The sequence below is a fragment of the Candoia aspera genome, chromosome 2 (genome assembly GCF_035149785.1).
Source record: "Candoia aspera isolate rCanAsp1 chromosome 2, rCanAsp1.hap2, whole genome shotgun sequence".
NCBI lineage: Eukaryota > Metazoa > Chordata > Lepidosauria > Squamata > Boidae > Candoia > Candoia aspera.
This window is the reverse complement of record NC_086154.1, coordinates 132,579,850-132,826,512: the sequence shown is the minus strand read 5'-3', so window position 1 is coordinate 132,826,512 and position 246,663 is coordinate 132,579,850. Positions and strand designations below refer to the sequence as shown.

The 246,663-nt window shown below is 43.4% G+C and overlaps 8 protein-coding genes across 12 annotated transcripts; 2 read left to right on the top strand and 6 right to left on the bottom strand.

The window, feature by feature from the left end:
* The first annotated feature begins 27,809 nt into the window (after positions 1-27,809).
* On the top strand, positions 27,810-39,191 carry IL23A (interleukin 23 subunit alpha). Its single transcript, XM_063292957.1, has 4 exons — positions 27,810-27,983; positions 34,788-34,871; positions 36,707-36,832; positions 38,617-39,191. The coding sequence occupies exons 1-4, from the start codon at positions 27,810-27,812 to the stop codon at positions 38,761-38,763; spliced, it is 531 nt and encodes a 176-aa protein (XP_063149027.1). The 3' UTR covers positions 38,764-39,191.
* Positions 39,192-39,939: 748 nt separating this feature from the next.
* On the bottom strand, positions 39,940-70,326 carry STAT2 (signal transducer and activator of transcription 2). Of its 2 annotated transcripts, none has more exons than XM_063293660.1 (23): positions 70,168-70,326; positions 68,922-69,081; positions 66,925-67,023; positions 65,724-65,816; positions 64,328-64,406; positions 62,913-63,001; positions 62,545-62,693; positions 60,279-60,437; positions 60,084-60,176; positions 57,887-57,946; positions 56,416-56,436; positions 55,335-55,446; positions 52,523-52,579; positions 50,784-50,867; positions 50,152-50,250; positions 48,486-48,621; positions 48,069-48,118; positions 47,867-47,979; positions 47,286-47,425; positions 44,996-45,184; positions 44,734-44,791; positions 41,553-41,677; positions 39,940-41,369 (listed from the first exon to the last, which is right to left on the bottom strand). In XM_063293660.1, exons 1-23 carry the CDS (start codon positions 70,296-70,298, stop codon positions 41,188-41,190), a joined length of 2,478 nt encoding a protein of 825 aa, XP_063149730.1. In that variant the 5' UTR covers positions 70,299-70,326; the 3' UTR covers positions 39,940-41,187. The 2 variants fall into 2 exon arrangements, with proteins under 2 accessions (XP_063149730.1, XP_063149731.1); XM_063293661.1 differs by having other exon boundaries at positions 55,353-55,446.
* Positions 70,327-77,383: 7,057 nt separating this feature from the next.
* APOF (apolipoprotein F) lies at positions 77,384-82,747 on the bottom strand. The gene is made up of 2 exons (XM_063296572.1): positions 82,662-82,747; positions 77,384-79,019 (listed from the first exon to the last, which is right to left on the bottom strand). The coding sequence occupies exon 2, from the start codon at positions 78,998-79,000 to the stop codon at positions 77,921-77,923; it is 1,080 nt and encodes a 359-aa protein (XP_063152642.1). The 5' UTR covers positions 79,001-79,019; positions 82,662-82,747; the 3' UTR covers positions 77,384-77,920.
* A 1,325-nt stretch (positions 82,748-84,072) lies between these two features.
* On the bottom strand, positions 84,073-141,380 carry TIMELESS (timeless circadian regulator). 3 transcript variants are annotated; one of them, XM_063293658.1, is made up of 30 exons: positions 141,290-141,380; positions 118,727-118,852; positions 117,374-117,527; positions 116,003-116,117; positions 115,558-115,620; positions 115,249-115,350; positions 114,119-114,274; positions 113,474-113,607; positions 111,399-111,486; positions 110,360-110,539; positions 109,245-109,462; positions 108,998-109,101; positions 108,294-108,463; positions 107,195-107,323; positions 105,963-106,114; positions 102,010-102,107; positions 101,620-101,743; positions 101,159-101,360; positions 99,404-99,555; positions 98,180-98,250; positions 97,049-97,172; positions 95,016-95,101; positions 94,174-94,316; positions 93,387-93,597; positions 92,265-92,333; positions 91,375-91,493; positions 88,684-88,792; positions 86,828-86,873; positions 85,852-85,925; positions 84,073-85,022 (listed from the first exon to the last, which is right to left on the bottom strand). In XM_063293658.1, exons 2-30 carry the CDS (start codon positions 118,821-118,823, stop codon positions 84,949-84,951), a joined length of 3,564 nt encoding a protein of 1,187 aa, XP_063149728.1. In that variant the 5' UTR covers positions 118,824-118,852; positions 141,290-141,380; the 3' UTR covers positions 84,073-84,948. The 3 variants fall into 3 exon arrangements, with proteins under 3 accessions (XP_063149728.1, XP_063149727.1, XP_063149729.1); XM_063293657.1 differs by lacking the exon at positions 141,290-141,380 and adding an exon at positions 139,946-140,049; XM_063293659.1 differs by lacking the exon at positions 141,290-141,380 and adding an exon at positions 139,946-140,049 and having other exon boundaries at positions 95,016-95,098.
* Positions 141,381-152,446: 11,066 nt separating this feature from the next.
* Positions 152,447-159,997, bottom strand: LOC134492400 (lens fiber major intrinsic protein). The gene is made up of 4 exons (XM_063296571.1): positions 159,638-159,997; positions 155,514-155,678; positions 154,300-154,380; positions 152,447-152,632 (listed from the first exon to the last, which is right to left on the bottom strand). The coding sequence occupies exons 1-4, from the start codon at positions 159,995-159,997 to the stop codon at positions 152,447-152,449; spliced, it is 792 nt and encodes a 263-aa protein (XP_063152641.1).
* Positions 159,998-165,804: 5,807 nt separating this feature from the next.
* Positions 165,805-179,204, bottom strand: LOC134492398 (aquaporin-4-like). The gene is made up of 5 exons (XM_063296570.1): positions 179,000-179,204; positions 175,626-175,982; positions 169,275-169,442; positions 166,950-167,030; positions 165,805-166,335 (listed from the first exon to the last, which is right to left on the bottom strand). The coding sequence occupies exons 1-5, from the start codon at positions 179,012-179,014 to the stop codon at positions 166,126-166,128; spliced, it is 831 nt and encodes a 276-aa protein (XP_063152640.1). The 5' UTR covers positions 179,015-179,204; the 3' UTR covers positions 165,805-166,125.
* A 17,468-nt stretch (positions 179,205-196,672) lies between these two features.
* Positions 196,673-201,159, top strand: SPRYD4 (SPRY domain containing 4). Its single transcript, XM_063293656.1, has 2 exons — positions 196,673-196,787; positions 199,691-201,159. Exons 1-2 carry the CDS (start codon positions 196,685-196,687, stop codon positions 200,236-200,238), a joined length of 651 nt encoding a protein of 216 aa, XP_063149726.1. The 5' UTR covers positions 196,673-196,684; the 3' UTR covers positions 200,239-201,159.
* Positions 201,160-203,186: 2,027 nt separating this feature from the next.
* On the bottom strand, positions 203,187-224,787 carry GLS2 (glutaminase 2). 2 transcript variants are annotated; one of them, XM_063293654.1, is made up of 18 exons: positions 224,470-224,787; positions 221,594-221,693; positions 219,506-219,627; positions 218,332-218,461; positions 216,867-216,946; positions 215,816-215,979; positions 213,894-213,952; positions 212,963-212,995; positions 212,319-212,377; positions 212,082-212,148; positions 211,868-211,918; positions 211,077-211,253; positions 209,807-209,938; positions 207,101-207,193; positions 205,911-205,972; positions 205,701-205,777; positions 204,441-204,504; positions 203,187-203,344 (listed from the first exon to the last, which is right to left on the bottom strand). In XM_063293654.1, the coding sequence occupies exons 1-18, from the start codon at positions 224,670-224,672 to the stop codon at positions 203,188-203,190; spliced, it is 1,830 nt and encodes a 609-aa protein (XP_063149724.1). In that variant the 5' UTR covers positions 224,673-224,787; the 3' UTR covers position 203,187. The 2 variants fall into 2 exon arrangements, with proteins under 2 accessions (XP_063149724.1, XP_063149725.1); XM_063293655.1 differs by lacking the exon at positions 211,868-211,918.
* Between the last annotated feature and the right edge of the window lie 21,876 nt (positions 224,788-246,663).

Sequence of the window (246,663 nt, the reverse complement as noted above, 5' to 3'; positions counted from 1 at the left end):
CTAAAACACTGACAGTGACTGACTCATGAACAGGAATTCAAAGATATCTGATTTATTAAAGAATAGTATGCAGGATCACAGAGAAAGCTGAGAATGATGAAAGCGTGCCAAATTCAAACTAAAAACCCTCGGTGCAAATGAAATCCCTCCCCCCATAGAATCTTCTCAAGTCCACAATCCCAGGTGCTCCTAACGGTTTCTGATGGTCTGCGGGAAAAGTCCTTGAACAGAGAACATAACCCAAACATATTCCATTGTAATGAACACAGATACAGAGTACAAGGTTTCACAGCAGCTCCCCCCCACCAGAAACGCGCGTCAGAGCCACGGCATGTGAAACGTTACGATGTATAAACTACATTGAAACAGTGAACATGACACTTATTTGTTTTGAAATAGATGGAGCTCAGTCCAATGAGGAGGATACGTGGTGGTGTGGGAGCCCCCATGTAACATTTTATACACACAGACACCTTAGCCCAAGAGCATAACTGGTTCTAACCTCCGCTTCAGAATTGGGAAAAGGAGGAGAGATTTGATGGTCTTTCCTATATCATGAGCTGTCTTTCTTTCAAAATAAAGCTTGTACTTTTAAATATATGCTTCTATGTTATGCCACTTGTCATTAAGCTTATTTGAAAATGTCCCAGAGACATTTTTGAAAGCCACCAATAGAAATCAGTGGAGAAATTCAAGTTTTAACACAGCTTTGTTATTATTTAAATCTGAGAATCCTTCTAGCTCTACTAAATTAGATGTTCAAGATTTTAAGAAGGGATGGAATAAGGAATTGAAATAACCAGTAAACAAAAGATTGGATGACAATTTTGGCATCTAAATGTAATATTTTATAGTATGAGAAATTCAGCAAAGTTATTGTTTTGCAGGCATTGGAGAATTGTATACCTTTTGGGGGAAGAAATTGGTGAGTACAACCAATTGCTAACGATGCAAAATCATTCAAATGATGTGTTCATGTGCTATCGGGGTTTCCATCTGAAGGGATATTATTTAACTCAATAATTTTCATAGATGCATATATTCTTTTGAATGGCATAGAAATTAATGATTTGACAAAGGAAATGGGTAGGCAAGTCTTTATGTCCTACCAGCCTGGAAGGAGACACATTTTCAGGCAATTTAATACTCTATAATGCTCACCCTATTTTTCTCTTTTTGAACAAACATTCAACTTCCAAGAGGTGCAGGTATATTTAGAAGATTATTTAGAAGTTTGGATTGCATCCACACTAGCTTAAAGTCTCCTTCTCCTTCTCCTTCTCTAATTAAATTGGATAATATTACATCCAGTGCTACTTCTTTACATATATAAGATGTGTGTGTGTGTGTGTAGTTTTTTCCTTTTGCTTGGCAAATAATAACAAACTGTTGTTGTTTATTCGTTTAGTCGCTTCCGACTCTTCGTGACTTCATGGACCAGCCCACGCCAGAGCTTCCTGTTGGTCATCAACATCCCCAGCTGCCCCAGGGATGAGTCCGTCACCTCCAGAATATCATCCATCCACCTTGCCCTTGGTCGGCCCCTCTTCCTTTTGCCCTCCACTCTCCCTAGCATCAGCATCTTCTCCAGGCTGTCCTGTCTTCTCATTATGTGGCCAAAGTATTTCAGTTTGGCCTTTAATATAACAAACTACTGTATCTTTAAAAAGGATATCAGCAAAGCTTGAGCACAAGTTTAATCACCTTATTGCTCCCAATCTCTTCCAAAAACAGGGAGAAAAAGTAGGAGATATAGAAAAATCACTGTTAGGAGAAGGAGAAAGCAAGGGGGAATGACTATCATGACTGGCCGGAGCCAGCATCCTGCAACGTTTTCTTTTTGCTGATATTAACATAGGCATACGGTGCGCTGAATCGGTGAGTTGCCTACCGATTTAGATGCAGCGACAAATATCATGGGAAATTCCTGCCTGAATTATTCTAAATCACAGCTTGGGGATAGAGTGTGGATTTCCCTTCCCTGTTTAGGGCTGTTTATGAGCCATGCATGACAGTTGTTTGCCAGATATGTGGGCAGAAGGGCTAGTACCTTTGTTTGTTGAACAGTAGCATCCAGTACTGCTCTCTGGTTTTAGTCATTTGTAAAAAATTGGGGGAGGATGTAAAAAATGATATTCTGTAACTATTGTCAAAATGTAAACTGCACAACTTCTTACTATAAAACAGTGGCTACATCAGAGGCAGGAATGAGATAGCAGCACCTACTTTGTGGTGTTTGATTCTTGTACTCTTGTATTCTTGTATTCATTCCACTTAATCATGAAACATTTATCTAATTTTATGAAAATTATTCTGCTTCCTTTATTTTTTTCATATTGTTCTTTCCTCAGTTATGTGTTTATGGATATGCTTATTTTTTTTCTGGGAATTTGCATGTTAGACATATTATAAATAAACTCACACAAAAAGAAAGGTCTAATTTTCCCATTTTGAATGCTTATCACAAAATGTAAGTTATCTCTAACACTAGTCAAGAAATTTCCTAAACTGTAAACATGCTGGAATAATTTGATCTAGTTCTGGGTTTAAGCTAATTTGGGCTCCACAAATTTACATAATTAATCTTATTTTACAGACAACTACATACAAAATATACGGATGTGTCTGTGTACACGTGCTTCTTGTTACCAAAACCAGTCCTAAATATTTTAAAAATCAGTTTTAAAACTTCTCAGGACATTCAGAAGAAAAACTTTTACTGATTAATGTTTTAAGTTCGTTAGTTTTCCACTTAGTGAGCGATTGCAATCTTTTGCGCAAGACACGTACAGTGATAGCATGGGAAAATGATAAGAACGGAAAAATGATAGAACAAAGCCACATAAAGCAAACTAAAATATTTATCATAGATAACTTTCGGACAGCATAAACGCAAGGCAGAAAGTTTTAATACTATTTCATGGATGCTCGCAACATCATGAGTGAGTTTGACATCACTCAGGCTTTAGTCACCTCTCCGTGTGTTCTACATTGGCTGCCCTTGAAGACCCCTGGGAAACTCCAGCTGCTCCAGAAGTCGGTGGTGCTCCTCGCTGAATCCATGTTCCACCACTGCTGTGGGACTTGCACTGGTTAGCAGTTGGATTCCAGGTGCAATTCAAGGTGCTGGCTGTCAGCTTTCAGCCCTTCATGGTTCAGGGTTGGGATATCTGCAGGATTGTTTTCTCCCTGCAACATCTACCACTCATAAGATGACGTGCAGCATGCTCCTTCTGCATTCCCATCTGCAGGGGCCACAGAAACAAGCCCTCGCTATCCCCACATTCCCTTGGACATTTGAATGGCATTTTGGAAGCCTATTAAGACCTGGCTATTTAAACAATTCTGGGGTCTGGAAGATCTGCAAGCAATTGGGGGCTGTTAATCGTGCTTTGCTGACTGTGTTTTATTCTCAGGTCTTATGTAGGTAATTTCTTTGATTATTTTGCATCGTATGTATATTTTTATTTGTTCAGTTTTCATCTTGACTAAGGGGAAATTGTATGCCTCTCAGAGCCAGTTTTGACTGGAGCAGCCTACAACCTGTGCAAAAAAAAAGCATTTATTTATTTGCTTTTCAGATTTTGCCACCGCCCATCTCCCCCCCACAAGAGGGACTCTGGGCCGTATAATAAATAATGCTGTCATTCCCAACTTAAAGAGCAGTTTGTAGAAGAAGGGTTTTTAATAGGATTGCTCCTTACCAGCTGATCTTTATTAGCCTCTTCCTTGCCTATCTACTACACTGAAACATTAATAAAACGTATAGCTCTGCTGTGATCCATGCTGAAAATAGGCCCATCAATTCAGTACCATTACAAGTAATGGGGCACCGCCTCCCTCATTTGCATGAGCTTTTGGAGGCGCTCTGGAGTCGTGTGCACTGTGCTTCAGCAAAGCAGGGAAAGAGTACTTCTAAAGTGAGGAAAAATTAAGAATCAACCCAAAGCAAAATGTCGGGCTTTTACCTGAATAAGAAAAAACACATTACAAAAGAGAAAGGAGGCTGGATGGTGCAGTACTTTTAATGCTCCTATCAGACAAATAGAAATAGAGATGGGGAAGTTAATACGAAGAGTCAAAAGAGGTACTATGGAAATGACAGTGGAAACAGTATGCCAGAGAGCTGATGAAATTGGGATCCATGGAAGCTGCAGAGACACAAACCAAATTATTGGGGGAAGAGAAAAAAGAAGCAGGGGCAAATCAGCTTTCAGTATCATGCTTCAGAGCTAAGGAAAACAGAAGGCCTCACTTCCTGATTGGCCTAAGATAGTTGCAGAAATGCAAGGGGCACGTGCTGCCCTCAGATCTTGCCGCTTATAGACAAAAGCTTGAAAAATGCTGCAAAAAACGTTAACCACTTAAGCAGTCTTAAATATTGTGCTATTCAGATAGACCTAACCCAATGATAATATAATGAAAATGGGACTTCTTGGTGCAGGGTTGCTGAATGGAAGCTTTGTTTTTTATTAAAAGGCCTCACAGACTCAGTGCTCCTCTGCACTCCCCAGCTTATCAAGAGCAATTCTAAGCTTAAGAACAATGAATACAAATCACTCAGTGGTCCTGTTTGCATGATGTGCTTAAGAGGGTGGGCAGGTTATTTGGGGTTGTGTAAATTCCAAAATCCAAATAATTGACCCAGCCAATTATAATCCCCCAAGGGGTTATTTTAGCCCTTCCAAAATCCCAGAGTGCTGTGGGATTAAACTAACTTTCCCCACTGCACTCAACTAACTCCTGCCATGTCCTGTGACTTCCTGAGGGTTAAGTGCCCCATCTTCTGTCCATCACAGGGGATACCAAAACTGGAACTCTCTAGGAAGTGTCTGTGGCTGTTTTGATTTTCACATCTCTCTCCCTTCACCACCCATAGCCACAGAAGGGGCAGAAACTAGGAGGGATAGGTATGCCGCTGGCTCTGCAGTATAAGCTTCCTCCCTGCTCCTGAGGACTGAAAAAAATGCTTGCTGGTCAGCTGATGGAATCATCCATGAATGTCTGCTATCACAAGCTTAACAAAGAATAATTAATCTTCCAAGGTTTGCTGGATTCCCGAATGCCAAAAAGCCTTTCCAGAATTAACAACTGCTAGTCACTCTGTGTTAAGACCAGATGACAGTTTCCCATTTGTTCCACATGTTGATGGATCTGATGTGGGGCTAACCCTAAACCAAGAATTTGAGGATGGGGAACATCCAATTCTCTGTCTTCAGAAAAAGAGTATACAGCATCATACAAAATGAGACCTATGCTCTGAAAATCTGAAAAATCTGAAAAATTGGAAAATCTCAAGGTTATCTGTGTGGCTATGAATTCAATGTAGTCCTAAGCCCCGAACCACTAGTTTGTTTGAAAAAGAAGGAAGACTAACAGTAAACTCACCTGTTGATGTCTTAACAGTATACAAATTTGTAGTTTATCACTAGTCAGGGAAACACCATCAAGTTGCTGGTTTTCTGTCTAGATACAGAACTGGCCCAGAGATTGCTATTTGTAAAGTGATATCAATGAGTCCCATGGAAATCTTGGGGAACACCCCTCCTTCACTAAAAGTGTGGGGGGAGATGTGAAAGAATGGAGAAGGAAGACATGGTCTGCCATCCCGTCATGTGATTTCCCAGACATACAAACTGTACATTTAACCGATAATCTGGGTCTGAGAAACAGCTGAGAGAATCGTCAGATAAAGTTTTTCACACTCACAAAGAATCTCTTACTAGGAGTTGAAATGGGCTAAGGAACTGGCAGGAAGGAGTTGGAGTAGGAGAGAAGGAGAAAGAGAAAATGGCTAGCAAGCTAAGATGGACTTAAATGGTCTTGGACTGCCAAAGAGACACAGGCTCCTGAGTGATTTGAGACACTAAAGAGGAATACGGTGTGGTGTGGGATGTCTAGCTGGTGCAGATTTCTAGAGGAAGCAAAGAAGATCATGTTTGGGCTGGCCATGAGATGTTGCTAAGTTCTAACTAGCGCCCTTGATTGACTTTATGGGGAATTTAGTAATAGCTGCACACTTAGCAATAGCTTAAGAAAGGCATGCTGACATAGAAGCAGAAGTGTTACTATTATAAGCAGAGATAATTAATTTCTGAATGGTAGAGCAATCAGGCCATAAATCAACTGGCTACACGCTACTCTCTTTTGAACTCAGAAGCAGGAGGAGATCAATTTGTATGTTTTAGCTGAATGCCACTTGCATAGTTTGGAATGCTAAGGTGGGCAGTCAAATGACACCTGGAATTACAGGTAAGCATGGCCTGGGAGAACAAAACAAAGCAGGACATAGGCTGATAGAATTTTGCCAAGACAACTCACTCTGCATAACAAACGCTCTCTTCCAACAACCTAAGAGACGGCTTTATACATGGACTTCACCAGATGGACAACACCGAAATCAGATTGACTACATCCTTTGCAGCCAAAGGTGGCGGACATCTATACAGTCGGTAAAAACAAGACCTGGAGCTGACTGTAGTTCAGATCACAAACTTCTTATTGCACAATTTAGGATCAGACTAAAGAGATTAGGGAAGACCCACAGATCAGCTAGATATGAGCTCACTAATATTCCTAAGGAATATGCAGTGGAGGTGAAGAATCGATTTAAGGGACTGGACTTAGTAGATAGGGTCCCGGAAGAACTATGGACAGAAGTTCGCAACATTGTTCAGGAGGCGGCAACAAAAGACATCCCAAAGAAAGAGGAAACCAAGAAGGCAAAATGGCTGTCTGCTGAGACACTAGAAGTAGCCCAAGAAAGAAGGAAAGCAAAGGCAACAGTGGTAGGGGGAGATATGCCCAATTAAATGCAAAATTCCAGAGGTTAGCCAGAAGAGATAAGGAATTATTTTTAAACAAGCAATGCGCAGAAGTGGAAGAAGACAATAGAATAGGAAGGACAAGAGACCTCTTCCAGAAAATTAGAAACATCGGAGGTAAATTCCAGGCCAAAATGGGTATGATCAAAAACAAAGATGGCAAGGACCTAACAGAAGAAGAAGAGATCAAGAAAAGGTGGCAAGAATACACAGAAGACCTGTATAGGAAGGATAACGATATCGGGGATAGCTTTGACGGTGTGGCCAGTGAGCTAGAGCCAGACATCCTGAAGAGTGAGGTTGAATGGGCCTTAAGAAGCATTGCTAACAGCAAGGCAGCAGGAGATGAGGGCATCCCAGCTGAACTGTTCAAAATCTTGCAAGATGATGCTGTCAAGGTAATGCATGCTATATGCCAGCAAATTTGGAAAACACAAGAATGGCCATCAGACTGGAAAAAATCAACTTATATCCCCATACCAAAAAAGGGAAACACTAAAGAAGGTTCAAACTATCGAACAGTGGCACTCATTTCACATGCCAGTAAGGTAATGCTCAAGATCCTGCAAGGTAGACTTCAGCAATTCATGGAACGAGAATTGCCAGATGTACAAGCTGGGTTTAGAAAAGGCAGAGGAACTAGGGACCAAATTGCCAATATCCGCTGGATAATGGAAAAAGCCAGGGAGTTTCAGAAAAACATCTATTTCTGTTTTATTGACTATTCTAAAGCCTTTGACTGTGTGGACCAGAACAAATTGTGGCAAGTTCTTAGCGGTATGGGGATACCAAGTCATCTTGTCTGCCTCCTGAGAAATCTGTATAACGACTGTAATGATTGCCCAACCCAGATACTCAGACTCACAAGAGGTTGCTAAATGAAATCTGATTTATTAGGGAACTTAGGACAAATACAGAGAAAGCTGAGAATGAGCAAAAGCGCGCCAAATACAAACTTAAAACCCTCGGTGCAAACGTACCCCGCCTCCCGGCCAGCAGCACCGCCCATCCCAGGTGCTGGCAACCGTCAGAACGGCTAGCCTGGGAAAGTAACCTTGAACACAACAGATAACCCAAACACATTCCAAAAGCAGAGCCAAGAGATAAACCCTCCCATCCTCCCCTGAAAGATGAAACACGCATCCAGCTAATGACATGCGAAACGTTACGATGTATCAAAGACATTGAAACGGCGAACATGACAACGACCAAGTAGCAACAGTAAGAACAGACCATGGAACAACGGACTGGTTTAAGATTGGGAAAGGAGTACGGCAGGACTGTATACTCTCACCCTACCTATTCAACTTGTACGCAGAACACATCATGTGATAAGCTGGGCTTGAGGAATCCAAGGCTGGAGTTAAAATCGCTGGAAGAAACATTAACAATCTCAGATATGCAGATGATACCACTTTGATGGCTGAAAGCGAGGAGGAACTGAGGAGCCTTATGATGAAGGTGAAAGAAGAAAGTGCAAAAGCTGGCTTGCAGCTAAACCTCAAAAAAACCAAGATTATGGCAACCAGCTTGATTGATAACTGGCAAATAGAGGGAGAAAATGTAGAGGCAGTGAAAGACTTTTTATTTCTAGGTGGGAAGATTACTGCAGATGCTGACTTCAGTCAGGAAATCAGAAGACGTTTAATCCTTGGGAGAAGAGCAATGACCAATCTCGATAAAATAGTTAAGAGCAGAGACATCACACTGACAACAAAGGTCTGCATAGTTAAAGCAATGGTTTTCCCAGTAGTAACATATGGCTGCGAGAGCTGGACCATAAGGAAGGCTGAGAGAAGGAAGATTGATGCTTTTGAACTGTGGTGTTGGAGGAAAATTCTGAGAGTGCCTTGGACTGCAAGAAGATCAAACCAGTCCATCCTCCAGGAAATCAAGCCAGACTGCTCACTTGAGGGAACGATATTAAAGGCCAAACTGAAATACTTTGGCCACATAATGAGAAGCCAGGACACCCTGGAGAAGATGCTGATGCTAGGGAGAGTGGAGGGCAAAAGGAAGAGGGGCCGACCAAGGGCAAGGTGGATGGATGATATTCTAGAGGTGACAGATTCGACCTTGGGGGAGCTGGGGGTGTTGACAACCGACAGGAAGCTCTGGCGTGGGCTGGTCCATGAAGTCATGAAGAGTCGGAAGCGACTGAACGAATAAACAACAACACTTGCATAGTTAGTCTTCAGTTATTGAAAAAGAAATTAAAGCTATTTAATCTTTGAAATGTTATGAATGAAGAAAAAAATTGAACTGGTTCACAAGAATATCTTTTTGTACTGTATTTTATCTGACCTGTTCCAAAGAACTCCCTCACAGAGCTATTTTCATATGAGGCTTTTTTTTTCTTTCTCCTTTTACACTCAAATGAGAAGCTTTTAACAAATTATTTAAAAGAACATGTTTCCTTACCAGAAAGGAATCTGTAATTGGAAGAAAAGATGGAATAACAATATAGTTACTTTTCACAGGTATCACTACAAGCTGTCCATCTGGAAACACCCTTGACAGTAATCAGAAGAAAAGATGCAAGGATTACAAGGAAAATGAGAGGATGATCAATGATTGATTATATTGTAATAAGAGGGCACATGCTCTGGAAATTCTGCAGGAAGTATTTTGAAACAGTGTGACCTAAACTGTTTTGACTGACCTTGGAAAAAGCTAAGTGGGATCAAACCTGGTTAGTAGTTGGATGGGAGACCACCAGAAATCCAACAAGTATAACCTAGAATGGGAAACTGAAAAATAATCCCAAAATAAGGCAATGACAAACCAATTCTATGTTCTTGCAAACAAACCCTATGTGGATATGTCCATTTAACTATAGTAAGAGTTGGTTCCCTGACTGATTGTTAGAAAATCAAAAAGTCTCTAATGTACATGAGAATATACTGGTTCGAATGTGAAAACAGTTCAGTTGCTGAAGTTCTTGTAATCCTATCCCATTCACCTCCATAAATCTTGCTAAAGGGAATTCTGTGAGGATCATGTTTGGAAAAGAATAATTTTTAGTTTTAGGCAGCAACCACAGAGCTGGACACATATTGGATTTAATTTAGAGGATTTTTTTATTTTATGTGGTTATGCATCTTCCCCCAGTTGGTGCCCTCTAGGATGTGTTGAACTACAACATCCAGAATACCAAAGTTAAGGAAGTCAGTGTGTCATGCGCTGCCTACCTCTGAATAATGCTCAGACACTGGTTCTGTGGAACAGGCTCTGATTTATTCACGGTGTAGGTACAGTATAGGAAAAAAGCTGAGAGTGACAGGAGCGCGCCGGTGCGGGGTTTAAATACCCCGCGCCGGTCAGCGCCCCCTCACTCGCGGTTACGTCACCCCCCTTTGTCCAACACGTTGTCCTGCCGGTAGGTGAGGGGTTGCGAGGCCCCGCTGGCGTTCCGGGATCGCCCATCATCGGTTTCTCTATTCCTCCGGTGATTGCTGTCAGCTGGGCGATCTCCGTTGCGTTAGCGCTAACAGCTTGGGTGTGCCTCGCGATCCGTTTAGCCATTGTTTCTTGTCCTTCAGTCTTTGTGAGTTGATGGCTACTTATCTTGAGCCCCTTCCCCTGTTTCCTTGCTATTGTCATGTGTGCCATTGCGCTGATGTCTTCAGCTCAACGGCACTCATGACACAGTGGTACATATGAGCAAAACTATCCACACATCTCCAACGTTAGTGACTACTCACTGGTGTAATAGAATGCAGCCATGGTTAGATTACTGAGTTGGATTAATCTGATTTCTTCTGACTTTTCCCTTTCTTCTCAGCATGATTATTTGTATGCAATAAATGTTAAATAACCGTCCCAACCCATTTTTCTCTCTGGTTTTGTTCTCTCACAAAGGGCAGTTAGTGTAATATAAGGATGACGGATGAGTCATGAAATCCTTAGTTCAATTTACCCTAGGTAGACCACAATAGATGGTTCTGATCAAATTCCTTGCATTAAAAGCAATTTCAGGGTAGATGTAGTGCTGAGAGAAGAAAGGAAAGCTCTGGTATGTGGACATGTGTGTCACAATTAACCATCACTTAAGTGGTCACAATGCTTGGTCAACATTGGGAAATGAATGTCAAAGAGAAAGAAATGGACAAAAAGGGCATCAATTTGCATAAATTTTATGTAAATTAACATCTGTATGTCCATCTTTGGAAAAATGTTTCAGTTTAAACAGAAAGACAATATACGTTAGGATTACAGTACCTGGGCTGCAAAATTCCAGATAACCGTTAGATTGAAGCATAGTTAGATTTTTCTTTACTAAAATGTTGCCATCTACTGGTTATCCATGGTTTTGCAGTCCAGCTCTGGTAGATCTGATACACCTTCCCCAGAATGGGGAAAACCAACCAGATGACTCAGGTGCCTACTCAGCTGATGAATGCTATCTGTGGCTGGGCAACGAAGGCTCTTCATTGCTCAACTTCTTCTGGGTCTTTATCTTTAAATAAGATTAACTAGATTGCCTATCAATTAAGGTCTATCCTTTGGAAACCATGAGATCCTTCCATATTGGCTTTCTGAGTCAGGTAGAGGAAGCACCCTGTTAGGAATTATAGTACGTATTTTGTATATACTAAATATATAGTATATATTATATGCCTGAATAATATTATATTTCAAAGATTTTGTTTTATAGCCTAGCTGAAGTTGTTGTTACTGAGAAGGACTATCTGTCTTTTGTCTCCTTGATACTTGTAACTTTTGTGACAATATTGATAACTGATAAATGGGCTGTGGAGGCAGGAAACTGAAAGACAGCATTCTTTAGCTAAGAGAAGGTGAAGGTATAAATAGGATGCAACTGCGAAAGAGGTATGAAAATGGTTGTATTGGGACAATGCAGGGTCTACAGTAGGCTCCAGAAGGACTGATGAGCACAGACATAGTTGGGTTCTCCTAGGAGAAGTTGGATGGCTGTTCAAAGGAGTCCAATTAAAAATAACAAAACGTCCAAAGTAGCCATATTGCACGACCAGTCAGGGCTCAAAATGGGAGGAAGCATCACCAACCACCTAAACGTTGAGGGGATAAAGAATCCATGTTTTAGGAAGAGACACCCAAAAGTTTCTATTATCTTAGCTCTGGACATCTAACTTCTCAGCGTCTCCTATTCTTCTCTTCAGAACCACAACACCCCAATCATTCCAGCATTTGATAGTGGTGATGGGGATTCAGGACTGACGGTTGGGAATGATGCTATTACAAATATTCTATAATTGTGTGTGTGTGTGTGTGTGTGTGTGTGTGTGTGCGCGCGCGTGTGTCTGTTGCTCATGTCACCACATATTCATAGCAAGGATCAGAATAATAAGTGAGGGCAAATCTGTACACTGCCCCTAACATGCACACACACACACGCATGCATGCATACATGCACAAAGAACATGAAAAGTCAGACACATTAAGCTAGACAGAGAGTCAAAGTGGGATATTCAGCACCAGGGGCATCTGTAGAGAGGGTAAAAAAAGTCAATATGGTGACCATGACTGCCCAGTTGAAGCCCTGCCTCTTTCTTACATGATTGACATAGAAAAGGAAGAAGACTTTAGTGGCAGTGTCCTGGCCACCATCTTGCCTTTGTTTAGTTTCTCTGTTAAACACCAGGATTTGGGCTGTGCTTCCCTCAGGCACTGAAGTCACTGGTGGAGGCCCTTTATCCTGTAGCTGTCCTGGTAACAAATTGCATCCATGCAAGCATCAGCCAAGGCATAGAACTTCAGTGGAAAGCCCTTGCTAACAGAATTAGGTCGATATCCATAAGGGCTCCATAAGGGAGCAATTTCCCCTGGAAGGCACAGTTCTGGTCAGCTATTTTCAGTAACTGGGCTGGGGAATGATTATGCAAGCCTCTTTTAATCCAGCTTTTTGGCTCCTCACCTTTTGTTCTTTCTCCCTTGCATGCTCGCTCGCTCGCTCGCTCATTCATTCATTCATTCATTCATTCATTCATTCATTCATTCATTCATTCATTCATTCATTCATTCATTCTATATGGCTGCCCAACTCATTCATTCAAGAGCTCAAGGTGGCATAGACAGAGCTCACTCCTATTTTTCTCCAAAGCAACAATCTGGTGAGGTAGGTTGGGTTGAGGGAGAGTGACTGGCCCAAAGACACCCAGGGAGCTTTTGTGGCTGAGGATGAACTGGAATCTGAGTCTCCCCGGTCCTATCCAACACCTTCACTATTACACCATTGTGGTTGTTGTAATTAATCTCACACATGCCACACACACATTTCTTTTTAAAGATGGACATGTTCAGTCTCTTCTCTCCAAATAGTATGGATTCTGTTTGATCCTCTCCCACCCTCCCAGTTTATCAGGAGCACTAGCTTATAAAAGGAAAAACAAGGTTCTTAACTTCAATCTCCCCTACCCACTGGGCTTGCTGGATAATCAGCAACCCCTGTGCTTTCTTTTTTATATTTTTCTTTGCCAGACACAATGGAGCTGAGTTCACATGGAGCCCGAATCTTTTAAGGCACTCTGGGATTGGAAAGTGAAGATGGCAGGTGCATCTATGGAGCTTCCCTCCACAGTGGCTTCCCTCCTGCCCTGCCATATGTTTGAAGAAGAAGAAAGCAAAGGATAAGCATTGCTATTATTGTTTCAGGGCCTGCTGCACTGCAGCTTTCCAGACACATTATATGCCAACATTTTCATGGCTGACCTAGAACAACACTTTCTTAACTCTTATCCCCCGAAGCCCCTACTTTACTGGAGATTCATTGATGACATTTTCATCCTCTGGTTCCATGGAAATGAGTGTCTCATCAAATTCCATCATGACCTCATCAACTTCCATCCCACCATCAGCCTCAGCTTAGACCTATCTATAGAACAAGTCTACTTCCTTGATGTCACTGTAAAACTACACAATGGAAATAATAATAATAATAATTATTATTATTGTTATTATTATTATTATTTAAATGTATACGCTGCCTCACTCCCAGCAACTCTGGGAGACATATACACACACCATTATACAGGAAATCTACAGAGCTAGGCGCTATGGTATGGCCACATTTGTTCTCACCCACTTGACAGAGATGTTCAACTGATGGAATTAAATCAGGCTTTCAGGAGACTGATTTACCCACCTAATGAGATCAACAGACAAATCAAGAGAGCCAGATCAACTTCCAAGGGGGATCTATTAAAAGACAGAACACAAAAACAGAGAACACCACCAGTTGTCACCTACAGCTCACAGCTCAAACCACTCAAAGGCATTATTAATAAACTACAACCCATACTGGACAATGACACTGCACATCCTCAGGCATTGGGTGATAGACCCATACTTGCCTATAAAGAACCACCCAACTTAAAGCAGATTCTTACAAGCAATCAGAAGCAACAGGAAAATGATGCTAACTTGAGAACCAGACCCTTCAACAAACCCAGCTGTCTACTTTGCCCCCACATTTATACCAACAACACCATGACAGGCCCCAACAACTTCATACAGAAGATTAGAGGAGCCTTCACAGGTTATTCCTCTAATGTGACATATCCCATCATCTGACAGCAATGTCCTTCTGGATTCTACACAGGATAAATGGGCCAGGCTTTGCACAAAGAACAAATTGGCGCGAGTTTGGTATTAGGAGTCAGATAAGGACAAAGTAAAGCAGAGCTTTTTAACCTCCCAGGATGCTCCATTACAGATCTCAGAGAGACCATTCTGGAACAAAGACACTTCACCAGAACTGGGTGAGAGTGCTGAACTCAAGTACATCAAAAAGTTTCAGACTATCTCATAACATTGTTTAAACAGATTACAATTGTTAATTGATAAGGCGTGTATAATCTGTCCAAAACGTAACCTGCATCTGCATAAGCCCTTTGTCTTCTTCCCCTTCCCTCCCACCTCATCCCAATTTAAAACCTCCCTTAGTTTAGGCCCACCATGCATCTGATGGAGTGAGCTGTAATTCACAAAAGCAAATGCCTTTTAATAAAACACGTTAGTTTGAAAAGATGCTACCAAGCCCCTCCAGATTTTAGGCCCCTCTCTGGGCCTGTCTGACTTGAAGCCCTGAGTTTTGAAAAATTGGGGTTGTTGTGAATCATACTGTTTTATACCTTATGCTGTTTTTTAAAATTTTATACTGTGTTATTTTACTTGATACTGCTTTTTATGGTTATTTATGACTGTAATGTATGTCCTAAAGAAACAAACAAATAAATGCAGATCATATGCAAAAGTACAATATAAATGACAGAAGCAGAATAAAGCAAATAGAACAGCTGGGTAAAATGGGTACCTGTTGTGTACACATGGGATCAAGTAGACTTATATTTTGATTATGTCAATCCTGCCCTTAATGTTCTCCAGAAAGCTCCTCAATATAAACAGTAAAGACAGGAACTAAAACACATTGTTCAGGGAAAAGGAGGTGGTTAAGCCACAATAGGGTAATTTAAAAATAAATCGCTTGCTGTGTTATGTAACTGAAAGCCAATCATCACTCATTAGTTCCTTTATTCTTTTGAAATCGGGAGTGAAGCAACAGAAACAAAAGCCAAGTCCCGAAAGGTGTCTGGGGTTACTCATTACATGATTCCTCTTCCTTTCCCATCCTCACGCACACAGGCAAACAGACACACGCACACATAGACACACCGAGGTTTTCAGGCAAAGAGGCATGGAAAAGAAGGGTGTTGTAATGAGCTGAGGAGGGTGAAATGTGTCATGTGAATTTCATAGCTGGGTGCAGTACCTTTCTATGCAACTTTGGATCATCAGGAAAACAGAAAGGGGGCATTTCCTGATTGGCTTAGGCTTCACTTGACAACATTTGGAATCTCCACCAAACTAGCCATGTGCCTTCCTAGACAGACCTCGCAGTGACATCCACTGGAAGGATGGCTGGATTCAGCCTTGGATCAGTGGGGAGTCTGAAAGCAGGAAGGATTCTTCCTGGCTGTAATGGGAAGAAGGAAAAACCTTGAGGAACAGGAGGAAGAGCCACAGCCAAGGCAATGGCCAGAGAAAAGAAATCTGAGTCAGGGCCAGAACTGTAATTTGAGAAAGTGTCTCAGACAGGACCTTCCCCAGTTCTCTGGAATGTGAAAACAGGGGAGCGGGGAAGTGCATTCAGACGTGCAAGGTTCTGTTACTGTAACATCATAAAAGTAGTATTAGTTTGCATGTCTTTGGTTTCCAAGTTTGGTCTACCTTGGAGGGCTGACACTGGCTCGTTCTGTGCTCATCTACATAGGCGATTTGCCATGGATCAAAATAAATATGTAAATATGTAAATGGCACCCCCATTCCCCCACCTGTTTGTTTTCCTGGCTGCTCCCTTTCCTTACTTCCCTTCCTGTACAATTTGCTTGCTTATTTTAAAATTCCATCGTGCTTTTCTTCTGCTTGGTTACGACAACTGGGTATGACCACTCAGTGCTGATAGAGTGGGGTAGCACCAAGCTGACCTTAAGTGACCCTTGGAGAAAAGCTAAGCAGGGTCAGAGTTCTTGGACAGCATCTGGAAGTGCTGTGCATTCAAACAGTCCTGCTCTGTTATCTTCCCCTCTTTAAGTTTTTTTTTTAATTAAGACAAATCATACTACTAAAACTATTGTATACATGTATGTATGTATGTATTTAATTTTATATTTCAAATTTCTATCACTGCCCATCTCTCCTGAAAAGGCGACTCTTTATACTTTTTCTTCTGCTCTTTAAGCTGATTTTACAAATATGTGTGTATAGACATGAAAATTTCTCCTAGTGTTATTGTATATCAGAATTTATGGAAGCAGAATTCTAGCTACGATCAGCTCCTAATAACTCAATCAGTGCATTCAGGGATGTCCAAATCCTGAGAAAGTTTGAGTGTGTCAATCTGACTATTCTTTACAGCACAAAAGGCTTCTTAGCTCACGGTAGCCTCTTTGGCAAGAAACCTGGAAAGGTATCCTGTCAGCACTCTTGGTATAAGAAGCTTCCTTTATCTCCTTTAACAAGTGGAAGCGGCATGCAGAGAAATGTCCCTCCGGTCGGAGGAGATGGGTGGTGACAAATTTGACAGATAAACAAACAAACGAACAAACAAACCCTACCCTGATATCCTAACATTGCCAGGTCAATGTCCCTCAGAGATTTGTGGCTAAAGAGAACGGCCTATCAAGCCAGCTTGGTTCCCCTTGTCTTCAGTCCTCCCAAGGACCTAAAGGGTGGGGAACTGATATGGTAGGCCAACTATATCTGGGCTCAAATGTCTAGAGGATCACTGTCATGCGCTGCCTACCTCTGAATAACGTTCAGACACTGGGTTGCAAAGCAGGCTCTGGTTTATTTCAGGATAGGTACAACGTTGTTAGAAAAAGCTGAGAGTGACAGGAGCGCGCCGGTGCGGGGTTTAAATACCCCGCGCCGGTCAGCACCCCCTCGCTCTCGGTCACGTCACCCCCCTTTGTCCCATGCGTTGCCCTGCCATTGGTTGAGGGTTTCTAGGATCGCCCATCCTCAGGTTTTCATTCTTCTGCTGATTGCTTTCAGCTGGGCGATCCCCGTGGTATTGCTGCTGATGGCTTGGGTGGCTCCGTGATCCGTTTATCTATTGTTTGTTAGCCGTTAGTCGTTGTGGGTTGATGGCTACTTAACTTGTACCCCTTCACCTATTTCCTTGTCATTGTCATGAGTGCCATTGCGCTGATTACTTTAGCTCAACGGCACTCATGACATACTGCCCCCTTTCCGAATAGTGTTCTCCCCCGGGTTTCTGGGTTTTCCCCCATGGAGCTGTCAAAACGCCATTTTTTTTTTTTTTTTTTTTTTTTTTTTTTTTTTTTCAAAGTTCCCGCCGGAGTAGTTGTCGCCCCTCCCTTTGCTCCTCCCTCTACCACGTGCCTTCCCAGGGTGTGTCCATGGTGCGCATGCTCGGGTTCTGACCTGGCGTGCGCATGCTCCAACCACACCCTGTTTGTTTGGCTCAGTTCGGCGAGGCGAGAGGCGTGGCTGGTCGGGTGCTGCTCAGCTCCAGGTAGGGCCCTTTTTTGCTTATTTGGAGTGCGTCGCCTTTGTTGTGTCTCCTGGGCGTTGCCCCCAGGTTGCCCTGTTGACTTGCTTGCCACTCCCCCGCGGCCAAGGGGCGGGGGGAGGGTGCTGGCGATCGTTTGTCACCACCCCGTGGGCCCGGGGCGGGGGGAGTGAGTCCCGGGGGGGGGAAGGTCCACCCAAGTCGCGGGCTTGGGGGGGGCCCTTTCCCTTGGGGCACGGGAGGCGGGGGGAGGCCTGCGGGGGGGGGGGTTGGTTTTGCTGACCTTGATTGCGGTTTGTCGGGGTATGCCCGGTGGAATGCTCTGGTCAGGTCAGGCGCTTTAACGTTGTGCGCCGCCACCCATTCCGGGTGGGGGAAGTGTTTCCACCTGACCAGATAGTGTAGGGTTCCTCGTTGCTTGCGTGAGTCGAGGATGTCCCTTATCTCGAAGTGGTGTTGCCCGTCGATCATAAGCGGTGCGGGCTGAGGCGTGCTTGGGTGCCATCGGGAGGTGGTTGCCGGTTTTAGGAGGCTGGTGTGGAACACCGGGTGGAGCCTCCGGAGGTTGTGTGGCAGGTCCAGGCGTATTGCTACCGGGTTCACTATTTGCGTGACTCGGAACGGCCCGATGTACTTAGGCCCCAGTTTTTTCGAGGGTTGGGTTGACTTTAGGAACTTGGTGGAGAGATAGGCCATGTCCCCCGCCTGGAACGTCGGTTGTTGGCGCCGGTGCTTGTCGGCCTGCTCTTTGTAAGCAGCCTGTGCCTCCTTCAGTGCCGCCGTGATTACTGGCCATGCTTCCGCGATCTTCCGTCCCCAGTCGCTGGCGTCCACCTGGGGTTCCGGGGGTTGAGGTAGCTCCGGTATGGGGACGAAGTCGCGCCCCGAGACTACTTCGAACGGGGTTTTTCCCGTGCTCGTGTGGACGGCGTTGTTGTATGCGACTTCGGCGAACGGGAGCAGTTCAGCCCAGTCGTCCTGGTGGTAGTTCGTATAGGATCGTATAAATTGCTCTAAGGTGGCATTAAGAACCTCAGTGGCTCCGTCCGTCTGCGGATGCCAAGCCGTAGACAGGGCCTGTTGGGTCCCCGTCAGCTTCAAGAAGGCCCGCCAGAATTTGGAGGTGAACTGTGTGCCCCTGTCGGTCACCACACGTGCGGGACATCCGTGTAGCCTGTACACGTGGATGAGGAAGAGTTTGGCTAGTTGTTGTGAGGATGGGACTGACGTGCAGGGGATGAAGTGGGCCTGCTTTGAGAAGTAGTCCTTCACCACCCAAATGGCCGTTTTCTTCTGGCTGGGTGGGAGGTCCACTATAAAATCCATAGAGATTTCCTCCCATGGGCGGGAGGGTTCTGCCACCCGTTGCAATAGCCCCGCGGGTTTGCCTGGTGCCCGTTTGGCCCGAGCGCACGTTGGGCAGGACGCCACGTAGGTTTTTACGTCTCGCCTGAGCGCGGGCCACCAGAATTGCCGCCGTGTTAGGTGTAGGGTCTTGAGGAACCCAAAGTGTCCCGCTTGCTTGGCGTCGTGTGACCTATGCAAGATCGCCTGGCGTTGCGAGTCCGGGACGTAGATTCTGCCTTCCCCCCATGCTAGGTCTTGCGCCATCGTTACCTTGTCGGGGTTTGCCAGGAACCAGGGGTCGGTTTTGAGGGCGGCGGCGAGGTCCGTGCGCATTCCCCCTGGTAGTTGCGGTTGCCTTCTTTCCGTCGCCGGTTGTCCCGCCGTCGGCTGCGCCGTAGCGTCGAGCTGCCTCCGTGCGCCGCTTCGGGTGGTCACGGCCATCCCCAGTTGCGAGGCGGATAGGACCGTCCCAATGGTGTCTGGGGCGGGCTCTTCGTCTTGGGGCAGCCGGGAGAGGGCGTCGGCCAGGAAGTTCTTCTTGCCCGGCATGAACTTCAACTGGAAATCAAAGCGGCTGAAGAATTGTGCCCATCGGACCTGTTTTGGGCTAAGGCGTCTAGGCGTTCGTAGGGCCTCGAGGTTCCGGTGGTCCGTCCAGACCTCGAATGGTTGGGTGGCTCCCTCGAGTAGGTGACGCCATGTTTCTAGTGCCGATTTCACCGCAAAGGCTTCTTTCTCCCAGACGTGCCATCGCCTCTCTGTCTCGGAGAACTTCCTTGACAGGTAGGCGCATGGTTTCAGGAGCCCCGTGGAGTCTTTTTGTAGGAGGATGGCTCCCAGGGAGAAGTCTGAGGCGTCGGCTTGGACCACGAACGGCCGTTCTGGGTCCGGGTGCGCGAGGATTGGCTCCGTCGTGAACAGCGCTTTCAGCTTGTCGAATGCGGTCTGGCACGCGGGAGTCCAATTCAGCACTGTGCCTGGGTTCTTGGCGCGTCTGGTGTCCCCCACCCCTTTGGTTTTGAGGAGGTCCGTTAAGGGTAGGGCTATCTCAGCGAACCCCCGGGCGAAGGACCTGTAGAAATTCGCGAATCCCAGGAAGCTCTGTAGTTGCCGTCTGTTGCGGGGCCGCTCCCAGTTTAGTACCGCTTCGACTTTTGCGGGGTCCATCTCGATGCCGTCCCCGGAGATTCGATACCCCAAATAGTCTAGGCGGTCTTTGTGAAACTCGCACTTTGTGGGCTTTGCATAGAGCTGCGCCCTTCTGAGCTTGTCGAGGACTTGCCTGACTAAGGTTACGTGTTCCTCGTATGTTTTTGTGTAAATAAGGACGTCGTCGATGTAGACCAGGACCCCTTTAAACAGATGTTCATGCAGTACCTCATTGATGAGCTGCATGAACACCCCAGGGGCCCCCGCGAGTCCGAAGGGCAGTACCTTGTACTGGAAAGCGCCTAGGGGGCAGTTGAACGCCGTCTTCCATTCGTCCCCCTCCCTGATTCGGATGCGATAGTACGCCTCGCGCAGGTCCAATTTGGAAAAGACTTTGCCCGTGGACAGGTGGGCGAGCATGTCCTTCACCAGGGGTAAGGGGTATTTGTTGGACAGGGAAGCCGCGTTTAGGCCCCGGTAGTCGGTACAGAGCCGTAGGGTCCCGTCTTTCTTTTCCCGGAATAGGACGGGGGCTCCGACCGGTGAGCATGCTGGCTCTATAAATCCCCTGTCTAGGTTTTTATCGATGAACTCCCGGAGGGTTGCCATCTCCTTCGGGGTCATCGAATAGATCTTTGGTCTAGGTAGGGGGACGTCGGGCAGTAGGTCGATTCGGCAATCCGTCTTGCGGTGGGGGGGTAGTTGGTCTGCCTCTGCTTCTCCGAAGACCTCGGAGAAGTCGGCATATTGTTCCGGTAGGTCTGCAGTGGTAGCGGCGTTGTCTTGTGTGGTCGCCTCCGCTCGTCCTACCGTGGGGTTGCTTTTGCCAGCTGGTACTGGTGCTCGATACTCGCCGTCGCCGAATGTGAAGGTGCGGGTCGCCCAGTTGATCCGCGGGTTGTTTTTCGCGAGCCATGGCATCCCCAGGACTGCAATGGGCCGTCCGATGGGCGTGACTACGAACGATGTGCGCTCGGTGTGAGTGCCCATTTGCAGGGTGACCGGCTCGGTTTGTAGCGTGGCTGGTTTCCCCCCCGCTGTGGAGCCGTCCAGCTGGTGGAATGCCAGCGGCGTGGGGAGGGGGAAGCAGCGGAGTTCGAGTTTGGCGACTAGGTCGGGGTGGATAAGGTTTTTTGAGCACCCCGAGTCCACTAGTGCCGCGGCCGTGGTGGCTCCGTTGCCGGCAGAGAGTTGAATTGCTGCCAATATTACGGAGCTTTTGTCGTTTCGTTGAGGTGGTTCGCGTTGCTGTCCCGCCGCCTGCCTCGCCACGCGTTTCAGGGCAAGCGGGGAGCATTTCCCGCCGGCTGGTCGGGGTCGGTATTGTCCTCTTCTCCCCAGTAAGCGTCCCAGCCCTCTTCCGGTGTCGCTGTGGCCACGGTCATTCGGCGGTGAGGGGGCGGCCCCGGGTTGGGTGGTTTGGGGCTAATTTTCGGGGCGGGCTTGGGCGCGCTGGTCGGCGGTCGGTTGGCGAAGCAGTCCGCCGTCTTGTGCCCTAATTTGCCACACCTCCCGCAGGGCTCCCGGTTGAACTTCTTTTTAGGGTATATGGGGCCGGCCATCCCCCCGTGTGGTGCGGGTACCTTTTTCCCGACGTAGTTTGTGTCTTCCGTGGTTGTCATAAGGAAGGTGCGGTGCGCGTGTTCGGCTTTCCCCGCGAGGTGGATCCACCCGTGTAACGTTTCTGGGTCGTCGCGGTAGAGGGCCCATTGGAGAACGTCGCGGTTGAGCCCCTTTTTGAAGATTTCCAGCAGGGTGGTCTCAGACCAGTCGCAGACCTTTCCCGCGAGGGCTTTGAACTCCAGGGCGTAGTCAGGGACCGTGCGTGCGCCCTGTTTAAGTCTCTGGAGTGCGCTTTTCGCCCGTACTTTGGCTAGGGGGTCTTCGAAATAGTTTTTCATCTCGTTGATGAAAGCAGGGAAGGTGGCGAGGGCGGGGGAGCTGGACTCGTACAGTTGGACGTACCAGTCCGCCGCCCTGTCTTGGAGTTTGATTGCCACGGCGCCGATCTTGTCGGCCTCGGAGTCATAGGAGTGTCCGTGCCTCCCCATGAACTCCCTAGCGTTGGTGACGAAAAACGAGAGTTTTGAGGGGGTCCCATCGAAGAAGATGGGAAAGTCCTTTGGGGCCCGGGCGTTTTGCGCGGCCCCGCCTCTCGCTTCCCGGGATGTGGTGTCGGCCGCCTGTGCCGTCTGCTGGCTTTCCGCTGGCTCGTGTGGGTTCGGTGCTTCGCTCGGGGTGTGGGCTTGTGCGGGGACGTCATTGGGTGGCGCGGGGGGCATAAGCGCCTGGAGCATGGTCCGGAGTTCCGTCAGCTGAGCCCGCATGGCCGCGAGTTCAGCTCGTGCCTCCTCGTCCACAGCCCGCACCGCCGCTGGGGCCGGTTCCGTTGGCGCGTCCTCGGGGGGGGGGGGTTCATCGTCCCTCCGCCGCGGGTCCGCTTCCTCCTCCGTCTGATGGGTGTCTCCGTCGTCCTCCTCCGTGTCGAGCACCGTGGGGCTGTCGCTCCACGCCCGTTGCTGGGGTGCGATGTGGGGCGCGGGGTCCTCCGCTGGTTTCGGAAGTCGTGCTGCTCCCTCCCGCGGTCGGGTTGCCTCCGTCGCCATCTCCCCTTGGGGTTGGAGCTGAGGCTCGGGTCGGGTGGGGCGGGCGTCCATGGCTCCGGGAGTCCGCGGTGCCTCTGGCCTCGGTCGGTCCTCCTCTGTCTCTTGCCGCGCGGCTCGCCCTCCTTGCCCGCGCCGTTCCGGCCTCATCTTGCTGGTCTTCTCGCCGTCTACTCCTCCCGCGGCTCGTTGTCGTCCGGTGGGGCTCGGCGAGGCTGAGTTCAGCACTCTCAGCTTTATGTCATGCGCTGCCTACCTCTGAATAACGTTCAGACACTGGGTTGCAAAGCAGGCTCTGGTTTATTTCAGGATAGGTACAACGTTGTTAGAAAAAGCTGAGAGTGACAGGAGCGCGCCGGTGCGGGGTTTAAATACCCCGCGCCGGTCAGCACCCCCTCGCTCTCGGTCACGTCACCCCCCTTTGTCCCATGCGTTGCCCTGCCATTGGTTGAGGGTTTCTAGGATCGCCCATCCTCAGGTTTTCATTCTTCTGCTGATTGCTTTCAGCTGGGCGATCCCCGTGGTATTGCTGCTGATGGCTTGGGTGGCTCCGTGATCCGTTTATCTATTGTTTGTTAGCCGTTAGTCGTTGTGGGTTGATGGCTACTTAACTTGTACCCCTTCACCTATTTCCTTGTCATTGTCATGAGTGCCATTGCGCTGATTACTTTAGCTCAACGGCACTCATGACAATCACTAGATAATGCAGCAAAAAGTTAGAACATCCTGTATCTCCTTGCTCCTGCGTTTCAAATGAAGATTTTTGCAGCCCAAATCTGGTAACCCAAAATATAGAACACTTGATTTTAGTCAAAAGGCTGAGAAGTGATAACCAAAATATAGAAAATACAGTAATGTGCAGTGGGAGGGGTGGATAGTGCTACCTGGTTGCAATGCATGGAGCTTCTGCTCATGATTTCATTTGTTCCAGTATTATTCCTCATCTGTTTTGTTTGCTGCTTGCCTGGCATCTGAGAAACCAGAAGATTCTGGGACTTCGAATGAGTGGATTAAAGTGATAGAAATTCATAAGTAGTACATTGCCACTGGTGGATGGATTGATGAATTTATTTGATTGCAGTGCGACCAAAACATTTAGTGTAAAAGAGTCATCAATGCTTTAAAAACAATTTGTGGAAATCATCAGCTTGGGTTTTCCTCCCTCCCTCCCTCCCTCCCTCCCTTCCCACTGTTATGAATAAGCTCTCATTTACAAGCATGAGGAGTTCTTTCTTAACATTACTATCTGTTATGCCAAGTTGGAGAGTGTGGCTTCTATAGGAATATAATGTTTGGAAGCTGCCCCAGAAGTTTGCCCTCCTCCGACAACTTTTTAATGTTTGCTGACATGGCAGATCTTGAAACTGTGCAAGAGTAAGCAAAATGGTGGTTGTTGTTTATTCGTTCAGTCGCTTCCGACTCTTCGTGACTTCATGGAGCAGCCCACGCCAGAGCTTCCTGTCGGTCATCGCCACTTGGGTTGCCTACCCAACCTGACTTAATGTTTTTAAGATTCTTTGAATGAAGCTAAATAAATGGGAAGCTGTTATGCCACAAATTCAAACACCAGTATTCCATATTCCCTTCCTATACAGCAATGCATCTCTGCTGCACACGAGTCCCACAAAGATTTCTTTCCCATGTTATTGTTTGAGCCTGCCCAAACAATGTGTTAAACAATAATGTGTTAAACTGGTGAATGGTTAAACTGGTGAATGGTGAAGAGGTCCTGGGTGGTTAGAAGGCCAGTGAAGAACACCTGACTACTGGTCCTTCTAGTTTCATGATCAGGATTTGGTTAATATCCTATAAGCCCCTCCCTTGCCTTCAGTTTTGTGAGAGACAACATGTTCTCAGACTGCAAAGATAGTGAAAACACTGTCTATGCCAGGGTCTGTCATTTGGGTTGTCCAAAGTCCATGAAAGAAAATAAATTAAAGCCAATGACAAGTGGGAAAAATATACTCACCCAAACATCATCATACATTCCATGAAATGAGAGTTCAGAACAGTTCCATCAAGTGGGGAGAATATGTCTTTTTGCTTGTATTTCCTCCAGTATAGTCAGAGTTTCTTTTGAGGCACCATTCAAGTCTATCTGGTCAATGATCTACCCAATATTTTGCATTGGTATTTCCATACATTTTAAGGAGATGCTGTAATAATTTTAAGGTAGTTACAGTTAATTATAGGAGATTATAAAGGTACTTAATTGTGCGCATTTATAATTGACTGATATCATCGCACTTAGCCAACAAAGACTGAATATGAAAAGGCCAAGTAGGGTTGAACCTGGTTAGTACTTGGATGGGAGATCACCAGGCAATTCCATGTCCGTGAAGTTGGAAAGAGTTGAGCCTATATATATATATATATATATATAGTATATAGTTCGTACTTTCCATATGTATGCATGTATGTATGGCGTGCGTGTGTGTGTGTATCCCCATATAATTATATCTAATTATAACACCTATATTATATGGAATGTAATAACCATATAAACCATATAATATAGTATTATAACGTAATATGGATATTAGTTATTCTTGGCTGTCATTCCTTTCATTTTTACTTTTGTTGTGTTGTTGTTATTATTTTGACCCTGTTCACCACCCAGAGTCACTTGGGTGAGATGGGTGGCCATGTAATTTGAAACAAACAAACAAACAAACAAACAAACATTTGATTTTCTATGTGTTTCCTTAAAACCTTCCATTTCCTCTAAGTCTGCTGGTGCCTACATAAGGCTCCATTCTCCGAGGATTAGATGATTTGCAAGTATGAAGCGGTTCTGTCTCCCATTCTTGGTGGAGCCTTGTCCTTTCTACTCCATTCCACTCTTCCTGCCAATCAGTGTTCCATTCCACTCAATGGTCCATCTGCAAAATGCCCAGTCCTCCTTCGGCATTTTAGAGAGAACTTCCAAGCAACTGTCTTTTGTGCTGGAAGGATACTTTGCTGGCTATGAAAGGACTGGCAGTCACCCTTGAACACTGGTAATACAGTAAGGGATCTATTGCTACAGGATTGTGGGTGATCCCCATTCAAGGAACCATTCAGGTCCACACCTGTTGCTACAGCAATACTGCCTCCTCAGATACTCTCAAGCCATTAGTTCGGACCCCGGTCTTCTGACCTGTTAACCTATCTAAGCTAAGGAAGTGGGTATCATCCATGTTCATTTCCTGATTCATTCATTTTAATGCCTATCAGCTGCCAAAGTGAGCATTGCTCACATACGACTGTAATGGCCAGCAAGAGTGGTTTCAGCGCCATCTTTGTGATTTCAGTTCTGGGAAGATAAAAATGGTGAGCTGGCAGTCACATTCCAGTCTATGATCATTTTGAAGGCAATCCTTGTTGAGGAAATTTCATGAAACAGTTTAATTGATTCTTTTCTCACTTACGCTAATACTGTTATGCCAGCAAATGATGGGTCTGGCAGAAGTCAGTTGTATTTTGCCACTGGGTTCCCCAGGATTTGTATCCTGAGATCTGAAGAAATTCTAACATAAAAGTGGTCATCAGTAAAAGATGTGATTAAATGGAGGCTCCCCCAAGGAAGTTAATCAGTGTGATTAGTAGTTGTGGGATTTGGCAGCCTCATAGTGGAAAAAAATAGTTTGTTTATTTCTGTATTTATCACATTTCTCCACTGCCCATCTCAACAGTGACTCTGGGCAGTTTACAAGCAAATTTAAAACAGTAAAAAATAAATATCAATTAAAAATACATTATAAAATATACATATACACTATACTAAAAACTCTAAAATATAAATATGAACTCTAAAACCCAAGATGGTAAGATCACAGTCTTGATAAAATTACCCAGGCTGCATCAAGGTGCCAGCCATCCCCATGACGAACTATCCCTCCTCCCACCCCAAGCGAGGTGGCACAGTTAGGTCTTGAGCCCCTTCTGGAAGGCCGGGAGAATGGGGGCTTGACTTATCCCTGGGGGTATCATATTCCAGAGGGCGGGGGCTATGGCAGAGAAGGCCCTCTTCCTGGACCCTGCCAATCAACAATCTCTCATGGACAGGGTCCGTAGCATGCCATCTCTGCCTGACCGGGTGAGATGGGTCAATGTGATGGGGGTGATGCAGTCCCTCAGGTAGCCTGGTCCCATGCCATATAGGGCTTTGAAGGTCATAACCAACACCTTGAATAGGACCTGGAAGCAAACCGGCACCCAATGCAGCTCACGCAGCAAAGGTGTTACATGGGCCTTTTTTTGCTGGCTCGGATTCCTAGATTTTATTCCATTTTTGAACAGCACAAGTATCTAAACATGAATATTAATAATGTAGGTTGGGGTGAATAGAAATCATTCAATTCCCTGAAGAGGAACAAAAGTATGTTCTTTTGAGTATATATTGTCAGTTGGGGAACAGGAGATTGGATTCCTCTTTTCCTCTCCCATGATCATTTTCTGATTCTTATATAGATATTAGCTGGGATCAGAAAAATACTATGGGGTTTTTCTCTCTGTGTATGTTTACAGGTAGGGAGAGAAATGGGGATTTATGATTTGCCCAGCCTGTTTGGAGCTGTCAGTGTTGTAACCCAGGGCATCATTAGGCAAATGAACTGATCTCTGAGATTACTGATCTTTGGAGAGCCCAAAAATGGGTATCACTTCTGCTTTTCTGGTGGACTCAGCTCTGTCACTCTAATTTGCCCTTGTTGGACTTAGCTGATGTAAGTGTACTTGCAATACCACCCCCACCTGTCTACCCAATGGGGGAATTCCCCACTATTTGCCTGAGTCACCTATAGGAGCAAAATAAATATGATCCTCTAACTCCCAGCCTCAAATAAGATTCTCTAGCATCATTCCAGGTTCAGTCTAAAATCTTCAGAGATGATGCTCAACCTACAGAGTCACTTGCAGAGCACCCTTCTTTACCTCCTCCTCCTATTTACTGCTTCCAGAGGAATGAGGCTGCCCAGGGAAAGTGATATAGACTGGCATGGATGCAAAAATGCCTCACAAGAGGTCCTCAGGCAGTTGTGGAAGCTGAATGTGAGTCAGATGGTGAGTAGAAGCAGGAGTCGAATGCCTTATCTTCTTCACAAAATACAGTGGGACCAAATTCCAGATAGGAAGTCTGGGCAGGAAATAAGAGTACTGTATAAGGAGAATCCAAAAATGTAGGCTTTTATTAATTCTTTTTGACAAATTGAAATGTTTCTTGGGTTTAGTTAGTTGGGAATGACTGAGCATTCCTCCCAGCTGAGTGATCTGAATGGGACTACAGTTTTATGGTGGGGCATCATGGTTGATATCTTCAAGTAGAGGTGGGACACTAGACTGAAATCCTTGTATGCATCCCTCTAGCCAGTCGTTTTTGAAAGCTGTGATTTATGATTTACCATGTTGTGTCAACCCAGCCAGATGTGGTTTGTTTAGTAAACTTTGGTTAGGCAAAGAATGGCTTAGAGCAGTGTTTCTCAGCCTTGGGAACTTTAAGAAATGTGGACTTCAACTCCCAGAATTCTCTAGCCAGAATTCTGGGAGTTGGTCCACACCTCTTAAAGTTCCCAAGGCTGTGAAACACTGAATTAGAGTGTTGCAAAAAGATGGTCTTAGCAGTTATATAAATGGGGTTGGATTCACGGCTGTATCAGAAAATTTTCCAATGGGCACTTTCTTTCCTGCAATGCAAATGGCAGCCATGAAGTGTGTGTGGAGGGTTAAATATATCTTATCTTGATTGGAAGAGCCATGCTTGGTCTGACTTTGAGGAAGAGTTTTCCTTTGCCTAAGGCAGGATCGTGTGGCATCTTCCTGATCAAGAGCAATACAAGAGTAGAAGGCTCCAAAATTAGTCTTTTTTTTTTTTACTTGGTGGAGTCAGGTCAGAAACAATATGTATTTTTATTTAATGTGCATTTATGTTTCTAACACCAAATGCAGCTAGCATTATTACTTTGGCTTACATGTTTAATAATGTTACAGTCAACAATGATTGGTGATTTCAGCTGCCTGTCAGGCTGGGCTCTTCATGCATCCCTTCACTAAGGAAAGAGGCAAGAGAAAGGGAAGGCAACTTCCAGTTGAGTTATTTCTTTTTGCTTAAGGAGAAGAATTTGGCTGAGGAAGGGGGGTTTGTTTTCAGATAGGAGAAAGCAGTGAAAGGGGAGTACTTCATGGGAAAGCTGATGAGATTTGAGAACAGGCTTGAACCAGGAATTATGTAGCAAGAAAATATCCTTTTATGAGGGAAATTGGGCAAGAATTGGGAATGGTCCTAAAATCACATCTGCCATGAATTGGCTCCAGATAAGGGCTCTTCCTCATAGTCTGCTAACCAAAGCATAAAGATGCCTCACTAACTGTTAAAAACTATCTCAAGTCCCTCTTTATATAGTCCAGGGTTAAAATACTGTTTTCACATTTCTCCCAGCACATGTCCTGCCATAGAAACTAATTACACAACGAAACTGAGGATGATGGGGTAAGGAGCTGGGATCTGCCCAGTCCTATTGGCAATTTTAGGCTGCACAGGCAAACCTTTCTGTTCTCTCTCTCTCTCTCCTCCATCCATCCATCCATTCTCCCTGATCATTTTGGAGAGACCAGGCACCTGATTTCCATACAGCTAGCTTCCAAATTGCCACACAACCCCATCTGTCACCTGCTTCTCAGGTAGGAAAAGTTGGGAGTGCTACTTTGAAAATATGGATCTTGTTGTTTTCCAGGAAACCACAAAGACACATGTCTAAGAATAGGACCCCCCACTTCTGCCAGCCCTCCAAATGGATGGTACTCAGGGAATACCCCTTTCTTTCCACCTGTCACCTCCTCTCCTGGTTTCCTGCGCAGAATCCCCTCCTTCCAATCCAATAGCTCAGTCCCAGGTTTTGAGAGAGGTTCTAATAATCTGTCAAGACTTCCCTCCATCCTCAGGAAGAGCGACTGGTGGTGTTTTTTTTCCACTGGCAGGTGATATCAGGGGAGTCTATCAACTGCTTTCCTTAATTTATCCCACATTAAATGTGAGAGGACATTACCAGGCAACCATTTTACCTAGTACCCAGGAACCACAGTAACCAAGAGTGGATGCAGAGTAGAATTCCCAGTACATCCATAAGCACAGCTGATGAAGAAAGTGAAACAAAATCCAGTTATGAAAGCAAATATTGACTGAGAAAGCCATTCCAAAATATTCTCATGTAAAATGGCATTCCAAAATCTTGACCACTTTTGCTGTTATCTAGAATATTTTCATCCCAATAAAACTTACATCTGATTCCAATATTTTTAATAGAAAATAATTCCCCCCACCTCCAACTTAATATGCTTTTAAAAGTTTCATATTCAATCTTGTTTCTCTTCATTTTGAAACCGTGTATTATGATGCAACTGCTGCTTTTTCTCCATTTAATATTCTAGTATTGCAGCATGGTTGGCCCCTGTGTTCACATGATTAAGGGGGGGAAAAACATCCTTTTCCCAATGCTTAGCCACACTGATGTAGCATAATTATTAATGTTCAGGCATCATGAATCTAGATAAAATTATTTTTAGGTGTCTGAGGTTCCTCTGTAGCTAAGGCTCTGCTAAATGAGTTTCAGCTGATTAGCCTAAATCAAGAGTTGTAGTATGCTTCATGTGTACAACATCTTGTTGGACATCATTTGTTTTGTTGGTTAATAATAATAATAATAATAAATTAAACTTGTATACTGGCCAACTCTCAATGACTTGCAACAATCAAAGAAATTACAATAAAACATAAATAATAAAAAAGATGGCAAGTGCAATGAAGTGAGGGGTCTCATTCTCCCTCATCAGAGGTTGGGGTAAAGAGTAAATGTAAATGTACTATTAAGCTAGTTGCCCTACACATTTTCAAAGCCAGTTAGGATTCACCTTTGATTTGTCATCTGAGACCCATTTTTTATTTTTTTTTTATCATTTGTATTCATCTGTCCATCTCTCTGTGTCTCTGTTAATTGGTCACTTGTAACCAGATGCAGAGGAGAATTAGGCTCCTATAAAAGACCACATTTTGCAGTTCACCTTTTCTTAGACTGTCATAAAACCTACAGATGTGACAAGATCCATTTCTCAGAACTGCTGAGAACAAACTATCTCACCTTTTCCATTTGATATTTCTCATCATTTATTTATTACATTTATATCCTGCCTTTTCTCTGGGAACTCAAGGGAGGTGTAAATTTCTTGTGGGGGGGCTGTCTCTCCTCATTTTATCACCATCACAACAATCTTGTGAAGTGGCTTGGGCTGAGAGTGTGTCTGGCCGAAAGTCACCGAGTAAGCTCTATGATCATGTGAGCTTCTGTCTCTGTAGTCCTAGTCATAAAAAATTAGCAATGTAGGTTGGAAAGGGTCATTTAATTTAATTTTGCAGGACTCCAAATTGAAGAATCCTTTAGAAATGGCTGCACAGTCTTTGCTTGAACACATCCAGAGAAGGGGGTGGGGGCAGACTGGTTCTATTATCAAAGTACTCTATCATCTATCATCTATCATCTATCACCTATCCACCCAACCATCCACCCATCCACCCATCCATCCATCCATCTCTATCATCTCTAATCATCTCTCTATTTTTCTATCCTTAGTTCAGGCTGCCTGGCTCAAAACTGACTCCTAGTGTTCACGAAAGTATACAATAGTAAACTATCAAACAAAACTAATGTAAATAGATATCCCAATACAGACTGGTGCCCACACAATCAGCAACCAATAACCAGCATCTAAATCCCAATGCCACTCATACCAGATGGTCTCAGCCAACTTGCAGAAGACCAGTAAATGAGGGTGTGAAATGCATCTCTGGCAATCACAACACAGGATTGTGAATTGTCCCATATTCAAGTAAGGAAGGGACACTGAGTATTCTGTCTCTTTACACAAGCATGGACCAGGCAAATTCCACAGATGAATATGGTCCCTAATATTATTGTTGTTGTTTTGGTGCCTTCAAGCAAGCTTTTTAACTCCTGGCGACTGCCTGGTTGAGTCCCTGCAGTTTTCTTGGCAAGGTTTTTCAGAAGTGGTTTGCCCTTGCCTCCTTCCCAGGGCTGAAAGAGAGGGACTGGCCCAAGGTCGCCCAGCTGGCTTTGTGCCAAAGGTGGGACTAGAACTCACGGTCTTCCAGTTTCTAGCCTGGTGCCTTAACCACTACCCCAAACTGGCTTTCTCCCTAATATTAGTAGGAAGTATTTCTAACATTTAATTGAAGTATTGAATATATTATTCTTGTGTCCTGCATTCTGGAAATATGGAGAACAGGTTTTGACCTTCTTTTGTGTGACTTCATTTCAAGTAGATGAAGAGAGCTTTTGTATCTCATTTCCTCCCCTGATTCATCCAGCCTTCTCTTCTCAAGGCTAAACATTCTTCCATCTCTCTTCATGGAACTTAGCTTCTGATCTCCTAATCATCTTCACTGCCTTTCTCTGTTCCAGTTTGTCTGAATCCTTCTTAAAGGGTGGTGCCCAGTAGGCGATACTGCACTTGAGATGAGGATCTGACCAACACAAAATAAATAAGCATTCTTCCCCATGATTTGAAAATAGCCTTCCAATGATGCAGCACAGAGTTACATTGTCCTTTTTTTGCCTTAATCACTACACTTCAGTAACAGAATTACATACAGATATGGACACATACGGGGCTCATTCTCACATTCCAGTACTATAGCCAAAGAAGGCCTCACTGATTGTTTTTCAAGGACGTATCCTCACATGATGTCACTTTCCTTTCATGCCTGGCCTGTTGCAGATTTAGCCTAACTCCATCTTTAGCCATTCTAGTTTTCCAGTGGTGTTTTTTCCCCCTTCTCTAAACCCAAGCCTTGCCATATGAATGACCTTGGATTCATCATTGACAATATTGGCCAATAACCACAAAGGCAGGGGCTGGAATCTGCCCATCCCTTATTGGCCATTTGAGACCGCTCCAGTCACAGGGCACTGCCCTCTATGGACATTTGGGTTTCTGCTGCAGTAGAGACCAAACACCAAACTCTGTGATTTCCACAGAGACATTTGCCTGCCTAATGCCTGATTAGCATCAGCACTTAAATATGGTTAGTACTCTTCTGGGAGGGTGCTAGACCTGGTTTTAAATGCTTGTTCAGTATTGTTTGGAAAGAGCACTAGACCTATCTGTTTAAAAAAAAAAATTGGCGCTCCAGTTGATTTAAAGTAGAAAAGAGGCAAGTTGTGCCAGCTGTTTGTTGCTGGTTCTATTCCAAATGAGTGCATTGCGAGTTTTCCATGCCTTCTGCTGGGAAAGGGTTTCCCATGGCCATACCCTCCATAGCTTTATTACTTTGGGGCAGGTGGTGCTACTTTGCCTACTCCAAGCCCATGGGCTACTTCTAGGTGTTGCTGCCCAGGCCACACATTGCCAGCACGGCCATTCCCTTGCACCTGGCTGGGTTGGGAGGGACAGAGGCTGAGATGAAATTGACTAGAGGCACAGCTGAGGGCATGGAATGAACTAGGACAGCAATTGGCAATTGTTCTTCCCACCAGTAGGTATTGCTGTATGGGAGGGGAAATGCGACCAGTGTAATATGCCAACTGCTGCCCTTAAATTGTCCCACATTAACCCTGTAATGACTGCAGTCACCAGCCTCATCACTAGGCAGAATGGAGCACAGCCTAGTGGCAACACAAGTTCCCTAACCGTACAGTTCCCAAACTGAGTGCTGTGGTGTCCTGGGGCATCACAGTGAACTCACAGGGGTGCTGCAGGATATTTGGAGTGTTTGCAACATCCATTTATGAAGCTGGGGTTTCTGCAATTTTTTGGCTTAGGGGCTCTGTGAAAAAATTACTGAGACACTAAGGGTGCCATGAACTGAGAGCACTTGGGAACCTCTGCCCTAGCTCTTGTCTACTGACTCGAGGACAAGATGAATGCAGATGAAGTCAGCCTTGAGGAAGAGCCCCAAAATTAGGCTGACCATACATCCCCTTTTGAATGGGACAGTCCCTTTTTTTAACATTTCCTGACCGTCCCATCATTTTAATATAAATGTCCATTTTGTCCCGTTTTCTTAAAAACCTTACTTAAAAATTTGAAAGTTCCCGCGAACCTGTCAGAATGCAGTCTGACTTTGAGTGGAAGGAGGGGGAGCTCAGCAGAAATGGTGGGAAAAAAGCCGCAGAGCTCAACCCGGCGGGAAACCTAAAAAGAAAAAAACAGGATCAGCTGATAGGCGGTGATCAAAGGGCAAGCGGATTGGCTCCTGCCTTGAAACGGCAGGAAGAAAAGAACGTAAAAGCATGGCCAGAGGAGGAACGGCTTGTCAGGGACAACCATTCTCTAGACTCTCCAGCCCAGCCTTGCCTCTCGCAAATGAAGGAATCTGAAGATTCCCGGCCTGAGAAAACTGGAGAAGTTCCTGCCTGCCGATCCTGCCCGTCGCCTAGCCCTGCCCCATTTTGCCATCCCAATGTCCCGTTTTTGTCTCAAGGAAATATGGTCAGCCTACCCAAAATAGCATGGTTTGGTTGGCTTTGGCTTAGTGTATTGCGTGAATGAAACTACACAAAACTTATGCGCTATACCAGAGGCACACAGTTTAAGAACCATGGGCTTAACAAACAATGAACTCATGGGGCACCAAGGGATGTTCTAAATTTTCAAGGAAAACACAGCGATACTAGGATAGTAGTTTGTGTGGTATCCAACAAATGTGGAGTATTGTACTGCTATATTTCCCTCAAAAATTTAAAATATCCTGTAGTGCCTCTGTGAGTTTGCTACAGTGCTCTGAGGTGCTGTGACAGTTTGAGAACCACAGCACTATATTATAATTAAACCACTCACAGCCTCTATTTTTTTCCCTAGGAAATAAACTCAACTATTCCATTTCCAGAGCGGATTGAATGCAGTGATCACTGTGATCCAGATTCCCTGGTCAAGAATAGCATGGTAATTATATCTATCCAAATCAAGCAGCCATATTGAACAGCATAAAAACATCACAAACAGTAAAACAATACCTCACTCTATGGACTGTGATTTCTGTAGTCTTTGTGGTTTTACTAATTAAAGAACAGTTGTAAAGCAGTTAAGACTCTAAAAATAATAATCCATCTGTTTATTTTCTACACATTTAGATCATTTCTACACTAGTGATGTATAGAGTTTCTAAAATCATCCCTTTGTAATTGTACAAAAATAATAGTTATGCAAACAGGTTTTATATTACTTAAGTGATGGCTGAATGATGCTGTGAAGACATTGTAGGCCCTTAGTCTGGAGATGATTGTAGAAACATAGAATAATAGTGCTTAAATTGTGTTTTAAGGAAAATGGAGGTTTCCTTCATGAAAAACTATTGTGGACATGCCAAATTTCCCTAAAAGGTGACTTGCTAGACCATGCTTGCTGGAGAATTCTGAGAGTTGAAGTCCATACCTCTTACAGTTCCCAAGGTTGAGAAACACTGTGCTAGACACGTACAATGCAGTATGCAGAGAATGCATCTCATTCACAAAGAACCATCACAAGATTGCCTGAGAAATCTGGCTAATGCCAAGTCTGAACCAAGAAGCCCCAAATCCTTTGTGGCATACATGAGTGGTCTTCCAGGAGTTGCCAATCTATGACCTTCAGCATCCCTCACTATTGGTACATTCTTGCCATACGCCTAAAATAGGAAGTTCTACAGGAGGTATTAAGGGACGCGGTGGCGCTGCAGGTTAAACCGCTGAGCTGCCGATCGGAAGGTCGGCGGTTCGAAACCGCGCGGCGGGGTGAGCTCCCGTTGCTAGTCCCAGCTCCTGCTCACCTAGCAGTTCGAAAACATGCAAAATGTGAGTAGATCAATAGGTACCGCTTCGGCGGGAAGGTAACGGCGTTCCGTGTCGTCATGCTGGCCACATGACCCGGAAGTGTCTACGGACAACGCCGGCTCTAAGGCTTAGAAACGGAGATGAGCACCGCCCCCTAGAGTCGGACACGACTGGACTTTACGTCAAGGGAAACCTTTACCTTTACCTTACAGGAGGTATTCAGGACTTACTTTATTTTCCTGTTGAAACTGTTAGTCAAGAGACTGAAAAACAAAAGTTTCAGATTGTAAAAAAAAGATTTTGGAAAGAAACCAGAGAATTAGGTTACACCTGACAAATAAACATCCAGTGAATAATTAAAGAGTTGAAAGTAAAGGCTGCAGGATTGTCCTTTTGGTTGAAAAAAAAAGTGAAGGCTGTCTTCATGGGAAGGCACAGGTACTTATAGTTGGCAGTCAGTGAAGAAAGAAGGGCAGAATGGAATTAAGAACCTTCCAGCTTTGCAAGACAAGAGAAAAAGTAGTACATACAGTAACTGATCTTGTTTTCTTCAATAAGTAACCTCAGTCAGACTTTATAATTCACATTTAGGAAGCAGAACACCCATTTTAAAGGATATGTTTTAAAACCAGCCTTGAGGCTGGCATTTTAAAAGGAGGATGGAGTGGGGAGAAGATTGCCTATGTTCTGTCCTTACCAGAGTTCCCCAACCCAGGGAGTGAAGAGATCCACACAAGCAAGCCTGTAGCTTTGAGTAAGTTCACTCCACTGCAGTGTTTCTCAACCGTGGCAACTTTTAAGATGTGTGGACTTCATCAACTCCCAACATGCCGGCTGGGGAATTCTGGGAGTTGAAGTCCACATGCCTTAAAGTTGCCAAGGTTGAGAAACACCACTCTACTGACTGATCTCCGATCCTGGTTTGTCGGCCAAATTAAAATGGCCCCTGGCTTTTGCTCTCTGTCTCAGCAGTGTCTGATGAAGATTCGCCAGGGTCTTCGCCATTATCAGGAACTTCTGAGGCAGTATTTAAAGCCGGATTCCGCCGCTGAGCTCCAAACTGCTGTGACTAACTTGTTGCAGCTCCTTCTAAAGGTGAGTATTCGGGAGAGGTAATGTGGATATTGAGGGAGAAGAATTTAAAAAGCCACTGAAACACGACCCAAACCCATGGAGGTGATCACCTCATCTTCCCCACCTGTCCCATCTTTGCTTCTGGATGGGCCTATTTTGCTACTTTACAGTACAGCTTTAACAAAGGTGACTTAGAAGGGAAGCCAGCAGCAAATCCAGCAGGGGATAATGGAAATGGCAATGCTGTGGGCTGGAAGAGTCCCTCTGGCATTGCGACAGAATCCAGTTGTACTAGGAAAAAGTGATCTCTCATACTGAGTAGGCTGATGGATTGTCCTCTCTGTGTCATCTGGAGGGGGTGCAGGGATTCTATAAAAGGGAAAAAAACTTTAAAAGGTGTTGATGCAAATTATGGAATCCAGTCCAGTGGGACAAAAGCTTGTGCCAGGGATAGCAACCAGTACTTTGGAAGTCTCCTCCTCTGCTACCCAATTTACATTAGCTCTCAAGAAACAGGAACGTTTCTCTCCTTAAAACAAGTAGGCAGATCTTCCTTTATTTTTATTTTATTTTACCTTTTTGCGCCTTCAAGTCAGTGCAGATTACCTGGACAAGGCCCTGTGCCTAAGGCAGGACTAGAACTCCCGGTCTCCCAGTTGCTAACCTGGTGCCTTAACCGCTAGGCCAAACTGGCTCTCGTCCTTTAAATATAGGCTGATCCAAATGGCAAAGAATATGTCAGTCCCTTCTGATTTTAAAATGGTCTAACTGTCATGTGAATAGAAACAGGCCCGCAACTAGGATCTGTGTCACCCGGGGCAAATATGGATTCTGCGCCCCCCCCCCCCATGGGTTGGTGAGGGAGGAAAGTAATAAAACATTCATTATACAAATAGCATTTTGTCCTTTTGGCGCCCCCCGCCCCCAGCATGGTGCCTGGGGCACATGCCCCACTTGCCCCCCCCACCCCAGTTGCAGCCTTGAATAGAAATGGAGAAGCTAGCTGTCTGCTGCCTCAAAGTGAGGAAAGTTCCAGCAGAAACATCACATCCCTTTGGTTATATTTTTGCACATCGTATCAGTAACCCTAAGGACTCCTTCCTAGTAACTGGGATAGTCTTCCCAATGACCACAGTGACTGGAATGAATAACCACTGTAGTCTATCAGTGTTAAGAAAGTACTAACAATGCTCTGAAATACCCACAATGGAGGAATGGCTGGTGATGACAGAAGTAGCAGAGATGGCAGAACTGACTTGTTTGATTAGAGAAAGGACAATAACTACCTTTATTACTTTTTGCTGAAAAAAGAAAACGAACTTGTGATTTATGAGCTTGATGATTAGACAGGGTAGACTATGGGATGAAGGAAACGTTATAACCTTAGAGAGAGCGTAAAACATAAATGTACTTGTAATTGCTGTTAAGAACGGCAGCTGCTTCTTTGTAACTTTTTTCTTTCTTCTTTCTTTGCACTTTTTTTCACTTACTTATTACTTGATTTCACTTGCCTTTTCTCTTTCAAAATTTGTATTGTTTCTGTGCAGGAAAGCTGTTTTCTGTACCCCTATAGTTCTCATAATCACTTTCATAATATAAACACAAGAAAGTTGAGCAGTTCCTCAAGGGGACTTGTATCCCCAGATGTCTCCCTTCAGCCCGTCAGTCACCAGCCCAGATGTCGCGAAACCATTTTCTGTTCTGAACACCCAGACTTGTTGCTGGGATGAGCATTCACAAGGACAGACACCTTGGTAATTGGGCAAAATGCATATTTGACTTACGTTATTCTTTTCTAACTACAGGATAGCGTTATTACTGGAGGCAGCAGCCCAGCCGAACAAACAGAGTCATGGGAGTACCCACATATAGAGAACCACATCCTGCAGCGGCTGCAGTCATTTGCCATTTTAGTGGCAAGAGTCCTTGCCCATTGTGCAGCGTTAAAATAGGAATGTGACTGTCTGAGCTAGAACAATGCCAGGGGTGCGGGAGAGAATATTCCATTATAAACCTTTACTCAATGCACTTACTCATTATCCAGAAATGCAATTCCTTGCCTGGGAATACAAAAATCTGTGAGAACAGAGAAGTTGGTGGGAGGGGTAACATAAGGGAAGTAGGTTATGTGTCCATTATGTGCTCATATTTATTTAATATACTTAATTTAATATATTTATTTTTATTTATATGGCCCAATTCCTGTTGGGAACTGCTGTGCCAGTGACCAAGAACGTATAGGAAAACTAGGTGCCAACTATTAATATAAAAAGGGGGGGAATCATTCAAGAATCTCACACCTTCATTTGCAATGTAAAAATGTACGTTCATCCTCTTTTGAAGGATGATTATGAGAAGTGTTTTGTATGATTGACTGCAATAAAATTCTATTCTTCAAGTTGTTGAAGTGTACTCATCAGTTCCATAAACGGAGAAAAGACAGAGGTGAGTGAGAGTCCCCCCACCCCCAAGTATCATAAAGGAGGCAGGGCATCCAGTCTGGCAATATACAAATTTAGTTAAGGTATCTAAGCAGCTTTCTTTGACTTATCTTTTATATAGCACTGGGATGACGGGAGCTATGGGGGCACCATTGATAGAGGGCTTGGCCTTCTATGTTTTCCTGGAATCTTCCCTTTCACTGGTAGTGTCCCCTATTAATACTTCCATTTCAATATTTTATTGTAAATCAGAATTTGCCAAACTTCATGTGGATTTAAAAAATTGAAAGGAAGAAATAACGTTATGAAAGCTGTGCTGTGCTGGCAGGCCAATGTCATCACCCCTACAATTTATTATCCCAGACCTCTCCATCTGTATCTACAGATCTCTATTGATCATGCCTGACAGGAATGAAATGCTAAACGCAGGAATTTGACAATCACCTGAATGTTTTATTAAAATAAAAGCAGTGAATAAAGGGACAGAGATTCCAGAGTTGCAGAGGACAGTAAAAATTACACACATGTATTTGAGGAAAGAGTTGGTGTGGATGCAGCTCATATTTGCTCAAATTTATCAAAATACAGTTTGATCTGATTGGTCCTTGACACTTCTCCAAATGATGGGAAATTCCAGAGCAGCTTGACTGGGCCAGCTTCCCATAAAGAATGCAGACAGAAATCATATTTTGTAGTATCTTTTTATCTACAAATGTACAGCTGAGCAGGCAAGGCATACAGAAATGAGAGCCACTTAGCTCACTATTAGTTAGCCATTGATTGCTGTCATCATAGCAACTCTGACCTTAATTCTAGCAAGCAGCAGCTGTGGTATTTTTTTCTTAAAACAAACAAACCTGCCAATAAATTTGCTTGATACAGAGCCATTAATTTCAAGATGTCCCCAACTTCTCCAATTAACTGAACAGGCACATCATTTTTATATTTCTGGTTGTCTTTTCTTCCACTACTTTTCTGGACTCTAATAAATAGTATTTCCTTCTCCCAAACATGCTTTTTGCAAATCCCTCAACTCAATGAAAAGCTATTTAACTTTTTCTCCACACTGCTCCAAGTTTAACCAAGAAATGGTCAACATGTAGCCTTTTGGAAGTCAGTGAATTTCAGCTTTCATGAGTTCTAAGCCAACAAGGCCAAGGGTGTGGGTGTGGGTATAGAAGAAAGTATTCAACAACTCCAGAGTGTTGTCTAACCCTGCATCCCTAGGTTTGCCCCAGGCCAGGCATGGATAAGGAAGTAGCTATAAGAAAAGATGTGAAGTGGTTAAGTAATGGAAATTTATGGGAGAAACGTATGTCCAAAGATCTTCTGGAGAGAAGCTAAGAGAAACCAGACAATTTTTTTCCTATATGAGTTGATGCCCTTGATTATCTATTATAGGCAAGAAAGAATGGCGGTGGGGGGAGGAGGACATGCAGAAAATTGTATGTCTGGGGGAAAGAATCTTGTCATTTCTTCTGTAAGTCTTCTCTCAGAAGCCACTTTGAATATATTCCTGCTGGCTAGTAGAGCTGCCGGCCAAATTCACTCATGGCTTGTGGGTCTTCTGCTCTTTTTATACTCACTTTACAACTGAAACCTAATTAATCCTGCTAAGTCATGGTTTGCTTTTCATTGAAAAATCCAGTGACTGGGTTAACACATAATGCTAAGCTGTAAGACATGGGTTAAAAACTACAATGGCTGACAAGTTCACATCTTATCAGGCAAAATCCAAACCACATTAAGACTTAGTGCAATGTCTGAATCCAGCCACATTTCATTGGACCTCACCAGTAGCCAGTCTCTGTCCAGATATTCAGAATAACTCTGGAAGCTCCAGTTTTCAAATTGGTTTGGCATTTTCACTGAATTAATAGGGATTCATTGGTTTACACAAAAATATGAAGGGAGCAGATCTACAGACCTATACTTCTACCTTAACATATACATTATTAAATCCTCAAGTTCACTTCCAAGATTGCCACTGCTTGTATTTTCAATGGGGGACGGAAATCGGAAATCTGATTCATCCACTTTCAGCTGTGGCATCTCAAAGGGGTTGGAAGAGTCCTGTAGCAGTTCCTGCCCTTCATTTGGCTGGGAAAAAAAAGGATCTAAGAAAAGAGAAAAAAAGCAGAACAAATTAGTGGAACTGAAGTCAGAAAAACAAATGGGAGAAATCCAAAGGAAAGGAGAGAAAATGGAAACAACACCCCACCCCCTGCAACTATAGTCCTAGGAGGATTACTTCTGGGACAGCAATTTCCCAACAAAGAGGTCCCAGGTCCATTACGTACCTTCCTTGGCAAGCAGCAAGTCTTCCAATTTATATTCAGGATTCTCCTGGAGCTCATCGGTTATCGACATATTGCTTATAGGAGGCAATTCATTCACATCTGGCGTCTGAGTCTCCCCTGGTTGCCTAGACAGAGGCGAATTAGTAGGAGAAAGGAAAAGAGAAGCATTCCATCACCTGCAGAAGCGAGAGCCAGTTTGGTCTAGTGGCTAAGGTTCTGGGCTAGAAACCAGGAGTCTGTGAGCTCTAATCCCGCCTTAGGCATGAAAGCCGGATGGGTGACCTTGGACCAGTCACTCTCTCTCAGCCCAACTTGGTGCAATGTAGACTAGCCTCCTCACGGTGCACCCCAGGCAACGTGACTTGTCACGGCAAAATAGTCTACACCTCTGGCTGCTGGACCTCACAAGGATTTCCAGCAAGAAAAAAAAAGCAGCATGAACACCCAACTGCTATGCCATACAATTAAAAAAAGAACCTCCAGAAGCATCCCTAATTGGGATGGGTGGCAGGGTCTTCTCTGGTGTGGCACCCAAGTTGGGGAATTCTTTTCCTAAAGAAGTTCAGCTGAAACCTCTTAAAACCTCTTTTAGGATTGAGGCGAGCATCTAAGATTTTATTTCTCCAATTTTTAAAACATGGGTTCAAGCCTTTGCCCCCAGTCAACTGACTTATATGAAAAGGTTTTGAGGCAGCACCTCCCACAGGGCAAGGCGGCAGCAACAATGGCCTGACGACAGGGGTTCCCCCATTCCGTTCCAGAGGTGCCCACCTAGCTAGCCAGCCTCTGGTTCAGGGAGAGAGGGATTAGCTAACCCACGGCAGAACGCAACCCAAAGGCCAAAGTCATCACTGCTGTGCAGGACACACGACATCAGGAAGGAGCTCCAGAAACAGGAAGACCCATTTGCTCTCTGGACTTCCCTTTCCTGGTCATTCTTTCCTCTAGTCAAGTAAAAGAAAGAGCTGGTGCTTGGCAAACTTCCCAATGGAAGCACCTACAATTCCCAGCTCCAACTGTGAGGGAGAGTGGGAAGAGCCTTATGCAAAGCTCCAGAAAGAGGGGCCAGAGAAGACCAGCAGGCTAGAGGTTCCCCGTCCTCAGTAAGGAACTGTTCATGAATAACAGACTCTTCAGTATTTATTCTTCCCTGGGCAGTTCGCCTGCTATGACTAGCGATAAAAGTTATTTGTCAATTTACATTTATAAATTTAAATTTGTTTTAAAAAACCACACTAGAATACAAAGGGGTGACGAAATGGGCTCAGGATTCAGCTTACATTAATTATACTATCATTTTATATGCAGATACCATATTGCATGTATGTTCCTCACTATTTCTCTGGTAGCTCCTTTAGGTATGGACTTCTTGTTGTGATGCCAACTGGTTGTCTGTTGGCGATTAAACCCCTGTAGAATTGATGCTCAAGCAGAAGCGGCAGATTCAAGGGTGTGTATGTACTGATGTGCCTCCTTAACTCACCCCACACCCCACCCCACCCCACCCCAGCAGTAAAGGACAGGGAAAGCTCCAAAGAAGGGATCTGCAGGACTTTCGCACCATGAATGACACCTGCCCCCCCTTTAGAATTCTCTTGCGTCTTTGTAAGTTGTAAAGCAATAGTCATCTTGTATCCTTATCACGTGTAAGGCAAATCTTTCCTTATTGAAGTCTCCCCCTAATGCATAGTATATGTGTGCTCAGACCACCTTCGATCAGCATTAAGAGCTATGTAAGTTCGGGGCTCTTACTCTCGGCTCATCTGGGTGCAAGAGACCAATGATTAATGATGACCAGCTAGCTGTGGATCCTCTGTGGTTGTTGGCTTTTACGGGGTGAGTTTTCCACAAAAAAAATTAACATTATAACCGTAGCCTTAACGTGTGGAAGAGCAGGCTGCTTAGAAAGACTACAGGCCCCTGTGCTGCCTCCCTACCCTCCCACTGAGCCTTCTCCCCAGTGACAGCATGGCAGAGGTGCTGCAACCTTGAAACCGGTGGGGGAGGTTTTGGGAGCTCTGCAGCCACCAGCAAACAGAGCAAAGCAGCCAACCAAAAGAAGGTGTTTTTCCTTCAGAGGGAGTGGATGGTCCAGAGGAAAAAGGAGTATAGAGGCACAGCAAGGAAAACTGCAAGCACAGCGTGGAAAGGTGCAGGTATTCTACATGCTGGCCATTAACGAAGAAGAAAAAAGTAGAAGAGGTCCCAGAGAGGAATTAAGGCAAAACAGTGTTTGTAAGAAGAAAACATTGCTATATAATAGTAATACTATAGAGTGTAGTATAGTAATAGTACAGGGGAAATATGGTAATATTAATAGAATAGTTATAGAGTATGGTATAGAGGAAATACTGTAATAGTAATTGAATACTAATATAGTAAATTTAATCATTAAGACTGGGGAAAATCTCTTCCCTCACCTCCATATACTTTCACATCAGATTTGAAAAAATGTGCTTTGTATACCCCACTGCTGCATACATATTTTGTATATTCAGGGAGACCCAGATTCAAGAGTCCACTCACTCATGAAGCCCATTACTGAGTGACTTTGAGTAAGTTATTTGCTCTCAGGCCCACTTACTGCACAGTTATTTTTGAAGATAAAATCAGGGGAAATTCGAGTATAAGACCCTTTATACTCTCAGACAAAATATACTATTATTGTTTAAAAAATATAAGCATAATGTACTGCAGAACTCTCTAGTCTAGTATATTCCATTCAAACCAAGTTTGGAAATTCTAACTTCTCTTAGCCTTTGTAACAATGAAAATTTTTTTATAAATGCAGGCATGGGATTCAGAGAAATATGAGAAAAAACATGTCAATGGAAAACAATTATCCTACTACCCCCAAGCAGTCTGCCTCAAAAGCTGGGGGACCCTTCAGAATGGGGAGGGCAGGAAGAAAGGGGGCAACTAGGGGGAAGCACTGTCTGCTTGCATTTCTCTGGATCCAAGTCAAGGCCTTTGCAGAAGGCTTTTCACCCTAGGAGATGAAGCAAGATGTCCTCTTTAGCTCAGCCTCTCATGTCTATCAGGAGGTACAGACCCCATGAGAAATGAGTTCATATTAGACTGCTGGTTTCAGGTGAACCAAAGACAATTTGGGAGTGGTGCAGGAGACAATTACAATTAAGTGCTTGAAGAGACAAAGAAAGGAGAAGATGGTGCTGCTCACTTAGAGGAGACTCTGATCAGGCGGCGGTTCAAATATTTTCTTTGTTCCATCATGCTTGCTGGAAAGAAAGAAACAGGATATAAAGGACGGAGAAGCAGCAACACCACCAACACTTTACAATCCTTGCACCAGATTTAACAGAGTTTCCTTGATATTACAATGTCCAAAGACTGCACAACCGTCACCCAATAGCATGTTGGGAAGAATTCCTGAAATGCACATCATTCCTAGGGAGATAAATGTTTGCACTATGATCCAATACCTTCCCGGCGTTCCTTGCAATAAGGACCAAAAGCTTCATCCCGTGGAATGTCAGGATACAGGTAGAGGAGTGGATTCTCTGGGATGACCTGCTCAGCCAGGAGTTGGTAATCTCGGATGATATCAGGCAGTGGAAGGGACTTCAGCTCGTTTCTGGTGTAGGGTTCAACTGACTGGATCTCAGGAGTACCTGCAGAAATTGGGATCTCAGTGATACAGAAAAATGTCTGCACCATCCTGAAATTTGAATCTGGGAGGCAATGTGCTTGATGAGAGAAGGGTGGCTTCATGATGGCACTGGATGAGCAGCTCCAAATCTAAGCTCTCCTATCCTTTTCATTTGCTATTCTCATTTTTATATACGGTTAATTTATTTTTATATTAATTAATTAATATTTTATTTTCTATCCCTTTATTATTTTTATATATAAATCAAGGCAGTGAACATGCCTAATACTCCTCCCTCCTCCTATTTTTCCCACAGCAACAACCCTGTGAGGTGAGTTGGGCTAAGAAAGAGTGACTGGCCCGAAGTCACCCTGTTGGCTTTCAGGCCTAAGGCAGGACTAGAACTCACAGACCCCGGTTTCTAGCCCATTGCCTTAACCATTAGACCAACCTGGCTCTTTTTATATACTGTTCATACTGTATATACTGTTAACACCTGGGAAGTCACTTGTCTGCTTCAGCTGCAACTCACTAAAACTGGCCTCATAAATATCGTAAGTGAAGGAAATTTATGAAAGGAGTCAAGAATGGGAAAAAGGAAGAAGACACAGCATGTACTTTCCACAACACAGATACCACCCAAGCCTTGGAAGCAGCAGAAAATGGATACAGTCGATATACGACAGACAGGAAACCTCAGTAACTCTGACCTTCCTTGCTCCCCAAATAGATGTAACTTTTACAACTCTTTGGAATGGGATCTTCAGAGACTGAAAGTCAACAGGTTACAGCACTTTCCCCTTCCCTGGCAGAGGATTCCCACCCCTCACAGCTTCTGCAAGATGGGGATGATACAAACTTTAAAAGAGAGAATGTAATGGACTTTATAACAAGGCAATACCTGCTAAGAGCGCAAATGGTACTTGATGAGAGAAACTGTAGGAAAGGGGAGAAACTCAATCCCCAAAGATTCAGACATGAAAAAGTTAAGGGAAAACTTAAATCTGACTTGTTAATTTTGATGGTGAGCAGAAACCATCAGAGTCTGTGAAAAACTCTGATGAACCAATCTGGAGCAGGAAAATTCCTCTCTTAGAAGGATTTTAAAAAGAGGAGAGGAAAACTCTTTTAAACTTTTGCTCTGTTATCTTCCATCCTTGGTGGAGAAGGTATCATTTCTCAGTCTGGTTTCTGCTGGTTAAGAAAAATGTCCCAACCCAGAGGAGGGTAACAGAATCAGAAGAAAATAGCCATACCGGGAAATATGGAAGCACAGAAGATGTGGATCAGGATCTTTTTCTTTGATTTCTTCCTTTCTATTCTTGGCCCTATTTTTTCCACCTATGTTATATGTACATATTCCTGTCTGGAGATTAGCAGCGGAGTTAAAGGCTGCAAGAGTCATTATAATTTCTTCCTCCCTTTCTCCATTGTCTTCAGCTCTCGAATATAATACTAGGATTCATAATAGAAGTCTGGCTTTCTTTATCATTCCCACTCATTCTGGGACATCTTTAACTTTAGCAAATGCCCTGTCAGACTCAGCTACTAAGAAAAAGAAGACAGAGGTGTTTCTAGTCTGCCCCTCCCAATTTAAAAAACAGTGCAGAGAGAGCCTTGCACTGGAATATACTGGATGGGGACAGCGAACCGGGGCATGGAGAATCTAGAGACTGCCTTGTGAGAGTCAGGGGGTTCAGTCCACCACATCTCCAAGTGTGTATGTGCTTCCAAGCAGTTGGCGCCATTACAGAAACCATCTAAACATGGATCTGAAAGCAGTCTTTTCAAGCTGGAGGACTTAAATAATGACTTGAACGGCTCAATCAGGAGTTTTCAAACTTTTTTCAGGCCACAGGACCTGTTGGTTAAAAAAAAAAAAAATCCTGGAACCCCTGATCCAGCGGCAAAGCTCAAAGGATAGAAAATTGGCTGCCTCTTTTAAAATTTGTCCTTAATCTCTTACAGAACCCCATCAAGTTCTTAAGGTATCCTATGGCTCTGCAGAGCACAGTCTGAAAAACCCTGGTCTATTATTATGCTAAAGCTTAATAAGCTGGTACAAGCCATTTTCCAAGGCATCACTGAAGATTATAAAAAGTAAGATAGAATCCAAAACTCACCATCACTGTTAAACTCTACCCAGGTACAGGTGATGCCACCGTTAAGGATACTCTCACTGAAACGTAGCAGGAAAGTGCCCGCTCTTTTCTTCTTCAGCAAGTGCTTTTCACGTTTGCGGCTCACAAATCCCATGACGAGACTAGTCAAATTTGGGAGTGGGGAAGATACGTCATCAGAAAAAGCCACTCATTCTCCCTTGCTTTCCCAATAGCTTTGGTTTCATCTCTTCCTCACTGTAACTTTACAAATCCTGGTTCCTGCATACAGGGTCATTCTTAGTAAATTGCTGCCTGGTGAATTCTGGGAGTTGAAGTCCCCACATCTTAAAGTTGCCAAGTTTTAAAAACACTGGTCTAGGACAATGTGGTGCTGAAGACTATGGGGGAAAGCTGCATCTCAGGAACGTGCCAAGTCCCAGCCTCCCCAGGTAGGGCTATCTTCTGGGAGAGATGCTGCCACTACCCCGATATTAGGGACTATCCCCTTAACAAACAATCTATGATTTGGCATGTCCCCCAAAGGCTAGCAGTAATCAAGACGTCCTCATTTTTATCACTTCTCCTTTCTCCCCACTCTTTACTTGTTCTTCCAGAGTGGAAGCAGATGCTCTTGAATCAGGAGCAGGATCCCATCAATCCAGGTCCAGAAAGAGAAGCTGACGTTATTGTCCTGTGGGAAGTTATGAGCCGCTTCCTGGGGAAAGAAGAGAGGACAGAGAAACAAGGATGCTACCAGCTGGCTGGCAGATGCCCTAAAGAGCTGTTTCTGGGACAACTCCTTACCTTTGAAAACTGGGTCCATGTGATGGTACTCTGTGAGTTCACACCTGGCCCTTTGATGGGAAGAAAAAGCAAGGAGAAAGCCATATAACTGCCTTGATAAGGATGTATGGCTGAGCAGGACACGATCATTTCCTTCACCGCTGCCATCCCTTGTCTCACTTTACAAGAAGAATGGAAATTGCTGGGGAGCAGAACTGAAGACCCTGAGCACAGCTCTCTAATGAATCAAGCATGACTACTGTCAATCCTGGTTCTACATTCACTGCTCTTAAGACTGTTTTATAATTCCCCATTTTGCCTAAAGTTCTGTGCTGAAAGGCCAAACAGAATACGCCTGTGCAAGACTTTCCATCCAGACCCGCCCGTGTCAATAAAATCCCCGCTTCACCCCCATATAGACAAATCTTCCCACTTTACCACAGAGTTTTTCTCCCAGCATCTTGAGCTGTTGGGGGTCCAGGCCTCGCTCAGTGGCTGCTGAGAACTGACAGGACAACAGAATGGAAAGCTGGGCCCAGGTGGCAACTGGTGGTTTGGAGAAAAACAGCTGGTTCTAGGAGGGAAAAAAAGCATTGATCAGGCACTTGATTTTATTTTAAATTGTTCTTTGCCCCCCATCATGCAAAGGCTCCCCAGGGAATGCACATGCTTTGTTTTATTGAATGTATTTTTATTGGTCAATGACTGAATAAAGTTTCTGTCCGCTTTCAGACAAGTATCAGCTATAAGACAAGAACAGTGTTAGGGTACTATGGATATATGAAAGTAGGCATCTTGCAAATCAGTAGGTGTGAACTATATCCCTTGATACAGGAGAAGCAGCATGGAAGCAACTGAAGGCATCCTGACATGGAAGAGCTTCCAAAGGAGTTAAAATGGCAAAGATTCAACGTAGGTCTTTGTCTGCCACACTTACTGGAAACAGTGAAGCAGCAAGCAGCATCCTGGAGTGAAATATTCAGCTGCCCCTTTTTGTAAGGGAAAAAAGACATCCTGCTGCAATTCTCTGAGTTATTTAGAGCCAACTTGGTAATTTAGGATAAGGTTTGCATAAAATGTGATACTACTAGGAAACTAGAGACAAAACAACAGGAGAGAGAGGGAGAGGGATGCACATTCTTTGAAAGTAAGCCAAACACTGCTTGAATTGCGACTAAACATCGTGGTCAAAGGCACTACTGGGGGCCTGGAGCTGACAGCTTCGTTTCTCAGGATGGCGAGATAATACTGATGGATCAAGGGTATCCGGGTGCTCTTGAATGATTTTTTTGTTTGAAAAGCCGGTGGCCTCTAATCAAAACTAAGACCAGAGCCTGGTGCAAAAGGGATGAAACAATGCTGTTGCAGGATCTATTTGTACACTCTCTCGTGCAGCTTCTGGACCTTTTTTCAGACTTAGTATCAAACAAGCTTCAGGTTTTTTCAGATTTAATACTGAACAAGCCACCTTGATCAAAAGGAATGTCATCCTAGCTTGTGCCTTTAGCATAAGTATAGTTGAATGGTGACAAAGTCCAAATGAGGATGTCATATGGTGACCTACATGAAGCTTCTATTTAGCAGCCTGGATAATTATATTTGTTGTGACAGATGGGATAAGAATGGATGTTACCTTCCCCTCCCCAAAGTGATGGTATCCTGCCACATATCCTTGTAGCTGGCTACGTAGAAGACAAGTGAGTATCAATGAAGAATGTAACTTGCAGTCAAGAACATAATTCTTCTGCTAGGCTCTCTACTCTCATTTATACGAGATTCTAAGGACAAAGAGTTCCAGAGGTGAAGTGCTACCAAAGAAAGTTTTCAGAAATTGAAGCTAAGCAGAGCTTTTTCAGATGACCTCAGTGTTCTTGAACTGCATACAAGAGGGGTGTGTGAGAGAAATGGTTCCTTCAGAGAACCTGGACCAGTAATTTATACATGCAGAAATCAGAGTCCTTCCCCATCCAAAACAGAGGAAACTTGGTTCCAATACAAGTGATAAGAAAATGACAATGGCCAATCTGTGCAGAAGAATTTTGGTATATTGTAGACGGAGATCGTGCCCAACTCTGAGAAACAGCTGGATAACCTAGTTTCTTACCTTTGTGTCGGTGCTGAGCATAATAAACCATAAAATGGAAGCCCAAGCGCTGGAGAATTGGTTGATATTGGAGGTAATCACCACTGGCAAGGTGGATGTCTGATGATGAAAATCACAAAGAAGTTGAAAAAGGGGGAATCAATACAAACAGACCACAAAGGCACCCCAGGGCTACAAAAGATTTATTCCTGTGTTGGTAGGTCCCTTCAGAGGCAGGAAAGCAAGATGTGCAGACAGCCCTTCAACCACAATGGATTATAGACACTTCAAGGACTCTCAGATACTCAGAAGTCCTTTGGGGAGGGATAGTCACAACCCCATACCTTGTAATGAGGGACTAGGAAAAGTGCCCCTCCTTGAATTGTATGCCATCAGGCACTAGTTGAAACACCAAGCGGCCCGACAGAAAGCAGGGGATAATGTGGAGTCATTTGGTTTTATAACCACTGTGAAATGGGATCCATCTTATGCCACCACTGACCAGAAACAGATCAGAGGAGAATCCAGTTAACCAGGATCTCCCCAACTTCAGTCTAAATCCCCCCCGCCACAATAATGCCCACATAAAGCAATAATAAAAGTACGGCTGCCTTCCCCTCCTAATTCTAATGAAACCAGCAAGATTCTCCTACCTGCAGCTGGCATCTGAGATTTTGATAGCAGTAGTCCAGGGTGAAAGTGATAATGTGCAACTCTTCAGTGACAGACAAGAGTCCCTATCCCCCAAACCCCAAGAGAAAATGAATGAACAAAGGCTGATCAGACCTCCTGAGGCTATTGTGTGGCATGTTACAGGTTTACTGCAGCATGGGCTTTTGTGGACAAGAGCCCACTTTGTAAGAAATATGTTCTGTTTTTGGTTGGTTTTGTTTATACATTCAGATAAATAAAGAAATCAATGCAGGTAGTCCTTGACCAGAATTTCCGTCGCTAAGTGATGTGGTCGTAAAGCACAACTGTATCACTTAGCGACAGCAATCCCTGCAGTCCCAGTTGCTGTCATTAACTGAATCCCAAGGTTGTTAGGTAAGGCAACTTCCTGCCAGCTTCCCACACCAAAGTCAATGGGGAAGCTAGCAGGAAGTTGCAAGTCCCAGGCCCGCAGGCAAGCAAGTGGCTGCTGCTGGATGGGGGAGGGAGCAAGGGGATGCGTGGGGCTGTGTCGGGGAGGGTGTGCGACAGGCGTAGTGTGGGGAAGGTGTGCGAGGGTGCATGAGGGTACAAGGATGTGCACAAAAGGTGCTGCATGGATCAGGGAGGGAACGTGAAGGCACACAGGGGTGCATGAGGGGTGTTGCGTGGGTCAGGGAGGGTGTACATGAGGCATGGCATGGGCCAGGTGCACAGGGGTATGAGGGGGTGCACAAGAGGCATGGCGTGGGTGCATGAGAGGAGCCATATGGGTCAGGGATGGTGCACAAGGGTGCGAGGTGGTGCACAAGAGGCGTAGGTCAGGGAGGGTGGAAGGGGGTTCAGCATGGGTTGGGGAGGGTGTGCAGGGGTGCCCGAGTGGCCAATGCAGCGTGGGCACAGGGTGTCTGGGGAGGGTGCACGGGTGGGGGAGATTTACTTCAGCAACTTGAGACCTTCTCTGCTGGCTTCCCTATTGACTTTCTTGGGAATCTGGCAGGGAAGGTTGCAAATGGCGATCACAGGGTGCTTGGCAACTGGTTGTAAGTGCAAACGGATTGCCAAGCACCCAGATCACAATCACGTGACTGCAGAGTTGCTGGGATGGCCAGAACTCCGAGGTCCGGTCATAACCACCATTCATCGTAACTTGGAACAGTCACTGACCAAATGGTCATAGGTCAAGGACTACTGTATACACAAATTTATACACCCAGTCCAGAAACCCTATAGATAAATAAAACCTCCAGCAGCAAATCAGAACCCCATAAAAACAACAAAAGAACTAAGCTGGGACTTTGTTTGTATCTTAATGGGGGACTCCCAGGGCTTAGGATAGAATGGGAAGCTGAAAATCAAACTGGAAGAAGGCAATGACAGCCACTTCCAAGAAAACTGCGTGAACATATCCATGAAGGCACCAGGAGCAGAGCCTGACTTGAAAATGGAAAAACTATACAGACATGAATATACAGTAAGTAAATGGAAGTGCAAGCAATGGGGCCAAAGATCAGTAAAGTACTGGAATTAGCAAGTATTCCTCATTTTTAACTTGAGACGTATTTCCCAATCTTTAAGCTTGTTCTACCACCCTAAGAAACAGATCCTTAACATATCCTGGGAATGAGAGAACATGGCCTCTCAGGATTGGTTATCAAGCTCAAATCTATGGCCAGGTCCACAGGTAACGCAGAGCATCCCTACACTAGACAATCACCTCTTATCTAACGGAAAACCTCACCTCAGTAATCCCTTTGTTGCCTTTCCCTGTACCACAGATTTTCTGCTCTTTCAGCATCTGCATCAGAAGAGGAGAGGAGAGATTTTGTATTCGTAGGGCTGAAAGGCGACAGAGATCAAACCAAATAATTGCTGAAACCACCTTTTCCAACCCATTGCCTTCCAGATACATCACTTCAGCAGGTTATCTTTTCAAAGGAATATTTATAGTATCTACTCAGTTGTACCAAAAAAAGAAAAAGCCTCTATTACAAAATAAACCTATTTTTACAGTAATTTTATTAAAAATTACAATTAAAAAGATAAAAATACAAATTAAAAAAGAAAAAAAAACAAAGTGCAGAAAAAATAGAAAGAAAAATAGAAAAGAAAAAAAAATAAAGAAATGACTTCCTCCTTCATCACAAGTATAAATACTTTTAGTAACTTATCACCTTCTCTTAAAATGCAACAAATGATCTCTTCCTCCCATGCCTCATCTCTTATCTATAAACAAATCCTTAGGGCCTTGTTGTTCAGTCGTAATCAGCAAGAGTCCATTAAGGGTTACCAGAAATAACAACATATCTATTTTAAGCTTGATCAAATAAATCTACTTTATATTCCTTCCTTTTACTTTTAACAATCTTGATCTTTAATCCTTTCAAATAATGTCATAGAACTTGGCATCTTTTCATTTTTTCTTTGTCCCTTCTCACAAAAATCTTCAAAGCTTTAACAAGTCTTTTTTGTAAATTCAATATAGGAAAGTTATCCAGGTTGCTCTTTTGGTTTGTTATTTGTACATCCCTTTTAATTTTTAAGACATCAGCCAGTTTCATTTGTATATCTAGTACAGCATCTTTTTCCATATCATTCTTGCAGCCTGTCTTTTTAAAATCCAGTTTCAAATCAGTCTCAGCCTTGTCCAGTAAAATTTGTTCCTCTTCCATACCCTTTTTTAGACACAGTCTGTCTATAATGGCAGACACTTTTAAAATTAATGTCTGGGTCCATTGTTCATAAATCCCTCAGTATGTCCAATGATAAAGTACTTTGATCCATTCTGTGTTAGTAATAAAGCTATTTTCTATGACTGTGAACCCTTTGAAAATAATTCTGAAGACGTGTTGGGCATCTTGTGCAAGCACAGCACCTCTCTGCTGTCCATTAAAACATGTAGCTCTTTTTAATCTTCCACATAAGCCTGAAAAAAAAACGCAGCTGCTTTAAATAAACAAATCATTAAAGCTGGACATCTTTAATGCAACTTTTGAAGCAATGGCGTCTTTCTTACAGGCTAACATAGATGTCTGGAAAAGGATGTCCATACTTTAATCAATAGCAGAAATATGGTGTGCTCGTGTGAGGCCTGAAGCATGTCTTCCAAATCATTTTTGTTTTTTCACCAATTTCAGCTTCTCCCCAACTTCTCTTGCATGTTGAACATTCAACATTGTTTTTAAAAATTGTTTAAGTAAAAGGGTGAAGAAGAACAGGAAAAATCACAGAGCTATTAATTTATGCAATTGAGAAAGCCAACATTCTCTGGCCTTGTTCCATATGCTCCTGACTCACAAAAGTCTTATTGGAGTATCATTGTTGTAACATCTTTTCTTTAGAAGTGGATATGTAGATTATTTGGGGCTTTGAGGTGCACCTGGCCACTGCAGTACCAAACATTGGAACCGCTCACTCCCTGAACTTGTGAACACTTGTTAAGGCGCTGGGCTAGAAACCAGGAGACTGGGAGTTCTAGTCCAGCCGGAGGCATGAAAGCCAGTTGGGTGACCTTGGGCCAGTCACCCTCTTTCAGCCCAACGCACTTCACAGGGTTGTTGTTGTGGGAAAAATAGGAGGAGGAAGGAATATTAGATCTGTTTGCCACCTTGAGTTATTTATAAAAAATAATGAAGGCAGGATAGAAAAAAATAAAATAAAATAAAATAAAAAAATAAATATTCTAGCCCCCTGAACGCCCTAATACATTCTGTGTGTTTGGCAAGGGTATACAAACAGCATAGGACAGGTGGTTGCAGGACAGATGGCTGCCTTGGGGCTCGCAGGTTCAGGTGGCCGAGGGCTCCTGCTTGTCCAACACCTTTCATCTCTAACAACCAACAGACCTGGTTGCATGGGGGTCTGATAGGAGCTGTAGCACAGGAGCAGCAGAGGAGGGAGGGAAGAGCTACTACTACATCACCTCCTCCCACACTGCAACCCCCAAGTCAGCCATCAACACCGTCCCTCTGTTCTGACGTAGTTGGTTAAGAGTGCTCCTCCTGGATCTCAGGCCATCTGTGGCTGTTGTTTGGAAGCAGTGGGAGCCTCATCTTTTCTTTTTCCTGCCCAGCCTCAAGTGCCACAGCCTTAATACCTGACCGCACAGGGCCCTTTTCACCCAGGGCAGACGTAAGGCTAATCCACGGAATGCATAAAAGAAATACAAGTGAACAAAACCTAACTTTCACCAGACCTTCATCTTCTCCCCCAACTAAATCACAATCATAGAAAAATTAAAATCTCTAAGAGTAACATGGAAGGGAAAGAACAAAAAGGAGAAAGGTGGTGATATTTTAGGCACATGAAGCAACGCATCCCACATGGAGAACTACTGAAGGTACCTTGCAGGAAATATGGGCCAAATTTCTTCTTCTCTTTCACCAAAATTTAGTATGGAGTGGGATGACAAGAAATTTGGTTTCTGTGTTTGCAATGGATTACCCCTTTGTGTGGGAAAGTTTGGATTTCCAGTCCCTTCTTCTATCATTTAAATGGATCACCTTGCTCCAACTAGCCTTTCCCCTTCCCATATTTAGAAAGGTTCTAATCACCAGACAATATTCCCATACAATGTGCTTAAAATCACAAATGAGTCCTTCCATTTGGGGCTTATCCATCATCAAGGTTTTGGTGTTGGATGTCAAAATATTGAACCTCCGGAACCTTCAAAATGAGAGACAGACAGACAGACAGACAGACAGAGAGAGAAGATAGAAATACAAGAATCAGTCACAACACATGCCATTTCCTGGTGGCCAAAGATGCATATATTTATATTTAGATATACTTTCTGCTTTAACCCAGTAATAATAAACCTTTTGGAACAGTTGGCAAATTTGGAATTCTGAAACTATGTTGTGAATGCTCTCCCAAAATGGCTACAATGTCCATTCACAAAATAGCTGCCATACTCTGTGAGTATGTGACTGTGTCATAAATACTAATTTTCCAGAAGGCAAACTGGGGAGGTTCCTCTCCGAATGCTCTCTACCATCACAACTGACCTTTCTTCCTGTTTTCTGGGCACACTCCCAAACGAAATACTGAACTGTAAATACTTATCCTTTTATTTTCAAAAAATGCCCATGGAGCCTATGAAGGATCAAGGGACATCCTTGGAAATGAAAATGGCCCTAGAGACTGGCTGCTTGATTTGTCACAACATCTCATTTAGCGCTGTACATTTAAAAAAAAATCATTGAAGAAATGAGGCTGGGAACTTGATGGGTACCAAGATGAGTTCTTGGATAAGGATTTGTCTACCCCTGGTTTACCATATTACTCATAGGGCAGGAACACTATCGCCTCCCACCAAAGTCTCCCCTCCAATATATCCACTGCAGTTTTCCAATCTCAGTTGCCACCTTTCCTTTCAATTCTGCTATGTAAGTGATTTTGGAGATGGGCCATGAGGACTGAAGGGTCCATGAGGACTTCAAATCTCACATCTATCAATAACCCACTTATCCCTTTCTGAGCTGGTAGCTGAAGGGTCCCCCGTGATCTCCTCCTCCATTAACCAGATAAATACTGTAAATCTTTACAATTTCCAGATTAAGAATCATGGTCCACCACCCTCCCAGACAGGAAAGACTCATTACTCCCCACTGTTTATATTCAGCCATCTCTTACCCTGCCAAATTAGTAGCATCCCTGCAAAAGATAAAACCAAGAAAGATCAATCAATACGTGATGGCCCATTTCTAGTCCCCTCCCGCCACAATGCTGCCAGCTCCATTAATAAGAACTATAAAGCAGAGAATTTTTTAAAAATACTTGATATTAAAGAGTTTTGCAATACTAAAAGATAATGCAAACTGAAATCAGAGGAAGAAAAGAATAGAAAGAAAAGAAACACAAAGTGCAAAATAAAAAGAAGAGAAAAAATAAGAAATAGAAAAAAGTATTATTTAAAGAAGCGACTCCCAATCTTCCTTGCATCAAGTACAGACTTCAACTGAACCCTGGTAAGACAGAGTGGCTGTGGATTGATGGCTCCTCTGTATCCAGGAAGTTATCATCTTTAGTTCTGGATAGGGTTGCACTGTCCCATTCAGACCTGGTGCGCAACTTGGGGGTCCTCCTGGACTCACAACTCCTGCTCAAAGAGCAGGTGGCAGTCCTGGTCAGAAGGGCCTTTGCACAACTTCGTGTTGTGCGCCAGTTATGCCCTTTCCTGGATCGAGAGGCCCTCCAAACAGTCACTCATGCCCTGGTCATCTCCCACATAGACTATTGCAATGCAGTCTACATGGGGCTACCCTTGAAGAGTATCCGGAAGCTTCAACTGGTCCAGAATGCAGCTGCGCGAGCAGTTATTGGTGCCCAGTTGTGTGAGCTTCACTGGGTGCCAGTTTGCTTCCGAGTCCAATTCAAGGTCTTGGTTATCACCTTTAAAGCCCTACATGGCATGGGGCCAGGCTCCTGAGGGGCTGTCTCATCCCCTTAACATCAACCCGACCCACCCAGTCATGCGGAGAGGGCATGTTATGGACACCATCTGTAAGAGAATTCCACCTGGCAGGGTCCCGGAAATGGGCCTTCTCTGCAGTGGCCCCCGCCCTCTGGAACATTCTGCCCCCAGAGGTGAGGCAGGCCCCTTCACTCCTGGCTTTCTGGAAGAACTTGAAAACCTGGTTCTTCCGCCTCGCCTGGGGTGGGAGGGGCACCAGTTCTTCTTGGGGGTGGCTAGCACCATAGATCTCTCCCCAGCGAATAAGATCTTCACCTCTTGGATTTTATATCTACTTTCTCTTTATTTATTGGTTTGTGATATTGTAACTTATATGCTTTTAAAAATTTTAATTTTATTGTAAACCGCCCAGAGTCCCTCCCCCTTTTGTGAGAGATGGGTGGTAATAAAAATTTGAAAAATACGTAAATAAATAAATTAGTATTTCCTCACCCCTATATTACATACATAGTTCACTTCTTCCCATGCCCCCCCATCCTTTCACAAATCCAAAAAACGTTGTCATTTCTGTTCAAGTATCAGCAAAAAGTCCATAAAGAGTTTCCAGAATTTTATAAAAATCTTTCTTATTTTAACCCTGATCAAACAAGTCAACTTCATAAAGCCTAGAGTTTCAGTAGGAGAACGCACCGGTCAATGTCAATCTTCACCTCCATTGAGTGGTTTCGATCCAGCAGCTTCACCAGTAATCTGAACCATTGAAAGAACAACCCATTACAATCCATGTGACCAAAAAAATGGCAGGTATCTGTATTTTCCAAGTGAATTATTTTCCTACTGTTTAAAAGTGGTAATGCAATATACTGTTTATTAACAATGTCTTGAAATGTTTTTGCATACTTTTTCCTAACTGACCAAATACATCAGTCTTAGCTCAGATGGAAAAACTGCTCTTTCCTTGATCTTGGCATTAAGAGTTCATGGAGCAGAGTAAGTTCATTCTGTTTTGCTGTCTAAATTTCCGATTAGTCCAGAACTACTGTACACAGGAGAAATCTATGGTCATAAGAGCATTCAAGAGCTGGAAAAAGTAACTGTTCTTCAAAAACCTTGTTGCTGCTTAGTTTTTTTTTAATGCTTAAGAAAAGAAAACTACTATTTCTCAGTTTCCTGCTAAAGCTTCTAATATTAAATGCAAACCTTGTCCATTCCCACCACGGATATTTTCTGGGAAAGGAGAGATGCTAGCTGCAATTCTTCCTGGTTAGGCTCCATCATACCCAGAATCCTGTTAAGTGTGACTACCCAAATTTACCCCTTCCAGCATTCCAGCTAGAGTTTGCTTTAGCATCTTAATGGGCAATAATTGGCTCCAGGGGTTGGGTGTGTGTGTCACTGTATTGTGGAGGCTCTCTTCCTTCCTCTGAGGCCAGTTCCTGTCAATGTTGATGGGAGAAGAGCCCACCCTCAGCCCCTGCTTTGAGGGATGCCATAGGCTGGGTACTTTCTCCTCTCCTGTTTAAGGTCTACATGAAGCCGCTGGGTGAGGTTATACAACAGCACAGGGCAAGGTATCATCAGTATGCTGATGGTACCCAGCTTTGTGTCTCCACCCTGGGCCAACTAAGTGATGCTGTGGAGGTCCTGTCTCGGTGCCTGGAGGCTGTGGGGGTTTGGATGGGGAACAACAGGCCTCAGCTCAACCCAAGTAAGTCTGAGTGGCTTTGAGTGTTGGGTCCCCGTTTCTACAGACTTTCCGTCTCTTGTTCTGGATGGGGTTGTACTACCCCAAACAGGACCTGTACCCAATCTGGGGGTCCTTCTGGACTCGTGGCTCCAGTTCAAAGAACAGGTGGCGGCCACGGCCAGGAGGGCCCTTGGACAACTTTGTGTTGTGTACAGGTTGCACCCGTTCCTGGACTGGGAGGCCCTGCTCCCAGTCACTCATGCTTTAGTCACCTCTTGTATGGATTGCTGCAATGCGCTCTACATGGGGCTGCCCTTGAAGAGTATTTGGAAGCTTCAACTGCTTCAAAATGCAGCCGCGTGGGCAGTTATGCGTGCTCCATGATCTGTGCACGTTACACCTCTGCTCCACGGGCTGCACCGGCTGCCAGAATGCTTCCGGGTTCAACTCAAGGTGCTGGTAATGACCTATAAAGCCCTACGTGGCATGGGACCGGGTTATCTGAGGGACCGCCTCTCCCCAGTGACATCCAGCAGGAGAGCCACGCTTCAGGTCCTGTCTACTAAGGAGTGTCATCTGACGAGGCCCGGGAAGAGAGCCTTTTCGGTCATGGCGCCTGCCCCTTGGAACATCATTCCCCTGGAGTTTAGAATGGCCCTGACCCTGCTGGCCTTTCAAAAGACCATGAAAACAGGGTTTTGCCAATGGCATGGGGACCAGGGAACGTGGCAGAGCTGGCACAATGCTGTACTAGTGTTATTGTTAGATGTGATTACCTCAGCCGTGAGTTTTTATGAATTTATTATGATGGGTTTTTGAATGTGCTTTTATATTGTTTTTTTCTTGTTTTTTAAATTGTTATATTGTTCTTTTTTGTTGTTTTTACATTTGTTTTAATTGAAAGCTGCCTAGAGTCACATTTATGAGAATGGCGGCTATAGAAATCTGAACAATAAATAAATAAATAAATAACCCAGCTAGTTTCTGTGTACAGATGAACTAGCTCAATGACCATAGATTTCTCCTGTGTACAGTAGTTCTCTAAGAGGATGATAACAACAATAACAACAACAACAACAACAACAATACTGAAAATGTTCTGTGACCAACATCCTTTGATCTGACCCCTTCTAAAGTTTTCAGTTTCCTGCCCAAAACAGTCCCCAGGAGAGGCCATGGTTGGAAGAAGGGTGCTCTTACCTGGCACGGACAGAGAACTTGTTGTTGACTTTCAGCACCAGTGGACGTTGACTGGGATAGGGCATCTTAGGCTGTACCTCCACCACAAAAGCACTGGCAGGAGCAGAGCAACATTAGGCTTCTACAACTCATGCATTCCTTCCCACCTCCCCCTAGCATTTCCTTACTGGCAGAATCCTTCCTCTCCCTTGTCACCTTTTCAAGAGGCAGATTATTTGCTCCTGAAGCCGCCGGACCAGAAGGGGCAACTGGACCTTGAAGGGATCTGTCTCATAGGTCACCTTTTGGTACATCTCATCCAGCATCTTCAACAGCTGCAGCAACTGGAAGAGGTCCTCAGCATTCTTCGTGAACCTGCAATACATGGGGAAGATTGGTGGATAACAGGACCCTCAATGAATGGGCTGTGAAGAGGAGTGTAGAGATCTGCAAGAGTTAAAAAAGCCTATCATCTAACTAGAAGCACTGGCAGGGAGGCCTGAAATAAGTAGCCTAGAACATCCTTTCTCAACCTTTTGACCTTGGAGAAACCCTTGAAATATTTTTCAGGCCCCAGGGAGCCCCTGCACATTCAGGCTCAAAGATAGGCCAGAAGTTACACAATTATTATATTTGTTTCCTGGGTAGGCCTGTATATATGCATTAGCCATGTTCTTAAACTAAAAATAAAGAATGAAACTTACCTCTTTAATGTGAAGTTGCCCGAATGTGAAATAATTTTTTAAATAAATTGTGATTTCCCAAGGAATCCCTAGTACCCTCTCGTGGAACCCTAGGGCTCCGCAGTACCCTGGTGGAGAAACCCTGGCCTAGAAGTTCCTTTCAACAACTTTGATAGGGAATTAAAGGAAGAAAAACAGGAAGTGTAGTAACGTCAGACCACAATGCCCAACCTACCTTTACAAGGAAAATAACAAGTCACCTTCTAACAATCAAAGCTACTATGGGGCTATTCAGGAAACTAGCAAATTACACAAATGGCCCTTTAAAGAGTAAATTCACAGGCATCCTGATCCACTAGAAGCTGGGAGATACTTAAAACCTGGCCCAATTGCTTGGTTGTGATCATGACTGCCTTGCTCCTCATGCGATTGCTCTTAAAACAGGTTTTTATGCAATTGCTAAGCACATGAAATACTGGCTGAGTTTACACATCATAAGAAGGATTGGTAGTTTGGTTGGTTTTGACTTAGATTTGTATGAACCCAGCTACTGCAGCTTGCAAACCATGGTTTATGGCTTACTGTGTTGCATGAAACCAGCCAATTGTGCTTCATTCAATAAAGCATGATTAGACCAAACATAGCTCAGTGTGATCATGACTTAATTTAGTTAGGATCACATTTAAGTGTTGCCCTAAGTCACCAACTCAGGACCATCTTCTAACTGAAGATTAATGATTCAGACAGATGTATAACTGCCAGTCCTGGGATAACTAACTGCAGTTTCCCTTGCCTTATAAAATGGTTTAAAAAGCCATGTTGTTGTTGTTTATTCGTTCAGTCGCTTCCGACTCTTCGTGACTTCATGGACCAGCCCACGCCAGAGCTTCCTGTCGGTCGTCAACACCCCCAGCTCCCTCAGGGACGAGTCCCCCATTATGTGGCCAAAGTATTTCAGTTTGGCCTTTAATATCGTTCCCTCAAGTGAGCAGTCTGGCTTGATTTCCTGGAGGATGGACTGGTTTGATCTTCTTGCAGTCCAAGGCACTCTCAGAATTTTCCTCCAACACCACAGTTCAAAAGCATCGATCTTCCTTCTCTCAGCCTTCCTTATGGTCCAGCTCTCGCAGCCATATGTTACTACTGGGAATACCATTGCTTTAACTATGTGGACCTTTGTTAGTGTGATGTCTCTGCTCTTAACTATTTTATCGAGATTTGTCATTGCTCTTCTCCCAAGGATTAAGTGTCTTCTGATTTCCTGACTGCAGTCAGCATCTGCAGTAATCTTTGCACCTAGGAATACAAAGTCTTTCACTGCTTCTACATTTTCTCCCTCTATTTGCCAGTTACCAATCAAGCCAGTTGCCATAATCTTGGTTTTTTTGAGGTTTAGCTGCAAGCCAGCTTTTGCACTTTCTTCTTTCACCTTCATCATAAGGCTCCTCAGTTCCTCTTCGCTTTCAGCCATCCAAGTGGTATCATCTGCATATCTGAGATGGTTAATGTTTCTTCCAGCCATTTTAACTCCAGCCTTGGATTCCTCAAGCCCAGCTTGTCGCATGATGCGTTCTGCATACAAGTTGAATAGGTAGGGTGAGAGTATACAGCCCTGCCGTACTCCTTTCCCAATCTTAAACCAGTCTGTTGTTCCGTGGTCTGTTCTTACTGTTGCTGCTTGGTCGTTATACAGATTACCACCAAAAGCCTAATGTATTTCTTCAAGAAGACACTTTACAGAAATGTCTCATTAAAAACAACAAGCAACTGGACCATCTGGACCCATTAGTGTGACTTACCACTCTTCCAGATGTCCTAAACTGGTATCACGTGTATCTCCAATGCAAGCTAACCGTTGGCGATCTTGCCATTCTACTACCTCATCCAGTAGCAGACCTCTTAGAGTATCAGAGCGTCCAAGAAGTTCCTGGATTTGGTCCAGCATCTCCTGATTAAAAATATACCTAACATATAATTACATTCCCATGTACGTTTTTTTTTTAAATTTAATTGCATCTTTAAAATGTGTAATGTATGTTTTTGCATTAGTAAGTTCAAATCACATGCTTTTGCAGCATTTGAAATTTACTGAAATTAGAACTTTTTTTTTAAGCTATGAAAGGGGAAAAAAGATCATGGTACCGTACTGGCCAGTACTCATACTCACCTTGCGGAAATGGTCCAACTTATTTATCATGTCTTGTAACTTTTTATGCTTTCTGGACCGAATAGATTCACTAGCAGGGGTGGTTCTTTCTGCAAGAAAAGAGTGCACTGTAGAGTAAGACTCTGACCCCATGTTTCTCAACCTCAGCGACTTTAAGACCTGTGGACTCCAACTCCCAGAATTCCCCAGCCAGCCATGGCTGGCTGGGGAATTCTGAGAGTTGGAGTCCACAGGTCTTAAAGTCGCTGAGGTTGAGAAACACAGCTCTAACCTCTCTATAAGCCTGCTCTCCTATGAGTGCTGACTGCCAAGAGTGCTGATTCTCCAGATCAAAGCTGCCAATGATTTTGAAGGAGCAACTGAGTCCGTCTGATCTTCCCGTCTGGAAAGAGCAGACAGGAAACAGGATTCATCTCTAACAAGGAGCTGCCTACGATGGATGATTTGACTTCCTAAGCTGACTGTGGACTGACAGGACCCATTTCACTTTTGTCAGTGTGGACTAGCAGCAGTAGGACCAAGGATGACATGCTCTTAACAAATTTCAAACATCTGGATTGTGGTGAAGCAGCATCTTTCTCTACCACTAAGATTATGTATATAATCCAAATTTCTGCAATCAGATTCACTTCAGATTTACTCAGCTTTCCAATTCATACATTGGCAACCTACTGGCCATGAACTTCCTCTAAGCCTACATAGTCTTGAGCTGAGATTGTGTAGGTGAGACAGTGTATGTGGGTGTTTGTTACACCAGCTCTGAAAAGTTTAATGTTGGTCAATGAGCCTCATCCTCAGTCCAGAAGAGTTGCTCAACCTGTCCCTCCCCAGTCACAAACATGGGTCTGGAACAAATGATTACTGAATCCATTAAGCACCCAGGATCAGAATGTATGCACAAGGGCCAACTGAGCTTGTTGGACTCTCATTAGTTACTCACTGCAGGACTAATGGTAAAGCATAATGGGAGCTAATGTTCAACAGATCCATAATTTTGTGAAGCAACAGTCTGGTTGCTCTTGCTATGTCTCTGTCCTCAGAATTTGGCAAGAAAAGGACATTTCTGAGCTGAACACATAGAGACTACTCATTAAAAAATGCAGCTGTCCATTCTTCCCAAATCCACTTTGGATGATGGGCATAATAAGCACACAGGTTTTAGCTGTTTTCAAGTAATCTTCAAGGAAGGATTGTATCATAAATTGAAAGCTATATCCTTGGATGACTTTGTACAGTATATTGTGGGGACGCATAAGTGACTTGCCTCATTTTGGGAGAGTCTGGTCAACAAGTACCTCAGGACTCCTGAGTGATTTCTTTGGGAAGATTTCACCAACCATCATTAACACACAAAGAAAACTGCCCTCTTCCTATTATGGCTTCCAAATAAAGGAGGCTCTCATTAGCTTCCTCACCTAAATGCGTGTGTGTCCGAAAACAGAAATCAAAATTATCCTGCAGATCGCCAAGTTGATCAATCGAACATTTCAGACCCTGTGGAATACAGCCAGACATCAAAGCTCAGACAAAGCAAGGCATTTCGAACAAGTGGAACAATTAGTAGGACGCGATGAAAAGACAGGCCCTCAGGATGAATCTCCATACTTTGATGCACAGCTAGAAACAGCAATCAATACAGAGAAGGCCAGTTGCGAACAGCAGGCAGTTCAGTGTGCTCCATTTGAAGCATCCCAGTATAAGTCTGTGCCAATAAAATTAGTTTTGGGGCTTCCCATTCAAAATTAAATGTCTGCTCCCATTTCCAGTCTTAGTAACCCCCAAAGAAAATCCTTTGGCATGTCTTTCAGGATGCAAATGAGAGGTTTCTGGAAGACAAAATGCTCCTGTCTTTTCCCTTAAGCCCCTCACTGCTCTCCCCAGGAAGGTTTTATTAATAACTAATGCAAAGCAAACAATAGGAATAAATCCTTATAATACATAACTTGAATGGGCGCAAAATTAATTTCACCTTCCTGTACCTACCACATAAATGAAATGAGAATTTGGGAATAGAACCTTAATAAAATAAAAATGAAATAGCTTGGTTCAAATATTGCACACAGCCATGTTTCATTTTAACCATGTTTGGCTAAGGAAGTCAGTGGTCTAATTCTGTATAATGCTAAATCACAATATGGTTGTTTGCAGATTACTGTAGCATGTGAATCCAGCCACGGTAGTTTACAAACCTTGATATAGGGTTTAGCATTGCATTAACTCAGCCACTGTTAATACAAGCACAGTTCAAGCAGACCAGCAGGCTTAGTATGAGGTGTGATCTTGAGGTGGAATTGGAATTAGGGTCAAGGAAACAACAGAGAACTAAAGCCCTTCATCAGGCAATTGGTTATTGCAAGCGAACTATCTGTTGCAAGTGTGGAATGTGGGGAAGAGCCGGACGGGCAGATAAGAAACAGGAATGTATGTGTATTCTGTAGCAGCTAATTGAGCAAAGATAAGGGACGGGAGGGAAGCCCACCAGCTCCTCCAGGCTTTTCTCACCCAGCTTGCTTTTAAAGTTGTATCATATATCTCGAAGTTGACACTTAGTCTATGCTGTATAATCACCCAATGGGGGGGTATAAAAGAAGTAGGACCCCGTACCTTCGGGGTTCAGAATTTGAAGCTTGAGCTTGTCTGAACCTATGCGCATATTAAACTCTTTTCCTGGATGAAGACCCGAGCGTCCTAGTCTTCATTTCTACAACAATCTAAACCATGTTGTGGCTTGCATTAACCTGAAATGACATATCCAGCAAACTGGAATTTTGCAGGAAAGAGTTAAAAAGCACTCCCGGTCTTCACACTCACCTGAATTGTCTTGTGCATCTCCATTAGCCGCCCCTCAATCTTGTGCTGATGGCTGGTAACCACAGGGGAATCACGTGGGGTTTCCACACTTGCCTGCAGAGAGAGGAAAAGAAAATGCACAGGAATTGCTAACACACTGTATTTGTATGGATCATTTCTGAAGGGTTTTTAAGTTGCTGTCATTAAAAGAGACACTCCGTATCTTGGGTGAATGCTGAAGTCCTCAGATCTTTCTCCCTACCTTTATAGCACTGCTATTTTGTCATTCATTTATTCCTATTTTTCTTTTTCCCACCATAGCACACAAGAATTTCTCTCTCTCCAGATTTGCCTTTCAGTTTCAGTTTCAGTTTCAGTGCCCAGTGAAAGTGTTCAAACAAAACAAATATAACATTAGAATCTTGGGATGCATTTTGCTTTGGTGGAGACCTGGGACAGGAGAATATTAAAATTATGCTGAGAATGTGATGCTGGTGTAATAGAAAATACGGCATTAGTATTTGCAAATTACCCCTGCCCCAAATCCACATTCCCAGGGAAAACAAACTCTAAGCACAACCACAGAAGCATTTAGCCATAAAGAATATTGATTAAAACACCAGGAGATAAGAGGTAACACCCAGCAAAGTAACACATCAGTCTTATTCCAAGCACACAGCTCTTGACTAATTCAATAAGCTATTGTCTTTGTAATGCTACCCTCATTACCTCATTGTTCCACTCTCACTGAACGCGCATCAAATCAAATATGCTGCTGCAAGCCAACTCCTAATTTTACTGAATCATATGTACAGTGTAATTTGTGTTAAGTCTATATAAAGAGGGGGATGCATAACCCTTTTTGGGTTAGCGACAGCTGCCCCCAGCACTGTAATAAACCAATTTGTGCTTCAGTGGAATTATGTGCTGGAATGTTTCCTACACTAGGGACGGGATGGGCTTGTACGAAAGAACTAGAAGATAGCCAGAGCGACATCAATTTTTAAAAAGGGATCCAAGGGATGTTCGGAAAATTATAGCCTAGTCAATTTAATGCCTCTTTTGGACAAATTGGTAGAAAAAGTTAAAAAGAACAACATATAAAGTACACAAAGGAACAAATCAAGGGTGATCAAGTATTGCTAGATGGAAAAATCTCTGTTGTGTGACTTTGTGACTGCACAAAGCAGGCAGAAGAGGACCAAGCAGGTGTTTTTTTTACCTGAGAGGCGGAAAAGGCTTCAGACAGAATTGCTCGCTCCTGCCTCAGCAAACCATCAATGGCAATGGCTAGTTCCTGGGGATGTTCTTGATACTTGCTCTGGAAGGCAGAGCACAGCAAGATAGAAAAACATAAGGCTGTACCCCAAACAAGAACTTTTTATATCATCTGCTGCCAATATCACCGGACCTTTTTGAATCACCGTTTATAGGTGATCTGGGCGGCTCCAGTGAAAAATGAGATACTCATATTATTGCAAAGCCTTTTGTTCCTTGTTTCTAGGCAGACCTCCACTGTCGCTCACTAGGTTCCTTTTCCTACCTATGGTACGAAATCTCACCAGGATATCCATGATGGCCATCATTTGAGTGCAGGAAAGGCCCACCATGGCAACTGAGAGAACCCCCCCAACACATGCACACACATTTTGTTTCTCTTGATCAGTGAGGATAAAGTTCTAAACTACAAATGTGATTGCTACAGGAGCAACTTGTAATTACTCTGAAGCAAGGCTCCTTGAATGGATCTACATGATGCAGCCAAGTTCCTCAGTCACTCCACTCCTCTGTGGGCTCACAGGACTTGAACAGAGGTGCCCTGGGCAAAGGGGGGTGGGGTGGGGTGGTTGGCCAGCTTTGACTGACTCCCAGCTGTCACAAAGGTGTGGTTTTTCCTGTAATGTAAGGGCGGAGGTAGCTTACACACCAAAAAATAATGCCTAGAGAAGACCCATTTTTGCAAGGCTGCTCTAGGAATTTAATTTGTCTCTATTCTGGAAGCAGGAAGAGAGAATTAACACTCTGTTAAGTCTTTTTTTTTTTCTTGTTAACACAACATGTCTGGAAATAATTAGCTCTACCCCAAACTCTGTAGCACTACTGATTATGCACATTATTTTATACTAATTTTAGCTTTCCAGTTTAAGTCCTTTGGAAAGAATAAATATAAGCTGTTTCTTATTCCACTTAACATGCTAAATTTAAAAAACACGACACAATGTCAAATTCTGAAGTTTTAATACAACTTCAATTCTGGGGATGGGGATTAAATTTTGTCTTGTGAGAGTTTAATGCAAAGATTTTCAAACTCTGTGGTGTTATGACTCCCTAAAATGATAAATACATTTGTTGACATCCCCACAATGAATAAATCCAATGATTTCATTGAGGTTAGAGTTGGACAAGAAATAAATATATCTCTTTCTTTAATAACTGAATATTAATCTATCAAATAAGTTAGCATCTTGCAACTTTGAAAATAAAGCCCTTTCACTGGAATAAACAAACTTAAAACCATATTTTTATTATTGTTAATGGGAAAAATAAGCTTGCCTAGTTTTCCATAATCCCTGAACTCTGGCTTTTACCTTTGAGAAATCCATTCTCAATTCTCACTCCACACACTTATTTTGGACTAAGATCTGGTCTTTAAAGCAGCACCAGTTGAAAACTCTGACTTGCATCCACAGGATGTTGCAGATGGAATTAGAATGCTCACAAGCTTTCTCACTTAATCCTTTGTACTCGTTTTGCACACTGATCCAAAATTCAGAGAAACATTGTCAGGTACTTTATTTTCAAAGAAGTCTCAAAAGAGACATGAATTTATTTATCAAATTTTTATCACTGCCCATCTCCCCCCACAAGGAGGGACTTGTTGAATTGATTGAATTGATGTCAGTTCAATGTATTGAACTTCCAGTTGCTATTGTTCCAAGCCAGAACAAAAGTGGAAGGAGTTTGGAAGGCTTCAGACTGGACGAGATGGTTCTAGAGCAGTAGGTATGCTCAGGCTGGTCTGGCCCTGCCTACCAGGATGACTATATATATGGGAAGGGCTGAAAAGACGTTCCTGTTGGGCTGCCCTTCCTGGCAATCTCTTTGCTCTGCTGTGTCCTTCAGTTCTTCCTCCTGTCCTGGCCTCTTGAAGGGCGACTCTCATGTCATTCTCACCCTTGCCCGCTGTCAGGCACACACATATGCAGGTTCTATGCATACCTGTAGGTGTAATTTGGAGCGGCGTAAGTTGTGCTTGAGTACCATGTTAGCATTGTTTTCTTCCCCCAATCCCAGACGTCCAAGCTGATCGTCCAGTAAAGTCAGCATGGTATGGAAAAGATAGCAGGCTTGCGAGGAGTCCAATTCTACTGCTTGGCTCCTAAAAGCACACAATGGAGAAAATGCAAAGCAAGACTCAGACAGCCTTGGCTGAGATAAGCAGGAAGCCATTGCCCAAAAGGCATCCCATAGAGTTTTGGGGGTGGGAGGGAAGGAGGCTGTTGGTAGTCAGAAAATGCAACCTTGGCAAACCAGCTCCTATAGTTGTTGGGTCACAATCTAAGTAAAATAAGGCCCTGAGAAAAAGTTTGGCCTAGTGGTCAAGGCACAGGGCTAGAAACCAGGAGAATGGGAGTTCTAGTCCCGCCTTGGGCACGAAGCCAGCTGGGTGACCCTGGGCCAGTCCCTCTCTCCCTGGGAAGGCGGCAAGGGCAAACCACTTCCGAAAAACCTTGCCAAGACAACTGCAGGGACTCGTCCAGGCAGCCATCAGGAGTCAAGACTGACTCAAACCCATTATTTGGGAGTATTTTAATGAAGTTCCTGAACTTACAGCTAAGACAAGAAAGCCTGCAAAATGCGTTGCAAAGCAACGCAAGGCCTGCTTACTTTAATGAAGCATAGTGTAAGAACTGCTCTTGCTCTGACAATGCTGAGGAGAATGTCACCTGCCAGATCGTTAGATTAATAAATGTTCCTCGATCACCGTCTCCTCCTTTTTAAGGACTATCTTTTTGACAGAGCGTTTGGGTGGGCTTCTCAAGCTATTACTGATTCTCATGCCGGAGTAAACATGCAGTTGTCACTACATCTGGGTAGTGCATCCAGTTAAACCCACCAGGGAAACACTTCCTTTACCGTTCTACCAGTGTTTGCACTTAGTAGTGATATACAATCCGTTGACCGACTGCACTGTCCACTTTTATTCAGGTGGACCAACTTCAGGATGCAAGGTTCTGATGGCTGTCCCCTGGTACCACCTGTACATTCACTATTCCATCGGGGTCTATCATTTCAGAGTTATCTGATAGCCATGTTCCAACCACATGATACTGTATATGTCAGAAAACCTTCATTCATAGCTGGAAAAAAACCCCATTGTACAGAAAGAGACGTCGATAATAAAAAGCAGTAGATCAGAGAAGAGTTACTTCTGTGGATATGTCTAGGACAGAAATAGCATTACCAGTTCTGCTCCTCGATCCAGTAGGCTAAATACTGACGCGCTTCCATGGATATGCAGTCATCTGAGTAGAGGCAGTCTATCTGGTCCATGTGAGTCTTGTCCAGCATTTGGATCTGTTGCCATTGGGACATGTTGGAAGCTGCTGCTGACTCCCCACACCTAAGCAAGCAAGGAGATCAGGAACCCGTTCCTAGTGCACTGAAGAGGTCACTCTTTTGCATCACAGATATTCTCTCTCAGGGGATTGTCAACATTAAGTACAAAATAAAAGATAGATTTTGTGGACAGTTCCCACGTATGATGGCTTGTGCATGGCATAAGCATGAGAAAGGTGCAGAAATACAAAGGAGCTGCTAAACTAAAGCCCCCTGATGACTCTGGAGAAAGAGGAGACAAAAAACAGAAATGAGACGGCAGTCTTTCCTTTGGTGTGAAGGGAGGCAGTATAATATTGGAAATGCCACTGTGGTACATGGGGTTAATTTCTGTAATTAGGGTGGGTCAGAGTCCCATTAGTAGAGAAAAACATAGAGATGCTGGGATAGCCGTAGTAAGGTCATCCCATCGTGTTATCAGGTGTTACATTCCACTTGTAAAGGTCACAGTGTGGTTTACATTGCTTTCTTCATCATTCCTATGCAACCTTTCTGGAGGCATAACGTTGCCTAGTTCTGAGCTCTCTTGCAATCTTTTGGGCCAGAGCTTAGTCCACCCTGTAGCTGTGCATGCCAATAAAAGATACGTTCCTCCATCTAGCTCCAAATGCTTTGGTTCCCTATTGAAGTGGTCATTTTCCCCACAACTTCTTACCAGACACTTAAAAGTGTGTGTGTGTGTGTGTGTGTGTGTGTGTGTAGGTTTCAGTAAGTACTTCCTGTTGGCATGTGGTGTTTTCTGCAAAGAAATTTTAGCTGCAGGGAAGTTACTATGGTAACAAATCACTTTGGCAGAGTCAGAAGGTCAGACTTAACTGTCCTCAGGCTGGTGTGTGAAAACGATGACCATATAAGCTAAAGCTGCTGATTGCCTGGAGGAAACTTGCCTAGACTTGATACATGCAGTTTCAGTTTCTATTTTGCAGCCTCCCTTCCAGTCCAGCTCTGCGCGTGTGAATGTATGAGCTTGTAAAGCTTTTGCAACTCCAGCTCTGGATATGGAAACAATTTATGTTTTATGTAAATACATTTACTTTTATAGAAATGCCTGGTGTGTGTTTTTTCTGATCTCTCGGGCCAAACGCTTTCCAGCACTCTGAACACTTCCAAGCTGGAAAAGAGCTCACGGTGCAGGTGCTACGTACAGACTCCAAGTTTCTGTTTAATGGCGCCAGTCAGAAGCCTGCACAAGGACCAAAACGAAGGTATCCCTTTGCAAGGGAGGACGGTCCTCATTTTCAAAACATTCTAACAACCATGCCTCACTACGAAAGAGCATGTGATTTAAGCCCCAATATTCCTTTTACAGCAACATCTTTTTCACTTTGATTTCCGGAAGTTCTTTTGTCTTCTCTGTGGTTGCAAGTAAGAGAACAAGAGAGAGAGAGCAAAGAGCGCAATGTCAATCAAATGAAGACCTCATGAATCTCGAAAACACGAGTTCCGCTGTTTTCATCAACTCTGTCAGCATAAGGCTGAAATAACTGTGAGTTTCACAGCTGAACGAAAGCAAAGGGGGATGTGAAACAAAGAAAGGAAAATGTCAGAATGAATGAGATATTGTAAACAAAGAAAGCAGGCAAATGTCTAGAGTTTTAGAAACCAGGAAGTCCAGTTCTTGACAGCGTAACCCAGCTCAGTCCAAGAAGTGGTGAAAAGCAGAAAGGATTTGCTCAGATAGAGGGGAGATCCTTGGTGCAGTTCAACTGCCCAAAACTTCGTTAGATTTTTTAAAAAAAAATTATTTATTTTAATCCTGCCTTTATTATTTTTATAAATAACTCAAGGCGGGGAACTACCTAATCCTCCTGCATCCTCCTATTTTCCCCACGACAACCACCCTGTGAGGTGGGTTGGGCTGAGAGACAGGGACTGGCCCAAGATCACCCAGCTGGCTTTCATGCCTGAGGCGGGACTAGAACTCTCAGTCTCCTGGTTTCTAGCCTGTTGCCTTAACCACTAGGGAACTCCCATTTTAATTGGTTTTTTAAGGGACCAATCCTATGCTTCCTAGGAATATTGCAAAGGAGCTGTCTGAAGTTGTGGACCACCTTCTTTGTGAATAGAAAGAAAAATCTAACTAAAGGTGCTTTCCACAGCTTCTAATGGCCAAAGAGTAAAAAACAATATTGGTTGGAACATAAAATCATTGAGAATCTACAGGATAGGATTCTTGTTCCGCTAATATGCCCCCAGACAGAGCTGATAACTATGCCAAGCTTAGGGTTGCAATAAATTATCGTGCTTTTTGGAGTGACAGGATTAGAACCTCTGTGCCCTTTCCACCTCACCAGCAAAGAGTTGGGAGTGGTGTGCTATGCTGTCCTAGAGCCACAGGTTGTCTTCCCCTAATTTAGATTAATAACCCTGTAACAGAACAGACCTATGCCTATTTAGCCAGATAGAAACCCTCTTGGGTTCAGTGGGATTTACTAGGTGTGCATCAAAAGGTTTTCAACCAGAACCTTCTCCGTTTTGGCATTTCATCATTTCAATCAGACTACAGTCTTTTTCTGCAGTCATGAATTCTGATGAGGGAAAGGGTCTTCACATTTGGCAGGGAGGGAGTCTTTTCTCAAGTATATTTTGTTGACTATCTTTGATGCGGATTTAATTTGATTTTAATATAGCCGCCCACTCCAGAAGACAAATAAAACATTTGTTTTAGTTGATGAAGATAGCAATTGTATTTTTAATAGACTTTGAAATGCCTTATGTGATTGGGCTTCCCTGTTTCCCCGTCGATAAGAAACAAGTCTTTAAATCTTGGGCTTAGTTATATATTACGTCAGCCCTCCCAGGTAAATCAGACAGGAAACACAACTAGATGAACTAATTCTCCTTTATTGTAAGGCTACATTAACAGAATCTTGCAAGTCTGAAAGTACAAATCTCCCACCCTCCCTATTTATCACTTGAGTGGTCAGGGTGGGTCTTTCCTGAGTTTCTTCTTTAGACTGTTACCCTCTTGTGGACTGCCTTTCCTTTTATCTGATCGTTCCCTAGGCAGCATCTCTTCCCTCTGTTCCCCAAGGTCACACTCACATTCCATCACATCTTATCAGGTCCAGAGATTTTCTTTCCAGTATAAAATTTTCCTTCCAGTATAAAAAGACCTGACGTTGGGGCTTATCATTCTTCAGCTAAATCTTCTGCTTTCTGTGCTTCTAACTTTGTTTGGTTGTTTACAATTTTGAAAAAAAAAGAAAAAAGTAAAGGAACACAGAAAGTGCATAAATATATCAAGTTTCATACTGAATATCAAAATATATATTTACTGTAAACCACTTCAAGATTGTATGGGAAGTACTGTTGAAATATATAGCATAACATAGAGCCCATGTGGTGTGGTGGTGATGGTGCTGGACTAGGAGCACCGAGATCCAAGTTCTAGTCCTTCTTCAGCCCCAGAAGCTCCTGGGTGACTTTGGGCCAGTCATTCCCTCTCAGCCCAGCCAACTTTATATGGTTACTGTTGTGGGGCATATTAAGAAGACAGGGTCACATTAAGGTCCTACAGAAAATGAGGGATATAAATCTACTAAAGAAATAAATAAACAGGGAGAGCCAGTTTGGTGTAATGGTTAAGGCATCAGATCGTTAAAAGTAACAGGAAGGAATATAAAGTTGGTTTATTTGATCAAGGTTACAGTAGTTATGAGAGCCAGTTTGGTCCAGTGGTTAAGGCACTGGGCTAGAAACCAGGAGACTGAATTCTAGTCCCACCTGAGGCACAAAGCCAGCTGGGTGACCTTGGGCCAGTCACTCTCTTTCAGCCCCATGAAGAAGGCAATGGCAAACCACTTTGAAGATCTTGCCAAGAAAACTGCAGGGGCTTGTCCAGGCAGTCGCCAGGAGTCAAAACTGACTCAAACAGCCCACTGGGATCTGAACTGCAGGTTGTCCTATTTCCTCCTGGTCTATTTCCTGCTTGTTAGCAGAACTGCTAAGTTTTTAGACAAGGCAGTTCAGCCAAGAATCCATTATATTGAACAGATCAAAATTCCCTGTAAAGGCGATCCTTTGTATTTAGCACACATGTATTTTATCATTGTATTTTCTTTTACCTATTTTATCTTGGAAATAGACCTTGTATTTTGCCTTTACTTTATTGATATGGTCATAAGACTACTCAATAAACAAAACTAAACTAAAACCAACTTGAAAAGGCACACACACACAAATTAAATAAATAAGTAGATGCCACACAGACTGAGAGAGAGAAACAGGTTGGAAGACTGATGAATGGGATTGCAGCTCAATAGTTTCTTTTTGAAAATTAAATCTGGAAGAAAGGAAAAGTGTTTAATATTGGATTAACTGGCTCACAGCAGTCTAAGGCAGTTTTCTGGCTCTGCCCAATTTCTTGAAAATGAAACTGGACTTCATCACACCTCCAGCTCCTAGATGAAACAATTTTTGCTCAACCTATGCCAAGAAGGAATATCAACTAAATTAATGCTAATCTTTTTGTCAGAAACCAAACTCTTGTCTGACCCCACCAGCCAGTCCTTGAGCTCAAGCAAGTCTCAGGAAAGTCTGCCTTCCCCTCCCACATCCACAGAAGCTCTAGGCAGCAACCTACAACCATGGTTAGAGCACTTGGCTGAAAACAGGGCCACCACCTTTCCAGCATCACAGCTAGCAGGAGCTTTTTGACTGAAATAGAAGAGAGGCTCCTTCCGCAGCAGCTGGTTTCCTGGCTCCAGACCTCTGCTTTACTGTGTGTGCTTGCGAATGGCCGGCAGAAGCACCCACGATGTCCTGAAACTGTGCATGGCGGTAGTGGAAGAAGGGATGGGAGTGTAACAAACCCAGGCCATCCTGGAGTGCCTTTCAGGCGCAAGGAAGCGACCCAGCGCGATCAGAGGACGCCGCCAGGGGGACCGCGGACGGGATATTCAGGGGGAGGCAACAGCCCCGGGTTCGAAAGAAAAGACAGGACGGTTTTCTTCAGCGAACTTCTTTCATTTACCATTTTTTCTCAAGACTTTTGCAAAGGCCTTTATATCTGTGTTGAAGAAGGTCGGAAGTCACCCGCGTCTTGTTTTCTATCTATTCCTGCACTGTTTTAGTTTTTCCTGTTTCTTTTTAGTCTTGTATTTTATCTGTTCTGTACTCTATATTTTGTACTTTTATTATACTGTGAAAAAATTAATAAAGCTTTAATAAAAAATTTTTTGCAAAGGCCTTCGGGCTTCGCCAAACTAACCGAGATTAATTCCACAATCCTTCGCTCCCCAGAAGGAGCACAAAGCGAGTAGCCAGCCTTGCTTTCCATGCCGGACTTTCGATCCCTTCTTTTTACGCGCTGCTCCCCTCCGAATGGACCTACCTTCCTACCCATTCACCGCCCCAGTTTAAAACTCCAGAGTGGCCCCAAAGGATGCATCCCGTCCGGCTCATTACAGACGCCCAGGGTCCCCCGTCACCTGACCTGAGCCGTGCAGGTCCCCGCCGCGCAGCGAACCCGCTACCTGCCAAAAGGAGCCGCAGCTCTTCGTCCCGGGAATGCAATTTCAAAGCTTCCAATTCAAGCTCTTCCCAAAACCTGCCCTCCGCTGCGCTGGCAGGAACGAGGATTTTCCCGTCTTTTCCGTGATTGGATGAAAGACTGAGCCTTCATCTAGAAGCGGAGGGAGAATGTCCTGTTGGAAAGAAGAGCCGACGTTCGCTGCTCAGAATTTCGATTTCCCAAGAATGATGTCAGCAATGGAGGCGAGGCTTAAAGGGAATTATGGAAATGAGGTGAACTCTGACTGGCTATTGGCCGGGAGAGTGCAAGCGTGTTGACGTTCCGGTTTTCGTCTGCGTTGTTGATGTTGGTGTTGTCTGCGGTGCTTCGTTGGGGAAGCGAATCTAATTCAAGGCCTCGAGGGACGTTGCTGCTATGAAATGAACTGGATGCGTTTTTCAGCCATCTTCCCTCAATATGAGCGCTTAATGGCAGTGCAGGATTCTTAAGAGTAATTCGTTGCTGCGCATTGTAAGGGTGTATATTGAATACGAGATGGGCGGCAGAGAAATTTGACAAGCCAGCCAGCCAGCCAGCAAATATTGTATTCCTTCAAGCATTCCTTTTAGGAACCATTTGCTCCTTTTTCCTGTTAGTATATTTATTAAGTTTATTTTAGTCTGTCTCATGGGAGACAGACTAAGTGATCAAATTATCTCATGGGAAAATTGATGCTGTAAAAATAGGAAGAAATATCATTTTACTCTATTTGTATATAAAATGCATTTCCCTCCCCAGTAAGTAACTCTGGAATTAAGCAAAGTGCATAATTTCAGTGTTTTGGTGGGTTAGGTAGACTTAAGAAACTTAGAACTAGTCAATGCAGTTACCAGAGCCATTTTCTATTATGCTTCCAAGTTATATTTCTGTGTTTCTCTCCCACCCCACCCCCTTTTCTACTGTTCACACTTCCCTCAAAATTCTTAAGAGCCTATTTGTGGAATTCACTTTTATTTAAGGCAGTATCCCATTTGAGACGATTCATGGTGGGATTCTTGAGTTACTGTCAGTCTTCACATACAACAGTGAGGACTCTGGGGATATTGTAGCAAACTTATATATACATTCTCCCTCCACCTCCCTTCTTTTTTCAAGTTGGGAGACCTATAATAAAATATTCTGAATGATGATAGTACAGAATTCCAGTTGCTCTAATCCATTCCACCTCCCCCAATTATCTGTCCCCTCAACAGCCAGCATTCCATAGTCAAGCCTTACAGCTGTTCTTGTTTTGTTTTTGAAACCCTGCAGTCCCCCAGCTTTGCTGATACATTCCTCTTTGGATGGGTAGTGTTGTTTTGACAGTGGAAGCAGCGATGCTCACAACTTGAAATTGGAAATAGAGTGATTCTGGTAAGAATAGTTCATTGGTCACATTTCTTCAAGAATTAAAGGACATATTTGTCAATAAAACATTCCCACTCACCAATGTCCTGCCATGGGTGGCCTTTGATGATGTTCCTTTGAAATGGCGAAAATGGGAGTAATGGCGAAAATGGGGGTAATGGCGAAAATGGGAGTAATGGTGAAAATGGGAGTTCTAGCCATCATTAGAACTGACACAGAACAACAGAATCCTCACGACAATTCGGCCTATGCGACTGGCACCTAAAAGCCAATGGGTTGGAAAAGAAAATAGCAAAGCATCTGCCATTTCTTGTCACATATGCTTAAGCATCAGCACAAATTTTTAAAATACTGGTATAATTTGTAATAGCTTCAATCAAGAATTCTCAGACTTTGGGTTGTGACATCCCCACTGGGGGGTGAACAGTGTAAATGGGAGGCTGTCACATTAAAAAAAAACAAACCGCTGTTCAGACTTGGATAAGCAATGCTTGAGGGCTGTCAAAATTCATATATCAGTCTTCAGTCCCTGCGGTGGTCCCTGCTTGATGGCCCAAGCCCATCGAACTGAGAACCGTGGTAATTATGTAGGTTAAAATTTAATTCTGTAAAGTAAGTGGTATATTTATTTCTTGCCCAGACTTACTCCAAAGAAATCAGTTTTATTGGGTGGGTTGCACATATGCATTTATTATTTTAGGTAGTCGTAGCAGTGTAAGGTTTGAGAACGCCTGGGTTAGATGATGGTGATGGGGCCCGAGTAACTGGTGGGGACTGGATGCAGTAGCCCTTTCTCCTGATAGTGGTCAACTAGAGTCTGTACACCTATTTTGACCACTGGTTTCAGTGCTGTGGCAACCACTGCCCTAAGTGGAGTTGCAGCCCCCCCACTTAAAGCAACTAAGAAATCATAGCCCAAGTCCATGGCCCCCTCTATAGCACGCTCCTTGGCCAAGTCAGTGCAATCTTGGGTCGCGTAGTAGATGCCAGTTGCAAAATTATATAGAGTGCTGGCTCCAGGTATGAACCCCACGACTGTGTGCACATTTTGCTCCTTTACACTTAGACAGTGTTCTGGTGAGAAACGTCGCATTCGTGCATGCCTGTGGCACTGATGAAGCCAGGAATTTGAACCATGGTGTGGCAGGAAGTAGCTGCCATCTCTAAGCACCACTTGGAAGGACCCGTTGCCATTGGTGACCACTCCAGCACAAACATTTCCCAAATAGTGACAGGCTGCGGCAGCTGCTGAAAACCACCTGTAGACACGGTACACCTGTCCATGCAGAAGAGATCCATCGACCTGCATCAGGCCTTGGCAGTGCCAAGCTTGTTTGTGTGCCAGCTGGTCCAAATTGAACTGTAGGGCAGCGAGGCTTTTATTTTCACCTGTGGAATTAGCTGTGCCCAGGGCCTTTATAATTATAAACAGGAGGGCACTTGCATCTTTCTGCCCCAATTCCTGGTAGAGATCCAGCCCAAGGGTTTTGGCATGCTGGCTGCAGCCTGCATTTTGCAAGGCAAGCACCAGCACAGCCTGAATGAGAATCTGGGCTGGCCGAGGCACACTGTTAAAACGTTCTAGGGTATCAGGCATTAAGTCACTGCAGGAAATCCCCTTCTCGGGCAACTGGGTGGAATTAGATGAGATGGAACTGAGCAAAGTGCGGAGTGGAGCAAGGCTGGAATCCAAGGTGGAATGGTGGGTTTCAGCACTGTTTCTTGGATCAGTTATAGCCACAAATTGCCTTCCCAAACCATGATGCAGCCGGAGGCCAAGGAAAGTCAAGACCATCAGAAATGGTGATGTGTACATGTCAGCTTCTTTGGCACTGCTGCAGTGGGAAGAAATGTATTTGTGTATTTATTTAGGTAAGATAGACAGCCACCCACCTCACAGAAGTGACTCTGGGCAGCGTACATTAAAAGAATCAGCAGTTAAAAAAACAATAACCCATGATGCCTGAGGTAAATGATACATTCCAGTGCTAAAATTCCATCCACAACAGAAACAGCCAGGTCTTCAGAGCCTTACGCAAGGCAAATCAGGTCATGGCCATCCAGATCTCTGGCGGGGATGTTGTTGCACAAGGCAGGTGCTACCACACAGAAGGCCCAGTTCCTGGGTCCAACAAGATGACAGTGTTTAATGGAAGGGACCTGGAGCATGCACCGCCTGCTAGATCTGATGGGGTGAGCAGAAATAAGAAAGGTGGTCCTGCAAAGAGCCTGTCCCTATGCCATGGCGGGCTTTATAGGTGATGACCAGCACCTTGAATTGCACCTAGAAGCCGACTGGGAGCCAGTGCAGCTCGCGGAGCAGGGGTGTTATATGGGTATAGCAAGAGATGCCAAAAACTGCCCTCACTGCTGCATTCTGCACCAACAGCAGCTTCTGAATGCTCTTCAAAGACAGCCCCATGTAGAGCATGTTACAGTAATCCAACAGAAAGTGACTAAGGCATGAGTTACTATGAGCAAGACCTTCCAATCCAGAAATAGGAGCAATTGGTTACTCTGAACTGGTTGGCATTCTGCAGATGCAATAAGGGTGGAGAAATAGCTACATTTTGCCACCTTTATCACCAGAAGGTAATCCCTAAGAAAGGCTTTTACCTGAGTTTGGTTGGGTTCATTTTCCTACAGCAGCGTTCTAAGTGTCTCTTATGGCCACTTCATCACCCGGAGTTCCTCTGAAAAACCAGGCACTTGGGATCCATGTGCATGGAGAAGCCATAGAGGCATGATCCGATCCAAGGCCAAGGTCACCCTCTCATTCCAAGTGGCAACCAAGGCCTCAGTCAAACTGTGTACCAGAGCCCCAGGAACAACTCCCTCTGGAGCCCAGTAGGGTCCATCACGTGCTCCAGGTGGACTGTTTGAATAGGATCTGCCTTCCTGCAGGGAGGTGCAGCACCAGAAAACTTGAAAGCCAACAGGGACCAATCCGTCCATGGTAAGGGATTGATGGTAACTTCCCCCAACTCCACAACATGTTGCCACTGCCCCCAAATAAAAACCAGGTTTCTTGTGTGACCTCTGCTGTGAGTCAGGCCAAAGACAACTTGGTTTAGGTCCATGGTTGTCATGGTGGCCACAAATTCCTGAGCCACTTCTGAGTCCACACCCAGGGATGGCAGACTGAAGTCCCCCAGAACCATAAGCGGAGGGAACTCCACTGCCAATCCAGCCATAGACTCAAACAGTTCAGCTAGGGAGGTTGCCATGCAGCAGGGAGGCTGGTACAACAGCAACAGTCCTTCTGATCCCCACAGCCCAACTTCACAAACAACAGCTCACACCCAGTAATCTGCAGAGCCATGCCCCTGAAAGCTGCTAGGGTTTCATGGATAACAACTGCTAGACCACCACCCCAATCCTGACTCCATGGCTGATGCCACACATAAAACCCATCTGGACACATCTCAGAGAGGGGAAACCCCCCTCTCTGGGCCCAGCCAGGTTTTGGTAATGCAAACAAGGTAAGCCACAATTAAGTTATGGATGAGGCTAGCTTTGGTACAGGCTGACTATACATTAAACAGCAACAGCCAGAAGCTTGGGTCTCTGGAGCCCTTGTTACCAGGCTTTGGGGTAGAGCCCAGGGAGTTAGAAGGTGATGGTGATACCAAACATCAAGGCCTCCTTCCCTGAGACCAGCCTGTCCCCTGCCATATCTCCCTCTGCCCATCACCACTTCAATAGTCTCACCTGCCCTTTTCCCCCCAGCCCAATTTCCCCTGACCCAGGCTGCTCCACCGCAGTCCAGAATGCCCCAGCACCCCATCCAACCTAAAAACTACATCACCAGCCTCAAGAATGCTTCTGCCTTGCACTCAGCATCCCTTAGCTCAGGCACCAGCCACCTCATCACTTTTCCTAACCACACATCCACCAACCATCCACTCTTCACAATCCATGCCACCCCCACCCACTCGGCTCTCACCTGCATGGGAGGGAAGAGCCACACCGAACTACGGGGCAGGAGTGATCCAGGGCCTGTCCCTGCCCACCCCATCTCTCATCCAGGAAAAAAACAGTAATAATGCTCCAGAAGACAAGCCCCCAGAAAACCCTCACCGAAAACCCCTCAAACCAAAGGACAAAGGTCCGATGCTGTACAGGTACAAACTCTCCAAACAGTGAAGGAAGGGAAGTCCTGAAGTTAGTGGGAATTAAGAGTTGGGTGAGCTGTCATGGCAGCCTGCCAAGATGGATGAAACTAGCAAGAAAGGTGAAGATGACAAAATAGCCACTACTCCATGTGAACAGCCCAACGGCAGCCACAGGACACAGGTTGATCCCACCCAGGAATCTTCTGCCTGCTCCTGTTCCCACTGCCATCCCATGTCAAAACCAGGAGATCAGCAGTCCCCCCAAAAGCTAGGTAGGGCCTCATTTGGCTCATGTAGTCCTGCCACTGCCCAAGAGCCTGGTTGGACATAAATATAATAAATATTACAATATTTTGTTTCAAAGCTTGAATTTCTCTGTCCTGGAGCACCAAGCCATAAATAGTTGAATTGATACTGGTCCTAATGTTGGTAAAGTGAGTAACATAGCCTAAATTAGGCCAGATCCATTTACTGTTCACAATAATCAGACTGATACTGATACTGCATTTCAGTAGTTACATCCAGCTGCTAGTGACAAACAAAACCACAACCAACACCTTGATGTGCACCTGATATCTGACAAGATCCAGTTGGCTTAGCTAGAGACTTAGCCTGGACGAGATGGAGGTTGGCTTGATGCAGTCAAGCTGATTCCTAGCCACAGGTGGGTGCAAGAGTGCAAATTCAATGGTCTGATTTAATCTGAATTCAGTTTAAGGTCAGACTTGCACACTCAAGAGAGACATTAGAGATCTTTATATAGTTGGCTTAGGACTTACCCTTCCCTATAGATAATATACACTTCATAGAAGTCTAGGGCTACGTTTTTCAGAATAAGGAACCATGTTCCTCATGCTCAAATAATGAACAGGAAGCAACCTTTGACAAAACAAGATTGTTAATCTACCTCCCTAGTGTCACCCATTCTGGGGATTACAATACCCACATCCCTTAGCCAAAATGCCTTGCTCAGGGATGGCCGGTTAGTTCAGCACATCTAGAGAACCACAGGTTGTGGAAACTGGTTTAAAAACAAATTGCAAACAGCAGGCTTCTCCAAAATCAGTAATTCAAACAAAGGGTGACCAACTTGCTGAAGCAAGGAGCCAACTGGTTTGTATAAAGTGGTCTGCATCAACTCATCGCATTTAAGCTGTTTGCTTGTCACAACCAGCTATGTTAAGATGCCAGTAAGGTTTTTCCCTGGATGCCCATCTCCCACTAATGAAACACAGGAGGCTTGATTAGCATGGCACATCATTCTCACTTCAGAATTAACCTATTTCTTTGCCCCACATTGACAGCTATTGTATGCCTGTCCTTCCCCGCATCCTCCCCCGCAGTCAGGAAAGAGCAGCTTACCTGCTTAATGAGGCAAGGCAAACACAAAATGCTCCAGAGGGAACTGGGAACTGTTTAAAGTCTGTGTTTATACACCCTTATCTCTGGCAACCAGTCTTATCAGTAGACCCCATTACAACACTCTGTGCCCCAGGAAAGTTCTGGCCTATTTCTTAACTTTCTGCCAAAGCCCGCAGGGTTACTTCTCTGACTAACTCCTATGCTTCATGCAGTTTTCCTTTATTTTATTTTATGGTGACAGGGGAGGGGGGGAGGATTCCTGAGAGTAGTCCACAAGCACTTTGCAAAGTGGCAGAAACCAGGTGGAATCAGGAGAAGAGGGAGCAGCAGGCAATGCTGAGTAATATGTTGGGTTAAGGGAAGAAAGGGAGGGGCAGCCCGTCAGTTGTTTTGTTTGCATAGAACAAACAGCCGTGTCCATAACATCTAAAGTTAGGATGCAGTGAATGATGGTCATAGGCACTCTGATCTCTGATCCCCTACCAGACATTCTGGTTAGTCATCCAGTAAGAGCCTCCTGTCCGGCCACCCTCCCCTTCCAGCCCTCCCTCTTAAGGCCAATGTATCCTACTGTCATGGCATTTGGAATTCAGGACATGAGTAGTAACCCACAGGGGCTTAGTCTGTGTGTGTCAAGTAACCAGAAACAACAAAGAGGCTGTTGTTTTGCCCTGGGAGCAATATTTGGCACAACTTGAAGTCTTCTAGAGTTGTTGCTTTAACTAGAATAACTCAATTGTAACAAATTAACTCTTTTGCATACTAGAGAGAGCCAATAATCAGACTGTGGCAGTTTGGTTTATTGATTTATTTATGTGCAGGCAGAGGTCAGCTATAAAAATGAATGTCCCTGAACATCCTGGAAACCAAGGGACCCTAAACCGAACAGCTTTCTATAGCTTATGTTTCATGTGACAGGTGAACGTCTTAAGGAGTTTGTTTCACTCCAGGAAAAAGGAAGCATTGGGTAGGGAGGAGTGAGAAATAGTTTCTTAACCGCAGGGCCAATGACAGCATGCTAATTCATAATTGTTTTGCCAGTTTTACTGAGAGGGGCTAATTGATCTAGGGATAAAACAAATCCAATTTAGGGAAGATAAGTGGGCTTAGAAAGAGGCATGCCAGCAGTTGCCTCCTCATACTTGATCCATAAATAGGAAATAATGCTCACTATCGCAATGGGGACAAAAAAAGTCACACGCATGTTGAACCCTGAAAATGCTAGGAATTACTACGATCATCCTGCTTCTATTGAAAGCAAAACAGATATATCAGTATGATAATTCTTCACAATACTCCCATCTCTGTCCAGCTCCCAGATCCTCTGGCTGTTTTGAGCAGCCACAAAGACAAGGCACAGAAATCTCAAGATATTTTATACTTTATTTTTTAGAATTAAAGTTCCTTTAAAAAAAAAAAGCTATCAAAAATGCAACAGACATGCACAAATACCCAAAAATGTTACACATCATCCTGCTGATGCTGGGCAGATTCCAGAAAGATCAAATGTAAAAACAACTCTTACGAACAAAGAAGGCAAAGCAGAAATGTCAGAGATATCTGCTCCTCATGCAGTTGCATCTTTAAAATCTCTTGTATCATCCCACCGCTATTTTTAGCAATGCTTGGTATTAATGTGATAGCACATTCCGGTTCCTGCTTCCCCCCCCCCTTTTTTATTTTTGAGAAGGAATTTCACGGACAGAAAAAAGCAGAGGAGCAGCAGAGACCAAAATAGATGTGTTCAGGTAATTAAGGCAAAACGTGACATGTATGTTCATGACACCTTAGCCAAACCAGAAACAAAAGAGGCAGATCCACAAAAAAACCCGAACACTATGAAAAACCAGCATGTCCCATTTCTGCTTGGCAATCTAGCTGGTAAGGGTGGCTTTCAGTGACTCTAAGCACACATATTGAGGAATGCTGGGTGAGCAAGGGCAGGCAGGCATCCATGGTCATATACAAACCTGGAGCAGTTTGAAAGGAGACTGTCATATTAGCATTAACATTAACTGTATATCATCATGGGGCAGAAGTTATGAGCTGTTTAATCTTTTCTTATCTATTCCCTCCACATTGGTGATCATACAGATTTTAAAATTGTTATATAGGAGCTCAGTTTCTGTATCCTTTCCCTAAAATTTTCAGTGTTGTGCACGGAGAATCTGGGGATGCTGACTGCTCCCAATCTTGTCCATTCCAGTTTTTGAGGTGACTGGTGGCAGCCCCACAGCTGGGTTTCACTGGCCTTATCGACCTGCTAAAGGAGTGGCTTTCTACTTCATCAGTCCTCGTCTTCCTCAATTCGCAGGCACTTCCTCTTACTGGAGGGATGTGGTCCGTCCTCATCACTGGAATCTGTAGTGCCAAAGCCAGATGTAGAGTATGTGAGTGTAGGGGATAGATAAAAGCGGTGCTAGGAATTCTTGCTGTCACTTATTCATATGTTCTAATATCACAAAGCTTATTGAAGCTAAGATACTGGCACAGCTCCTCTATGGAGCATTATTAAATCCAGGAGTCAACTATGAGAAACTGGAGAGCGTTCATGTTGGCTTAAGAAAGCTATTTCAGGTAGCAAAATGTGTGCCTAACGTTGCTCTATGTTTGGAGGCAGGTTTTATAAAAACTGAAACAAGAGTCTGGTTGTGGGAACCCAGGTATTGGCAAAAAGCCCACTTTCACCCTCAAGGTCTGGTACGTCTTATCCTGACAGATAATTATAAGTCTTCTTGGAAACATCAAGTACATGACAAATAACACAAATCGGGGTTCTCAGATAAGATGCTAATGTACCTGGGACAAGAGCTGGGAATAGTAGTTCTTAAAAGAATTCTTGATATAGAATCATAAACAGAATATATCAATATGTCACTCAGAGCTCAATTGGGGCAGACCAAATGTCCATTTAAACCAGCATTATATCTGACCCAACTTAACAAATAGCAAACTTTACATCTGTAGCTTGTAGAACCTGTGTACTGTTGACAGCAAAATAGGCTTTGCATGACTACAGGTCTTTGTCATGCTTTTTGATCATGTCACATTATAGTTTGTATTACATATCAGCTTTGTTTTCTAAACAAAATCTGGGTCAGTGACTTGTAATAATTTGACTTGACTTGACATATCATAAAAACTAGAAACAGATGTTTAAAGCCCCAGAGTTTTAAAAGCCCTAACATACTTTGGCTGTGGCTTTCCTCCTGATCACCCAAGTGGCTTCTTTTGGGGCCCAAAGGATGCTGGATATGCTCCTCTCTGCAAGTAAGAAGAAAAAAGAGCTTGTCAGAGTAAAACCAACAGAGGGGGATCAAGAATACAGATCGCTTGCTACAGTCACCAAGCCATTTCTCTTACACTTGTTCTCTTCTTCCACCCTCAGAACACTCTGTAGGAAAATTCACTTCTAACAAGTCTCTGCTACCAAATTTCCATTTCCCAAGTGCAGGCCAGTGTTGAAACTAAAGCTCAGTCTAAAAGAAGAGATTTGCACCAAACTGATAACTGATTATGTGCCATCAAGTTGTTTTCAACTTGTAGTGACCACACAGATAGATTTTCTCCATGATGATCTATCCCTAACCTCTTCTTTTAAGTCTCCTAATGATGTACTCATCACCACGGTAACGGATAATAAATGTTTTAAAAAATCCAGAGCAGCACATTTGTAGGTTTTCAAGGCCATTGGCTGATCATTATATGGCACAGCTATATATAGCTGAGCCAGTATTGGGCAACAGGTATAAAATCTCACAGCCAAGGAGGAATCCCTGTCCTGTGACTGCTCAGAATGTAGTCACTTTCCAACTGATGGCTGGAATTGTGGGACGGGCTGAGGATCCTGTCTCTACAAAGTGGATAAGTAATTCTGAGTTTGAAGGGCAGCCCTGCCCAGTTCCAAGATCCACTAGAAATGGCGGGGGGGGGGGGGGGGGAAACATACCTTTGGCAGAAAAGAAATACTAATACGCCAAAAAGCAAAGACAAGCTCAAGGAAGTGCAGTTATGAGTTGTTTCTTCCTGCTTGCCCAGCAACTCTTCATTACTTTGAAACGTGTAAGATTGTTCTAACCCCTCCAGTCTCTTTCCTCCTCCTGTAAGGTGTTTTCCCCAGTTCTGAGGTTCTCTTTCCATTCCCCTGTTCTTTACCCAATACTCACTTTTTTGCTTTCAGCCATCTTGGTTCCACTGCATCAAGATGATCTTCTGAAACCAACAAGAGAAAACATATCAACTGGGAAAAGCCAAGACACCTCAGGAAAAGGCTGGAGCGATTTAGTAGTGAGGAAATTGTGGGCAGAGTAATTCATTTCTGACACTCTCTATTTGGAAACATCAAGCAGTGGCACTGGAACATCCTGTTATAGCAAACCACCAACCACGTATGGGATTCTTTCTTGTGTGGAGAATATCTTACTGCAAGAATGGACATAGCAGGAATATCACAGTCTGGAAATATGGTGACACCACTAGGCTGCTTGCACCTCAAAGTACTTTGTACTAGGGGGGTGAACACATAGAACTGCTTGTCAGTTTGGGATTCATTCTTCTTAAGCTGCGTTGTTTTGATAAGCAGGACATGGCACAATCCAGGATTTTCCACTGATGAGTCAACATCATCGATCGCTTACGTATTCCCATCAGCCACATGCTTGCCAGCCTTCTGTGTTGTAGAATGAAAATGTAATAAGCCACCATACAAATCTGGAGATCTGTTTGACAGATTAGCTAGGTTAGGCCTGTAATATGCCATATCCCAGTAACAGAGGCTGGGGATAAGAAATCTAGTTTGTACTATGAGCCTGGGGGTGGGGGTTGGCAAAAGCTGCTCCTCCCTTGGACAGGAAAATGAGGCAGTATTAGAAGGCAGCAACCTATTTCCCCCAGTCATGTGTGTTTTGAGAAACGAAAGTCAGCAGAATATCACTCCATACAAAAAGTTTTGTGTAATTTTGAGAGAGCACGGGAATATCAAGAGGACCTGAAAGGTAAACTGGGCAAGAGATCAGCAGTAGTGAGAAAATATTTTGGGCTTGATTTTGCAATCAGCAGAGCTGACCTTCAGTGTCAATGGGTACCTCTTCTTGTCTACTGCTTATTGAAATATTTAGATACCTGAATACAAAAACAAGTAATTCAAACCAAGTATGCATAATTGCAAAGGCAGGGAGAGAGAAAATGGCAGTGCATAAAGACCCACCATTTTACAACTGCTCCTTTATATTACTATACACCAAGGATGGGCAACTTTATCTGTTGGCTGAGAGCCGCTGAGGGTGGCTAGGATATGGTGGCGACATCAGCCGATGAGACCAAGCCCGCATTCCTGCTTCTTTTGGCTTTTCGTGAGAATGGGTGAGTTGCTTAAACTCAAAAGGGAGGTCCCTATCAGAAGCTTATTGCACATATGTGGGGTGGGGGTTTAAATAATTAACAACAGAAAATGTATGTCTCAGAATTGCAACTTGTGTGAAGTTCAGCAGTGTGAACTTGGGGATGGGGGATGTTGGATGGAGGCCAGCTGCAGCACATAGTTTGCCCACCTGGCTGTCATGTTCACTGTTTCAATGTGCACTGTACATCGTAACGTTTCACATGCCATGGCGCTGACACGCGTTTCTGTTTGGGAGGAAGCTGCTGTGAAACCTTGTACCAAGCTCTGTATCTGTATTCATTACAATGGAATGTGTTTGGGTTATGTGCTCTGTTCATGGACTTTTCCCGCAGACCATCAGAAGCCATTAGGAGCACCTGGGATTGTGAACATGGGAAGATTCTACGGGGGGAGGAATCTCATTTGCACTGAGGGTTTTTAGTTTGCGTTTGGTGCGCTTTTATCATTCTCAGCTTTCTTTGTGATCCTGCATACTATTCTTTAATAAATCAGATATCTTTGAATTCCTGCTCATGAGTCTGATAGTGTTTTAGAATAGGCATTCATTGCACTGGCTTAGTGATGTGTTAGTGAATTACCCCCACCCCTTTTAGATTTCCCTTCTCTTTACATATAACTTACCAGCTTGCTGGTCTTGAGTCTCTCTCTCCATTTCTTGGGGGGCAATGCAAGCAGCCATGTGGCGTAGTTGTTCTGGGCTGAGTTTAGCTGGGATGCGCCAGAAGGACTCCTACAGGAAGCACAAAGGCAAAGAGTGATCTAGTTACTGACCACATGAGATTACAATTCACATCCGCTGCTGGTTTTATTCCCTTGCAAGCCTCTTACTGCAGCACTATTAAGTCAGCCTTTAACTGCAATCTTTTTTAATCTGTTCACTTGTGTCCAATTCTCGGAGACTGCCTGGACAAGCCCCAGCAGTTTTCTTGGCAAGGGTTTTCAGAAGTGGTTTGCCCTTGCCTGCTCCCTAGGGCTGAGAGAGAGTGACTGGCCCGAGGTCACCCAGCTGGCTTCGTGCCTAAGGCGGGACTAGAACTCACAGTCTCCCGGTTTCTAGCCTGATGCCTTATCCACTACACCAAATTGGCTCTCCTTAATTGCAAATGGTAACAGTTAAAGTCACATCAGCCTAAAGGAAAGAAAACCATGACTAGAAAATGTTATTGGAAATCCAAATGAGAAAGAACAGATACTAGGATAAAAAGCTAACTGTTCACAGAATACATATACATGTACAGTAATAAAGGTATTCACAAAATGACTCTATCTTGAACTGAGGTCAGTACACAGCAGAGACCCTGTAAGTATTTGGAAATGTTGTTCTTTGGAACTGAGGAGGGTTGGTAAATTTTCCTCTTGCTTATTCCAGCATTCAGTTCTATATGAATCTCAACACATGCAGAACAGTTTCTCTCAACATCTCCAGGAATACAGTCAAACCAAATATTTGCAAATGGGATTGTATCAAAACATTCTGTGAGTTCATGCTTTTTATGTCCACTGACACTTGTGTTCTGAGGATTTCCTAGGTCTCTTTAACCTAGAAGGTCCCCCGCCCCCCCCCCCCCAGCCAAAAAGGCAAAGGAAAACAGTCTCCCCACTGAGCTCAGCAGCTTATCTAATTAATAAAGGTAACAGTAGAACACTGATGGTCAATAAATGGAAGATCTATCAAGCAGATGAAGTCTTTCAAATATTTAGGCATTTACTTCAGTTCTCTACCTGCTGGGGCAATCAAGCAAGGGAACTAACTATACAGGCTCGAAGAGCATTTCTAGCAAGTACAAAATTTGCAAACTGGCATGGGAATAATTTTGTCCTAGTTGGTATTATTCAAATCAAATTTCAAATTTGGGGTATGCTGCTCTATGGTACCCATATGTGTGTCTATAAAAAGATTTCCATCTTTGACTTCATACAAGCTAAGTTTCTAAAAACAATACCATGCATCCCTCTCTCAACCTCTAAAGCTGTATCAAAATTAGAAATGGGTTGTCTCTCACAGCCCGTGCAAGACTATGCCATTTCAGATCACGGCCAAGGGAAATCCTCTGAGGGAACCTCCTTGGTTCATCTTACCTTGAACAACAGATTTGTATCCACCCTACAAAGGCAAATGGATCAAGACCTGATATACTGTTATCTGTCAATACCAGTTTTACTTACTTTAGGCCTCAATAAAGTCTTAGCAGAACTCAAACAGAGGGTCTGGGACTCAGATATTCAGTCAATCAGGGCCAAAATCTCCCACCTCTATTATGGAAGAATCGCCCCGTCCTTCCTATTTTTTAACGTTCCCTATAGGCAGCTTTTTTCTCTGGCCCAAACTGATGCATTACCCATCATGGTGACAACTGGAAGATACTTCAACCTCCCATATGAAAATCGTATTTGTATATTTTCAAATATGGAGATTGAATCTACTGTATATGCTATGTCCTATTAAAATGTACACTTTATACACAATGGCAATTAAAAGGTATAACACCAATTATACAAAGTTTAATTTCCCTCATGATGATGAGATCATTGCTTTCCTTTTAAGTGATCCATTTTTAAATGTATCAAGGGTAGTAGCAAATTTTTTATCTGTAGTTTTAGCTCAGGAATCAGCTGGTGTCTTCCTCACAACATTGATTGTCTTTGGTTTTCATGTAATTTATATATATGATTTTTTTTAACTGCTGTATATGTTTTCAAATTTGTTGGTTTGGTCCTGGACTGTAAATTAATTAAATTAATTAATTAATAACAACAGCAACAACAACAACCTAGAAGGTACATGATTACCTTATTCAAAAAAAAAAAAGAAAACGAATCAGCAAAACTTGTTTTGTTTTGCTACAAAACAAAGGGCATGGGGAAGGAAGGGCTAGGAAACTCAATACGTGCTTTTCAATAACATTTCTGGTATAGTATTTAGACAAAAGAAACAGTTGGAGATGGGGAAAAAATAGTTTGCCCATTTAGAACAAATAATAATACAAATAACATGACTCCTTTAAACCACAGAACACATTTCCTATAGTCTCCCTGTTTAATTTGGGCACACACAACCTTCCTTGGGCTGAGGGAGCTATTTCAAAAGTGAAAGGGGCCAAGACAAAAACTTGTTTGGTTTGATTTAAATTAAATTAAGTTCATTAAGTACGGTTCACATGATTATTTCTTGGGCATTTCATTTTTCCCCATCGATCAGAAGAAATACTACAATTTGGTGGCAACTTTTGGAAGGGCCTCAGAGCTGCACTCAAGGCACAAAGAGGTCCCCTGTAGTCCTCGGGTTGTCTTCCCCCACATCAAAAACCTTACCTGTTCGTTGGCTGGAGATCGCACCCCCAGCTTCCACAGCAGGTTCTGGAAATCTTTGTGTTCCATGGCATCCTCAGTTTCTTCAGTCAATGGCACCAAAGGAACAGCCTGGGCACACCCTGGGGAAACAAAAATCTATCCAGCTACATCTAGAACAAGCAGAAGAATGTCCTTCTCCATGCAGGCCTTGGAAGTAGGTGGCTCTTCCCTGTGAAGGAAACTAGAGCACAGCCCTGGACATTACTTTATGAAGATTGGCATAATTAGTAGTATAAAGTAACAACTTTTCATGCTCAAGAATTTCACCTCCCAAATGGACTACTGTAACACACGCTACACGTGGCTGCCCTTAAAGAGTATCCAGAAGCTTCAGCTGGTCAGGCAATTATGGGTGTCCCTAGATGGACACATGTGACACCTCTGCTGCGTGAGCTGCACTGGGTGCCAGTTTGCTTCTGGGTCCAATTCAAGGTGCTGGTTTTGACCTTTAAAGCCCTACATGGCTCGGGGCCAGGTTATCTGAAGGACCGCCGTTTCCCTATTACATCTACCTGTCCCATCAGGTCCATCAGGACAGACACGTGGCGGGTCCTGTCTGCAAAAGAGTTCCATCTGACAGGAGCCTTTTCTGCTGTGGAACCTGCCCTCTGGAACATCTTCCCTCCTGAAGGGAGGTTAGCCTCAACCTGATGGCCTTCTGGAAAGCGTTCCTAACGTGGTTTTTTCAGCAAGCCGGAGGATCCCCTGGTAATAGGGAGCCTGCATGCTCGTTGTATTGTATGTAACATCTTCCCTCTGATAGACTTGTTTTAACTATTCTTATTGTTTTAACGGGTTTTTAAAATGTTTTAATTCCTGGTTTTATTGTACCGCAGTTTGCTAGTATTTACCATCCTGTCCTCGGTCAGCAGCTGTTCTGTTCAAGCAATTCTGAAGCCACAGCAAGGGGCCAGCAAAACCTGCTGGACAAAAACGCATGACAAAAATGAGCAGGCCTGGGGAGCAAGCAACAGCAAAAAGATAATATAGGCACAATGATGTAATCATGCAGATGCCCCAATTACATACTGACATCATGTGCAGCTCCCAGAATTCTACTGGTATCATGTTGAACACCTCTGCATGATTATATCATCACACAAATATGGAAAAACACCCCCGCTCCACCCTGGCCTTCTTCAGATATCCATCAGCAGTCCTCCTAGATCAAAGGTCCACATTATTGTATTCCTGAAAGCCAACTCTACACAAAGAGAAGGATAAGGTCATGGAATGGGCAGCACCATTTCAGAACACAGCTTGTTGGGGAGCCCGAGGAAAAGACACCACACTTTAATGGTTGAACCTACATTAAAGTCCTTGTAAACAGGAATACCAGCAAAACTAGAAAAAATATTGGTGTAGGTTTTCATGGCCTGAAGCCCAACACTGCCCAACAGAAAAAAAATTGATTTGGAAAATCTCTCCCAGGAGTTGGGGCTTCTTATTTGCAAGATAATTTTATGAGTAAACAATGGGGAAGGGAAAAGTGAGAAGCAAATTATGAAAGGGAAAGAAAATCCCATTTGAGTCAAAGTGATAAGATCTATTCTAATACACACGCTTAAGTATGGATAACACAAGGGGATTATGGGAGAAATGCATGGAAAAAGTTCACCCTGGAACTTCAATTAGTGATCTCCAAAAACTTCCACCCCCCATACGGATTGGATTACTTATCTCTCTGGGTAATCCCCTTACACGGCCACAGGGGACGCACGGCTATGTAGCTTGGCAGCCATACCTAGGAAATCTGGCTAGCCCACACCCCACAGCACTCCAGGTGCTTGTGAAGGAGATATCTAGGGAATTCTTTAAGAGATCATTTGAAGGGGGAGGAATTCTCTGAAGTTAGAAAGCTGAGAAATCTGTGTCCCAAAGCACTAGTTTTGCGTCACTAGAGAACACCGCTGAGCATCGTCGCAGTATACCACAGTTCCTCCTCCTGCAACCAGGAAGACCCAATTTCTCACCTTCTTGCCTCAGACTTTGTGCAAGTTTTCTCTCTGGAGCAGCTCCCCGCGTCTGGTTAGTCTGCCCGCCCCAGGACTTTTTATCCTCGTCATTTCCACAGTCCTCCTTGGCCAGTTCTTCCCCTTCTTCACTATCCCAATCACCCTTTTCCTCCTCATCTTCATCATCTACCTCATCCCGATCAGGCACTGGGGGGAAGGGGATCTTATCCTGAAAGGAAGAAACCAAGAGTCAATTTCCAACAGTACAGAACAGCAAGAGACACTAAATCAGGGTGCTCTTCCTTCAGTAATCCACACTACAGAGAAAATGAAACCCCCCCCCCCCCAGATGTAATAAGGCCAGTCTTATCACCCCCAACACCTTTGGCTGATTCAAATTAGATCACAGCTCTGCCTCTAGGAGGGTATTTTACATTAAAAGAAAGGCAGTACCTGGATGTCGCCTGTGAGCTACCCTCGTTTTAGCTGCTGTTGTGAAAGGCTCGGTTAGAAAAGACTGACAAGGGAAGCAAATGTCAACTTGACTAGAACTAGAACAAGGATTCTGTGCTGCTGGGAGGAAGCATGGACGTTTGAAGAGGTCGAGCTGAAGGGCAAGAAGGAAGCTAAGAGGACCACACCTGAGAAGCTGCATCTGTGAGAACTAAATCTATACCCCTTCCCTCTCACCGTTAAACAAATCGAACTAGCCCAGGATTGATCACGCTGTAGAGGCGCACGCATGCGGGCTCACGTCGCTGTGAGGTGTGCGGGCAGACAGGGCAGAGGACAGGGGGTAGCGTACCGCTCCAAGGGGACCAGATTTGCGCTTGCGCTTCTTGTAGAGCTCCTTACGATCAGACGCCAGCCCCATGCTGAGCATCTTCTCAATAATGCGAGCTTTGGATCGTTTCGCTGTGATGTGCTTCATTACATTGGACAGGATATCTACACAGGGAAGGAAGAGGCAACGGCAGCATGAGCAAACAGAAGGACTATGCCAGCATATTTGGTTCCTCCCCACCAGCTCCAGGGATTTCACTTTATCTAGTGACCCACGGCACATAAATGTCTTGTAAATCCCTATTTTGATGCCACCTCTACTAATGTTTCCACAGACTGAGTATAAAGTACTACAGGTAGGCCTTGTTTAGTGACTGCCTCATTTAGTGACCATTTGCAGTAATGCCTGAGATGAAAAAAATAACTTTATGACCAATCCTCACATTTATGACCTTTGCAGGTCTGTAAAGCAAAGCTGAAGGAAGACCATAAGCACAGCTGCGGTTTCGCTTAGTGACCACTTTGCTTAACCACCGAGTTGCTGGTCCCAATTGTGGCTGCTAAATGAGGACTACCTGCAATGATTTGAGACAAGCCAATTCAAAACTTGGTGATGGGGAGACAGAGAAAAAGCAGAGATGGACCAACAGGGATGAGTAACTCTTAGCTTTAGGAGGCACACTGGAAAATAATCCCTCCACAGTAACAAACTCACCACCAAAAAAAGTTTGAGAGGGTAGCTTTAAAAACGTTTCTGGTCCCAGCTCCTTCATCCCCACCCACCCAGCCTATCTCAGTCCTCCAGCTGCAAGAGGCCTCCTAACTTGGCTGCGGATGAAGTTCCTGCCAGCCAGGCATTCTCACCGTCAGTGTCCCGAAACTCCTCAAAGAGCCGACAAAGCTCTAGCTCCTGATCCTCTGTCCACAGCACAATGCCAGCCCCTTTCCTGCTGAAGGGAAAATACCAGGCTTGCGACTACGGAACAGGTTGTAACAGTCCACCTTTCCAGCAGAAAATACCCTAGAGCTGAACGCTGGTATCAAACTGTACAGTCTTGTTTTTTGTTTCCTTTTTTTGAAAGATGTCTCTAGAGCGCAGTCTTCTAATCGAGAAAGGCAGTCTTCTGGTGGCTAAGGGCCCACGTTAATCTTGGTGGACAACAGAGGCTGCAGTGGGCAGAATGTCAGTAACACCCAAATGAGCGGGGCTAGGGTTTCTAGGGATAAGGTGAAACGCGGAGGGGTATTATGGCTTGTTTTGTTTTCTAAGTGGGTCAAAACTATTGGTGGTCCTTGCTTAATGACCACTCATTCAGCAACCATTCCAAGTAACGGTGCGGAACGAGTGGTACTTACAACTGATCCTCAAAGTTCCAGCCGTCCCAGCACCCCTGCAGTCACATGATCCCAATCCGGGCCCTTGGCAGCTGGCTCGCATTTGTGACGGTTGCAGCGTCCCGCGGTCACAGGATCACCATTTGCAACCTTCCCTGCCAGCTTCCCACAAGCAAAGACAATGGGAAAGCTGGCAGAGGAGGTCGCAAATTGCCCTGATAAGTCACTTGCACCCTCCGCCCCCGGCAGCAGCCACCCTGGCCCTACCATGCTTTACCTGCCTGCGAGCCACCTGGGGCTCATTTAACAACCTGCAATCCTCACTTAACAATGGCAACGGGGAGTACCAAGATTGCCATTGCTAAGTGATGCAGTCACATGACATTGCACTTTACGACCGCATTGCTTAGCAATGGAAATTCCAGTCCCAATTACCGTTGTTAACCGAGGACTACCTGTAGCCTACAACTTACACATCCTTGTTTTATTTATTTCTTAAATAAATTTTATAGCCACCCATCTCAAGTACGTGACTCTGGGTGGCTCACAACATAAAAATAAATAAAAATATATACAGATACAAAATAAAATGAGAAATAAAACACAGAGTAGTCAGAGAATCATAAAAAGCCCTCAGCATAACCAGGAAACGGGCTCCATCAGGCCCCAGGCTTGAGCACATCTCCCACCACGACAGGAAATTGCACCTCTTTATTGTCTTTGAAGCCTGCAAGTAACCCACAAGCCTTAGGATGCTTATCCCTATTCTATGTACTTACTCAGGAGTCAAGCCCTGAATGAAACTTGGTTTGGAGTATGCTTTAAGTCTGCAGCTCCAATGCCAAGTGCTTTAGCTAAACACAGAAACAAAATCAATACAGTTCCTAAGGGCTGTTCCTGAGAGGTATTTCCCAAGAACGTTCAGATTCTGTTATCCAAGCAAACTGTCTTTATGTACCAGGATCAGACGATCTTGAAAAGAAATTTGCAAGGTAGTTTCAAGAACATTTCAGGTTCAGAGTTCCACTTGCACCTAAATACTTGCTGTACTGCAGAGATCAGCAACATTCAGGCAGCCAGCCAGGACTCCTTCTGCACCCCCAAATTAGCCCTGGAGTACATGGGGGCCAGAATGTGGGGGTTGCTTTTTCAGGATGTAATTTTTTCCTCCTTTTACAAGATGTTAAGAGGTGAAGAAGCAGACACCCATTTCATCCTCTAACCGCCTTTCCCACCATACCTCTTCTGGTACTGCAGCTCCTAGCCACAGAAAAGGTATCCACTTACTAAAAGGTGTTGGCAACTGTGATGGAAGTAGCATAAGCAACACATTTTTGCTTAAACAAGAAAGAGACTAAGGGTAGAAGGATTCAGGGAAACATGACTGGAGTTATCAGAAAGAAAGAGCTATGGGCAGAGAGTGCAGTAGCTCATCTCAAGGAATCTGAGCCTTTTCTGGTAACATCTGTATGCATCAAAATCAATTCATTCCAATCATCATTTGCTTTTTTAAAAAATCTGTTTATGAAGATCCTGAATTTATGAGAAATCTTATGACCTACCGCTCCTGTGGGAAGTCTTGCATACTGCTCACCAACCCCAAGCGCACCAGTTTCCTGGCCACCTGCTTTCGCGTCCGGTGATGAGTGCTGAGCTCTGACAGAATGTTGTCAAGCACATCTTGACCTGGCGTTGGAAAACAAGGTTGAGAGGAACAGAAGTCCTGATGCATCAGCTTTGGGTAAAGATGGTGGAGAGAAGCAAAAGGTCTCCACTTAAGAGCTGGGCTGGGCATTATACACACACGTGCCTACCTATGGCTCTGATAGCCATTTGTGGCACTTAAAAGGGTCATTTTCCCTGCCTAAGTGGCATTCCTTCACTGCAGTCGTTCTTCTTGACTAGTAGCCTTTAATTTTTCTGCAATATAGCACCAGTTTCAAAACTCCAGCTCCCATTTCTAAATACGCACATACACCATTTCCCTTATTTTCTTTAGGGGAACAAAATGTGAAAGAGGCAGGAAGCCTTTGCTCATAAGAGCTGCATAAACAGAGCATACTCTGACAGTGCAGTTGTCATGCCACGATAAAAGTACCATGCTAATACTGCCTTCTATGCAACTATGAAAAAAAAAGAGGGGGGTCTTTATTTATTTATTTAGATAATTTATACAGCCTCCCATCTCATACAAGTGACTCTGGGTGGCTAACAAGATTCAAAACAAACCCACCGGGCACCCAAGGCTCAACTATTAACCACCCATAGTAGCAGAGCTCATCTCCACCCAGCGCTGCCAGGCTCTAGATCAGGTTGGAACCTGAGAACCTATCAGCTGAAGAGCGGCAGCCCAGGACATCAGCTGAACGATTTCATCGCACAGCTGATGAAAGAACCTGGAAATCTCTTCCCTCAGAAACTTCTCTTCTTTCATTTCAAAACCAGGGCTCAAAGAAAGAGGAGCCAGGAACCCACTGGAGATAGTTGTGCAGTGAGCCACCAAACAGAGCCCATTCTTCCTCAGGTGGCCCCAAACTTTTCTTACGAAAGCTTCAGCTCACCCGCTAGAGCTCAGTTATATTCCCATCGGCCACAGAACGGAATGCTTTATTGTGAGTTTTGATCTTGCACGGCTTATCATCCTGCTCTGCTGCAGTCCCCCACCTCTCCCCTCCCTGCAAGTTGGTATCTACCTTCCACTTCTTTATACTTGTAGTAGAGCTTCTGTAGCTCCTCCTCCTCTTCTTCAGTCCATTGGGAGGCTCTGTGAGAATGAGAACAGGGAAGGAAAGGAATATCCTAGTGAGAAAATCTCCCCACGAAATATTATCTAAAAGTTGAACATTTTGTAGAAAGAAAAACATTTGTAGAATTTCAGGATCTATGAGGAGTAGATCTGATGGTGTGAAACAAAAATAACTCAGTGATTGTTTGATATGGCTTCCTACACACTGATCTGAAGTTAACCTGCCCTCTGCCACATAGGGATTTATCAGCGATCACTGGCACCCTGATTTGCACCCAGAAGCCTATCAGGAGCCAGTACAACTTGCAGAATAGTGGTGTTACGTGGGCACATTGAGGTGCACCCATTATTAAGTTAAGTCAAAGCCTGTTCTTCTCCATCCAGACCACCACAACTTCCAGATACTGAGAAAGAACCAAGACACATCTCTTGGTCAGGCAGGGAAAATGATGTATAGCTGAGTATAATCAGCATACTGATGATACTTAATCACTTGCCAATGGATGACATCACCAAGCGGCTTCATATTTATATGTGGATGTCCATATATATGAGAACCAATTTGGCGTAGTGGTTAAGGCACTGGGCTAGAACCTGGGAGACCGGGAGTTCTAGTCCCGCCTTAGGCACAAAGCCAGCTGGGTGACCTTGGGCCAGTCCCTCTCTCTCAGCCCTATGAAGCAGGCAAGGGCAAACCACTTCTGAAATCTTGCCAAGAAAACCGGAGAGACTAGTCTAGGCAGTCGCCGGGAGTCAAGAGTGACTCAAAGGGACACACATTCACACAAATGTCCTTATATCCCGGAAGCCTGCTTACTCAGAAAAATTAGGGTGGCTGTCCTTTTTCCTCACCTCAATTTTAGCAGCCTGGGTATGAGATAGCAACTCCTGGTTTTCCTTTCTATTTTGCTTGGACAAATCAATGGCTGGAACAAGAGCAAGTTTTGACAGGACTTTGGATAGCCCCCTAAAACACACAGCCTCCCTTAAATCGTGGTTCCCATAGTCTGAGAACATCTGCTTAAATGGCTGGAGGTACTTCCCTCTGCTATTCAATTGTTAACCTGGAGACAACACAATGGGGGAAGTAGTCCAGCATCCAGTGCAACCTATTTCTCAAAATGCACCCCACCCCTGGAAATTAGATGTTAACCCAAATTCCAGTGCTCACCTTTCATTCTCCTGCAACACTGTGTAGCCTTCAGTCATTTCTCGTACCACAGCTGTGCTTTTCCAGAACAACAGTTCCATGTAGGCCTTTTTGTTGGTCGATGCCAATGCAAAAAACTTGCCCACAATGTATTTGGCAAAGGTCACCAGCTCCTAAAATTTACAGGCATTTTGTTTGTGGTAAGTCCAAAAGCTCTACAGTACAGGTAGTCCTCGCTTAACGTCCACTCGTTCAGTGACTGTTCAAAGTTACGATGAAGCTGAATGAGGGGGGACTTACGACAGGTCCTTGTAGTTGTTGTCATCACAGAGTCCCTGCAGCCACGTGACTGTGGTTCAGGTGCTTGGCAACTGGCTTGCAGTGACTGTATCGCAGCATCCCATGGTCACATGATCACCACTTCAGACAAGCAAAGTCAATGAGGTTGCAAATGGCGATCACATGACTGCAGGACGCTGTGACCGTGCGGGATTCGCCTAACAACGGCAACTGGGACTGCTTGAATTGCTGTCGTAAGTCAGCGTGGTCACGTGACATCGTGCCTTATGGCCGTGTCACTTAGTAATGGAGTTTCCAGTCCCAATTATCATTGGTAAGCGAGGACTAACTGTATTTCTACAGTCAATATTTGGAAATATTTAATTAAAGAAGAGGAAATGTTCCCTCACCTTCCCAGTGTAGCAGACTGCTGACCCCTATTCTGCGTAACGTTTAGTTCTGCTTAAAGATATTGTACCAGATGGGAGAAAGTAGGAGGCATGTCCAAATTAAGTCAACACAGAAAGGGAGTCTTTGAATTTGGGATATACATATATGTATGTGTGTGTGAGATTTGTGGATCAATTTTTTTTTTGCAGACACCTTTTCCATAGGTCTTGCTGTCTGATTTCCACATTCAAACAAGACTTTACAAAAGAGCTGTTTCAATACTGGTTAAGAATGCTGAAATCTGACATCCCAATACATCCACAGAGCTAAGAAAGGCTATCTTATCTTGCCCTATCTTTCTCCACTGGAACAAGCTCATCAGGACTGCAGGATTCTGTGTCCTGCCACCCTGCATATATTTAAATCATAGGATGGTGTTCTGCAGCTTCACAGATGCAAGTACCCCCATTATAGCATGATTCCTGCATTTTGAGCTGCAGTTGAAGTCCTGAAATATGTTTGACAGTTTAAAAAAAAGCGCCCACTAGCCAATTTGTATTATGCAGATGGGTGCATTTGACATTGCTCAAAAGACAGTAATCAAAAAGACACCCACCAATTTTAAATACAGAAGTCAGTAAATCAACCTAAAATCCTATATGTATGTTATAGATATAATTGATTTATATGGCTGCTTATCTTGCAAATGTGACTCTGGGCAGCTAACAACACATTAAAACAATAAAAACACATATGCGAAATAAAGAAAACAACAGTGTCACCAAGGATGAATCCAACAAGATGAATAAATAGAAACCACTCAATGGGCCATCTAACTTCCCAACCCCCAGGCCCTGGAACATATCCAGGTCTTCAGTGCTTTATGCAAGGCCAGCAGGGGCCAATCTGAACTTGGGGGGTAGGGTGTTTCAGAGGGCAAGCACTGCAGCAGAAAAGACATGCAGTATGTATGAACATCTGCTCCCTCCCTCTGTTGTAGCTGATGGTCTTAATAATGCCTAGTACCATGAAAGACTTACACTTCAATCATAACCTCCAATCAAACCTAACCAACCACATCCTGTTCAATCTCAACAGGCCTCTCACCTTATAAGCTCCAGCTGCAGGGTCACTGAGGAGGCGGTTGAAAAGACAGAAGGCAGAAAGCTGAAAGAGTAAGGCCTCCATCTTGAGGTCGTAGGCAATGCGGTGCAACATCTTGACCACGCAGTGGTTAGTGTGGGGACTGTTCTGTTGGTAGTTTCTGAACAGCAGGACATAGGCCTTGACTACGTTAGCACTAGCAAACCTGCACCGCAGGATACAGACAGGAAGACATGTTCAAGGAAACAGCAGGGTAAGATTGTTTACGCGTACAGGCTGGAACTCAGAACACCAAGGGAGTAACAAATTCAGCTTCCTAAGTGTTTCAGATGTATTTATTACTGTTTCTGGTCCTTATTATAAAATAGTGTAATATCATGGGTAGGATAAGAATGCACAGGTGATATCTGTCATCTGAACTACTCCTTGCATGCAGAAGATAAATAGACTGAGAAAGAACTTACCGCTTCACATAGTCTAGGAAGCTGAACTCTTTTTCGGATACCTGCGCAGATGCCAACTCTTCCTCAGCAACTTCCTCATCCTCAGCAGCCTCCTCAGATTCATCTGGGTCAGTTGCTGCCTGCCCTGAGTATGTGCAGGGAGTTTAAAGAAAACTATCATTAATCCAGTTCAGAAACACAGAAATCCTGCCTGAGAAAAGCATGGTTGTGCATATATGTGTGAGCAATATGAGAAATGCTGGCCTGGGGATTTGTACTGGTGTGCTGCTATTGGGAAAACAGCCCAGGCTGCCCAGCCAGAAAGAGACCAGGGTATCCTAAACTGTTGAAGGAATCCATGAAGGGCAGATGTAAGAAGAAGCCTGAGTCTCAAGGAAGCTGCGTACTCACGAGGGAGGCTGGCAAAGAAGATCTGCTTCAGCAGCTCCGTTTCTTCAACCGGATCAACAGTGGATGATCCAAACACGTCCCCTTCGGGCCACACCTCCCTTATGGAACAGAACAAGGGCAAAAAACTTAGCTAGATGCAGGTGATAGAGATTTCCCTCCTCCTCAGCATCAAGCACTGCAGACTCTAGAGGCAGGGTTAAACACAGAGCCACCAATATCTAGCCACTCATTAGCAAGTATTATTGTAACAATAGTAAAAGTCCAGAAAATATCACTTATTTTGGGGTGTATAAATCACAAATAGTCATGATTGAGAAACGCAAATATGTTATAAAGAAGTGGCTTCCGATCTTCTTAACAGAAGTATATTTATATTTTACCCTCTGTCTCTAAATTTACATCATATAGACTACTGCAATGCACTCTACATGGGGCTACCCTTGAAGAGTATCCAGAAGCTTCAGCTAGCCCAGAATGCGGCCGCGCAGGCAGTTATGGGTGCCCCAAGATCGGCACATGTGACACCACTGCTATGCAAGCTGCACTGGGTGCCAGTTTGCTTCCGGGTCCAATTCAAGGTGCTGGTTATGACCTTTAAAGCCCTATATGGCATGGGGCCAGATTACCTGAGGGACCATCTCATCCCCTTAACATCAACCTGTCCTACCCAGTCATGCAGAGAGGGCATGCTGCGAACCCTGCCAGTAAGGGAATTCCACCTGGCAGGGTCCAGGAGGCAGGCCTTCTCTGCAGTGGCACCCGCCCTCTGGAACATTCTGCCCCTGGAGGTGAGGCAGGCCCCTTCGCTCCCGACCTTCCAGAAGGGTTTGGAAGACCTGGCTCTGCCACCTCTCCTGGGGTGGGAGGGGTACCAGTTCTTGGGGGTGGCTAGTATCATAGATCTCTCCCCAACGATTAAGATCTTCGCCTCTTGGATTTTAAATCTATTTTATCTTTATTTATTGGTTGGTATATTGTAATTTATATGCTTTTAATTTTTGATTTTATTGTAAAACACCCAGAGTCCCCCTTTTTGAGGGGAGATGGGTGGTAATAGAAATTTGAAAAATAAATAAATTTTTCTTTCCATAATCTACCCATTCTAATCATCAGATCTGTAAATAACAAGTTCATTTTTTTTTTCAGCAAAAAAGTCCATAAGGGATTTCCAGTCACTAATAAATGTAGTAGTTGATCTTTCTCTAAGCAAAGTTAATTTTGCCATCTCTGCTAGTTCCATCATCTTCACCAACCATTCCTCTGTTGTAGGTACTTCAGAGGCTTTCCATTTTTGTGCATATAGTAGTCTCACAGCAGTGATCATATATAAAAATAATCTTCCATGGCTCTTTTCTAATTGCATGTCCATTAATCCCAAAAACAAAAGTTCTGGTTTCAGTTGAGTATTAGTCTTTAAACTTTGTATCATTATATGTATTTGAATCCAAAATCTTCTGGCTTTTTTACAAGTCCAAGATAATTTTCTGGAGTCATATACCAATGGTACATCATTTTATAAAAATTCTCTTTTAAGTTATAGTGTGAATTTCAATCCTTTCAACCACAAATTTTCCCACTGTTCCATCAATATGTTATATCCAAAGTTCTTAGCCCATTTTATCATATACTCTTTTACTTCTTGTTTCAAATTTCAAAAGTTTATGCATTTTAGCAATTACATGTTCATCATTTGTACATAATTCAACTTCAACTTCTGTCTTCTGCTGCTCAATTCCTAGTGTCCTATTGTCTACCTTAAATCTTTCTCTTAACTGTGCACAAGAAAACCATTGAAAACTAAATCCCTCTGCAGTCAGTTGCTGTCTTGATTTCATCTTATATTTTCCATGGTCTTGTTCTTACAACTCTTGACAGGTTAACCATTTCTCTTTACCTGCTGTTTCTTTCCTATAAAATGCTTCTTTACAACTTTTTCTTTTCTGTTTTTTTTCACTCACTTACTACTTTTCCCTGTTCTTTTTATCTTCAATTCAAAATCTGTACTGTTTTTATTCTTTTGAAAACATCTGCATATATATATATATGTGTGTGTGTGTGTGTGTGTGTATATATATATATAAGATATGTAAATATGTATCTTCCCACAAGGGCACACAAAAGTTCCATTTCAAACCCTTTGAAGTACAAAACTTTGTGAAACTTCACATTGCTCCTTGCTTGCAGTGTGAAACTCCTGTTACTTGGAACAGTAGTTTTGCTCTTAAAATTTCATTGTAAACTTTCCAGAGTCGCTCTTTGAGTGAGATGGGCAGTGACTACATTTGAAATATAAATAATAAAAATAAATAAAATGGTTTCAAACCAATTGTTTTTCACATCTGTATCTTCCTGTCTAGTTGAATGTGTCTGAGAATATCTTGCATCTTAATAAAGAGAACTGTGTGAAACACATGAGCTTTTCTTAGCTTTTTGGAGGAAAAAGAGAACTAATTTCCCCCCACCATTATTATATTTTTAGGTATTAATGCACTTGTAAGCTGCTTAGGTTCAACTGACAGAAGTGGCATAGAAGTACCAGCATAAATAAATTTACCCTTGCTATTTCATTAGATTTAGACACCACCTGACTCCAAAGCAACTCTGGGAAGCTCACAATAAGCTGAATAACAAACAGCAATACACAAAATACAATATAAAATATACAAAAAACACTATCTGTCCAGGCAACACATTACATGTACAACCGCCCCCCCCCAATCTAACAACGGACCACTTCACCCTACCCCAACCCCTTGAAGACAGCCAGGTTTTCAAGGTCTTATCTTACAGAATAGCATCAGAGTGGGAGCCAAATGGATCTTTGGGAGGCACCTCATTCCTGAGGGCAGGTGTTACTATAGAGAAGGCATGCTTCCTGAATGTTGACAAACAATATTGTTTAATCAAAGGGACCTGGAGTGCACCAATTATGCCAGCTCTTACTGGTCAGGCAGAAACCATGGAAGACAGGCAGTCCCTCAAATAACCAGGCCCTATGCCATGTAGTTATAAGTGATAACCAGCCTTAAAAACACTGGCAACCAGTGCAGCTCACCAAGCAATGATGTCATATGGATATACTGAGGATGCCCATCACTGTCCGCACTGCTGCATTCTGGACCAGCGGAGGTCTCTACACAGTGTTCAAGGGCAGCCCCATGTAAATTGCAGCAGTCACGTTTGAGGGAACTGTAGCATGATTGACCATCTGAAAGGCCTCCCAATCCAGGAAGGGGTGCAACTGGTACACAAGAAGGAGCTGTGCAAAAGCCTTCCTGCCACAACCACTACCTGCTCTTCAAGCAGGAGCTGTGAGTTCAAGACAAACCCCAGACTGGGTACCAATCTTGATTGGGGAACTGTAACCCCATTCAAGACTAACAATGGAAAATCCCCAGATCCGGGGGGCGGGGCTGATATCCACAGCCACTCAGTCTTGGGGTAGGATTAAGCCAGTCAGTTTCTCCCATCCAGACCCACACAACCTGCAGAAACTGGGACAAGGCATTGAGGGCATCATTTGGCTGGCTCCTTGAGGCAGGGACCTGGCTCCTCTCCCTTACACATCATGCACCTTGATGGGACTCTATGAGCACCAAGTCTTGATTTGTTTGTTAAATAAGACTGCTAACATAATTCTTAATTTTTTTAAATAAACAGCTTGGTTAACTTCTTGAAGAATCATAAAGTTGGAAGGGATCATTTGAGACCAATGAGGCCTCCTCAGTGCAGGAATTCAGAACATCTGCTTATGTTTTTGACGAGCAATGTCTCCTACCCAATCATTCTCCTCCTAGTCCCATTTCCAGCTTCTGGAAAGCAACAACCTGGCTGAATCAGGATAAGATATTGCTCTAAACTTTATGGGGTACACAAAGAGATGCATACAGACCGGCACATTTTCACCTGCAAGCTAAAAAGACACACATACATCCTTGAAGTTGCTCTCTTACCTTGCTGAGCGCAAGAGTGAGAGAGCTTCTGGCGCCTGGCCGGTTAATAAGCTGTCCTGGATCCGTATCATGGCATCAGCTCGCTGCTCCTCTAGTGGAACTTCTGATGCAGCATCAAAAGGAATGACTTGATCTGGAAGAGACTCAAAACCCTGGCAAGAAAAGATATTGGATGGAAGCCTGTGACAGCAAGATACAGGTTTTTCTGCAAAAGGAAGAAATTTCAGCAAGAAATGTTACAGATCCTAACAAAAGATTCTGCATTTTGCCACCCCCAACCAATGCATTTCAGGTATCCCAAGCAAGCTTTACAGAGGTGTAAATTAATCAAGGAATGTTTTAAAAGGACAAGTTGGAAGAGCATGGACATCCACAGGTGTGGCTTGAAAGGATGGGAAAGGCTTGAAAAGTCTGGGAAAAGCAACACCAAGCACCACCCTTCTTTCTAGCCTGCATTCTGCCCACTTTTATGAAGTCTTGGGAAACTGTCCTAGCCTGTAATATTAGGATGAACCATTTTAAAAGATCAGTTTATTGTCTCAAAAGGTCAAACTGGGCTTGGAGCTGGAAAATATGGGAAGAAAACCTGGCACTGAAAGTAAACTAGCAGCAGGCTGTTAAGAGTCAACTATGTAAACAAAAGGAGTAAGGCCACCACCCACAATCCCATCTCTTTAGAGAAAGGAGAGAAGGAAGAAAAGTGCTACTGATCCAGTGTTCATATTCCAGCTGCAGAGGTTGATCTGGAAACAAGGTAACACATTTTCCGCAAGAGTGAGCAGCTATGAAGTTGTCCAAGAGAGCTTTTCTTTTGTTTGTAAGGGTTGTGTGCAACTGAAGATGGAAAATATTAAATATGTGACAATGGGCACTTTTTTTCTATACCTCACCTACAGAAGAATTCATACAAAAATTTGTATGACTTTTAGAGAAAGGCCATAGCTCAGCAGCAGAGTACTTGCTTTGCATGCAAAAGACAACAGGTTCCAGCCCTGGCATCTCCAGGCAGAAGAAGAAAAGACGTTTCCTTGGAAGCCTAGCCTTTGCCAATCACCTCAAGAAGTGTCCAGCTGGCACGTTCTGCAACTTGGATCCTTTCTTGTTTTATGAGAGAACATGCCAAAGAGGAGAGGACTTCGGTGCTGCCCTTCTCATTGTGAGCAAGATGGAACCCAGAAATCCTGGCTTCTGCACTCTGTAGAATGACCTCCTGCCAACTAGATTCATCTTACCTTGATGCACTTATTGATTTGCTCCACCAGCTTTAGCCACACCTCCTCCAGCTCTTCAGGAGTCTGGGGCTGCACACCTGGGCCAGCAGAATGAGCTTTGGAGTTCTTTTTCCTCCGGTATTTCTTGCTCTGCAGCAAAACAAGTCAGGTTTTGAGTCATGCTTTGAGAAAAGAGAATACTGATACAAGCGTAGCATTTCCAGAAGCATTTTTCTTCATTTGATTGTGTAGAGAAAGGGAAAGAGAATAGCTTTTTGAGAAGGCATATGCCCAGAAGGCTTGGGCCACTACTGTGAAAGTCCCACTTTTGTCTTGCTCCATGGCTTCTCCTTTCTTGATAGGCAATGGGTGAGGATAAAGGAATTTTTTTTCCTAATTTTTTTTGCAGATTTGGATTGTCAAGACTGCTCTGATTATTGGGAGACAACTGTGGCAAAGAACAAAGAACAGGTGAGTAGACTGGTTCTATGGAACCTCTCTGCATAAGGCTAGGACAGGAGATTACCCACATGTGCTCCAGACGGTTGCTCCTCACAAGGAGACCACAGGGCAGTGGGCTCCCTTGAGTTTGAGTGCCAGGAGAAAAAGGGAACAGCCATCCTGCTCACAACCGTGGCGGAACCTTTTAAGGGACACTGGGTTCACTACCCTCACTTTCTAATCACTTTCGAAAATCGCCTATTTACTAACTTAAGGCTATTAGAGATCTTCAGAATGACAAGTCTGAAAAGCCACCTTGTGAGTTTACCTTCATTCTTGAATAAAAGAAACATTAACTACAAGCTTAAGAATTTAAAGAACTGGAAATATACAGCAAAAAGTGGACTTCCGGGGAAGAAATGGCAAACTGAAGACAGCTCCACTACAAGCAGAGATGATGACAGTGGCGGAATGAAGAGCCAGCAAGTAGACTGGCTCTTCGTAATTCCTCTCTGGACAAGAAATTAAGAAGAAGAAAGGAAGCAGTTAGCCCCTTGAAGAAAGAATTGGGTACCAATGAAAAGAATAAATATATACATTAGTTGGGTATCTTCCTAAGAGAATAAGTAAGAACTGGAAACTCAAAGGAAAGGAACTCAATCCCCATATCCCAAGATACCTGGACCACTAGGTTGTTCCTTCCTTTGCAAAATTTCTCCAGCATCTTCAAGAAAAGATGAGTGGTCTCCACTAGATCTCTGAGGAATGACCTGGGCTGCTTTTTCTCATCAAACTTACGGAGAAGAGTGAGGAACAGCTCACGATATTCCATCAGGTAGAAAATGTTATCTAGAGGAAGGAAGTGCTTGTCATTAGTTGTATACAAACAAAGCCAACATTCCCTAAATAATGGAGATGGGAGGCAATAATAAGCAGATAAGACATTTTCCTCCCCACATAGTTTATTTTGGGAACCGAAAGGCCACTGTTGCTTTTCTTTTCATTCTCCATTTGCTCAGCAAAGATATTTTACTTAGCCTTTCCGACTAAATCCGATATGAAAAACACTGAGACTCCTAGGGGTACATTGTTCAGTGATAGAGAACAGCGAAGCAGTTCAGAAGACTCCAGGTTCAATTCCTAGCATCTCCAGGGATGGCTGGAAAACTCCTATTTAAAATCTTTCAGTTAAGTTGCCCATTCACGTTAGCAGTTCTGGGCTAGCCAGACCAATGGTCTATCTATGATCCTATCCCTCCAAGCACATGTAATTCTGAGCCTTTGCCTGAGAATTGGTACAGATTACAATTGGCTTCTACTTCCAGCAGGAAACCTAGAATGTTACCCCAGGAAATAACTTGGTATATAATGAAAAATCCTCACTCTTAAGTATGTGGCTGCTGTTGCGCACAGCTTCTTCTTGTGAACGGTCCATTTCATGCATAGTCATCAGCAATTCTTGGTAAGCCTTGAGAGCCAGATGCATCCTGAAAGACAAGGAAAACAAGTTGACAAGTAGGACTTCCTCTGACTTTGCATAGGAAGGTGAGATAAATGAAATTATTTAAAACTGCACAGGGAAAAAGAATCCCATAGGATTACTCCACAGCAAACTAAGCTGTCACCTCACCTTTTAGACCAAGATGTGATATCCTTCTTATCTACAAGGCTCATTTCATAGTAGTTAGTCAGACTCCGTTCAATGAAGTGGAAGGTCCGGACACCAACTGTCTCAGAAACCAGCTGAGGCTGGAAAGAATAGGCCCGGTTGAAGGCCATGAAAAAAGCCATGGCCCATAAGTAGTATGTCTCATCATGCTGTTGGGCCTTTTCTCTGATCAAGTGATCCTGGGGAAGGAAAGGGAGAGAATGTCCAAGGGCAGCCATGGTCTCATAGCCTCTGCTCTTTTGGCTCCATATCAGATGCATTCAGTTTCAGAATACAATCAGATCTTAAAAGCCAAGATAGCTAAAAACCCTAAAATACAAACAATGGAGATAAAACAGGCACAAAATAGCATTTAACCATTTAGAGCAGTGTCATGACAGCATAAATGAATTTGAGCCAATTTAATCACATGTTCCCTCAATAATAGATTAAAGGAATGGCAGAATTGGAAAAAATATTTGGTGCCCTTCTGAGAGAGAGAACCTCTCAGGGAAGGAAAGCTTACAACTGTGCAATGACATCAAGAAACTCCGCTTTTTCACCCCACCAAACCTATCTCCAAAGGTGGCAGAACATACAGCACAGCCTTAGATGTTGAACACAATGGAAATGGAAGTGACCCTTCAGATATCCTGGTCTTTGACTTTAAAGGGAACAGCCTGCATTTTAATAGCATCCAAGAACTGTTCACTGTGGATAAAGAGCAGTAACATTCTTATTCTTCCCTTTGGCACAAGAGAAGGAACAAGAATCACTGAAGAGTAATACATGTGACTTTTAATATCTCCAGCATGGGTGCAAATTGGCTCAGTGAAGCCACTCCAATCCCATTGAATCTGTTTGCTGCACAGCCCTATAAACAAAGGACACACACACACACACACACAAAAAGTACCAGCAAAAAAACCACACCTAACATTTTTCAAGTTCTGCTAAGGGAAATCCTGCCTTCAGGAAACAGGATCCTGAAGGAAGCAACATAAGCCAACATGTCTCTGACATGGGCAAGACATCTTCCTCTTCTCTTTCATGGCACCCTGCAATTGGCCAGCTCCACACCTGAACCTCCTTCTCACCTTGACCAGGTACATGAGGCGATTGTAGCAGTTCTCCAAGAACTCCACACAGAACTCCTGAAGGAAGCGCCGCACATTTAGGGCAGAGCGACGAGGGGTTCCTTCACCATCACTGGCTCGCTGCTGCCTTTTTGGCACCTGGCGGACCTCCTTGCATAGATCGTGGCTGTAGTTCTTCACCTGTCCAGGAATGGGGCAGAATATGAGTACGATGGAAAATGTAGACTCAGCTTCTTCCTTCTTAGTTCCAGTAATACTAAATGGAAAATTTACCACAGCTATATTGTTTTCTACAGAAAAATTTCCATTTCTTAATGAAGTGCAGATAGACAAGCTTGGCAGTTTCACTGTTTTTCAGGTGATCATCTCCAATGAGTATGCAACGTAGATAAATGACATTGATCAGAATACTTTCCAATGCACACTGAACATTTTCTGTAAAAATTGGCTTAGCCTCAGAGGGAAAAATCCAGTTTTTCCAGAAAAAATTATTTACTTCTCTGACTAATATGGTCTGCTTACCCTGGCAAATATGGTTGATAATGATGCAACTACTTCCTTACAACTGTGGATTGATCTAGTTTGTAATCCGGCAGTCTTACAAGGTAATGAAACTAGATCCCAACCAGACATTGATAAGCTAAGAAAACTGGAAGTCAACTTCTGAAAAAGCAATGAGCTGTGCAGGGGCCTGGAGGAAGACCACTGGCACTAGCCAGGAACTTCTGTAGGCAGAAACGATGGCAATTTAAACGTGGGACTAGGAAACAGTAGCCTTTTATTAAAACCCTCTGTGAGGGTTACCATAACAAAGCTTTAGACAGATAAACAGATTTGAGGACAAAAAACAAACTAGATGATCCATGTGCCCACAGCATCCCATGTTTTCCTTTCTCCATTTCCTTCTTGTTTAGTACAAGAAGAGCAGCATCTCACCTCTGAAGAAACACCCTCAACTTTATACAGCTGGGCAGATGCTACATTCTGAATAAAAATCCACCCTCTCTAACCCTGGACATAGTAGCTTGAACTGACTTACATTGTGTAGCCCCTTATGCATCACCACATCTCTATCCCCAATAGCCTTCAAGCCCTGAATGACATAGCAGCCACCAAATCGAGTGTGTCTGGGGAAGAAGAAAACAGGGTGAAATCTATCAGAACAGACTCTTTTACCAAAACAGCACATTTTGAATGAAAGGTCAATGAGAAGAGGCAGAAACTGACTTTAGAGAATGCCAAACTACTTCTGTCCAGCCTACCCACTGTTGTCTACTCTGACAGCAGATGCTTTGCTCTTAGGCAGACAACAACTGCATTCATTTCTCTCTCTCCATTTCTGTCTCTTAAATGCTGCCCAGTGAAGCATGCATGATGAGGACCGACTGAAAGGTGTGGAAGAAGCCACTACCAGAGTGCTGGACTTCAGTCCTGCAAGATTCCTTTTCCCATGCACACCCAATCCCATTCTATCATTGGGATTCATTCATGTGTTCTGGCAGCATTAATGGGCTTGCAGTGCTAAACAATTATCTTAATCAGCCAGTAATGTTTTGCCTACAGACTATTGCCCTACACATAAAGCTATGGAATTCACATTTTGTATCTAAACCTTACTTGAGAAGTCTAGAAAAGCTGGAAATGGTTCAGATCCCTTCTTCTTCCCCTCTTCTTCCATTCCTTAATCACCCAAATTTTAAGATCCCTTCTTCTTCCATTCCTTAATCACCCAAATTTTAAACAGTTTGATAAACAAGATTAGTTCAACAAATGGGAAGATGAATTATTGTACAAGATTAGAAACTTGGCTCTTGTAGGACACCTATTCTGTTGAATATATTCTGCAGAAGAAGCAGTCACAAGTTCTATCTTGATTTCACATGAGCAAGTGCAGTAATTTATCGATCAAGAACATCAACCATGTTTGAAGAATGATACCTATCTACTCATTTCAGATCAAAGGAAACTCTTCAATATTAAACAAAACCTTTTTCAAATACAATTGACTCTGCTGAAATCTTAAAATATACAAGAATAGGATTTAGGATTTGAACTGAGTAACTCAGCTTAGAACTCCTTGTTGAACAAAAAAAAATTTTGGACCTTATTTGGGAAAGTCTTCAAAAACAGACTATAAAAATAATTCATATACTTTTTGAAAAAATTGAAAAATGTTAGTGACAGCAGCTGTTCCAGATTAGTTTTATGAACCATGACATTCTGACTAACTAAAAAGTTACACAGGCTAAAGAGCCGTCTTTTGTATGGAAAGTATAATTCACGCCTCCTTAAACCACATTGTAACAGTCAAAGACTTTCTAAATTGTGTTGAGGAAGTACATATTTCCATCTCTAATCATAATGGCCACTCATTTTGGTTTAAGGACTTTTTTAGAAACTGGAAAAATTGCACAGAACTTTAATAGCTAATGCTAGAGTTGCTCTCCTGTCCAATTTTTCCAGGTTTCCCAAAGTATGCAGTAACTTCTTTAATGTTTCATTTTCAGTGGTCACTGTTGCGCTTAAAAAGGTGCAGTCTTGTTTGCAGAGCTCGAGCAGGAGGTTTATATACCATAAACCAGAGGGGTTCAGTATCTGAATCTGAAGGAAGTAAGGGTATTTGATTCTGGCATGGTCCCCCCCCCCTTTTTTAAGGGCTGCTCCTTAAAGAGTTATGCTTTTTCTGGATTTTGCAGTAACACATGGTTGCACCCTGTTGTCGCCTTGTTAACTCAAATACACATTTCTGTGAGCCGGTGCAGCTACTCTGCACAGTTCCTTCAAGAAGCAGCTGATAGGAAGAGAGGCTGCCCACAGTAGCTCTGAAGCATCCCTACCCATTTTGGATCTGAATATTGCACAAGAAACCATGGCTGGGATAGGAGTAAATTATCTTTGCAAGAAAGAGTGTTTTTTGGAAGGTTGCCCAGCCTAGAGTTAAAATTTAAAGGAAGGGAGAATGGCTTTCTTTGTTAAAGGTCGCAGGTTCAATTCTTGACGTTTATAGGATGACACAGCAGAGAACAGAGAGGATCCTTTCCCCCCAAAATTATCCTCAGTGTCAGGGATTGGCTGGGAAAGCCAGGTGGAAGACTTCCAACTTCACTTCCTCACCTGCTACTCCGCTGGAATACGCGGGTCTTCTTCTCAGTCTGTTCCTTCTGTCTCAAGACCTCCAGTTCTGCTACATCTGTGCTCTTCTCCTTGGATGAACGGGTCTGCCCTGTGGCTGCCAATTGCTCTGGATTCTATTGGGAACAGTGTTCTTAGTTTCTTCCATGAACCCAAGCAATGTTTGTTCACCCTCCTCCCTCAAATCCATGTACCACAGCAGAAAGCAAACCAACAGAAGTTGCATTAGATACGGCAGCTTCTGTCTCCCCACAATGGTGAAGTAGCTTTTTAAAAAATGTTAATGACAGCAGCTGTTCTAGGTTAGATTTATGAACCATGACATTCTGACTCTGACAGAGGCCAGCCAGAAACAGAGGATTAAAAAATTACATGGGCTAAAGGGCCATATTTTCTAATAGAAGGTACAACTATCAATCTTTTTGACAGCTCAACTATCTCTCAGCCTCCTTTCCCCTCTTCTACTTTCTGAAGCTATAAAAGCTTCAAGGGCCACAAAATTCCTCGAAATCTCTTTGGACTTCCGACCTAGAAACACAGTATCCTTTGCCTCTTTCTGCCACTTGCAGAAACGTCCCCACCCTACCCCAGCCTTCACTTCTGGTCTGAACAGACTTGCTTGCTTACCTGGTCACGGAACATAAGGGAGATTATCTCCAGCACGTGCAGACTCCACTGCTGTTCGCTCGGGGAGCTGGCCAAGAATTTGAGCAAATCATCCAACCCGCTGATGTGCATAGCCCAGAGCACCTGGTCATGGACGTTGGCATCGTCGTCAATGTTCTATGGGAGAGATCAGATGGGCCTAACCATTAGAATAATGGAATTTTCAATCACAAGAAGAAAAAAATACCCATTTTGCTCAGCCTCAGGCCACTGTGCAGCAGACACGAGTGTCCACTGACACACTCATGCCCATTTTCTCGCTGCAGATATAATGGTCTTTGGGAATATCCTCGAGAGACAGGAGGAGGAAGAGCTGCCACAAGGGCAACAGTCAGATAAGAGACATCTCAGTCCACAGAAGGAATGGGGGTGGAGAAAGCATCTCAGAAGGGACCCTCCCTAGTTTCCTGGAAGGTAAAGGCAAGGGAGGGAGGGAGGGAGGGAGGGAGGGAGGGGAGAAATGCTTTCAGATGCGCAAGATTCTGTTAGTGTGACCTTACAATACAGGTAGTGTTAGTACCCATAGAATTGGTTTCTTGTCTGAAGGGCTGATGGCACAGAAACCTCCCACCTCATATAAAAGAAGAGCTGGCAGGACACAAACAATAATAAAGACCATGTTCTACTCAGTACGTTAAGGAAAAAGGGAAACCACAGTGACAGCACTCTGGACAGCAGCATGCTCTCCCGCAACTTTTTCTTTGGTTCTTCTGCTATATGATTCAGTTGAGGTACACTGGCTACCTAAATAGTCAATATCCAAAACATTAAAACCATGCAAGAAGCAAGGCACTGTTTGCTAAGCTTAAGGCAAGCCACAGCACATGGAAGAAATGTGGAGAGCGATACAACAGTACTACAGTGAGTCGTTGAGATAATACAGATGAAACCCTGGAGAGGAAACCCCTAATTCTCTAAGCACCATTAACATCACCTACAAGAGCATTGGCTAGCATAGCTCAACGAGGGAGGGGTGCTGGGTGCCCAGGTTCCTTGTCTCTCCAGGTATGTGCTTGTATTTCCACTCCCGTGCACTGTCCTAGGCTGGCATCTATCCAGACAGAACCAGGGCCAGCCTTCTACACCAATACCTTCTCTTCGTCAGGATCAGCTGGCACATGCAACACGTTGCGCACCAGCAGCAAGATGCGCTCAATCAGCAGGTTATCTTCTTCCTGGCGCTGCTCCCAGTCCTAAGAGGAGAAAGAGCAGATCGTCATAAAAGATGCACACACACACACACTGGGAGCACATGAAAAAGCTGAACTCAAGGAGCAGGCTGCTGCCTTCACTGCCCGCACCCCAGTCTTGTTCAGTTAAGTCTTGTTTCCTTTCACAACCCTCCTTGTCCTTGAGCCACCTCCCTTTGACTTTGGGAAACAGCTCCACATGAAACTCACCAGCTGCAGCAGATCATACAGCTTCTCACTCAATACCCCAAAGACCTTCTCATTGGCAAACGCCTAGGGATTGGAAAAAGAATATATTAGGAATCCCCCGGAGACAGAGCAACCCCAGAAGAGCAAGGCAAGACCCCAAAGCAGGCTACAAAGACTTAGCCTAGAAACTGTTATCTGCTTCTTCCCTCCCTCCTGCCTTCTGTTTCTCTTTACATCTTCCGAAGCTTCACCCCCTGGGTCTTCTTCAAGTTAGCTGTTAGCCAGAAACTACCATCCTTCCTTCCTTCAAGGATCTTCAGTTTAAGTACAGCAAAGGTTACTGTAGAAAGCTTCATGCTTAACTACAAAGAGAACACTGCCATTCAGAAAAGCAGACTATTTTTCCGCATTATCCTGTTACCCCCCGAACAACGGAACAGAAGACTGGAGAAGGCCTCCCACTCACTTCTTTGTAAGCCTGCAGGTAGGAGACGATCTGCAGGAAGTGATGGCGGAAGTTAACATCCTGGGGGATTTTTCCAAAGCAGAGGATAGCTGGCTGAGTTAAATTTACCATTAACCTAGGAAAATAAAATATAAAGACTTTGTCAATGATTGCAATAGAAACTTGTCTTATCCTTAATCCACTTCAGCATTAAAACACTTTACAAGTATCTTAAAGTTCTATTTTCCCACTGACAAATTTAAGCAATAAATACATTTCTACACTGCTATTGATATTTGTCCTTAACTAAGCAATTTGGATGGCTTCATTAGTATTTTGTTTTTGTAAGTATTTTCCAATAGTGAGTTCTTAATTGCCACCTATATAACATGCAGTTCCAGTTCAGGGTTTGGTTGTTTTAAATTTAAGTTCATAGTGGCTTGACCCAGACTGGGATCATCATGTGTGATGAATGGGAAATCATTCTATTAATCTTTTTATTTTTTAAAAAAAATACAAATTTCTTGCATGGGATTAAAAAAAATCTCTTGGAGATTCTTTCTTTAAACCCCATATTGGCCTACGGGTTTAATTTTCTAAACAGGGTAGACTTCTGCCTTTTCAATCTCTAAGATCCAACCTGGATTGCCTTCACCTCTAGAGATAATAAAAAGGTGTGACAGCTGCAGGCTACACATTTTGAAATCTGGTTCTTAGAAGGATCCTATGGTTCTTCCTCCTAGCACAATCAAACCAGTCTCCCTCTAGGCCATATCCAGGCCTGGAGTTAAAGTAAATGAATTTATAATTTGCTTTATCCAGAAACAAGAGGAGATGAGATGCCACCATATCTTGCTGAAAAATGGATGTTAAGCTTTGTTGATTCTGTGAGGGCTAAAATAAGGTGAAAGAAATGATTTTATTCAGGACACTTTCCCCAAACTGCCCATCCTCCAGGTATGTAGACTTCAATTCCCAGAATTCTCAGCAACTGACTGAGGATACAACAGATGTATATATTTCTTGGGGCTCTAATAAGATTCTGCTAAAATTCTCAGTCTTACGGTATATTTTAAGGAATACACAGATTATTCAAACTGACTATGCTCAGATATAAAAAACTGCCCAGCATAGACATCCATCAATCCCATTTATATCTAGAGCCCTCAACTGTTTGGGACTAAAATTATCATAATCTCTTGCCACTGACCAGAGAGTTAAGCCTTATGGGATATGACAAGACAGAACATGGATTGTTTCGTGATCTCTGTAATGCACACTCCTTCATTGCTATCTGCTCCTGACATTCTTCATAATTAAAACCTTATATTAACTATAACCAATCATCTTTCCTCCCATCTTCTTCCACACACCTCACACTGCCATTCCTACCTGATGACAGCATCAAATAGCTGCTTATCTTGGGGGTACTGGTTGATAATAGGGATCAGGTCATTTTGTAGAATCTGAGCAGCCCCCAGCTGTTGCCGGATATCCCGAGTCTCATCTTCATGGCGCAGATAGCGGATTAAATCTTTCACACTCTCTGGAGGAATTCAAGCCAAGCAGGAGACAAAACTCAAATGGGTGCAAAGCTATTGCTCACGGAATTGCTATCCCACTATATATATATATTAGTTATACTAATATACTAAAGGAGGGGTAGGCAACAAGTGGCTATGCTGTCCAACTACGATTCCCATCGTACAGTCATGGGGGGCTCGGAGTCAAGAGTCAGACAACAAGGACGGGCGGCCAGCCTCTGACGCAGAGTTGGAGGGCGAGCAGAAAGCTCCGGATAAACGGCCGCCTGAGCAGTCCGAGGAGGCGGGGCTGGTCAGCAAGCAGCAGGCACAGGCGCTGCTGATGGGTGAGGACGGGAACTCAGAGCTGCCGCCCCCTCCCGGTGCTCAAGAAAGGGGAGCGGAAAGCAGGGAGGAACTGCGGAGGTTGGCGAGGCCACGTGCGAGAAAGCAGCCCCGCCCTCCTAAAGAAGCTCCGCCCCAGTCGGCCTCTATAAAAAGGGAGCCACAAGCCCTGACCGATCGTTGGAGACAACTGTCTGCTTACTGGACTGCATGTGCCTCGACTCCTGATCGGAAACCTGGTGACCTGACTCTTGACTCTTGGACTCGCTTGACTGATCTGGTTTTGAACGTGAAACCCCCTTAGGGCAAGCTTGCAGGACTTTTCGGGCTTGCTTCTGTAGCGTGTGCGCGTTTGAGCTCTCACATCTTTGCCGCCTGCTTGTTACCTCCCAAGTTTCTCAGTAAAGTCTTACAACTGCCTCCCTGGTGTATTGCGTGTGATTGGGCTGGGACGGGACACATATTTCACCATAGCTGGCTAGAACTGATGAGAGTTAGAGTAACAACATCTGGAAGGTAACGAATTGTTCACACCTTTAGCAGTATTTATTTTATTTATTTATCTATCAAGTTTTGTCGCCACTCATCTCCCTCAAAAGAGAGTATGCTCCCTCAGAAAAGTACGCTTTAGGGTCGAAGTTGTAGGACTAGAGAATTAAGCCATCTTGTTGTGTCCTGGGGCCATCCAAAGAAGGAGGAAGAGCAGATAGCTCCTAACGTCTTCAAAACTGAAACAAAAAGTTGGAAAGCCCCTTTATAGAGCGCTAGTTTTCCCTACTTCATGACTTAGTTGCCTCCATCTAACAGTCAAGAGCTTGAGACATGCGTAGCCCTCAGGCCATCCTCCAGTATCTACCTCCCCATCTGGATCTCTCACCTATGCAGTCTGGTTCTTTATGGTAGGTGTCCCCTTCTAAGAATCCAAGGGCACTGCAAGTTGCTAGGAGTTCACAATTCATCATGTACAAGTCCATAAATCTCAGGTTAAGAGAAAGAAGGGAGCCTGCAGAGGACAGAGAGACAGTTTAGTTGTGCAATATGAGCTGAACTATTCATAAAGCAAGGAAATAACCTGATGAAACAAAACAGTACTTGCTTAACATCTACTACAGAAGCCTGCAAAAATCAAAAGCAGTTCTGACATTAGAGTTTTTACTAATGTCAAGGTATTTTAAGATTTTACATGGGTCTAGCCATTGCTGGTGTTTTACATTCCAGATCGGGTCTTAAAAGATATGAGGGATAGCTTAATAAACTATCTAGCCTTTTATTTCTTAAGTTAGAATTATTTTATAAGGATCTTTTAAAAAAATGTCTGGGATAGGGTTGCAACAAGCCAGCAGGCTTTATTATGGGCTAGTCTGTTTCCCCTGTTCATGTATTAAAGGCATGGTTAAAGTTACTACCACATACACACTCTACAAATACGTAGAAGAAGGTCATTAAAGAAGTTTGAGGTATCTGGAACACATATAAAGCAATTTCATGACCTTCAAGGAAATAATATTCACTTCTGGTAGAAATCCCAATTTGCAATTAAAATACCGCCTTACCAAAGTATCATAAAATAAACCAGCCTTTTTTATGGCTCCACCTGTATTCCAGTTTCCAAATTGTTACAGTGGCAAATAACAATGTGAGATGCATCATATTACTCTAGTGGGCTATCACTGCCATTCTTAATCTGAATTAAACTCCCACTTAACCACCCCATGTGGTTTTTTCCAAGGGATGTCCTTAACAGCAAAATTTCCCATCAAGAGAAATAATGCAATCAAGCGATAAAGTAGCTTGACACTGTTTTCTTAAGGCTCTTCAACATCTTGGGCTTGATTTCAACAATGCCCTTTGAAGTGTGTGGGAACAGGAATCCAGCACCTATCTCCAATTCCTGAAAGCAGCCCCATTTTTTCCCCATGTTCTCTCTGCAGCTATAACATGACCTAGGAACAAATGCAGCTGCTTTAAAAAGCTGCTAAGCATTATTGTCTTTGTGCCCCTGAACGCTCCAAATTATATTTTAGGAATCCAATCCAAAGCATTGTATATCTCTCCTGTTTTACAGTCATATTAAGGCAGAGTAAATTAGATAAAAACTGAAACACTTGCTAATTAATTAATGTGCAACTGGCTATTAGATAAACATGATGAAGCTCCTTCTTTGCACTTGAGTTAAACCTGTACTCCTTATATACAGATCTGAATCCATATTCTCTGTCTACTTATTGTCCTACAAATTAATTATGTGGACAGGTACAACATACTTATACACCAAGCCCCCTTGCATGTGACAAACTTCAGAAGCCAGCTACTGTGTTTATATAACACATCAAACCAGAAACGAAATAACCACATTTTAACCTTAAATGAACCCAAACCCATACGTTGGTTAAAGATTCAGTGTATCACGTGAACACAGAAAACTATAGGTACGAATGACCTTAGAATTCAGCCGATGTATCTGCTTCTTTTTTCTGTACAAAACTACCCCTGCCAGTCTGTGGACAGAAAACGGCATGCTTACTTTCCCCTTATAGAGCAAGAAACAAATAAGCAAAACCTCTCCACTTTCTAAGTTAAAAGTTGGCTACCAAGCCCAACGAAAACATGGGGACTACCAGCTCAGACCATCAGTTTAGTAACAACATGTCTAGGACTAAGGAAATCCTGTTTCAAGTCTACCTCCAACCACGGGTCAGTCAGTCACGCTTTATTATTGCAATTACAAATCGAAGTAACAGCCTCAGCTATAGAAGATTTAGGGCCAGTCGCTCTTTCAATCCAGCCTTTCTCTCAAAGCTGCTGTTATGGGGGGAAAAATGGAAGAGGAAATGCCGTGCATGTCACCTCCTTCTCCTGGAGGAAAGATAGGATATAAATCTAACAAACGAATAATAAAGATACCAAAACAGACATCCTCCTTGTCATGCGCTGCCTACCTTTGAATAATGCTCAGACACTGGTTCGGTGGATCAGGCTCTGGTTTATTCACAGCGCAGGTACAGCGTCGGGAAAAAAGCTGAGAGTGACAGGAGCGCGCCGGTGCGGGGTTTAAATACCCTGCGCCGGTCAGCGCCCCCTCACTCGCGGTCACGTCACCCCCCTTTGTCCAATACGTTGCCCTGCCGGTGGGTGAGGGGTTGCGAGGCCCCGCTGGCGTTCCGGGATCACCCATCATCGGGTTTTCTATTCATCCGGTGATTGCTGTCAGCTGGGCGATCTCCGTTGTATTAGCGCTGATGGCTTGGGTGTACTCCGTGATCCGTTTAGCTATTGTTTATTGGCCGTTAGTCGTTGTGAGTTGATGGCTACTTATCTTGAGCCCCTTCTCCTGTTTCCTTGCTATTGTCATGTGTGCCATTGCGCTGATGACTTCAGCTCAACGGCACTCATGACATACTGCCCCCTGTCCGAATAGTGCTCCCCCCCAGTTTTCTGGTTTTTTCCTTTTTCTCGGTGGAGCTGTCAAACGGCACTTTTTTTTTTTTTTGAAATTCCCGCCGGAGTAGTTGTCGCCCCTCCCTTTGCTCCTCCCTCTGCCACGTGCCTTCCCAGGGTGTGTCCTTAGTGCGCATGCCCGGGTCACGCCCTGGCGTGCGCATGCTCCAGCCACACCCTGTTTGTTTGGCTCAGTTCGGCGAGGAGAGAGGCGTGGCTGGTCGGGTGCTTATCAGCTCCAGGTAGGGCCCTTCTTTTTTATTTAAAGTGCGTCGCCTTTGTTATTTGTGCTCCTGGGCGTTGCCCCCAGGTTGCCCTGTTGACTTGCTTGCCACTCCCCCGTGGCCGGGGGGAGGGTGCTGGCGAACGCTTGTCACTGCCTCGTGGGCCCGGGGCGGGGGGAGTGAGTCCCGGGGGGGGAGGTCCACCCAAGTCGCGGGCTTGGGGGGGCCCTTTCCCTTGGGGCACGGTAGGCGGGGGGGCCCGCGGGGGGGGTTTGCAGGGGACGGCTTGCTAACCTTGGTTGTGGCTTGTCGGGGTATGCCCGGTGAAATGCCCGGGTCAGGTCAGGCGCGTTAACGTTGTGCGCCGCCACCCATTCCGGGTGGGGGAAGTGTTTCCACCTGACCAAATAGTGTAGAGTTCCTCGTTGCTTGCGGGAGTCGAGTATGTCCCTTATCTCAAAGTGATGTTGCCCGTCGATCATCACCGGTGGGGGCTGTGGCGTGCTTGGGTGCCATCGAGAGGTGGTTGCCGGTTTCAGGAGGCTGGTGTGGAACACCGGGTGGAGTCTCCGTAGGTTGTGTGGCAGGTCCAAGCATATTGCTACCGGGTTCACTATTTGCGTGACTCGGAACGGCCCGATGTACTTAGGCCCCAGTTTTTTCGAGGGTTGGGGTGACTTTAGGAATTTGGTGGATAGGTAGACCATATCCCCCGCTTGGAACGTCGGTTGTTGGCGCCGGTGCTTGTCGGCCTGCTCTTTGTAGGCTGCCTGTGCATCCTTCAGCGCCGCCGTGATTATTGGCCATGATTCCGCGATCTTCCGTCCCCAGTCGCTAGCGTCCACCTGGGGTTCCGGGGGTTGAGGTAGCTCCGGTATGGGGACGAAGTCGCGCCCCGAGACTACCTCGAACGGAGTTTTCCCCGTGCTCGTGTGGACGGCGTTGTTGTATGCGACTTCGGCGAACGGGAGCAGTTCAGCCCAGTCGTCTTGGTGATAGTTAGTATATGAGCGTATGAATTGCTCTAAGGTGGCATTGAGGACCTCTGTGGCTCCGTCCGTCTGGGGGTGCCAGGCAGTGGATAGGGCCTGTTGGGTCCCCGTCAGCTTTAGGAAGGCCCGCCAGAATTTGGAGGTGAACTGTGTGCCCGTCGGTCACCACACGTGCGGGACATCCGTGTAGCCTGTACACGTGGATGAGGAAGAGTTTGGCTAGTTGTTGTGCGGATGGGACCGACGTGCAGGGGATGAAGTGGGCCTGCTTTGAGAAGTAATCCTTCACCACCCAAATGGCCGTTTTCTTCTGGCTGGGTGGGAGGTCCACTATAAAATCCATAGAGATTTCCTGCCACCCGTTGTAATAGCCCCGCGGGTTTGCCTGGTGCCCGTTTGGCCCTAGCGCACGTTGGGCAGGACGCTACGTAGGCTTTTACGTCTCGCCTGAGCACGGGCCACCAGAATTGACGCCGTGTTAGGTGTAGGGTCTTGAGGAACCCAAAGTGTCCCGCTTGTTTGGCGTCGTGTGACCTATGCAAGATCGCCTGGCGTTGCGAGTCCGGGACATAGATTCTGCCTTCCCCCCATGCCAGGTCCTGTGCCATCGTTACCTTGTCGGGGTTTGCCAGGAACCAGGGGTCGGTTTTGAGGGCGGCGGCAAGGTCCGTGCGCATTCCCCCTGGTAGTTGCGGTTGGCTTCGTCTGGTCGCAGGTTGTCCCGCCGTCGGCTGCGCCGTAGAGTCGAGCTGCCTCCGAGCGCCGCTTCGGGTGGTCACGGCCATCCCCAGTTGCGAGGCGGATAGGACCGTCCCGATGGTGTCTGGGGCGGGCTCTTCGTCTTGGGGCAGTCGGGAGAGGGCGTCGGCCAGGAAGTTCTTTTTGCCCGGCATGAACTTCAGCTGGAAATTAAAGCGGCTGAAGAATTGGGCCCATCGGACCTGTTTTGGGCTAAGGCGTCTGGGCGTTCGTAGGGCCTCGAGGTTCCGGTGGTCGGTCCAGACCTCGAATGGTTGGGTGGCTCCCTCGAGTAGGTGTCGCCATGTCTCTAGCGCCGATTTTACCGCGAAGGCTTCTTTCTCCCAGACGTGCCATCGCCTTTCTGTCTCGGAGAACTTCCTTGACAGGTAGGCGCATGGTTTCAGGAGTCCCGTGGGGTCCTTTTGGAGTAGGATGGCCCCCAGGGAGAAGTCTGAGGCGTCGGCTTGGACCACGAACGGCCGTTCTGGGTCCGGGTGCGTGAGGATTGGCTCCGTGGTGAACAGCGCTTTCAGCTTGTTGAATGCGGTCTGGCACGCGGGAGTCCAATTCAACACTGTGCCCGGGTTCTTGGCGCGTCGGGTGTCCCCCACCCCTTTGGTTTTGAGGAGGTCCGTTAGGGGGAGGGCTATCTCTGCGAACCCCCGGGCGAATGACCTGTAAAAATTCGCGAAGCCGAGGAAGCTCTGGAGTTGGCGTCTGTTGTGGGGGCGCTCCCAGTTTAGCACCGCCTCGACTTTTGCGGGGTCCATTTCTATGCCGTCCCCGGAGATTCGGTACCCCAGGTAGTCTAGGCGCGCTTTGTGAAACTCGCACTTTGTAGGCTTGGCATAGAGCTGCGCCCTTCTGAGCTTGTCGAGGACTTGCCTGACTAGGTTCACATGTTCCTCGTGCGTTTTTGTGTAAATAAGGACGTCGTCGATGTAGACCAGGACCCCTTTGAACAGATGTTCATGCAGTACCTCATTGATGAGCTGCATGAACACCCCAGGGGCCCCCGCGAGTCCGAAGGGCAGCACTTTGTACTGGAAGGCGCCTAGGGGGCAGTTGAACGCAGTCTTCCATTCGTCCCCCTCCCTGATTCGGATGCGATAGTACGCCTCGCGAAGGTCCAATTTGGAAAAGACTTTGCCCGTGGACAGGTGGGCGAGCATGTCCTTCACCAGGGGTAAGGGGTATTTGTTGGACAGGGAAGCCGCGTTTAGGCCCCGGTAGTTGGTGCAGAGCCGTAGGGTGCCGTCTTTCTTCTCCCGGAATAAGACGGGGGCTCCGACCGGTGAGCATGCTGGCTCTATGAATCCCCTGTCTAGGTTTTTATCGATGAACTCCCGGAGGGTTGCCATCTCCTTCGGGGTCATCGAGTAGATCTTTGGTCTAGGTAAGGGGACGTCGGGCAGCAGGTCGATCCGGCAATCCGTCTTGCAGTGGGGGGATAGTTGGTCAGCTTCCGCCTCTCCGAAGACCTCGGAGAAGTCGGTGTATTGTTCCGATAGGTCTGCTATGGTAGCGGCGTTGTCCTGTGTAGTCGCCTCCGCTCGTCCCACAGTGGGGTTGGTTCTGCCCGCTGGAACTGGTGCCCGGTACTCGCCGTCGCCGAATGTGAAGGTGCGGGTCTCCCAGTTGATGCGCGGGTTGTTTGTCGCGAGCCATGGCATCCCCAGGACTGCAATGGGCCGTCCGATGTGAGTGACGACGAACGATGTGCGTTCAGTGTGAGTGCCCATTTGCAGGGTGACCGGCTCGGTTTGCAGCGTGGCTGGTTTCCCTCCCGCTGTAGAGCCATCCAGCTGGTGGAATGCCAACGGCGTGGGGAGGGGGAAGCAGCGGAGGTCGAGTTTGGCGACTAGGTCGGGGTGGATGAGGTTTTTTGAGCACCCCGAGTCCACTAGTGCCGCGGCCGTGGTGGCTCCGTTGTCGGCAGAGAGTTTGATTGCCGCCATTATTACGGGGCTTTCGTCGTTCCATCGAGGTGGTCCGCGCTGCTGTCCCACCGCCTGCCTCGCAACGCGTTTCAGGGCAGGCGGGGAGCTTTTCCTGCTGGCTGGTCGGGGTCTACGTTATCCTCTTCCCCCCAGTAGGCGTCCCAGCCTTCCTCTGGTGTCGCTGTGGCCACGGTCATTCGGCGGTGAGGGGGCGGCCCCAGGTTGGGTGGTTTGGGGCTGATTTTCGGGGTGGGTTTAGGCGCACTGGTCGGCGGTCGGTTGGCGAAGCAATCCACCGTCTTGTGCCCTAGTTTGCCACACTTCCCGCAGGGCTCCCGATTGAATTTCTTTTTTGGGTATATGGGGCCGGCCATCCCCACGTGTGGTGCGGGTACCTTTTTGCAGGCATAGTTTGTGTCTTCCGTGGTTGTCATGAGGAAGGTGCGGTGCGCGTGTTCGGCTTTCCCCGCGAGGTGGATCCACCCGTGTAGCGTTTCTGGGTCGTCGCGGTAGAGGGCCCATTGGAGAACGTCGCGATTGAGCCCCCTTTTGAACATTTCCAGCAGGGTGGTCTCGGACCAGTCGCTGACCTTCCCCGCGAGGGCTTTGAACTCCAGGGCGTAGTCTGGAACAGTGCGTGTGCCCTGTTTAAGTCTTTGGAGTGCGCTTTTCACCCTCACTTTGGCTAGGGGGTCTTCGAAGTAGTTTTTCATCTCATTGATGAAGGCAGGGAAGTTGGCGAGGGCAGGGGAGCTGGACTCGTACAGTTGGACGTACCAGTCCGCCGCCCTGTCTTGTAGTTTGATCGCCACGGCGGCGATCTTGTCGGCTTCGGAGTCGTAGGAGTGTCCGTGCCTCCCCATGAACTCCCTGGCGTTCGTTATGAAGAACGACAGTTTCGTGGGGTTCCCATCGAAGAAGATGGGGAAGTCCTTTGGGGCCCGGGCGTTTTGCGCGGCCCTTCCTCTCGCTTCCCGGCCTGTGGTGTCGTCCGCCTGGGCTGTCTGCTGACCTTCCGCTGGCCCGTGGGGGTTCGGTGCTTCGCTCGGGGTGTGGGCCTGTGCGGGGACGTCGTTGGGTGGCGCGGGGGGCATAAGCGACTGGAGCATGGTCCGGAGTTCCGTCAGTTGGGCCCGCATGGCCGCGAGTTCAGCTCGTGCCTCCTCGTCCACGGTCCGCGCCGCCGCTGGGGCCGGTTCCGTCGGTGTGTCGGCGGGGGTGGGTTGCCGGCGGGGTTCATCCTCCCTCTGCCGTTGGTCCGCTTGCTCCGCCGTCTGCTGGGTGTCTCCATCGTCCTCCTCCGTGCTGACCGCCGTTGGGCTGTCGCTCCACGTCCATTGCTGGGGTGCGATGTGGGGCGCGGGGTCCTCCGCTGGTTTCGGAAGGTATGTTGCTCTCTCCCGCGGTCGGGTTGCCTCCGTCGCCATCTCCCCTTGGGGTTGGAGCTGCGGCTCGGGTCGGGTGGGGTGGGCGTCCATGGCTCCGGGAGTCCGCGGTGCCTCTGGCCTCGGTCGGTCCTCCTCTGTTTCTTGCCGTGCGGCTCGCCCTCCTTGCCCGCGTCGCTCCGGTTTCATCTTGCTGGTCTTCTCGCCGTCTATTCCTCCCGCGGCTCGTTGTCGTCCGGTGGGGCTCGGCGAGGCTGAATTTATGACTCTCAGCTTTATGTCATGCGCTGCCTACCTTTGAATAATGCTCAGACACTGGTTCGGTGGATCAGGCTCTGGTTTATTCACAGCGCAGGTACAGCGTCGGGAAAAAAGCTGAGAGTGACAGGAGCGCGCCGGTGCGGGGTTTAAATACCCCGCGCCGGTCAGCGCCCCCTCACTCGCGGTCACGTCACCCCCCTTTGTCCAATATGTTGCCCTGCCGGTGGGTGAGGGGTTGCGAGGCCCCGCTGGCGTTCCGGGATCGCCCATCATCGGGTTTTCTATTCATCCGGTGATTGCTGTCAGCTGGGCGATCTCCGTTGTATTAGCGCTGATGGCTTGGGTGTACTCCGTGATCCGTTTAGCTATTGTTTATTGACCGTTAGTCGTTGTGAGTTGATGGCTACTTATCTTGAGCCCCTTCTCCTGTTTCCTTGCTATTGTCATGTGTGCCATTGCGCTGATGACTTCAGCTCAACGGCACTCATGACACTCCTCCTTTCTCTGTTCATAGATTCTCCACCCTCCATGACTCCTCCATTCTCAGTTCATAGACTCTTTAAGGAGCAAAATAAAATCAAACCAGCAAACTAGGTTTTCATACTGATTACAAATTACCTGGACTTGTAAGGTAATTAATGCACATATATATAACTACACTCTATGCCAAGCAGCTCCGCCTTGATCCCCAAACAAGAGGAGCCAAATGAAAGTTAGGGCAACCCCAGACTAAAGAAGTTCACAAGACAGCAAGTCATTCTTGGTGTCTAAAGAACAGAAACAATGGACTTTTCCCCATCAACTCCATATAAACTACTGCACAACTTATTTACCAGCCAAATCTTCTGCCTCCTGTGACCTTCATGCACACAAACTCCTCAGATAAGGTAACGCTGCAATCCTTCCAAACTTCCAGAGGCTGTGAGAGGGGGGCAGACAAACGGAGAGACTGCAGGGGACAGCAGGTCTGACTGCATCTAGCAAAACCCTCTGACTCCTTAAAAAAGGCTGTGTGGGGAAGCGGGGAAAGGGGACTACTTGTTTTCTCCACCCACCTCTGACTAGGCAATTCCCTATTTCCCAAGTCCTAGCTCCTGCTTTGTTCACACTGCTTTCAAGACAACAGCATAACCTGGTTTACGTAACTGGTCCACTTACCCAGCCTGCTATAGGGATCTAACCTACTTTCCAACAACCTAGGAGGTAATATAACCAAGGTCACTGTGCACAAATGTTGGAGAATGGGAAATGCACAACTATTCTGCAGAACCTTATTAGAAGTACATGAACATGTGGAAGATTTTTTTTTTATCCCGCATTTATTATTTTTATAAATAACTCAAGGCGGCGAACATACCAAATACTCCTCCCTCCTCCTATTTTCCCCACAACAGCAACCCTGTGGGATGAGTTGGGCTGAGAGAGAGAATGACTGGCCCAAGGTCACCCAGCCGGCTTTCATGCCTAAGGCTGGACTAGAACTCCCAGTCTCCTGGTTTCTAGCCCAGCACCTTCACCACTAGACCAAAATGGCTCTATAACGTAATGATTAAGAGGTTGAACTGGGAGACTAAGATTCAAGACCCTCTTCAAACTCACCAAGTAATTTTGGGCCACTCATACTTTCTCAGTGCATTCCCCTCAATCACTGTGGAGATAAAATTAGGAAATGTATTAGGGTTGCACAGCCCTTTGTAATTTGGAATAGGGGTTCCAGAGAAGGCAGGAGCAGTGGTGTTTTTTACCTGAATCATGCAGCTGCTTTAAAGAGTTGCAGGCAGGATATAGTACAACACAGAGGTAAAACTGCCCACCCCTTTGACATCATCTTCTAAAACCTGTCTACCATAGTACATTTTTCTTCAGAGAAATGCAGTCTATCGGTGCAATCACCTTGGTTTCAGTATTTGATTGACAGGCTTTCAAGATTCTGTTATTATACCCTACAACAAGATAGCAGCATTCCTGGAATCCTAGCAGTGTTCTGACTGGTCCTACCTCAAAAGGCTGACAAGTTCAATACAGCTAGGGTACCAATTAAACCGGGGAAGGCTCTGTTAGAGGAGAGATTTCATAGAGCTGTTCTCTTTCTTGGCTTGGCCATTCCAACTCTTCTTCTGTTTTAACCATCCTTTGGTCATACGACTTGTGTGTTTTGGGTCATCGTCTTGCTGCATGATCCACTTTCTCTTGAGCTTCAGTTCACAGACAGATACCCTGACATTTTCCTGTAGAATTTGCTGGTACAATTCAGAATTCACAGTTCCATCAATGATGGCAAGCCGTCCTGGTCCAGAGGCAGCAAAGCAGGCCCAAACCAGGATACTGCCACCACATTTCACAGATGGGATAAAGTTCTTATGCTGGAATGCAGCGTTTGCCTTTTGCCAAACATAATGCTTTTCATTCAAGCCAAAAAGTTCAATTTGGTCTCATCCATTCACAGACCATTCCCCAATAACCTTCTGGCTTATTCATATGGTCTTTCGCAAAGTGTAGACGTGCAGCAATGTTCTTTTTGGAGAGTAGTGGCTTTCTCCTTGCAACCCTGCCATGCACACCGTTGTTGTTCAGTGTTCTCCTGAGGGTGGTCTCAGGACATTCGCCAACAAAAGAGAGGCCTTTAGTTCCTCAGAAATAACTATGGGGAACTAAGAAATCTCCCAGAGTATTACACACCTTGCTTTTGGTGTGATGTTGTTTGGTTGACCACTCCTGAGGAGGGTAACAATGGTGTTGAATTGCCTCCATTTGTACATGATCTGCCTGACAGTGGACAGAGTCCAAAATCTTTGGAAATAGTTTTGTGACCTTTTCCAGCCTGCTATCAACAACTGTTTTTTGGAGGTCCTCAGAAATCTTTGTTTGAGCCATGACACACTTCCACATACCTGTGTTCTGAAGATCAGACTTTGATAGTGAATACCCAGTGTTTTATTCTTTAAATAAGGCAGGCCCTCCCACACTCACACCTGATTATCATCCCATTGATTAAAACACCTGACTCTAATTTCCCCTTCAAATGAACTGATAATCCTAGGTTCACATACTTTTGCCATACACAAATATGTAGCTTTAGATCATTTTCCTCAATGAATAAATGAATGTATAATGTTTTTGACTCAGTTGTTTAATTTGGTTCCCTTTATCTAGTTTTAGGACTTGTGTTGAGAACAGATTGCATTTTAGGTCATACTTACGCAGAAATATTGAAAATTCAAAAAGGTTCACAAACTTTAAAGCACCACTGTACATGCACTACAGCATATTACTTTCCAAGATTAAAAAAAAAATCTAAAAACCATGAATAATTGTCATTCTGAAACATTTGGAGGGAGGCAGGTTGGGAAAGATTGATACAGCATGTTAACTAAGAGACTAGCTTGTGAATCACCAAAACACTGGCTCATAATGAAGGCTCCTTGGTTACTTTCCCCTCAATATAAGAAAAAAAAACCTGATCACCTTGCCTTATAACGTTGTTTTTAAGATCACCAAGAAACTGTATTTCTTAAATACAGTTAAACTTAAAAGCAACAAGTAAACCAAAGCAATACCTGCAACTTAGAGGAAAGAGGTAATTAACATGAGTACAATTAAGAAAAGCTGAGAGATGATTTAATATCAGAAGGATAGAGGTGCCAATGGTTTTCACGTGTACAATTAACAGACAGATTTAAAGTTGATAAAAAGTGTTTTGGTTCTGAATGTGATAAAACTGGATTTGAAATTGAGTTATGTACTAACGAAGAACATCGTATTGCTAAAATGTATAAGCTTTTGTTGAGACTTGAAACTGAGGATGAACAAGTTAAAGATTGTATGACAAAGTGGGATAAAAACGTTGGGTATAATATACAAATGGAACAATGAAAAGACATGTGGATAAAAGGGCTAATTTACATTGTTACAACCTTAAAGAGAATTTTTATAAAATGATGTATCCATGGTATTTATCACTGGAAAGATTGTTAAAATGTATAATGGGACTTCAAATATTTGTTGGAAATGTGAACAAGAAGGAGGGATGTTTTATCATCTTTGGTAGGCATGTAAAAAAGCTAAAACAATTTGGACTCAAATACATATATTAATCCAGAAGATTTAAAGGTTAATATACAATCGAAACCAGAGACTGATGGATAAACAATTGGAAAAAATCATATGAACTTTGTTTTCATATATGGTAACTGCAGCAAGACTTTTATATACTCAAAGGTGGAGAGATTCGATATTATCTACAATGGAAGGATGGATGGTAAAGTTGATTAAGTTGACTGAGATGGTGAAACTGACAGCTTTGATTAGAGAAAAGACATTGAGTCAAATGGCAAAGTAGAAGCCCCTTTTGGACTTTTTGCATGAAACAGAAAAGAATGAAATTATGATATATGGATTTGATGATTAATAATATTAGTTGCCAATATAAAAAATGGATGTTATGTTGTAAACTTATAGTAAGAGTTTTATTTATATCTGTTGTAAAAGGAGTCGGGAGTTATTCCTTTTTCTATTTGTTTTCTTCTTTTTCTACACTTCTGTTCTCTCTCTTTCAGTTTCTGTTAGATTTTATCTCTTTGTTTTAAAAGTTAATAAAGTTATTATAGAAAAAGAAAAAAAGAAAAGCTGAGAAGTTACTAAAAAAAAAAGCATTGTGTAAACACACAGTAAATGCTTAAAACATCTGGCCCTTATTTTTCCTTTGGTGGCAGGTGAGGAAAACAAAACCCCTGATGAAAATGCTTTTCAGCAGTAATTGGCCTCAATCGCAACAATGCAGCTGCATTGATCCATGATTCTCCTGTGAGCCCCCAAGTGTTCATGAAGGACAATTCAAGTGATGTGCAGACGGTGGAAACCCAGTTCCATTCAAGCTTCTGAGAAAAGTGCTCCTCTGGAAATGAATGAGAGAGTCAAGAACCTATCAGAAGACCCAGGACTGAGTTACACAACAAACCTCATTCTCAACTGAAGTCCACACTGCTCTGCACTAACAATGCCAGACAAATACAAAAAAAAAAAAAAAAATGGGTCAAGAAAAAACCCCTCCCTACATTTCCAGACTGGCACCAGATCTTTGAAGAGACATGCAAAGCTCAACGAAAGGCTTATAAAGTGGTAAAGCAAATGCTTTCTTTTTGGTCCAAACAAATTTGACCAATTTGACCAGGTGCGAGAAACTCACAAGGCCTGGACATCGCTCACTTACACAGCTCTTTACTTTCTACGGTAAAACTTTGAATTAATGGACCATTTGGGGGGGAAGGGGTATCTGCTAAACCTGAATTTATATTTTTGATATGATTGACATCATTTGCACAATTACATTCCATGTTTTATGTATTTTTGCATCAATCATGTAATTATATAAGTGACTAAACTGATGCAAATGACATAATTAAATTGTACCGACTGCTCTGTCTGTTGTTTAGGGGTGAAGTCCAAAATAAAATTTTACCCATCGCTTCTGAAGTCCACTGTATGGAGATCTGAGGACCTTTCCTATACCACAAGCTGCATTTTCCACCATCACCAGCATTTTTTTCTTGTGCAAATTGGCCTTTTGCACATAACATGTAAAATAAGTGATTAAATTCAAAATGTTTCTATTGTTGTAAGAGTCAGATTTATATATATTAGAAAAGAAAAAGGCACCTGTTTTATATGTACTAATCATGTGAATTAGCACAGACAAGTAATTTCTACAAATGTTGAAAAGAATGTTAAGCTTTTGGAGCCTTTTGAATTTTTAAAATATTTTACAATTAACTTTTAGATCATGCTTTTAGATCCTTTGAACTTTGAACTTTTATATTTATGTAAGTATATATAATATACTTTTTTGGCATAAGCACCAAATATCATAGTTGCAGAACAGAACTCTAAGACCCTGTAAATTGCAATGATATCTGAAAAATAAAATGAGCCACATGAAGATGCTCTAAATCAGGGTTTCTCAACCAGGGCTCCACAAGAGGTCACTAGGGGTTCCCCGGGAGATCACTATTTATTTTAAAAATTATTTCAAATTTGGGCAACTTCACATTAAAGAAGCAACATTCATTCCTTATTTTTGGCTTAAGAACACTGTTAATGCATATATACTGTACAGGCCTATACATGAAACAAATATAATAATTTCTGGTCTATAGTTGAGCCTGAAGGTGCAGGGGTTCCCCGAGGCCTGAAAAATATTTCAGGAGTTCCTCCAGGATCAAAAGGTTGAGAAAGGCTGCTCTAAATAATTACAGTACAGCTAATCTTCCTCATGCAGATCCCTAAGCCAAAATCACTTAGCAAAATAATTAGCATGATGCATGATCTGAATCACTGCCAAATACATCATATGAACTTTGTCACCAGGATACATGAGATTGGACACTAAAATCTTTATTCTGACATGGATACTGTCAGAATGAAAAAGATTTTTCCTACTGCAAAAAAATTGGTTCCTTTCCTATTTAAAATGCAGAGTGGAAACTCAATTTCATATTTTAAATGTGGGGTATTGCCATATATCAAAGGTTTAGATGTGAAGTATTTCCATATATCAAAATAGCCGGAAATTCTAGTCAAATACTCTTGTTCTGTCCATTCTGATTCAGCAATCTAACTTTCAAAATGTTGACAGCTGTTTAAAAACCTAGTGACAATTACTTGACTTATAATATCATTATGTTCCACAATATCCTTGTGATGCTGAATTTTTAAAATACTAAATCATTTTCACATCTTAAAAATAAATTGATTTAAAAGCCTAATCTATTTATAGTCCCAAGGACATTTAAACTACCAACACTTTGCCTTCTCCCACAAATTATTATTAACAGTTCAGGGCAAAAAGTGTACCTTGAAACCATGATTCAATTAGCCTGAACTAACCTCATTTGATGATTGGAAATTTGAGAATGAATACTGCAAGGCTGATTGGCTAGCATAGACTGTGCTATGTCTTTCAAACATGCAAGTTTTTGTGTAGAGAATTGAGCAAGCAGAGCATAGAGCCTTCTGCTGGCATTCTAAACAGATAGCTATGTTAATCTCTTTTAACAAAAAGAAGTAAGTCTGTGGATCTAGCTTTTCTGGGCTAGATTATACCTCCTCAGAAATCTTGAATTACAAGTGAATACATGACACATGCATATTTTTCAGGGTGTGAAAATTATACACAGTGAGACCAGAGGGGCTTGCAATATAGGGTACCATTATGAGAGACAGTGTGGTGTAGCGGTTAAGGCATCAGGATAGAAACCAGGAGACTGGGAGTTCTAGTCCTGCCTTGGGCACAAAGCCAGCTGGGTGACCCTGGGCCCGTTACTCACTCTCAGCCTCAGGAAGGAGGAAAGAACAAACCACTTCCGAAAAACCTTGCCAAGAAAACTGCAGGGATTTGTCCAGGCAGTCTCTAAGAATCAGACATGATTGAATGGATTAAAAAAAAAAACCTCTGTAATTATAAAGATGACTTAGCTGTACTTGTATTCATGACTGATACATATTTGTCCCTATTCAAGATATAGGGAATATGGAAAGAACTGAATCTCTTGATGAGTTTTATTTCAGCTCTTTCATGTTGAAGCCTATCTTTGTTCTAAAATTGCCACCTGATAAATTATGTCTCACCCGCTCTTAATACTGTCATGTCTGGTTTGTTTGTTTTTCAAATTTCTATCACCTCCCATCTCCCCCAAAAAGGGGGACTCTGGTTGCAGAGTATTAAAAAACAAATGAAAAAACTATAAATTTGTCTGCTATACAATTCAGTGTGATACATGCCATCATTTACCAGAATAAAAAGCGGCACCTTTCTTATGCCCCTAAAGTCCTGTGATCATACACAAATTAAAACAAAATAATTGGGAGTTGGTATGCAGCGAAGTGCCAACTTCCATCACCATCACTGTCAAGATTGCCTCTTTGCTCAACATGATGGTATCTTACATGTGTTTATGAATTTCATTACATAAATTATGCTTGATTCTCCCCCACCCCACCCCGTTAATGTTAATTTTGTCTATATGGCTGAATACTGCTGAACATCCACCTTTCTGCCTTTGCAACATGGGAATGGAAGATGACCTAAATTTACTACCCCCTGCAATCCAAGACTCTCAACAGTTCACAATAATAAAATATATAAAACACTCACAGTAAAAAGTTAAAATTACATATTTATAAAATCTGAAGACAGTAGTAGAGCCAGCCTAGGTGTCATGAATCACTCCAGGGCCTCTAGAACAACTCTGTTTTCATGGTTTCCAAAAGGCCAAAACTGGGTCAACCTCAGTTCACGTGAGAAGCTGTTTCAAAGAAAGGTGCTGCCACAAAATAGCTAGCTATAAGCCTCCTTGCAGAAATGGGGGACTGCCAGCAATTTTTCTCAGACCTACATGTCCAGCAGGTCAATTCTGGCTGGAGAAAGCTGTCCTGAAGATACTTCAATGCCAAGTTATATAGAGGTTCATGGGTCACAACTAGCAGCTTGAATTGCACTTGGAAGCTATACAGAAGCCAGTGTAGACTCAGAGCATGGGTTTAATCTGTTCATGGTTGCAGGTGCCAGCTAATAAACCAGAGACTGTATTCTGAACTATTGAAACTTCCAGGTGGTCTTCATGGGCAGCCCTATGTAGAGTGCACTGCAGTAATCCAGCCTTGTGGTGATGAGGGCATGAGTCACAGTACTGTTGTGAGGTGCTCCCACCCTAGGGCACAGCCTAGGCAAACCATGACAAAGGCCATTCTAGCCACCTGCCCATGAAACAATAGCTGTAAGCCCAGAAGGACACCCAAATTATGGACCTGCTCTTTTGGGGATAGCACTATTCCCTGAAGAGACAACACCAGAACTTGTCAGAGGCTTGTCCCAGAAACCACAAAACGTTTCTGGTTCTTCTCCTTTGTCGTGAACTGTGCAGGAACGAGGGGCGTGGACTGATTGCCGCTTGGGAACAGAGACATCGCCAGCAGACACAGCGGAGATGGGACCGAACTGTTTTGGCGATCGCCTTATCTACAATTAACACCAGCCCGAGGAATGCAGCCTGGGAACTGAGTTGTAAAACCGAAAGCAGTTGCAAGGATTCAGTCTCAAAAGAAAGGCGGGAAGACGTGATGAGTTTAAGGGAGGGATGCAGGGAATCTCATTCACTTGTGTCTCTGAATGGCAAGGGACTGTATCTTAATAAAATTTCCTTCCTGAAACCTAAATGGCTTATAGGGGGGATTATTGCTATTGAGATATCTGCCCCCACATTCCTCACAGAACTACTGAGCGCCTGAATGAATAAATAACAGCTCCGTCTTCCTGGAATTCAACTTCAGCCTCTTTTATCCCATTCATACCACAACAGCCTCTGAACACCTCTAAGTACACAGCAGTGTTTTGACCAAATTACCTCTTTCCCCTTCCATCAAATGGGTGTTTGCTCAAACGACTGTCCTGAAGTTTTAGAAAACAGACACCACCTCTGCCTTGTGCTCCATTCTTAAGATAAGTCACTTTTCTTTCAACTTCAGGAAATGGGTATTTTGGAGCAGGCAACTACAGCAACAAATCTGTGAACGACAAATGACAGTCCTACCCACAAGAGCATATAACATGCTCTTAAAATTCCAAGTGCACCCACTACACTGAAAAGGCTTGGGAAACCTGTCCTATTACATTAGATGTTCTTTAAGGTATATTTCAAGGTTCTTCATGTTTTTTCCTGTAGCTAACAGTCAATCAGCAAATGTCAAGCATTAATCCCATGACTCACTGGCTTCTCCATCAGACTGCCACTCTGTTGCTTTTTTTCCTGACTTTCCTGACTGGAAGGTGAAGTCCACACATCTTAAAGTTGCCAAGGTTGAGAAACACTGTGTTGATGTATGAAAATAATGTAATAAATACTACTTTAACTAACAGTACTATGAATAACAATAATAGATAATGACTTCATAAAAATAGGTAATGTTTAAAATCTGAGAAAGATTTAGCATGCCTTTTTTACCGAAACTGTTGATATCCACCTCACCCTCAGGACTAGGGACTGGCATGCAGCTCTACAGAAACCTAAAAGATAAACTGACTCCAATCAACCATCATTTATCAACCACCTATTGTCCCCCAGTTATTTGCTCACCCCTTTTTGACCGCCAGCTATTTATAGACCCCTTGGATAGTCCCATCGACCTTGACCACTTTGGGGAATCCTGCTATAAATAATGGATTGAAGATGATGGATTAGGCACCTGGTTTTCTTGTTTTTGCATTTATTATTGTTGAGTTACCCAGAGTTGTGTTTTCAAGATGGGTTGCAACATAAATCTTATAAATCAAATGACAAACCAATAGCCATTCTAGTTAGGAACTGTGGGAGTTGTTGTCCAACTATCTGGATGGCACCAGACAGAAAAAAACATCTGTAACAATTCTTTTACAAACACTCATTACTGCAGTCAGTCAGTTTTTTTATAAACATTGCTACAGTAGAATTCCCTCTCTCTCTTCAATACTGAAGTTCTAAACCAGAAGCTGGGAAGGTGGAAGAGGAAGTGACAATTGACTCTGACTTAACACAGTGACCAACATCAAAGCTAATCCCGTGGATGACCGGGACAGATGTTTGGAGTCAGGGATAGGAATGATTGGGGGTGGGAGGCACAAAACACTTCTTAAAAGTACAGAATGACTAGCTGGTAGCAAGAATGGAAGGTTTCCAAATTGTAATGGGTTCCGCTTCACTCTATCGGTTCCACCAAGTTTAACAGCCTCATTGCAATGCGTTTCTGTGGGGGCCACCCTAAACTGGGAACAGTAGAGAACTGGGTAGAAGTCAGCTGTCCTGATCGTAACCATTTCTCCACAACTCATTCAGCCCTCCCTCGCTTTACTCAACCCTCGCCCCTCAGAAGCAGCCACGGTTTTTCTAAGCCACGTGTAGCTCAGCCCGCTCACATGGTGAGGGCTGGGTTCCAGAGCCACCAAAATCGTCCCCAAACGAATCGCGCGACCTAAATACCCAACCCATTTCCCGCCGCGCAGGCAAATTGGTGTTTTTGCGCACCCCCAAGCCGAGCGCAGGAGGAAGGCGCGGCTCCTAAGAGAAGCAGCCGGCAGACCCACGTGAGCAGCTGCGAACAGCCGAGGCGCAGCCGGCCCAGAGCAGAGGCCAAGGCGGGCGCTAGACTGCGATCACGCGTTCCTTCTGTCGGGAAAAGGAGGGAAAGGGTGAAGGGAAGCAGGCTCACACGGGCCCCGCAGGTGCCAAGCCCTGAAGAAACCGCATAGGGACTTAATACCGCGAGATCACGTGCAGCGTTGAGGAACTGGAGCGCATCCCCCTGTTTTAAGGAAAGCATCCTCCTAAGTAAATGTTGGCATTGTAGGGTCCAACTGCCTGCTCAGTGCAAGAATCCAAATTAAAGCACCCCTGACAGATGGCTGTGCTACAGCAGGTGGCAGTACCTCATGGACCTAGCTAATCTCAAAAAGCTAAGTAAGGCCGATGGATGGTTAGTTCGTGGACAGGAGACCACTAGGAAATACCAAGGCTCTTGGAAGTTGGAAAAACATTGGAGAAGAGAGCAGCAAACCATTGTCATATTGTTGACAAGAAAATGCAACCTTTAGGTCCATTCAGTCACCACACTCAAGTTCCACTTAAGTTCTTATCACTTGCAAATGGCCATCTAGCCTTTCTCTGAAGACACAAAGTGACGGAAGGAGAGCTCCTGTGCTTGGTAATGGGTGCCACTACTAAACTGCTATTACTGTTTAAATGTTAGGGACAGATTTCTAACAGCCCTCCTGTAACTTAAAAAATGATTATTCGGTGTCCTGTGTTCTGGAATGACAGTGGAGAAGTCAGGGCCTCTGTGATACCCCCTCCATGTACTTTTAGAGGCTGGGTTCATACAACATACTACAGGATCTTACAGGCTAGTCGATGAACTATAATGGGACATACAGACAACACAGCAAGCCAAAATGAAGCAGACTAAATTAATGCATGAAACCCTAATTATGGGGAACCTGGGTAAATAATAGTGTTATCAATTAAAGTTTCTTCCAAAGCACTAGATTTGCATTGAAACTGACCAGCACTATTTGTGCTGTTGTTCTCATGGGATACAAAGATTTATGAATAGTGGGGGTAGGATATAACATCTGAAACATTTCCAATGTTATAAATAATGAGAAGTCTGAGCTCTAAAGGATGAAGTCCAAAGGTTTTACAAATCTAAAGCAAATATATATTTAGACTGCCAATTTGGAACTGCAATAGATAACATCCACAAATAACTGATCTAATAGTATCTGTTTTATGTTGTTTTTAATTTTTAAGATATCCACTGAATGACAACAGTATAAAAGTTACTCTATTTCACTCTGGTTGTTTAGTGTATTTAAATCACAATAAACTTATGGAGAGATGTGTAGTCAGCAGCATTCAAGGGAGTGAAATGGCAGGAGGAGATGTTTTGAGTTTGAGTGATGCAGGAAAGGAGGTAGATTCAAATAGTAGCAGCTTATGAGGAATAAAATATGCCGGTGCTATTTTTTAGTTTTCTGCTCCACTTTTTTTAACAAAACCCAAAATATTTATCATTGGATATATAAGACAGCAACATAAAACAACGATGCTTGTGAACTGTATTCCACATAGCAATCCTGACCACAATGGACATGCTAAAATCCTGGATATATATGGTGATTTATAGTGCTTCCAAAGAATACCCATAACTATCAATACAAGAAAGCCACCTTCCTTCTATTTAAGAAACAATATCCAAAGAAAAAGATACCTAGACCCTTTATAATAAATGATGACCTGGGGTCATTTTTTAAAAAAAAATTACTTGAAAACATACTGGAATCCACTTCCTTCAATAATGTACCACTGAAATGCATTCAACTGATAACTATTAACTATTGCTAATATTTGCACATTTGTTAAAACCAAAACATGACATTTTGGCAATACATTGTATCTTTTTCCTAGATAGCTTACTTAACGCACAATTCCAGTTACGCACCCGAACCAACATTTTTTGGGTGCAGTAAACCAGACCAACAGGAAGCACCACAAATAATAATTTATACAATAGCAGAAACGTGCCATCCTTACCTCAGAATCACCTTGCATATGGTTGCCGATTGAATGGGAAACCTTATTTCCTGTGCTGAGTCCTGCTACTAGTACTGTTATTATTGTTTAGCACTATTAAAGATCGTCTTCCCGTACACCGCAAAACACCCCATTGGGGAACTGGAGAATCAAAGGACAGAAGAAGGCGGGGCTTCGCATCTTAAGACGGTCGCCGCTCTGCCCCTAGAACTTAACAAGCAGAGCGGCAGCCAATGAAAAGCCGCAGGAGCTAAAGCGAATGGGCAGAAGGTTCCCTCTTGCTGGGTTAAGCGTAACTCGGATAAAGCCACGTGGAAGACCCGCCTTTCCTTTACGGTAACATCTGAACTGCTTTGACCGGTGAAGAAGCACTAGCAGCATTTGTAAAGTCTCATCCTATAAACACCTTCGGCAGTAGGGCAGATGCACCGTGTAAAGGGTACAATTTTGCCCCTCGTGGGGCTCCTTGAATCCCTTCGATTTAATGAAGTTAAAGCAACCTACCTGGACGCGATTTACTGCCGCAAGCGCCAGGGATGGACTAAATCACTCCCTATGTTCGCATAATGTCCTGATTCATGGTTGACTTAATGGCCCGGAATTGGTCAAGCGTAGCTATACTGGCCGGGTTCACACGACACACTGAACTATAAACCCCTTTAGGTACAGCAGCTTGTGTAAATCCAGCCAGAGGGTCCACTATTTATCCTACTGGAACGACGTTAATAGTTTTCAACGACACAGATCCAACTCTTAATTGATCTAAGTCAGAAGTAGGAGCCCACTTCATACTTTTTTTTACAGATCCCTTCAATGCTCCATTTCAGCTTTCTCTTAATGGCCCAGATCCTCCGCACGTGATTCAACCCGAGTCTGCACACGTCAGGCTTACCTAGGGATAGCCACGGTTTACTCAACCCAGTTTCTCAGAACCACTCGAACTGTACATAGCAGATTAAGAGGCGTTTGGCTAACACGCAGTCCTCTATGTTTTGCAAAGACAGCCAAGAAGATTTACTTCGGAGTACACACGGACGCAGTGAGCTACATCCTCCCCAGAAAATATAATTCGGGTGTCATAACCGTCATCGCCTAACCAAACCCACCCTGAACATTTTTCAGAGTTCCCCACAAAGTTTAGCTCTTAGGAAATGATTCCAAAACTATTCAATCAGAAGTTAAGCTCCTCAGAATTCAATAGCATTCATTCCCGAATAAATGGCCGCTGGGTGGCAGCCACAGAATCCAGTGAGATGTATATTATTCAGAAGAAAGAAGCCCCATTAAAATCACTAGGGCTTTCTCTCCGATAGTCACTGCCCTCACGCCCGTGCACAGATATACCCAATTTACGAGCCTCTCCATTGGGGCTCCCGAGTCCTGCTTTCGCTGCGGCGGGAGAAGCAACTCGGTCCCGGCGTCCTCCACTGCAATTCCCGCCTCCTAAACTCGAAATGGCGCTCAAATGATCTCTAGCTCTTTAAAGGGTCAATGCCGACCGCGGGGCTCGCTCAAACGTTGCTCATGCGGAGGCAAGTCTGTCAAAATCAGTCGGCTTCCCTGCCCCTTCCCGTGCAGGCTTGCAGCAGTAAGCCGAGTACTGGAAAGGTAGACCCGCTGACCGGCTGTGCTCGCTCACCTCGCTTTGCTGAATAAATCACAATTTGCAGTGGTCGCACAGCACATTAAACCATAGTTTACAAAGCAGAATAACCGGGCTCGTTCGACGCGCTAAATCACAAGCAGGATCGCGGTATGAACCGTAAATTAGGTTTCAGGTACAAGATGTTCTAAGAATCCGGGCAATTGAATTAATTCCGCTTTGTTTGCCTACGGGAACCATTCTTTTCATGTTTTCAGTGGCCCACAACTAGGCAGTTTTCAGCAGGGAAGCTGCATGTTCCGGATTCTGGTTGCAGTGCCTGACGCGTTTACCTGAGAGTAAGGCAAAATGAAATTCACACCCCTGCCGCCCGAGTATTTTTTGACCCCACTCTTCCACTTCGGCTGCAGCATTGCCTTTTTAAGTGAAAGCTACACTAAGCAGTTCAGGGGGTGGAGCAAGCTAAAATTGCAAGAAGACCGGGAAGCTCATACGTATCTTCCAAGCGGTAAAGCTTACCCCGTTGATCGTTCCTTTATGTTTGCTTTGCATATTGTATTATAATACTTGCTTACTGTATTTTCTACCCTTGCAACCTATCAGTCAATCTACCGGGTTCTAAGCCGGTTTACCGGACACATTAACACCCATCAAATCATGTCACAGTGCAAAGCAGCAGTCAGAGAAACTTGCTTGGCCCTAGAGAATCAAACAGTATTTGATTATTACAGGAATATGTAACAATCAGAAGTTCAGGAAAACCCTTGCGCTAAGTTTACTAGGGAGACGCCTTCTGGCTTGCCACGGCAGAGCCCTCTTTGCGCCCAATTTGTAGGGTAAAGAAGGGCCGTTCCCTTTAATTACGTTTAGTGGGCGGTTCCCCAAGGGAGGCCCCCTGATGAAAGAGGACTGCGGGGGAACGCCAAACCTTTGGCTGTTTTGTGTCTTAACGTAATTGCATTTTCGGAGTCAGAAAAACGGATGGAGTAACGAAGGGGGATGAATAAGAAAGGGGGGAAGGAGCTGACTGCTGACCTGGAAACTGTAGGCATGTAAACTCCCTCATGTTCTATTTTCTGAAACAAAAAAACGTTTTTAAAGAAAAAGCCCTGTGTTCAGTGACTTTTCTTGCAAGGAAAAAAAGTGCTTCTTTTATTTATTTATTTATTTTAAGCAAAAGAGCTTCCCACTCCACATTTACACATTGCTCCACATTATGTGGTCCCTGCCCCCAACGACCTCTGCATGGAACGCATTTGCTGTGTATTCAGGTCTCTACATACCGGTTGGTATGATCAGCAGGTGATTTGTTGTTTTTTTCTTTAGAGAAGTTGATGTAATATTGCCCAATCTTCTGGTAAAGCCCTGCTATTTTAGCGTTCCTTTGTTACTCCTTTCATTTCTTAGATTTATGTCCCTTCTTTTCTCCAGAAGCAAAAGACACCTTATATCTTAATCTCCGTTTAATTCCCACAACACCAATCCAGTGAGATAGGTTGGGCTGATAGTGGCCCAGAATCGTCCAGCGGGCAGGGCCATTCATGTGCATGTGTGTCATCTGTATATTATATTTGCGCCTTTGAGTCAGTCTTGACTCCTGGCAAATGCCTGGACTAGTCCCTGCAGTTTTCTTGGCAAGTTTTCAGAAGTGGTTTGCCCTTGCCGCCTTCCCAGGGCTGAGAGAGGGGGACTGGCTCAGGGTCACCCAGCTGACTTTGTGCCTAAGGGGGGACTAGAACTCATGGTCTCCCGGTTTTCTAGCCTGATGCCTAACCACTACAAATCGAAAAATAACCTGCCATGTTCTATAAAATGTACAGTTAATACAGTTAAAAGCTGAGGGGGAGGGGCTGGCCCAAGGTCACCCAAATGGCTTTGTTCCTATGGCAGGACTAGAACTCAGGGTCTCCCAGTTTCTAGCCTAGTGCCTTAACCACTACACCAAACTGGCTCTTGTGTCATCCATACGGAGGCTGAATAATTTATGGATGCTTCAACCTTTATAAATAACAAATTTCCCCCATCTAAGGTCCAGGCAGACAACAGAGATCTTACTGAGGGACTAACTTCATTGTGGTTTGAAGAGAACTGGAAGTCAGCAGTAACCTGGAACCAGCACCCAGCCATTATTTGAAAGTTTAGAGCAGCATATTCCGTTCTTTGCACTCACATGGGTGGGGTGTATGAATACTAGATAGGTCTTGCAGTTCAAATCCTTGACTCCATGTTAGTAGGGCCATCTACCTCACCTATGATAGCCATTCTGGAAGAAGAAGCAACCATCATTAAGGCCACTAATTCCCATCTCCTATGATCCTGAGAACCTCACCATTTTTAATGCCTATCATTAAACACCTACCATTTCTGCTGAAGTATAAAATAGGTGAGTGGGCTGCACCTCAAGAATGGTTTCAAACTAAGCACATGTACAAGTGTCACCGAGATAGGTGCAAAGCCATTGGAGACAGGTACAGACTACCAACAACAGCGTGAGGCACTAGAAGCATGAATACTTTCTAATCCTATAAAATCCTCATAAATGGATGCTAAAACCAATTAATGAAATGCTATTGTAACTTGAAGGAGGGTAACACTGTGTTGCTGAAGGACAAAGAAGTTTACCATCATGTATGGAAATGGGCAGGATCTTAAAGAGGCATTGGGTTGCCCGTCCTCAAGAAGCCATTGCTAGACCTAACCATACTGGAGGACTTTCATCCAGTATCTAACCTTACCTTTTTAAAGAAGGTTGTTGAGAAGGTGGTCATATAACTGCTTCAGAAGATGCTGGATAAGGCAGATTATCTGGACCCCTTCCAGTCAGGTTTCAGACCTGGGTATGGGACTGAAAGAGTACTGATCATGCTTGTCAATCACCTCTGGCGTAATTGGGATGGGGGTAGTGCATCCATCCTTGCTCTTCTTGACCTCTCAGTGGCTTTCAATATCATTGACCATGGTATCCTTCTGGTTGGCTCTGGGGATTGGGGGTGGGTTGCACTGTATTGTGCTGGTTCTCCTTCTTCCTCCAGGGCCATTTCCAGTCGATGATGATTGGGAGTGAGAAGTCCCACCCTCAGCCCCTGCTTTGTGGGGTTTGGTACTCTCTTTGCTTCTGTTTAACACCTACAGGAAGCCACTGGGTGAGGTTATCTGTCACCATAGGGTGAGGTATCATCAGTATGCTGATGATACTCAGCTTTACAAGTGATGCTGCTGATATTCTGTCTTGGTGTCTGGGGGCTGTGGGGGTCTGAATGGGGAAAACAGGTTTCAGCTCAACCCTAGCAAAACTGAGTGGCTTTGGGTTTTAGGACCTTCTGGTTCCGGGGACTTACCACCCCTTGTTCTGGATGGGGTGCAACCAGGGGGTCCTCTGGACTCATGACTCCTATTTGAAGAACTTCATGTTGTGCACCAGTTTCGCCCATTCCTGTACAGGGAGGCTCTACTCTCGGCCACTCATGTTGGGTCACCTCCCAAATGGATTGCTGTAATGTGTTGTACATAGGGTTGCCCTTGAAGAGCATCTGGAAGCTGCAGTTGGTGCAAAATGCAGCCATGTGGGCAGTTACGTGCACACCCCGATCAGCGCACATTACACCTCTACTCTGCAAGCTCTCTTGGTTGCCAGTTTGCTTCTGGGTTCAAGTCAAGGTGCTGATAATGACCTATAAAGCCCTACATGGCATGGGACTGGGTTATCTGAGGGACCACCTCTCCCCAGTTACATCTACCCATTCCATCAGATCTGGCAAAAGAGGCATGCTTCGGGTCCCGTCCACTAAGGAGCATCATCTGACAAGGCCCAGGAAGAGAGCCTTTTCTGTTGTGGCACCCACCCCTTGGAACATCATTCCCCTGGAGAATAGAATGGCTCAGACCCTGCTGGCCTTTCGGAAGGCTCTGAAGACATGGCTTTGTCACCGGGCTTCAGCTGTGGAGTATAGCCCTTCAGTGGTTGTGTTGCATGCTGTGAATATTGTTTGTACTCGGCTGCTATGTATGTTTTATGGCTTTAATATGGTCTTATCATAGTGTTATATGTTTTGATTGTTTTGATTTGTATTTTGCTGTTTGAAAATATAGTATTCCAATTATCAAGTAGCTAAAAAAGAACCGGAAAGAACAGGGTTTATTCTGTCATAATAAAAGGAAAGAGAAGTGATTACAGGAATTAAAAAGTATTAGCAGTTTTCATGGTAGTGATCCATAACGGCTTACAGTGCCACTCAGCCATGCTATGGCAATACAAAGTGTTATTGGTATGTTGACACAATGCTAGCTAGACTCTAGGGTAGAAATGGCCATTTGCCACACAGGCATAATGGGGTGCTTCAGTCAAGCGGGTTTGGGGGCCAAAATGTATATTACATACAAAAATTAATTTTCCAGCCATAACGTCCACCAGCAGATCATAGATATACAGTAGAAGTTAAATGAGGCTATCAGATAATCTCCTATAAAAGCTGATAATCTACCTTAAAGACATAGTTATTTAGAGGATGGGGAAATACACTTCTTCACTAGAACAGATGTAGCAGTTATCTTGGTCAGTTCTTATTTTTCATTGGAGGAGAGGGGGCAGGGAACTTTAGCTTTTGAAAACCTCAATGGATTCCAAAAAGAACCAAATGTTCTGACCTACATCATATCAGAATTCAGGGGCTGAACATGTAACTAAAAAAACTACATTATGATTTGACATGTCATTACGTGGTTTGTTTAGTTACATGTTTCTCTCATCTTTGTCATGAGTAAGGATGGCGAGCAGGGGGCTCCCATCCAGACTGTCAAGCGCATGCGTAGCACTGAGGAATTGTTCAGCCATTCAAAGAGACACAGATCGGGACCGCCTTAACCCTTGGGGGTTATATGTCTGGGTTTTTCCCACGCTTCTTCAGTTTGTTAGGATTCCTGTTAAGTACTAGTAATAAATATTAGAGACCAGTTCATTGTCTCAGTGTGTTTCCTGGTTGTTAGGACATCTTGTAGTAAAAAAACTTGATTGATTGATTGATTTGATTCACTGTACATAGCTGCCCATCTCACACAAGTGACTCTGGGCAGTTTACAGGATTAAAACACATAAACCCACCAAGCATTACCCCCCAGCACCCCAGGATAAAAAATGACCCCACTCACCATCAATAGTAAACCTGACTCAAATGCCTGGGAAAAATCCCTGGAACAGGGGGCCTTAAACCCACAGTGACTCTGCCTTGCCAGGGTTGAGCTGAAGCCTGTCCTCCCCGATCTAGACCCTCATAGCCTCCAGGCACTGGGAAAGGACTTTGACAGCATCACTTGGTTGGCCCAGGGAGGAGATGTACAACTGGGTATCATCAGTGCACCGATGATCCCACAACCCCAGCCAATGGATGACCTCACCCAGTGGCTTCATGTCGATGTTAAAGAGGAGTAAGGAAAGAGTAGAGTCCTGACACACCCCACAAAGCAAGGGCCTCAGGCTCTCACCAGCTGGAATCGGCCCTGGAGAAAGGAGTACAACCATCATATTGTGGTGCCTTCCACTCCCAACCCCCTAAACTGGGCCAGATGTATAATGATTGATGGCACTGAAAGCAACTGGGAGATCAAAAGGGTCAGAATGGATGTACTACATCCATCCCAAGCCCACCAGAAGTCACCCAGAAGCATGATCAATGCTGCCTCAGTACTATAACCAGGCCTGAATCCTGACTGAAAGGAATCCAGATGGATCTCTTTCTCATTACATAAAATACAAACGTGTCTGTGTGTGTACACACATACACATGATTGTATTCTTTTATAACTTACAGTATGTAGCATGCTTCATTAATCCCACACATATGGCTGTTTTAAAGGTACAATCAATTATTTTAACATCCTCCCAGCAGACACGGTTAAATGTACAAGAATAAAGTAGTGTAAGACACCTTCCAGGAGTGCAGTGCTTGGCAATAATTATGGGAATACTACTCATGTGTTCATGTAAAGGCACGCTTTATATTTGCCAAATATAAATATTTCCATGGGAATTCACAATATTAATAAATAAAGAATTGGATGCATTAGAAATAATATAGACAGTGTTGGTGTAAATGTGAATAGAACATCAAGGGACCTTTCTCATTCCCTTTAGTTCTCTCTTTCTTCATTTAATTTCATTATACAACATACTTATGAAAGCCTTTAGAGGAGTTTGTGTGGATCCACAGCATGGAGGTACTGATGTTTTGTCTGACACTGTCAATTACTGTATTTTTAATCTAGCAACATTTTACAGATTGAGCTGCTTAATTTTAGAGGATGATTTAATTTAATTATATACTTGTGAAAGCCTTTACAGGAGTTTATCTGAACACAGAGCATGGAGGTAATGATGTTTTGTTTGTCACTGTCAATTATTGTATTTTTATCCTAGCAACATTTTACAAATTGAGCTGCTTTATCTTGGAGGTTGAGATAAAAAATTAGACTTGTCATTTCCTAGGCATATAAATCAAATGGGAAATACACTGAACTTTAATTAAAATTACCTATTTTTTATATTCTATCTTTTATTAGCCACATGTGTGCATTCAGGACAGAATATAAACTTTACATGCCTTTTAAAAATACACTTGACTCCACTTTGCAATAAACTTCAGTCATCCTGGCTTTGAGGCAGCTTTTTATCTTCCAATCTCAAACATGAGGGACATAATAAGAACCTTGCTAGGTAAGAAGTAGGATCTTAATATAGTATTTTCTTTCTGAAGCCCACAAACAGCCATGAAAACAATCACTCTCAATTGCCAGGTTGGGGCAGGTTGAATGTTGAACAGTTGTCGCCCTGTTCCCTTCTGTGCATTGAGGACATGGTTCCTTTCCTACTATTTAAGAAAGACTTACCAGTCCAGTTAGGTTTTGCATGTGGAACAAGAGAGGGAACTATCTTCTCCTTTTGCTAACATTCAATACGTATTTTGTTGGCCATCCACAGTGGTTCTGAAACTGAAAGGTTGCATAGATCTATTTATAAATTTAGCTTCCTATACAATTCCCTAGTATAACTGCATTAGGAAGAAAGCACCACTATATTCAATGTAGATTTTGGAATTACAGTAATTACTCTCTATTCTGAAGTCCTGTAGGTCCTTGGACAGAATAGGGATTGGTGTGATTTAGACCTGAATGTATAAAATACCAGATTACTTTTCTGCTGCATGCCATGTCAGGTTGCCAGATTTCTCTGATGCAGAGCTATTAGCAAAAATAAATTATAGCATTTAATTAAATAAATTCCAACACAACAGCTAAAGAGTTCTTTATACCTGGAAACAGAAAGTTAAACTGCTCATTGAAAAAGATGAAAATCTTGGCATCATGTAGCAGGAAAAATGAAAGCAAGACATAAAAAATAAATTGTCATCTCATATAAATAATCTGAATGGAAGAGTTTTCAACTGCAGTGCAAATCTATCCTAATAAAATGACTCTATTGTAGTAGAAAGATTCATCCTGTTTGTGCTGATTTATAACTTAGCTGGACTGATGATGGACCTGGTGGAGTGATTCCAAGTTGATTCTGTTGACTGACCTTGAATTCACACCATTTTTGTAATAACAGTTGTAGTAGAGAGATTGAAAAAAAACTGTTCACAGCAATATATCTGAAAATAGGATCTACCTCAAAAATGTGAATACTGCAGAATTCATAAGCATTCACATCATTTCAGAAGGAAATATCTGCACCCCATCACTCACCATTCCTCCCCTTTCGAGATATGAGTCACCAGTTTCCATTCCAATACCAGTTTGTCTGTGAAATCTCTTGCATCACAGCTACTATTAGAACTGCCTGCCCAGTAAATAAACCACTCTGTACTCACAGGTTGTCCTTTCCTAACCTGGCACCCTCCAACTTGTTGGGATTGCAACTCTTAGTTCTTAATAAGCCTAATGATATCCAGGAACTTCTAGAACTGCAATTCCAACCCATCTGATTGGGGAAACTGCTGTTAAGAGATAAAGAGCCTAAAAACCACCATGCCGGATAAAATAAACAATTCACCTAGCTCATCAGAGTATGAGAGAAGTTCTGCTGGATCACGTGGTCAACCTAGCTATTTACAACATACAGCAACTAGAAAGGGAAGCCCAGAAACACAGTATTCCAGGCTCTTCCACAGGGGGTTTAGTTCCATCAGTGAAGCAAAATGACTCACCCCCTCCACCCATCAGATCTTGGCTTCCTCCTGCTTCATTAGCTGAGTATATCTATGCTGACACTCCAAAATAACTCTAATAATTTGCTCGGCCAAAAAACCCCTATCCTTAACTCTTTCTAAAAGCCATGTCAGCAAGAACTGGAGGATCATTCTAATTTTAATCATTTTTATCAACCAATTTAGCTGAACTTCTGAAGCAGATACTCCAGTAAAGATGCCAGATTTCCTGACAAGATGTATATATTTTAGAAGACCAACAATTTACATATGAATCTTATGACATTGGCTGAGCTCATACAGTGTGTTAAATCATAAAGCGGTTTCTTCAGATTTGGTATAGCATGATGTTAGAATGCAGCCATTCTGGCTTATCAGCTGTGGCTTATAGCATAGGTTGATGTATGAAACCAGCCACTGGGCAACAAATAGTGCTTTTGAAATATGGCTTAGAATGATGAACCAAGCCAAAGACATGGAGGAATAAACTTGAGTTCCATGGAAGCAAGATGAGATACAAGTGGAGGATTACTTTGCATTACTAAGCATGCTGCCAGACCAGGGATTAAAGCAATTTGTTTTTAGTGAATGAATGTGAAGAGGCTGGATTTAAGGGCTCTCAAGTGTACAGTGTTTGCATTTGTTAATTTGGTGGAGAATAGTAGTAATTTGGTTTGGTTTGGTTAGAGTTGTGCTCTTTATTACTTTGAACATCTGAGCAGAACTTTCAATTTAAAAAAAGTATGTCATCCTTTATAGCTTTATTGATCCTCCAGGCTGAGGGCCTAGAGGATTCTACAAAAAAGGCTATTTCCATGCAGTATCTTCATAGCAAATAGGAAAAGGGTGGTGAAATGGTATCAGGGAATATGATGGAATAGGCTATCGTAGAAATAGAAAATGGTGCCCACAACATTTCACAAGTTCTATATTTATGGAAGGAACCTCACTGAAGCTACATGTATAGCTAGGGCCTGCAATCTAAAAGGCAATTCACAAAAGCTGGCTTGCAGGAGGGGAAGATTATAGAGATTCGTATTCTTCAACATCAAGTCTCCTTTGTATTTGATTTATTACTCTGACCCCTTGCCCTAAGTTTGCCTTTGAGGATAAAGCTACAGGGCTTGAAAGTTTAATTTCAAATTAGGGTAAACTCAAATTGATGGAACAGTTTCAGTCTGCCTAATGTAGGATTCCCGTATGTACAATAAGCTAGATGATCATTAGATGGCAGCAGAGAGATCCATGAAACACTTTTGGTACCATCTACTGGCTGCCTCTATTTCTGCACTCTAGATATGGCAACCCTAGCCTAAAGACAAGTGGGACCCCGCCGGAATTCTATTTCACTTCATTTTTCGCACTGGGATGAATTATGTGGGACATTGAGGAAGATGAAGCAGTAGCAGCAGCAGCATCTGATGGGAAGACAGGACACAAATTTAACACATCAATAAATATTTTAAATAAAAAGCTAGAGCCTTTTTTCCCCTCAGGAAGCTCGTTTTGATTTCGGTGTTTGAAAGAGGCTTTATAAGACATTCCTACCTCAGGCTGCTAAATCCCTACCTGGCATTTTGAATGTTATGGTGGAAAGCTGTTGCGTAGCACAAAATACCAGAGCTGGCACTAGCAGCAGGCCCAGGATCAGCACTGAGCATATTGAGGTTGCTATCTGAGATGCCAGGAATTCAACTGAGACCTTCTCTATGTAAGCACATGCTTTATTAGGCAATGTTCGTTCCCTGCTGGGGTTCTGACTCTGGCTCTACTTTTGCTTCCCCTCCCCCAAATAATTTCTCACATATGCACAAGCAAAAATTATATATATGTATGTATGTATGTATGTATGTATACTACATGGGCACAAATCACTTTCTCTCCCTCACTACTTTCACCAGCCTGTGTCAGTAGATAATCTGAGCATGGTTCCTCCAAGGGGGAAGCTACCTTCATGGAGGGAAAGAAAGGACTTGCCCTTGTTCCTCCTATTCAAGTGACTATAAACATGAGCCAAGGGTTCATGCCTTGCTGGCATAGCCCAACATGCTGGAGCCGGAATATTAAGGCAGCAGGGGAAATGAAAGATGCCAATGGCAAACTCACAAAGAACTCTAGCAATCCCACACTAAACAATCTGCCTCCCACAATAACTCAGGAGCAGGAGGGAGAGCAGCAATAGATGTGAAAGGAATGCAGATGCCATTCAAAGCTTCAAAGATGCTCTTACACACACACGCACACTCACACGCACTCACATACCAAAGTGCCTCACTGGCGAGGACTTCACACGTATAATTATACACACAGAGGCAGCTCTGGGTTTTGCAAGAATTCAAAGCAGAAGGTCAGGCAGAGTTATTCTCTTATACCTTTTGATTCCCCCACAAAGCTGTTTTTAGACTTCTCACTGCAAAATAAATGGTTTAAAAATCAGGCAATGACATAGTTCCCCTCCCCTCCCAACCGCACTCTCTGCATTCCATTATCCCATTTTTTGTGTATGTGTCTGTTACTTTGTTTTAATGAGAGAGAAAGACTGGATAACGTATTTCCCCTTCTGATTTGTGCCTCCTTTGTACAACCACTTCCCACTGGCCAGGAGCAATCACAGTCTGTATACTGGGCCAGTTATTCTGCCCCCTCTCTCCCCGGAGCAGGGATGTGTGTATGAGCTATGACTGTGGCACCTATGGTCACTGTTTATAGTGCTTGTGTCTTCAGCTCAATAGGTTCCCCTGGAAGTTCTCGGGGTGTGCTGGTTTCAGTGGGCCGGTCACCTCTGAGAATAGATAAACGTTCTGAGAGACCACGCATCCGAGGGAAGAAGATGAAGTCATACAAAAAGCCACCCATCAAACCACCAATAATTGGTCCAACCCAATACACCTAGAAGAACAAAAGAACAAAGCATGGGAAGGGGGAACAAGAAGATAGGTTAGAGATGCAGAAACAGCTTAGGCTATAGCATTGCAGAAAAAAAAATACTTCAGGAGCTTCAGGGCCTTTCATAAACCATGCAGTGCTGGCACAAAATTGGCTGTTCCTATTGCTGATTGCTATCCTATCTCTGTACTGCTCCGTACTCTGTATTGCTATCCTATCTCTATTCCTATGCTGGCTGGGGAATTCTGGGAATTGAAGTCCACACAGCTTGAAGTTGCCAAGGTTGAGAAACAGTGCTTTGTAGCCTCTGTTCTGGCTTGCCAGTGAATGGTGGTGTCCTGATTTCAGGTGAGCAAGGCATCTTGAGCAAAGGGACTGGCACACCTGTTGGCTCTACTACCCTCCACCTTTATGGACATCACCAGCCAGTGGGAATCCATTTGCCAGTCAGGGCAGTGAGGTCAGATGGGACTTGAGAAAGTGGTAACTTAGGACAAGCGACAGGCTCATGTCTGCTGCTCTGCATGCATGAAGTAGAAGCACACCCTTGTCAAAGCACTCCCCTTCAAATCATATCCCTTCACAACTTGAAAGTTCCCCTTAGCCCACAAAACAGCTGTTTGGGGGGCTGTAGACAGCTGCCAGGTTTAGAAACAGCCAGCCTCTTCTGCTTCTTTCTGAAGGCTGCAGAGGCAGTCCAGAAGCTGGAGAGTCTGCCTCTGGCAAAATGGAGCACACACACCCCAACAGCCATTTCTCTGGCTTCTTTGGAGTCCACACTTTCCACATCTTGGCTTGCAGAGGTGCAGTGAATTGGAAGAGTGTTAAACCCTCCCTCAAAGCACTTGCAGCCCACCCTGCAGCTCTAGTCAGCTAGTCTCTTCTACTTTACCAGCCCCATCTCTGAGCCTGGACACTGATTCCTGGGGCCCGAGAGGAGACAAGTAAAGCAATGGCTCTTCCATAATTGCCAGATCTCCAGTTCCATTGACTTAAGCTTGCTGATTCATATATTGTCATATACCTGGTTATTAGCAGAATAATCTTAAAGTGAGGCGAAAGAAGTGTGACATTGGGATGCTCTCAACCTTTTTTTTTTTTAATCAGTCTTGACTCTGGGCAACTGCCTGGACAAGTCCCTGCAGTTTTCTTGGCAAGGTTTTTTGGAAGTGGTTTGCCATTGCCTGCTTCCCAGGGTTGAGAGAGAGTGACTGGCCCAAGGTCACCCAGCTGGCTCTGTGCCCAAGGCGGGACTAGAACTCCCAGTCTCCCAGTTTCTAGCCTGGTGCCTTAACCACTGCACCAAACTGGTTCCCTCCTCTCAACTATACCAACAGAATAAAAATTGGAACTGAGTGTCATTTCTTTTTGGGACTATTAAAAATATTTACTTTAATGGAAGATTGAAATGCACCCAAGTTGCTCCTGCCATGTTTTTTCCTCAACCACACACTACCTTACAGTATTTGGGACTTCCTGAGAGCCAAATTTCAAGAATTCAGAGGCTGCTTGGGATAAAGGAGTAATCGGACATGATTCCCCCTTCTGAAGCTGGAATTGTATCTCCAAACTCAGAGGGGGAAAACCTGATAATCCTTCAGCCCCTAGACTGTTGTTTCAAAGCACTGTAAGATGGCATCTTTCCCTATCCTTACAAACCAATTCCTTACCCAGTGGTTGGTGAAGTTACGGGTTAGGACAGCTGGGGCAAAGGATCGGGCAGGGTTCATGCCAGCTCCTGTGTAGTACATCTGAAAAAAGAGTAAGGTTAGATAGGAAAAGATTTCTTTTTTTCATCATGCTGTTGATGTTCCTAGCCCAAAGGGTCCAACTCCTTTATTTATTTGTTTGCTTAAATATCAACATTTGTATACTGCCTTTAGGCAGATGCACAAGACAAACAGTAAATACATAAGTAAATAAAGCAACAACAATTACGTTAAAGCACCAAAATCAAGCTTAAAACTGTCCTAAGGCACCAAAAACAATGTATACCCACTGAAAGGCAGTTTAAAGGGCCCAATTAAATTTTTTCTGGAAGGGGCAAGCTGTTACTCCGAAGAGAATAGACTTGATCAGTTTTAAACAACTCAAGAGAAGGCCCTTTTTCTGGTGCCTGACAAGAGGGTTACCGCGGGTGACAATGTCCTCAAAAGGGCCTCTTTGCAGATGTTAATGATAGGCCCGCTTCATAATGACAGAGCGGTCATCTCAGTAGCCTAAGCCATTTAGGCCCTTCAACTTTAAAATCAGCCACCCCGAAATGAAAAACAACTGGCAGTCCAGCTAAAATCATGCTGGAATTTGTATATAGTAACCTATACTGAATTTCTCAAATAAACATCTCTCACAAGCTACCCATGCCATTCAAGACTGAGCCTTACAGAAGATAGGCAGGCACTTCAGTTGGCAGCTGTGATTCAAAGTATGGATTTTGCGTTATTGCTTTCAGTGTTTTATCCCAACTGTTGGAAAGTCTGAGAAACAGGATTCCTGCAGAAGCAAACTGGAAACGCTTTCTGGCAGGAGTGGTTCACCTGAATTCCAAGGACCACTGAACTCATTTCACGTGGCCATAGGCTTAATTTCAAAAGCCTTCTTCAAATCCAGACCGGAATAAAAGCTGCTTCAGGAAAAGGCATGACCCCCATCCCCAAAGATTCTCTTTGGAAGAATGGTGTGCTTGATGGAAAAAAATCCCCCATTTTATAGAAGAAAGATCTGAAGCTAAACTGAGAGAAGGATAAGATGCAGTTAAGAATGAGGGGAAGTATTGGGGGGAACTAATCCTCCACCCAGGCAGGGTCAGGTGGCTACTACAGAGACTGCCTAAATGTATTACAGCTAGCTATACATTGGTGCATCTTGCACATGGAATCATTACCCCAAAGAGGTGTCCAAGTGTGAGGGAGAATCCAACTGCCAGGGCCACGGATCCCATGCGTCCATTACGTCTCTCATCATAGGTGGCAAAGACACAGAGGACAAACTGTAGGGTCAGGATGATTTCCACAATGGTAGCTTGGCTTACGTTTACACTGGGGTGCATCTGTAGCCAGGGAGATATGGTGAAGGATAGAACTATGAGGAACAGCAGAAGTTATCATTCATTCCATACCTAACTATACCTCGTAGGGGCTTTGGTTTCCAGACATTCTTTATACACATCAGAAGGGAGCACTGATTGCACTTACATCTAGCATAGGTTTGTGGAGCTGGATATGGCAATCAGATTACATTTTAATAGTGGCCATGTGACTATCTGCCAGACCTGATTCTAGTCAAGCTAGAGGCTTGGTAAGGTGAGCTAAAGATACGGGAAAGTAAGGTTGGCCTATAAAGCAACAGAAAGCCTGTAGCCAGGAGGAGAGATGCTTAGGTGAAGGAGCAAGACAAATCTGAGAGTCTACCATCTATATCTTTATATCAAGTGGCTAAATCAAACACAGTGGCACTTTCTAATATAAGTCTGTCTCTCAAGTATAGCTGATTTTCCTCCTTCAATTCTCTCTTAATTTTAGGAATAATCAATAAATCATTCCTAAAAGCCATCTAGTCTGACTTTTCCACACTACATCTCTACCCAAAGAAGGAGCAGCTGTTTATTAGTACATTACATATTTTCTTCATCTGAAACCTGAACCCAAAGGCCCCCCCTTTGTTTATCCCACCATACTCTGTGTCAGTGGGTGAAAGAAGTGGAAAAATGCAAGGGCAGGGACTTTTAAATCCACAAACTCCATTGCTGACTCCAACCAGTTTTAACCAAATTATGTCATTCCATACCACTGCCACCACCACCATACTCTTTGAAAATAGGAGTTAAAGGGGGGTGCACAGAGTAAGCCCTTTCTGCCTGCAGTGAAGTTCAAGCACCAATTTGTGGATTGTGGATTTGTAGCCTCCCTACATCACTGGCCCACAGCTGCTTGCAGAGTCCTCTTTTACTCCCAGATGACTAGTCTTCTGAGCCAGCTCCTGGTCTGAGTAGGTTTGGGGAAGTGTGTTTTGATGGCCATCCATCTTTGCTGAATAGTGGGTTTAAAGGGGGAGAATTTAATGGGGGGGCAATATTTTAATTTCCCACAATGACACCCAAAGTGATGGTTTGGCAGAAATTAAAATGGCAGCTAGACTCACTCCTTTTCAGTACTCAGAGCACCAAGCAGTGAAGTAAAATATAACGGGAGGCGTAGCGAAGCCCTGCTAGTTTTCCTTCAGTCTACTGTCTCTCAAGCTTATTGTCTTCCTTTTATTGCATCTTCCTTTTGAGACTGAACTGGGCTTAATATTCTAACAGATTGCAGTCACTCATCAAGGAGCCCATCTCATTCTTAACACATCGGGTTAGGGTTCCCCACCCACCCCAAATTTCTAACTGCCTGGATGAATACTGCGGTCCAATTGCATACAATTTTCTCCTCAGGGTCAAGGACTTGGGGACAGCAGGCTGGCACATCTCACATTGAATAGGTTATTTGTACTATTTCAGAGCTGAAGGTGAAAACTTCCTATCTCAGGTGACAGGAAAATCAGTGATATGGTGGAATTTTACTGATTAAAAAAATAAAGCACAGAGAGACTTGAAAAATAATCATAACGATAATAATGCCCCTGCTGAGTTTCAAAACAGCAACATTTGACTTGCAAGGCAAAATTTATATTGACTACAGGTAGTCCTCATTTAGCAACCACAATTGGGACTGGCAGCTTGGTCATTAAGTGAAGCAGTTGCTAAGTGAAACCATGACTATGCTTATGATCTTACTTTAGCTTTCCTTTGCTTTACAGACCTGCGAAGGTTGTAAATGCGAGGATTGGTTGTAAAGTTACCTTTTCATCACCATCATAACTGCGAATAATCACTAAACAAGGCAGGCGCTAAATTAGGACTACCTGTATTCTAGTGCAATAATTATTGATCTAAAAGCCACTAGAGGTCATGCATTGGCTCAACTGAAGGGATGGTCCTTTTTCTGTAAAGTAGCCAATGAGCTGCTGAGACTAGCCTGCCACAAGCTGTGCTGTCCCCATGGGACACTGTCACTAAAGGTGTTGTAAGATGGAAAAGTGTACAGTATTTTGGAAGCAGAGCAGAGCAATGTGCCTTGAGGTTGCTTGGCAGGTGAGTGAAGGATTAAGAGAGGGCAATATCATCCATTTCTGCCCTTCTGAAACATTTGCCTGCCTATTCTAGCAGCAGGACAACTAGACAGTCCTGAGAAGCCCTGAATCAGCAAGGGAACTGATGGGTATATACATCAGTTTTTCCCATAGGAAAAATGGGAGGAAACTGGTTCAATTTAGGGCTTTCCACTAGTACTAACCGTGATATAAATATATCATGGCAATGCCTTTTTTCTGCTGTGTCCCCATGAGATCACCTTCATTGCATCCCCAGTCTGTTCATCAGTGACATTTCTAGTTGGGTAATGAAATGTCTGCAAGCAAACAACCAAGCACAGAGAGCACCAAGGACTCCACAGTTCAACCCTGAGCTACATGTATTATCTTCTATTGGCATGCCCAGTCTGTGAGTAAGATAGACTTAAGCCAGCCTTAATTGCACCAGTGTTAAAATAACCCTATTAGGCCTTGTCACCAAACCTCTAAAAAGAATTAAAATAGTTTCACAGTCTGTAAGAGAAGGATGAGTACAGATGCCTTCCATTCATCTGGAACAGAACTGTATCATCATAAGAATTCTTCTAGGAATTTTAACATCCATTATTGTGCACCTCCAAAATTTGCTATCTGGAATTAGATTGCCAGCAAAATGTAAAAATATGACATGTACAGTAACTAACACAGATTGTATTTAATACCATTTAATTCACTCAGTCTCTGAATATTTCAAGATACATTCCTGGTATAATTTTCATTCAGATAATTGATATTTGAATATGCAACAATTACTGCTCAAATACAAAATACACAGATACAAAATCCATAATTAAAAGGCTTTTAAACTCAGCTGAAATGCTAGTTTGAGGGCTTTAAAAATACTTTTTCCTCCTGAAAACAGTTCATTTACTACCTAAGGGTATATCCATGGGAAGTTTGTAATGTGCCATTACCCTGCCTAGCGATGAGGATCCTGAACTTTATCTTTCACTTGAAATGTTCCTGTGTTTTTGCACAAATTCTAACTTTTCTCTTTTCACAAAAATAAAAATTACAGTTTCACAATTAGTAGTATTGATAGTTTTAGCAGACTTCCATTTGGGAATGTTCTAGCAGTACAGTGGGTTTACATCAAGAACGGAAGGGCTTCTTCACATAGGAAAGTTCATTAATTTCATTCTAATTCACATATAATATATCTGAAAACTCTCAAATTAGGATTGTTTTTGACAAGAGCAATGTTCTCTGATATGTGGTTTGGAGAGCAACGCTTGCTTTTCTTTCAAAATGTGGAAGGGCTGATTTACGTTAGAACTAACTGCAGATCTGATTAAAAGTTACAACAATGATAAAATTGTTTCATTAAGAGTGCCTTTGATATCACTCCTATCATCCTAAAATACTTAATCTGCATCTCTCTTCTCACAGATCCCATTCTTTTACTAACCCTCTTACTACATCCTATTGCACTGATATCAAATTCTATCATATTCTCCTTTGTACTTTGCACTCTCACACCACTCAGACAAAGAAGCATGCAAAGTATCTTGGGCAATCTGGCTACTCCAAGAGACTAGCTGAGACAAAAATAGTTTGCCTGCTCCCATAAAAACAGTTCAGGCCTTGTTTCAGGCTCTGTGCTAACAGATCTGTCCTTACAGATTTAGGGTGAAAAAATCCTCCTGTATGGGATGGTACTTTCTACCTTCATACTTCTACATCCCCGATTAGTCTCCCCAGCAATCCAGATTTTAAATGTCACAATGTGTAGCCCTTTAGAGGATCTCCTGCATACAGCAATGCTAACTCTTTGCTTGTTAATAGCTGTAGGGATACCGCCCCCCGTAAAAAGCATTCCTAGACGGCTCTGCATGATCCAATTACCGTATTGAGCGCCAGGTTACCCCGTAGTGCTGCTGGGGTGACTCCATAAAGCACAGCTGCACCGGCCAGTCCTCCCAACACCTGGGCAACCATGTAGAAGACAGCACGGAAGAGGGAAAGCTGCGAGCCCAACAGAAAGGCCATGGTGACAGCTGGGTTGATGTGGGCACCACTCACATGGCCTAGAGACTGCACCATGGTGGCTGCTACCAAGCCAAAGGCCAGAGCCACCTGTAGAACATTTGAGGGGCCAACAATCCAGCGAAGTGAAGCCCCCAGGCCAAAAAACACGTAGAACATAGTCCCGAAGAACTCAGCAAAAACAGCTCTCCAAAAGGAGAATGAGCGTGCCTCCCACATGACGTGTCAGGAGGAGGACAGAGACTGAACAGGGTGCAGCAGGATGATCTTGGAGCTCACTGCTGCTTGCTTCACTACCCCTCCACCTAAGCCCCTTGCTTTCTATTGTGGCTGTGAACTTTATAAGGTTTGCTAGTCTAGTCCAGCCCAGGAGGTGGGAACACAGATTGACTGATGGGGGTCTCTTAACTCTTCACTGCCTGACCTAAAGGTTTAGGCATAAGCTGATTCCTAGATCCTGTGGCTCCTATCAGAGCTTTAACTCCAGTAAGTCGACCCCTTTCACTTCAACTTTTCTCTTTCCCTTGCTCATCTCTCAACTAAGATGCCTTACTTTCGTTTTCTGCTTAGCAACTATTGGAGAAAGACCCCAAGCATGGTTTGCAAATGGCTTCAGTGGAGGTCACTGGGAGGTGGGGGAGGTGGTATGGAGTTGTCCTTCACAATCCAGATCAAAGGCTGGGGAACACACTTGCATGTTCTTCCTGATGCAGAGGTGCATGAGAGGGAAACAGCCTAATTTCCAACAGTTGCAAGCAGCCAGAGCTTCTGACTACTTGTGACATGCCATTGTTGGATCATGTGTGTGAATGCCAGGGAAGCATCAGCTGCTATCATAGGGTATTGTCTCTTGACTTTTCCCCATTGCTGAACTGAAGAACTCTCAACCCATTCATGTCATGTCAACCTGAGTTGTCAGAAAACTATACTTGCATGAAGTTTGCTATCTTGATTGATGATCACTATCATCTCTCTATCACCTCTGAGTGCATCTCCACTGCCACCTTGCTGTGGTCGTAAAGTGCCCATTTAGTTTTTGCTCACCATACGTCTTCATAATGTTGCCTCTGTCTCATTGTCAGCGTGCTGTTAGGGGAGAATGAAGACAACTTTAGGTGTTCCGGAATGGAAGTAGTGTTTTCAATGTTATGCCAACAGAAGACCTTCCATGTGGACAACCTTAGGCACATGGAGAAGGCTGCTTGAGATGATGTGGTCAGGGTTCCTCTGTCAGGTCTGCGTTGGGACTTCCCCCTTTCATTTGGATACTGGGCTCTGTGCCTGTGCTGCAGGGCTGTTTTGGCGTAGACCTGAAACAAGGCTTCTGCAGCCATTTTGTGGTTTCCTTTTTTGTTGTTGTTCTAATAATTCTGTCAACTGAAGTAGTTGCTTCCTCAGCTGAGGGACCACAACCCAAAGCACCTGACAGATGGACACTGCACAAACACCATCCCTATCCACCACATTTCCATACAAGTTGGGATGGTAGGTGGGCAGAGGGCCTTCCTCTGGTTTTCTGGTTTTCCTCTGCTCTGGCTGTGGGGGAGACTGGAACCCACCTTCTGCAACTGCTTTAGGTGCTGTATTTTGAAGAGCAGGTTGACCTATCCACCTGTACACAGATAAAAAACCCCCTTTCTCAAAATCGAGCTCCTCAACCACACTAATCCAGCAGATGCCTCTCAGTTGCACAGATTGGTTGACTGCTAGATGGAAGCCAAGAGGTATCTCTCTCCTGCCACCTACTGATCAGTAGGTTGACAGGTCAATACAGTAATCAATTTGAGAAAAAGATATGGCACGTATCCAAGAGCACAGCTTAACACTTCTCTCACATACACCAGTTCTTAGGAACATTGTATCAGTGGCTGCATCTGAGCAGAACAAATCAGGGTGACTGCTATGTCGCCCTCAGGAGAGACAACTCTTCATTGTCAACTAGTGGTCATTACCCCGATAGGTCAACAGTCCTTTGGAAAAACAAACAGGAAAAAAAATGGATTGGCAGAGTGCTAGGACCTTGCAAGCCTTGGCCCAGCATATATCCTATTCAGTGATTGGGGCTGGTTTTTCCTACTGTTGGTGACATTCAGATTTCAGCCAGAGGAAACATCGATCACTGCCTATACAGTATTATGCAGTACAGCTGTACAGACAGCAACACAGGACGGTCCTGCTCTGGACACACAGTAAGGATGCATTCTGGGGCAGCAAGATTTAAGGTGGCAGGATTCCCTCATGGTCCCAGAACGGAAGGAAAGCACAGCAGAAGCAGATGCACGGAGACATCTGTGTCAGTTCTGTGCTGTACCAACATCATATTTTACACATCTGGTGGCTGGTCTTGGGTAAGGGGGGGAACAGGAGGAGAGAAATGCTACTTTAGCGTCAGTACATCTAAGAAAGCGTTAAGGCTGTCTCACTCCGGGGCTGCGGGCAAGACGAAGGCAGCATCAGAGGGACTCGACAGAAAAAATATGTGGTCAGGAGCATGTTTGTCCTAAAGTTAGGTGTGAGTAGGAAAAGACCCTGTGTCTCTTAAGGCTCTTTGTGATATTGTTTCTGACTAGCACTGGAAACCGGAGCATGTCAGATGTTTTATGATTTTATATTTTCTGTATTTTTTCCCTTTTCCTTCTGGATTCAGCACCCCATAGGATATGCTGACTGTTCTGCCAGTGAGGTAAGAGCTGTTCCACTACTTCCAGCCTAATTCGAGCACAGAACTATCAACATGTCATTAGCAAGTTAAAAGGAATACCAATACGTTGCTTCGTTCCGTAGTCCTAAACCAAATAATTTCTCTGTATATCACTGGACATTTTTCTCCTAGAAGATTAGTATTTCTTGACGTGTAATCATCATGTCAATGGGAAACTTGCATGTTATGCTGCACTGAGACCACAATAAGTTTGTCACGAGATGTGTAAATCCATCCCAGATGTGTATTTCCTCCCAACAAGGAAGGAAAAAATGTTTTGCCTTCAACGTTCTGGAAATACCTATGAGGACCTGCCTTAATTTTCATGCCATGTGCTTAGTAAGGCTGAGGTGGGCAGTCCTATCATGACCGTTGAAAGCTTTTGATCAGTCAGTAAGCATAAAATCAGCATAAGACACTGAATGTCTCTGCTTCTGATATTTTTCCTAGAGGTAGGCACGGGTTTGAAAAGCCCCTCTGCCTGGTAAGACTCTTCATGACATTGCGTCTGACTGGCACTGGAAACTGGAAGCATGTCTGATGTTTTATGATGGTTTTGTGTCTTCTGTACAGTATTTCTCCTCCAGCTGTCTACTTCTGATGACGGTTTTTCTTCTGAAACCATTCATTCATTAGCTATCCCAGAATCTATTGTGTCCTTAAAACAGGATTGCACAACTTGTGGCCTTGTAGATTTAGTTGAAATAAAATTCCCATAATGCTGGTCATCACAGTGAGCTGATACAAGGTGGTAAGAGCTACTAATACAAACCATATTAGTTTATCCCAGGGATTCCCCCAATTCTATCCAATTTATAGACCACCTATTTCTCCTCCACTGTTTCCCCCCCCCCCCCAAATGAGCTCAGGGCTATTTTCAGACTGAGATCTTATGAGTTAGCTCACAAACTGGGGGGTAGCATTACAGAACAACTGTGGAGGATGATTGCTAGTAGTGGTGAATTTTATCAATGTGTTGGTTAAAAAACAAGGATACCACTCACAACAGTCAAGACAGAATGTTGGTTCTGACAATGTCCTGAGTACCAGTTTGGTGACTACAGCTTACTTGAGTTGTAAGCAGTTGCTGCTAATGCTACGCTACGTGCTGATGCTGCTGGACTAAGTGATGATAAGGAGCTGTTGAGAATGCTGTACAGTATTTCAGCCTTCCCAAACCTGGTGCTCTGCTGATATATTGAGCTTCAACTCCCACCATGATCACCTATAACTCCTATCAACAAAATACGTTGCAAATAAAAAGCTCTTCGTATTCAATACTCCATCATCATTCCTGGGGTACAATTATTATGTTGAATGACACAAAGAATGCCATCTTCTGCCATAAAGCAAGGTAAGTAGGCCACGTGAAGCTCTTGAATCTCTCTTCTGCAACCCCAAAGTTGCATTATCTATGATTTTCAGTGGAAAAGAAGAAAAATCAAAATGGAAAACCGGCCAAAGGTTGCCCTCAACCCACAAAATATTGTCTGCCCAAAGCATGTGTTCCCTGCATGTTGAAAGAGTACTTACCTCAATATACTCAATAGTTTGATATAATCAAATGATGGATGCAGGTTAAATTAGGAGGGGTATTTCTAGACAGAGGACTCCTGGCATTTCCATCCAACAAAAAAATACAGAAAAATAGACTGAAGTTACAGATAAGGACAATATTGTCTGGATCCCTGTAACATTTCTGAATGAGGCAGGGTAATTGTGCAATAAAAGTTTTATCAGGAAGTACCCAGATATATCAGGCAATACCTTGACAGAATTGATTCTGCCCATCCAGTCAAGTTATCAAAAGAGAGGCTGTTGCAGGTCCTCCCTCCTCACAAGGTACACAGGGTATAAACCAGGTGACAGGCCTTCTCAAGGGTGGCCCCCATTTTATGGAATATTCTCTTCCTGGAGGTCCAGATGACACCAGCCCTGCTGGCCTTTCATAAGCAAGCTAAAACAGTTCTAATCCACCTTATGATCATTAGTGTAGTTTTATGGGTTTCTGTGATGTTTAGATTTCGGATGGTTTATTCTAATTGTTTTTTAAATTAAGTGTATCTAAAATCAATCAGGTGGGTAATCCTCTTGACCATGTTGTACCCTGCCCAGAGTCCATTGGGACTGGGGCCAGTTATAAATACTGTAAACAAACAAACAAAGCTAAATAAAGAGAGCAACCAAGATAGAAATACATCTATGGAGGTGGAAACTTAGGGGTTAACTGCTCAGTGAAGGGATGAGGACAAAACCACCAGGGCCCTCTGTGCTTCAAAAGAGGCCTCTCTGGAATATTTGTCACCGTAGCATTTTGAAGCAGCAATTTAATCAGAACTGTTCAACAGACTCTAATTCTCTCTCTGCGCTAGGGGATTTATCTGCCTGCCCTGGGATTGGGCAAGTGGAGGAAAAACTGCCAAGTCGGAAAGAAGCAAGGACAATGGGATATGCTGGGATCAGCATTTGACCAGGGCCAGCATGTTTGAGGTACACAGGAGAGGGGAATCAGCATATGCACCACTAGCTCAATCACAGTCTCCTACTGTATTGCACATCAGGTCCAGGGGTGGGTGTGAGTGTGCTGGCTTAGGCCTCTTGTCAAACTCCATCCATGTGGCAAAGAGAAACACTGGTGCTTTTCCTGACATGTTTACTTATCAGGGTGGATAGATCTCAGGCTTCCAGAATCTATTTTGGCTTTTACTAGAACTCTGGTTCCACTAAATACAACTTCGGTAAAAAAAAAGTTCACATAACATTCTGAAGGGAAGAATTTGGAGCCTAGGAACTGGTCCCGAATACTGACTATCAGCAGTCTAATTTAGGAGGAAGGAGTAATACTGTGGCTGGTTGTCAAACAACTGGAAATTGGACATTCTTGACAATCTACTTTCGATTGCCCATAGACATATCAGTACAGCAGTATGGAACAGTACAGTGGTGCAACCCAGAAGGGAAAATGAGACACAAATCTGGGGGAAAGCTGTTGTCTAAGGTCATGCAATAAAATAAGAAGCAGGATTTGGAACAGAAGGCAGAAGGCCTAGTTTCCAATCCTTCAGCTCACGGATTATCATATCAGCCCTTAGAACAGAAACGAGAACACCCTTTTTTTTCTTAGTTCCTTTAGATCCATCTCACTAAATCATGGGGTCAGCAAACTTTTTGGGCCAGTGGGCACATCTGGAATTTCTAGAGCATGTCATGAGCACCCTGTAAAACCTCTGCCATTGCAGGAGTGATACATTAGCTTTCCATTTACATGTTTTTTAATTAAGTGTATCTAAAATCAGTCAGGTGGGTCATGGAGACTGATACCAGGTATACTGAAGCCAATGAGCATCATGTTGGGGACCCATGCTTTAGGTCCCATCTAGAAACAATGAGAATCCAGGAATCCTGGTTTCTATCCTTCCTTGGATTACTCTATTTGATTCTACTTATGCTGTAAACTGTGAACAGAATTAGAGAGTTCTAGCAGAGTCATGATGGCTGTGCTGTGCTTTAAGAGCTCCAATCTCAGTCTCAACTTAATGCCGGTACACATGCAAATATATAGGAAGCTGGATAAGATGGAAGGAAGCTGGAAGCTGAACAGAGGGCTTTACAAGAAGACAAAGAGATGGGAAATTGCTGTTGCTTCCTACTCGGTGCCATGTTCTTCCCTGTCAGGTGGTTTAGCCTGAACAGCAGCAGAGAGTGAAGACCGAGACATGCTGGCCACCTCCACAATTTCAATGTCACGACAGGTCAGGCAGGCAACAAGCTTTTCCCGTGAAGCACTGTCAGCAAAGAAGAATTCATAGGAGACTCCAGCCGCAACAGCACCCAGAATAGGGCCAAGCCAATACACCTGGAAGACGGGAATGAGAGAGTGTGAGAGCCACAATGTAGCTTCCAGAGCAGTGCATATCAGCCCTTGGAAGGGTGGGAGAAGATGATACAAGAGCCAACAGATTGGCAAGAAGGTGGTTGTAAAGTAGCCTAGCTAAGGCTCAAGCAACATAATGGTAAGCATAAGGGAAGATTAATAGAGAGAGAGAGGAAGCAGGTAAACCCACCATGGAGGGAAAAAATACCTAACCCTGGCTAAAACCAGTAAAGACGGGGAGTGGAAGATCAACCAAAATACTATTTTAAAAAAGTGAAGTGTGCATTTCTATTCTCCAGGAAGTTCCAGGTAGCTTATAGTCAATTAATATCAATATCTTGGCTGCAGAAAATGCAATCCAGCAGCAGAACATTTAAAAGGTTCCAAATTACAGATTTAAATGCTGAGTTTAATCATCCATTCACTGTCTTCCTAAAAAGGAATTTTCAGAAGGTCACCCAAGAGGAAGCAGGAGAGCCTCTCTTGGATGGGCAATCCAGAGACAACTATGGAAAATGACTCTCCCCCTCTCTGGTGCCCAAGGGATGGGAGGCCTTGGGCCATTCCTCTCAACAGGGTTTGCAGTAACCACTCACCCAGTGATGTTCCCAGAATCCTGTGATGACAGCTGGACCCAAGGATCGGGCTGGATTCATACTGCCTCCAGAGAAGGTACCCTGTGGAAGAGTAAGTTTGATACAAGCTGTAATGGTGTTTCATCTCCTCCTTTGGCAGATTGTTCTGTGAATTTTTTTCCTGTTTATTATTTTTAAAAAGGAGGTCTTCCTGCTAGCTGCTGTTGGTGCACCAGCTGAGCTTCAGGACCACTCACTGCCCCTGAAATTCTTGGCTGGGACCCGTTTGGTGTAGTGGTGAAGGTGCTGGCCTAGAAAGCAGGAGACGGTGAATTCTAGTCTCACCTTAAGCATGAAAGCCGGCTGGGTGACTTTCGGCCAACCTCTCTCTCTCAGCCCAACCCATCTCACAGGGTTTTGTTGTGGGGAAAATAGGAGGCAGGAGTATTAGATATATTTGCCACCTTGAGTTATATATAAGAAAGTTGGGATAAAATAGTAACAACAACATTCCAGAAAGGATCCAGAGAGAGTACAGTTAACAGGATGACCCTGACAAGAGAGAGGGAAGATCTCTACCAAGACTACAACGAGGGCCAGACAAGGGCTATTTCTTGATCTGGTCTACCTGCTAGGGCTGACAGTATCACACATTGTAATTTTTCATAGGAGAAAGGAATTTATTAAATGCATAGGTAGTAATCATATTAACTGTAATGGGATTTTTCAATCAACATGTAATTAAATTTAAACAAGTTTAGGTTTTGCCCTGGGGGAACCCATTTCCTTGCTTGTGCCAACTACTTTTGGGAACCCGGTCCCCAAACCTCACCCCAGGGCCAAATGTGGCATACAGGCCCTCAAATATTGCACAATCCTGATGTAACTAATGTAACTGATCTTATGTAGCACCTAATAAGTTGCAAGTAATGCATATGTATGTATACACAGAGAGATATATAAAACCCTCAAATTTTATCTATGCAGTCATTTTCCCCCAATAATTGATATTCAGTCTGTTGAAATTCTGAAGCATTTTTAAGGCATTACTTGCTTATTTTAGTTTTGGGGTTAGCTCCAAGAGCTCAAGGCGGTATACTCTACACTTGCTCCTGGTTTTTCCTACAACAGCAACTCTGTTAGGTAGGTTGGGCTGAGAGAATGAGAGACTAGCCTAAAGTGACACGGGGAATCTTCATGGCCAAGGTGGACTAGAATCGGAGTCTTCCTGTTCCTAGTTTGTAATGGTATGTGGGAATGGCCTTGGGAGGTGGAGGAAGAGCCGCAGACTAGACAACTGTCATGTAAAAAATATCTCAGTCCACAGAAGAAGGGGAGGCATGGGGAGCGTTTCAGAAGGGACCCTCCCTAATTTTCTGGAGAGTAAAAGGAGAGGAGGGGAGAAATACTTTCAGTCGTGCAAGATTCAGTTAATGTAACTTTACAATAGAGTCAGTACTCATAGTTGTGGTTTTTGACCAGACTACCTCTAAGGACTAACACAGCCTAATGCTGTGTGATATGAACCTTTTTTTTTAATTACAACTAAAGGCCAGCCACCTAAGGTAGCCTACTAAAACATCCAGACGATAAAGCAGCACACAGTATAACACACAGGAATGTAAAAAGCAATAGGAAATTATATGCTACAACTGCGGAGAGAGATGGATTACACTTTTGCTGGTGACTGTTCATTATCTGTTGCTGCACTCTACACCCTGCTGTGCAAAAGTTTACAACTGTACAGGTAGCAGCAGGCTGCCTGTCCCTGGGTAGTCTAACGGGCAAAACAGGTTTACTGTTTAGATTCCTATAAAATGTACAATATAGTAGGACATGCTCAACTGGTTTGACCAGCCATGAAGGGCAGATGTGTATTAAAGCGGCCTTCCAGCTGCGCAGATGGAAGTAAGTTAAATTGAGCCTGAGAAAAAGCTCTGTGATAGGCATTTCCAAGGTGGTAAGATATTTGGTGGGCTGCAGATTCAGATTCGGACTCCAGAACCTAACATCCACAGCAGTAGGTTCAATTCATTTTGTCACTTGCCTTCCAGGACTTTCTGTTTAAGAATCATCCTAGTTTTGCCACTGCCTATTGACAGCAAACACTGTGGATAAAAGCTGTAACTGCACTTTATACAATAGGGTCCACTTCCAGAGGAGGCACTCCATTGAACAAAAGTGAAGCTTTCCACCGTGATTAAAGATCACCGGCCAAACACAAGTCTCCACCTTAAGTAGACCAACCTTCAGCTGCATGTTGGTACTTGGAACGTATTTGGGGAGCTGAAGCTCTGCCATCCATTAGGAATTTGGACTGAGCAGCTTACTTGGCTGGGCTCTTACCGCAGCGAGAGCTCCTGCTATCACAGAGAAACCAATAGCCAAGACCCCCGCAGGCTCCCTTAGTTCATGCCTCCAGTGATCTTCTACCGCAAAAATTGTAAGAGCCAGCTGGAAAGTGGAAAACGCCTCCATCCCCAGAGCCTGTCCTGCATTCCCCTCAGCGCTGACCTAAAATAGAGAAGGGAAAGGAGGAAGGGTCAGAGTGAGGGCTGTGACCTCCTGCAAGTCATCCAAGGGCTTGACATGTTAACCCGCATAGGTTTTGACTGTCCCCTAAAATATTTTGCAGTCCAAATTTTAACTGTGGAAACTCTGCTCAAGCTGCTTGGATGCAAGACTACGAAGGCTATACATCCTGGAAGAAAGCAGCGGCAAACAATTGTCATATTGTTGCTAAGAAAGCTACATGGACATGTCTATGAAGTCACCAGGAGTCAGAGAGACTTTACTTTTATGATTGCAAAATTATTAATATATAACATTTTTAGACAGGTGACATTAAAGAGCTCTTATGATTTAATCACTTTTTTTATCCCACTATATTAACAGCACTGATGTAATCAAAAGGATTCAGATATCAACTAATCAGATATAAAGTGGATATGATATATAGGTTGGCACATTTAATCGCTGATGTATACTGTAATAGAATCTAAATAACAACCAAAACTTTACTTGACAAAGGTTTAGTTTAAACTCATACAAATAAAGGGGATATGTGTGAGAGAGGATAAGTCCTATAAACTGGGTTACTTGTATATATCTTGAGTTTGTTCCTTGTTTTTGTTGCAGAATGCTGGGAAAGGCTTTAGCCCAGGAGAGGTCAAAAAAGTCACACACCAAGCATTTCTATAAAAATAATTTATTTACAGAAAACAAAAACAAAAGCAAAACATTTAAAGGACCTAGCTCCCTTTTTGGAGCAAGCCTTGCTGAGCTACATTTCCAGCAGAGAGAAAAAGAAGAAGTGAAGAACAAGTCCGGGCAGGATTCCTCCCCCCAGGCTATTTTGCATGAAGCACGTGAGAGGAGACAATCACTTGCAACCTTTTCACCCGGCCAAATGATTAGGTATAAAAGTAGCTTAATCTGTTAGTAGGGAAACCTTAACACTCCCCTTTTTACACTACAGATTAAGATGCAAACCAATCTTCTCTGACTTTATATGTCTTTCCATTCACATTACCATTATCTCCCCTTTGGTTTAACAGAAAGTTACCATTTTTCTTCCTGTGTTTTTCCAAACCTAGGTTGTTATAATTCCAAGGCTTTTTAATGTGAAATGGCTTTTCATGCAGGCTTCAAAATCAAGCCTTTGTTTTTCTGTTGATGTGAATAGCAGCAAATCATCAACATAAATGCACAGATACATACAGCCTTGTTTGTCCTTCTTCATATATACACAGGGATCTGCTTTTCCTTTTTCAAAACCAAAATTCTGCAGTTTTTCATCTACTTTTTGGTTCCAGGATCTAGCAGCTTGTTTTAACCCATAGATTGACTTCTGCAGTTCACAGACTAGATTCTCCCCTTTTTCATAGCCAGGGGGTTGCTGCATGTATAATCTGTGGTCTAAATCACCATAGAGAAATGCAGTTTGAATGTCATAGTGGTTAACTGACATTCCCTTGAGTGCAGCAACTTTTAACAGTAATCTAATTGATTCACCTTTAGTAACTGGTGCAAAAGTCTTGTCAAAGTCTAAATCTTTCCTTTGAGTGAACCCTTTTGCAACCAACCTTGCTTTATATTTTTGGATTTTGCCATCAGCATCCCTTTTCAGTTTGAAAACCCACCTACAACCCAGACAGCGTTCATTGGGAGGTAGATTTACCAGTTTCCATGTTTTATTTTCTTTCAAGGATGCTAATTCCTGTTGCATGGCAGAATGCCAATTTTGTGCAATCTCAGGTGGTAAAGCATTCACTTGTTCTAAAGACTCAGGTTCTGTGAATATGTGAAAAGCCTTTACTGTTTCAGCCTGAAAACGTGATGGAGGAACGCCTTTATTACTCCTCTGAGATCTGCGAGGTAATACAGGGCTTAAATTTTGACTCCTATCACTTTCCTGAGAAGCATCTATCTCATCAGACAGATCTTCAATTTGCTTTTCTGGTTTAATGTCCTCATCAGGCAAAAGATCACCATCAGCAAGTCCTTGCTGTTCTCTTGTGGTGGTCAGTTCAACTGGAGAGCTAGAATTTAATCTCCCCCAGTTTTGTTCAGCAAAAGATGCGCTTTTGCTAATTATTAATTTCTCTCCCATTATGAACCTGTAGCTCCTCTGGCTTTGTTCATAGCCAACAAAGATGGCTTTCTTTGTTGTGGGGCCTCCTTTCCTTCTCTGCTGTTTTGGAATGTGAACCCATGCAGTGCTACCAAACACTCTAAGATGGCTTACCTTTGGTTTCACACCATAAAACAAATGGAATGGAGTGTCCTGAATCATAGAGTTATACAACCTGTTCTGAACATAACAAGCAGTCGATAAAGCTTCTCCCCAGAACTTAAAACATAATCGTGAATCTTTTAACATGCATTCCATCGCATTTTGCAAGGTTCTGCCCTTTCTTTCAGCAACACCATTTTGCTGAGGGGTGTACGGGTTAGAAAGAATTTTTTCTATCCCTTTTTCCACTAGGAACCTTCTAAATTTGTGAGAAAGGTATTCTCCTCCTCTATCACATTGGAGTGCAGATACAGGCCTAGGGAATTTTCCATTTGCCCATGTCACAAAACTTTTAAATTTCTCAAATGCCTCATCTTTATGTTTTAAGATGTAGATAAATGTGTATCTTGAGAAATCATCAATGATGGTCATTGCATACCTTGCTTGTCCAAGACTTGGAGCAAAAGGACCAATAATATCAGAGTGTACAATTTCCAAAGGTCTAGTTGTAACTCTGTCACTGTGCTTACTCACAGGAGCTTTTAGTGTTTTGCATTCTTTGCAAACTACACAGTCTAAGTACTTATTACAGGGTTTTATCTTTAGGTCAGCACACAGCTGTGGCATTTGTTCTATATACTTGATATTAGCATGACCAAATCTCCTGTGCATCAGGTGTACACATTGGTCATGATATGGAGTGTTACCAACTGCAGCCTTGCAGCTTGGCTTCCTTGCATTTTGCACAATGTACAAGGAGTCTTTTAACATACCAGTAGCACACAATTTCCCATTTTTACGTATCTCACAACCATTTTTCTTAAATGTTATGATATACCCTGTTGCAGCCAATTGTGCCACAGATAAAAGGTTTGATTGTAAATTTGGCACATACAACACACCTTTTACAGTTTCTCCTAAGCAGGATAAATACAAGTCACCTTGTCCCATAATTTTGGTGACAGACCCATCAGCCAAAGATACACTTTGTCTTTCAGTTTTAGACAGTGACACAAAAGAGCTTTTACAATTACATAAGTGACAACTGGCCCCAGAATCTAACACCCATACATCAGAATTACCCTTCTCAGCAACCTGTGCAATCTGGGTTGTCTGAAGAGCCTTCTTCTGTGTTGCCCTTGTGTTCTTCTGCTCTGTCTTTCTACTCTTGGGTCTCATGGCACAGTCTCTTTGCAAATGTCCAGCTGAACCACAAGTGAAGCATCGCTGGCTTGCTAGCACTGTGGCCTCAGGTTCCTTTCCCTTCTTTTCCCTCATTTTCTGGTCTTGCAGCTTTCCAGAAGAGATGGGGGGGGATCTTTCCTCTCTCTTCTCCCATTCAGCGAGTAAGCGCTGTGTAACATACGATGGGGTGAGGTCTGCTTCAGGCATAGCCTCCAGGGTACAAATCAGCGTGTCCCACGTTTCATTTAGTGAGGACAGGAGGATATAGGATTTTGTGAGAGGTGTAAATTCCATTCCTCTCTCCTGCAACTCAACAAACAGCTGCTGAATATAATGCAGGTGCTCAGGAAGGCTTTCTCCTTCTGCAAGGTAGGCTCTGTACAGCTTTTTCGTCAGAGTAACTTTACTCCCTGCTGTTGCCTTTACATATAAGTCTCTCAAAGCGTCCCAAAGTTGCTTTGCAGACTGCATGCCTCGCACGTGGACTAGCTGATTGTCCTCAACTCCCAGGATAATGGTGGCTCTAGCCCGCTCATCCTGTCTCAGCCATTCAGCATTGGGATTTTGGGGGGTTTGCTCACCAATTGGCAGCCAAAGATTCTCTCTGCGAAGATACATCTCCATCTTCAGGGCCCAATTCAAATAGTTGGTCTCTGATAGGCGCTCCAGAGGCATCGCTGAGGGCTGGGAGGTAGCCATGGCTTCTTCCTTCTTTTGCAAGTCACCTCAGCTAGCTTCTAAGTCCTGCAGACCGGCAGTTGCTGGAAAATCTCCAGGTGGCTCCAAAGAAAATCTTCACAGGTCTTTGCTACCTGCCTTTAAATTGTGCACGAGGTGTGGAGCTGACCTCTCTTTTCTCTCTGGGTTTTACTGCGTTGTTTACTGGGCCCATAACCTGTTGCAGAATGCTGGGAAAGGCTTTAGCCCAGGAGAGGTCAAAAAAGTCACACACCAAGCATTTCTATAAAAATAATTTATTTACAGAAAACAAAAACAAAAGCAAAACATTTAAAGGACCTAGCTCCCTTTTTGGAGCAAGCCTTGCTGAGCTACATTTCCAGCAGAGAGAAAAAGAAGAAGTGAAGAACAAGTCCGGGCAGGATTCTTCCCCCCAGGCTATTTTGCATGAAGCACGTGAGAGGAGACAATCACTTGCAACCTTTTCACCCGGCCAAATGATTAGGTATAAAAGTAGCTTAATCTGTTAGTAGGGAAACCTTAACAGTTTTGTCATTATTACAGGACAGGTAACAATTTATTCTTTGCTATTCTTGAAAATCCGCGTGATGCGGTGAGCTCCCGTTGCTAGTCCCAGCTCCTGCCAACCTATCAGTTTGAAAACATGCCAATGTGAGTAGATTAATAGGTACCACTTCGGCAGGCAGGTAACGGCATTCCGTTTAGTCATGCCGGCCACACGACCACGGAAGTGTCTACGGACAAACGCCGGCTCTTCGGCTTTGAAACGGAGATGAGCACCGCCCCCTAGAGTCAGACACGACTGGACTTCATGTCAAGGGAAACCTTTACTATGCTTGAAAATAAGTGACCCCCCACCTTATATTAAGACTAAAACATAACCTTTACTTTATATGTTGTGCATACTCATAGGAAATACGGTATATTGGGTAGGGGAGAGGGAGAAATTCATATAGATAATTGTAGTAAATTATATTTCTGTCAGACTTTTGCCCAGCAGGCTAGACTGGAGCCATTGAAAGAGGCAGACAAAAATACAGACACTAATCAGTTTAACTGTAAAAAAGCAAAGAAGCTATTGCAAGAGACTTCCAGTGATAGTTGTGTATTAAAAGGGACTGTTTTATATATATACAGGTAGTCCTCGACTTACTACCTGGGACCAGAACTTCCATTGCTAAGTGAGGTGGTTGTTAATTAAGTCATGCCTGATTTTATGACCTGTTTTGCTGAGGTTGTTAAGCAAATCACTGCAGCCATGAAGTGAATCATGTGGTTGTTAAGCAAATCCAGCTTCCCCCATTGACTTTGCTTGTTGGAAGCTGGCTGGGAAAGTCGCAAATATGTATTTCAAATTTTGTCACCGCCCATCTCACTCAAATGGCAATCACTTGACCCTGGGATGCTGCAACTGTTGTAAATACATGCCGGTTGCCAAGCACCTGATTTGATCATGTGACTGCAGGGATGCTGCGATGGCTGTAAGTGCGAGGACCAGTCATAAGTCACTTTTTTCAGTGCCATCTTAACTTCAAATGGTTGCTAAACAAATGGTTGTAAGGTGAGGACTACCTGTATATCATGAAATCAATGGGTGCAACTTTTGTGCTTTGTTATGAACCTCAGAACCTGGGAAAAGAATGGCAGTTCCAAGTTCCAAGATCAGAACATCTCCACAGTCCTCTTTTATAATGAATGAAATTCCCACTATATCATCAGATGATTTAGTACTGTGAGAGGATCAAGGAATTGCTGTCCTAATAAAGTAAAGTAACCATAGCCGCTGTAAGTCACACTGAGCTCCTGGACGAAAGGCAGGAAATAAATCTACCAAATAACTGACAAAAGTTGAAGGAGGGTGACTTCCTCAGCTCCATTTAGCCAGTGATAGTGATACTGAACCAGGTTACTCAGTAGTGGACAACCACTGTGGGCTCCTGTCACATGGCACTGGGATACGGGATGTAGTTTTATTTTTGGTCCTTGATATAGTGGGCAAAGTTAATTTTCATCTCCTTGGATGTCTTACAGGAAGGGAGAACATCAGGAAGAAAGAGAAAGGGATGTAGCTGGCTTACCTTTGTGACCAATTGCCCAATGGCTGAGGTGGGCAACACGAGATAAAAGACCCCCGATGCTATGATGGCACCCAGACACTGGGCCAGGATGTAGCTCGAGGCATGCAGAGCATCCAGTTTACGAGTGCACAGGAAGGCCATGGTGAGGGCGGGGTTGACTTGGGCACCACTGATCTTACCGAAACAGTGTGCCACACTAATAGCTACCAATCCTGCTGCAAGGGCTGGCTGGAGTGGAGGAGGCAGCACTTCTTTGGGACCAGCAGGGGATGAGGCACCCAGCACTATCCAGACAAAGATGAGGGTGCCTGTGGCTTCCGCCAATAGGCTACACCAGAACCGACGGCTCTGCAGTTCCTGGAGAGGAAGGAACAAGGAAAAGTCTAGACACAAATTGACAAAAAAGATTAAAAGTTGTTGGGATATGCCACTAAAATAGCCCATTTCAGGCTGAAATATGGTGAGATACATTGCTATCAATCAGAATATCAGTGGCCAAACTTATTAAAAGAGGGTTTTTTTAAAAAAAAGATTGTGATTTCTGTCTCATAAGTCAATTTGGTCCAGCAAGATGGGTGTGCTCCAGGTCCTGTCAATTAAAGAAAGACATCCTGGCAGGACCCAGGAGATGCACCTATTCTGCACAATTCCTGCCCTCTAGAACAGGGTTTCTCCACCAGGGTTCTGTGGCACCCTCAGGTTCCACGAGAGGCCACTAGGGGTTCCCTGGGAGATCATGATTTATTTTAAAAATTACTTCAAATTCGGACAACTTCCCATTGAAGAGTTAAGTTTCATCCTTTACTTTTAGTTTAAGAACACTGTTAATGCATATCTGCAGGCCTACCCAGGAAAAGAATATAATAATTGTGCAACTTCTGGCCTATCTTTGAGCCTGAATGTGCAGGGGTTCCTGAGGCCTGAAAAAATATTTCAAGGGTTCCTCCAGGGTCAAAAGGTGGAGAAAGGCTGCTCTAGAATGAGCTCTCCCCAGAGATTCATGAGGCTCCCACCCTTATGTCACTTAGGAAATTGCTAAAGACCTGGTTGTTCTCCCAGACCTTGAGGACAGAATGATTGTAGAGCCCCCTTTTTGTTTTGTTTTGTTGCTCTCGATAGTTTTGGTACCAAGCTATTCTGCTTGGTTGTATTTTCTATATATTGGTTTTTTAGTTGTATGCTGTCTGGAGTTGTTTGGGAGTTGGGCAGACTATTAAATCAATAAATCAAAAAATCAAAAAATCCCCAATAACTAACAGTTAACAAAGGGACATTATATTATTATCTGTGAATGGCATCTGCTCTCAACTGTCATGATTCCAATCTTTCAAAGGAGGCATTCTCTGCAGAAACTCTGAGGGAGAATCAGAACAACCTCTTTGCTGTTCTGATTCTGTAAATCACCAGTAAACCCTCTAAAAACAAGCATTCCCCAGCTTACTGGCCACAATTTAAATTATCATCCTTTCGAAGAAGCCAATGGCATTATACAAAGCTGCAAAATCTTTAAAATGGTCAGATGCAACACCAAGTAGCAGACTCTCCAGAATTAGTCATCTCCAACATGGTCCCCTCCAGATATGTTGGAGCTACAACTCCCAGGATTTCCAATCAGCAGGGCAAACATCTGAGCTAGCTGGGAATGGGACAGCACCAGGCTGGGAAAATCTGCTATAAATCCATGGCAATTGCCCTAGGCCAGAGCTCAGGAACTTGTGTTGTTCCTGTTTCAACTGTTGTAATGAATGCCTATTCTAAAACACTCTCAGACTCATGAGCAGGAATTCAAAGATATCTGATTTATTAAAGAATAGTATGCAGGATCACAAAGAAAGCTGAGAATGGAAAAAGCGTGCCAAATGCAAACTAAAAACCCTCGGTGCAAATGAGATCCCTCCCCCCGTAGAATCTTCCCATGTTGACAATCCCAGGTGCTCCTAACGGCTTCTGATGGTCTGCGGGAAAAGTCCATGAACAGAGCACATAACCCAAACACATTCCATTGTAATGAACACAGATACAGAGCTTGGCACAAGGTTTCACAACAGCTCCCTCCCAAACAGAAACGCGCGTCAGCGCCATGGCATGTGAAACGTTACGATGTACAGTGCACATTGAAACAGTGAACATGACAACTGTAGTGTTACCAGCTGTGGTCCTAAAGCCTAGCCACTGGCCCTACATCTCCAAACTAGTGCAGGGTTCTGCTTCATGTAATTTCAAATGTATAGCCTTACCTCTTGCTATCTTGCTTCAGTTGTTGCCACCCTCTGGTGGCAGAATCTTTTATGGATCAGGGAGGTCTTTCTTATTCTCAACCAGATCTAAAGAGTGGGCCTCTCAGACCTAGTTGGCGCAAGTCCAGCTTGTTTCTTAAAACAATCTTCCTCAACCTGGATCCCACTTGATGTTTTGAGCTACAGCTCCCATCAATCTTGACCAATGTGACTAACAGTCAGGGATGGCTGGTAGTTTAAAATATCCTGAGGGCAATAAGTTGATGTTCTTCTTCTGGACAATGAAGGAAGATTCAATTTTCAATTCAACTAAGTCTCAATTCTAGGGACATCAAGAGCGGAATCTTGCAGCCCATTGGTTTGCCTATGATAGCTCAGAATCTACAGCTAATCTGTAATATAACCCAGTATAGGTCAAACCAATGTCATGGAAGCAAGACAGGAAAAATCATATTGTATAATTAAGGAATCCTTGTGGTTGAAAGAGTTCTATGAAAAGTTGGAAATTACTATACCAATCAAAGCAATTACTGGAAGCAATTACTGGAAATTACTGTCTATGTAATTGTATTGAGGTGTTTGTGTATTTTGTTTTCTAAAAAAATTCACCCTTGAGAGAACAAATCCTATGTTTGACCTTGGAAAAACTGCCACTATTTCTTTTAATATCTTTGTAATTGTCTCACCATGTTAAAAAAAATGACAAAACAAAAAATGAAAATATACTTTTCCTCTCTGAAATAGTTAGTGTAGATCTATTCTGATTAATAAAACTGAAACTTCCATTTTAAATATGTTTGCCAACTTTTTAAAGATTCACCAGTTGAACTTAAATTCTAAATAATGGAAAAGATTGTGCTTGGGGGTGAGTGGAAAAAATACAGGAAGGAAGACAGAATCTACTAGGAAGAAAAGGACTGATAATAGAAAGGAATTCAGAAAACCAGTCAGTAAGTAGATTCATGGACAAATGCATTTTTAAAGAAAAAGCCAGGTGGGCCAAAGGATAAATGAGATTTGTTCAATTTGTTTGCTGAGAAATATGCAAGCTGTCTATGTGGTTACCAGGAATCAAGGTAAACTTGAGGGAATCTTTAACATTACAGAATCTCAATATTTAAAGAGGGATCTCCTTACCTCCCTGATGCCCATGGTGTCCTGCTTGCAAAGTCTGATCTGAGCAAGAGAAAGTGCGTTGTTGCTGTCATCTAGTGGTTGACCAAACACCGTCCTCTCCCCACATTGCCCACTTTCTCATCCTTCCTTGTCATCAGCAAAATCTAAAAGATGAAGTAGAAAACAACTAAAGGAAAAGGAAAGGAAAGTCTCAAGCAACAATCCAGTGATCAGAAGGACTTAATGCTGGAGTCCCTGAGATAGCTCAAAACATTCCAATAACCTATTTTTCTTTAATCAGCATCATCACCTCACTATGCCCTTGATGTAGCTCTACCAATCAATAATCTACAGTGACCATCATGTCTTCTCCTTCTAGCTTCTGGGGGAAAAGAGAGAAATCATTTTGGACAAAAATGTTATAAATAATTTATTTTAAAAAAAAAACTTTAAAAGCAAGCTGCCTGGATATGTGAGTAAGGAGTTTCTGACACATCTCAATAGTAAGAATGTCAAGGCAACGGGTTCTTTGAACTTAATCAGGAGGTCATCTGAAGGGGGTTGTCACAGTTACCAGTGTTCCAGCATGGGATTTATTTTTCTATGATCAAAGGAGGCTGCAGTCATATTTCAATGAATTTACATGGAGAATGAGTTTTTTCACTTCATTTAAAAGAGGGAAAATCCTACATTAATCAATTAAATATGCTGCAGACTTTACAATAGTGTTAGCCTAAGAAGCATGTCTAACCAAAAATGCACAGTAGGAACTAAGCAATATATTATTTATTTATTTTCAGGTTTAAATACAGCCTATATTCAAAGTGCAGAAAAAAAGAAAGTGAATCTGGGAAATATGCAGCAGTCTCAACTGACACGCCTAGAATGGCAATATCCTGCACTGAAGTACTCTGGAACATCTACCTCCCATATGCATTCTCAAACTAATGCCAATAGCTTATGTTTTACTTCACCCAAAGAAACTACAAAGTCATTTGTAATAAAAACTGGCAAAGTGTAATAAAATAAAGCAAAATACATCACACAAGGCTAGCATTAATTAAATACAACACTATCACTAACTGTCCCCAGCAAGGATCGTTACCTTGTCGTGGTGCTGGAGCTTGAGCACCTCAATGACGCCATGAGCTAAACTGTGAAGGGCCACCCAAGATGGGAAGGTCATGACAGAGAGGTCAGACTAAATGCAATCCCTGGGGACGTTATGGCGGGAGCCGGAGGGCGGGCCATCTTCGGGGAAGACGGCCCCAGTGTTTGTTACCGGTGGCGTGTTCTGGCCCTCTGTGCTCAGACCCAGGCCCCGGTCAGCAGACCCACAGGGGCCCTGGTCTCCGGCTGCTGCTACTCAATGCCAGGTCTGTTAACAACAAAGCCCCCCACATAAGTGACTTGATCACTAAGGAGGGGGCAGACCTGGCATGGATTACTGAAACCTGGCTGGGCCCCGAAGGGGGAGGTGCCCCTTTCAGAAATGTGCCCGGCCAGGTTTACAGCATGGCACCAGCCAAGACACCAGGGCAGGGGGGGAGGGGTGGCAGTTGTCATCCGGGAGTCTCTGGTGGCCTTCAGGGGCCCTGCCCCACAAGTGGCCGGTTGTGAGACCCTGTTTTTCAAGTTGGGTGCACGAGAGCAGTTGGGAGGGTTGCTGCTGTACCAGCCTCCCTGCTGCATGGCAACCTCCCTGCCTGAGCTGCTGGAGGCCATCTCAGGGTTGACGGTGGAGTTCCCCAGGCTTATGGTTCTGGGGGACTTCAACCTGCCTTCCCTGGGGCGGGCCTCTGAGGCAGCTCGGGAGTTCATGGCTACCATGGCAGCCATGGGCCTGACTCAGATTATTCGGGACCCACCTCGAGACAGTGGCCTTACCCTGGATTTAGTTTTCTTGTCGGAGCAGTGGCAATGTGACCTGAGGGGAGAGCTACAGCTATCCCCATTGTCATGGTCAGATCACGCCCTGGTGGCCTTGAGATTCTCTTATGCCATACCCCTCTGCAGAGAGGCAGGACCCATTCAATTGGTCTGCCCCCGGCGACTGATGGACCCAGTAGGGTTTCAGAGGGAGCTGGGGGTTATACCCGGGGATCTGCTGCACGGTTCAGCGGAGGCCCTGGCCGCCGCCTGGAATAGGGAGGTGGCGGGGCCTTGGACAGGATCACACCTGTCCGACCTCTCCTGCCTCATCATACTCGATGCTCCCCGTGGTTTACGGAGGAGCTGAGGGTTTTGAAGAGGATTAAGAGACATCTAGACCGCCACTGGAGGAAGACAGACCGAATCCAACCGAACACTGGTTAGAGCTGCTATTAAGGCCTACCTGGTGGTGATAAAAGCGTCAATACTTCTCCGCTCTTATTGCATCTGCAGAATGCTGCCCAATGGCCCTATTTAAAATCACTCAATCCCTTTTGGGGAAGGTGGGTATAGTGACCTACAGGGCTGTGCAGAGGATTTTTTGGAGCATCTGCAAGACAAAATCGCTCAGATCCGCTCCATGTTAGACTCCAAGTGTAAGGCAGGGTTTGTGGAGATACCAAGGGATCGTACTTATCATGTTATCTGGGAACAGTTTGATCCTGTTGGACCTGAGGAAGTGGACAGGATCCTCTGGACAGTAAATGCCACCACTTGCCAATTAGATCCATGTCCCTCCTGGCTGGTGAAAGCAGCTCAGGAGGTGACACGTGGTTGGGTCCAGGCGATGGTTAATACATCCTTGAGGGAGGGGGTGTTTCCAACTGCCTTTAAGGAGGCGCTGGTACAACCCCTCCTCAAGAAACCATCGCTGGACCCTACTGTACTGGATAATTTTCGTCCAGTCTCCCACCTTCCCTTTTTGGGGAAAGTGGTTGAGAAAGTGGTGGCATTACAACTCCAGAGGATTCTGGAGGAAACAGATTATCTAGACCCCTTTCAGTCAGGTTTCAGGCCTCGATATGGGACAGAAACGGCATTGGTCGCACTTATGGATGATCTCTGGCGGGAGCGGGATGGGGGGCATCCATCCTCGCTCTTCTTGACCTCTCAGTGGCTTTCGATACCACTGACCATGGTATCCTTTTGGGTCGGCTCAGGGAGTTGGGGATGGGCGGCGTAGTTCTGCGCTGGTTCACCTCCTTCCTCCAGGGCCAGTCCCAGTCGGTGGTGATGGGGGGGAGAGATCCGACCCTCGACCCCTCCTTTGTGGGGTGCCACAGGGTTCGGTTCTCTCTCCTCTCCTTTTTAACATCTACATGAAACCACTGGGTGAGATCATCCGTCACCACGGGATGAGGTATCATTAATATGCTGATGATACTCAGTTGTATATCTCCATCCCGGGTGAGGTAAGTGATGCTGTGACTGCCCTCTCTCGGTGCCTTGGGGCTGTAGGGGTCTGGATGGGGAACAACAGGCTTCAGCTGAACCCTGGTAAGATGGAGTGGCTGTGGGTTAAGGGTTCCTCCATATCCAGGACCTTGTCATCTTTAGTTCTGGGGGTCCTCATGGACTCATGGCTCCTGCTCAAAGAGCAGGTGGCAGCCGTGGCCAGAAGGGCCTTTGCACAGCTTCGTGTTGTGCACCAGTTACGCCCTTTCCTGGATCGGGAAGCACTTCAGACAGTCACTCATGCCCTTGTTATCTCTCATATAGACTACTGCAATGCGCTCTACATGGGGCTACCCTTGAAGAGTATCCGGAAGCTTCAGCTGGTCCAGAATGCAGCCGTGTGGGCTATTTTCAGCGCCCCTAGAAGGGAGCACATAACACCTTTGCTACACGAGCTGCATTGGATACCAGTTTGCTTCCAGGTCCAATTCAAGGTGTTGGTTATCACCTTTAAAGCCCTACATGGCATGGGACCGGGTTACTTGAGGGATTGCCTCTTCCCTGTATCATCAGCCCGTCCCACCCGATCATGCAGAGAGGGCATGCTACGGACCCCGTCGATAAGAGAATTCCATCTGGCGGGGTCCAGAAGGTGGGCCTTCTCTGCAGTAGTGCCAGCCCTTTGGAACATCTTGCCCCCGGAGGTGAGATTAGCCCCATTGCTCCTAGCCTTCCGGAGGAAGCTGAAGACCTGGCTCTGCCACCGGGCTTGGGGCAGGGAGGAGAATTGACATATTTGGGGTTGGCTAGTGCCTTGAAGTGCCCCTCCTACATAACGACTGAAGGAGATCACAGCCATCTGGATTTTATGAGCTGGGGTAGCTGAGAAATTGTTTTAGAGGGATTTTATTAGAATTTTATTGTATATTTATTGTTCTGTATTGTAAACAGCCCAGAGTCCCTCTGGTTGGAGGAGATGGGCGGTGACAAATTTGATAAACAAATAAATAAATAAGGTAATGGCAACCCACCCCAGTATTCTTGCCATGAAAACGAAATGGATCAGTACAACCAGAGATATGTCGATATACCATTGGAAGATGAGACTCCCAGGTCAGAAGATGGTCAAAATGCTACTGAGGAGGAACAGAGGATGAGTTCAACTAGCCCCAGATGTGATGACGCAGCTGGTTCAAAGCCGAAAGGACGGCTAGCGGCCAACGGTGCTGGTGGTGAACGGTGAATCCGATGTTCTAAGGATCAACGCACCATTGGAACCTGCAATGTAAGATCAATGAGTCAGGGCAAATTGGATGTGATTATTGGTGAGATGTCAAGATTAAAGATAGACATTTTAGGTGTCAGTGAACTGAAATGAATTGGAATGGGCCACTTCACATCAGATGACAACCAGATCTACTACTGTGGACAAGAAGACCACAGAAGAAATGGAGCAGCCTTCATAATTAATAGTAAAGTGGCTAAAGCAGTGCTTGGATACAATCCAAAAAATGATAGAATGATCTCAATTCGAATTCAGGGCAAGCCATCTAACATCACAGTGATCCAAATATATGCCCCAACCACAGATGCTGAAGAAGCTGAGGTAGAGCAGTTCTATGAGGATCTGCAGCACCTACTGGACAACACACCTAAAAGAGATGTTATTTTCATCATGGGAGACTGGAATGCTAAGGTGGGCAGTCAAATGACACCTGGAATTACAGGTAAGCATGGCCTGGGAGAACAAAACGAAGCAGGACATAGGCTGATAGAATTTTGCCAAGACAACTCACTCTGCATAACAAACACTCTCTTCCAACAACCTAAGAGACGGCTTAATACATGGACTTCACCAGATGGACAACACCGAAATCAGATTGACTACATCCTTTGCAGCCAAAAGTGGCAGACATCTATACAGTTGGTAAAAACAAGACCTGGAGCTGACCGTAGTTCAGATCATGAACTTCTTATTGCACAATTTAGGATCAGACTGAAGAGATTAGGGACGACCCACAGATCAGCTACATATGAGCTCACTAATATTCCTAAGGAATATGCCGTGGAGGTGAAGAATCGATTTAAGGGACTGGACTTAGTAGATAGGGTCCCGGAAGAACTATGGACAGAAGTTCGCAATATTGTTCAGGAGGTGGCAACAAAACACATCCGAAAGAAAGAGAAAACCAAGAAGGCAAAATGGCTGTCTGCTGAGACACTAGAAGTAGCCCAAGAAAGAAGGAAAGCAAAAGGCAACAGTGATAGGGAGAGATATGCCCAATTAAATGCAAAATTCCAGAGGTTAGCCAGAAGAGACAATGAATTATTTTTAAACAAGCAATGCGTGGAAGTGGAAGAAGACAATAGAATAGGAAGGGCAAGAGACCTCTTCCAGGAAATTAGAAACAGTGGAGGTAAATTCCAGGCAAAAATGGGTATGATCAAAAACAAAGATGGCAAGGACCTAACAGAAGAAGAAGAGATCAAGAAAAGGTGGCAAGAATATACGGAAGACCTGTATAGGAAGGATAACAATATCAGGGATAGCTTTGACGGTGTGGTCAGTGAGCTAGAGCCAGACATCCTGAAGAGTGAGGTTGAATGGGCCTTAAGAAGCATTGCTAACAGCAAGGCAGCAGGAGACAACGGTATCCCAGCTGAATTGTTCAAAATTTTGCGAGATGATGCTGTCAAGGTAATGCATGCTATATGCCAGCAAATTTGGAAAACACAAGAATGGCCATCAGATTGAGAAAAATCAACTTATATCCCCATACCAAAAAAGGGAAACACTAAAGAATGTTCAAACTATCAAACAGTGGCACTCATTTCACATGCCAGTAAGGTAATGCTCAAGATCCTGCAAGGTAGACTCCAGCAATTCATGGAGCGAGAATTGCCAGATGTACAAGCTGGGTTTAGAAAAGCAGAGGAACTAGGGACCAAATTGCCAATATCCGCTGGATAATGGAAAAAGCCAGGGAGTTTCAGAAAAACATCTATTTCTGTTTTATTGACTATTCTAAAGCCTTTGACTGTGTGGACCATAACAAATTGTGGCAAGTTCTTAGTGGTATGGGGATACCAAGTCATCTTGTCTGCCTCCTGAAGAATCTGTATAACGACCAAGTAGCAACAGTAAGAACAGACCACGGAACAACGGACTGGTTTAAGATTGGGAAAGTAGTACGGCAGGGCTGTATACTTTCACCCTACCTATTCAACTTGTACGCAGAACACATCATGCGACAAGCTGGGCTTGAGGAATCCAAGGCTGGAGTTAAAATCGCTGGAAGAAACATTAACAATCTCAGATATGCAGATGATACCACTTTGATGGCTGAAAGCGAAGACGAACTGAGGAGCCTTATGATGAAGGTGAAAGAAGAAAGTGCAAAAGCTGGCTTGCAGCTAAACCTCAAAAAAACCAAGATTATGGCAACCAGCTTGATTGGTAACTGGCAAATAGAGGGAGAAAATGTAGAAGCAGTGAAAGACTTTGTATTTCTAGGTGCGAAGATTTCTGCAGATGCTGACTGCAGTCAGGAAATCAGAAGACGCTTAATCCTTGGAAGAAGAGCAATGACAAATCTCAATAAAATAGTTAAGAGCAGAGACATCATGCTGACAACAAAAGTCCGCGTAGTCAAAGCAAGGGTATTCGCAGTAGTAACATATGGCTGCGAGAGCTGGACCATAAGGAAGGCTGAGAGAAGGAAGATCGATGCTTTTGAACTGTGGTGTTGGAGGAAAATTCTGAGAGTGCCTTGGACTGCAAGAAGATCAAACCAGTCCATACTCCAGGAAATAAAGCCAGACTGCTCACTTGAGGGAATGACATTAAAGGCAAAACTGAAATACTTTGGCCACATAATGAGAAGACAGGATACCCTGGAGAAGATGCTGATGCTAGGGAGAGTGGAAGGCAAAAGGAAGAGGGGCCGACCAAGGGCAAGGTGGATGGATGATAATCTAGAGGTGACGGATTCGTCCCTGGGGGAGCTCGGGGTGTTGAGGACCGACAGGAAGCTCTGGCGTGGGCTGGTCCATGAAGTCACGAAGAGTCAGAAGCGACTGAATGAAGAAACAACCACAACAACATCACTAACTGTAGAAAGTAAGGGGGCTTCGGGTGGGAATGTGTCCTGTTCAGACTAGGTGATGGCCAGGCAGAATTACAAATAAGTATTTACAATCAACTATTTACAACACATGAGAGTCCTTAGAATAGATTAGACAGTATGGTCAATCAATTCCAACCAGGCAGTGGAGGAAAGCAAAGCAAGGCTGCAAGGTCAGAAGTAAAAAGAGTTTGTGGCAACATGGCAAGGCAGAACTCAGCCAACCCTCTCAGCGAAGCAGCAAGACCAGGTGTAGCTAGGACACGTGGCAAGGAGGAAGCTTGAGGTTCAGCTGCAGGGCATGGCATGGAGATGGGCTAGGCTTGGTGATGGAGGCTAGGCAAGACTTGGCTGGAGCGACAAGATGAGGCTTGGAACTGGATGCAAGGCTGGACTCAGCTGGAGCAGCAAGAGAGAGCTTGGAACTGGATGCAACCTCTCTCAAACCTAGTCAGAAGTTGCAAACAGTAACTTAGTCAGAAGTTGCATCAGAACTCGAGGAAATCACTTCTATTCTAGCTATGTTTGTTTAGGGCAGTGTTCCCCAACTTGGCAACTTCCTGAGCAATGGCCTTCAGTATACAGAATTCCCCAGCCAGCATGGCCATTGCTAAGTATTCTGCGAGTTGAAGTTGAAAGTTGCCAAGGTTGGGAAACACAAAATCTGAAAGAGTCTGCCAGCACCTTTTAAGACCAAGCATTTTTTATTTAAGGCATAGAGTGGCTTGATTGATATGGATTAAAATACATACAGATGGGGTATGGAGAAGAGGGAGGGCAAGGGCAAAGGCAAGGGGAAGGCAGGGTAGTAATGCAGATAAAGGTTCCATGGGAGATAGGTTACAACAACTGTAATACATTAAAAATCCATGTGTTTGCTCAGGCCTTCTGAGATAGCCTGAAACCTCTTGATGCATTGAATTCAGCCGTATCACATATAATGCTGTAGTGCTGACAGTTTCTTTGAGGTCTGTAAAGGAATGTCCTGGGAGTTTAAAATGCTCTGCTATTACTTTGTCTTTGTTTTGAGTCCTGATGTCAACACATACAGTAAATATTTTGGGCAAAGTCTGTCCCATTTGTCCTACATACAGTAGATGCCAGAGGGGCATTGCTAGCAGATGATGGCATGTCTCACATTGGAAGACAAACATGTGAAGGTGCCTCTAGACTTGTGTGTGTACTTGTTGGGATCTGTGATGGTGCTAGATGTGGGGGCAAAGTAGACATCTGGGTTTGCTTGGGGTCTTGTTCTCATGTTAGTATCATTGTTGCTTGTGGGAGTCTGCTTTGGGTTGTGTGGTTGTTGTATGCAAGTATGGGCCTGCCACCTAGTGCATGAGAAAGTGCAGTGTCATTTTCCAGTATGGGGTGCAGCATTATTAATGATGAAAGTTTATTAGATGATGATGATGATGATGACGACAACAACAACAACTTGAGCGTGAGCTGTAAGTGACAACCAATGGTGTTCTGTTTTTCTGATCTGTCCTTTAATAGGCCCTCCTGGGGAATTGATCTGGCTTTGTGTATTGATCCTGCTAGGTGGGTAGTTGTGTCCTGAATGCCTGGTTTAATTCCATTAATTGAGCATCTCTGCCTAGTGGGTCAGAACAAATGTGATTGTAATGTAGGGCCAGGCTATAGATGATAGATTTCATGGCATGTTAATCTCACGTTAGCCAAACCCTTCTATGCATCTGATGAAGTGAGCTGCAGCTCATTAAAACTTATGCCTTAAAAAATTGGTTAGTCTTCAAAGATGCTACCAGACTCTTTCTGATTCCTGTCCGGAAAAGTATTCCTTTGGTTTCCAGATCATTTGTTTGGTTCCCGTATCCTTCAGATGATCAGTTTCTCAGAAGTGGGACTAATAATCAATAATAGTAAGATACTGTACTGCTTTCTTTTAAAAGTAAGTAACTCTTCTCCAATGGGCTAATGCAATGTTAATGTGGTTTTAAGGTCTCCTTTTGTTGATGGTTGTCACATGAATGGCAAGCCTCATGCCTTTTCATGCATGCCTTTCCCCAGGTCCATATCCCAGGCCAATGGACACACTCTTGAACTCATAACAAGCAGCTTCAATTCCCATGTGTGACAAATATTTTTTTCTATAGCTCTATTGTATAGTGAAGCTGGAATTATGCATCTGTCCACAGAATGTAAGATCATTTTATATTATCATCACTGGTCTAGTGGTTAAGGCAACAGGCTAGAACCCAGGAGACTATGAGTTCTAGTCCTGCCTGAGGCATGAAAGCTGGCTGGGTGACCTTGGGCCAGTCACTCTCTCTCAGCCCAACTCACCTCTCAGGGTTGCTGCTGTGGGGAAAAGAGGAGGAGGAAGGAGTATTCCGTATGTTCCCCGCCTTGAGTTATTTATAAAAATATTAAAGGCGGGATAGAAAATAAATAAATAAATAAATAATCATTATTTTTATACTGAATTCTTCCTTAAACTGAAAATATATTTTTGTTCCTATGGGCATTTGACTTTTATTTGCAGGCTAGCCTTCCAAAATTACTTTTTCAACCACCTGAAGTTATGCATCCTGTTCTTCAGCCTCTTTAATTTCCTGTAGCTTTTGTTTTCGTTTGGAGTATGGTACCATGTTGATTGAATCAGTGTCCTAATCTTCTTGAACAGCTTTTCCAACGTTAAGTAGGAAGGTACAATTCAGTGCATCTACCAACATAAGGGCTTCTCCTCGGCAGTATCAGTTCTCAGCTTATTTCTGTAAGTGTGTTAACATATGCTGCGCCCATTTCAGTGTGCAAAGGGGGGACAGCTGTCATAATTATCTCTAGTGGCTTGTGATCTGAAAGCACTATTACTAGTATCCATAAGTATACTGGTGAAAATGCACTATTCCAAACAATACAACCAACAGTTTTTTTCCATTTGTGCATACCCTTGCTTTATTGCTAACAGGCCTCTGTTTGCCTGTTCACTGTGTTGCTTCTGATAAAGAACAGCATCCAATCCCTTTTGAAATGCATCATACTGTAGGTAGTATTTTAGGACAGGGACATTAGACATCTACAGCCTCTGCTGTAGGTCTGAACATTCCCACTGTATAGTCTGTTTTGTCAGCTGGTATACAGTAGTAGCTCTGCTTTGATTGCCAAATGGAAACAGAAATTTGGCAAGAAGTTAATCATTCCATAAAGGACAGTACAATACTCCAGTCATATTGGCAGCATATTCTGAATTGCTGCAAATTGTACTATTAATTCATGCATTTATTTATCACAGATGTTTTTGCACTGCTTTAATAATCAAGAGGCTAAGCAGTTCATAGCAGCAATATAATAGGCATTGGAACAATGATCATGCAAATCATATTTAATAGTAATTAAATAGCCCTAGGTTTTTGCAGTTGCATGCTGCCCAGAGTCCTTCAGCATTTGGGTGGCTTATAAAACCTGTAAATAAATAAATACATTGCAATTTGCAGACAACAAGGTCATTTATCTGTTATAAAGAACCCATTCTAGCCATCCCTTATGCTCCCACATTTAGATCTGGTGCTGGGCAGATAAATTCTCCTGTTGTTGTTTTTACCATTTACCATGGAAGATAATTTGCTTTAGAAATAATTTCAAGGGAAATAAAATTTGGGGTAAGATTTTCATGGATGGCGTGTGGTGTTCCTCTATTATTAAACTATCAAATAGCAAACGATTTTTGTGCCTTTCACAGCACCATCATCTCTCCCATGGCCTGTAGTCTTACAAGCATTAGTTACTGTTACAGTAGTGTACTCCTCTCCTCATTAAGGGACAGCTTTGTCCTTGAGAATGTGTTGGATAATTTTTCTTTCTCCTAGAAAATTTCAGGAGCGCGCTTGCCCAATTTCTCTGTCCACAAATCTAGTGGAAATTTTTTTTTAAAAAAATTGTGCCTGGAGTCTGGTTGTAATCCTTCCACTTATGATATATGTTGTTGTTGATAGATACGTTATTGGTCTTTGACCACAAAGAAGACTGTTGTTTGCAGTTGTGAATCCTTTTCTGCATCTAAATAATTTGCCCCTTTTCCAAAATGCAGGATGCCATCTGCAATTATTTTCAGACCAGGCAAGCTTTCAAGCATCTGGTTAAAGTTCTTCTGAAATAGTTCAGGGGCAGGAGAAATGCCCATTAGAAGACATGGTCATCCGTATCATCCAAAAGAAGTGGAAATGTCAACTTCTTTCACTGCTCATCCAAATATAGATACCAGATACCATTGCTGATACCAGATACCATTGCTGACTCCTAATAGACTGAATGTTCTAGCTGATTCTAGCAATCAGACAGGTTGTCATTAGTTGTAGGCATTGGATAAAGGCATAATCTGAGTGTTTGGTTCAATAGTTTGGAGATTACACACATCTTGGATTGATTCTCCAGTCTCTTCAAGAGTACTGTTATGACTTTGCTGCCTTCTACCCTACAGTGCTAGATTTTCTTGGTTGTCTCCCATCCCAGTATTAAAGAAGTCCAAGCCTGCTTAGCTTTACAAGGTCAGCTATCGTAAGTGCTACCAGCTAGCTGGGCCACGTATGGTACAGGAAAATGCAACATTATTATTTTTTTTAGTGAAATAATTTGCAAAAACCCATAGCTAGGTAATTTAAGGACTAAACAAAATATCACAAAATACTGTGCAAGCTTCCAAACTCTCCATAACTCTCAATTAGGCAAGAGTTTGATTCTTTTTCCTCTTTGGATCTATCTATCAATCTATCAATCTATCTATCGCCTACCTATGTACCTACCTATCTGATTTATAAAGGGCACCCAAGTGAGCATGAATGCTGGGCAACAAACAATTAAAACCAATACAATACATAAAAAGCAAAGACAATAACATGAAACAGAGCTAAGCAAAATAACTAAGGCAAACTACACATCAAACGGGCACAACTGCAGTCTATCCAGAACTTGAGGGAAAAACCAAGTTTTTAAAGATTATCTGAAGATTTGCAGGTTGGGGCAATCCAAACCTTTCAGAAGATGTTATTCCAGAGGGCAGGTGCCATGACAGAGAAGGTACACTTCCTAGGTCCCATTAGATGACACTGTTGAATAGAGGTGACAAGAAGGGTGAGTGCTCTAACAGCATTTATGGAGCAGGTGAATGATTGCTTTTGTTAGGAAGACACTACAAGTGCCTGAATGTTAAAGTTTTTTCCAGGCAGACCCATCTATAAAGTGCCATTCCAAACTCTCCAACAGATGGGAACTGAATGCAGAATTATCCCAATAATTCTACGATAGCATGTTAGAACATATGCACTAATGTGATATGAGAACTTGTGTGCCGTAAGAAATTAATTGGAATAATTAAAAACTCCAATTAGCCTGCAGTTTTATGCAGGCAGAAACTACTAACTATAACTGCAGGCACCACTCTTCTTCCCTGCTAGTTTCCAGCCTGTATTGATTTAAGTGACTGGAACCTTTTAATAAATAATCCGTGATACAGAGACCAGAAACCCCTTCTTCCGGAGCAGCCACCTCTGTAGGAATCAATGCTTTGAATAACAGGAGAGGCTCCTCTGGAATATGAATAGTTCTTACTTTTGGCATACAGGAAAATCATTTTTTTTCTAGCAGGGGTGCTGTAAGATGGGGAAAGAGTCAAAATGCAGCAGCCACAGCCATGCAATCAAAGCTCTGCCCCTTTTACATGCATGTGTTAAAAAAGGACAGGGCCGTCTTCACTTTTTTAAAAGCCTCCCCTGTTCCCCAATGTAGAGGGAAGAGGGAATGGCCTTAAAGAACAGGAGGAAGAGTTGCTGCCAAGGCAATGGTGAGATAAGAGGGGCTTGAGGCCGCGCCAAGAAAACGACTTGAGAAAACGTCTCAGGCAAGCCCCTCCCTAGTTCACCCAAAGATAAAGTGAGGGAGGAAGAAGCACACTCAGAGTTGCAAAATGCAGTTTCAGTACAATAAAAGTAGTCCTGACCTACATGGCATTGGTTTCTGAGTCTGGTCTACCTTGTTAGGCTGACATCCTTAGACATCCTGCTCCCTGGTGTGGGTGCTTCTGTCTTAACTGAAGGAGGAGGGGAATGTGCACCAGTGATCCAAAGTGTTAGAAGGACTGCACTGTTGGGCCGGTCCCCAGAAGAAACCTGTGCCTGAGGTCAGCTTGGATTAGGCAGCAGTGGAAGCATTTACCTCCACAGCTACAGGAACCTGAGAGATTACCTCCAGCCTTTGCCTGCCACGTGCTTGCTGTCATGTCAGCATCTGACTCAGCAAAAGCAAGGCCTGATGCTGACCTCTGGCTGACCTAGGTTCCCTCCCACCTCTGTTTGTCCCCTTTCTGGGGCCTTTGCTGACTTACTACAAAGAGCCAGAACAATCCTGCCAGTGAAAAGGTAGCAACCAAAGCCATCCACCCACACCCTACAGCAGTCATGTGCCTTTGTTGCATTGAATTAGGGTTTAGTGGAGACTCAGAGAGCCACAAGGAAGACGAAGGGAGCAATTTTGAAACCACCCTTAGGAAAATAGAGGCAAGAAATGAGGTTGCCAAAGGGTTGTGGGAACCTAGAGTGATATTTTCAACATTAAATCTGTAAAATGGTATTTTCGTACCACCAAAAACACACTGATAAATCTCAAAAGCTGGCATCTTCCTGACAAAGGTGAGTTCTGATACTCATGAGAAATGACCCCCATCACCGATCATTTATATATACTACTACTGTATACCCTTTCAGGAGAATCAATATTGTGCAGGATGCAGTAAAAGAATAAAAGGTAGTATGCCAAAGAATTGGTATACAAAGCATAACACAAGAAAAAAAAATCTAGCTAAATCTAGTTTACCCGCATACCCTTCACTAGTCCTCTCCATACCAGTGTTCTCCAGCACCATAATTCCAAGGCACAGTACAGTATCTATTTTCTTTGTTCAACCTTTCTGATGATCCAGTTTTCATAACTACAAAGTAAAAGGAAAAAATATGGCTTTGATAATAGGTACCTTTATTGTCAGTGTGATCTTTCTGCAGTTTAATATTTTAAGTTGTTTGCAGACACAATTACCACGTGTTTTATTGCAAACGTATTCATTTTATTTATATGATTTAGAGGCCATCCCACTACCAAACTACTTTGGGTGGCTTACATTTGTAAAGCAAGAAACAATAAAAGCAAGAATACAGATCATATACCCCCAGAAGGCAAACCATGCATAACAAACAAAAGATCCTGCAGGAACTGAGCAGCCATCCTACCCCAAGGCTTAGGAGAATGGCCAGGTTTTCAATGACCTTCTGAACATCATACAGATCTCAAGGGAGACGCTGTTCCAGAGGGCAGGTACTGCGACAGAGAAGGCATACTTCCTAGGTCCCAATAGATGACATTGTTTAATTAAAGGGATATGAAGAACACCCGCTCTGCCCAACCTTATCAGAAAGGCAGAAACTATTGGAGATGGGTGGTCCTTCAAATACCAGGCCCTATGCCAGGAAGGGCTTAATAGTTGGTAACCAGTACCTTGAATTGCACCCAGAAGCTGATTGGTGATCAGTGCATCTCATAGAGCTGTGCTGTCACATGGCTGTACCAAGGCATGCCCCTTACTCCCTGTACCACCATATTCTGGACCAGCTGTAGCCTCAGAATGCTCTTCAAGGGCAGCCCCATGCAGACCACATTGCAATAGTGCATTTGTGAGGTGACTAGAGCATGAGTAACTGTCTGAAGGGCCTCCCAATCCAGGAACAGACACAACTGTGCACTGGATGAACCAGTGTGGAGGCCTTCTTGGCTACAGCTGCTACCTGCTCTTTGAGATGGAGTGCAAGTCCAAGATGACCCTCAGATTGTGCACAAGTCTCAAATGGAGAAGTGTCACAAGTGCTACAAGAACTGCATGCTCAAAATCAGCTGAAGCAGATTAATTTATAGACAGCAAGGATCTTCCTATTTTCTATTCAGTATTGTACTTTTATACTATCCCATATTACAGTGTACATGTAATACACACACCCATATTACACTGTACATGTAACAGTAAAACCCAGAATCCTCTAATTGAGAACGCATGCACTAATGTATAAAACACCTGTGCATATCTTCACCACTTAGATGTTTAGAGGAGTTGGCAAGGGGAGGAGGAGGATGATTCATGAACCTCAGAGCTATAGTACCGTACTACAGTTTGTATGTAGAGCTTCTGTTTGGGCTGTTGTGCTTAAATGGATTGTCTTGGTTAAGGGCAAAAATATGGACTAACAATGTTTGCCATTTCCACACTAATGATTTATTGCATCCTATAGCATTCTCCAGCCATTGCTGTGCCAATATATCAGTAATGAAGACAGGCTTTATATTGCCCCAGTGTTGGCTGGAGTATTCTGTTACACATCTCCAGTGCCTTGTCAAATTACCATAATGAAGCATGTACAATGAATATTAAAAGATCCATCCAGAAGGAGCTGCTGCTTTACCAAATTATTTCTTTCCAGAATGACAGGATTAATTATTCTTCATACACAATACTGTATTTCATGCAGCCCATGGGAAAAAGGAATGAATTGCTGTTGAATTAATTTAACACTAGTTCTGCTAACCAAGGCAAGAGCAAACTATACATTTGTAGTTGTTGATTCAGCAAGAAACCAGTCAAACAGTTCTAGTACAATCCAATCCTTGAAATCCAGGAAGATTTGCGTATGGCTGCCAAAAGTCACCATTCCTTTCTTTAGATTTCTTCATTGAAGAAGCATAGCTTTTTCCCCCACAGATAATGAGCATCTTGGGAGAGGAATTCATATTGGAAAAACAGCACAGGAGAAAGGCTTACAAAGATTCTCATAACACAATTGCTCTGATACACAATCTAGAATATATGAGTTGGGTTGGACTTTATAGGTCATGTGGTCCAACCTTCTACTCTATGCAGGAATCTACTAGATGATCCTTGACAAATGCCATCCTGTTGCATTTAAAAACCCACAGCAAGGGGAGTTGATCCCTATTCTGTGTAGATGGTTCCATTGCTTAACCAGGAAATTCCTCCTAATATTTGGCCTGAGTGTTCTTTCTTTTAATTTCAATGTATTGCTCCTTGTCCTGCTTTTGATTTTAACAGAGAACAGGCCTGCCTCTCTCTTGCACGTGACAGCCTTTAGAGTAATATCTCCCATTAGGCCTATCTTGTGCAAGCTAAACATATTCACTGCTTGTAAGATTTAATTTCCAGAGCCTGTACCACCCTGGTAGCTCTCCAGGAATCCACTCCAGTTTCTCCATTCCCTTTTAACGGATATTCAATACTCCAAGGGTGGTCTAACCAGCATACTTTGCAAACAGATGATTACTTCTGGGGATCCAATATTTTTTATAATGCAGCTGAAGACTTTGACTCTGCTTCTTCATGTTGGCTAGTGGTCCACCAGTACCCCCTGGATCTTTTATATATAATTCAACCCCTCTTGTACTTCTACATGACAGTACAGTATTTTAAAGTATCCCCAAACTTGCATTATCATAATCTGACTGAAAAACTGACCCAGTAACTTCTACTTTAGAAAAAGAAAAAGCAATCCTCCCTTCTCCAGGCAATTTGTTGTTAATTCCTAAAAGGACTTACAAGAGGGAAATTGAGATATTGGACAACGTATTTTTTTGATTATGAGACCTTGATTCCCAAGCTTAATCATTCTTTATTCAGCATTTTTAAAAACTTGAGCCCATTTAGACAGTTGAGTTTTTTACTTTTCTTATCATATTATGGTTATAAAACTGCTGGATTTTCAAGAATAGTAAAAGTTTTTTCTGATATGTCAAACCATAGAAGCATGTTCCTCCTTCTTTCCTGCCTGTTTAGATTTTTAATCATTTTACCTAATGAAAATGTCACAAAACTCCAAAGTTTGCATTTTTAACACACTGTAGTCTTAAGGTGCATTTAAGCTCTTTTTTTCGTCCTCCTCCCTCTCGCGGGAAATTGGGCTACTTTTACAAGCCATTAATCAGGCAGTTAAGTCAATGTACCCACGTGATGCCAGGTAGTTAATGTGAAAAGAAGCTTTATTCCACATTAAAATGGCTCCGCAGGGACATCTTCTGAAGGTGCCGCGCCCTAAAACAAGATGGCGGCCCCTAAACCGCGTTCGGTATCAGCAATCCGATCCTTTGAATTTCAAGATGGCGGTCCTCATCTATAGGTTGAGTCAGATACGCCCTCCTCCAAGATGGCTCCCATATTTATCTTCAGACCGTCAGTTTCACGTGACCTATGAATTCCAAGATGGCGGCGCCCATCCTGAGAGGCGTGAGAGGTCAGGGCTGGGGCTTGTGCAGCGTTGGATACCGCCTGATGGGCCAGGTGTTCCGGAGAGGTAGAAACTTTTGTCTTTTGCATTAAAATAGAAGCTAGCTCGTCCCGGTGATCGGTTACTGCGGCAGCCAACGCTCCCAGGGTTTTCTTTCATTCCTGCAAGACTGTGGCCACCTGTCTGGCACTCCGACTTACTTGTTTAAGGTGCCGCTGTGCCTTTCACAGGTGCGGGACCAGTAGAGATTCAGTAGTAAAAATCTCTTCAGTCTCCATAAAAGGAAAAGCCGTTTTCTGTTGAATTTTCCAGTCACGCTGCTGTTAAAGTTACATGCAGGATTTAAGATGAGGATGCATGGACGTTTTTCTGTTAGCGGGATCCGTTCTGTTATAAGCCTAATACCTCTTGGAGATTAAAGGATCTGATCCGACAGTATTTTTCGTTGAGGTGAATATCAGTTTACTTCTTTTAGTAGCGGGATTATTGGCAGAGCTCCAGGATTAAACAGGCAGAAAGGGGAAAGAGCGCAGCATTTTCTAGCATGGAGAAAATGGGTATTTTTCAAGTGAATGTGGAAATCCGGAGTGTGAATTGAACCTGCTCATAAGCGTTTTAAGTTTCATTGAGATTGTTCTCAAGTAAGCTTGCTTAGAGAGGCTGTATGAATATTAAAGCATTTTAACTAAATTTATGCAATAAGGGGGGGAGATACTTAAATATGTTTTTAAAAACTTTCTAATGCTAAACTCTTCTGTGTGCTGACAGCTTATACATTTGTAGATATACAATGGTATATATTGTTTATATACAATATACAGATACCCAATATACAATTATTCTCACATAATTCGTTACATAGTCAGATGCATCAGAAACTTATTTGAGAGGCAATTTAATTTTTCTCTGGTTTTGCTGTTTAACCAGTGGTTCATTTGTTTATATTTTTGCTCCACTGTTTTTTTTGTAAACTTGCTCAAGGCTTTGAGTAGCATTTTTGTCTAGGAAGATTAGAATCAGTAACGGTCGGCACATCTCTTTCCCAATTAGCATGCAGTAGATGGCCTTCAAAAATTGCCTTGGAAGCAGGTGGCCACTCACAGCATTATACACTATTATTCTGCCAGTGTCTGGGTACTTGTCCATAATGAAAAATCTTCCACCTTTATAAACTGTGTGCTGACATGGTAAAGTAATGATTACAAATAAATTACTGCTTTGGCCCTCTGGAACACTGTAATGCCCACCCCCAATATTAGATTGGCCCTGATCTTACCAGGTCTTCATAAAGCATTGAAGAACTGGATGTGCTCCAGGTCTTGGGGGTCAGAATGTTAGATGGTCCATGAGTTGTCCTAGCCTTGCTGAATGTTTTGGGGTTATTCTCGGCAGCTACTGTACTGTAGTTTTTTAATGTTCTGTTGATATTGTTTTCTTTTATTGTTTGTAATGCGTTGTGAACCACCCAGAATTGCATCTGTAACATGGGCGGCCATATAAATTGATTTATTAAATAAAATGCTTTATTTAGTGACAGATGTGAAAGTGAAATTCCAGTGAGATGTAACCATAAATCTTTTAAAATATTAAATGTTTGTTATCATATAATGTCCTGCCATTGCTTCTCAGTAGTGTTGCATTTTCATAGGTTACGCTTCTCTGCTATCCATTCCATTTGTTGGATTGTTGTGAGCCTCCCAGAATTGTTAAGAGTCAGGCAGCATACAAGTTTGTGGAGTCCTTGGTGCTCTCTGAGCGTTGTTGTTTCCTTGCAGACGTTTCATTGCCAGACTAGGCAACATCTTCAGTGCGAAGAGGGAGTGGGCCTTGCTCTCAGGTTATATACAGTGGCTTGCCCTGCTTGTGTTGGTGGGGGTGTTGTTCTCTCCTTGGGAGTTCCTTGAAAAGCCAAAAGACCAGTACACTCCCTTGCCAGCAATCAACACCCAGATATGCAAAAATCAGCACTTGGATTGATACCAGATGAACCATCAGACAGCACAATACACCCTAATCAAGGAACTATTGACTCAGGCAATCAGCCAAGCAGCAAACAACAGCCCAATCAAAGAACTCCCAAGGAGAGAACAACACCCCCACCAACACTAGCAGGGCAAGCCACAGTATATAAACTGAGAGCAAGGCCCTCTCCCTCTTGGCACTGAAGATGTTGCCTAGTCTGGCAATGAAACGTCTGCAGAAAACAACAAGGCTCAGAGAGCACCAAGGACTCCACAGTTCAACCCTGAGCTACAAATATTCACTTCGATTAGCATACAAGTTTGTTTGTTTATGAATGCTTTTCAATATGGCACAGATGGGCATTCCCCTCCAAAATACTGTCTTCCCTCCAAATTAGCATATTAACAATTGCAGCACTTGTGGGAATCAATCCTACAGAAGACATAGGCTCCTGATAAAGCTTGCTGTTTTGTAAATGTATTGCCATTTAGTTGAATGCCATTTTTAAATGTATTTGGAATAATTTTAACTATGACATCTTTTAAAATGTGGATTATGCACGTATATATTATAGCAAGCCTTTTCTGAAATAATCCTAGCTATAAAGTGTAGATGCATAATTTTAAGGAAAAATATTTTTGAATTATAACTGTATGCAAATTGATGCAAGTTTAACTTAACTAAATATATTTAATTGGATGAAAGAGATGCATTTACTAAAAGTAATCATCATCTATTATAGCTTTCCTGGTCTCATACCTTCCAGATACTTTGAATTGCAACTCCTAGGACTCTTGGCCTGAGTTCTCAAAACATCTGGAGGATACCAGATTGGGAAGACTGGTTAGCTAAAATACTATTAAATGATCAGTAGAAATGTGCCACTGTCAGCAGGAGTTGGTAAATTGTTTATCTAGTCATCCGGACAATTCTTAAGAAGCAACGAAGGAGTTGCATATAAAGGTATGGCAAAAGTTTGGTCCTTATACATATTTTTCTTATTGCAGAGATCAGTTTCAAATTAGATGAGAAAACAGCCCACAGCAGCTTGGATTTGTTCAAAAAGGACACTGGTGTCCTCTATCGCATGTTGGGGATTGACCCCACCAGAGTTCCTCAAAACCCTGAACGCTTCAGAGACTGGGCTGTAGTTTTGGGTGACACCACCATCTCCAGGGGCTGCCATTACTGGGAAGTGACTGTGAAACGATCACAACAGTTCCGCATTGGGGTGGCAGATGTGGACATCTCCCGGGAAGTCTGCATTGGAATGGATGACCTCTCCTGGGTCTTTACCTATGGTAATCGCTGCTGGAATGCCATGTTTGCTAATGAAACCACTCCAATCACTAACATTGGCCAACCAGAAAGAGTGGGCCTATTCTTGGACTATGATCACAAAAGATTCAGCTTGGTAGATATACAACAACATACATTCATCCACAATATGTCTCCGGAGTTCCAAGGTCCAGTGGTGCCTGCCTTTGCCCTCTGGGATGGTGAACTGCTAACCCACTCAGGCCTGGATGTACCAGAGAAGCTCAACCAAAGTTGAAATCTACATAAGAGTGGTGATACCTGAGATTGGTTTTTTTTTTTACTTAGAAGAGCAAGTCCCCCCCCCCCCAAATGCTATTGCCGTATTAGAATCCAGAGGTTTTCATTGCCCAACCCGCTCTCCCTTTAGGAAATACTGTATTTCTTCCTAGCAGATTGAAATACCATTTCACTTTGCAACAGTGTAAGATTTGACTCAGCAATGGACCAACACTCTTAGACCCGTTTCCTTGCCTTTTGTGAGTGAAATTTGCCATCCTTTACCTGTGGCACACTTATCTTGCACTGGTGCTTTGGTTTTGTCAGGAAAAGATTTATTTATGTTTGCTTGAAAAAACAAGCTGTTTTTAGGCAGTTATTATCTATATGATGAGCTGCACCATTTGGTACCTTACCTCCTGCCTTTTAATTATGTACCAATTTCCCAAAAGAAGCATTTGCTCAAGTTTTCATATATCTGAAAGATACTTCCTTTTTGATAAGAACAATGATCTTTAACACAAAGGAACTATTGCCTCCTACTGGTGTGATGGGAGGACAAATTAGCTTGGATCTAAGCGGATGGCATCTCATGACCAGTGGAAATCCAACTCTCCTGAATTCATAAACATTGCTGTGCACAAATCAATGTTATAGGGATTATTTTATTAATACAAGCCTAAGATCATCCTGTCCTAGATTGGTTGAAGGAACAAGAGTCAACCCAATATACATCTGTTGATACATATGTTTAACCATGGAAAAGGATTGATAAAGAATTTGACACAATTGATTACAATCACCATAGTTAAAATTAGCTGAGGTCAACAAATATTTAAGCAGTGTTTTCTTTTTATGGGTGCTGGATGTAGCAAGAGCAGTCTTGTATGCTGTGTTGATAATACTGTAATCAGTAAAAATAAATGCATTTAAAACAAAATTTGGTTTTATCTGGACTTTTGATTGAAAATATCCACCGTTTGGAAATTTTGTGATTAAAAAAATGTATGCAGTAATTAAAAAGTCTAGATGAACAAACTAGCCTACCAACCCTGCAGAAGTGTCAGTTTGGCAGCACTGGTGAAACACACCATTGTACTCCTCCAAGGTTTCAGTTTTTCCTCTTCCATAGTGACTGGTTTATGACCGGTATTTGTTTGCCACTCTAAAATGGCTCTGAGTGGTTCTTACTGGAGCAGTGGAGTAGCTGCTGAAAGAGTTGCAGAAAAAATGGCAGTGCCATTTCAACAGCTGATGGAATGTCTTTCCCCATGCTAGAAGGCCTCTGTGATTGCACACATTATCCCTCTGGAATTCAAGTGGGCTTATTTCCTACGTGGCAATACATATGCTTAGGACTGAGCAATAGTTTTCTACATCTGGGAGTAAGGACCTATGGTTATCTATGAACCTGGAAGTATATTTCCCCATACCTATGATTAATTTAATTTTTAGGGGAGGAGGAGAGGAATGAATGGAGTGAGAACAAAAGAATTTGAGGTAGTAACCCAGAATATGAGAGAACAAAGGAATAGATACATGTTTGAAAGCTATTTCCCCATTTTTGTTTTCCATTCTAGTGCTTTTGTAAATTACTTTTAGCCTCTTGAGTTTGGCTTTCTGAAAATGGATGTTTGTGAGTGGCTGCATGTATCATAGCGGTCATGTTGTGACTGAGCATATGACACCTTCAGCATTTCACATGTTGAAGAGATTGGAGACTCAAAGACTCTCTATTGCTTGTTACTTAGCCATCTTAAGTTGATTTCCTTGGACTTTCTTAGAAAGCTAGAGCAAGGTTTATTATCCATGCCTTCTAGATTTAAAAGTGTTAGCATCTTTACCAATTTATTATCTCTTAACAAGGATGCCAAGAATTGTTTGAGATAACTGTATCTTTTTGCTGCATGTTCCTTACCTCACTGTAATCCATTTTTTAAATGCCACAGTGGGAGTCCTAAACCAAAACAAACTCTGCAGTGTCATACTGAAAAGGTTTTTCTCCCAGGTACAGAATACATTGTATGGTTTCTAACAAGTGACGCAGAACTGGGAAATGCATAGACTGCACCCCCTTTTTGTAGCCCCCAGCATTCTACCAAGTCGCACTACTAAAATTTGACATAGTGCAATTTTTATGGAAACAAGAAGCAAAATAGGTGCAGTAAATCTCTAATCTGGTCATCAGCTACTGCACCTTAAAAGCCAACCCCCTGAAAAGCAACAGTTGTATCTCCACACCCTCCAGTGGCATAACTGTATTATCATGAGATAATGCAGAAGGCCCTGCAGCCTTCCCGGGAGGTGTGGGTGTAGGAGGGGGAGTGTAACCTGTAGTAGCAGAAATGGTTGACTGTTTTTGAAGATGGGCCAGGCAAATTCAGAATTTGTTGAAAACATCAGAGACAAGTATGTTTTCCCTTCTTGCTCAAATACCCGTTGGGGGAATGGTTGGACAAGGGAGAGGATGGATTCATAGTGGAGGAAATGAAAATATTCATTGTGGGGGCTTCATTAAGTTATAAAATTTAAGGAGACAGAAATGGAAGAATCCTTTTTCCTTAAATGCTTTCAGCTTTTGTAGTAATAGCTACTCGGATTGTCAGGCAACCCAAAATGGTAGCTGAGCATTTTTTCCCCTCCTTTTTCTGTAGCTAACATTCATCTCTCACCAAAAGTTACTAACTCAGCTTCTGAGGGTTTTATCAAGTTTACTTGTGCTGTCAAAGGGGAGTACTGAGCTCTCATGCAGAGTTCACCAGGGAGTGTCTCTTGTACAAGACTGTTATGGAAAAATACAACTCCACATTGCTCAACAGGATGGAGGAGTTTGGAATGAGGAGAATGTAGTTCTCTCTTTCTGTGTCTCTCTTCTTCAAGTCCTTACCAGTAGCATGTTTACTGGTAAGAAGTGAGAACAATCAACTAGTAAAAACGGAAAATAAAGCAAATATAGAAACTACCATTCTCACACCATACTTTCCAAATTCTCCTTGGAGAGGTCTTCAGCTGCTTCCTTGGCCTGTCCGGACCCCAATACGTAGTTTTCTTGATAATCCTTGAGCAACTTCACCACTTCCAGGTGATGAAACTGGATGGCATCATCCAAGGCAATGTTTCCCCACCTGCAGAGAAGGCAACTTTATGAAGATGTGTATAGCTGCTGTCTATCAAGAGCAGCTTTTCTCAACCTGATGCCCTCCAGTGTTTCGAGGCTATAGCTCTTAACAATTTCTAGCCAAAGGCCATCATGATTAAGAATCCTGGGAATTGCATTTCCAGCATACGGTATGCTGAGGATGCCAGAATGGAGAAGACTGTTCTAGGTGATGAAGAGCTACTGAAGGCTTGAATCACTATGTTCTCAACTAAGCAGATCAAAAGTAAGTATTTGTGGATCAAATATCCGTATTGGCTTAAAATTAGGACAGTTTATATGGGCTCCCCAAATTATTATGTTACAGACAAAAGTTACTAGAGAAGGGTGTCTATAAAACAAGTAGGGCTATGTGGTTCTGGGGTATCAAATCATATTGCATGTGCCAGGAGAATGCAACTTCTCCCTAGGCAATCTGATTCGATGAAAATCTTTCTCCAAAGAGCATGATCTGTCAAGTGATAGCATTTCCCCAAAGTTATGGTGAACTTTATTGGGACAAGTCATCTGACAGCTTTTGTACTGTTAATGGCAATTCTTGATATTCCAGGGAAGAATATAGAAACTGCCCAACACTCTGAATTTATGGAGCATGCTAAATTGAAACAACAAAATACACTAAGTTTAGCATTATATGAACCTATCTTTTCTCTACTCCAGATCACCAACTGTAATGCATCCTTTTCTTACAACTAAAGGAGAAAGAAGCTCGCTTATAGTTGAGGCCTTTAGGTATGCATGGATGTTACAATAGTCATGCTGGATCAGACCAAGCTTTATTTTGTCCACAGTTCTGTTCCAGCAGAGGCCAACTGGTCCTAATACAGGTTATGAGTGCTCAAACCTCTTGAGTAACAGGTATCACAATACTGACTTGATCAGGGAGTGCTAGGCAGAGAAAGAGGAAGTATATTAGAAGCAGTTGCTGCTAGAAACAGTTCCTTACGCCAAAATAAGGTCCCTGTCTTTAGCTTACACAGGAAGAAGTGGGTCTACGATTTTACAATTCTGTAAGTAAAAAGCAAGATCTTGTCTCTGTAACTGTCAGCCCATTTGTTTCTCACCTGTCCTGGACGAAAGGATTGACTTTGCAGGCCTCCATCAGAAACTTCACAACCTCCAGGTGTCCTGTGGAGAATCAAACAGTTCAAAAAGAGGCTCTTCCTGCCTGTTCCCAAAGACAAGCTTCTGAACCATTCCCAACAGATCAGGCTGAATGCAACCTAGTCTACAGAGCTCTTCAAGGAGCAGGACTGCAGAGAGGGGATTACCAAGCATGTCACTTCCTCACAGTAGCAATTTCATGGACGGAAAGAGTGTGTTTGTGGTTCAGCTATGTAACCTCTCACTGTAGGATGCAGATTTCCAAATAATCTGTTGGTGTTTCACCACCACAGTCCAGGAGAATTGACAAGTCAAGAGTTATTCTGATACATATATTTTTTCCAGCATGCTTACACCATCTCTTGGGAAATGTATTTTGGGGAAATTATTGTGATTGTGCAATTAGAGGTCCTATGCTTGCTGTAAAAGTGAGCTTTTTTATTTTGGAGGTGAGGCAGCATGATTTATTTAACCCTTTACTTTTAAAACTCTTTAAAAGAAGCCCCCCTTTTAGTATATCAATGTCTGGGAAAATTTATCCAGCCTGGAGACAGAAATATTACAGTATTTAAACTTGCTTAATAAAAGTCTTGCAAATCTGAGTACAATTTGCAGTTGGAGGTGTAAGTGTCGAGCTTCCAGGAGTCCCAGTCAAATGGCACTGAACAGTTATTTCATCTTTTCTTTCTTGTTTTGTTTGGTGGTAGGAGAAGACAGGGAAGGGACACCAACAGAGATGATGAGATCCGCTTGAGGCAAAGCAATTGCATAATAAAGGCCTGGCAGCACACAGAATTTCCTCTCTAACACCTGAAATTGCTTTGGACTTCTAGAGAGATCTAAACATGGGGAAGTTCCCCGAACTGATAGAAGTGACAGCCTGGTGTTCGCCTCGCACTAGATACTTTTCACCTTTTACAGATACTTTTCATAAAACGGTCTCCTTCCCCCAGATCCAATACCCTGGCTTTTGTGATGGCTTATTGTCTTAAAGAGCACACTTGGGAATGGTGTCGGAACAATGTTATACTGAACTTATTATGAATACCAGCACTGCCTTCCTTTCACAACCCGCCGATTCTTGTTAGAGATGAAGCCCAGTGAGACACCAATCACAGAAGGTCTGGTAGGTGTTTAAACTCTGCAAGCCTGCAGATGCAAATGTGGATTTAGAGCTGGTGTCTAGAAATCATGGCACGTTTGCATCCTGAGCGTAATACCTTCAGCTGCAGCAACATGCAAGGCTGTGCGGGAATCATAGTCTTTCTGTTCCATGTCCATAGCTGACAGAGCAAATCTAGAAGGAAGCCAAGGGGACAGAGTCAAATGTCGTGGCAGGAAGTTTCAGTCATACTCAGATTTGCTTCTGAATGCCATTTCTTGGAAATCTCTCCCCAGCACCATTTTTCCCTGGATGAGTAAAGTCATACCTCCGAAGAGCAGACATATCTCCACTGTGGGCAGCAAACAGCAGATTCACAACAGTTTTGTTCTGAAAAATATGAAGTGAAATATATTCAGTATATCTGGCTTACAATGGCTAATCTTCATGATTTTGGAGGCTTTTAAGAACTCTCATAATGAAATACTGCAAATATATACCCCTAGGCAAAAGTCTTCCATGATTGGGTTAGAATATAGATAAAATAAGTCTCTAACAGGCTAGAATGGAGGGAAAGATCTTTGTAGATCTTGAGAGCTTCAGGCAGTGCTGGTTGTTGAGTTGTTTCCTCACAGTTCCCCCGTATACCACTGACTGTTGGGGCGACTAGATTGAGGACGGAAAGGCATCCCTGCGCACCCACTTCTCCAGCCTATTTGTAGCAGCAAGAGCACAGCAAGGGTGACAAATCAGAGCTATAGCTGGCATCCAGAGCAGACTGCACTCTAATTCTCCAGAGACCACAGAAAGCCCATTTCTGATCTCGACTGTGGGGAGGCAACTGTTCACAGGTTGAGAAGTACACCTTTCTGGTGTCAAGAGCCACAGTTGGCTGGGCTACTTTCCCCCTTAAACCTCCTGAATTTTACTGATGTATATAGAGAACTGTAGCTGCTTTCCCAACAGACTGAGTAGACAGTAGCTATACACAATCTGCCACGAGATCCTTTGGGCAGAGGGCAGTTAAATATTCATAAATATTTTAGATAATTAATATTGGGATACGTTGTTAGCTGAGACTGTCTTGTTTATCTTGTGTTAGATTGTTATAACCCAGGCACAATATGTTTTCTCTTTTTAATTTTCATATTTAATTATAGCCCCCCAAAGTTGTACAGGAGTGGGTGGCCATATACACTGAATGCACGAATGAATGAATGAATGAGTACATTCTTGAAACCAAGCAGGCAAAGATCTCCCTTGTTTCCAACTACTGTACAGTCTTCCTGAATTGAGCACCTCCCCTTTCTTATTAGGCTAGCAACCTTTACCCTGTGCTCTCTAGGATTTCAGGTCCACCAGTTTCTTGATAAAACCTCCTCTCTCTTTTATGCATCCTAAGCCCTGGGCCATTCACCTACCTCTACTATCCTAACACTCCAAGTCCTCTGAGTTTTTCTCCCACCCTCCATTTAAATCTGTAGTATCTTTCCATCACGAGGACCCTTGGTTTCTTACCCTCACTTCATCTCCTTCACGGCGTGGGTCCATCTTGCGGGTACAGTGCAGTAAGTTGTCATAGTTGTGGAAATTGAAGAGAGACACCAATTCCTGGAGAAATGACAGTCAAAAGGCAAGAATAAGAATCAAAAGGGGACACAAATGGAAAGTCATAAAATGGATCCTGTAATGCTTCCTAGTAATTGATTCAAAGAAGATGGAAGGAGTATATCAAAATTTTGTACAGAAGAGATGTCAACATCCAAGATACCACAGAAGAGTGGTTGTTAAACTGGGGGTATTTACCTCCGAGAGGTTAATTTGGACATATCCTTGGAGTAATAAAACAATTTGATGTTCCAGTTTGGAACTCCCACTGCCAAAATGCTTGTGTAAAACAACGGTCTGGTTTTTGTGTGTGTGAGAGTAATGACATTTGAGATCAGGAAAAGGGATAATTGGGTCAAACAGCTGAAGAACCACTGCCTTAGAAGATATTCCCTACTTACAAGAACCTCTAGTACTAGAAGATGAAGTTAGATCAGAATTCTGGTCATTACCAAGTCTGAAGACTACAGTAATTAGATAGCTGCAGAAATATGGCAAACAACAAAATAATCGGTAACAGTTGTAACCAAACTATGCCAGCAAATCTGAAGAATGCAACCCTAGTCAACAGATTGGAAGAGGTCAGTTGTCCAATACCAATGCCAAAGGAAGAACTCTTAACAAAATGTGCAAACTACTGTCCTTAACTTCGCATGCTAGATGTCATGAGTAAGGATGGCGAGCAGGGGGCTCCCATCCAGACTGTCAAGCACATGCGTAGCACTGATGAATTGTTCAGCCATTCAAAGAGACACAGATCGGGACCACCTTAACCCTTGGGGGTTATATGACTGGGTTTTCCCCACGCTTCTTCAGTTTGTTAGGATTCCTGTTAAGTACTAGCAATAAATATTAGAGACCAGTTCCATGTCTCAGTGTGTTTCCTGGTTAGGACACTAGCAAAATAATGCTCAGAATCATCCAATGCTGATTAGAACCCCTTGTGGTAAGGGGAATGCCAGATGTTCAAGTTCATTTTAGAAAAACCCAAGAATCAAGAGGCAATACTGCTGAGGCATGCTGGAAAAACCCAAGAATCAAGAGGCAATACTGCTGAGGCATGCTGGAAAATCTAAAAATCCAAAGAATATCAGAAAGAAGTCAATATGTGCTTCACTGATTACAGAAAGGCTTTTTATACCATCAACCATGGCAACCTGTAGAATGTCCTTAGGAAAATGGAATCCCAAATCATCTCACTATCCTCACGTGAAACCTATATACAGGACTGAAAACCACAGTCCAGACAGAACATGGCAAAACAAACTGGCTCCAGGTTGGTAAAGAAAGGAAACCAAGTTGTAGACTCTGTCCTCCATATTCACCCTATATGCTGAATACAAAATGAGAGAGGCTGGATTGGAAGGAGAAGAGAGTGGTTTAAAGATTGGAAGAAGAAACTTCAATAACCTGCACTACGTTGATTACACTACTCTGGTAGCTGAAAATGCAAGTGATAAAGAAGATCTAGTAATGAAAATCAAGGAGCACAAGGAAAAATTGGATTAATTATAACGAAGACTAAACTATTAACAAGTACAGCAACCAACCTTCACACTAACTCTAGACAGATAGCTTCTGCCTTTTAGGATCAACTATCAATAGTAAAGGAACCAGCAGTCAAGAAATAAGCCACAGACTAGCATTTGGTGGGATAGAAATTAAAGCCTTGGAAAAGATATTCAGATGCCACAATGTGTCTATACTTATAAAGATCAGAATCGTGCAGGTAATTGTTTTCCCTGTGGCAGTCTATGGAAACAAAAGTCAGACTTTGAAGAAGCAGGATAGAAAGAATATTGACACTTTTGAACTTTGGTGTTGGACAAAACTGAGAATACCATGGATAGCCAACAAACAAATGGATCATAGACCAAATCAATGCAGAGTTCTCATCTGAGGCTCAACTTACCATATTTTGGATAGATTATGCAAAGACTTAGTTCCCTTGAGAAATCCAAGATGCTGGGAAAAGTGGAAGAAAAGAAAAGACACCCAATAGCAAGGTTGATGGACTTGATTTCACAGCGATGAAATCAAGTCCATCACTGGAAAATCTAAAGGGCCAAGTTGGGGACAGATCATCCTGGAGAAGGTCTATTATGCAGTTACTAAGAATCAACACCAACTTGATTACCAACACAATCCTTTCTAAAAATTAAACACAAAATACATTTGGATCTCCCACAAGGGAGAAACAAGTAGTTTGATGGAGATTTGACATACAAGAAGCTTGGGACTTCAGCTCTTCCTATTTTCCCTTCAGATGTTTGCATCTGAAAACCGTACACGCGTAAGTGCTTCATGGTAAACATATTTGTATTTTCTTGCAGATGTTAATCATGGTAGGTTTTCATGGTTATGACATAAAATATAGTCCATAAACGCCACAAATACATCACTTATGTTGTCATTTTTTTCAGATTATCCTTCATGTAATGTGGAGAAAGCTTTTACATTTCTATATTTATTATAGTATTACTCATAAGAAATGGAGACTGGGAGAGTGGCTTTGCCCACCAATATACCCAGTTCTGTCACCATTCCACACCATGGCTCTCACCGGCTCTTTTAAAATGGCCCACCCTATTGTGTCTATAGTTTTATGAAACTTGCCTGACAAAACCCAATTCCTCTTGTGCTGTTCCCAGCTTTATCCAGAGGGGGCGATAGACACATCACTCCCATAACATTGGGCACCACCAGCAGGATGGCCCCAGAGACTGCAGATTTGGCAGGAAGACCAACCTGGAAGTGAGGAAGAGAGTTTACATGAAGGGTACAGTGAATCACATTTTAAGTATCCCCAAACTCTTCAAAATTCAGTGTTAAACCATGTAAGTATAACTGAGGGACAAAGAAGAGATAAAGTTGATCCCTGCAAAAGGCAAAGTAGAGGCCCAATTTGCAGTATATCCCAGTTGTATGATTAATTCTGGAAGTTCTATGCAGGTGTAAATTAGGCTTTGCCTAGTGCAAAATTACATTTCATGCTGGGCTGTGCTGTGCTGGGAAAATGAAACTAGTGGCTATTACCATGCAGATGGAGTAGGAAAATAGCACTAGAGAGAAGCATTTCTGAAAGCAGGAGTGGATCTGTGTATAAGTAACCACAATTCTGGTCCACTACACACGCACCCGTTTTTAAGGATGGTGCCTTTCTGGTTGTCCCTCTTTTGCAAAGCTTCATGCAAGTCTTAGGAGATGACGAGGAGAGTGGAAAGATGCTACTTATCTTTCAGAAACGAGTACCCAGGAGAGGAGATTGCATTGCATAAATCTGAGAAGTGCCCTATATTTTGCCAGAGAATGCCAGCATACTACTGTCAGAACATGGGCTGAGATCAGCACTTGTAATACACAAGCCAAGAGGTATCCTAGGGCATCTCAGGCCTCAGCACTTTACAGCAGCAAGTGTCTTCCTCTGAGCACAGGTCTCCAGCATGAACACAAGCCTCTCCAGACAAAACCGAACCATCTCCTGGTTATCTTGAACATCTGTGTGAGCCAAATTATAGTGTGAGGCAGCTGGTACAGGCTGCCTAGATCTGGTTCACTATGACATAATGTCACTTATTTGGTTTTAGTTGACTATGTCATTTGAGCCCAGGCAATTGTAATTCATTAGATGAAGCAAGCCAAGGCTTAGCCCAAGGCATAGGCCCCAACATGAGCTTGCAAAAGTGCTGATTCTGCTCCATTTCCTGTTCACAGATATGGTATTTCTTTGCTTGTGTGATCCTCAGCAGCACCTGATTCATCTGACCATTTCAACAGTCCTTCAGAAGAGAGTTCCCACTGAGATCAGCTGTCATGAAAATAGTCCTTTCTGGCTGCTCACTGCTATTTCTCCTTCCAACCCACCCAAAACAGAGCAGAAACTTACATGGAAGGCAAACTGCCCCGAGAAGTCATACATGCCACAAGAGTGCATGAGGCTAAGGGTGTTGCGGATGGCTTCGTCACTGAGGACACACTCGCCTGTGATAGGGCAGATACCACCATTGGCAAGTGTGGCTGCCATGACACTGCCAGATTCACAAGTCACTTCGACAGAACAGAGCTTCGTAAGCGCGGGGGCGGGGGGGCGGGGAAGAAGGTTAAAAGAAGATTGATTAATTATAACATCATAGTAAGAAACCTAGAAATGGTTCCTAACCTCTGCTTGGGGTGGAAATTCAGGATCTATACACAGAGCTGACTTAACACAGAGAAAGCATCTGATACGATATTTCTTGAAAAATGAAGGATTGCCTATGTGAATTCTTCCTGTGTGAGGGTCTCTCTTACACAGAGAGTAGCATATACAGGAATAAAGAATAGGGTGCTGGCTAAATATCCAGAATCAACCTCTTTGACCTGATGCCTACCATATGCATCAATGTAAACTGCCAGGCCCAAGGATCTGCTAGCTGAGGATGGTGGTGATTATAGCACAATGCATCTTGCAGACACTGGCCTGGGGGATACTAATCTAGAGGAATAGATTTGGAAGGGGGAAAAAAATGCCGCAAGGCACCAAACTCCAATCCAGCCCTGTAATATTTACTTTAAAAATAAAAAGCTTGATTATTCATCCTGAAATGGATTATTTCTCTGGGTCTAACCCTCTGAAACCCAAAAGGATTGTTTTGGACCCAGACCTCCAGCCTAGCTGCCATTCAAAATGCAACTTACCTGGTAGTACAAGTCAAGAGCTGCCATCATGTCCACCCCACGCGGAAAGCACTGCCAAGTCGGGACCAAAGAGAATAAAGCTGCGTCAGACCTCGGCACAGTGGATCTCCCCTGGGAGGTGTGTGTGTGGGGGGGAGTTCCTTCAATGAACAAGACTATACTTATCCTGGTCTGCTAGAAAGCACAGGGTCTCTCTCCCCGCTTCCCTTGTTACCTTTTTGTCTTTGAGATAGTAGCCAATGGCATAATTCCGATCTCCTGTTTCTTTCTCCGACTGAAACCTGCAAAGAAGCATGTACAAACCCTCATTCCTCCCCACCTCTGGATGTTCACTTTTGGAGAACTATCATTCAGATGAAACCTGACAGGTACTCAAGGAACAAACCCATTAGCACCTCTTATGGAAGTAGAAGTGACTCTACACACACACAGACACAGAGGGGTGCCTTACGTGGTATTGCTGAATCCCACATATTCGTTCCCAGCCATCCTCTTCAAATAATCCACCACCTGGGACAGAAGCAAAAGCTGCATCTGGAAGGGATCTCTTTCTGATCCAGCTCTTTCTAGTCTTCCCTCAGCTCATCTTTCTTTTTCTCTTGCCAGTCATTTATTTGTATGCCTAACAACAGTATTTTTGACTTCATGTTACAATCTGGCACCCATTTTGCCCCTTATCACCCACCCCTCAAAAAAGTAAAAATAAGGGGAAAAAAACGAAGCAACTTGAAAATGTGGATCCTACCCATTTGAGGTACGCCCTGGGATTGCAAAAGGGACGCTGGAGGACTGAATGCTCCTGCGGGCCACAGCTTGCCAATCCTTGTCCTAACTGAACCTATCAGAAATGCTGCTTGTCACTTTGCCATTTAGAAAGCATGCCCTTGTGTTCTGCAAGTTTCTCACGCTTCATCACTAAATTTTCTAAGGGATTTTGAAACAAAAGACTAAATCAAATGTCAGGATTGCATTGCAAGATAAATGGCTTGATCAGCCAGTGTTGCCAGAGAATCAATTTTTCCTCCAACCCAATCCCTCAACCCTGAGAAAGGGCACCGTGGAGTTTTCCATCAGGGAAGAAAAGGTCACACTCACGTAGTCAAACTTCTCTGCTTTATTGCAGCCCATCTGATGAAGAAGAAAAAAAAAGTTTAATCATGACAAATATAACCATCAAGGATACTGAAGTTGTTAGAAAGTTTGGAAACACATTATAAGTTTAGCAGCGTTCTCTAAAACTTCTAGTTGAGACAACTACTGGGATCCCAGATCAGGTCTCAACATGGATAGAACAGCCATGAAATCTTGTGTAGAACTTCTATCTTATGTAGGACAGAAGAATGGAGGAATATTTTATCTTTGAGAGAATTCTGGGTAGATGAAAAGAGGCTTGAGCTCCATATGCATCTGCCACGTGAAACAAGGGATCCTTCAACTTTGGCCATAGCTGAGAGAGCAGGAAAGCTGTAAGTCTGACTAAGGAAGAAAGCCATACCAGGAAGATCATTGTAGCAATGGCATGTTATAGCCTGTTGGTAATAGCAGCCATGACTGGAACGCAGCAAACAAACCAAAATTCTCTGATCCCGCACCCTGAACACAAATCAGAACCATTGTAAGATGACATCAAAGCTGATCTTTACAGAATAGCCCAAATGTTGTTTCTGACTTGGAAACAAGGGGCACATGAACCAAGAAATTATTTGTAGGCATGTCCAGGGAGGTGGGGTGGGAGGAGTGATGAAACATGCATTGCAACGTAAGACTTTGCATCTCGTATACTTCCCCTTATGTACCAGTGGGGGTTATTCACACAGGAAACTAAGTCATAAATCATAGTTTACCAAACACAGTAGCTAGTGGGCTCGAGCTGCATGCTCAGCCAAAACCAAAAAAACCACATTACAGTGATTTGTGAAGTGAGCCCAGAGGTATGCTGTTCTTAATCCGAACTATATTATACTACCCAGTGCTGGGTGACTCCAGCCCATGTCTGATACCAGTTCTGTAGCAGAAGAAACCTTACCTTGATAAGAGAGCTGACCACAATGGCCCCTGCATTCACCATAGGGTTGTGTGGAATCCCTGAATGCAAAGGAATTGATTAAAAAGGGATCCCTTGAGTTCTGCACCCTCCTCCTCCTCTAAGGTTTCTCTAACTCGCTGGCCTTCCCAATATGGTGGAATCTGTGTTGGTTGGGAGGTGGAACTGCCAATCAAAGCATGGCCATACAGGGCACCTCCTTTCCGTTTACATTCTAGAGAGGAGGGAATGAGGAATGATGGATTTGGGAGGTTTAGGTGGACAGACAAATCTGAGGGAGGCTGAGTTTTAGCCCTGGAAAACCTCAATCAGTCAGGGAGATAGGGTTAGTGCCAGGGTAAGCAAGTATTGACTGGCTATAACTATACTGTAGAATCAAGTTAACTTGTTTATGAACCATTTAAAGTTATTTAATGAAAGTCCATCCATCTCTCTGCTTTGAAGTTAACCAAGTAACCAGGCTGTCCCGTATCTTCCCCCACGTTCCGTTTAGTCATGTTACTTCAGAAATAAAGGAGAAATAAAGCTGCCTGGAGTCTTTTCAATTTGGCAGCCTTATAAATCTAAGAAAAGAAAAAGAGAATTTCTAAACCTGAACAGGGTATTATGATGGCAGCAAGACAAATAGATCTTGCAGAGATCTTGCACAGTTTATGAGATTCACCTTAATTTTAAATAACAAACAAAAAGAAAAAAAAAGAAAAGGACACTCCCAACCAAGAGGTTTATGATGGAACCACAATTCTCAAAATCCTCATCCAGCATTGACCAATTTTTCTGGCTGAGCATTTTAGGAACAACAGAAGCCACTGATCTGCAGAACCTCTGAGCTGAGGAAGGCTGCTATAGCCTTGTTAACAGTATAATATAAACTACTGTTTTCAGTTTCCATGTAACCATAAATAATTGTCTCTTTATATGCTATGGCTTTATTTCAAATTATGGAGGCTTTACTGAAGGAGAAAAAAAATCCACAATTTTTTTTTAGACTTTTTTATCCTGCCTTTATTATTTTTATAAATAACTCAAAGTGGCGAACACACCTAATACTCATTCCTCCTCCTCTTTTCCCCACAGCAACAGCCCTGTGAGGTGAGCTGGGCTGAGAGAGAGGGACTGGCCCAAGGTCACCCAGCCGGCTTTCATGCCTAAGGCAGGACTAGAACTCCCAGTCTCCTGGTTTCTAACCTGGTGCCTTAACTTAAATTTAAATTAAATTAATTACTTTAATGAAGGATGCATACTTTTTCACAGGTTCATTAAGTACCATTCACTTAATATACACATTTCCCAAGCCAAAATAAAGAAAAATAGGACCAATGAACTAAAGACAATAGACTGTAAAACATCTACTGAATGATCAAACACTCAGAAAAATGAAGTTAAGACGTTGGTAAGCAGCTCTCATTCCCCCCTTACAATCATACGTGTTTCTGTGGGAAGATCTGCCTCAATTTTGCAAGGAATTTAAAGGGGATTGAAAGAAGAAAAGTCTTAATGGGACAGATGAAGATTCAGAGAAAAGCCCTCCTTCTTACTTTCCATGAGGATATTAATAGGGAAAGTGGAAATATTTTACGACTAGCATTTCAACATCATCTTTCAATACGTCAGGTGCTTGTACACTGTTACCATCCTGCCAGGTTAAAACAAGTGTTTCATACACACATTACACAGCAGCAAACCTTGGTCTGTCACTCAACAGAAGTTGCACCCTGGCTCAGATACTGGCTGGAGGTATATATGTTTCCAATGCAGCTGGAATGGTCTCATTCACACAGTATGGTTTTAAGTGACTCAAGGGGGCTGACAAAGGATAGCACCTGTTTTACAACTGGGTGTGTAAAGATTTAAACCTTGGTCTCCTATCCCTCAGCACACGGGGTCTCCTGTCCACTACTCACCTTCTTCGTTGAGAGAGAGTTTGTCGTAACGCAGCCCACTGGGCTCTTTGCCCACATATTGATGGACTCTCTCAGTGCCCAGTTCACTGACAGCAACAGCATATTTTAAGGGCTTGACACACGACTGCAGACAGAAGGGAGTCTTGGTGTGGCCCATGGAATGCCTAGGGGAGATGCGGGGAGAGAAATGATGCTACCCCTTCTGTAACCCAATGGCAAATGACATGGTGACCTGACATTTGGGCAAAGGTTGGAATGCTGTTCCAAAAACACTGGAAACTGTCTTATCCAGAGCTGGACCACCGATTCTTCTGGTTTTATACTGCCAATTGACTAGCAGAGACTCTTCAGAATTTCTGACAGGATGCCAAACCAAGGGATTCCTGCATGTGAAGGACTTGCATGACCTCTGAACTTCAGTCAATCTCCCAAGTCCCCAGTATGAGACACTTAAGGGCACAGTGGGGTCCGTAATTCAGAGTCTCCAACATTTGGGGAGCCAAGGGTACATGTGGAGGATTGAAAAGGTGTTCTTGTGTGCAACCACAACTTGCTGCAGGGGGTGTGGCCAATCACAAAATATTGGGAGCACCCTCTATTCCCTCCTTTGATCACCCCTTCTGTCTGAAAGGCCAACATCAGCATGGTGATGAAGAGGTAGGCAGGAGTATATGCCTGGATAGTTCATGCCACAACAGGCACAAAGTCTGGATCACACAAAGCTATCATTTGATAAACCATGGTTGCTTAAGTAGCTGGGCTTATAGCCAAACAGACTGCTCCTGTCCAGGACCATTACAATCCCATCCCCCATCTAACTGGACCACAAACCAAAGGAGGCTCTTCAATGCTAAGTATAATTTCCTGATCATCTCTGGTCTGCATGGCACGGAGCCTTGGTCTGGAGTGCAGCGTAGTGGCCTGCTCCCAATACTGAACATGCACTCAGCAGAGCCAAGCAGAATGTCTCTGTCACATTCTTTAGTTTTCCTATCCCATAATATTCAGGCCCCTGCCCCTTTTTTTTTGCATCCAAATTCCTTGTACACACCTTTGTCCGTCCACTGTGCAGAGAGATACACCCCAGATGTCTGGACTACACTTGGCCATTTGTGGAATGTAATTTGCTACCTATAAAAGGAAAGAACATGTGTTGAGGTGTGGGGTGAGCCCTAGGGAGGGGCCACGAACCATTTACAGCCCATCCAATTGAGGGCAGAAGAAGAAGAAGGTCCCTGTGCTCTCTGTTCTACACCAGTGGGGTTGGGAGATTAAGCTGGAACTCAGAGAAGCAGCCTTCACAAGTACGCAAATGAACAAAGCCACCCGCAGAGGAAGACACCCTAGAATGCCACGTGCATTTGTTGTTTTATTTTATTATGGTATAAAATAGCGAGGGGAGCATTAGTGCCTGGGTGTTAAATTCTGTAAAGTTTACAAAGATATAAGTCTGGGAGAATATCAAATCTCAGCCAGTAGTTTAAAGAGCAAATCCCCGATTCTATATCTGAGCAAGCATTCTATCATCAGGTGTCCCATGGCACATGCCATCTTGTCTTCCCATTTTTTTCTATTGTTAGGTAAAATACCACCCCCTTGCCCTTCTTTAATTTAATTGTATGACAAATATGTATTTCAGACTAGGTTTGTTCAGTAAATAAGAGATGCGTGCACTGTGGGCTCTTCCTGGGGAGGTGTTTTTTCATTTTATTCTCCCCGCCTTTTTTTGCATATAATAAAAATAAAACAAAATAAACTGTGGTTTACCGACTGATGTCTCATATATGGGTCTGTGCCAAACAAATTATTATATAGCATACAGAGATGTTTCCCAGCCTTGATCACTTCCAGATGTGTGGACTTTAAACATGCCGAATTCCTGAACCTGCATAGCCATTGCTGAGAATGCCCAGAATTTTAAGTCATTTGAAAGTGGCCAAGATTGGAAACAATAGCTTAAAGCAATAGGTGGGCAATTTCTTAACAACTCGGGCTGGCATTCAGATTTTCGACTTTTTGGAGAGCCACCAAAAACTCTCTAGTGGGTAGTGATGCCACAGAAAGTAATGAAGCTGAATTTTTTCTGGCCTGTCTTGGAGGGATTTTAGCAAGGGAGAAGGGTACTTAAGGGGAGATATTCAAGTTTCCTCTTCCCACACAGGTTAAATAAGACAACCTCTCTCCTTGATTCTAAGGCCAGCCGGGCAACCTCCCTACCTCTTTATCCACCACTCTCATATTCTACCCAGCACTGAGCAGTTTCTGTACAGATTTGTTTTTAAGATGACAGAGGAATCTTATTTATTTATTTATCAATCAAATTTGTCACCGTCCATCTCGGACTCTGGGCGGTTTACAACATAAAACAATAACCATATAATAAAATTCCAATATAAAATATAGACTAAAACAATTTTAAAAACTACCAAGTATATAATAATGTAATGTAATGTAATGTAATGTAATGTAATATATAATATATTTACCCTCTGCTGTGTGCAATCAGATCTTTTTACCTTGCCCCCCTGAAGTCCTTTGGTGCACTCAAAGATTTGCTCCACATGAGTTGTAAACTCCTGGAAGTCAGGGATGACAAATTTCTTCCGGAAAGCCTGGGTCAAGAGGACTATATTGCTACTCACACACCTGGAAGCAAAGTGATACATGAAATATTGAATGGAGCTACATGCATTTGGGAAGAAAGTAGGATGTCTTATATACAGATGCAAGCAGACATGAAAACTGCAATGTCTACATTTTTCCTTCTTTGCCTTGAAAAGCAGCTGACTTGACAACATCAACCAAACAACTCAAAAGCATGTTTGTTTTCTCTTTTCTTGCACTTTGAACATCTATTCCTAACAAGTTAGCCAATTTAAAAGCTTGCTTCCAGCTTTTAAATGCTAACTGATTTATCACCTCTCCTATCTCCCTCTATAATTCTTTTTGAGATAACCTCCTACAATTTCTAGCTGCCTCATGTGAAGCCTAGAGCAAAAAGAAGGCACAGAATCAACCTTTCTTTCCCATATATTAGTTGAATTCTATACTGCACTGTGCTATGGTTTGCACAGATGTAGTTTGTTGGCTAAGCCACAATTGGCTGGGTTCACACCATGGACAAGGTCATTACTTACAAAACTTCACTGGCTGGTTCACCCAACAGAGAGCCCAACCGAAAAATATCACATTAAAACTTAGTATGTTGTTTGAATGCAGCCACCATTGAACCAGAAGTTAGGAATAGAGTAGGAATTCACCATATCCAAATAAAAGCTAGAGGTTTTCCAAAATAGTTGGACATTTCTTTTAACATTCTGAAGCTACCCCTATTAGTTACATATCTGCTATTCCTGAACATGCAAATTTAACTACTCTAGCATGTATACTGCCTAACCAAGGCAGCTCTCATGTTTTCAGGCTATGAAAAATTGTGGTGGGCTGAGGGGAAGGAGATACAATCAAGTAGGAAGAGATGCAAAGAGGGTATGTGAGAATAGGACTACAGAAGGAATTCTGTAGAACAGGGGTGTGGTAGGTATAGGGGAAAATGTGTGTGCAACATGACCAATGGAAACTGAATTTGCTTGCAGAAGCTGATATACTTTGTTAAACAAACATTAGGATCAGGGTTCCAGTTGCAAAGGGCCAGCTACAACATCACCAGGCTCACTTCAGTATAATTCCTACCTCTGAAAAAGTTCTCGGCTCAGGGTTCCTCCATTGCTAGCTCCTTGGGTTGCTGTCCGCATCAGATTCATACAGTCACGAAGACGCGGATCTGAAGTCCAAAGGCCAGTGTGTTGTAACGCCTGGATTAGAAACAAGTCATAGATGAATATATGGCAAGATTAGGGTTGCTAGAACTGGATGCTCTACCCAGTACTTTAGAATGCATTGATATGAAGGGCAAATTCTTAATTAAAATTTGGTACTTGCATGCATATGCTCTCAAATGGATGTGTGGAACTTCCACATACTGTTTCTCAGGGGGTGTATGCACCTCTCTCTAATTAAGTGCTAAGAAGAAGTTGGAATCTCCAATGAAAAATTATGGATATTACCCAGAAATGTTAACCATGACAGTGAAGTAGCATGACATTGTATTATAGATAAGACAGGACCCATAGTTACTACATTTCTATAGGTATTAGAATAGCAGATGTCATTCTAATCCTTCTTTCGTACAGGGTAGCAATTGTGACAGTAGCATTGCAGAGAAGGCTCTTCACAAAGGATGCCCACAGTCTTCCAACAATTCCTTTCACAAAGGCCATCTCTGAGTGTCTGATGTCATACTGGATGCTCTATCATTTCAAACCGTGAGATATATTCTATTTCCTAATGGACTGCTATGCTCACTCACTTTGAGAGGCACTTCACAAGAATTGCACACCACCCTAAGCTCTACCCACTTCATCTCATGAAAAGGCCCACAGAAAAGGCCATTTCTGTATATAATTTAGGATTAGGTGAGGCATCAAAGATTCAGATTAGGGTTTTATTGTGGGTAAAATATTACTCTTTGGGGTAGGTTTTCTAGGCATCTTCATAAACTGCTATTTATATCACTCCCGTATATTTTGCCTGGAAGCACTGAAAATGGAAAAAAGGCCCATCCTTTTGCCATCATATAAATCAGTGATAGGGAACAACTCCCAGTATCCCTCAGCACTGACCGACCACACTGGCTGGGGCATTTGGGAACTGTAGTTCAGCAACAATTTGAATGTTGCTTATAAAGACTTTGATAGAGTGAGTTCATGGGACTGTGCCAGACCTTGTTTCCAGATAGTAGGACCTGCAATATCTGCTCCAGAGAGGTTAAGACAGGGAAGTGATGTTCTCCCTGGCCTCTTAAAGCTATGCTAGTTTAAGTCCAATTATACATTGCCATTTGTTTTACTACTTACATGATTTTTTTAAAGAGGAAGTTAAACATGTTAGTCTTCACATTTGCATTTCTATGTTACCTTCATATTGTCAGACTTGTTGATTTCTTTTAAATCTATATTATTTTCAAAATAACTGTACAAAATCTAGACAGGCATTGTACTAATAATGCAAGTTTTTACAATAGAGGTTCTCCATCTATCTACAATACACTGCTGAAGAATAATCTCCCTGTATAAATCTAGAGATGGAGCATAAAAACATTTTAAGCCATTTGAAAGACATGTTTTAAATCATTTTAAACAAGTCTGTTGAACATGGCTTCCCACAAGATACTCCTGTGCTTGGGCACAATTCAGAGTACATAGAAACATATCTGTTATGAAGGGTGAATGTTTGTATTAACTTTTTAGGGGGGGAAAAGGAAGCACTGACCAAACTCTTTTGTTTAACCATCTCTGGAGAACATAATAAATGTGGCATTTGAAACATCTCAGAAGACATATTTTGCCCCTCACAGGAATTCTGTTTCTGACAACACTGATTACCTAATGTCCAATATACTTGTTCTGTTCTCGTCTAGTAAACAGAACCTAACATTCTCTTCTATTTACCAAAATAACTGATTTAAAAACTTTATCAATCATATAATGCAATCACACAATTGTGAGGAGCAGAGTGTGTCTGCATGTATGTAAATGCAACTAGCAATGTACAAGGAAAAACATCAATTTCTTAGATTAATGGAGGGTAATGGAGTTACAAGTTTCACATCCAAATTAAAGGGAAATTTGCATGGAAAAGATTCATTTGTATTAGAAATGAGGATGGCAAGCCAACATTCCCACCCAAACAATCCTAGCCACCCTTTAGGGCATATCTTACAGTGATAAATTTATGAACAGAGATGCATTCCTGTCCTTCAGCTATTGTGTAGAAGAGCAGATCACTCAGACGTGGCAGCATCCCATTCACTGACAAGTCCCTGAAGAGAGATGGGAGTCACATATCCATCATCATCATCAACATCATCATCATCATCATCACCATCATTCCACAGCAGGAAGTAGGCTTCTTCATTGAAGGTTATAGAACATAATCTACCATGCTTGTACAGTGCAGTTATCAGATGTTCCCAGTCTAGGGCTTAGAAAATGTGACTGGATCAAAGTCATCCAGCCAGCTTCCATGCCTAAAGGAGGACTACTATAGGTCTCCTTGATCCTATATATAAAAATTAATTAATTCCTAGGAAAAGAAGTATCTCCTGAAAGAAAAGAATATGGGCAAATTAAAGCCATGCTACCAAGAGAGACAGGAAACATTTTCCCCACAGGAAAACATAATTCCACACTCAATTTATTCTCTTCATTAGCTCCCACAGTTTCGCTTCTCAGTACTCAGACAACAAGAAAAGTGGATTTCCTCTCACTGGAGTTGGATAGACACAACTATCAGGGATGGTTTAGAGCAGTGTTCTCCAAAAAGGTCAATACTGACCCCCAAGGGTTGATGAAACTATCCAAGGGGTTGATGTTATTATTTGTAGTACTATTTGTCAAAGTAGTATTTATTAAATTATTTTCATATAATAAATGTTTGGGGGTTGATGAACAATCTGAAACTTCATGAAGGGGTCAATGAGCCAAAGAGTTGGGGACCCCTGGTTTAGGGGATTCCTGCAGTGAAGTTGAACTATGTAACGACTTATCGGGACCCTTCTGACTCAGGCATTCTGTGATTCTATGCTGTTCCAAATATGGAAATGCCTCATAATCAGGATTTTCTGTGTAAGGTTGGAAATAATGCTGGGGATACTCTCCCAATATAGCTATTTAGCTTTATACTCTCTACTGTGATGGGCCATGGGAACACAGAGGAGGCAGCAAGACAGTTAAAGGAGGAAATAGGGCTGGCACAGAAGAGATCTTTGAATTCTGGGGAAGCATTAGAAAGAGAGTAATTCTGCCTTAATTACACTAGATATAACTTGTACAGAAGAATTATTCTACTAGGCTTTTAAGATTCTGTTATATTGCCATACAAGCAATAAAGATATTTCAAAAAATCCAAGTGGTTTTTGTTTCCTGAGTCTGCCAGCCCCACAGAGCTTGACATCTACCTACAAAACTCTAAATTGGCTTTTGCTTTTTAGTCATAAAAGTGAATTCAAAAGTATCCCTGTATCTTTTTAATCCTGAAAAATCCATTATATCCCATTCAAAGTTATGTTCTAATAATTCTTTGGTACCAACCAACGTGGCCCATTGTCTGTATCTTCCTACATCCCTCCATATTTATTAATTTATTTCTGACAAGTGCTTGGTATCATTAATTTGACCATTATCTATAACTGTGGAACACATTCAGGTCCTGCATCTTATTTAATATACAAAAAATATGCAAAAATCAGGGGAAAAGAACATTATGGTGTCAATTCTACTCAAATTGAATATTGAAATTTATAATTATTTTCATGTCACATACCTGAAATTGTAAGAGGTCTGAAAACATTTACTATAAAATTAATCTAGAAAAAAACTCAATTTCTAGATAAATAACTTTGAAATTAAAAAAACACATATTTAAAATGATTTTCAGAAATGCATGGGCTCAGGAAAGGAAAGGAGCAAGCCACTGTAATATTGATAACATGGATACTACTCAATACACATCCATGTACCTGTATGTTGAATTGCATATCAAATATTAAAAAAGAAAGACAAAATTAAAATACCAAGAATAGTAGCCTTGTACAAGAAGTGGCAAAAGAAGTATTATGTAAAAAAACCCCAATATTTCCCAACAACTACAAATGCTGTTGAGTGTTAGAAAAATGCACTCAAAAAATAAAACATCTTTTTCTATGTTCTGACCTACAGTGTCAAATTACGATCAGATCATGCGTCCTACAGAAACATAATCACCATCACTTAGTACTTAGTGGAGATTTTATGCACTGGAAAATTTTCCTCCAAATTATTAACCATGTCAAATATATTTTAGATCAGAAAGTAGCATCAAGGCTCGGCTTGTTTTTCCTTTTCCATAATTTTGGATTAAATGCAATTCTGCTGTTGAGGGGATGTTTCTATGGCAGCCAGCATTTCTGCTGGGAACAGGCTCAGATCTTGCCCCTCAGACTGGCAGAAGTGAAGATGCTTAGTGTGTCTCCAAAAGTATCACTGGCTATAAACATAAAAAAACACAGAGCATGAAAATGCCAAAAATCAACAGGCACCAACCAAAAGTCAGTGACTTCCATATATTTAGATAATTTAGTCTGAAACCTTAACATTTCTTTTGTGTCTTGGACGGATGGAAAACTCTGATTGTGGCTGCACAGGCAGTGTGAAGCTCCAGATGCATTAAAAAAAGAAAAAGTATCAGTGAATGAAAAAAAAAATTAAAAGGCTGATACTCTGGGCAAGTGTTCCTTTTCAACCCTACCTCCTTTGGCTCTCTACTTCATTTACTAACAAAGATGTGACTGAACAAATAAATAAAGCTGGAATAGCAGGAAAGCAGTATTTGTCCGTGGGTGCCAATGTGAAAAAAGTCTGGGCTCGCACCCCTGAATCTACCACGCAGAGAAAGTTCACTAGTGCAAGCGAGGGGCTGCACTCTAGAAAGAGCCTGAATGGTGCCAGGGGTTGGGATTAACGTGATCTTACACATTCGCCATTGGGAATGGCCAGAGACACCCCAGTTTAACATCCCCAAACTACAGCGTGATAAGCGATGGCCCACGCCTCCCTTACTGGTCAGTGAGGCGCTGTTGAGGCGGCTGCGGCTGCTGGTGACGGCCATTCATCACCGCCTCTCTCCCTTCAGCGGAGTAGCGGGCTCTGCCCAAGCCCACAGGAAGGACCAGCTCCCAACCGCGTCCCGACGACCCTCTTCTCCAGTGGCGTCGAATCTCCCGAGGCTGCCACACTCCGGTCACGATCCTGAGAGCGCCCATGGCTGCAGCCGATCCGTTCAGGTCTCCGGAACAGGAGCCCACCTTGAAGCTACTAGGAGGCGCGGAAGAACAACGCTGCGCCCCCCGCGGCCTCCTGGCCCTTTAAAAGAAAAACATCGGCCGGCGGTTTCCAAAAGGGGAGGGAGGAGCGAGGAGGGGACTCCAGCCAATCAGCAACACAACAATTCTAAGGAAACATATAAAACCAATGAGGAATGGCGGGAGGAAGGGTCTTTGCAGGGTCTAATTGGTTTCTCCAAAGGTAAGGTAGGAAGATGCACACGATGCTTCTTGGGTCTCTTAAGGCAGTGCCTCTAGCCGTGACTTGAGGGAATATGCGGGACAGGCATCTTCAATTGGTCTTGTATTCGCTGTTTCTGATAGAGTACTACCACCGTTCGTCCCAGAAATGCTAGGGAGCACCTTGTATTACAGTTGTCCCTTTTTTCTGTGCTTAGATTTGCTAGAGGATAATCAGTGGAGTGCTAATTTTGATCCTGGTAGGGATCCTGTGATTGAAATGTACAGATATAAAGGTTCATCTGTGTGTTTTTTTTAAATTATTGTCAGCCTGAACCAATCTACAGCAGATTGAAAACCTCTTCACTGAAGGCTATGGACTGCACTCTACCGTGCTGGTTCAGTATGGGTTCATAGAGCGATTTTTTTCATCTTCCCAGTCTAGGGTTGAGAGAGAATGATTGGCCCAAAATGACCCAGATGGCTTCTGTGCCTAAGGCAGGACTGGAACCTGACTCTTTCCCTCTAACCCAACACCTCAATCACAATGCCATGCTGGTTTTCTTATATGTATTTGCAGACATGCTAATATGAGTATCTTAACTGTGGTTTATGGAATTAACACACTTTCCTGGGGTCATGTGACACAAGCAACCCTACCCTAACCATGTGGCCACAGTTGTCTGTAATGGGATGTACTAAATTGTGGTTCCGTATGTGATGTGAAATCTGCTTCCATCTGTCATTTGTTCTATTCTATATAAAAGAATATGTAAACATTCTTTCATAAATTACAAGGTTCACACACTGCAGTGAAGGATACATTATTATAGAGGGTTTCATGTGCTTGTTCCAACGTATTTTTCTTCAGGTAGCCAGTTGTTTCTTGAACAGTCTTGATACTAGCTTCTTTTCTTGACTTAAACTCATTCTAAACCATGTGTTTCATTGTCCTACCAAGGTAAAATCCATTTTTTCTTCCACTACTTCCAAGGAGGTATGTGTTGTATCTTCCTAGAATCTCAGGGAATGTCTCCTTTTATACTAGAAGAGAGACCATGAGAAGGAAATTGTCTCCTGCCCTTCCCCTGCCAATACCACTGGCCTAAAAGATAGGCCTGTTATCTTAGAGCTATCTAATATATTGTATTGTTCAGAAACATTTTATTTTATTGTTTTATTACATTATAGAATACAAATAATAGCCAAGTGCAGTGGTATTGATACAACAGGAGCTGGAAGCTATTAACACTGTAATGATTGAAGTAAATTATCTTTAAAAATAGAAAATGTATATCAATACTAAACAGGGTTTCTGAGATGTAAATGGACAGAGTTGCTTAAATTATACTGTTGATGCTGAATATAACATTGATAAGAAGTTGCAAAGTACATTAAATTATTTGTCATATGAAAGTTTAGATCTTTGAAAATACAGAAGTCTCCCCTGTATTTTTAATTATGAATATGAAAAGAAAAGAAAGGGAGAAGAGGAGAGAGCGAGCTAAGATAGATGCTTGCAGCTCCATTGATAAACTTTGCCCAACATGGAAGAAAGATACAACCCTTATGATACCTGATTGCTGACTAAAACTTGGAGAACACACAGCAATGGTGAAACTAACAAAGTATATCCACAACAGCAGCTTATCCAAATTTAAGGAAGAATGGGTTCCGTACATACAACCTATCACACAGCAAGGCAAATACAAACATTTACAGTATGGTTTTTAAGAGGGTTTAAATAAACACTGCAAATCTTTCGGAGAACAGAGGAGGGGGAAGTTAGAAACTAAATACCTATCTACTTTTTCCAAGCAGCTTTATATTTTTTAACATATGGAGTATTGATATGAAAGTCAAAAGTGAGGGCAAGTGGGGTCAGAGTTTGGCTTTAAAAGTAACATGAAATCTTGCAATGCTTGTAATCAAAAGGTGATTCTGTTTGGTGTTGTCTTCAGGACTATGTTAAATTGAGAGCCAGTTTGGTCTAGTGGTTAAGGTTCTGGGCTAGAAAGCAGGAGACTGAGAGTTCTAGTCCCGCCTCAGGCATGAAAGCCGGCTGGGTGACTTGGGCCGATCCCTCTCTCTCAGCCCAACTCACCTCACAGGGTGGTTGTTGTGGGGAAAAGAGGAGGAGGAAGGAGTATTAGGTATGTTTGCCACCTTGAGGTATTTATAAAATTAATAAAGGTGGGATAAAAATTAAATAAATTGGTTTAGCTTCTTACTCATAAACCATTATCCATGGGGCCAGATCATAAAGCTGCTAGGCAGCAACATAATGAGATCCAACCAGTGTTTATAGCTTTACAGTTGTTCAGGAAAAAAAAAACTGATTCCACTCTCCGGCCTTAGGAGCACTGTGTAAAGACTTAGTATCTCCTCGGAATCATTCCATTCATTAAAAGAGGAGATTGTTTTTTCTGTCATTAGTCCCATTCCCTTTGGGGAAACCATATTAGCAGCTGGCAAGACCAAAACCAGAAATGGGGGTGACCAAATGTAAAAGTGGTTGGAGCCCGACTGCATCCTTTTCACTCCCCCTGCCAACTGTGGTGTCTTCTTTGATCCTTTTTCATCTCTTATTCCTCCCCTTCCCTTTTGGCCACCCGGGACCAGAGGTCGCTTGGGCTCAAGGGCTGATCTGATCCCTTGAAGACACTTTTCGAAATTAGGGTAAAGCTGCTAACCCCTCCTCTGATTTGAAGTGTTGGACCTGGCATATAGATATACTTTTCACATATTGGGATTTATGTAATCATGGTTCATTCAATAATGCACCGTTTGCTGGACTCACACAACCTGCTAAACCTAAAACAAATTACACCATATTAAAACTTAGCATGTATGAACTAATATTTAATTATCTTCGTCCTAGACTCATCTCCTCCTTTCATTTGCTGGTTTCAAAAGGCTATCCTTGAGTTCTATCTTTTTATTAATATTTATCTACCCAAGCTATCTGAATAAACAACATTAATGACATTTCCTTATAGATCCTACCTCAACCTGGGACACAAAACTTATGACAGTATCGATCACCATTGTCCATATTGTTTGGGGTTATTACACATCATAGTTCAGCAACATCTGGTAGTGGAGGGGGCCTGAGCATTTTCTGAAGTCGGTTAAATATTTTTAAAAACTGTGTGGTCATTCACTACTACAATAAGACATGCCACTAGATGGTGGTAGTTCTCCTGCTTCCGAATCAATTCACAAGTGTCTTTTTTTAAAGAGTTCTCATGAGAACTATCAGTTTGGACAATATATATGTAGTTCCAGAATTACAAGAACTAAATGAGAGATAGTTAAGCAATTATGCTTCATATTTCAGATTTTCATGAGAACCAGAAACTTTGCATAATAAATAGATCCGTGCTCTTTTCTGAGAGAAGATAGTGTTAATAAATCCCATGTATGATACTTTATAATTCAGTCTGACTTGCAAACCCAGAAAATTGAATAAACCATGGTTATATTAAATTAATTTGACTTCAGTGCCTCCCTAGCCTAGTAATTCTTTTCCATGATTGGAGTCTGTACTGCTGGCACCATCTATTGAAAAAATCAACTGTGGAAGGGTTTCTGTTGTAACAAAGTTGTACCTGTAAGAGACCCCAAACACTGAGAATCATCCTTGTTCCTTTTTGCCCATCCTATTTGGATTTCTGTTTCTTGGGCTTCTTAGACATGGTATTAACTGTTGCTGCTTTTATTACCTATTTTTTCAATTGCTATCGGGCAGCAGTCATTCAGTCAGGCTGTAGCAGAAAAAATGCTGCACTGGCTTCATTGAAAGACCAGCACCTCTCAGCTCTTCATTTTCTTGAACAGGACGCACTCAGGGTGGTTCTTAAATGAATTCTCAACCTGCACCTAGGTCTGTTTTTTTTTTCCTCATCCTTCCCAACCACTTTTCCTCTTGTGATCTGTTCTTTAAAATCTATAACTGAAAACAGGGATTGTCTCATTATTGCTTTTCACATTTTCACTGTAAGCTACTCTGTGAGGCTTATACAAACTATGGCCAAACAAACTGGAAAAAATGATATGCTTTTCAGCCAGTCCCTGTAGATATCACTTTAACATCATTATCTATGATAACTCAGATTTTTATGCTGCAGTCTCGTTGCTGATCTTTGCCTCCAAAACTGTGTTAAGGCACCCCAGCCAGCCAGCTAGGCTGGTTATCCTTTCCTTTTCTCTTTTTCAACTTGTGTGAAGCACAAAATCTCTTTAGCAGCTCCAGAACTTGATATAATACAGCTTTCAACAGACACCATCTGAAAGGTGTTTCTTCTAAGTTGACAATGTGCTTAATTTTTTTAAAGACTTTTTTTTTAAATGCTGTCTGCTTTCCTCCCACTAATCTCAGGCAGGCCTATGCAGTACACATACCAGCCTTTTCTCTTTCACGCCAAGAAACGCAGACAACCAATAATATACTTTTTCTGAGAGCAGCAGTGACTCCTGGCCTGGATTTCCTTTATCTGGAAGCAATGCAAGGGTAGAGGGATTAAAGAAAACAACGGCCGTGTGGGGTTTGCCATTGTTTGCTGCTCCCTTGAAGCCAGTTCCTCCTAAGTCCCATCCCCCGTCGCCAGCAACATATTGTGAAGTCAGCCATTTGGGGTCACTACAAAATAGGACCCACCCATCTCCCTCGCTTCTCTGCCTGGACAGAAAACGGTCTTTCTGCCAAAACAAACTGACTACATATTTCCCAACCATCTTGCCCCCTCCTGCACGAAGAGTTGGGCTGGCATCCAGCACATCTGCAGTTACGGTCAGCCTTGCCAGCTGGAAAACCCAGAGGCTGTGACGCTAGCAAAGGCTGCTTGGCCTGACGGCTCCCCAGATCTCATCCTTTCCACTCTAAGAAGAGGAGGAGGAGGAGGCTTCACTTCAAGGTAGAGGCAAGGGCCTTCTTGGGGCAACATGCTGCCTCCAGGGAGGTTAGGTTGGCTTCAGCACCAGAGCTGATTTCAGGGTCACGTGGAAGGGTCCGTAAGAAGTGATTACCCCAGTCAGATCCCAGTATGTGTGCAGAACATTTCTAGCAAGGCTATACCATCAATGCCAACTCTCACAAATCAAGAATGAAAGAGCAGAGCTTCCCAGACAGTGCCTATGCACCATGGTTGATAAAGATGTGGTTTACTCACCTGAGTTATGGGTTAGCATTACACAATGAACCATAACTTAACCCCAGAGACTGGGCTTATAAAACAGCCTAGGTTGAAATGTGGTTGACTAGTTTGTGTCATGCAAACCTGAAGGTGGTAATGGGGGTTCTTTTAGAGTTGAGGTATAAATAAAATATGTGTAACTCACCATGCAATTACTAACATTGACTTAGTAGTCATTTCCTTCTCTTCCCAGGAAATACTGAGAACTGTAATCTCGAGAAACGTTCCAGAGGCGCTGGCCTACAAACCCCAGAAGTCTTGCACTTGGTCTCCAAGTGTAAGACGGGCTTCAAAAAAAGGTGGAGAAGGACGTAAGCCATGTTTGGTGAACTTGTAGGATTTATTTCCCACTGTGTGAGTTTTTGCTTCTGTATTATTATAGGTTAATCTAAAATCTGATGGTTTACTTCCAAATCCCTATCCCACTTTTGTAAAACCTAACATTTTGTTCACCTCCAGTGTTGCACTCTTTAAAATAGATTTCATCAGCTGGCCAGTGAGTTATTCCATCCCACAAAATGCGTCAAAAAATAACCAGCTATAATCTAATTTATTTGGGAAAATTTGTCCAATAATGCTGATTTATCAATCATGCTAATCCATAATGTGGTGATTTGGTTTTGGTTTAGCATCTTGGGCTAATTAGCCATTGTAGCTTGTAAAGGAGTTTATGACTTGATGTGTAAAAGCCAGTCATGGTTTATTTAGTCAACCATGGCTTAGTAGAATCTGTCATTTATTTACTTGGGAATATTCAGCTTACCCCTAACTACCCTCTAAGGTAAGTTTAGTCTAGCATCATTAAATCTCAAGAAATATGCATAAAATTGCTTACAGTAGTTGCTTACATATGTCTATATTTTCAGAAGTCAGTTCCATTGTATCAATTGGGTTTGCTTCTGATATAATAAACTGAGGTTATAATCCTCTCCATATCTGCTTACAGGTGAATCTCCCTGAATGCAGTGGGGCTTATTTCAGAATAAAGATAGACAGGGATGCATAGTGGTAGCTCTCTCTAGCACAGCATATATCTAATTCTAAAAGTAAAATTGATCACTTTCTACAAAGGGTCTGCTATGCTGACTCCAGAAATATAGACCTTGGAGACAGAGGCACACCCTGAGCTAGCTGCACATCCTGATGGCAAGGAAGATTCCCCCCCACCACCACCTGAGATTCGTATGGCCCCTACCCTGGCTTCATTCAGACAGGCCCTTAAAACTTGGCTTTCCCCCCAGGCTTTGGGTTAGATTTGTATGGTGGGCCCCTGATGGGAACGCTGTATGTTGAGAGGGTGTTACTTTTACTCTTTCTCTATGTTTCACTAACTTACTTGAATTGTAGTTTTTAACTTGATTTTAATACCATACGCTGCCCAGACTTGCTTTGGAGTGGGTGGCCTTACAGATTTGATAAATAGTGCAAGACCTATTGGATGCAATTACCAGGTCCTAGTTATCACTTTGAAGCCCTATTGGGCATAGAGCCTGACTACCTGAGGGACTGCCCATCTCCCATGGTTACTGCCCATCCAGTTTGGTCCACCAGGGTGTCATCTTGCGGGTCCCAGGAAGTGCACCTACTCAGTTACAATTCCTGCCCTCTGGAATGATCTCCCCCAGGGATTCATGTGGTTCCCATCCTGGTTGTTCTTCCAAGCCTTGGGAACACGGGGTGACTGTGGAGCCTGCTTTTGTCCTTTTGCTTGTTTTGTTTTCTTTGGGTGTTGGTTTGAATACTTTGCTCTTCCAGCCAGTTATACCTTTTACATATATGTTTTTACAGTATGTGTGTTTTGGCTCCTAGTTATAAGCTACTCAGAGTCCTTTGGGAGCCAGGCGGCCCATAATTAAAATAAATAAACAAGCAGAGCCACAGATAAGAGATCTGTTGTTCAAGTAATGAGAGAAACAAAACCTGTGAATGATTATTGCCATGCACAACCCAAGTAAATTCAATCAGAAATATACTAGGGACTGATGGTCATTACTCAAGGCATTCACAAAGATAGGGGATTTTTTTGTAGCTTCCGTGAGTTAGCAAGAGTAGAAATGAATTGAACCAGCAGCTCTTAAGTACCCAGCTTGAATTGAGTGGCTAGATTGGGTTCACACACTGAGCCCTCCATGTGCAATCTTGCCCCAGGTTAAAGATGCCCCAGCTACTGTTTGCTGAAAGTTGTCCTCACAACATTCCCTCTATCTGTCAACGTGCTGCTAAGGTAGTCCAAAGATGGTTTAGATCTGTGTTCCTTAAACTTTTTTTCTCTCAGGACCCCTTGGGTTATATATACAGTATCCATAATTACCATATTAAAGATTAAAGTTGATGTAATCGCTGCCCCTACCATTTCTTACTATTGTTTGATGGGATGTTAATACTGTATTATAGTATTTTTCAACATAGGCTGTCAAATAATTTTGATTTTGCAGACCTGTGACACTGTGAGAAACACTGGTTTAGATGCTCCAGTGTAGAAGTCATGTTTTCTGTGTTATACCAGCAGACATTCTATACAAGTATTAGAATGGCGTTTTCTCCTTTATTCTAACACCATCCAAGGACAGACTTAAGGGCCCTCAAATCAGTTAGCCTTTGTGACCCATGTCTTGGAGGGAAATAAGGGGACTGTAATAGCTTGAAATTAGGCAAGATAGGGACTGGCAATGTTTTCTGCTATCTCTAACATGGATAGATGGTGCTGCAACTTGGTGGGGGGAAAGGCCCTTGTGTGAAATGTAAACTGGCCTTAGACTGTGCTCACAAATTAAATATATTTGATTCAGACAAGCCAGGATTGTTTAAATCAAACATAGTCAAACTTTTTTAGCCAGGGGCACAAAATGGTTATCATGGGAGATTCATCAATCACAAAATGGCTGCTCTGCTAGGCATAGCCAGTTGCTAAAACACCTGTTTCCTAAAAGATGAAGTAGTTTCCCAGGATATTTACTGTCATCACAATGAGATCTTTACTGGGGTCCAAAGCTTTTATTTTAAATAAATAATCAGCTGAGGGGGCAATTTAATTTTTGATTGTATTTAAAAGAACATCAAGTAGAATATAAATCCTGATATCCTCTATGGAAAGCCTTTGAGGATATACTGGTGTCTTTTGGCATTCGGTTGCATAGGCTGTTTCAACCATGGTTTGATGTTAGCTCTTTGAGGTAGTCCCAACAAGAAGCACAACCAGGAGCACCAGCTCTATCTTCATTGTAAGGTTACATTGAACAGAATCTCACAGGATTGAAAGTATTTCTCCCCTCCTCTGTTTAGTCTCTGGAAAACTCGGGAGGGCCCCTTCTGAAACTCTTCCCAGGCTTTTCCCCCGCCTGCGGACTGAGCTGCCTCTTATCAGACCGTTGCCCAGGCTGCGGGTCTTCCTCCTGTCTCCCAAGGACATTCCCACACACCCTCACACTTGTGGGACAAAGTTGCCTGGTTTCCACATACAGTAACGCTATGACAATGTGTCAAGTCTAAGCCACGTTACAGTATAACTCTGAGTGACATATACAGGCTTATGCATTGTGCTAAACCATCATGTGTGTTTGTTGTTGTTTGACTTGGCACCATGTGTGAATCCCAACCAATGTTGATAAACTTCCAGTCCAGTAACTCAGTCCTTGTAAAGTCAACATTTCATAGTATGCACACCTCCATTAAGTTCTACTGCTTGCCTCTTATTTTGATTACTTTACGATACTCTGCTTTTGAAGGTCTCTGTATTGTGGGGAAAACAAGAGGGAAAGACGAGCATTCCAAATGGGCTTTGGAGGTGGGGTTACAACAGTCTCCTCCCACCCAGACTTAAAGAAGCAGTTGCTCTGCCTGTCACCTTTTCCTGACGAAGGAAGGAAGAGAAAACATGCTACTATGGCAACCCTGTGTAAAGGTGACAGGGAACAATGGGAATAAGAACAGGGTTTCTGTGATATTTGGAGTCATCAAACAGTTAATGCTAAGGTGTGGCATTTTTAATAATGAATGTGTTGGTAATGCATATGAATGCTGTATTTTACCTTCTTTTTTGTAAACTGGCCTGGGAATCCTAACAGTGACAGGAAGTGAAGAGATATGCTTCTGTACACATTGCCAACTATTAAAATAAATATTAATGAGGTCACTCTACAACCTAACCAGGCCAAGTTTTCTATCTAACCCTGGAGGTGGAGCCTCTGATTAAAATGGTTGGAGCATTTTCTTTCTCCTTTTGCATTAATCCCTCTCCTTGCAGGCTGTTTTGACTGTTGGGATTTCTCTGTGCTTTGGATAGGCTTTGTGGATAATTTTACCCACAGCAAAAGATCTTTGTCTTGTTGGTAAGTTTATAGAGCAGCAGAGAAGAGTAGTTTCAATCTCATGTTTTCTGTTCTTCCAGCAGTTGGGCCTCATTCCCACAACATGCTAACTCATGATATGATTTTATTAATTTTGGCTTAACAGGTGAACCAATTGTGGCTGATTCAGCAAATCATGGTAGAGTCAACTCTGTGCAGGAATCTTTAGGCCTCTGGTCCAGAGATGGTGTCTGGTACTATTGCACTAAAAGCTATCATGTGGTTAGTTTGTTTCGATTTAGCTCATAGTGTGACCTAAATCAATTGTTTTAAGAAACTGTGGTTAAGTGAACCACTGCTGAGCATGATGGTGTGAACAAAATCTCATTCTACTCAGTCTGACCTTCTTGCTTCTTTGAACAAGTAGCATGTCCTGTGAAGCTTTTGGTTTTGTCAGATGTACAAATGGCTCTCTGAAAAGGGCCTAGTCAGTGCAAAAATGCTGAGCGAAAGGTGGGCCAAGGATCTATTAAAATGTTGATCTCTTAAGCTGGGATATTTGTTGTAGTCATTTGGCTTAGCTCAGTGAGTGAATACAGTTTTGTAGCTTTGTAAACCGTGGTTGAAGGTTTGGAGTGTTTTTATTTATGCTTGGAAAAGCAGGGTGGAAGTTTTTTTAAAAAAATAAATGCTTAAGTTCTGTGCGAACCTATCCAGTTGTAGGTTATTCAGAAAACTGTAGTAATTAAGCCATTTAACATTGTGGAAAAAGCTTGACATTTGAACTAGAATTACAAAAGTTTCTGATTTCCAACATCTAATAAAGTGCTTTCCATAGCTCAGATTAAATTAGGCTGCTGATACCTTATGGGAAATCATTGCCCACTTTTTTGCGTGCAAAGACTGTGAAGTCGGTACTGCCATTGAGAACAAATCTGAGGCTGAGCTTGACTTCAGGTGCTCAGTATCCATATTTCAAGAGTCCCACCTAAACATGGCAATGTTGCACCAGGCAGTTCTTAATGAATCCCAGGTTCTGTTACAGAACAGTGTTCCTACCAAACTGAAATCTGCCTGCCTTCTCTATTCAGCAGGGTAACCAAAAAAAAAAAGAGAGTTAAGGGATGGTTTAACCTAACCATGTGGCAAGATGCCTCACATAAATACACCAAGCTCAGCCTCAGATTGGGATAACTAAAGTACAACCAATCCAATGCAGGATATTGTTGCTGTTAGTCACTGGCAAGCTTACAGTTAAGGGTACAAGGAAGACTGGTACTTTTTTTCCCTCTGATATTTGTTTTGTTCATTTTTATCTTGCATGTGAGCCAGTGTGGTGTAGCAGTTAAGACATCAGCCTAGAAACCAGGAGACTGTGAGTTCTAGTCCTGCCTTAGGCCAGTCTAGGTGACCTTGGGCCAGTCACACACACACAGCCCTAGGAAGCAGACACAGGCAAGCCACTTGACCTGGCTAATTGAGGATGACCACTAGACAATAACAAAAGCTTATCTGTAGGTTGAGTCATGGCAACTGGATTTCTTTCTTTTTGGTTCACATTTTGGACAGAGAAGATAGGTGGTTTGAGAGAGGGGTTAAGGAATCCATTCATGCCAAAGTGGAAAATCCTTCCCTCAACAGAGGCGGAGGCCTCAGACACAACTTGTCCCTCATTTTTCATGCTGCTCTTTCATCAGTCCCCAGGAAGATTAAGACCACCAGGAAGGCCACGCTTAATGATCCACTTGGGGATGAACAAAGGATCTAGGAGTAAGACATCCCAAAGGCAATCCACACCTCCATGGCACAATTAACAGCCATGCAGGTGTAGGGACAATGCAGCCACCCTGCAATGAAGACATATATGGGGTCCCCTCACCAACCTCTGCCCAGACTGAAGAAGCTGCTTGGACAAGCAGTGAAACGTTTCTACCAAAAAGAAAGAAATCCAGTTGCCATGACTCAAATTACAGACAATTCCACCTGGATGACTCAGAATCTTCATCAACAAAAAGTTAGGCTTTTCTATATCTCTTTGCTGTCATCCTGATTTTCCAGACATATAACCCTAATTATGGCTCACCATAATATGTAAACCCTGTCAGTAGCTGAGTGTGCAGGGCATCTTGAACTCTCACCCTCAGTTAACAAACCATAATGGCTGGCTTTGTGTAACATGTAAAGCCAAAACTGAATGAATCATATTTTGGATTAGTGGAATGGTCTGGTTCGAATCACACATTAAGTCATAGGCTCCATTCACACGGTCTGGTAGGCTAAGTTATTTCTGGCTGGTTCATGGCTCAGTGTGTGTGCAAACCCAGCCAGGGTGAATTTATCGTCCAGCATATTAGGTAAATATTGCTGTAATGTGACCACTCAGCTTTGGCTTAACTATTGTAGTTTGTAAATCATGTTTTGTGGTTTAGTTTGTTTTGCTAACATAGTTTCCAGAGTCTTAAATGTATCCCATGATGCCTGACCCTTTAATCAGTCCGGGAGGCTTAATTTGAGGCTAATCACGTAGAGTCGATTAGGAAACATCTTCAGTTTGCAGGACAAGCCTTTGATACCAGTGGGTCCATCTTCACATTGTACTAACTGTGGCAGAAAGATCCAATATTAAAGGATCTGTGTTTCCACTCATCCCCAGCCCACAGCAGAGGTGTTTATATTCGTCTTTATCTGTTCCAGTGTTAAAGTTGTGCTTTCCAACTTCTTCTGACACAACTCTTGCCACATGAACAGTCTGAAATTCTTATAGTAGACAGCAGTGGACCCTCCAGATTCATTCTTAGCTTCAGATAAGCTTTGAAACTTGGTTAAAATGTGGATTATAGTAGAGAAGTTGAAACAGAAGCTTAGGGTTTCCACAGCAGCTTAAGCTGCTCATCTCCCACCCTGTTCCTTCTCCTGAAGCTGATTTTAAAAAATCCCATCTTGCTTGCAGTGATAATCAGTCTGGATTATGGCCACCACAAGCTTTGATTGGTCATTCTCCTTCTTCCCCTTCCTGGGCAGGGAAGGCAAGCCTCACTAGTTGACCTCTGTGTGAGTTCATTGACCAGTTCCTGCTTTTTCCGTTTAGGAATTGTTCCCGTCTCACTAGTCCCTATTCTTTTCCTTTGTTTTCCCAGATGTTTGCACATCTGAATGCCTTCACACCGCTTCCCGTGTTCTCTCCTTTGACAGTAACACCGACCCTTTCTTTTTTTCCTTTATGGTACCATTGTTACTCGGATGCTACAATGATTAAAGCAAAGGGAACCTGCTGTTCCTTCATCCCTTTGTTTCGCAGTGGGTCCAATGAAACTTTGTGGCAATGAGTAACTGATGGTTCAGATTCATAGAAGCAAAGAAGCAGCATTAGCTGAAACTTTATAGCTTTATTCCAGTGTGTCTGTATTGCAACTTACATGTGTAAAAATACAACAGGAAGGAGAACCATTATAGTACAGTGGACACAGCGTGGGAGAGAAAGGAAATTATGCTTCACCCAGCCTGGGGCTCTCTAGGAGATGTAAGGGTGGAATGGAGGGGTGCTGGCGGAAGAGGTGGAGAAAACGTGTTGGTCTGGAAACTTTACCAAATTCATGGTCTTTATGAACCATGGTTGGATCAACTGGAAGGGGTAGGTAGCAAGGAAGTGGCTGACCAGTTGATCTAGCAACCCAGGATGAAATAGCCATTTAAGGCAGTGACCAGAAATTGATATTGGCACACAATTTCAGCTGGGGATATCACTAGATTGGAATGAAGTTTGATAGACCAACCACTCAAAAGGGTTTAAGGCAGTTCAGGATGGAAAATAGTACTCTTGAAGCACATCTTTAAACATGGGCAGGGCTGCATTTGCAGTGGGCTCAAGTGAGTGGAGGATGATATCCATTTGTGCACCATTCAAGAAATGATGGGTGGATTGTATTGATGAAGGGGCAAGCAGAAAGGGCAGGTTTGCCTTTAGTGGGTTCTGCATTTGGGCTCTTTCACCTAATTATGCTAGCGTCTTGCTGCCTAAGATCCCTGGGGTTCAGACAGGGCAAGCTGGAACCTTTTTCCAGGAGACGTTGTGCATAGTGGAAGTTTCTGGGCTGGCATTTGATGACTTGTATTGGCAGTGCCCTGCCTACAAACGCGTGCCTCCAGTCCAGGGTTATGTTGAGGATGCTCCCAATTACAGGTGCTTGTGTGATCAGTGGGGGACTTAACTTACGCCCCCCCCACCAATCAGGACCCTGTTGTCATACTAGAAGGCTTCACAGAAAATACTAAATTTTCAAAAAAGTGGGTGGGTGGTAGGTGGAGTTGTTGTTTATTCGTTTAGTCGCTTCCGACTCTTCGTGACTTCATGGACCAGCCCACGCCAGAGCTTCCTGTCGGTCGTCAACACCCCCAGCTCCCCCAGGGACGAGTCCGTCACCTCTAGAATATCATCCATCCACCTTGCCCTGGGTCGGCCCCTCTTCCTTTTGCCCTCCACTCTCCCCAGCATCAGCATCTTCTCCAGGGTGTCCTGGCTTCTCATTATGTGGCCAAAGTATTTCAGTTTGGCCTTTAATATCATTCCCTCAAGTCAGCAGTCTGGCTTTATTTCCTGGAGTATGGACTGGTTTGATCTTCTTGCAGTCCAAGGCACTCAGAATTTTCCTCCAACACCACAGTTCAAAAGCATCGATCTTCCTTCTCTCAGCCTTCCTTATGGTCCAGCTCTCGCATCCATATGTTACTACGGGGAACACCATTGCTTTAACTATGCGGACCTTTGTTGTCAGTGTGATGTCTCTGCTCTTAACTATTTTATCAAGATTTGTCATTGCTCTTCTCCCAAGAATTAAGCGTCTTCTGATTTCCTGACTGCAGTCAGCATCTGCAGAAATCTTTGCACCTAGAAATACAAAGTCTTTCACTGCTTCTACATTTTCTCCCTCTATTTGCCAGTTATCAATCAAGCTGGTTGCCATAATCTTGGTTTTTTTTTAGGTTTAGCTGCAAGCCAGCTTTTGCACTTCCTTCTTTCACCTTCATCATAAGGCTCCTCAGTTCGTCTTCGCTTTCAGCCATCAAAGTGGTATCATCTGCATATCTGAGATTGTTAATGTTTCTTCCAGCGATTTTAACTCCAGCCTTGGATTCCTCAAGCCCAGCATGTCGCATGATGTGTTCTGCGTACAAGTTGAATAGGTAGGGTGAGAGTATACAGCCCTGCCGTACTCCTTTCCCAATCTTAAACCAGTCCGTTGTTCCGTGGTCTGTTCTTACTGTTGCTACTTGGTCGTTATACAGATTCTCCAGGAGGCAGACAAGATGACTTGGTATCCCCATACCACTAAGAACTTGCCACAATTTGTTCTGGTCCACACAGTCAAAGGCTTTAGAATAGTCAATAAAACAGAAATAGATGTTTTTCTGAAACTCCCTGGCTTTTTCCATTATCCAGCGGATATTGGCAATTTGGTCCCTAGTTCCTCTGCCTTTTCTAAACCCAGCTTGTACATCTGGCAATTCTCGCTCCATGAATTGCTGAAGTCTACCTTGCAGGATCTTGAGCATTACCTTACTGGCATGTGAAATGAGTGCCACTGTTCGATAGTTTGAACCTTCTTTAGTGTTTCCCTTTTTTGGTATGGGGATATAAGTTGATTTTTTCCAGTCTGATGGCCATTCTTGTGTTTTCCAAATTTGCTGGCATATAGCATGCATTACCTTGACAGCATCATCTTGCAAGATTTTGAACAGTTCAGCTGGGATGCCCTCGTCTCCTGCTGCCTTGTTATTAGCAATGCTTCTTAAGGCCCACTCAACCTCACTCTTCAGGATGCCTGGCTCTAGCTCACTGACCACACCGTCAAAGCTATCCCCAATATTGTTATCCTTCCTATACAGGTCTTCTGTATCTTCTTGCCACCTTTTCTTGCCACCTTTTCTTGATCTCTTCTTCTTCTGTTAGGTCCTTGCCATCTTTGTTTTTGATCATACCCATTTTGGCCTGGAATTTACCTCCGATGTTTCTAATTTTCTGGAAGAGGTCTCTTGTCCTTCCTATTCTATTGTCTTCTTTCACTTCCACGCATTGCTTGTTTAAGAATAATTCCTTATCTCTTCTGGCTAACCTCTGGAATTTTGCATTTAATTGGGCATATCTCCCCCTATCACTGTTGCCTTTTGCTTTCCTTCTTTCTTGGGCTACTTCTAGTGTCTCAGCAGACAGCCATTTTGCCTTCTTGGTTTTCTCTTTCTTTGGGATGTATTTTGTTGCCGCCCCCTGAACAATGTTGCAAACTTCTGTCCAGAGTTCTTCCGGGACCCTATCTACTAAGTCCAGTCCCTTAAATCGATTCTTCACCTCCACGGCATATTCCTTAGGAATATTAGTGAGCTCATATCTAGCTGATCTGTGGGTCTTCCCTAATCTCTTTAGTCTGATCCTTAATTGTGCAAGAAGAAGTTTGTGATCTGAACTACAGTCAGCTCCAGGTCTTGTTTTTACCAACTGTATAGATGTCCACCACTTTTGGCTGCAAAGGATGTAGTCAATCTGATTTCGGTGTTGTCCATCTGGTGAAGCCCATGTATACAGCCATCTCTTAGGTTGTTGGAAGAGAGTGTCTGTTATGCAGAGTGAGTTGTCTTGGCAAAATTCTATCAGCCTATGTCCTGCTGTGTTTTGTTCTCCCAGGCCATGCTTACCTGTAATTCCAGGTGTCATTTGACTGCCCACCTTAGCATTCCAGTCTCCTGTGATGAAAATAACATCTCTTTTAGGCGTGTTGTCCAGTAGGTGCTGCAGATCCTCATAGAACTGCTCTACTTCAGCTTCTTCAGCATCTGTGGTTGGGGCGTATATTTGGATCACTGTGATGTTAGATGGCTTGCCCTGAATTTGAATTGAGATCATTCTGTCGTTTTTTGGATTGTATCCAAGCACTGCTTTAGCCATTTACTATTAATTATGAAGGCTCCTCCATTTCTTCTGTGGTCCTCTTGTCCACAGTAGTAGATCTGGTGGTCATTTGATGTGAAGTGGCCCATTCCAGTCCATTTCAGTTTATCTGACGCCCAAAATGTCTATCTTTAATCTTGACATCTCACCAATAACCACATCCAATTTGCCCTGGCTCATAGATCTTACATTCCAGGTTCCAATGGTGTGTTGATCCTTAGAACATCGGATTCGCCGTTCACCACCAGCACCATCAGCCGCTAGCCATCCTTTCAGCTTTGAGCTAGCTGCGTCATCACGTCTGGGGCTAGTTGAATTCATCCTCTGTTCCTCCCCAGTAGCATTTTGACCATCTTCCGACCTGGGGGTCTCATCTTCCGATGATATAGGTAGGTGGAGTAGGAAAACCAAATCTCAATATGCATTTGCCACATGATATACTGTAATCTATAATATAGATAACAATATCTATATTAATCACACTAATTTTTTTGAATTTGGAAGTATTCTATCAGCAGTTTCCATTTTTTCTGATCCTTCATTTTTATAATTTTCATGAATTTCTGAAAACTGAAGGTTTGTTTGCAAGTCTTGAGGCAAATCTGACTCCTTGTTTGCATTTTAGTTTACTTCTTGATTTCCAACCTTTTTTCATATTTTTCATATTTTAACTATTCTTTTACATTAAAATATTAGAAAATATTTTTCTCATTTTTTAAGAAAAACTCTCCTCAAAGCCCCAGGAAAACCATTTCCCCAGATTTTGTGGGATTTTCCCCCCAGCTTTCACTTCCATAGCAAGTAGTGCTGACTAATTTTGGGAAACAGGGATTCTTTAAGGATGGAGTTTCAGTAGGACATTTTTAGCATTTAAGTTGAGAAACAACATAAAGAATTTAGCCTTATAGTTTCCAAGCCTGTTGCAATTGACATGACCTGGTTGGAGATACTCAGATACTGCTATTGAGTGGTTGGCTGTGTAATGGAGAGAAATTAAGTCAAATAGCATAAAGGAAATCAGAATGGAAATTGAATTTATTATCAGTCAAGCTCAAGATGTTCTGTATTTACCAAAAGGAAAAGCAAAATTACTTCCTCAAATGAATTAATTTGAAAATGGGAGTGTTATCTTAAATTCACTGAGAATATGATAATGGAGATAAATGATATTTTCCTATTTAATCTCTTTTTGGGGAGGATTTGTCTTAAATTGAGGATTATTTTCCTTTGACACAAATATTGTTATGTTTCAGAATGTGCGGTTCTTTGTGTGCTTTCTTTCTATAGTTTTTATGTAATTACAGGTATTGGTATATTTCTGATACTTCATTTCCAAAAAATTTAAATTAAGGAGGGGATGCTGAATGCTTTGTCTCAGTGGATAAAGCCCTAAGGTGAGCAATGAAATCAGTAGATACAACTGTTTATTGCCACGTGAATTTCTTAATCTAGTATCTTACTTAATTAGATAGTGGGGGTGGTACAAGATTCTGAAGAACTGCTGATGAAGTCAGGAAACTTCTATTTTTCTATATTTCATTAATGACTTGGATGAGGGGGTGAAAGGAATGGTTATTAATAGCTGATATCTAAAAAGACAGAAATAAAATTCAAAATTTTCTTAAGTTAGTGAAATGGGCTCAGAATAACAAAATGAAATTTAACTGAGAAACAAATTTTTTCACACAGAAAACAAAAATCAAATACACGGATATGGGATGGTGGATACCTGGTTTGATAATAGTACATGTGAAAGAAAAATATTGTAATAGTAGCTGATTACAGACTGAATTGACAGAGTGATGTGGATGCAGAAAAGACAGGTACAAGTTGCATCAGTAGAAATACAGCATCCTAATCCAAGGAAGTAGTAGTTCAACCCATTTTGTTCTAGCCACTGCACTTCAAGAAAGATTCACATGAAGTGGAACAAGATCAGAGAAGGGCAACAAGGACTAAAATATATGACTGAAGATAGTGGGACTGTTTAGCCTTGAGAAGATTGTGGAGGAATATGATAGCAGTCTTCAAATATCTGAAAGGTTGCCACACAGAAGAAGGCCCAGACCCATTCTCCAGGGTTCCTAAGTGCAGGACACAATATAATGGCCTTAATTACAGGAATGCAGATGCCAATTCAATGTTAGGAAAAACGTCATAATGATACAATCAACTTGACAATGGAACCCATTTCCCAGAAAGATGGTGGTTTCCCCTTAACTGGGGTGTTTAAGCAGAGGCTGAACTGTCCCTATTTGAATTCCTGCACTGAGCGAGGAATTGGACTCCATGGCCTCAGTGCCACATTTCAGTTCTGTGGCCAGTGAAGACTTGATGTTTACAGAAGGCTTAAGTCACAAGCAGGAGACCACCTCTCCCTCTTCCCTGGGGGTTATGTGGTGGCGGCTAAGATTATTGTTCTGCCCTTTGCTATTTCAGTGGGGTTTCTGCCTGGGAAGCAGCTCCCAGGTTAATGCACTTCTGTTAGAGGGAAGATAGAAGACAGTACTCATAAAGGTGAGTGAGGAATCCCTTAAACCTGAAGGAGAACATATGAGTAAGAATCAGCATTTCGGAATCTGGAGCGCAAAGGGTGTGAGATCGATGTCTTTCCAGCAAGGAGTGGGATGTGCAGCACAGCTCGATCAATCAAGAGATCTGGCAGGATTGCCTGTGAGGCCTAAGAGTTCCCTCATCCAGTACAAGGGAAGGAGAGAGAGAAGCTTTTTAAATATTTCCTCCAATGGTGCCAAAATGTGTAAGAGAACACCCTCATTCTTTCAATGAAGATTAATAACTACTTAGCATCCTTTAATCACCCCTTCCATTTTACTTGTGATTACCTCTGTTAAATAATGAGGGCTGGATTTCCCTTCACATTTGTACTGTACAATAATAAGGGAGCTAGAGTTGCCCACCAATGAGAGAGAAAAATACCACAGCCTGCTCTTGTGCCTTAAAAAGCACCCACATCAGTTTGCAAAACTTTCTTTACCAAAGATATAACTAGTAATGTGTGGATGTCACACATACTAGGCTCCAATGTGGTTTAGTTTTGGCCCAGCATATTGTGTGAAAGCAGCTATTGTGGTCTGTAAGTCATGATTGATGGCTTAGTGCAATATGTGAATCCAGACACTGCCTGTATATCAAGCTGGTTGTAAAACAGCATTGATAATCCTGCTTTTGGTATTGGCACAGGTACATGTATACATGCATGTACATGAATATATATACTATATGGGTTTCGTTTGTTTGTTTTGTATGGCCGCCCATCTTGTGAAGTGACTCTGGGCAGTGAATGAAATTTTAAAAATAAAAACAATCACGGTAATACAAAATTTAAAATACATAGCAGCCAGGAATAAATCACTAAATTAACCAAGAAAAGCAGTCCCTGCAGACACTCGGAGCCCCAGGCCTGGGAACAGAGCTAGGCCTTTAAGGACTTACAGAAAGCCAGCAGGGTTGGGGCCATTCCTATCTCCAGTGGGGGAGTGTCCCATAAGGCAGGCGCTATGGCAGAAAAGGCACATCTTCCAGGCCCCGCCAACCAGCATTCCTTAGCTGACGGGACCTGAAGCATGTCCATCCTGCCTGAGTGGATTGGACAGGTAGAAACAACTGGGAAAAGACGGTCCCTCAAATAACCTGGTACCAAGCCATGAAAGGCTTTAAAGGTGATAACCGGCACCTTGAATTGCACCTGGAAGCACACTGGCAACCAATGCAGATCCCAAAGCAGAGGTGTTACATATGCCGAATGACCGGTGCCATTTACTACCCATGCTGCCGCATTCTGCATTAGTTGAAGCTTCCAAATACTCTGCAAGGTCAGCCTCATGTAGAGCTCATTGCAGTGGTCCAGATGGGAGGTCACAAGGGCATGAGTGATAGTGAGCAGAGCCTCCCAGTCCAGGAATGGATGTAACTGGTGCACAACCCAAAGGTGTGCAAAGGCCCTCCTAGCCATGGCTGCTACCTGCTCTTTGAAAAGGAGCCATGAGTCCAGGAGGACCCCTAGATTGTGTACTGGGTCTGTCTGAAGCAGTGCAACCTCATCCAAGACCAACAATGGAAAGCCCCTGGCACCAGAAGGTCCACACACCCGAAGCCACTCAGTCTTGCTTGGGTTGAGCTGAAGCCTGTTGCACCCCATTCAGGCCCCCACAGCCTCCAGACACTGGGACAGGACATCAAGGCATCACTCAGGTGGCCTGGGGTGGAGATATAAAGCTGGATATCATCAGTATACTGGTGATATCTCACCCCACCTTGTCAGATGACCTCACCCAGTGGCCTCATGTAGATGTTAAATAGGGGAGAAAGAACTCAGCCCTGAGGTACCCCACAAAGTAGGGGCTGCAGACTGGACCTCTCCCCTCCAATTAACACCAACTGGAATTGGCCCCAGAGGAAGGAGGAGAACCAACACTGTACTGTACCACCCACCCCCAACCCCCTGAGCCAGTCCAGAAGGATACCATGATTGATGGTAGCAAAAGCCACTGAGAGGTCAAGAACAGCTAGGATGGATGCATTATCCTCATCCTGCTCCTGCCAGAGGTCATCCAACAGCACAATCAATGCTGTCTCCATCCCATACCCTGGCCTGAGTCCTGACTGAAAGGGGTCCAGATAATCTGTATCATCCAGAGTCCTTTGAAGCTGCAGCATGACCACCACCTCCACAGCCTTCCTTAGAAAGGGAAGGTTGGAAACTGGACTAAAACTTTCCAGACTGGTTGAGTGATGGCCCCTTGAGAAGGGAGTGCACCACAGCCTCCTTAAGAGCCAGCGGAACCACCCCCTCCTTCAAGGAAGAATTAACCACCGCCTGGATCCAATCACACGTCCCTTCCTGGGCAGCCTTGACAGGGCATGGATCTAATAGAGAGATGGCTGAACTAACAGTGACAAGAATCCTGTTCACTTCCTCAATCTCAGCAGGATCAAATTACATTATTAGAGCCAGTGTGGAGTAGTGGTGAAGGCATCAGGCTAGAAACCAGAAGACCGTGAGTTCTAGTCTGCCTTAGGCACAAAGCCAGCTGGGTGACCTTGGGCCAGTCCCTCCCTCTCAGCCCTCGGAAGGAGGGAAGGGCCAACCATTTCCAAAATCTTGCCAAGAAAACTGCTGGTCCAGGCAGTCGCCAGGAGTCAAAAACTGACTCAAAGGCACAATATATATATATATATATATATATTTTACATTTATATCTCTTCTACTGTGAAATTCATGACAATATAAAATTGTCCCTGCTAAATTATGTGTGGGTTCACATGACATGTGCAGCTAAAAAGCTCAAATTGATGACACCGCGCCATCA

Bases quoted from the DNA above. Each gene is read 5' to 3' on its own strand.
- IL23A (XM_063292957.1), top strand. From the start codon at position 27,810: ATGATGCTCAACCTACAGAGTCACTTGCAGAGCACCCTTCTTTACCTC. The intron at 34,872-36,706 runs GTAATTATATCT...TCTCTGTCTCAG, and splicing joins CCCTGGTCAAGAATAGCATG to CAGTGTCTGATGAAGATTCG. The intron at 36,833-38,616 runs GTGAGTATTCGG...TTCTAACTACAG, and splicing joins TGTTGCAGCTCCTTCTAAAG to GATAGCGTTATTACTGGAGG.
- STAT2 (XM_063293660.1), bottom strand. From the start codon at position 70,298: ATGTCCCAATGGCAACAGATCCAAATGCTGGACAAGACTCACATGGAC. The intron at 62,694-62,912 runs GTGAGTATGAGT...ATTTTTAATCAG, and splicing joins AGTTGGACCATTTCCGCAAG to GAGATGCTGGACCAAATCCA. The intron at 41,370-41,552 runs GTACGTAATGGA...CTCTTTTCTTAG, and splicing joins CTTGCTGCTTGCCAAGGAAG to ATCCTTTTTTTTCCCAGCCA.
- APOF (XM_063296572.1), bottom strand. From the start codon at position 79,000: ATGTACACATCACCATTTCTGATGGTCTTGACTTTCCTTGGCCTCCGG.
- TIMELESS (XM_063293658.1), bottom strand. From the start codon at position 118,823: ATGGACTTGTACATGATGAATTGTGAACTCCTAGCAACTTGCAGTGCC. The intron at 113,608-114,118 runs GTAAGCAAGCAA...TGTTCCCAATAG, and splicing joins CCCTTATGTTCCGTGACCAG to AATCCAGAGCAATTGGCAGC. The intron at 107,324-108,293 runs GTATCTTGGGAT...GTTTTGCTGCAG, and splicing joins GGAACAACCTAGTGGTCCAG to AGCAAGAAATACCGGAGGAA.
- LOC134492400 (XM_063296571.1), bottom strand. From the start codon at position 159,997: ATGTGGGAGGCACGCTCATTCTCCTTTTGGAGAGCTGTTTTTGCTGAG. The intron at 154,381-155,513 runs GTAATGATTCCA...CTCTTTTTTCAG, and splicing joins CACTTGGACACCTCTTTGGG to ATGTACTACACAGGAGCTGG. The intron at 152,633-154,299 runs GTAAGGAATTGG...TTGTTCTTCTAG, and splicing joins GTAACTTCACCAACCACTGG to GTGTATTGGGTTGGACCAAT.
- LOC134492398 (XM_063296570.1), bottom strand. The intron at 167,031-169,274 runs GTAAGAGCCCAG...ACTCTTCCACAG, and splicing joins TAGCAGGAGCTCTCGCTGCG to GGTACCTTCTCTGGAGGCAG. The intron at 166,336-166,949 runs GTGAGTGGTTAC...CCCGTCTTCCAG, and splicing joins GATTCTGGGAACATCACTGG to GTGTATTGGCTTGGCCCTAT.
- SPRYD4 (XM_063293656.1), top strand. From the start codon at position 196,685: ATGAATTCCAAGATGGCGGCGCCCATCCTGAGAGGCGTGAGAGGTCAG. The intron at 196,788-199,690 runs GTAGAAACTTTT...TTCTTATTGCAG, and splicing joins GGGCCAGGTGTTCCGGAGAG to AGATCAGTTTCAAATTAGAT.
- GLS2 (XM_063293654.1), bottom strand. From the start codon at position 224,672: ATGGGCGCTCTCAGGATCGTGACCGGAGTGTGGCAGCCTCGGGAGATT. The intron at 221,694-224,469 runs GTAAGGGAGGCG...ATCTCTCTTCAG, and splicing joins CAACAGCGCCTCACTGACCA to GGACTTGTCAGTGAATGGGA. The intron at 212,149-212,318 runs GTAAGGCACCCC...GCTTCTTTGCAG, and splicing joins GTGGGATTCAGCAATACCAC to GTTTCAGTCGGAGAAAGAAA.